The sequence below is a fragment of the Lissotriton vulgaris genome, chromosome 5 (genome assembly GCF_964263255.1).
Source record: "Lissotriton vulgaris chromosome 5, aLisVul1.2, whole genome shotgun sequence".
NCBI lineage: Eukaryota > Metazoa > Chordata > Amphibia > Caudata > Salamandridae > Lissotriton > Lissotriton vulgaris.
Window position 1 is genome coordinate 57,343,170 of NC_141693.1, and position 236,492 is coordinate 57,579,661.

A 236,492-nucleotide genomic window follows, 5' to 3' on the forward strand; every position below is an offset into this window, starting at 1 on the left:
TCGGGCTCAATCAGGAGCTCTTCCGGCCAGAATTCAGTGCCGAGGGGGCCCCTTGGAGCTAGGCCCCCCCCCCCCGCACCGCATGGGCTGCGGGGGCCTGTGTTACGCCCCTAAGATCCGAGGCAGGCCCTTGGCTCGGTTCTGGCTCTGCTCTCCCTGCCTATTTATCGGCTGCCCACCTGTACTTTAAATGTTGTCAAAGTAGCCCAGAGTAGAGCTCCTGCCTCAATGCAGCCCAGAGTAGTTACCAGGGGCTAAGACTAATGCAGACACTCCAGCCATTACTTGTGTTTTCTGCGTGTTAATAGTATTGCCAGCCATGGTCCCTTATCTCACTGTGCCGCTGGTCTGGGATTGTTTGTGTTACTGGTCGGCAGGGAGGTGGCATGGCTGTTCAGCAGACCAGGGCTGATTTCCATTTCCACATCTGGAGTGGTGTAGTGTTTGGGTTAAAGAAAACAATGCCCTAGAATGATGCCTACAGTAATTACTAGGCTGAGATTAATTCAGACATTTCATCTAAGTTTTTTTATTTTAGATCGAGATTGCCGGACAGCACAGCGATCTGGTTGCAAAAGACATTGTGGTTTACCTGGAAGCCAGGGGCTTGCAGCCTTCCTTACTTTTTTCTATGGATTGGCTTCACTGTCGCTCATTTGCCCGCTTCTTATCCGTGGCTTGTCTTGTCCAAGTTGTGTCTTTCTACAGCTCACTTGTGATCCAGCGTTTTGGAAACTTGAACAATTTTCATCACCTGGACCCAATTTAATACTTAACAGTTTTTTTCACGCTGTATGAGTTTAAACCAATCTTACCAATTTGCTTATCATTTTAATAATTCTCCTCCTTTTGCGATGAATCTTTATTTAGTAGACAGGGATTGGCAAAATAATATCAGAAATCTAAAAGAAGAATCATTTTAAAGAATAATCACTCAATATCACCAAATTGACACTAATAAAGAAACTCTGTTTATGTATCAATATGCTTTATCTAAAATAATGTGATTGCTGATCAAGTACAATACAGCGCGAATCATAGATCATCACACTGGAGAACAATAGCAAAGCATCTCAATATTACACATCTCAAATATCAGCGCCATGAGAGAGTGGATAGGCGTAGAGACAAAAGGATAAAGTCATTTGCAAATAAGATTTATGCAAATTCAGAATATCATACTAACCAATCTCGCAAAGTTCTAGGAATCTGAAAAGCCACCCTCTGGCCATGAGAGGAAGGTGGGGCGCCCCAAAAAGAATTGAGGAGCAAAGTCAAAAGACTCAGGATCAGCAGAACAGCCAGCCCATAGAATTAGGAAACAGCAACACAGCTCACTGCTCTCGCAAAGTAAGGAAAACGCGCCTAGCCCCCACCCTCTTACTACTAATAGTTATACCCTGAATTTACTCTCATGTATCATTACACATAGAATTCTTAACTGTCATTGGTTCAAAACAAGAGGTGTCTAATCACGCCACTCCTGACATGCCTAACGTTTCAACAGTTCCTTGGTTTCTGACAGCTCACGTCATCAACCTTCAGCAGAGGAAATTATGATACCACTCTTGCGCGGCTTGTACATTTCTCCATCGCGCAAATGTATCCATATTGTTACACATGTGTCCACATATTCCGCTCGGCAAGGATGTTCTATTCATAATCATTGTCTCCTCTATACAACCTTGGCCATTCATCAGGAACTTGCGAAGGACAGTTTACATATTTCTCCTCTCTACGTTCCAATAAGCAAATGAAAGCTAAAAAGACTCTTGAGGCCTTCTCTGCAAAGGAGAAAAATACGCTCTAGAAAACCCAAATACAAGCATGATTATCATTGATATTTTATAAGGCTCCACAATTAAATGCCCTATGAATGTTTTTGTTTGCATTTTCTTACGCACTGAACATTATTTTCAAACAGTTAATGAAAAGAAACTTGCAGCCTTTGGCTGTTATTTTCTGCATTAATCGTGTGCATATGCGGCCTATACTAACTCCCCCCAGCACACGCTTGCCCAGTTTTTATCTTTCCCCTTTTTCGTTTTTCCCTGTTCATTTTCGCACCATTAGATTAATGATTCACACAATAAGGTGTTCAATCCGAGCAGGTTCAATTTAGTGAAAACCCTGCTCCATCACTTGTTAGCTCAGCAGGCTTTAGATCTTCCTCCAGAGCCCGACTCTTCACCTTCGTCCTGATTCTTGGTTTTACTCCCCCTTTCCTAGGAAGGAAGACTTTTGTTATAAACAGTCTCAAAGGGCTGAGAACACATCTAATCAATGACTATGCGCAATGTAAAACGCCCACTGGTGAGGGTTGTCCGTGCTGCCTAGGGCCCAGTTACAAGTGAGGTACCAGTGTGGCTGCAGGGTGCTCCAGTGACTGGGAGTTCAGAGCTAGAGACTGGCTCAGAATGAGGGGCAGTGCGGGAACAGAGGGTTTTCTCATCACCCAGAGGGTGCAGAATTAAGGTTTAGCCGCTCTGTCCTCTTCAGTTCTGGCCGAAGGATCTGTAGTGTAGTTCCTATATTCCCAATAGGCTCTGCGCATTGCAATAATATATCCTATAGATGTGACGTAGGACTGAGGTCGACTAGGTCTCTATCGAAAATATAAAACTTAATTGTGAGTGCCAGCTAGCTCAGATGTCACTAGAAACTTTCTTGAATAAACAAGAAGGGATTCGTTTCTGACAACCGCATAAACATGACAACTTTGTATCCCCAAGATAAAACGTTTCTTCAGAGTCGTGGAAACAATAGATAGATATTTCACTCAGTCAATCGTGCATGCTTCGTTTCACCAGAGGTGCAGAAAAATAGAGAGACGTTTTCAATAAAAAGTATTTATTGAACAGTCTTCTTTCTCATGCAGAAGAAATGAACTGCTACAATCGTAATACTGGCTGCAAAGTATAATGCGTACAGTAAGAAGAGTATTATGAAATAATACTGTAAAAGCATGGCATGGTTTCTAAGCCATAACATACATACATAAATAAATAAATACTAAAACATACTCAACTGGTGCTTCTAAAATATGCCTACCCCAGTGTACCTAACCTAAGTGTAGTACGCGGGAAGAAGTAAGTGTGTTGTAGTATAGGTGTAATATTTTTTGCCAAGAATCTATCCAAGATTTCTCTTAGGGTCTAATCAGCTCCATACCTTGGTTTTAGAATGAAGGAGGTCTGATATCTCTGTCTCGGGACCCAATTTCCCAACACACCGCAAGGGGAGCTTGGAAATACTAGAGCTGGAGTTCTCGGCAAGAGAAAAGACAGCGTCTCTCTCAGTGCGTCAGCTGGAGGGTCGGCTTCCTTCGGCACTTGCTGTAGCGAGCTGCGTCGGGCAAGTACATAGTCGAACTGCTCCAAACCACCGTGTGTTTGCTGGGGCAAGTGTGAGCATATTTATTTATTTATTTATTTTTAAAGTTTTATAGAGAGCGAACAAGACCCTTGCGGATATCAGAGCGCTATAAATAAAGCATATAGAACAGGTATACATAACGACTTGTGCAACAAAGCAAAGAGGAAGTCATCACATTAAGTCTTGTTAATATCAAGATTGTCAGGTGGACCCTTGTCATAGAGCGAGTACTGGTGCGGGTACTACTGATCTTCCGAGTTTCCTTAGACTAAGCTCAAGTGAATTTAGCCATAAGGATCGATTTTACTTCCTTTTTGAACGATGCAGTGGAGGAGTTAAGTCTGGTTTCTGGTGGTAGTGCATTCCATATCCTAGGCGCCTTCCTTGAGAAGGATCGTTTGCATGTTTTTTTCTTGTTGAATCTTTGTGGTTTCAGTAGTAGGTTTTCTGCACTTCTAGTGGATCTTATACCACCGGCGATTGGCAGCTTCTGTGTGAGATATCTGTTTGATTTGTGGTGTATGGCCTTATGTGTGGAGCCTCGTAGGGGTGCTGTTGTTGTTTTGGGAAGTCCGCAGAGCGAGGTAATTCCATAATCCACCTGAGGGATAACAAGAGCTTGAACTGTCATCTTGAAGTCATTGGCGGGCAAGAAGGCTTTCAGCTTTCTGAGTGTATTTATCTGGAAGTTTGCTCCCTTTGTTGCATTGCTAATGTGTTTCTGCATATTGAGGTTGCAATCGAGGGTTATGCCTAGTGATTTCTCTGAATCCACCAGGGTTGGTTGAACGTTGAATGCAGTCAGATGTTTGAGCCAGTCTTGCATGATGAGGACTTGGGAGGGTGGGGCTATTAAGAGGAATTCAGTTTTTAGAGTGTTCAAATTGAGATGGTTCTCTGCCAACCATGTCTGGGTGTTCCGGAGTGTTGAGTTGAGAAATTGAATGTCTTCACGGGAAGTGTATCTTAAGGTATAGTTGGGTATCGTCAGCATACATGTGATATTGCACGCAAGACGATTGCAAGAGATCTGTGAGTGGTTCCATGAATAAATTAAACAAAGTCGGGGATAGAGAGGACCCTTGCGGTCCAATGTTACTGGAACTGGTTTGGACAGGGTGTTGTTGACCTTGAATTTTTGAGTCCGATTTTGAAGAAAAGAAGTAAACCAGTTAAGCACTGACTCTGATAGCCCCATTCTGTGGTTCAACAGATCTATCACGTTCTCGTGTTTGACCGTATCAAAGGCTGAGGAGAGGTCTAGGAGGATGAGTAGGCATGTACCGTTCTGATCAAGTATTTGAAGCGCATCATCAATTATGTGAGTCATAGCTGATTCTGTGCTGTGGCCTGCTCGTAATCCTGATTGGTGTATGTTAAGGAGGTCAAAGTGATCAATGTGATTTGTCAATTGGTGGTGTGCACATATTTCAAACAGTTTGGCCAAAGTAGGAATGTTAGAAATAGGACGATAGTTGGTTAAGTCCTTAGGGTCAGCTGTGGGTTTCTTTAGGATGGGTGACACCTGTCCTATTTTAAGTGTGTCCGGGATGCAACCTTGTTGAAGGGAGCTATTAATGATTTTGGTCCAGAGTGGCAAAAGCAATTGGGACCAGTCTTTAAACACGTTTGCGGGGAGGGAGTCGATGGGGTGATTGGCAGGCTTCAAGGTACTGAGGATTTTGCTAATAGCTTCTTCAGTGTAAGTGCCAAAGGAGGACCAATCTACATCGTTCTACCTTGAAGGTGCCGGGTTTGAGGTAAGGTTGGACATAATAACGTCATCAAAGAATGGCAGTTCTATGAAAACTCCATGAGTTCTTGGACAAATCAATATTCAAGCAAGGGGAAGTCCCTAACTGCTGAAGGCGAGTTTTTCCAAGAAATCGTTGTGGCTTTTCGGAACAAGTGGACGTATCCATGAATGTATTTGGACTGCTTGGGCTATGTCTGAATATGGTTATGATTTCTATGCCTATACAAGGGCAAGGTGATTTCTACCGATATAAGGGCATGAATCGGGAAAATTACACTAGGGTCCTTAAAAGCTATACAACAGATCTGAAGCTTTGACGTCCCTCACACATCCTGGGAATCTGCCTACTCTCTCTCTTCGAGACCTGGCAATACTTGGGTAGATCTGTTGATTGTCGCCCTGTGCAGAGTGTAGAGGAGATCCGGTCTGAACTTTGTTGGTATCTAGCAGTTACTATACTATACAAGGGCCTGGGCTTTGCATTATTTGGTGCTTGGGTTGGTGCGTTTCCCCCAGGCTGGAGTCTAATGGAGCGGCTGCAGCAGTGAAGGATAAAACCCTGTGGAGGCCCGGAGGCACTCAAAATGTTGGGTCCCGCCTCATAAATGTTCTCCTAATACCCAATGTACCGGATTTGTTTTACAATCTGCCAGCTGCCAGAAGATGAGCGGTTAAGAGACAAACTGTTATGTGAATCTGATGTCCGTGGTATATGTACTTAAGTGGTAATGGGTACATTACCTTAAAGACTACAGAAAAAATATTGTATTATTGTAAAGATTTTGTTACTTTGTGGTGATTCATTTTTTTAATATCGTTTGGAAACAATATTTCAGAAAGCTTGATTGTAATATTCTTTCCAGAGTTGTCGCGGGTCCCCTAAAATAAGTGGCGCCCATAGGCCAGTGCCTACTTTGCCTATTTAGTAATCCGGACCTGAGCTGCAGGTGTCCGCATAGACTGCTCTCTACAGTCGTTTCCAAAGGAGTCTGCACATTGGAGACGGGTTCCAGGTGACTCCGCCCACCTCATTCCTTCTCAACCACACACCTGGATTAGCAGGAAGCGAATTAGAAGCTGCACCTGATCTGCAGGTCAGGCACGCAAACAGTGCACTGGACTGGTGAAAAAGGGGTTATGAGCAGAAGTTGCTCCTTTTGCAAACGGTATATCATCCAGTCACGGAATCATTCCTCATTTGAATGCAATAAAATACAGGTAGATTCATGTGAGGGTGATTCTTTTTATTAACTGTTTGTTTCAATCCAATTCACTTTTTATTAAATTTCCATAGAAATTGTAGAGTAAATAAAAGAAGAACAGTCGACACGTGTTTCGCCCTGTTTGGCAAGTGAAGCCAGGGCTTTCTCAAGGCTAGTTAGTTTATTCCAAACAATATTGATTGTTTACATTTTCACGGTCATGATAAATGATATTGTGTACAGCATCAAATATTTTAAGTGGTGTTTATTGATGTCCTACGTCTGGTCCTCGGTTTAGTCCGGTGCTGCGAATCCCACTCCTGAGGGTGGGACCATGTGAATCCTGCTGGGCTGGGGGGCATCCTGTGCCGGAAAGGCCTGTGCACATACTATACCCTCCCTGTAGAGCGCCCACAGCACCCCCTGCTCGCTTAGCGGAAAAACAATGGGGGCTCCAGGACTTCCTTCTGTTCCAAAGTAACAGAGACTTGCACTCTGCTGGAGCCGTGCGGGTAGAGGCTCTAGAATAAACCACGTTTATTTTACTTTTCCAAAAGCAGCAATCCCTTCTAAACAGCAGAGGCCCCAATGAAGTCTGGCTGTTGGGTTCATCTCTGTCCCTGTGAACCCCTAGTGCTCTCGGCCTACCTTGTCTCCATCCGTTGGGTGGATACAAGTGACTGTAAAAACTGCCAATACAGACCTCCCTCTCCAACTTGAATACAGAGGTAACCCAGACCGGGGGCGACCTCGAACCTCAGGAGAGAGCTGTCAGTCCTATGTGAAGGGGGTTCGTCTTGACCTTTGCCCTCCCTGTAGGGATCTATAGTAGTCTGCGGTGCATTATGAAAATCCTAGGTGGCAGAAGCAGTGGTCAGGAGTGGACATTGGAAGGATGAGTGGACCGGTTCAGTGGAGACTTCTGTGTGCAGGGGGTGTTTATGTACTATATATATACATGAGCGCGTCATCCACCAACTGTGCGGTTGCCTAGGGCTCAAAATGTACCATCCTTGTTTGTCGGCACCAATCTTGGGAAGCTCTGGCTCGTGCATTCTAGCGGCTTGTCACTATTTTCAAGATGTTTATAATGATTGTTCACTGACCATTGAGGTTGTGAAATCAGTGGTACTGAAGGAACCCGGTGCAGCTTTCCAGTGAGTGAATAGTTGAAGCGCTTGTGGTACACATGTGATTCATGTTCAGATGTACAGCTCACATACAAGAGAGCGAGTGACCCCTGAGCACAAAGGTGGCTGCCCTTGGGAGGCAAGCAGAAAGGCCAAGCATCAATAGCTTGAGGGTGACCTCGAGAGCCAGAGCAATGTATGCCTCAGACCTGCAGCTTTGATGAAGTGGGCGACACATTGAAGGGAACGGAGTAGGGTTTTTTAGAGACCTCCATGACTGGGATTTTTGGCAGGGTTTTTATTTCGGACCTAGAAGCCTAGACCACTAATCCACTCTGAAAATGAATACAAGTGGACAACTGGATTTAACAGTAGTTCTCCTAAATAACCAGTGGGATTCTGTGGCTTCTGGTCAAAGTCTTTTTACTGTTTTCAAATATCCAGAGGCCGGTGTGGACAGTGGAAACTAAGAACTACTGCCCCTTGAAAGTGACTTTAGGAATAAACGACCCCAATGAATGGTTACGATCCCATCCCACCATGGCTCCAGGAAGTCTCTTGCTTTTCGCTCTCATTAGTCCATATAAGAGAGAAGTTTGTGGGGAGATGGATGAAGGTGTCTTCGTCGGTTACTTGTGGGTGCAGAGTGCTCCATCGCTAGACAGTTTGGGGCAGTTAATATACACCCTGATCTTGATGACGTGTGTCTTAGGGTGATGTGAGGTATGGGTCGTCCGCAGATGAGGTGGCATGGAGGGAGAAGGACCTAAAGTCTATTTAGAAAGTCCTAAATTCTAGTTACAGCTTCATATGCCATTGGTTGGAGAGTGAGACGTTTACATTGAGCAGTCTAAAGTCAGAGAAAAAGAGATCTGAGCTCGGTCCATGCGTCAAGCCAAGCTATCGAGATGCAATTTTGTTAAGTGCACAACAGATGAAATGTGAAAACATTTTTAAAAATATTTTTTCGATATTTGTTTCAGTTCAATACATATACATTGGCTTGTATTACCTCACCGAGTAACATCTATTATCTGAAAACTCTGCCTCGTTGATTGTGTGTGACATGGATATTTCTCTCATTCCTGACTTCTGATTGGACAAATCTGACAAATTTAGATAGGCTGCGGTCTGTAGACATTCCACTTTCTTGCTCTGACTTTATTTCGAGCTACAGTTTCAGTAGGACTAGAAACGGATGTTTTAAGTTTGATTTATGCCCTTTCAGTGGTACAGCGGCCCTTTTGTTTATGTGACTACTGCTTTTTAGGTCGAGCCTTTAGCCGGCGCGCAAGCGATGCTCTGTGAGGCTTGTTGTGGTAGAGTAGCGAATAGAAGCCCCGCCCACTCTCCACCCTTATTTGCCATTGGCTTGGGTCATTATCTATCCTAAATGCTGGCTTCTAATTTGAAAATAGGTTTGTTAGTCCCTCTTCCTTTTCATTTGTCCCCTCCCATGGCGACTGGCCCCTTTTCTTCAGTTGTTACATGGTTTGTGTTATTTAGACTGTGAGCACTATTTCCTTTATTCAGTTTCTTTTACTGCAGGCACAACGTGCTTTTGTAAACACAAGGAGATGATGGACAGAGCGCTGAAACAATGCACACTCACACCCAGTCACAGATCTGGGTTTAATCCATCATCATTACTTAGCTCACTTCGACACCTCAGTTCAGACCCAGCTATATGCAAATCAGTCTTGACCCTGTGCCTCGAGGGAACAGTACAGCCCGAACTGCCAAGCCAGGTCTTCCCTGAACCAGAAACAAGCATCCTGGGACCGGTTTCTGGGTAACACCCTTCATCAGCCAGGCCTGCTTGAATCCAGTGGCAAAGTGAGCAAGGGACCCACGTCTGGGCATACCCTGCCAATTTAGAGCGAACAAAGCAAACACAAGGAGATGACCGACAGAGCGCTGAAACAATGCAAACCCTCACCCCCAGTCACAGATCTGAGTTGAATCCATCATCATTATTTAGCTCACTTCGCCACCTCAGTTCAGACCCAGCTATTTTCAAATCAGTCTTCACCCTGTGCCTCATGGGAACAGTCCAGCCCAAACTGCCAAGCAAGGTGTTCCCTGAACTGGAAACAACCATTCTGGGACCGGTTTCTGAGTAACACCCTTCATTAGTCAGGCTAGCTTGAATCCAGTGCCAAAGTGAGCAAAGGACCCACGTCTGAGCATACCCTGCCGACTTAGGGTGTCTTCTTTACCTCCCCCCTCACTCCCATTGTTTACCAAGTGGCGTCGTCGGTGCCTTCTCCCTCCTCGTCACCCCGCCCGCCCTTCTTCCGCCCGCCCGTTGTCCATGTTGCCTTGCATTTACAATGCAGTAGGTCTCGCATTTAAGCGAATTTAAGCTATTGGCATTGTAAATGCCAATGCCTTTTATTTATGTTACGGTTTTTAAAATAAAAATAAAATGCATTGTCATTTACAATGCCAATAGCTTAAACTTGTTTAAATGCAAGACCTATTGCATTGCAAATGCTTGTTATACCCTGGTGCTCATCTTCTAAATGGTGGGAAACGTTTCTGAAAAGGTTCTTTCTAGTGCATGAAATTTCCTGACTCCTCTGGCTCCAAGCTGGCTGTAGCGACAATACAGGGTCATTAAGACCTTTATGTGAAGGCAGAGCAGAGGCTATTCAGATGTAAGTTGGGCTCTGCTCATCCCCCCATCCTGCCAGCAGATAACCCATTCAAGCACACCTAATTGCTCTATTGTGTGACTTTTTGTGAGGAATTCACAAAGTCTAACTGTCAGTTACATCCAATCATGTAACCCAGGTCAGGCTTCAGACACAAAAGGGTAGGAAAATGCCAGCTTTCTAAAGGTCGGGTAACAGTGCCTACAAGGCTCAATGATGATTTATCTGTTTTTTTAATATGTAAAATGGGATTTGGCAAAAATGCTCATGAGAAAATAGTTGCAGTCAAGAATGTCCATCTCAGTCGCTTTTGTTTATATGTGGATTGTATTTTGTACCCTTTTGTATAACACTGTTTTTTTTACATACATTTGTACTCTAAAAGTATACACCTGTTTTGCATTGTTTATTTCTGTTGTGCTTCTTAGTGTTTTGCAATAGGGTTGCTTTGAAGTAAAATAATTAACTTTGAAATTCATTTGCAATATGCCACTAATTAGGGCTTAAGTTAATTTGTTTCTGAGACTACCTATGACTTGTACATCAAAAAGAATCCCTTGCAGGCACTGTTACTCGATATTGAATTTGTGTTACCTAAGCCTCCAAGGGTTTATTGGGTTGCCCATTCCCCCATTTAACTTTCTAAAAATGGCATTTTAAAAATTGTAATGAAACATCCGACTTTGTCATTAAAGAAGGTTTAGCATTAAAATGTCATAGCTACCAGACATGAAATATCTACCTGCTCCCAATTAAGAATATCTGCCTATTAAATGTAATAAGGAATTCCCAATGTTATTGTACGAGTGGAGAATAGGCCTCACAGTAGTGTAAAATCAAATCTGGGAGTTTTTCACTACCAAGACATGTCAATCTTAAAACTACATATCCAACCTTTTATTTACACAGCACATTGCCCTATGGACTACCTAGAGCCTACCTTTGGGGTTATATTTGTAATAACAGGGGAGTTTAAGGCTTGGCAAGGGGGGTTAAATGATAAGTAGAAATGGCAGTACGATACTGCATTCAGCTCCAATGGCAGGCCTGGGACATATTTTGGAGGGCTACTTAAGTGCTGCAGGCCCACTGGTATCATTTAATTTACAGGCCCTAGGTATATGGTACACCACTCTATCAGGAACTTATAAGTAAATTAAATATGGCATTTAGGTATGTGCCAATCAAACCATGTTTAGGGGAGTGACCATAAGCAATTTAGTACTGGTTAGCAGTCCTAAGGCCAACAAAAACTAAATCTATACTACTATTATAAAGCAAGAACTGGGAACCTTTGAGGCGGGTAAACTCGGCAACCACAGCACCAATCCAAACACCCAATACATCATTGGAATTGTAAGGGTCTGCAGAGTGACATAGGCTATATACCACAAAAAAAATATACGTTCTTTAAAAAATATATGTTAAAAAAAAAGTAGTCCCTTGGAAGTAGCGCCGGCCGTGTGCGCTAACGACGTGCGTGCTGACATCATCACGAGCGCGGGGAGGAGTGGCAGACAGGAGCGGTGAACTCTGCCAGACTGGAGCAGGCTGAGGTAGGTCAAGCGCGGTGGAGCATTAGAGCCTTGCATGCATAAAACAAAATATTCGGGGTTAGCAATTAACTCCCAAAATGCTATGGGCAAAGGCGGCTGTGGACTTTAGCCATTTCTCAATAGCCCGCTGGGAGACTCCACGTGTCGAAATGCCTCTGCACAAAGCTTTAAAACTAGAGTAATTCTAACTGCTTTGCACGTAAAGCATCATTGCACATTATCCTGCTTCGTCTCAGGCTCTCACGAAGCAAAGCAGGTGACCGATTAGGCGGAAAAGGGGATGCAATGCCGCATATTTAGGTGCAAGAAAGTCAAGCGGCATACAACATCTTCAGTTCAGTGTCGGACCACCCGGGCTCCAAACGTTTTCATCAGTCTCCTCTGTGGGATGGAGGAAAAGGTGCGATGTGAAAACGTAAAGAGTAATTAGAATTACATTAAAACACACAAAAAACGAATTTTATTTTAGTGTGTTTGACAGAAAAAGGCCATGGTACTGCATCGAACACATAATAGGTTTGGTCATTCTGACCTACAGCAGGGAGTGAGGGGATATCTGTGCTAAATATAAACGGGAAAGAAACACTTTCCACAGGTTCCTCTAAAGGGGAATACTTTAAGATTCGAATATTATGATGTGCCATAGAAACAGCCCAGTAACACTGATACCTAATTTTCACATGTGTGACTGACAAAAGAGGGAACTCTTCATGACAATGCAATACATCGATCCTAGGAACTAGAACGAGAAACTATTACAAGGCTGCATTTGTAACATTTAAGATACTCGCAAGGTCAGACCTTGACCCGTTGACCTTGAAAGGTCGGGCGAGTCCCATTGGAATTCAGTCATGTCACATATGTGTTCCAGACAGATTATTGCAGCAGATGCACTAAACCCGTTAAACCAGATTAGCTCTTCGCCTCGAAGCACTTGCATCAAGGCGCCGGTTCAGACGGCCCAGAATCGATCCCTGCTAAATAAAGACGCTATCCGTGAACCTTGAAAAACAGGGGTTATCTGGGGACAGGAGCAGCAGCACCTGTACAGCATGAAGGAAGGGGCTGTCCTGGGCTGAAGGTTAAACACATGCTGTAAAGAGCTCCAGCAGGTAAAATGCGGAGCAGCTTGACGAGGCTGGGTTAGGGGGCAGCAGCAGCCCCTGTGCAGCATTAGGGAAGAGGCTGCCCTGAGCTGAAGGTTAAAGACATGCTGTAAAGAGCTCCAGCAGGTAAAATGCGGAGCAGCTTGATGAGGCTGGGTGAGGAGGGGACAGCAGCACCTGTGCAGCATTAGGGAAGGGGCTGTCCTGGGCTGAAGGTTAAACACATGCTGTAAAGAGCTCCAGCAGGTGAAATGCGGAGCAGCTTGACGAGGCTGGGTTAGGGGGCAGCAGCAGCCCCTGTGCAGCATTAGGGAAGGGGCTGTCCTGAGCTGAAGGTTAAACACATGCTGTAAAGAGCTCCAGCAGGTAAAATGCGGAGCAGCTTGACGAGGCTGGGTGAGGAGGGGACAGCAGCACCTGTGCAGCATTAGGGAAGGGGCTGTCCTGGGCTGAAGGTTAAACACATGCTGTAAAGAGCTCCAGCAGGTAAAATGCGGAGCAGCTTGACGAGGCTGGGTTAGGGGGCAGCAGCAGCACCTGTACAGCATGAAGGAAGGGTCTGTCCTGGGCTGAAGATTAAAAACATGCTGTAAAGAGCTCCAGCAGGTAAAATGCGGAGCAGCTTGACGAGGCTGGGTGAGGAGGGGGCAGCAGCACCTGTGCAGCATTAGGGAAGGGCTGTGCCCTGAGCTGAAGGTTAAACACATGCTGTAAAGAGCTCCAGCAGGTAAAATGCGGAGCAGCTTGACGAGGCTGGGTGAGGAGGGGGCAGCAGCACCTGTGCAGCATTAGGGAAGGGGCTGTCCTGAGCTGAAGGTTAAACACATGCTGTAAAGAGCTCCAGCAGGTAAAATGCGGAGCAGCTTGACGAGGCTGGGTTAGGGGGCAGCAGCATCACCTGTACAGCATGAAGGAAGGGGCTGTCCTGAGCTGAAGGTTAAACACATGCTGTAAAGAGCTCCAGCAGGTAAAATGCGGAGCAGCTTGACGAGGCTGGGTGAGGAGGGGGCAGCAGCAGCACCTGTGCAGCATTAGGGAAGGGGCTGTCCTGAGCTGAAGGTTAAACACATGCTGTAAAGAGCTCCAGCAGGTAAAATGCGGAGCAGCGTGACGCGACTGGGTGAGGAGGGGACAGCAGCACCTGTGCAGCATTAGGGAAGGGGCTGTCCTGGGCTGAAGGTTAAACACATGCTGTAAAGAGCTCCAGCAGGTAAAATGCGGAGCAGCTTGACGAGGCTGGGTGAGGAGGGGACAGCAGCAGCACCTGTGCAGCATTAGGGAAGGGGCTGTCCTGGGCTGAAGGTTAAACACATGCTGTAAAGAGCTCCAGCAGGTAAAATGCGGAGCAGCTTGACGAGGCTGGGTTAGGGGGCAGCAGCAGCACCTGTGCAGCATTAGGGAAGGGGCTGTCCTGGGCTGAAGGTTAAACACATGCTGTAAAGAGCTCCAGCAGGTAAAATGCGGAGCAGCTTGACGAGGCTGGGCTAGGGGGCAGCAGCAGCCCCTGTGCAGCATTAGGGAAGGGGCTGTCCTGAGCTGAAGGTTAAACACATGCTGTAAAGAGCTCCAGCAGGTAAAATGCGGAGCAGCTTGACGAGGCTGGGTTAGGGGGGTAGCAGCAGCACCTGTACAGCATGAAGGAAGGGGCTGTCCTGAGCTGAAGGTTAAACACATGCTGTAAAGAGCTCCAGCAGGTAAAATGCGGAGCAGCTTGACGAGGCTGGGTTAGGGGGCAGCAGCAGCACCTGTGCAGCATTAGGGAAGGGGCTGTCCTGAGCTGAAGGTTAAACACATGCTGTAAAGAGCTCCAGCAGGTAAAATGCGGAGCAGCTTGACGAGGCTGGGTTAGGGGGCAGCAGCAGCACCTGTGCAGCATTAGGGAAGAGGCTGCCCTGAGCTGAAGGTTAAAGACATGCTGTAAAGAGCTCCAGCAGGTAAAATGCGGAGCAGCTTGATGAGGCTGGGTGAGGAGGGGACAGCAGCACCTGTGCAGCATTAGGGAAGGGGCTGTCCTGAGCTGAAGGTTAAACACATGCTGTAAAGAGCTCCAGCAGGTAAAATGCGGAGCAGCTTGACGAGGCTGGGTTAGGGGGGTAGCAGCAGCACCTGTACAGCATGAAGGAAGGGGCTGTCCTGAGCTGAAGGTTAAACACATGCTGTAAAGAGATCCAGCAGGTAAAATGCGGAGCAGCTTGACGAGGCTGGGTGAGGAGGGGACAGCAGCAGCACCTGTGCAGCATTAGGGAAGGGGCTGTCCTGAGCTGAAGGTTAAACACATGCTGTAAAGAGCTCCAGCAGGTAAAATGCGGAGCAGCTTGACGAGGCTGGGTTAGGGGGCAGCAGCAGCACCTGTGCAGCATTAGGGAAGGGGCTGTCCTGAGCTGAAGGTTAAACACATGCTGTAAAGAGCTCCAGCAGGTAAAATGCGGAGCAGCTTGACGAGGCTGGGTTAGGGGGCAGCAGCAGCACCTGTACAGCATGAAGGAAGGGTCTGTCCTGGGCTGAAGATTAAAAACATGCTGTAAAGAGCTCCAGCAGGTAAAATGCGGAGCAGCTTGACGAGGCTGGGTGAGGAGGGGGCAGCAGCACCTGTGCAGCATTAGGGAAGGGCTGTGCCCTGAGCTGAAGGTTAAACACATGCTGTAAAGAGCTACAGCAGGTAAAATGAGGAGCAGCTTGACGAGGCTGGGTTAGGGGGCAGCAGCAGCACCTGTGCAGCATTAGGGAAGGGCTGTGCCCTGAGCTGAAGGTTAAAGACATGCTGTAAAGAGCTCCAGCAGGTAAAATGCGGAGCAGCTTGACGAGGCTGGGTGAGGAGGGGGCAGCAGCACCTGTGCAGCATTAGGGAAGGGGCTGTCCTGAGCTGAAGGTTAAACACATGCTGTAAAGAGCTCCAGCAGGTAAAATGCGGAGCAGCTTGACGAGGCTGGGTTAGGGGGCAGCAGCAGCACCTGTGCAGCATTAGGGAAGGGGCTGTCCTGGGCTGAAGGTTAAACACATGCTGCAAAGAGCTCCAGCAGGTAAAATGCGGAGCAGCTTGACGAGGCTGGGATAGGAGGGGACAGCAGCACCTGTGCAGCATTAGGGAAGGGGCTGTCCTGAGCTGAAGGTTAAACACATGCTGTAAAGAGCTCCAGCAGGTAAAATGCGGAGCAGCTTGACGAGGCTGGGTGAGGAGGGGACAGCAGCACCTGTGCAGCATTAGGGAAGGGGCTGCCACTGAGCTGAAGGTTAAACACATGCTGTAAAGAGCTCCAGCAGGTAAAATGCGGAGCAGCTTGACGAGGCTGGGTGAGGAGGGGGCAGCAGCACCTGTGCAGCATTAGGGAAGGGCTGTGCCCTGAGCTGAAGGTTAAAAACATGCTGTAATGAGCTACAGCAGGTAAAATGCGGAGCAGCTTGACGAGGCTGGGTGAGGAGGGGGCAGCAGCACCTGTGCAGCATTAGGGAAGGGGCTGTCCTGAGCTGAAGGTCAAACACATGCTGTAAAGAGCTCCAGCAGGTAAAATGCGGAGCAGCTTGACGAGGCTGGGTTAGGGGGCAGCAGCAGCACCTGTGCAGCATTAGGGAAGGGGCTGTCCTGAGCTGAAGGTTAAACACATGCTGTAAAGAGCTCCAGCAGGTAAAATGCGGAGCAGCTTGACGAGGCTGGGTGAGGGGGCAGCAGCAGCACCTGTGCAGCATTAGGGAAGGAGCTGCCACTGAGCTGAAGGTTAAACACATGCTGTAAAGAGCTCCAGCAGGTAAAATGCGGAGAAGCTTGACGAGGCTGGGTTATTGGGCAGCAGCAGCACCTGTGCAGCATTAGGGAAGGGGCTGTCCTGGGCTGAAGGTTAAACACATGCTGTAAAGAGCTCCAGCAGGTAAAATGCGGAGCAGCTTGACGAGGCTGGGTTAGGAGGGGACAGCAGCACCTGTGCAGCATTAGGGAAGGGGCTGCCCTGAGCTGAAGGTTAAACACATGCTGTAAAGAGCTCCAGCAGGTAAAATGCGGAGCAGCTTGACGAGGCTGGGTGAGGAGGGGACAGCGCAGCACCTGTGCAGCATTAGGGAAGGAGCTGCCACTGAGCTGAAGGTTACAAATTGCAGTACAGGTCTACAATAGCTAAAACGAGGAGCAGCATGACGAGACTGGGTGAGGGGGCGGATAACGGAACCAAGCCAGTGATGACAGATCCCTGGGACACACGGCGCGCCCAGGGCTCGGTCGCCTTTGGTACACATTATCAGCCGCCTCTGAAGCCGGTGAGCGGCGACCTGTGTCCCATAATCCACGCAGCCATGACCGGCAGACATTAGGTGCACAGAGGAATTGGAAGGACGCCTGCCTGCCTTGAAGTCAGTCTCCACAAACAGCGGTAGTTGCGCTATTAGCGGGAGCTTCGTTGCCGAAGTAAGCAAGCATCGTTCCCAAAGCGGGCCTTTTACCAAGCACACGACCTCCGTTTAACTGAGCACAGTAATCAGTAATATAACAGAGCTGTGATTCCAACCTGCACTTGATGGAGAAACTTTATTCGCAACATTCCTGGATGATCTGCGCTTAAAACTACTACGCAACTTTAAGTCATACATTTACATAAGAGTTTTCAAATAAATAACTGTCACAAAGATCTCTGCTGTGACCGGAATGTCCCCTGCGCGTTGCACTAGCACGCACCCATGCCCGAGCACCCACTTGCGTCGATACTTCCTCCTGCCCTGATATCATGCTAATCTAGCAAAGAAGCATCAATCAACCTATCCCCGATAATGCAAGATCTCGGACCGTACGGCGACATGGAAAGTGCAGCAAGTGTGCACTTATCCCTGAACTGGATTCAGTAAGTAAAGTGGTGGTAACACTATACCAGGTTTTGTAATCTGCGAGAGGGTGGCCTACAGACTGCACCTGTTGAAAGTTATGATAGTACAGGCACACAGTGTATGCGCTGCAGTTAGGTAGTACATGCATGATAAAACCGTGTGTGTATGAGAACTGAAGCCAATGGGATCCATTATGGATGCCCCTGTTATGGGCTGGCACAAAATGGATGATCAGGACAGCTTCACCAGACAGTGCAAGTGTACTGCATGCATGCTTATGGCTGAAGAGTGGAGATCCAGACACTCAGTGGAGTAGCAAAGATACCATGGGCCTAGGTCAGACAAGGAAAATGGTCCCTTCGACTGCTGTTAGAGTAGTAAAGCACAGCAATTGTCATGTATAATGGGCCCCAGTGCATTTCCAAATGCTGCACCAATAGTGGCTACGCCCCTGCCCAGACACTGCAGAAATAAGGCTGGAGTCACAGCTACCTTTAGAAATTCCATTTACACTTTATTAGAGAGGGGGTGCGGATTAGTTCTTCAGGAGTGCAGCCTTTGGCTTATAGAGGTGAAGGATGGAACTGCAGTACCTGTTATGCAGGGTGCAAAAGTTTCTAGGTCAGCCCTTTTCTTTTGTCTAGCCCAGATTACTGCTTCCAAAAGCTGATGACAACCAGACGCCGAAACCTTACACTTAATTGTGCCTGCGTTATAGATGTTTTTGCTTGGAGACAGATCAGTGCTATCTGATACAAGAAAAGAGGAGAGTTTGCTGTGCCTTTACTAGAAAGAATCCATGTCAATGCCACAGAAATCTGTCTTTCTTGATAAAAATGCATGTTAGATATATATATCTATACTACTATTATAAAGTAAGAACTGGGAACCTTTGAGGCGGGTAAACTCGGGAACCACAGCACCAATGCAAACACCCGATTCATCATTGTAATTCTCAGGGTCTGCAGATGGACATAGGCTATATAAAATAAAAAAATACATTAATTACAAAATTTAAGATAAAAAAAAGTAGTCTCTTGGAAGTAGCGCCGGCCGCGACCTGCGTGCTGACATCAGGAGCGCGGGGAGGACCGGCGTACACGAGCGCGAGGAGGTGCGGCGGACATCAGCGCGGGGAGGAGCGGCGGACAAACGGGGAGCAGCGGTGAGGAGCAGCGGAGGACAGGCGGTGAGGAGCAGCGGACAGGCGGTGAGGAGCAGCGGACAGGCGGTGAGGAGCAGCGGACAGGCGGTGAGGAGCGGCGGACAGGCGGTGACGAGCAGCGGACAGGCGGTGAGGAGCAGCGGACAGGCGGTGAGGAGCGGCGGACAGGAGCGGCGAGGAGCGGTGGACAGGAGCGGTGAGGAGCAGCGGAGGACAGGCGGTGAGGAGCGGAGAACAGGCGGTGAGGAGCAGCGGACAGGCGGTGAGGACCGGCGGACAGGCGGGGAGGAGCGGTGAGAAGCAGCGGACAGGCGGTGAGGAGCGGCGGACAGGCGGAGAGGAGCGGCGGCAGAGGTAGGTGAAGCAGCCGCGGGTGCGGTCAAAGGGCGGGCGGGGGCCCTGAAGCCTGATTGCTCCCGGACAAGGTCGGGACGGGCTGCTAGTTATAAATAAACCAGGTAGTAGCCTCCTCTAAATGTACTTCGACTTAGCTGTGAAGTTTTTGGCGAGAAGAATCCCAATCAGATCTGAGGTGAACTTGATGGATGGGATGAACGAAAAGCGAAAGAAGGGTGTAAGTAAGTGTGGAAGGACGAGAAATGTAATGATGACTGGCAAAGAAGAATGATATGTGTTTGCTTGGTCCCCGAGGTGGCTGGGAAGGAAAGAATATGGTATGGTGCATGGCTGGGTGAATGATGAAGCAAGGATGGGTGGAAGGAGAACAGCCTGGGTGGGTGAGACAGAAACTGTATGTGTGCATATACTTTGAATGGATGGATGCCTGGATCATTCATGGTACTATCTGACTCTTAGATAGCATATGTGTATCTAGAGAGAGTAGACGGTCACTGGATGAACTAAGTGTTACTTTGAAGAGCATGTAACACCGCACCCGCACGTCCGTTCCAGTGTAGGAAAGGCAAGGAAAAGAAGTTGTAACGTTGTCCAAATACTACCATGAATAGTAGCAGTAGTTTGTATTGCAACTGCAAGCACAGCATATATCCGGTTATTACGGTGGACACTCCCTACCTCTCTTAATAACTTTAGTTTAGTAGTAGTACGTCATTCATGTGTGGGGGTATCACTGTTCACTCAATAATAAGCAAAGCACCTAAAGTCATCCCATATGTCATCAAATACATCCCATGTGAAGTGATAGATAATCAGATAATTTAGCTTCTTCATTTTCCTTTTCTAATACTCATTTGCACTGTAGGGTGAAAGCTAAATGAATTAAGCAGTAGCCCTTTTAACAGAGTATTCTCAGTGCCACCCGTAATAGAAAAGTAAGAGCTTCACCACCTGCATGTACTGGACCGGTAAAGTAACGCAAGTCTGTCTCACTCACCATGGTGTGCGTCTGTTTTTCTCGGGTGCAAGTTCACTGCGCTGGCATTATGCCGGCTTGCATAAGATAACGTACCAATTTTCCTAAACAAGAGAGAAGAAGAAGAATAAGACTGGCGTACTGTCATAGTCGACTGTAATGGAAGTCCATAGTGCTCGTAGAATTTGTTCCTTAAACTCCCACTAATGTTAGAGCAATGATGAAGAAGTCGGAGGTTACATAGATACTGTCCTCAATAGTTATGTACTGTGCTTTCAATTTGCTACTTGTACTGTGACAACTTTCTGCTCAATCATTTTGTGTTAATCTTAAGGAGCATTGGTTACAGACTATGTCTTTCTTTCTTCATGTAGTTGCTCCTTCCAAATCCAAGACACCATCAAGGAGGAAGGAGCTGGCTCGAATGGCCCGGCAACGGAGGCTGGATGCCACTGTCGCTGAATATTGGCGGCTGGTGGCCCTGGAGGAGGAGGAGACGCAGTCTGGTACAACAACAACGTCCACTGGGACAGCTGCATCCTCCTCCGTGCGGGCTGCCAGCCAGCGCAGTGCTCCAGCGGTACGGAGCCGGGCTACCAAAGCCAAACGCCACCGCCGAGCAGCAAAGAAAGCAGCTGCCCCTCACAGGATTTGCAAGGCACACCGGCACCGCTTATCCCTCAGACTGTCCTACCTGGAGCAGGAGGTCCATAACTATAAGAACTCGGTGGAGGGCCTCCGCTTCGAACTTGCCACCCTCCGCAAGGAGCATGATGCCCTGGCTGCTAAATCCAACAGCACCCTGCCATAGTGTCCCTTGCCCCTTTTTTAGAGACTTTTGGGGGGTGGGAATTGGGAGTTGGGTTTTTTGGGGACTTTTGAAGGACAATCGGTGGGGTTAGGGAGGGTCTTGCGGGAGATTATTTTGTTAGGGCTATAAAAATATACTTTTTGAAACTTTATCTGACCATACCTGTTTTTTACTGCTTTTGAGTCTGGTGGGTGGGGGTTTAACAGTAAGTTTGTTTTCCTGAATAGTCCTAGGACTTTAGTAGTACTACCGTCAATCCAATCTCTCGTCTCTCCTAATACTCCATTATACTACCTCCAACCAAAGGCCTATCTTACCTGTAATTTCTGTTTGCAAGTAGGGCTAGGCCCAGGGCTGGCTCCACGGGAAACAGCGAATAAGGTATTAAGCGAATTAAGACCTTTATGTGAAGGCAGAGCAGAGGCTATTCAGATGTAAGTTGGGCTCTGCTCATCCCCCCATCCTGCCAGCAGATAACCCATTCAAGCACACCTAATTGCTCTATTGTGTGACTTTTTGTGAGAAATTCACAAAGTCTAACTGTCAGTTACATCCAATCATGTAACCCAGGTCAGGCTTCAGACACAAAAGGGTAGGAAAATGCCAGCTTTCTAAAGGTCGGGTAACAGTGCCTACAAGGCTCAATGATGATTTATCTGTTTTTTTAATATGTAAAATGGGATTTGGCAAAAATGCTCATGAGAAAATAGTTGCAGTCAAGAATGTCCATCTCAGTCGCTTTTGTTTATATGTGGATTGTATTTTGTACCCTTTTGTATAACACTGTTTTTTTTACATACATTTGTACTCTAAAAGTATACACCTGTTTTGCATTGTTTATTTCTGTTGTGCTTCTTTCTGTTTTGCAATAGGGTTGCTTTGAAGTAAAATAATTAACTTTGAAATTCATTTGCAATATGCCACTAATTAGGGCTTAAGTTAATTTGTTTCTGAGACTACCTATGACTTGTACATCAAAAAGAATCCCTTGCAGGCACTGTTACTCGATATTGAATTTGTGTTACCTAAGCCTCCAAGGGTTTATTGGGTTGCCCATTCCCCCATTTAACTTTCTAAAAATGGCATTTTAAAAATTGTAATGAAACATCCGACTTTGTCATTAAAGAAGGTTTAGCATTAAAATGTCATAGCTACCAGACATGAAATATCTACCTGCTCCCAATTAAGAATATCTGCCTATTAAATGTAATAAGGAATTCCCAATGTTATTGTACGAGTGGAGAATAGGCCTCACAGTAGTGTAAAATCAAATCTGGGAGTTTTTCACTACCAAGACATGTCAATCTTAAAACTACATATCCAACCTTTTATTTACACAGCACATTGCCCTATGGACTACCTAGAGCCTACCTTTGGGGTTATATTTGTAATAACAGGGAAGTTTAAGGTTTGGCAAGGGGGGTTAAATGATAAGTAGAAATGGCAGTACGATACTGCATTCAGCTCCAATGGCAGGCCTGGGACATATTTTGGAGGGCTACTTAAGTGCTGCAGGCCCACTGGTATCATTTAATTTACAGGCCCTAGGTATATGGTACACCACTCTATCAGGAACTTATAAGTAAATTAAATATGGCATTTAGGTATGTGCCAATCAAACCATGTTTAGGGGAGTGACCATAAGCAATTTAGTACTGGTTAGCAGTCCTAAGGCCAACAAAAACTAAATCTATACTACTATTATAAAGCAAGAACTGGGAACCTTTGAGGCGGGTAAACTCGGCAACCACAGCACCAATCCAAACACCCAATACATCATTGGAATTGTAAGGGTCTGCAGAGTGACATAGGCTATATACCACAAAAAAATATACGTTCTTTAAAAAATATATGTTAAAAAAAAAGTAGTCCCTTGGAAGTAGCGCCGGCCGTGTGCGCTAACGACGTGCGTGCTGACATCATCACGAGCGCGGGGAGGAGTGGCAGACAGGAGCGGTGAACTCTGCCAGACTGGAGCAGGCTGAGGTAGGTCAAGCGCGGTGGAGCATTAGAGCCTTGCATGCATAAAACAAAATATTCGGGGTTAGCAATTAACTCCCAAAATGCTATGGGCAAAGGCGGCTGTGGACTTTAGCCATTTCTCAATAGCCCGCTGGGAGACTCCACGTGTCGAAATGCCTCTGCACAAAGCTTTAAAACTAGAGTAATTCTAACTGCTTTGCACGTAAAGCATCATTGCACATTATCCTGCTTCGTCTCAGGCTCTCACGAAGTAAAGCAGGTGACCAATTAGGCGGAAAAGGGGATGCAATGCCGCATATTTAGATGCAAGAAAGTCAAGCGGCATACAACATCTTCAGTTCGGTGTCGGACCACCCGAGCTCCAAACATTTTCATCAGTCTCCTCTGTGGGACGGAGGAAAAGGTGTGATGTGAAAACGTAAAGAGTAATTAGAATTACATTAAAACACACAAAAAACGAATTTTATTTTAGTGTGTTTGACAGAAAAAGGCCATGGTACTGCATCGAACACATAATAGGTTTGGTCATTCTGACCTACAGCAGGGAGTGAGGGGATATCTGTGCTAAATATAAACGGGAAAGAAACACTTTCCACAAGTTCCTCTAAAGGGGAATACTTTAAGATTCGAATATTATGATGTGCCATAGAAACAGCCCAGTAACACTGATACCTAATTTTCACATGTGTGACTGACAAAAGAGGGAACTCTTCATGACAATGGAATACATCGATCCTAGGAACTAGAACGAGACACTATTACAAGGCTGCATTTGTAACATTTAAGATACTCGCAAGGTCAGACCTTGACCCGTTGACCTTGAAAGGTCGGGCGAGTCCCATTGGAATTCAGTCATGTCACATATGTGTTCCAGACAGATTATTGCAGCAGATGCACTAAACCCGTTAAACCAGATTAGCTCTTCGCCTCGAAGCACTTGCATCAAGGCGCCGGTTCAGACGGCCCAGAATCGATCCCTGCTAAATAAAGACGCTATCCGTGAACCTTGAAAAACAGGGGTTATCTGGGGACAGGAGCAGCAGCACCTGTACAGCATGAAGGAAGGGGCTGTCCTGGGCTGAAGATTAAAAACATGCTGTAAAGAGCTCCAGCAGGTAAAATGCGGAGCAGCTTGACGAGGCTGGGTTAGGGGGCAGCAGCACCTGTGCAGCATTAGGGAAGGGGCTGTCCTGGGCTGAAGGTTAAACACATGCTGTAAAGAGCTCCAGCAGGTAAAATGCGGAGCAGCTTGACGAGGCTGGGTTAGGGGGCAGCAGCAGCACCTGTGCAGCATTAGGGAAGGGGCTGCCCTAAGCTGAAGGTTAAACACATGCTGTAAAGAGCTCCAGCAGGTGAAATGCGGAGCAGCTTGACGAGGCAGGGTTAGGGGGCAGCAGCAGCACCTGTGCAGCATTAGGGAAGGGGCTGTCCTGAGCTGAAGGTTAAACACATGCTGTAAAGAGCTCCAGCAGGTAAAATGCGGAGCAGCTTGACGAGGCTGGGTTAGGGGGCAGCAGCAGCACCTGTGCAGCATTAGGGAAGGGGCTGTCCTGAGCTGAAGGTTAAACACATGCTGTAAAGAGCTCCAGCAGGTAAAATGCGGAGCAGCTTGACGAGGCTGGGTGAGGAGGGGACAGCAGCACCTGTGCAGCATTAGGGAAGGGGCTGCCCTGGGCTGAAGGTTAAACACATGCTGTAAAGAGCTCCAGCAGGTGAAATGCGGAGCAGCTTGACGAGGCAGGGTTAGGGGGCAGCAGCAGCACCTGTGCAGCATTAGGGAAGGGGCTGTCCTGAGCTGAAGGTTAAACACATGCTGTAAAGAGCTCCAGCAGGTGAAATGCGGAGCAGCTTGACGAGGCTGGGTTAGGGGGCAGCAGCAGCACCTGTACAGCATGAAGGAAGGGGCTGCCCTGAGCTGAAGGTTAAAGACATGCTGTAAAGAGCTCCAGCAGGTAAAATGCGGAGCAGCTTGATGAGGCTGGGTGAGGAGGGGACAGCAGCACCTGTGCAGTATTAGGGAAGGGGCTGCCCTGAGCTGAAGGTTAAACACATGCTGTAAAGAGCTCCAGCAGGTAAAATGCGGAGCAGCTTGACGAGGCTGGGTTAGGGGGCAGCAGCAGCACCTGTGCAGCATTAGGGAAGGGGCTGTCCTGAGCTGAAGGTTAAACACATGCTGTAAAGAGCTCCAGCAGGTGAAATGCGGAGCAGCTTGACGAGGCTGGGTTAGGGGGCAGCAGAAGCACCTGTGCAGCATTAGGGAAGGGGCTGCCCTGAGCTGAAGGTTAAACACATGCTGTAAAGAGCTCCAGCAGGTAAAATGCGGAGCAGCTTGACGAGGCTGGGTTAGGGGGCAGCAGCAGCACCTGTACAGCATGAAGGAAGGGTCTGTCCTGGGCTGAAGATTAAAAACATGCTGTAAAGAGCTCCAGCAGGTAAAATGCGGAGCAGCTTGACGAGGCTGGGTGAGGAGGTTGCAGCAGCACCTGTGCAGCATTAGGGAAGGGCTGTGCCCTGAGCTGAAGGTTAAAAACATGCTGTAATGAGCTACAGCAGGTAAAATGCGGAGCAGCTTGACGAGGCTGGGTGAGGAGGGGGCAGCAGCACCTGTGCAGCATTAGGGAAGGGGCTGTCCTGAGCTGAAGGTTAAACACATGCTGTAAAGAGCTCCAGCAGGTAAAATGCGGAGCAGCGTGACGCGACTGGGTGAGGAGGGGACAGCAGCACCTGTGCAGCATTAGGGAAGGGGCTGTCCTGGGCTGAAGGTTAAACACATGCTGTAAAGAGCTCCAGCAGGTAAAATGCGGAGCAGCTTGACGAGGCTGGGTTAGGAGGGGACAGCAGCACCTGTGCAGCATTAGGGAAGGGGCTGTCCTGAGCTGAAGGTTAAACACATGCTGTAAAGAGCTCCAGCAGGTAAAATGCGGAGCAGCTTGACGAGGCTGGGTTAGGAGGCAGCAGCAGCACCTGTGCAGCATTAGGGAAGGGGCTGTCCTGAGCTGAAGGTTAAACACATGCTGTAAAGAGCTCCAGCAGGTAAAATGCGGAGCAGCTTGACGAGGCTGGGTTAGGGGGCAGCAGCAGCACCTGTGCAGCATTAGGGAAGGGGCTGTCCTGAGCTGAAGGTTAAACACATGCTGTAAAGAGCTCCAGCAGGTAAAATGCGGAGCAGCTTGACGAGGCTGGGTTAGGAGGCAGCAGCAGCACCTGTGCAGCATTAGGGAAGGGGCTGTCCTGAGCTGAAGGTTAAACACATGCTGTAAAGAGCTCCAGCAGGTAAAATGCGGAGCAGCTTGACGAGGCTGGGTTAGGGGGCAGCAGCAGCACCTGTGCAGCATTAGGGAAGGGGCTGTCCTGAGCTGAAGGTTAAACACATGCTGTAAAGAGCTCCAGCAGGTAAAATGCGGAGCAGCTTGACGAGGCTGGGTTAGGGGGCAGCAGCAGCACCTGTACAGCATGAAGGAAGGGTCTGTCCTGGGCTGAAGATTAAAAACATGCTGTAAAGAGCTCCAGCAGGTAAAATGCGGAGCAGCTTGACGAGGCTGGGTGAGGAGGGGGCAGCAGCACCTGTGCAGCATTAGGGAAGGGCTGTGCCCTGAGCTGAAGGTTAAAAACATGCTGTAATGAGCTACAGCAGGTAAAATGCGGAGCAGCTTGACGAGGCTGGGTGAGGAGGGGGCAGCAGCACCTGTGCAGCATTAGGGAAGGGGCTGTCCTGAGCTGAAGGTCAAACACATGCTGTAAAGAGCTCCAGCAGGTAAAATGCGGAGCAGCTTGACGAGGCTGGGTTAGGGGGCAGCAGCAGCACCTGTGCAGCATTAGGGAAGGGGCTGTCCTGAGCTGAAGGTTAAACACATGCTGTAAAGAGCTCCAGCAGGTAAAATGCGGAGCAGCTTGACGAGGCTGGGTGAGGGGGCAGCAGCAGCACCTGTGCAGCATTAGGGAAGGAGCTGCCACTGAGCTGAAGGTTAAACACATGCTGTAAAGAGCTCCAGCAGGTAAAATGCGGAGAAGCTTGACGAGGCTGGGTTATTGGGCAGCAGCAGCACCTGTGCAGCATTAGGGAAGGGGCTGTCCTGGGCTGAAGGTTAAACACATGCTGTAAAGAGCTCCAGCAGGTAAAATGCGGAGCAGCTTGACGAGGCTGGGTTAGGAGGGGACAGCAGCACCTGTGCAGCATTAGGGAAGGGGCTGCCCTGAGCTGAAGGTTAAACACATGCTGTAAAGAGCTCCAGCAGGTAAAATGCGGAGCAGCTTGACGAGGCTGGGTGAGGAGGGGACAGCGCAGCACCTGTGCAGCATTAGGGAAGGAGCTGCCACTGAGCTGAAGGTTACAAATTGCAGTACAGGTCTACAATAGCTAAAACGAGGAGCAGCATGACGAGACTGGGTGAGGGGGCGGATAACGGAACCAAGCCAGTGATGACAGATCCCTGGGACACACGGCGCGCCCAGGGCTCGGTCGCCTTTGGTACACATTATCAGCCGCCTCTGAAGCCGGTGAGCGGCGACCTGTGTCCCATAATCCACGCAGCCATGACCGGCAGACATTAGGTGCACAGAGGAATTGGAAGGACGCCTGCCTGCCTTGAAGTCAGTCTCCACAAACAGCGGTAGTTGCGCTATTAGCGGGAGCTTCGTTGCCGAAGTAAGCAAGCATCGTTCCCAAAGCGGGCCTTTTACCAAGCACACGACCTCCGTTTAACTGAGCACAGTAATCAGTAATATAACAGAGCTGTGATTCCAACCTGCACTTGATGGAGAAACTTTATTCGCAACATTCCTGGATGATCTGCGCTTAAAACTACTACGCAACTTTAAGTCATACATTTACATAAGAGTTTTCAAATAAATAACTGTCACAGAGATCTCTGCTGTGACCGGAATGTCCCCTGCGCGTTGCACTAGCACGCACCCATGCCCGAGCACCCACTTGCGTCGATACTTCCTCCTGCCCTGATATCATGCTAATCTAGCAAAGAAGCATCAATCAACCTATCCCCGATAATGCAAGATCTCGGACCGTACGGCGACATGGAAAGTGCAGCAAGTGTGCACTTATCCCTGAACTGGATTCAGTAAGTAAAGTGGTGGTAACACTATACCAGGTTTTGTAATCTGCGAGAGGGTGGCCTACAGACTGCACCTGTTGAAAGTTATGATAGTACAGGCACACAGTGTATGCGCTGCAGTTAGGTAGTACATGCATGATAAAACCGTGTGTGTATGAGAACTGAAGCCAATGGGATCCATTATGGATGCCCCTGTTATGGGCTGGCACAAAATGGATGATCAGGACAGCTTCACCAGACAGTGCAAGTGTACTGCATGCATGCTTATGGCTGAAGAGTGGAGATCCAGACACTCAGTGGAGTAGCAAAGATACCATGGGCCTAGGTCAGACAAGGAAAATGGTCCCTTCGACTGCTGTTAGAGTAGTAAAGCACAGCAATTGTCATGTATAATGGGCCCCAGTGCATTTCCAAATGCTGCACCAATAGTGGCTACGCCCCTGCCCAGACACTGCAGAAATAAGGCTGGAGTCACAGCTACCTTTAGAAATTCCATTTACACTTTATTAGAGAGGGGGTGCGGATTAGTTCTTCAGGAGTGCAGCCTTTGGCTTATAGAGGTGAAGGATGGAACTGCAGTACCTGTTATGCAGGGTGCAAAAGTTTCTAGGTCAGCCCTTTTCTTTTGTCTAGCCCAGATTACTGCTTCCAAAAGCTGATGACAACCAGACGCCGAAACCTTACACTTAATTGTGCCTGCGTTATAGATGTTTTTGCTTGGAGACAGATCAGTGCTATCTGATACAAGAAAAGAGGAGAGTTTGCTGTGCCTTTACTAGAAAGAATCCATGTCAATGCCACAGAAATCTGTCTTTCTTGATAAAAATGCATGTTAGATATATATATCTATACTACTATTATAAAGTAAGAACTGGGAACCTTTGAGGCGGGTAAACTCGGGAACCACAGCACCAATGCAAACACCCGATTCATCATTGTAATTCTCAGGGTCTGCAGATGGACATAGGCTATATAAAATAAAAAAATACATTAATTACAAAATTTAAGATAAAAAAAAGTAGTCTCTTGGAAGTAGCGCCGGCCGCGACCTGCGTGCTGACATCAGGAGCGCGGGGAGGACCGGCGTACACGAGCGCGAGGAGGTGCGGCGGACATCAGCGCGGGGAGGAGCGGCGGACAAACGGGGAGCAGCGGTGAGGAGCAGCGGAGGACAGGCGGTGAGGAGCAGCGGACAGGCGGTGAGGAGCAGCGGACAGGCGGTGAGGAGCAGCGGACAGGCGGTGAGGAGCGGCGGACAGGCGGTGACGAGCAGCGGACAGGCGGTGAGGAGCAGCGGACAGGCGGTGAGGAGCGGCGGACAGGAGCGGCGAGGAGCGGTGGACAGGAGCGGTGAGGAGCAGCGGAGGACAGGCGGTGAGGAGCGGAGAACAGGCGGTGAGGAGCAGCGGACAGGCGGTGAGGACCGGCGGACAGGCGGGGAGGAGCGGTGAGAAGCAGCGGACAGGCGGTGAGGAGCGGCGGACAGGCGGAGAGGAGCGGCGGCAGAGGTAGGTGAAGCAGCCGCGGGTGCGGTCAAAGGGCGGGCGGGGGCCCTGAAGCCTGATTGCTCCCGGACAAGGTCGGGACGGGCTGCTAGTTATAAATAAACCAGGTAGTAGCCTCCTCTAAATGTACTTCGACTTAGCTGTGAAGTTTTTGGCGAGAAGAATCCCAATCAGATCTGAGGTGAACTTGATGGATGGGATGAACGAAAAGCGAAAGAAGGGTGTAAGTAAGTGTGGAAGGACGAGAAATGTAATGATGACTGGCAAAGAAGAATGATATGTGTTTGCTTGGTCCCCGAGGTGGCTGGGAAGGAAAGAATATGGTATGGTGCATGGCTGGGTGAATGATGAAGCAAGGATGGGTGGAAGGAGAACAGCCTGGGTGGGTGAGACAGAAACTGTATGTGTGCATATACTTTGAATGGATGGATGCCTGGATCATTCATGGTACTATCTGACTCTTAGATAGCATATGTGTATCTAGAGAGAGTAGACGGTCACTGGATGAACTAAGTGTTACTTTGAAGAGCATGTAACACCGCACCCGCACGTCCGTTCCAGTGTAGGAAAGGCAAGGAAAAGAAGTTGTAACGTTGTCCAAATACTACCATGAATAGTAGCAGTAGTTTGTATTGCAACTGCAAGCACAGCATATATCCGGTTATTACGGTGGACACTCCCTACCTCTCTTAATAACTTTAGTTTAGTAGTAGTACGTCATTCATGTGTGGGGGTATCACTGTTCACTCAATAATAAGCAAAGCACCTAAAGTCATCCCATATGTCATCAAATACATCCCATGTGAAGTGATAGATAATCAGATAATTTAGCTTCTTCATTTTCCTTTTCTAATACTCATTTGCACTGTAGGGTGAAAGCTAAATGAATTAAGCAGTAGCCCTTTTAACAGAGTATTCTCAGTGCCACCCGTAATAGAAAAGTAAGAGCTTCACCACCTGCATGTACTGGACCGGTAAAGTAACGCAAGTCTGTCTCACTCACCATGGTGTGCGTCTGTTTTTCTCGGGTGCAAGTTCACTGCGCTGGCATTATGCCGGCTTGCATAAGATAACGTACCAATTTTCCTAAACAAGAGAGAAGAAGAAGAATAAGACTGGCGTACTGTCATAGTCGACTGTAATGGAAGTCCATAGTGCTCGTAGAATTTGTTCCTTAAACTCCCACTAATGTTAGAGCAATGATGAAGAAGTCGGAGGTTACATAGATACTGTCCTCAATAGTTATGTACTGTGCTTTCAATTTGCTACTTGTACTGTGACAACTTTCTGCTCAATCATTTTGTGTTAATCTTAAGGAGCATTGGTTACAGACTATGTCTTTCTTTCTTCATGTAGTTGCTCCTTCCAAATCCAAGACACCATCAAGGAGGAAGGAGCTGGCTCGAATGGCCCGGCAACGGAGGCTGGATGCCACTGTCGCTGAATATTGGCGGCTGGTGGCCCTGGAGGAGGAGGAGACGCAGTCTGGTACAACAACAACGTCCACTGGGACAGCTGCATCCTCCTCCGTGCGGGCTGCCAGCCAGCGCAGTGCTCCAGCGGTACGGAGCCGGGCTACCAAAGCCAAACGCCACCGCCGAGCAGCAAAGAAAGCAGCTGCCCCTCACAGGATTTGCAAGGCACACCGGCACCGCTTATCCCTCAGACTGTCCTACCTGGAGCAGGAGGTCCATAACTATAAGAACTCGGTGGAGGGCCTCCGCTTCGAACTTGCCACCCTCCGCAAGGAGCATGATGCCCTGGCTGCTAAATCCAACAGCACCCTGCCATAGTGTCCCTTGCCCCTTTTTTAGAGACTTTTGGGGGGTGGGAATTGGGAGTTGGGTTTTTTGGGGACTTTTGAAGGACAATCGGTGGGGTTAGGGAGGGTCTTGCGGGAGATTATTTTGTTAGGGCTATAAAAATATACTTTTTGAAACTTTATCTGACCATACCTGTTTTTTACTGCTTTTGAGTCTGGTGGGTGGGGGTTTAACAGTAAGTTTGTTTTCCTGAATAGTCCTAGGACTTTAGTAGTACTACCGTCAATCCAATCTCTCGTCTCTCCTAATACTCCATTATACTACCTCCAACCAAACGCCTATCTTACCTGTAATTTCTGTTTGCAAGTAGGGCTAGGCCCAGGGCTGGCTCCACGGGAAACAGCGAATAAGGTATTAAGCGAATTAAGACCTTTATGTGAAGGCAGAGCAGAGGCTATTCAGATGTAAGTTGGGCTCTGCTCATCCCCCCATCCTGCCAGCAGATAACCCATTCAAGCACACCTAATTGCTCTATTGTGTGACTTTTTGTGAGAAATTCACAAAGTCTAACTGTCAGTTACATCCAATCATGTAACCCAGGTCAGGCTTCAGACACAAAAGGGTAGGAAAATGCCAGCTTTCTAAAGGTCGGGTAACAGTGCCTACAAGGCTCAATGATGATTTATCTGTTTTTTTAATATGTAAAATGGGATTTGGCAAAAATGCTCATGAGAAAATAGTTGCAGTCAAGAATGTCCATCTCAGTCGCTTTTGTTTATATGTGGATTGTATTTTGTACCCTTTTGTATAACACTGTTTTTTTTACATACATTTGTACTCTAAAAGTATACACCTGTTTTGCATTGTTTATTTCTGTTGTGCTTCTTTCTGTTTTGCAATAGGGTTGCTTTGAAGTAAAATAATTAACTTTGAAATTCATTTGCAATATGCCACTAATTAGGGCTTAAGTTAATTTGTTTCTGAGACTACCTATGACTTGTACATCAAAAAGAATCCCTTGCAGGCACTGTTACTCGATATTGAATTTGTGTTACCTAAGCCTCCAAGGGTTTATTGGGTTGCCCATTCCCCCATTTAACTTTCTAAAAATGGCATTTTAAAAATTGTAATGAAACATCCGACTTTGTCATTAAAGAAGGTTTAGCATTAAAATGTCATAGCTACCAGACATGAAATATCTACCTGCTCCCAATTAAGAATATCTGCCTATTAAATGTAATAAGGAATTCCCAATGTTATTGTACGAGTGGAGAATAGGCCTCACAGTAGTGTAAAATCAAATCTGGGAGTTTTTCACTACCAAGACATGTCAATCTTAAAACTACATATCCAACCTTTTATTTACACAGCACATTGCCCTATGGACTACCTAGAGCCTACCTTTGGGGTTATATTTGTAATAACAGGGAAGTTTAAGGTTTGGCAAGGGGGGTTAAATGATAAGTAGAAATGGCAGTACGATACTGCATTCAGCTCCAATGGCAGGCCTGGGACATATTTTGGAGGGCTACTTAAGTGCTGCAGGCCCACTGGTATCATTTAATTTACAGGCCCTAGGTATATGGTACACCACTCTATCAGGAACTTATAAGTAAATTAAATATGGCATTTAGGTATGTGCCAATCAAACCATGTTTAGGGGAGTGACCATAAGCAATTTAGTACTGGTTAGCAGTCCTAAGGCCAACAAAAACTAAATCTATACTACTATTATAAAGCAAGAACTGGGAACCTTTGAGGCGGGTAAACTCGGCAACCACAGCACCAATCCAAACACCCAATACATCATTGGAATTGTAAGGGTCTGCAGAGTGACATAGGCTATATACCACAAAAAAATATACGTTCTTTAAAAAATATATGTTAAAAAAAAAGTAGTCCCTTGGAAGTAGCGCCGGCCGTGTGCGCTAACGACGTGCGTGCTGACATCATCACGAGCGCGGGGAGGAGTGGCAGACAGGAGCGGTGAACTCTGCCAGACTGGAGCAGGCTGAGGTAGGTCAAGCGCGGTGGAGCATTAGAGCCTTGCATGCATAAAACAAAATATTCGGGGTTAGCAATTAACTCCCAAAATGCTATGGGCAAAGGCGGCTGTGGACTTTAGCCATTTCTCAATAGCCCGCTGGGAGACTCCACGTGTCGAAATGCCTCTGCACAAAGCTTTAAAACTAGAGTAATTCTAACTGCTTTGCACGTAAAGCATCATTGCACATTATCCTGCTTCGTCTCAGGCTCTCACGAAGTAAAGCAGGTGACCAATTAGGCGGAAAAGGGGATGCAATGCCGCATATTTAGATGCAAGAAAGTCAAGCGGCATACAACATCTTCAGTTCGGTGTCGGACCACCCGAGCTCCAAACATTTTCATCAGTCTCCTCTGTGGGACGGAGGAAAAGGTGTGATGTGAAAACGTAAAGAGTAATTAGAATTACATTAAAACACACAAAAAACGAATTTTATTTTAGTGTGTTTGACAGAAAAAGGCCATGGTACTGCATCGAACACATAATAGGTTTGGTCATTCTGACCTACAGCAGGGAGTGAGGGGATATCTGTGCTAAATATAAACGGGAAAGAAACACTTTCCACAAGTTCCTCTAAAGGGGAATACTTTAAGATTCGAATATTATGATGTGCCATAGAAACAGCCCAGTAACACTGATACCTAATTTTCACATGTGTGACTGACAAAAGAGGGAACTCTTCATGACAATGGAATACATCGATCCTAGGAACTAGAACGAGACACTATTACAAGGCTGCATTTGTAACATTTAAGATACTCGCAAGGTCAGACCTTGACCCGTTGACCTTGAAAGGTCGGGCGAGTCCCATTGGAATTCAGTCATGTCACATATGTGTTCCAGACAGATTATTGCAGCAGATGCACTAAACCCGTTAAACCAGATTAGCTCTTCGCCTCGAAGCACTTGCATCAAGGCGCCGGTTCAGACGGCCCAGAATCGATCCCTGCTAAATAAAGACGCTATCCGTGAACCTTGAAAAACAGGGGTTATCTGGGGACAGGAGCAGCAGCACCTGTACAGCATGAAGGAAGGGGCTGTCCTGGGCTGAAGATTAAAAACATGCTGTAAAGAGCTCCAGCAGGTAAAATGCGGAGCAGCTTGACGAGGCTGGGTTAGGGGGCAGCAGCACCTGTGCAGCATTAGGGAAGGGGCTGTCCTGGGCTGAAGGTTAAACACATGCTGTAAAGAGCTCCAGCAGGTAAAATGCGGAGCAGCTTGACGAGGCTGGGTTAGGGGGCAGCAGCAGCACCTGTGCAGCATTAGGGAAGGGGCTGCCCTGAGCTGAAGGTTAAACACATGCTGTAAAGAGCTCCAGCAGGTGAAATGCGGAGCAGCTTGACGAGGCAGGGTTAGGGGGCAGCAGCAGCACCTGTGCAGCATTAGGGAAGGGGCTGTCCTGAGCTGAAGGTTAAACACATGCTGTAAAGAGCTCCAGCAGGTAAAATGCGGAGCAGCTTGACGAGGCTGGGTTAGGGGGCAGCAGCAGCACCTGTGCAGCATTAGGGAAGGGGCTGTCCTGAGCTGAAGGTTAAACACATGCTGTAAAGAGCTCCAGCAGGTAAAATGCGGAGCAGCTTGACGAGGCTGGGTGAGGAGGGGACAGCAGCACCTGTGCAGCATTAGGGAAGGGGCTGCCCTGGGCTGAAGGTTAAACACATGCTGTAAAGAGCTCCAGCAGGTGAAATGCGGAGCAGCTTGACGAGGCAGGGTTAGGGGGCAGCAGCAGCACCTGTGCAGCATTAGGGAAGGGGCTGTCCTGAGCTGAAGGTTAAACACATGCTGTAAAGAGCTCCAGCAGGTGAAATGCGGAGCAGCTTGACGAGGCAGGGTTAGGGGGCAGCAGCAGCACCTGTGCAGCATTAGGGAAGGGGCTGTCCTGAGCTGAAGGTTAAACACATGCTGTAAAGAGCTCCAGCAGGTAAAATGCGGAGCAGCTTGACGAGGCTGGGTTAGGGGGCAGCAGCAGCACCTGTGCAGCATTAGGGAAGGGGCTGTCCTGAGCTGAAGGTTAAACACATGGTGTAAAGAGCTCCAGCAGGTAAAATGCGGAGCAGCTTGACGAGGCTGGGTGAGGAGGGGACAGCAGCACCTGTGCAGCATTAGGGAAGGGGCTGCCCTGGGCTGAAGGTTAAACACATGCTGTAAAGAGCTCCAGCAGGTAAAATGCAGAGCAGCTTGACGAGGCTGGGTTAGGGGGCAGCAGCACCTGTGCAGCATTAGGGAAGGGGCTATCCTGGGCTGAAGGTTAAACACATGCTGTAAAGAGCTCCAGCAGGTAAAATGCGGAGCAGCTTGACGAGGCTGGGTTAGGGGGCAGCAGCAGCACCTGTACAGCATGAAGGAAGGGGCTGCCCTGAGCTGAAGGTTAAAGACATGCTGTAAAGAGCTCCAGCAGGTAAAATGCGGAGCAGCTTGATGAGGCTGGGTGAGGAGGGGACAGCAGCACCTGTGCAGTATTAGGGAAGGGGCTGCCCTGAGCTGAAGGTTAAACACATGCTGTAAAGAGCTCCAGCAGGTAAAATGCGGAGCAGCTTGACGAGGCTGGGTTAGGGGGCAGCAGCAGCACCTGTGCAGCATTAGGGAAGGGGCTGTCCTGAGCTGAAGGTTAAACACATGCTGTAAAGAGCTCCAGCAGGTGAAATGCGGAGCAGCTTGACGAGGCTGGGTTAGGGGGCAGCAGAAGCACCTGTGCAGCATTAGGGAAGGGGCTGCCCTGAGCTGAAGGTTAAACACATGCTGTAAAGAGCTCCAGCAGGTAAAATGCGGAGCAGCTTGACGAGGCTGGGTTAGGGGGCAGCAGCAGCACCTGTACAGCATGAAGGAAGGGTCTGTCCTGGGCTGAAGATTAAAAACATGCTGTAAAGAGCTCCAGCAGGTAAAATGCGGAGCAGCTTGACGAGGCTGGGTGAGGAGGTTGCAGCAGCACCTGTGCAGCATTAGGGAAGGGCTGTGCCCTGAGCTGAAGGTTAAAAACATGCTGTAATGAGCTACAGCAGGTAAAATGCGGAGCAGCTTGACGAGGCTGGGTGAGGAGGGGGCAGCAGCACCTGTGCAGCATTAGGGAAGGGGCTGTCCTGAGCTGAAGGTTAAACACATGCTGTAAAGAGCTCCAGCAGGTAAAATGCGGAGCAGCGTGACGCGACTGGGTGAGGAGGGGACAGCAGCACCTGTGCAGCATTAGGGAAGGGGCTGTCCTGGGCTGAAGGTTAAACACATGCTGTAAAGAGCTCCAGCAGGTAAAATGCGGAGCAGCTTGACGAGGCTGGGTTAGGAGGGGACAGCAGCACCTGTGCAGCATTAGGGAAGGGGCTGTCCTGAGCTGAAGGTTAAACACATGCTGTAAAGAGCTCCAGCAGGTAAAATGCGGAGCAGCTTGACGAGGCTGGGTTAGGAGGCAGCAGCAGCACCTGTGCAGCATTAGGGAAGGGGCTGTCCTGAGCTGAAGGTTAAACACATGCTGTAAAGAGCTCCAGCAGGTAAAATGCGGAGCAGCTTGACGAGGCTGGGTTAGGGGGCAGCAGCAGCACCTGTGCAGCATTAGGGAAGGGGCTGTCCTGAGCTGAAGGTTAAACACATGCTGTAAAGAGCTCCAGCAGGTAAAATGCGGAGCAGCTTGACGAGGCTGGGTTAGGAGGCAGCAGCAGCACCTGTGCAGCATTAGGGAAGGGGCTGTCCTGAGCTGAAGGTTAAACACATGCTGTAAAGAGCTCCAGCAGGTAAAATGCGGAGCAGCTTGACGAGGCTGGGTTAGGGGGCAGCAGCAGCACCTGTGCAGCATTAGGGAAGGGGCTGTCCTGAGCTGAAGGTTAAACACATGCTGTAAAGAGCTCCAGCAGGTAAAATGCGGAGCAGCTTGACGAGGCTGGGTTAGGGGGCAGCAGCAGCACCTGTGCAGCATTAGGGAAGGGGCTGTCCTGAGCTGAAGGTTAAACACATGCTGTAAAGAGCTCCAGCAGGTAAAATGCGGAGCAGCTTGACGAGGCTGGGTTAGGAGGCAGCAGCAGCACCTGTGCAGCATTAGGGAAGGGGCTGTCCTGAGCTGAAGGTTAAACACATGCTGTAAAGAGCTCCAGCAGGTAAAATGCGGAGCAGCTTGACGAGGCTGGGTTAGGGGGCAGCAGCAGCACCTGTGCAGCATTAGGGAAGGGGCTGTCCTGAGCTGAAGGTTAAACACATGCTGTAAAGAGCTCCAGCAGGTAAAATGCGGAGCAGCTTGACGAGGCTGGGTTAGGAGGCAGCAGCAGCACCTGTGCAGCATTAGGGAAGGGGCTGTCCTGAGTTGAAGGTTAAACACATGCTGTAAAGAGCTCCAGCAGGTAAAATGCGGAGCAGCTTGACATGCTGTAAAGAGCTCCAGCAGGTAAAATGCGGAGCAGCTTGACGAGGCTGGGTTAGGGGGGTAGCAGCAGCACCTGTGCAGCATTAGGGAAGGGGCTGTCCTGGGCTGAAGGTTAAACACATGCTGTAAAGAGTTCCAGCAGGTAAAATGCGGAGCAGCTTGACGAGGCTGGGTTAGGGGGCAGCAGCAGCACCTGTGCAGCATTAGGGAAGGGGCTGTCCTGAGCTGAAGGTTAAACACATGCTGTAAAGAGCTCCAGCAGGTAAAATGCGGAGCAGCTTGACGAGGCTGGGTGAGGAGGGGACAGCAGCACCTGTGCAGCATTAGGGAATGGGCTGTCCTGAGCTGAAGGTTAAACACATGCTGTAAAGAGCTCCAGCAGGTAAAATGCGGAGCAGCTTGACGAGGCTGGGTTAGGGGGCAGCAGCAGCACCTGTGCAGCATTAGGGAAGGGGCTGTCCTGAGCTGAAGGTTAAACACATGCTGTAAAGAGCTCCAGCAGGTAAAATGCGGAGCAGCTTGATGAGGCTGGGTTAGGAGGGGACAGCAGCAGCACCTGTGCAGCATTAGGGAAGGGGCTGTCCTGGGCTGAAGGTTAAACACATGCTGTAAAGAGCTCCAGCAGGTAAAATGCGGAGCAGCTTGACGAGGCTGGGTTAGGGGCTGCAGCAGCACCTGTGCAGCATTAGGGAAGGGGCTGTCCTGAGCTGAAGGTTAAACACATGCTGTAAAGAGCTCCAGCAGGTAAAATGCGGAGCAGCTTGACAAGGCTGGGTTAGGGGCAGCAGCAGCACCTGTGCAGCATTAGGGAAGGGGCTGTCCTGGGCTGAAGGTTAAACACATGCTATAAAGAGCTCCAGCAGGTAAAATGCGGAGCAGCTTGACGAGGCTGGGTGAGGAGGGGACAGCAGCACCTGTGCAGCATTAGGGAAGGGGCTGCCACTGAGCTGAAGGTTACAAATTGCAGTACAGGTCTACAATAGCTAAAACGAGGAGCAGCATGACGAGACTGGGTGAGGGGGCGGATAACGGAACCAAGCCAGTGATGACAGATCCCTGGGACACACGGCGCGCCCAGGGCTCGGTCGCCTTTGGTACACATTATCAGCTGCCTCTGAAGCCGGTGAGCGGCGACCTGTGTCCCATAATCCACGCAGCCATGACCGGCAGACATTAGGTGCACAGAGGAATTGGAAGGACGCCTGCCTGCCTTGAAGTGAGTCTCCACAAACAGCGGTAGTTGCGCTATTAGCGGGAGCTTCGTTGCCAAAGTAAGCAAGCATCGTTCCCAAAGCGGGCCTTTTACCAAGCACACGACCTCCGTTTAACTGAGCACAGTAATCAGTAATATAACAGAGCTGTGATTCCAACCTGCACTTGATGGAGAAACTTTATTCGCAACATTCCTGGATGATCTGCGCTTAAAACTACTACGCAACTTTAAGTCATACATTTACATAAGAGTTTTCAAATAAATAACTGTCACAAAGATCTCTGCTGTGACCGGAATGTCCCCTGCGCGTTGCACTAGCACGCACCCATGCCCGAGCACCCACTTGCGTCGATACTTCCTCCTGCCCTGATATCATGCTAATCTAGCAAAGAAGCATCAATCAACCTATCCCCGATAATGCAAGATCTCGGACCGTACGGCGACATGGAAAGTGCAGCAAGTGTGCACTTATCCCTGAACTGGATTCAGTAAGTAAAGTGGTGGTAACACTATACCAGGTTTTGTAATCTGCGAGAGGGTGGCCTACAGACTGCACCTGTTGAAAGTTATGATAGTACAGGCACACAGTGTATGCGCTGCAGTTAGGTAGTACATGCATGATAAAACCGTGTGTGTATGAGAACTGAAGCCAATGGGATCCATTATGGATGCCCCTGTTATGGGCTGGCACAAAATGGATGATCAGGACAGCTTCACCAGACAGTGCAAGTGTACTGCATGCATGCTTATGGCTGAAGAGTGGAGATCCAGACACTCAGTGGAGTAGCAAAGATACCATGGGCCTAGGTCAGACAAGGAAAATGGTCCCTTCGACTGCTGTTAGTGTAGTAAAGCACAGCAATTGTCATGTATAATGGGCCCCAATGCATTTCCAAATGCTGCACCAATAGTGGCTACGCCCCTGCCCAGACACTGCAGAAATAAGGCTGGAGTCACAGCTACCTTTAGAAATTCCATTTACACTTTATTAGAGAGGGGGTGCGGATTAGTTCTTCAGGAGTGCAGCCTTTGGCTTATAGAGGTGAAGGATGGAACTGCAGTACCTGTTATGCAGGGTGCAAAAGTTTCTAGGTCAGCCCTTTTCTTTTGTCTAGCCCAGATTACTGCTTCCAAAAGCTGATGACAACCAGACGCCGAAACCTTACACTTAATTGTGCCTGTATTATAGATGTTTTTGCTTGGAGACAGATCAGTGCTATCTGATACAAGAAAAGAGGAGAGTTTGCTGTGCCTTTACTAGAAAGAATCCATGTCAATGCCACAGAAATCTGTCTTTCTTGATAAAAATGCATGTTAGATATATATATCTATACTACTATTATAAAGTAAGAACTGGGAACCTTTGAGGCGGGTAAACTCGGGAACCACAGCACCAATGCAAACACCCGATTCATCATTGTAATTCTCAGGGTCTGCAGATGGACATAGGCTATATAAAATAAAAAAATACATTAATTACAAAATTTAAGATAAAAAAAAGTAGTCTCTTGGAAGTAGCGCCGGCCGCGACCTGTGTCTGACATCAGGAGCGCGGGGAGGACCGGCGTACACGAGCGCGAGGAGGTGCGGCGGACATCAGCGCGGGGAGGAGCGGCGGACAAACGGGGAGCAGCGGTGAGGAGCAGCGGAGGACAGGCGGTGAGGAGCAGCGGACAGGCGGTGAGGAGCAGCGGACAGGCGGTGAGGAGCAGCGGACAGGCGGTGAGGAGCGGCGGACAGGCGGTGACGAGCGGCGGACAGGCGGTGAGGAGCAGCGGACAGGCGGTGAGGAGCGGCGGACAGGAGCGGCGAGGAGCGGTGGACAGGAGCGGTGAGGAGCAGCGGAGGACAGGCGGTGAGGAGCGGAGAACAGGCGGTGAGGAGCAGCGGACAGGCGGTGAGGACCGGCGGACAGGCGGGGAGGAGCGGTGAGAAGCAGCGGACAGGCGGTGAGGAGCGGCGGACAGGCGGAGAGGAGCGGCAGCAGAGGTAGGTGAAGCAGCCGCGGGTGCGGTCAAAGGGCGGGCGGGGGCCCTGAAGCCTGATTGCTCCCGGACAAGGTCGGGACGGGCTGCTAGTTATAAATAAACCAGGTAGTAGCCTCCTCTAAATGTACTTCGACTTAGCTGTGAAGTTTTTGGCGAGAAGAATCCCAATCAGATCTGAGGTGAACTTGATGGATGGGATGAACGAAAAGCGAAAGAAGGGTGTAAGTAAGTGTGGAAGGACGAGAAATGTAATGATGACTGGCAAAGAAGAATGATATGTGTTTGCTTGGTCCCCGAGGTGGCTGGGAAGGAAAGAATATGGTATGGTGCATGGCTGGGTGAATGATGAAGCAAGGATGGGTGGAAGGAGAACAGCCTGGGTGGGTGAGACAGAAACTGTATGTGTGCATATACTTTGAATGGATGGATGCCTGGATCATTCATGGTACTATCTGACTCTTAGATAGCATATGTGTATCTAGAGAGAGTAGACGGTCACTGGATGAACTAAGTGTTACTTTGAAGAGCATGTAACACCGCACCCGCACGTCCGTTCCAGTGTAGGAAAGGCAAGGAAAAGAAGTTGTAACGTTGTCCAAATACTACCATGAATAGTAGCAGTAGTTTGTATTGCAACTGCAAGCACAGCATATATCCGGTTATTACGGTGGACACTCCCTACCTCTCTTAATAACTTTAGTTTAGTAGTAGTACGTCATTCATGTGTGGGGGTATCACTGTTCACTCAATAATAAGCAAAGCACCTAAAGTCATCCCATATGTCATCAAATACATCCCATGTGAAGTGATAGATAATCAGATAATTTAGCTTCTTCATTTTCCTTTTCTAATACTCATTTGCACTGTAGGGTGAAAGCTAAATGAATTAAGCAGTAGCCCTTTTAACAGAGTATTCTCAGTGCCACCCGTAATAGAAAAGTAAGAGCTTCACCACCTGCATGTACTGGACCGGTAAAGTAACGCAAGTCTGTCTCACTCACCATGGTGTGCGTCTGTTTTTCTCGGGTGCAAGTTCACTGCGCTGGCATTATGCCGGCTTGCATAAGATAACGTACCAATTTTCCTAAACAAGAGAGAAGAAGAAGAATAAGACTGGCGTACTGTCATAGTCGACTGTAATGGAAGTCCATAGTGCTCGTTGAATTTGTTCCTTAAACTCCCACTAATGTTAGAGCAATGATGAAGAAGTCGGAGGTTACATAGATACTGTCCTCAATAGTTATGTACTGTGCTTTCAATTTGCTACTTGTACTGTGACAACTTTCTGCTCAATCATTTTGTGTTAATCTTAAGGAGCATTGGTTACAGACTATGTCTTTCTTTCTTCATGTAGTTGCTCCTTCCAAATCCAAGACACCATCAAGGAGGAAGGAGCTGGCTCGAATGGCCCGGCAACGGAGGCTGGATGCCACTGTCGCTGAATATTGGCGGCTGGTGGCCCTGGAGGAGGAGGAGACGCAGTCTGGTACAACAACAACGTCCACTGGGACAGCTGCATCCTCCTCCGTGCGGGCTGCCAGCCAGCGCAGTGCTCCAGCGGTACGGAGCCGGGCTACCAAAGCCAAACGCCACCGCCGAGCAGCAAAGAAAGCAGCTGCCCCTCACAGGATTTGCAAGGCACACCGGCACCGCTTATCCCTCAGACTGTCCTACCTGGAGCAGGAGGTCCATAACTATAAGAACTCGGTGGAGGGCCTCCGCTTCGAACTTGCCACCCTCCGCAAGGAGCATGATGCCCTGGCTGCTAAATCCAACAGCACCCTGCCATAGTGTCCCTTGCCCCTTTTTTAGAGACTTTTGGGGGGTGGGAATTGGGAGTTGGGTTTTTTGGGGACTTTTGAAGGACAATCAGTGGGGTTAGGGAGGGTCTTGCGGGAGATTATTTTGTTAGGGCTATAAAAATATACTTTTTGAAACTTTATCTGACCATACCTGTTTTTTACTGCTTTTGAGTCTGGTGGGTGGGGGTTTAACAGTAAGTTTGTTTTCCTGAATAGTCCTAGGACTTTAGTAGTACTACCGTCAATCCAATCTCTCGTCTCTCCTAATACTCCATTATACTACCTCCAACCAAACGCCTATCTTACCTGTAATTTCTGTTTGCAAGTAGGGCTAGGCCCAGGGCTGGCTCCACGGGAAACAGCAAATAAGGTTGGCAATCCTGGGCGGATAAAATTTCCTCATAGCGGTGGTACTAGTGGTGTGACACAGTGGCAGTTGCATGCCTATGAAAAAAAAGAAAATGAAATCTGGTTTGTCCTCCTGAGCAATACAACGGTACAATAGAGAATATAGCAGGTGACAGAAGTACACTAGAACAGTGCCACATTGTAGCCTAACAAATGGTAAAGTATAACTAATTCGGTTGAAGTTCTTTGACATTAGCCATGGGTCTTTGTCAAGCACAGTAAGAATATATCCTCGGATTTCTTCACCAGCCTGTTGCTATCACCTTATCCTCCCCAGCAAGTGTGTGGATTTATTGCTGTAATTTAGTCACACATCAATCAAAACCGCACAGCCCGGGGGAAGAGGGTTAGGGTTTGAAAAATGGATGGGTACGGGGGTTTTTGGGAAAGGTTTTGGGAGACAAGAAAAAATAGCACAGCATGGACAAACAATTGTGAACATAAACAAATCTTTGGGTACAAACCTATCCATCAATCTTTGAAAATGCATGCACTACTGCATGCATGTCAGTGAAAAGTAAGTAGTACTTTCGACAACTGTGGAAGAAAGAATGCGACAGTACAGGACGTGTGTGGAATTATTGATAACTATATTCAACATAAGGTCTCTGTTGCCAGATACCTGAGAGCCTTGCTGGTCACTATAAATCCATTCACAACACTCAATGGGGTTGGTCTGGAAGGTATAGTAGATAGAAAAGGAGAAATTGCTCTTTTTCTAGGTGTCCCCTCACTCACCAGGTTTGCCCCTTGGTGACATGCTTCATCATTGGGGCCATTCCAGTCCTCTACGGGCTGGGGCGTGCTGCGACTTGCGAATTACGTAGGAGCACTTACAAATGACTATGTGTGGTGCAGATGTGATAGTGGAGTGGACTAAGTGATGTGTTAAGGGATCAATTTAGAAGCAGAGAGAGATCCAAGAAATGCAGTCACAGTCAGAGAAAAAGACAAAGGATACTGTATCTGTATGTTGTTGTAGTTGTCCTGTTGAATTTGGTAAGTAAGTTGCATGCAGAAAAAAATTCCTCTCATTAGCGGCACTCCTCCATTGCAGCTGACGCTTCGTCCATCAATGTTGGTGACCAGAAGACACCCTGTCCACTGCCTGCCTGATGCTGAATTGTGGCTCGCTAATGTGAAGCCTGACTCCATCCTTTTTTCCCCATTGCACAGACTGAAACCCGGCCTGTAATTATTCAACGAAAAACAGGAAGTGATATAATATTACAACACCACTGATAAATAAATATAAGGTATGTAGGCTGTGGAGTGCAAAAAGTCACACTTTGATTTTCCTAGTAGACAGTACAATATTTTTGAAAGTGCGTACTCTGTCTGAGTCACCTTTTGAAGGATAAATAAGTATGGGCAAATTAATGTAGCGGATCTTTCCCCTCAAGCTAGGTGTACTGTAAACTGTGTTTTAGAACAAAATTAGATCTTCCCAGCAGTGCTCCCACCCAGACCCTTACTAAAGCCAGTCGCAAAAATGTAGAAGACCCCCAATCAAATCTCAAAAAACGAGGCCTAGCAGAAAACTGGTGACAAAACGTACTTTGAAAGTAAAAGTAGGCCCAAGTACCCCCTTACCCACCGTGGATTGCATTCAAACCACTTGCAAGCAACCAAGCAAAAGTATCCATAGCCAGCATCGCTCCAAGACTCGAAAACCCCCCACCCAAACACATGCAATAGAAATACTGCGAAAAACAGGAAGTGATATAATATTACAACACCACTGATAAATAAATATAAGGTATGTAGGCTGTGGAGTGCAAAAAGTCACACTTTGATTTTCCTAGTAGACAGTACAATATTTTTGAAAGTGCGTACTCTGAGTCACCTTTTGAAGGATAAATAAGTATGAGCAAATTAATGTAGCGGATCTTTCCCCTCAAGCTAGGTGTACTGTAAACTGTGTTTTAGAACAAAATTAGATCTTCCCAGCAGTGCTCCCACCCAGACCCTTACTAAAGCCAGTCGCAAAAATGTAGAAGACCCCCAATCAAATCTCAAAAAACGAGGCCTAGCAGAAAACTGGTGACAAAACTTACTTTGAAAGTAAAAGTAGGCCGAAGTACCCCCTTCCTAATTACCCATTACCCACCGTGGATTGCATTCAAACCACTTGCAAGCAACCAAGCAAAAGTAGCCATAGCCAGCATCGCTCCAAGACTCAAAATCCCCCCCACTCAAACACATGCAATAGAAATACTGCTAACCCTAACGAACCCTAAGTTAAGAATAGTGGCAAAGGCTTTCTTTAACTATGCCAAATAACCCCCTTTCCCACCATGGATTTTCTTCAAATGACTTGCAACCAAAATTACACATTCTCACGAGTGCTCTAAGTCCCCAGAACTCAGTTGCAAAAATCTAGAACACCCCGAAACACATGCAATCCTGCTGCTAGGGCTAACCCTAACGAACCCTAAGTTACAAAAAGTGCCAAAAGGCTTTTCCGCGAGGATTTTGTCCCAACCACTTCTACCCGGTATTAGACCTTCCCAGGAATGCCTCAAGACCCGCCAACCCACCCGCCAAAAAGCATAACACCCCCAAACAGGCCAAAAGCAAAATCTCATACTTGCAATATTTCTCGGCCTTCGGTCCAAACGCGCTGCGTAGCTAGGCCATAGGTCCGGTTTGCCACCACGGATTTCCTGAAAAGCAAATGCAATCAAGCAGTGTTCCCAGATCCCGAAACTCACCCACAAACACCAGGAAGCCCCCCAAACAGGCCCCCGAAAACGCTACATTGAGCAAAATGTCAGAAATAGCAACAAAAAAAATCGGCGTGGATTTTGTCCAAACCACTTTTATCCGGTATTAGAGCTTCCCAGCAATGGCCCCAGAGCCGTCAACCCAGGAGAAAACGAGTAGAAGACCCCCAAACAGCCAAAGAGCAAAAGTACAAAAATGGGGACTTGGTCATTTTTTTCCAAATTTCCCAAATCACTCCGCGCGCGCACTGCAGCTAGGCCCTAACTCCCCTCTGCCACCATGGATGTGCTTCAAACCTCTTGCAAAGTAAAGTATATATAGCCAGCAGTGCGCCCAGACCCCGAAACTCACCCACAAACACCAGGAAGCCCCCCAAACAGGCCCCCGAAAACGCTACATTGAGCAAAATGTCAGAAATAGCAACAACAAAAAATCGGCGTGGATTTTGTCCAAACCACTTTTATCCGGTATTAGAACTTCCCAGCAATGGCCCCAAAGCCGTCAACCCAGGAGAAAACGAGTAGAAGACCCCTAAACAGCCAAAGAGCAAAAGTACAAAAATGGGGAATTTGTCATTTTTTTCCAAATTTCCCAAATCACTCCGCGCGCGCTCTGCAGCTAGGCCCTAACTCCCCTCTGCCACCATGGATTTGCTTCAAACCTCTTGCAAAGTAAAGTATATATAGCCAGCAGTGCGCCCAGACCCCGAAACCCACCCACAAACACCAGGAAGCCCCCCAAACAGGCCCCCGAAAACGCTACATTGAGCAAAATGTCATAAATAGCAACAAAAAAAAATCGCCCTGGATTTTGTCCCAACCACTTCTACCCGGTATTAGACCTTCCCAGGAATGCCCCAAGACCCGCCAACCCACCCGCCAAAAAGCATAACACCCCCAAACAGGCCAAAAGCAAAATCTCATACTTGCAATATTTCTCGGCCTTCGGTCCAAACGCGTGCGTAGCTAGGCCATAGGTCCGGTTTGCCACCACGGATTTCCTGAAAAGCAAATGCAATCAAGATTAGAGTGTCCCAGCAGTGCTCCCAGACCCCGAAACTCACCCACAAACACCAGGAAGCCCCCCAAACAGGCCCCCGAAAACGCTACATTGAGCAAAATATCAGAAATAGCAAAAATAAAATTGGCGTGGATTTTGTCCCAACCACTTCTACCCGGTATTAGACCTTCCCAGGAATGCCCCAAGACCCGCCAACCCACCCGCCAAAAAGCATAACACCCCCAAACAGGCCAAAAGCAACATCTCCTACTTACAATATTTCTCGGCCTTCGGTCCAAACGCGCTGCGTAGCTAGGCCATAAGTCGGGGTTGCCACCACGGATTTCCTGAAAAGCAAATGCAATCAAGATTAGAGTGTCCCAGCAGTGCTGACAGACCCCGAAACTCACCCACAAACAGACGGAACCCCCCTAAGAGCACCTCAAAGGCAAGCAAGTCAGCAAAAACACTAAAAAATTTGCGCCTCGGATTTGGTCCAAACCACTTTGATCCGGTATTAGAGCTTCCCAACAATGGTCCCAGAGCCGTCAACTCACCTGCAAAGAGGTAGAACAACACCCCCACAAGTGCTGAGTCTTTCTTCATTGGGCGTAAACCAGCCCTCTGCTTTGATGGAAATAGGAGTCTGGAGGAGGAGGATAGAGGAGCATGTTCTTCTGAACTTGTGAACCTGAGGAATGCAGACTGCGGCACCTTCAAATCAATTAGCAAACCAGTGAAGACAGTTCTGCTGATGGGCTTGTTTTTATGATTATCTGATTAAAGTTTGAAATATATTAACTGTGCACAACAAAGAAAGACAGACACACAGGAATAAAAGTGAATAAGGACGAAAAAGAAAGTTATTGATTTGTTGTCTCATTTTCAGGGCTCAGTATCACGGTCCAGGAATGAGAATAAGGCTTCGTCATCATACTCTGCGAATTCAGGCAGGGTGGGCTCAGTGTCACCTGACAGAGTAGAAATTCCCTCATCTATGTTGCTGGCCACCTCGTCTTCATCCGGCGCGCTTTCTCGTACTCTGAAATCTGGTGGTATGAGGTGCTGATTCATCTTGATCATTGTTAACCTCTCCACATTTTTGGGCGAGAGGCGGCTCCGTTTGGAAGTTACAATGCCACCAGCAGCACTGAAAACACGTTCAGAAGACACGCTTGCGAGTGGGCAAGACAAGTAGTTTAAAGCCAGGTTGGTGAGCTGTGGCCACAATTCTTTTTTCCCATGCCAATACGCCAATGGGTCAGCATTAACATAGACCTCTGTTGAGTCATTCAGATAGTCCTTCACCATCGACTCAAGGTCCTCATCCAAGGTTCCTCCACTTTGCTTAGCTGTTGCTGTGCCTCTGACCTTTTGAGAACCAAACCCAAGCCGAGCTAGCCAATCCTCTTCAGCCTCCAATGTTTCTGTTGTGTCTGGTGCAGATGATCCGGTTGCCGGTGTCTTTAACGGCTGAGAGGTCACTTGTGCCACAGCCACGGGTGCAGAAGTGGATTGTTTTGACTGGGGATGGCCTGCTGATGTACTGCCATTTCCTTCAATTTTCTGCCGTTCTCTTTCAAACCTCTTGGCTGACAAGGCTAGCCAACGTTTGTACTTTGGAACATGTTCATCATCAAAAGGAAAGAATGCTTGGCCTGCCAGCGCCTTTTTGTAGCGTGGATCCAGAATAGTAGCACAAATGTAATGCTCTTCTGAGTGGATCATTTTAAGACGTTCATCACCTTGTAGGAGCTCTAATAATTTCTCAGCCAGAACAAAAGAGTCTTGGTTTTTTACATCTTTTTCAAACACAGAGCACACCTCCTTCAGTTGGTGCTCCAGCATGTACAACAATGGGATAGCTTTTCCCAAATTACAGTCCTCCTTGCTGACTGCACGCGTGAAGAACTCAAAAGGACGAAGCATGCGTGTCAGGCTTTGAACTATGTTCCATTGCGCCGCACCCATCCTCAGGTCCTCCTGAGCTGTACCCTCTGTTAAGAAATATTGATTGAGTACCGTATACTGCTCATACAGACGCTCAAGCATGTAGAAGGTTGAGTTCCAATGTGTTACCACCTCCTGGATGAGTGCTTTCACTGGCATTTGACGTTGATATAGCAGGCTCCTCAGCTGCTTCCGGGCCTTAAAAGAATGGCTGAAATGGTTGCACATTTTTTGGCAGGTGTCCAATACTCTGTACGCTGCACTGCCTTTATTACCCAAGAATTTTTGGACAACCAGGTTTATACAGTGCGCCAAACACGGCACTCTGAAATAGTCACCCAGCCTCATGGCCTTAACTATATTGGCGCCATTGTCCGTGGAAACATAAGCAAGCTGGCGTTTTTTTGGGGACAGCCACTTAAGGACCTTTGTGTTAAAGACATCCAAAATGTTTTCTGCTGTGTGACGTTTCTCCAAACCAAACATGGCTAGTGTTGCATGTTTCCGAACAGCTTTAAAAACAATGTCCGCGTCAACACCTGCGTTTAGCTTTGCTTTAGCCCCTGAAAAAGAGACCCAGTGTGCAGTGATGCACATGTAATCAGCGCCTGCGCCACTGGTCCACATGTCTGTTGTCAGATGTATAGTTTGAACAGCACTCTTCTGCAAAACTGCCCCAATCACCTTCAGAACATCTTCATGTAGTGCTGGAACCGCAACTCGGGCAAAATAGAACCGGCTAGGAACCTTCCATTTAGGGCAGAGCGCTGCCACTAATTCTAGAAAACCAACCCCTTCTACAAAAGAAAAAGGGAGAAGGTCCAGAGCTAGCATTTTAGCCAGCTTAGTGTTATACAGACGCGTCAGTGGGTGGTTGCGTTCATATTGTGCTTCTGTAAACAACATCTTTTTAATGTTGCCCTGGACCAAGGATTTACGGGATGATGATGATATCTTCGACCCAGTTACGCTCGCTGATGAACTTTTCCGCATTGATGTCTCACTCTCTCCCACACTCTTAGTGTGGCTCACATGGGGTGTGCTGCTGACAGGGGTACTGGGTGTAAGTGAAGTGTTTGAATCGTCTTCTTCCTCCTCGTCATCATCAGATGAAAAATCAACGTTTTCATTACGTGCAATTCGGGCTTCCTTGACCGCCTCTATGCACAAACCATTGGAAAGGGTGCGCTCTCCTAAGATGACCTCTCTGGCCTCCGGTACCATAGTTGGTACCAAACTTACCACGACTAACTCGAAGCTTACACATGCTACAAATGGCTACGTTTTCCATTCTTGGGCAAACACTAAAGAAGTCCCAAACTGGAGACTTGAAATGTCTTTGGGGGCCGGAGGAGGAGGCGATACTGGTGGTGGTGGTCCTGCTGCTAATGCCAGATGAAGTGGAGGATGTGGATTGCCGAACTTCAGTACGTTTTGCACTTTCACCACCACTAATTGAGGTCGAGGTGGATGGAAGTCTTCTTGCGAGGAAGAAATATGGAAGCGGTAGGTGTTGGTGTACTAGTTAACTCCAAATCCAATGATTGTTGTGTTTCCATTGACTCCTTGTCGACATCATCATCACGCTCAGCAGCTTCTCGGGATAGGGTCAAAATGTCTCTTTGCTGCATGCCCGCTGGGGCTGCAGTGACCATTATGATGACTGGATCGTCGTCATGAAGGGCTTCATCAGCAGTAGTATGCGTTACTTCTTGTTGAGCCTCATCACACTCCATAGCTATGAGTTTTTCGACGACCTTCCTTTTACGCTTAGGTATCTTTGTCAGATCATGGTGTGCCTCACTCTCAGGCTGCCGTGGTGGTACCCAATCGTCATTCAGATCATCAGTAGGAGGTGGGCTTGAAGAAGATGTAGACACCCCCCTTGATCTTTTCCTTGCTAGGGATGTGGAAGACAATGAATGATCATCAGGAGGAGCGGCTTCCTCAAATGATACCTCGGTCTGATTGTCAATTTCCTGATGTGCCCCTACTTCGGGAGGAACAACTATTGTGGGCACTTGTGACCCTCCATGCACCTCTGCTTGCGCATCTCCTTGCGCTGCCTCTCCTTCCACATGTACTTGGGCTTGTACTACTTGCATATGTTGTTGTTGCGGCTGTGGTTGTTCAACACTTGTCAGATGAGTTACAACAACCTGTGTTGATTCAGGGACATTGCTGCTACTTTCTTGCGATGAGCCAACATCACTGGTCGATGGTGATTGGAGAAGTACACTGACTGCCTCTGAAGCACTCAAGAGCTTTGACTTAAGTTGGCGTGGTGGTGGAGGCACTGAACCCAATGGAGCGGGGGTGCTGCTCCCAGCTTGGTCCCCAGCAGATCATGCTGCTGCAGGCCTACCTTTTTTTTTGCTCCCAAAAAACGTGGCGGTTGGCACACCAGCCTCCTTGGTAACTTGCTTCTTCTGCTCCTTACTAGCAACTTTCTTGCTAGAGGAGCTACGGAGACCTTTTTTTGGGGCCATCTTCTTCAGAGCAGGTCATACAGCAGGCCGCAGTTGCACAAATTGTAGAGTTGTCTGAGGCCAGACGTGACGTCGCGTGATGTTATGCTGCACACACACACCGCTGCAGGACTTCTTCCTGGCACTGGTGGTTCTCTTGAGTCTTGTGCACCTAAAAACAATGGAAGACAGAGGAACATCAGTTCAGTTATACACCCCAAAAAAATCGAAAAAACCCCCAGAAAAATCAGCACAATCCCATTCCATCCATGCCCCCCATGATGTTTAAATTCAAGACAACCCACAGAAAGACTAGGCCCATGCAAGACTCACTACCCCTGGGCATAAAGGTTGAAAAGTAGGCAAAATGGTTGCAGGCCTAACAACAATGCCTACATTCAAAATGGCCACTTGCCTCCCAGCACATGGCCAGGGCCTGTAGCAGCACTCAAAATGGCCCCCAGCCACATGGCCTGTCCCTCCCCATGAACACCCCCAAAAATCGAAAAACACTGCAAAATCAGCACAATCCCATTCCATCCATGCCATCCATGATGTTTAAGTTCAAGACACCCAACAAAAAGACTAGGCCCATGCTAGACTCAATACCCCTGGTAAAAAGGCCACAAGTACAGCCCCCAAAAATGAAAATCACTGAAAAATCAGCACAATCCCATTCCATCCATGCCCTCCATGATGTTTAAATTCAAGACAACCCACAGAAAGACTAGGCCCATGCAAGACTCACTACCCCTGGGCATAAAGGTTGAAAAGTAGGCAAAATGGTTGCAGGCCTAACAACAATGCCTACATTCAAAATGGCCACTTGCCTCCCTGCACATGGCCAGGGCCTGTAGCAGCACTCAAAATGGCCCCCAGCCACATGGCCTGTCCCTCCCCATGAACACACCCAAAAATCGAAACTCACTGAAAAATCAGCACAATCCCATTCCATCCATGCCCTCCATGATGTTTAAGTTCAAGACACCCCACAGAAAGACTAGGCCCATGCTAGACTCAAATACCCCTGGTGAAAAGGCCACAAGTACAGCCCCAAAAAACGAAAATCACTGAAAAATCAGCACAATCCCAATCCATCCATGCCCTCCATGATGTTTAAGTTCAAGACACCCCACAGAAAGACTCAGTCCACCCACCACTGAGTACCCCTGGGCAAAAGGCCCCAAAACAGCCCAAAAATCGAAAATTCCAAAATTGTAGTTGCAGCAACTGTAATGCCCCAAACAAACTTACTTGTAAAATTTCTAATCCAACAGTGATCCAAAGAAAGTCAAAAAGGCCTCAAATCCAAATATCCAGCAGCATCCACAAAAAGTAATCCTTCCAGCTCCAGATCCAAATGAAAAGTGACCAGGAGATGGACAAAGCACTGGGAGGAGCCTGCTTGACAGGAACAGGAAGTTGAAGACTGTGGGACACTTCCTTCCTCCCACCCCACCTCCCCCCATCCCCCCCTCCCCAAAATGGACTCCTCGCTAAAAAAGTGCAGGCAAATGTCAACCTAAGGAGTTATTCAGATAAAAATCATCATTTCAAGAAGGTTTATGCTGCTTGCTGGTGGATTTCTTGTGCAGAATTGCAAATTTTATATTTTCGTGTGTGCGAGATTATTGCTGCTCGCCGCATCTCAAATCTCGCAATTGCGAAGTACCGCAAGACGTGATCTCGGCGTACTCGCGTTGACAAACGCTCGCTGCAAAAGTTGGCAAGCCGCGATGACGTAATCGCGCTTGCCAAATTCCCGCGGGATCCCGCAGCAAGATCCAAAATGGCGCAGCACTCGCAAAATATCGAGAAAAACAACTCGGCAAACGATGATAAACGCCGCGCGCCGCAAAATTGTATCACCAAGAAAAAAAAAATCCGCTGCGTGCGAATTTGCGGATTTTGCGGGAAATTCGCAAATCTCGCGGATTGCGAATTTACCGAAAATCCGCAAAATCCGCGAGCGTAACGGATTTTCCGCCCATACTTATTACCAACTTCAGCCACCTTAGAAAAAATGACCTGGACAGCCACCACAGCCGGCAATATTGTATCCAAGGCGGCACTTCTGAGAGAAATGCCAGCTCCGTCAGAAGCGGGAAAATGGCGGCAGTCCGTGAGGGAATCGAGCGTCACAGGAGCCTGACAGAGAAGACATTCAGCTGTTGGCAGAATTCGCCGAAAATGCCTTCAAACACCTCCCTGCATGTTCCGCTGCAGAAGAATGCCGTTTCTTCAGTAAGGGGCAGTCAGGAAACGAGGGAAATAATCTGACGGGACACTCTCGCCTCGGAGCTCAGGCGCGACACGCCATGCTGCAGCGGCGCGCAAGCCACGCCCCAGTAAAAATTATTTTTAATCTGATATTGTTAATATTTGTATTGAAGTAAATTAAAACTACAACCCCAGAATTCATAATGATCTTAAATGAATGTCTAGGCCTTGGAGGTCCATTTCTCGACAGCTGCAGCCATTGGTGGCAGCATGAAGGTTTATATAGATGATACAATACAGTGAAATCATTAGACAGTCAGAGAAGCCCCAGCCAGAAGTCTAACCTGTGACGTCTAGATCATGGGTCTCGCAGATGTGCCTCAACCTACTGAGCTACCTTATAAAAGGACGTCATGACACTAACGCTGAAAGAGAACATACTTAGCCCACGTCTTACTCAAGAATAAAGAATTACATCCAATCTCCATGAAGCACAGACGAGGATATTAAGAAGCAGAAACCCCAAAAAGGATGAAGAGGTGACGAGTATTACACAATAATCCTGTCGTCCAGGAAGCAGCATTTATAACTCATAGCAAAATCATTTTGCTTTGCTTGACCTGGTGTCAAAATCTCACTCTAAGTGACCCCTCCAACCTCTGACATTTTGTATCAACACCACTTTGCATTTTGGGACTTGTAATTTGACGCTTTCTATTAAGTACCTTCTTATCTCAGTCGCAGCATGCACGTGACGTTGGCTTGAAAAGCAGATTTACTTCTCAGTGTCACACATCTAGCTGATATTCTTTAAGTTTCATGACAAAAAGAGATTCCACTTTTAATACAGGATGGCCTGTATATACACAATAACATCTGGAAAAAATGTTGGAGACAAGTTAATTCTATGGCAGGATCGGAGGCTTCAGATTATGCCTTACTTTCTTCACTTTATTTCTCACAGTAGCAAGAAAAACATGTAAAAAAAACTACTTTTCCCATGAACACCAGGGAAAAAACAGGAAACTGAATGATAAGTCCTTTGTCAGTCTCTATGCACCGGCAGCAACCATCATGCCTTGCATCCACTTCCTCTTCCTCTTTCTTCGCTGCTCAGCAGCAAGTTAAGTGTTTTTTGTCTTTCTCTCCTGGGTTTGGGGCTCTCTGTGGGCAGCGCGTGGCTTTGCTTTATAGCGATTTGTTGACCCAGCAGAGTGCGGTGCGCTGCGAGCGCCGCTAGGGGGCAGTGCTCTCTCTGTTGCTAGGCGCGCTATAATTCGCGTTTTTTACCGCGTTTTCCACAGCTTCAGCGCTGTCCCTGGCTACCCGGCCATGACACCCTGCGGGGTCGAATTTAGGTTCTCCCTCAACGTGACGCCCCGTGTGGGTTGTATTGGAACTACTGAACACCCTGACTGGGTCGTAATTGGCGCTGGTGTGTAGCGCTAGGGAACGCTTGACCGGGTGGCGCCCTGGTACACAGAGGGCTGTCGCATTCCCGGGGCTAGTCCCGAAAATTGTGCCTCTGTGCCGCCATATCCTCTGGGTTACCCCAGACCCACATTATACCCTCAGGGGTTTTCAATTGGCTGCGCTGTACCTCCCTCCTGTGGAGCCCAACTTACCTCATTATGCAGGGGGAGTCAGGCCAGTACTGGGAGGAAGACCCTCTGCATTATACCTCCTGGGATGATGACTTCTACAAGGCGGTGGATGACTCCATCTACAAAGCGGTGGATCAGGCGATAGTGCCCCTAGAGCAACGCCTGACGGCGCGTTTGGATGAGGCGTACGCGAAAATTGCGGCCCTCATTCCGGCGTCTACCTCGGCCTCGGATCCTTCCCTGTCAGCGGTCCCCCCCCCCCCGCCTAAGAAGCCTTGTGTTGAGGGGATTGATCTGGTGGCCTTTGATAAGGTTAGGCACGCCTTTAAGGCGCTTGAGGAACCCGTTCCCGCCCAACAGGTGGTCGTCTCACCGCCTACTCCTCGTACTATGTCCCCGGAGCCACGGCAGGATGACGATTCTCCGGACTCGGAGGAAGAAGCCTGCTCTTCTAGGTCGTGTTTCCCGTCCCAACCATCTACATCCACGGGCCCTTCAGACATGTTGGATCTGGACGATATCGTCCACCCACGGTCCTTCGAATGGGTCCCGGGGGACAAGGTGGCCTTATATGTGGCGAACCGTCTCCGAAAGCCGGTGGACAAGGACGCTTGCAGCCGCCTTAGGGCGGAGTGCCCCCGACCTTCCCTGGAGGGAAAAGTAGCAATGACCCCGGACATCGACCCTAAGATGGCCACCTTTCTCGCTAAGTTTGTCAAAGATCCCCGGAAAGGTGTAGATCGGTCCTGGCGTACGTGCTAAGACAAACTGCTTGACGCAGTGGGCTCTATGACCAAAATCCTCGACATGGCGGAGGAGGCTAAGGTGTCGGGGGACGCCATTTCTCCGGAAATCTTGTCCAACTGGGCACAACGGCCCATCGTTTTCCTGGCAATGCCAACTGCGCCCTCTCTACTGAGAGGAGGAGGTCACTGCTCATCAAAATTGACCCTAAGCTGGGTGACCTCGCCTCTTCGGAGGCGGGCGCAGTGGCGCAGGGCGGTTTATTTGGTGATCCTTTTATCAAGGAGCTTGGTAAATTCGTGGCTACGTTTACGTCACTGGACCGAGCCCAGTCCAATATCAAAAAAGTGTTTGCCCCTCGGGTTTTTGAAGGGGCCGGCTGAGGCAGGGGCCGCTCGTTCGGTCGAGGCAACCCCTCCGATAGAGGACAAGGCTCCGGACGCGGACATGGTCAGGAACACAACTCCCGATACAATAACTTTTACCCCACCAAAGGTCAGAAGTTCCGAGGACGTGCGGTCTATCGAGGTCAACAACAGGGTGGAAGAGGTGAGTGTGCTACCCTCTGCGAGTTTACGAGTAGGGGGTCGCCTGGCGCAGTTCTTCCCAGCATGGCTTTCCCTTACCAAGGACGCCTGGGTACTACAGACGGTTCAGGGCTTCCAACTGTAGTTCCATGGCCGTCCACGGCAGCCCCAGCGTCCTCGTCCCATTACGTTCTCGCAGCGCGATGCAGAATTGGTGCGCAACAAGGTTTTCGCCCTCCTTCACAAAGGGGCGATTTGCCGCGTGTGCGAGCACCTGGACGGCTTCCTCAGCAATATCTTCTTAGTCGACAAAGTAGATGGAGGCCGCCGTCCGGTTATCAATCTGAAGGAGTTCAACGAGTGACTGTTATACCGCCATTTCAAGATGGAGGGAATCCACCTCCTCAGGGATGTGCTATGACCAGCCGACTGGATGGCCAGGCTAGACTTAAAAGACGCCTATCTGGCGGTCCCGATTTTCCCTCCACACCGTCGCTTCCTCCAATTCAAGTGGGACGGACAGGTGTACGAGTTTACCACGCTGCCCTTCGGGCTCTCCTCGGCGCCGTGGTGTTTCACAAAGGTGCTCCACCCAGCGGTAGAGGCCTTGAGGGCGCGCGGGATCAGACTGATAGTGTACTTGGACGATATGCTCTTCATGGACCAGTGTCCGAGGCGCTTAGCGTCCCAGTTGCAGTTCGCGGTGGACCTGTTGCAGGGTCTAGGTTTTGTGATAAACGAGAAGAAATCTCTCCTGGTCCCAGCTCAGTGCGCAACCTTTCTCGGGTTCAGCATAGACTCGGTCTTAGCATCCTTGAGTCTTCCCGCCCTGAAAACGTCCAAGATTCGTCACGAGTTGCGCCAGACCCTGGCGAAGTCAATGATCTCCTTGCGTCACCTAGCGCAGATCGTGGGCCTGTTGTCGTCTTCGATTCAGGCCATCTTCCCGGGCCCGCTTCACTACCGGGCCATGCAACGGTTGAAAGCGTATCATCTCAGGAAGGGCCTCACGTACTCACAGCTAATTCCGCTGTCAGAGGACGTGAGGGACGAAATGCGCTGGTGGCTGACGCACATGGAGGCCTGGAATGGTCGTGCGATATTTGGGTCCGCCCCAGACATTGTGATATAGTCGGACGCCAGTCGCGCAGGTTGGGGGGCCAGGTGCGGAGAATTCTCCACGGGCGGCGCCTGGTCTGCCCTCGAGCAGTCTTTACATATCAACTGCTTGGAGTTGCTGGCAGGTTCCTTTGCGATCCAGTGCTGGACCAAGGAGCGAGTACAATAGTGTGTCCTTCTACGGATGGACAACGTGTCTGCGGTCCGATATATCAACCATCTGGGTGGCACCAGATCCAAGATGCTAGCGGATCTCGCACGGGATTTTTGGCACTTTTGCCTGGATCATCAGGTCTCGGTCACGGCAGAGTATTTGCCGGGCCGCCAGAACGAGGTGGCCGATTGGCACTCCCGGCACCTCCTGTATGCCAGCGTTTGGAATGCGGATCTGGGGGTGTTTTCCCAGTTGATGGACCGGTGGGGTCTGTTTTCGGTGGATCTGTTTGCCTCGCGGCTGGACCACCAGTTACCGAGATATTTCAGTTCGTGCCCGGACCCGTCAGCGGAGGCGACCGATGCGTTCCTCCAGGACTGGTCGAGCGAACAGGGTTATGCGTTCCCTCCATTCTCGATGATCACGCGAGTGTCGGCGTTACTGCGCCGTCAATCAGCGCAGGTGGTGATGATCACGCCTTGGTGGAGGTCTCAAGTTTGGTTTCCGGTTCTTCTGGAACTTTCTTGGGATTTTCCAATCCTACTCCCCCACTCTCCTCACATTCTCCTGAACCCGGACGGGAATCCCCACAGGTTGGTTCAGGAAGGCTCGCTGAGGCTGATGGCATGGCGGATCTCCGGCGTCGCTGGTCTCTCCGAGGCCTTTCGGGAAAGGCAGAGGACCTGCTCTCTAAGGCCTGGGCGGACAGCACCGCAAGGAGATACCGGTCGGCATGGCATAGGTGGCGTCGCTGGTGTGTGCGACGGGGTTTCGATCCCGTGGGGAAAGATATAGTCCATGTCCCTAATTTCCTTGCCTCCTTGGCAGAAGAGGGTTTAGCCTATAGGTCTATCAATACCTTCCGCTCGGCCATATCAGCGGGGCATGACCTGGTACAGGGTTCCCCGATTGGGGAGCACCCTTTGGTTTGCAGACTGTTACGAGGGATTCGCCTCTCGCTGCCCCCTGAGCTGAGGTATTCAGTCCTGTGGGACGTCAACAGGGTTCTGAACTTGTTTCTTTCCTGGCAGCCGAATAGGTTTTTGTGTCGCAAGGAGCTTACTGCTAAGCTAGCGATGCTGTTGTGTTTGGTTTCCTGCAGAAGAGTCTCAGACGTGCGTGCACTCGATATTACAGCGCAGACTTTTTCCCCGGATGGGGTGTCCTTTACAGTGAGCAGGAGAACTAAGACCTTTACGAGGGTTATTTCATACCCGGCTTTTCCGGATTCCCCGAAGCTGTGTGTAGTGCAGTGCCTCCGTGCATATGAGGATATGACTAATGAGACTCGCCCTCCGGGTGAGAGACAACTACTAATTGCCCTACGGAAACCGTACAAGGCTGTTTCTTCCCCGACCATCGCCAGATGGGTGCGTTGGGTGATGCAGGAGGCGGGGATTGATACAAAGAAATTTGGTGCTCACTCGACTCGAGGAGCTATGGCCTCGAAGTCTTTTGCGCTAGGGGCTTGGTTGGAGGACCTGATGAGGTCCGCGGATTGGTCCTCGGACTCCATGTTCAAGAGGTTCTACTTTAAGCCAGTAACAGAGGTGGCTCGGCTAGTTGTCGATAAGCTTTGAACTGGCATAATCTGAAGCCTCCGGTACTGCCATAGAATGAGAATTTGCCTAGCCTTAGTGCTGGTAAGTTCCAATTCTATTAAGGACTCGGAGGCGAGGATTAACCCCCCCAGAGACTTCCTCGAAGTGGACCGTCCCCGTATGGAATGTAAGTAACCTATTTATGGTTTTCATGGAGTTGTTAATGATGCTGTTCTGTATGCATTGATGCTGCGTACCTGGTAGTTAGGGAGATCGGATTCCGATTCTGAGCTTTTTTTCCAGGGAATGATGGTCCAAAACAAGATGCGTGAGGTTACCGGACGGAGTGCTTCGCGCGAAGAAAGAGGAAGTGGATGCAAGGCATGATGGTTGCTGCCGGTGCATAGAGACTGACAAAGGACTTATCATTCATTTTCCTGTTTTTTCCCTGGTGTTCATGGGAAAAGTAGTTTTTTTTTACATGTTTTTCTTGCTGCTGTGAGAAATAAAGTGAAGAAAGTAAGGCATAATCCTCGCCTCCGAGTCCTTAATAGAATTGGAACTTACCAGCACTAAGGATAGGCAAATTCTCATTCTACCTAATATGTTTGCGCCACCTGGAATGTTTGTGGAGTCATGAAAGGCCCGCAGGACGCTATTGTGTTGTTTTTGTGCTGGAATATAACATTATTACACATTGTTCACAGAATCTGCATATCTTTGCACAATACACATTTCATAAATTACAACAGTGGCTCGTGCAGCAGGGCAGATGTTTCACAAGAAAACAACTTATACATGATGGTCTGTAATTGTGATGGAATCTTTACAGTTTAGGAACTGCAATATTTTAAAATAGTTCTGTATTGTGATATATCTTCACTGGCCTCGTCATGCTCACGTTACAAAAACACTGTCCTCAGAAAGAAGTTTTAAACCCTTGCAAAGAAATATCAGCTTAATTCACAGGTGATGGATCACAAAAGCATCAACATTTTAGGTAAAAAGGAGAGACACATATATACCCATTTAGTAGGTAATTTGTCCAAAGGGAAACTAGAACACCTGGATTAATTGCGGCTTCATCACGTAACCAAATTTTGTGATCCTAGAAAAATATTTGCTTTCACCAATGGTCCATTTTCTTCCTTATCCCGTATCAAAGCACCTTCAAAACCGTGTGTTTAGAATAGCAGCGCTACAAAAACCTATTGCGTTTGAATTAATGGATCTAAAAGAATCTGGGCAGAGCCGGTTTTAGAGTTAGAGGCGCCAGGTGCGACAATATTTATTTGTGCCCCTCCGCCCATGACACCATTTCCAAATATTCCTACACTCCCACCTTCCAACAGTGGCACCCATCTCTGTACAGTCCCTCTCTCATACGCATGTCTTTTGTTTTATAGCGCTACTCATGCCAACTCGTAGGTGTCAGAGCATTTTACAACAAACACACATTAACAGAGGCAATGAATCTTATATGTGTAAATCAGTCAATAGGAAATGTTACACAAACCAATGAGGATTAACGTTCTGTGTTCTACATGTACACTTTCTTTGCAGCCGGCATATTAACCCTCTGCGCTACTTAAGGATGAGTTGAAACTGTGACAAGACAAAACTTCGATCTCTCTCCTGCAGAAACATTATTCACCGGTGTTATCTTGACATTTTTATTGTTGCCTGAAACCTGCTGGACACACAAGGAAGCAGCAGGTGCTTTTAAAACCCAAAGTTATTTCTGCACACAGAGCCTCTCCCAGGTCAGCCCAGGTGCAGCTGCACCAGTCGCACAGTCCTAAAGCCGCCCTGAATCTGGGTTACATACAGGGTTCACATGACAACTGTCTAGAGTCTGAGGTCATTAATAATATCCCGGTTGTTGGCCGGGGGCAGGAATGGTTTCAAGGGTCATGTTTAAAAACAATCACTTTCAATAAGTACTTCTCAGCGCAGTGCTATAATGTGCAGATTAATGTCAAAGCTCCACGTGTGAAAGAAATACACTTTATTGTATCTTACAGAGACTTTATCATATGTTACATGATGCTGATGCATGATTCACACAGCAAACATTTCCTGCCCTTGTTTTAAAAAATGTACAAGGAAAAGAGATATGTAGCAGTCAGTTTCACATGAGGCTTCTGAGTGTCATGGCAACATGTGGGAGGGTCGTTGTGAAGAAGATTCTTTGAACTGTAGATGACAGTTGGGGGGAGGGGAGGGGTCACTCTCACACCAGCCTCAGCTCCGCTCCTCCATAGAGATAGAAGTAGGGGAAGAGCCTCTGTGTGAAGGGGGCCTGCGGGAAGGAGAAGAGAAGCTCCATGGAGTCAGCATTGTACAGGGACAGCCGCCCCCCCTCGTAGTCCAGATACACCCCCAGCTTCCGGGGCTTCTCATGAGGGGCCAGAGGGGTCTGAGAGGAGGTGAGAGCCTTGTACTGACCCCCACACCCCTGCACAGCCCAGACTTCCCCCTCAGGCGACCATGTGATCCTTCCCTTCCTGCTCACAGACTCAGCTGCGACCCCCACATGCCACCCTCCCCCCTCCTGCAGCAGCTGCACCTCCCAGTAATGTCTGCCGGAGGTGAACCCCTCGCTCCCCAGCACACAGGGGGAGAGGAAGTGGGTGAATCTCTTGGGGGTGACCGGCAGGGTCTGTGCTGTGTCCGTCCGTCTCACACGTCTCCCCCCCTCGGACAGGAGGAGCCCAGGATGAGCCGTGTCAGGATCCAGAGTCACCATCACTGCAGAGAAGAGATTCACGATTAGAGATTTAATGACACAAAGAAAGGCTGTAATTACTGCTTCTGATTTCAATATGATTAATTACACCACATCTGGAAGGAGCACACAGCGCTAGAGTGCGCAGCACTAGACCGCTCACTACACTTAAGCGCGTGGCACTAGATGGATCACTAAACTAAAGTGTGCGTTACTAGACTGCTCACTACACTAAAGCGCGCAGCAATAGACTGCTCACTACACTAAAGCGCACACAGTTAGACTGCTCACTACACTAAAGCGCGCAGCGCTAGATTGCTCACTACACTAAAGCACGCGGCACTAGACTGCTCACTACACTAAAGCCCCTCAGCACAGTACTCCTATTGTGGTAAATAAAATTACCGGACTATTTTTCTATACATTAAATGACAATAAGGATAGCTCAATCAAATGAGAGGCAGAGTCCGTGGTATCGGAGTCATACGGGCTTTAATGAAATGCCTCGAGGCATGGGACATCGGGTTCCATCACAACTTAGGTTCAGGAAGGGACATTCAACATTTTATTAACATCACACATTATATATAGTAAAAGCATATAATCAAGTGAATACAGTAGGCGTAACAGGTGAAAAGAGAGAGATAAGAACACATGTGCGTAACAGGAGGCGTGTAAGAAGGCGTACACGTGGGCGTGCACTTGACATGTCAGAGAAACGTCACAAGTAACGTCACAGGTGGGTGGATGCTTAGAGAAAGTTTGCAGGATCAGCAGAAACCTTTGGCATAGATGCGCGCGCAACTGAGCATGACGCGCAACTGGGGAGAGCTGGGGGCTTTGACTTTTGCACTAGTAGAAGAGACTAATGTCTGGGATGTCAGAACGACCTGCACCTATAGCATATCTGGAATCTAGTGTTTGGAGTATGTAGTGTCTGAAGTAAAAGGTCTCTCGGGCAGAGGCCATTCATCACTGAATGCTAGTGCGTGCATATGGATCTTCATGTAAAGTGCGGGGGCCATGGGCCTACCATGGTAACGGGAGCAGTAAATTACTTGCATGGAGACAGGAAGGCGGGGCCCTTTGCTCTGCAGCCGGGAATAAGTTTACCTATTTCACTAGACTGGAATGTGTTTTCGCGGAGGCTGAGCAGATAACTGTAGGCAAAATATTGTCTTGGCAGGCAGGCCAGGCCGAGCCGGGCACCGCTCGTCTGGGCAGGATGTAAGGTAGAGGTCAGGGATGCATACCTAAACTGTAGCTTTCAGAGACAGAAAAGAACTCGGAGTCTCAATTAAAGGCCTAGCTCGACTGGGCCAGAAAACATGGAGAAAACGTGTGCTTTATTCAAAAGTGTACCATGTAAAGACGTTGGCACCATAGGCCTAGAAGCCTAATTAACGTGATTTTCTTGGGGAACTGTATAACTGACATGTTAACGTTGGACGCAAATGCATATGCGTCTTTCTAGCAGGCACGGAAAAGGAATTACATGACATACATGGGACACGTGTGTTTGGATGGGGTGCGAGTGGGGGACACATTAGCTACCTAAAAATTTCTATTACCTCATTCCCTCCTTGGCCCCTACTTCACCCTCTAGGATATGTCTATTCTCATGAGACCATCTATCTGTTCATATAACATCATTTGCTCTTCTTTCTTCATTCGGGAACGGGAACGTGAACTTGGACGGGGAATACAAGCTGTGGCGCACAAGCCGCAAATCGCTGGCCCACATTGCAGACAGAGACAACAACTGAATAGAATAAGTAGTATTATTCCCAGGAATGATAACAATTTCCATCCCCAGGCAGCCATCACACTCCAGAGCCAACCGGACCAAGTCTAGGTGCCTGGATTCTGGTGTATCAGGTGAGCAATTTCGTGAAGTCTTGTTATGGCCTTATACTCGGATGGCGCGTTATTAGGAATAAACACGCAACAACTGGATCCGATCACTCTACAAGCCCCGCCCCTATCGGCCAGGATGACGTCAAGGACAAGGCGATTTTGAAGAACAACAATTCTCATAGCAGATTGCTCTTCGGTCAGGTTACCTAAAGCAAAAGTAGTTTCGTTCACTACCACTTCAAGGGTTCTTGTTAACCTGCGTATTATTTTACTGTTCTGGACAGGACCTATGAACCAGAAGTATCCTTTAACATAATCCTTATACTGATCCCATGCTGATTCGGAATAATCAATAACAGGGGGAAGGTCTCTTCTGTGTCTGACATGCATAAGTCGTGAATTTCGATGATAATCAGGCGGGGCTAGAAAAACAGGTGGTAATAGGAACGCAATATAACACGTCCCATCCCAATCAAGGGGCAGATGTACATAAGCTGTCTGACCACAAATAAAATAAGAATGGCGTGAGGCTTTGAAAGTAGACTTTCCTTTATCGCTGAATTCGACCACAGTATTACAATCACTGTGTCCTAGATGTACTGAACCATTCTTTCTAACGCATAATTCGCCTTTCACTGGTAAAACTGTTATAAACGGCAAGTTCGAATTAGTCTCGGACTGGACGTTCAGGATCATGAGATTGAGGGAAAAGTTACCTAATTCATACACTTATTTTCTAGATCAGTCCCTCTCCTTTGGGGAAGACCGTCTGCGTCTGGGAAACATGCTTTATTCATGACTGTATTCAGGTTCCCCCATATCCAATTGCCTTGGGAAACTTTGGACTTACTGTCTAAGGAAGACATTAAAGCAAACCATGCTCCACATGAACCATTATGTGTAAACGGGTAGGAAAAGAGGAGCAGAGCTCCCTTGTATTTCTGATAAGGTGGGAGTCGGCCACATACCCAGCAATTGGTGGCATTGCTGGTCTGGTGAGTATGGTGTAACATACGAATGAAAGTATTGCTGCGCATTGCTAATCGATAGGACAGCTCATGAGGGGGCAGGTTGCTGAAAGTGTGCTCCACAGAGTCATTAGAGGAAGTATGTACATGTGAATTAAAAGGAGGAAAGAAATCATGTAACATGAAGCTTATACAGATAATCGAAATGCTCAGAATAAACATGAAAATTAACGTTATGATGCATCTGCTATGCAAGTTTTTGCAATATTTTTCTCTCTTTTCGATTTGCCTATCTCTCTGACTACTCGGGTCTATCTTATACATGTCAGAAACCTGTCCAACCGCTTCACCCGAGGGGGACTTAAACAATTAAACGCTGTCTGACTTACTAGACCTCAGCTTAGCTCTGTACTCCTGTTGCGGAGTTTTTCTAGCAGGGGGAGTTTAGAGTCAGTGTCTGAAAGGGGGCAGTCCTTTATTACAGTCTCTGGACACAGTCCATGAAAACGTTTTATGTGGCTGGAGTGGAGCCACCCTTTACGACCTTCCAGTTTCACTGCGGTCCTCGTGGTCATCAACATCAGCTTTGGCTGCTTCCATCTGGGTTCCAGAAGGCTTGTGCGATCGAAGTTGCGGACGTAGACATAATTCCCTGGAACGATTTCATGCGGTTTTACTTGGGTGTTGTCCGGGAAGGCAGCCGCGACCTGTGAACGACAAGATAGTAGTGCAGACATCAAGGAAGCTAGGTAATCTGTCAGCATATTACTGTCGACATCCGTTATTTTACGAGGCATAGGCGTACCCCACATATTGGGAGGTCTGCCGAAAACTACCTCATAGGGAGATAGTCCGGTTCTGGAATGAGCTACCATGCGCATATAAAAGAGGGCAACTGGCAAGGCTACTATCCAATCTACACCTTTTTCTGCACAGACCTTTGCTAATCGTGTTTTCAGAGTCTGGTTGTGTCGCTCGACTAAACCAGCTGCTTCGGGGTGTCGTACACAGTGAAATTTCCATTGGTAACCTAACAGGAGTGATACCTGTTTCATAAGTTCGGACGAGAATGGCTGTCCATTATCTGAGTACACGACACGGGGCAAGCCGTATCGCGGGAAAATTCACGAACCAACTGTTTGGCAGTGGTCGCGGCAGTGTAATCTGGGACTGGATATGCTTCTGTCCATCTGGAAAGGGCACATACAACTACGAGGACATATTTGAATCCTCTACATCTGTCCATCTGGATATAATCCATCTGGAGGACTTCAAAAGGATGGTCAGGAGGATGGAATCCACCTTGTTCCACGGGAATGCCTTTGCCTGGATTGAACTGACAACAGATCATGCAGGTACGCACTTTCTGTTTTGCTGCTGCACGTAAATGCTTGTTGAACCATAGATTCTGAATGCTGTCTAACATGGCTTTTTCTCCTAAGTGTGCTGGACTATGTGCTGTATTAATGATAACTTGAACCATAGAGTCGGGGAGGAACCATGTGGCTCTTCCCTTCGTCATCCATCCCTGATCTGTCTGGATCCCTCCTTGTTCAGTCCATTTCTTGATTTCGTCTGGAGTGGCATGTGTCTGTATGTCGAGTACATCTAGAGTGGGATCCTTCACTGTCATACAATGTGTCTGTGTTGATACATCAGTCTTTGTCATGTCAGTCGGAATGTCTGTCTGAGCTGTGAGTTTAGCTGTTCGATCTGCCAGGTCGTTACCCTGGGAAATAGTATCAGTGACTTTCATATGTGCTTTGCACTTCATGATAGCAATGGATGCGGGTAAGTGTATTGCTTCTAACAGAGCTTGAATAAGAGGACCATGCTGTATCTTGGTGCCATGAGAAGTTAAAAAACCTCTTTCTTGCCAGAGGATACCGAAGTCGTGAACAACTCCGAATGCATACTGTGAATCTGTGTATATGTTTACTTTCAGGTTCTTGGCTCGGATGCAGGCTTGGGTCAGAGCGATGAGTTCTGCTGCTTGGGCAGACAATGTGTCAATACGATGTGTTTCTATGACTTCAGTTTCAGTGGTCACTGCATATGCGGCCACTAATTCTCCTGTGCTTGTTCTCATACATGAACCATCCACGTAAAGTGTCAGGTCTGGGTCAGGTAATGCAATGTCTGTCAAGTCTTGTCTGGGCTTTGTTACAGTATTGATGACTTCTACGCAGTCATGTGGTGTCGGGTCAATTGTGCTCGAGGGTAACAATGTGGCAGGGTTTAATGTATTGCAACGTCTGATCTCTATGTGTGACTGAAACAATGTCAGTTCATATCCTGTCAGTCTTGCTATGGTCAAGTGTTGTGTCTGGGTTCGGTTCAGAAGAACTTCCACGGAATGTGGAACTTGTACTGTCAGGGGATGTCCTAACACTATTGAATCGCTTTGTCTGATTGCTAACGCTGTTGCTGCAACTGATTTGAGGCACGCAGGCAGAGCCTGGGCCACTGGATCTAATGTACTAGAAAAATAAGGGCAAGGCTTGTGTTTTCCTGCTTGATCTTGTGCGAGCACAGATAATGCTGTGCCATCGCGTTCAGTAACAAAAAGTGTAAAAGGTTTGCTGTAACATGGTGTCGCTAAAACAGGTGCTTGACATAGGGCTTTCTTCAATTCGTCAAAAGCTTGTGTATGTTCCTGAGTCCAAGGGAGGACAGTCGAAGTCGCTGCCTCCTGTGTTGTCAACTGTATGAGTGGTTTGGCTAGATATGCATACTGAGGGATCCATTGTCTGCAGTAAGAAGTGAGGCCAATAAAGGCCCGTACCTCCTTTTGTGTCTTGGGTTGTGGCAGATGTGCAATTAACTGGATGCGGTCTGGTGTCAACTGTTTCCCCCACTTGGACAGCAAGTGCCCAAGGTACACCACTTGCTGGGCACAGAATTGTAGCTTCTAAGGGGACACTTTATGCCCCTTTTCGGCCAAGAAATACAAGACAGTCAGTGACGCGCGCTCGCAGTCACGTTCGGTCCGTGCAGTTATTAACAAGTCATCAACGTATTGGAGCAGGGCAGTGTCAGCAGGCATGTGAATACTGTCTAGTTGTCGTTTCAGGGCTTGACTGTAAATACTAGGACTTTCCGTGAACCCTTGAGGTGCACGTGCAAATTTGAAGCTTCGGCCATTTAAAGAGAATCCGAAGAGATACTGGCTTTCCGGATGAATGGGGACACTAAAGAAGGCGTTCTTGAGATCGATTACAGTAAAGAACGCTGCTTCGGAATCAATAGCAGTCAATAAGGAAGATATGTCTGGCACTACTGGGTACTGGGGAATGATGCATTTATTTGATTCTCGAAGGTCGATCACCAATCTGTAGACTGGTGGTGCATTTGGGTCGGTTCGTTTAAGAATCGGAATTATTGGAGAATTACATACATTGGAGTCAGTTTCTATAACTACTCCTTGGGCAATCAGTTCGTCAATAATTTTCAGTAAGGCTGTTACAGCCTCGGGGGGCAATTTGTATTGTCGGATTCTGGGTATTACAACTTCTTGCTGGAGTGTAACACGATAAGGTGTAATGTGCATACAACCTACATCAGTTGGACCTTGTGCCCATAAATGCTGTGGTACATTTTGCAATCTTGGATCAAAATCTCTCAACACATAATGACCTTTAAAATCACGTAAAAACAATCTCACTCCTTCCGGAGAACAACATATTACTGCTCCTAGTGCTTTCAACGTTTTGATACCAAGCAGATTTTCAGGACATGCTTTCGTAAGTAACAAGTCTGTAGTACGGGACAATGGACCAACTTCTAGGGAAACTGGCTTTGACACTTCGTTAACAATAGGCTTTCCTGAAAAACCCAGGGAAACATTCTGTGAGCCTGAGAGGGGTGCCCCTGGAACCTCGTCATGACTGATGGTAGTTCTGCTCGCCCCTGTGTCAATCAAAAATTTTCTGTCTTTCCCTAATACCTGACTAGGTACATAGGGACCCTCTTGATCTACAGGAACCTCAATAAGAGGCAAGCCAACCTCCCTCTCTAGGCTGTTTCATGAGTACTGCTGGTAATCGGGGTAATCTGACTGTGCATACTGGTACATTTGTTGCGTGACCTGTTGTGTGGCAGCAATAGGTTGGGGTTGGGGTACAGCTACTGTTTGTTGTGTATTCTGTGGTGGTTACGTATTCTGTGGAATATGCTGTGGAACATGTTCTTGTCTAGGAGGACGCGGTCTTTCTTTCGTCCTGCCTGTAGCAATATTGTATTTCAGAACAGTACATTCATTTATATAGTGACCTGGCTGTTTACAATAGTTGCAATTCCCTTTAACGGGAGCTGCAGAATGACCTGGCGGTGCTGTACCCTTTTTCTGACCGTCAGCTGGAACAGACTGAGCTACTAGTACTTTCAGGTTTCAGGTTTTAATGTCTTTATTTCGATAAATGAAATCATAAAAGACAACTTTAACAAAAAAATTTTACAACAATGTCATTATCACTTCATAATAAAACATAGAGTTTTATATAAAACGTAGTTGTACCTATATAAAATCAACAATATACATCAAACATGAATCCAAGATTAAAAAGTTATTAAACCATTATACGCAAAAGATCAAGACATTAAGTTTTCCAAATCTTAAATATTAGTACTTTAGAACTCTAAAATATGCTTTAGCAAATATTGGCGGTGGGCATTATACAGCTTGCACACTTTATTTAATCAGGTAGCGGTTGGATTCCTTTTTGCTCTAATTAACCATGCCCAACCTAAGTATTTAGCCAAACATATCACAATAAAGTCAGTTGTGTTTGTTTTTAAAACCCATATTGCGTCTGAGGATTTATTACAGTTCATGCGTTTAAAAATGGGTTTTAGCCATTTTAAACGGGGTTCACTATATCGGGGGCATGCAAACAAAAAATGACCCTCTGTTTCCTTACACCCAGGGCAGCAGCTACATAAATTACTAGTGTTGTTGTTCCAAGCTGCTGTGAAGGAATTGAGGGGTAATGTGCCCACCCGAAATTGGTGATACAATTTTTTGTCTAGTGGCTTTGAAATAAGATCCCAATATAGCTCACGAACTGGATCCAACTTAAATCTTAAAAAACGCCCTGACAAATCTTCCGAACTAGATTTGTGTGCCAAGGAATGGCGGGTAGAAGCCCAGAATAAACTCTTGAATTCCTTTTTTGAGGGGAAGTTACTAATACCTGGCGAGGACCACAGGTGGCTAAGACCCATATCAAACAGGGTCTTTTTCACCATCTGCAGCCATGGGATTCGCTCTGAGCCCCCAATAGCCTTCACCTCGGATACCTCCTTTACAAAGAGTGACAACTCCTCCGTAGTCCATAGACGCCTCCAGGTAGACACTACTCTGTATCGTGCCATGTCCGTTATTGGGCGGCAACCCATGTCGTGACAAAGAGGGATCAGTGGAGTTGATTGGGGAGTCCCACCAAATTTCAACATTGGGAATTTGGTCCCCGCCAGGGATGGAGCATCGGTGTTAATAGACCCAAAGAATTTCACTACCTGGTCTATAAAGAGTAGGAATAGGGTGGGTGCGAGAACGCACCCCTGGCGGACTCCTCGGGAGACTGGGAAAGAGTCCGTAAATTGGCCTTGTGCCCCCCATCTAACCCTAGCGAAATTATCTTCATGTAGTCTAATAATTATTTCCACTAGTTCCCCCGGCATTCCTAGGTCTCTTAAAACCCGCCATAATTTTCCCCTCGGCACCAAATCAAAAGCTGATTTTAAGTCTATAAATGCAGCAAAGATGGTACCGCCGCCAAGTATAACAAATTTCCAAAAAATCATACAAAACCTCAGGACCTGGTCTATAGTGCTTGTACCGGGTCTAAAACCTGCCTGTAACGGGGACAGTATTCCTTCAAGCTCCATCCACCCGTGGACCCTCACCAGAATCATGCGAGCAAAAACTTTCTGAAAGCAGTCAATTAGGCTAATCGGGCGATAGTTCCCTGGGTTTGTTCTGTCGCCCTTTTTGTGTATGGGGAGAATTTCCGCCCCTTTCCATGTCTTAGGGATGTGGGCACCTCTCGCAATGGTATTAGCTATGTATGTTATGTAGGGTACCCAGAGACCTATATTAGCTTTAAAAAGGTCTGCCGGAATTTGATCTAACCCAGGTGCCTTCCCCCTCTTTGTTAGCCCCAATGCGTATTCTGTTTCTGCTTCAGTAAAAGACAGGGTCAAATTGCCAGAAATAGTTACTGGTAACATAGTCAGTGACGAGGAGGCAACGGCTACTGGGCAGAATTGGGTAGAGTAGTGTTTGATCCATTCTTCTGGGCAAACATGGTTGGACGGAGTACGAAACTCACCATCCTTTCCACATTTGACAATGTCCCAGAATTTAATCTGGTCGTTCAGTTTACTGGCTTCCAGAAGATCTGCCCAAAATTCGTCCTCCCATTCCTTTTTTGCCACCCATTGTACTTTTTTGTACCTTTTCCTGGCCTCTTTAACAGCACAATTGTCTCTGGATTTAACTTTTTCTATGAGATAGCTATGTGCCTCTCTACATTCTCTGTTATACCATTTGGCTCTTGGGGGATTCGAATGCCCAGTAGAAGAGTTACATGGCTTTGATAAAATAAGTTTGAGTTCAGAAAAACATTTATCATGTAAACCCATCATCTTATGTAATTCGTCCTGACCCCGCTCAGCAGCAACAGACTTCATTTTAATTAAAGCACATGTCACCACATTTTCAATATTGGACTGAGTCGTTACATCATTTGAAATTAGTGACCACTTCACTCTCCTTCGATCATTTGATATGGTTATCACCCCTTGCCCCCTAGGGTCAGGTTGCCCTAATCTTGTCTGATCACAAGTTAGAAATTTCAAGGACATGGGGTTATGGTCACTCTCAGGTCGTATTATAATTTCCATATCATCAATTACACTCCAATGTTCCATTTTTATAAAGATGTAATCGATACGACTCTTCCTCATACCATTGTCAAAGGTGGGGTTTGCTCCAATATCTGATTTGGTGCGACCGTTCACAGCCCTTAAACCCCATGTGAGACAAAAGGCTGTCCAGTTCAGAGCGGCCTCCGTTGCTTTGACTAAAATTTTGTTGGAAAGTTCAGGGATTTTCCACGTAACGTCTTCATCGAACCCCCAATTGTCCTCTGGCAGATACAAAGGCTCAATCGTGCAGTTGATGTCACCTGCTATCATAATGAGGGAGGCTTTATCCCAGCCCGTTAAAAGTGTATCTAAAACACCTATCAGTTTGGGGCATCTGCCACCAGGGAGACCTCTGGAATATATGTTAATAATAAGCATGTCCTGCCCCCCTGCTTTGCTTAACCTTACAGCCAGTATGTCAGGGTTATCCACGTGCAGTTCAGAAGCTGAAAAACCCCAGTCTTGTTTAACCCACATGGTTAAGCCCCCAGATGCCCGCCCCTTTATACCTTTTATTGCCGGTTTAAAAAAGTTGATATATCCAGCCATGTAAAACGGAGATGTAGCCCATGTTTCCTGCAGTAGCACGACCTCATAGTTGCCTATGAATGCCAACCAATCCTCAGATACCAGACGTGACTTGGCTCCAGCTACATTCCAGGACACCAAGTGTGAAAATGGCAGATCTGACACTGCATGAGTGCCAGTAGCAGACAGAGGGGTTTGAGGACTCGGTGAATGGATGTTTGTTGGTCCTGATTGTTCTATAGTAGGGAAGATACCTTTAACCCTCAAGGATCCCTTTAGTGAGCTAATGTTATGGGGCGCGAACTGTTGCACTTCTATTGGTTCTGGGGTGGGGGTGAGTGAGGTATGGGGTCCTTCAGCTTCCACTATTGCTAGGTTGGGTGACTGGGTTGGTGCACTTAGTCAGTCAACCCATTCTAGGTCTGACAAAGCATCAAAATGGTTGTAGAGGGGGGGGTAATATGGGGGATGATGTATTACTGGCTCGCGGGGTCTTCCCCCTTTAACTTTCCATGGATTGTATCCCGTATCGCTAGTTTGATATGTATGGGGATAAAAGTAGCCAAGATGTAAAGTCTGGACATCACCCAGACGGGCGAATCTAGGTTTCCTTTGGATTCTATCCACTACCCATGGGTCCCTAAATGAAATTAGAATGCAATCCCCTTCCAGGTCTTTTTCGCCCTTTCCTACCCAATCTACTCTCCTTACATAAAGGATTTCAGTGGGAGACGATGGAGGGAGTGGGCGGTGTTTGTTCAACCAGAATGTAACCTTGTTCCGCAGGTCCACATGGGATTCTCTAGTACCCTCTTTAAGTGGGGCCACTCCTGTAAGCACAATTGTATATTGTGCCGCTTCTGGTGGTAGGTTAACCCTCAGGGGCTTTCGTGAATTTCTATTATCTAACCTCTTGTTCCTGTCTGTATTTGGGTTTTTATTATCCCTACTCAATGCAGGGGTGTGTACTGGGGTATTTTTTGGTTGCTTTAGTGCATCATTAGCTTGATGTTTAACCCCATGAACATTATTAGCTACCGGTGCATGTTTAGCCTTCGGTGGGTCTTTAGTGGGGGCTCTACTTGCAGATATTATTTTTGCCCCTGTTAGTGGTTTCTTGTTGGTATTAGAGGATGATGTCACTGCGGGAATAGTTGTAGTTGTCCCTGAACTTTGGGTAGTACCCCCTTTTGGATTTGGGCCCCTTGGCTTAGTGCCAGTTAGATTTTGCAAGAGGTCCATATTAATGTTAATTGCTGCTTCTAAGACATCTATTTTAGCAGACATTATCCTTATATTTTCTAGAACCGGAAGCAATGAATTTTTAACCATTGTTTCCATTTTTGCCAACAACACGTCATCACTACTGAGACAGGTTGGACAAGGATTAGAGGACCCTGGGTGGGCCAATGATGGACAATACATTATCGGGGGTATTTGGATGGACTGGGAGTGGGAGGGACTATTCTCGGGATCTATTTTAGGTTGTTTCTGTGTCTTTCCTCCCTGAGGGCTTGAGGCATGTTTTCTTTTCCGTGGTACCTGTTTGGAAGTTTCTAATAGCGGGACAGGGGTACCAGGTAGGGTAAGGGCATTTAATTGAGAAGCTCCTAACACGGTAGACTTATCATCGTTCTCAGTAATTTGGCTATTCCCTTCTATACTGTTCACATCACTATCAGAGACCAGATCCATGTTTTCATGAAGTCTAGGTGTAGTGGCTTCGACCCCATCTTCGTGGATAATTACGTCAGTAGCGGATAGTGAAATACAGTTAAATGCAGCGTTAGTTAATGGGCTTTTAACATGAGCCAAGGGACCAATTGAGGAACGTTTCCCGGTAACTAAGTCCAAGGACAGTCTATGCTCAACCAGTTCAATTTCTTTTTCTAGTATTCCGGTTGCTCTGGTAATAAAGGCATCTAGGGGGCCCGAAACAACACCCTTTGAGGTTTGAATGTGCACTAGGCGCTGTTTACCAGATCTAAGGGCCATTTTTAGGGGCAGATGTTTAAGCCTCTGAGAGCGTATTTATAAGAATATTAGAACAAAGATTCTGGGCCCAGCCCAACCTCGTCCGACCCCGGACGGCCACAGACGGTCCCGCCCTTGTCCCGGGCTTCTCCCGGCGCCCTCCCGCGCAGCGGGGATGTTACTGGTCTTTTGTGTCTATGAGATTGGTGAAAAAGGGGGTGGAGCCGGCAGGGAGAGCAGCCCAGGTGGTGACGGGCGCGCGGGGACTCCTGGTCCTTAGAGTCCCCCGCTAGATGCTCGCAGCCCTGCCGGTCTGTAGGAACGCCCAATCCTTTGCACAGGTACGAAGATGGCGAGGCTGCTAGCCGCGCAGCGGGACCCGCGAAGCGGGTCCGGCCAGTCGTAGCGGCAGCAGCGGTGATAGCAGGAAGCCGGTTTCACCAGAAGACCAAGGTGAGGCTAGAGGCTGTAGTAATTCACCCAAAAGGAATCCACTTGCCAGGAACTCAGCTGCCGTTTAAGAATGAAGGATGGGGGATGGAGGAGGAGCCGGCAGGGAGAGCAGCCCAGGTGGTGACGGGCGCGCGGGGACTCCTGGTCCTTAGAGTCCCCCGCTAGATGCTCGCAGCCCTGCCGGTCTGTAGGAACGCCCAATCCTTTGCACAGGTACGAAGATGGCGAGGCTGCTAGCCGCGCAGCGGGACCCGCGAAGCGGGTCCGGCCAGTCGTAGCGGCAGCAGCGGTGATAGCAGGAAGCCGGTTTCACCAGAAGACCAAGGTGAGGCTAGAGGCTGTAGTAATTCGCCCAAAAGGAATCCACTTGCCAGGAACTCAGCTGCCGTTTAAGAATGAAGGATGGGGGATGGAGGAGGAGCCGGCAGGGAGAGCAGCCCAGGTGGTGACGGGCGCGCGGGGACTCCTGGTCCTTAGAGTCCCCCGCTAGATGCTCGCAGCCCTGCCGGTCTGTAGGAACGCCCAATCCTTTGCACAGGTACGAAGATGGCGAGGCTGCTAGCCGCGCAGCGGGACCCGCGAAGCGGGTCCGGCCAGTCGTAGCGGCAGCAGCGGTGATAGCAGGAAGCCGGTTTCACCAGAAGACCAAGGTGAGGCTAGAGGCTGTAGTAATTCGCCCAAAAGGAATCCACTTGCCAGGAACTCAGCTGCCGTTTAAGAATGAAGGATGGGGGATGGAGGAGGAGCCGGCAGGGAGAGCAGCCCAGGTGGTGACGGGCGCGCGGGGACTCCTGGTCCTTAGAGTCCCCCGCTAGATGCTCGCAGCCCTGCCGGTCTGTAGGAACGCCCAATCCTTTGCACAGGTACGAAGATGGCGAGGCTGCTAGCCGCGCAGCGGGATCCGCGAAGCGGGTCCGGCCAGTCGTAGCGGCAGCAGCGGTGGTAGCAGGAAGCCGGTTTCACCAGAAGACCAAGGTGAGGCTAGAGGCTGTAGTAATTCGCCCAAAAGGAATCCACTTGCCAGGAACTCAGCTGCCGTTTAAGAATGAAGGATGGGGGATGGAGGAGGAGCCGGCAGGGAGAGCAGCCCAGGTGGTGACGGGCGCGCGGGGACTCCTGGTCCTTAGAGTCCCCCGCTAGATGCTTGCAGCCCTGCCGGTCTGTAGGAACGCCCAATCCTTTGCACAGGTACGAAGATGGCGAGGCTGCTAGCCGCGCAGCGGGACCCGCGAAGCGGGTCCGGCCAGTCGTAGCGGCAGCAGCGGTGATAGCAGGAAGCCGGTTTCACCAGAAGACCAAGGTGAGGCTAGAGGCTGTAGTAATTCGCCCAAAAGGAATCCTAGTACTTTCATTTTCGTATCTTTCATACGCCTCTGTTCATGATCATGTTCTTCTCTAATTCGGTTCTGGTGGTACTGTAACATTTGTAACATTTGAGAAGGGGTATTCGCTTGCCATGTACTCTCGACTTTCAGAACTCTATTTTTGACTTGTGGTAAGGAATTCTCGACTAATTTGGTCACAAAAAGATGTGGGTATGATTCACTACTCGTTTTCAGGCCGCTATTAATAATGAAACATTTCTCGAATCTGGAATAAAAATCACTAGTGTCTTCGTCTTGTTTCTGTTTGCAGGCTGAGATTGCATCCCAGTCTTCCTTTTTTATTGCCAATAACCTCGGCAAGACCTGTACTAATAATCCTGGTAATGCTTTAGCTTTGTCCCCAAGACCAGTACCTGGGACTCGTCCATTTTCTTCTGTTTCTAATTCAGTCCAGATAATCTTTGTATCTCCCACCTCCCATTCTTTTTCTTTAAGTTTTTCGTAAATGCCGGCGGGCAACAATACCTTTAACATTTTAAGAATATCGGGATATGTATAATCCCCCATGAGTAGCATGTCTTTTAATTCACAGTGGAACCATGCTGGATCTTTATCATGACAGGGCACTAACTTTTTCATTTCCAATAGTTCCATTTTGGTCAAGGGTGTGTATACGAATACTCGTTGAAGCTCACCCCCTGTGGTCTGGATGGGATGAACTTCTCGTAAGGGATTCTGTCTGTCAATGTAAAATGTTTTCCTTACTGGGGGTGGAACAGGAACGAAATGTGGAGTCAGGAAAGTTCTGTATTTGTGTCGTTGTTCTAGAATGACATTAATTAAATCGGTACCTAGGCCTCTCCACCTACCTAGGAGTAACTCGTCCAAAATATTATATAGGGGACCTGGATCAGAATGCTGACTCTCATATAGTGTAATGAGATGCTGGATCATGTACATACCAGCTAAGCGCTGTTCGGTTGGGGAAAGATTCAAAAATGTTTGCGCTACTGAATCATCTTTATATACGCTGTTATTTCCAGCCCACTGTACTGCTGATCGTGCTAGTTCTTGCTCATGCATGGTACTAAGTTCACTCTAACCTATTCGTTGTTTCAGTACTTTATCAGTGGCTTGGAATAAATGCTCAAGAGAACATTGTTCTGGTATGGGAGAAAGAAAACGTTTCTTGCTTTCTAGGCAAATGGGTCTGTCAAAAGGTCTTGCTCTACCTACGTACGCTATTCTATCTGGGTCTTCTTCTGTATCATCTATCTCGTCGTCCTCTGTGGTTTCATTCTCCTCTTTCTCGGCTTCCCTAGCTGCTTTTTCTCTTTCGTGTATTACTACAATTTCTTTACGGATCTTTCTGTACATGGATTCTATACAACCTTGTTTATTAGGTTTACCATCAGCTATATTGTTACTCCAATTTATCAGGATATCCATTTCTTCTTTGCTTGTACCTGGCCGATCTCGTTCCCTTATCAAACAATTTATCAAAAACTGTAAGATCATTCTTTGTGTCTCAACCTTATTGTGTGCCATGGCTTCGTGAATGCATTCTGGTCTCTCCCCTGTTCTAATGAAATTATATATGTTATCTAGATGTTGTCTCATATGTGGTAGAATAGACAGATAGTTTGTGACTCGTCGTAAACGTATTGAGTATAGTATCATCTCGTCTTCGCCTGGTACTGGATCATATCTGCAATCTGTAAGGTACTGTTTAAGGGCTGCGAATGTCGCAGCTTTGGGTGTGCGTTGTAATGCCACTTCTCTAAGCGTCATTCGTTTTACTTGAGGCGGGGTGACAGGTTGACCTCCTGCTGCGCCTCCTGAAGCGGAAGCGTAAATATCAACTGGCTGTGTTGTTACTACTGGTGTCATAGCTGGTAAAGTAGGCATATGTAATGTAGGCAGACTCTGGGCTGCAGCTGTAGAAAAAGGATTGGTAGGACCAATAGCAGGAGGAACAGTAGCAGAGACAGTAGGGGAAGTGACAATGGGTGCGGGAGTCGAGTCTTGGGGACGTGGGGTGTCATGTCTTGAACAGACTGAATAGGCTGATGTACATTATTAGCAGGTGGTACGCGCACATTAGTATATTCTGGAGCAACATCATCTAAATAGGAAGAAAGGAAAATGTCTGCTGCGGTCTGTTTATGACGGAGTTTAGTCGGGACCAATGGTGGTGGCAAGTTACGGGGTACTTCCGGGGTCGCCTTGGGCAGGCCCTCGGCGAGAACAGGATACAGACATGTAATAAGGGCATTTCTTTGTCTGTCTTGTTGTTCTATTCTGACTCGTTCTCCTTCTTCTAGTAACTCTTTTTCTCTAGCTTTTTCGGATTCTTCTCTACTTCTCTCTGCTTTCCTGATTTCTTTCTCTGTTCTTCTATGCGCTTCTTTACGCCATAATTCTATGGCATCTTTCTGGGATTGTCTGGCTTTCTTTTTCCATAATGCTTCTTCTACTCTCATGATGCATTCAGCATCCCATGTCCCTGAGACAGGCCATCTATATTTCTCCTCCAGATCTTTTGTGTAATCCACCCACAAATCTAGGTACAGTATGGCATCTAAGCCATGTTTATGGTACATAAAATGTCCGGGAGTATCTCTAGGTGGGACGGGAACTGCTTCTTCGAGTATCCCTTTCCTGGTTCCTATCTGACGTAATTCGAGAACCGTGGCATATTTGAACTGAATTGAACGTGAACACAATGAACACAATAATGAATTGCAAACAATCATTCATACCACGACATGTAACACATTAAAACATTTTCGAACAGATGCTACCTAGTACATGAAAACACAATTCTGAAAAATTCTCGAGATTCTAGAATACTGAATTACTAGATGCACTGCTAGAACAGTACAGACATACCGGTCCCATAAAGAGACACGTCATACCGTATTCACCTAAGTGAACACGTCTGGACCAGGTCTGTGTACCCAGACCTGTCTTGACCGGGCACAAATTAATGAACCCGTCTAGATGCGTTCCCAACAACGGTACTCACCGGGAAGCAGAAACTGAAGGCCTCGGAAATTGGACTAGACTGGACTGCGTCGGGCTACGGTTTCTCCTACGCATGCGCTTCGGAACAGGTGGGCCTCTGGATACCTCGGACCTTGCTCTCTCGACTTGGGCTCTGGTCGGGATCCTCCGCATTCCTCACCGCCTCGTCTGGATGCCGGGTCGCAGTCTCCGTCTCCTCCGTGGGCCTGAGGGAGATAGCAGGAAAACCCGCAGGTGCGCACTGGATCCGTCACGGCTGTAGAAGGGGTCAAGGCCTGCGTTACATCGCCGGCGAGTGGGGAAGGGGGGGGTCCCTATTCGGGCGCCAGATTATGTGGTAAATAAAATTACCGGACTATTTTTCTATACATTAAATGACAATAAGGATAGCTCAATCAAATGAGAGGCAGAGTCCGTGGTATCGGAGTCATACGGGCTTTAATGAAATGCCTCGAGGCATGGGACATCGGGTTCCATCACCACTAAGGTTCAGGAAGGGACATTCAACATTTTATTAACATCACACATTATATATAGTAAAAGCATATAATCAAGTGAATACAGTAGGCGTAACAGGTGAAAAGAGAGAGATAAGAACACATGTGCGTAACAGGAGGCGTGTAAGAAGGCGTACACGTGGGCGTGCACTTGACATGTCAGAGAAACATCACAAGTAACGTCACAGGTGGGTGGATGCTTAGAGAAAGTTTGCAGGATCAGCAGAAACCTTTGGCATAGATGCGCGCGCAACTGAGCATGACGCGCAACTGGGGAGAGCTGGGGGCTTTGACTTTTGCACTAGTAGAAGAGACTAATGTCTGGGATGTCAGAACGACCTGCACCTATAGCATATCTGGTATCTCGTGTTTGGAGGATGTAGTGTCTGAAGTAAAAGGTCTCTCGGGCAGAGGACATTCATCACTGAATGCTAGTGCGTGCATATGGATCTTCATGTAAAGTGCGGGGGCCATGGGCCTACCATGGTAACGGGAGCAGTAAAATACTTGCATGGAGACAGGAAGGCAGGGCCCTTTGCTCTGCAGCCGGGAATATGTTTACCTATTTCACTAGACTGGAATGTGTTTTCGCGGAGGCTGAGCAGATAACTGTAGGCAAAATATCGTCTTGGCAGGCAGGCCAGGCCGAGCCGGGCACCGCTCATCTGGGCAGGATGTAAGGTAGAGGTCAGGGATGCATACCTAAACTGTAGCTTTCAGAGACAGAAAAGAACTCGGAGTCTCGATTAAAGGCCTAGCTCGACTGGGCCAGAAAACATGGAGAAAACGTGTGCTTTATTCAAAAGTGTACCATGTAAAGACGTTGGCACCATAGGCCTAGAAGCCTAATTAACGTGATTTTCTTGGGGAACTGTATAACTGACATGTTAACGTTGGACGCAAATGCATATGCGTCTTTCTAGCAGGCACGGAAAAGGAATTACATGACATACATGGGACACGTGTGTTTGGATGGGGTGCGAGTGGGGGACACATTAGCTACCTAAAAATTTCTATTACCTCACTATCTGAGAGCTCCGGATTAAATGCGGAATGTGTCCCCTCCATGTAACTTGCAGGGAGGCACCCTCAACTTTCGTTACGCCACTGGTTGCAGGTATGGCCAGTGCTGCGGTAATCTCCGAGAGGTGCGGGAGCGGCTGGCACAAGGCCGGTGCTGCATGCTCCTTCCGATGTCTGCACCTGTAGGTGACCGTCCTACATGCCAGTGGCCCAGTGAGAAAAAACCCTCCCACCAATAGCCTTGCTGGGGCAAAGACTTGTGTGTGACTTTGCGTGTTGAAGTAATCATCTTGTGGTTATGTGGGGTGCGCAGTGTAATCTCTAAATCCCTGACAGCGCATAAAGTGGAAAACCCGCAAAGGTACTCACCACATGACGGCTATTGTATTCGGAACAAGAAGGGGATATATTTCAAATCTGTTACCTCTGCACAAATTAAAACTAAAAAACCTGCCTTCCAGTGTGAGGACAGGGGAAAAGGAGCTTCCGAGCCATGGAGAGAAGGTAAACTCAGGTGTTGAGCTCATTGAAGTCAGAATGACTTAGGGATTTTGCAGTCTGAGCTGGATGAAGTTCCTGAGGGACCGGGTCTTAATTCCAATGGTCACTGGTGGATGAATGTGTAATAGAGCCAAACACTGTCCCGACAAAGGGCAAGGTTAGGCAAGTGATACTTGAGGTGCACCAACCATTTAATTCCAACGATAACAGCTTTAAGCCTCAACTTTCAGGCTTGGACGGCAAGGATCTTGTCCAGGGAACAAAACAGTAAATTACCAATGGTATTTCTCTTATAGGGCTGTCGAATTCCATTCGAGTTCTGGAGGAAGACTCAATTGTATGAGATCTTGCCACTCACAGGTGGAGCAACAGGCAAAGCCTGTGTTGATACAGGAAGAAGGAAGACCTCTGGCAGCCCCCCCCTTATCACTGACTCCAGACATCTACCTACAAGCTGAAGTACTGGACCGCCACTCCCCTTGTCGGGGAAGAAACAACAACAATACGTGGGATATTTTGCTTAGTTCATTTCAAACTGTCATCGAAGCCTTATCGTACCAGTCTAGTAAGTCAGACATCTAGGTGGACTTATTAAATACAATGGCTCTCTACATTCCAGAGGGCACACGTTGACACCCAATATGTTCCTGCTTGTGTCTGCAGTCCAGTTTTAGATAAACTGGCATCGCTACCAAGAATGATAGGATCTGTTTTGGACCACATTAAGCTGCAGTTAAAGACCACTCCAAGAACAGTGGACATTACCACGCCAACCAATTCCCACAATTGAGCTTCAAATAATAAAGTTTCTTGCCAAAAAAACAACACAATTAGGAATGGTTACAGTGGAGCCGAGTGAAGTAATTTCGGAACAGCAGCGAGGTGGAGCCGAAAGGTCGTTAACTAGCAGGTGCCACAGGAGAACTGAAAGCTGTGGTGTCTCTCTGTTTTGTCCACCTCACAAAACTAGTATACATCTGGGAGAACCAGTAACCCATATTACCCATACTTTATTAAGGTACAACCCACTTGAAGATATCACACAACCGACTAAAAGACAGCGTCAGAGGCTTAGGAAAGCACATAGCAAAAAGTCAAATTTTGGGAAAGAATGGATCGCATGCTAGTCAGTCTGGTCAAGTCTACCCAATTTTCAAAACAAGCATTGGAATAGTCAATAGGTCTCGCCTTTGGGACCTTATGAGTGTTTAGCGATCGCTATTGCCATTTCTGTTCCCTTATATATAATTAGGATTATATTATGTATAATTGAACACCTGTATTAAAAAAGAAATGACATAAAAAATGCTGCAACACATGTCTACCATGAAGACGAACCTTGTGGGATGTTTCCGGATTATGTGCACTTGTGTCAGAGCTGGGGCACCTTGAAATCAATCAGAGTACTTGTAGAGCGCGCTACTTACCCGTGAGGGTCTCAAGGCGCTGAGGGGGGGGGCTCCTCCTGCTCGAATAGCCAGGTCTTGAGGAGTCTTCTGAAGGCGAGTAGGTCTTGGGTCTGCCGTACGTGGGTAGGGAGGGTGTGCCAGGTCTTGGCGGCGAGGTAGGAGAAGAATCTGCCGCCGGAGGTCATTCGTTGGATGCGGGGGATAGCGGCGAGGGCGAGGCTGGCGGAACTGAGCTGGTGGGTGGGGGTGTAGAAGCTGAGTCTGCTGTTAAGGTAGGCTGGTCCGGCCTTGTGGAGTGCTTTGTGTGCGTGAAAGCAAATGGCAGTGATGATATACTCAAGCTTTAAGTCCCTTACATGTGAATAACAAAGAAGCTCCCATTAGGGGAATATACCATGCGCTATCGAGAAACAGAAAAGGGCCTTGTGTGTCATCGTGTCACTGCTGTTATATTATTTATATGAAATACCGATAGAGATATCAAAATAAAAAAGATTGCTGTTTGGGCCTTTAAATTCAAGATGGATAAACCTGCATTACAAGCCGTGCTGTCACTGAATTAGTAAATGTCTTTAGGGATCCATCCCAAACTGAATTTGTTTTTGCATCGACCACAAATATTTCGAGCATTAATGATCGAATAAAAACAAAGCTGCTCTTGTTATGTAGCTGTATATTCATTCATTCATCCTACAGGGAAAATCAAATACAAGCATTGGAAATGCAATAGGTCTCGCGTTTGTTTGAGTTAGAGCTATTGGCATTGTAAATGGCAATGTGCTTCACCTGTGTAAAACACTTTTTATGTGTGTGTTTGCATGTGCTGTGTAGTGGAATTATGTGGGTTGGATTGTAATTTTTAGTTGCGGAATTATGTCGAGTGGATTAATGTAGTGGAATTATGTGGAATGGCGTGCAGTGGAATTATGCAGATAGTAATTATGTGGTATTGAGTGCAGTGGAACTATGTGGAGTGAGATTGTGTGTTATGAGTGGAATTATGTGGAATGGTATTTTGTGTTGAATGATGGGATATTTACTTTTATTTTAATAGCTTTTCTTTCTAACACAAATACACTGATGAACAGTAAAAACTGTACCTCAACAGAAAATGTTCCCTTCAGTGTTGTTAAACATGGGGCAGTTGTGTGAAAACACGATTGGTAGCAAGTCTTAGGCTGACTAGAAAATGCCCTGTTTATTCCCTTATTCAAGATCAGTGTTTAAGGCAGCATGGAAAACAATCAAAACATTGTATAGCTGCAGGCAACAATAAAGCCTGAGCAAAAAAGTCTGTTTTGTACTCGTCAATAAAAGTCACTCATAACCAATATCTTGACTGATTAAAGAAAATGCTTGATGTCTTTGAAACTCCACCAATACACATAATCCGACATTAAAATTGGCGAGAAGGTTGCACTACCACAACATGTAGATGTCCCTGCAATGGTCACTCAATTAAACAGCAATATTCCCACTGTCCGCAAACATGATTTTAGTGATATCATCAAAAATGTTAATAGTGATGTAATATCACCATTAAGACCATCTTTGACCTTGTGCGAGGCCTTGAGCAGTGCTCTGGGCCCAGGGTCGCCGCTCAGTAGATCTCTTTCAACTGACCGACTCCACGAGTTTTCTTGTGCAAGAGATCCGGGTAACACGTCTCCCGATGGGTGCTGTACATGATTCGGAAGGTTGCTCACTGATGTGTGGTAGGGATACACTCAAAACGACGACCAGCCCCAGGAATCGGCCAAGACAACGACTAGTAGCAGCTGATCAAACCATGTGGAGAACGATTACAAGCTTTTCCTGTGTAAATCCATGTAGTTTACATGGCTAGCCGAACTAGGACCGAATGTATGTGTGAGTAGATCTTAATTAAATGATGGGAGGAGCACACCCACGTTGGGAGGAGTCCTGTATTTATTTAGACCCTACAGTTATCAGCAGGGTTTACTAGTGGTCAGAACTGATATCCGTCCTTTTCCTACCTGTTTCCTCTACTGCTCTCCTATCTCTCATTCTCCCTCCCTCCAGAAACCAATGGAACGCCACGTGTATGCATCTCGTGTGAAATCCCCTATACTTCCATGGAGCAGGAAGGCTGGAGTACACCTTCGATTGACTAAGACACTTCCTGAAGAATGAAGAATTGTGGACATTGGCATGATCAGAGTTGCACACCCACACATAGAGATGGGTTGTATGTCAATTTCCTGCATTATGTGCTGCATGAACAAAGGAACCAAGTTCCTTGAAAGAGTACTCTGTTTTTTTTGTCCTTTCACCATTTTCATGTTCTCAATTATCACAGCTGGAGACTGCCACATCACTGTTTCCCTTGACATGATGTTGAATTAGCATGGAGGACCATGAGCTATGCCACTATTCAATATGCCTTGGAGTCAGTAGTAGTCATATACGTCCCCTAATGTGATGTCATTAAGGTCAAAGGATGTGTGATGTCACTTCCGGTACAGCTTCCATTTTGGTGTATTGATGTCTATGATTCTGCCCATAGCCGAATCTGTGAACAGCAACAGGTCAGTAAGAGCTTGCATAACTTGCAAAAGGTGCCAATGCCTGGTAGTCAAATCGTTGCAATCAAAGCTATTGATCAACAGAAGGGACTGCCGGGATTCGAACCTTTACCCCTTCTGAACAAGTCTTTCATTATGATCCCTAAACCAACTTTCGCAGGCACTCAGGGGTCACTTGTGTGTGGTAAAATGAATCAGTCTATCTTGGCAACTAATAAAGCTGTGAAAATTGCTGCAAAGTGACTTCCGCACTTAAGGGAGTATCACGTCATCTGTCCATTCAGAACAACCATCCTGTCAAGAAGCTCCCGACTTGGATGCTAAAGTGTCCCAGAAACGGAGACAATAAACAAGAAGCTGTGCATCATGTACAGTGACTCTTTGTCTTGACCTCGGTCTGGTACATGAACGTAATAACTGTTTAATACCTTGCGCCGTGACACAAGCAAAAAGAAAATCACATATATAAATATTGCCTGAAGTCCACAGCACTACCGCTGCATATGCCAATCAGTCACAATTAGAGAATCCTAATCAAGTTAATGGACATCTCGTATCTTGGTTGGTGCGTCTGCGGGGTATGAGGAACGTGTATATTGTATTCAACTTGAAAAGGCCTCCCTGACCAAGCCTGTTTGGCAGATCCGCTACGGCCACAGGAAAGGGGAAGGTACGCTAATGGCAGAAGGGATGAACAACATAAGAGGAGCAAAAAGCGGGGGCGGTAATTGGACGAAGGGACACGTAGCACAAGAGGAGGGAGGAAAGATGCAGAGCGGCATGCACAAAAAGTAGGCGGGCGCACAGTAGTGGTTGTGAAAAGTGACTTTACGATAAACAGTTGCGCTTGTGAAAAGCGCTCATAAATACATTCCAAAATAGTCCCAAACTCTGCCAAAGTAGTACAACGCCATTGTATACTTGGTCAGGATGCTGTGGGACAGCACCGCTACTCTTCGGATGCTCACACACAACACAAGCAAGGGTACAAATGTTTCACCTGGGAGTGCAGGCGGTGTACTCGGTTGCCCAGCAACACGCCGTCAGAGGCTGGAGGTGATTGGGTATGCCGCCTCATGTTTCCAAGCCGCTCTACGCTTGCTCACGCTGCCTTGTGGTAAATCTATACACACACAATCTCTGCTTATAGAGAAAGCAACTAACAGAACAAGCCCGGGAGTTGTGCTTGCGTGCTCGCGCATTCTTCACTTTTCAAGCACTGCACTTGTGCTTGTGGCACGTCGCTGCTCGATCCCGCAAGGTGGATGCCGCCACAAGCCCGAGTGCAGCGCTTGAAAAGTGAAGACCGATGGTTAAAGGCCCTCCTAGGTCAGCGCATGGGAGCTGCCGAGGCGAGACCTAAAAAATAGCCGCTAACAGAACAGAATCAGTTAACACGCTGGGAGAGGAGCTGGACCGAATTCAGGCGGCAGATACTCACAGTGATCAACAAGCACTGGCGTTGCCAATAGGTCTCGCAGTAGGAAAGTTGGAGCTATTGGTTTTGTAAATGACATTTTATATTTATATATCGTTATTGGCATTGTCAATAACAATATATAAATATAAAATGCCATTTACAAAACCAATAGCTCCAACTTTCCAAATGCGAAACCTATTGGCAACGCCAGTGCTTGTTTCAGGCATGCATCCCACTGTACTGTTACAGAAGGGGCCACAGACAATTGTGCAGTGCCTTCTGTAACACAAGTAATGCCGGTGTACATATAGTGCAGGCACTATTCTAATGGGGCATCCCCTCATTTGCATGGAGCCCCATGCAAATGAAGGAAACAACTTGCCTCTGATGTATTATGGAAGCTGGCGCAAAGGCAGAGAAGCAGCTTACGCTATGCAGGGCCTTCTGTGAACATGACCATTGCTCACCTCCATCTCCCTGCCCCAGGGGACACCCAACACCCTACCACAAATCATGGTGGTAGAAGCCTCCACCTCCTGAGGAAACCATGTTAATAAAAGGGGCCGTGCACAAGTTTCCAGGGCCAGTTCTACCTACTATAATACTGCGTCATTGTTGTTACATTTAATTCATGGGGGCCTATGGCCCCACAACATTTCATTGGCGTTGAGTCAGAACGGACCCGTATGCAGGAGGGCGGGAGCCACGTTATGCTGCTTGGGCGGGGGGCGTGTGCTGCACCGAAAAGCACCCCCACCTATAGCAAGAAGCAGTGGCAGACCTGGAGGCGACCCAGTGACCCAACGGGTGAGAGATGAGCCCAATGGTCTGAACAGTAAGCAGTTGGGCTGTCAGAAGTGCCTGCGTGAAGTGAAGAGATCACCCCAGAAGCCCACTGGGTGGCGGACCCCCATCCAGCACCTGTGACAGACAAAAAAGGAAAGTGCGGTGGGGGAGGAGAAGCGAGGCTGGCGGCGCCCGGAAAATGAAGGCCCTGCAGCCTCTGTTGTGATGACCGGCAAGAGGGAGTAAGTTGTGCTGAGTAAGCTGGCGTCCCATGGTGAGTGGTATGGCTGGTGCCGCTGTGCGATGACGCAGCAAGCAAAAGAACTGCATGGTCGCTCTAGTACCTGAGAGTAAGTCCCCACATCCTAACAATATGTTTGTCACTCCATCCACGATTTGCTCCCCACATACTCTCAACTAATTATCATACCGAAATCATTAATGTTACAACAAAGTAACTGGTGTAGGAGCAAGGAGCGGCTTCCTTAAGGATGTATGACGATACATCACGGTCACACTGATAGCGCGCTGTAACACCGCGTCTATGACGTTGCCCCGTCCATTAGATCGTGAAGAAACACATCGCAGCCTTTTGCAGTGTGATTGTGTTTATTTATTTATTTATTTATTTATTGACATTTGTAGAGCGCGGCGAATACCCGTGGGCGTCTCGGCGCTAGTTAAGGGATGGGTCAGCAACTGGGGTAAAGAAGATATACAAGGCTATTGGTCAAATAACCACGTCTTTAGCTGTTTGCGGAATGTGAACAGGGAGGGACTTGCTCGGATATGTGCAGGAAGGGTGTTCCAGAGTCTAGGGGCGGCAACCAGGAAACGCCTGTCGCCCCAGGTGACTGTTCTAGTGCAAGGCACAGCCAAGAAGTTCTGAATAGAGGAACGAAGAGATCGGGTTGGGACATGATGGAGAAGATTCTGTTTGAGAAAGTGGGGACCTTGATTATTGAGTGACTTGTAAACAATACACAGCGATTTGAATTTGATACGGCTGCGTATCGGGAGCCAATGGAGATCCCTAATGATGTTTGTAACTGGTGCGAACTTGGGGATCCCAGCCAGCATTCGTGCGGCTGCATTTTGGATTGACTGCATCTTATTTGTCACTCGGACTTGGGCATTTAAGAATAGAGCGTTACAATAGTCCAAGGAGGACAGGACTAGTGAGCTGACCAGTGTTTTCCCGGCCGTGTTCGGTAGGAAAGGTAGTATTTTCCTAATCATTCTCAATTTCATATGAGCTGAAGCCGCAGTTTTATTCGCATGTGCCATAAAATTGAGGCCAGCATCGAAGATGACGCCTAGATTTCTCACTTTGCTAGCTGGACTCGGCGGGGGACCGAAAGATGGTGGCCACCAGACAGGTGACCAGCCCGGGGAGAGGTGACCGAAGATGACCACTTCAGTTTTTTCTGAATTGAGTTTCAGACAATTCGTGGCCATCCAGTCACCTATTGCCATCATTCCTCTCGTGAATCGATTGGCCACTTCCTCCCCGTCCCCTTTGATAGCCAGTACCAATTGGGTGTCATCGGCGTAGGAGGTCAGGCTCATCCCAAATGCTTTGATGACATTTGCAAGGTCCGACACATAGATATTAAATAGTGTCGGACTCAGGGATGAGCCTTGAGGGACCCCACACGGCAGAGACACCTTCGATGATTGGTAGGGTCCTAGAGATACTGCTTGTGATCTATTGGCCAGAAACGATACAAGTGTTGCTTCCCATTGGCCCGAACATCACCCCGCAGTACATCACATCGCAGTACAAAACAACGCTTTTTTTGTTTTATTTTCTAAATGGCTAATAATAGGTGGAAAGCTTCTGGCGGGACAAATCAACAATCAATAATCCAAAATGAATTCAAAATATACTATTGCTCTGATTCTTGTACCTCAGGCACTCATTCTAATGAGAGGTGAAAATAAACCTTATCCCTTGAACCATACAATAAGTAAAATATTACAACCATTGCGTCTGAACCGCAGGGGGCAAAACATCCCTCTAAAGAGATAATCGATCTGATTCGGTAATTATAAGGATATTTCGGTTTTAAGAAGAAACGCTCCCTCTTAAAATATAGTTCATGTCTCTTACTTCTGCATGAGAGGACAATAAAATTGTAACACTTGTACCAATCACACTCAATCGTTGTCTAGAAAATAATGTTGCAATATAACCTCATTGCAAAGCACGAGCAGAAAAAAAGTCACAATGCGGCCATTGTGGAATATGGTAATCAGATGTGCATGCTAGGTGTAGCTACATCGCCATTTTGGAATACGGTAATCAGATGTGCATGCTAGGTGTAGCTACATCGCCATTTTGGAATACGGTAATCAGATGTGCCTGCTAGGTGTAGCTACATCGCCATTTTGGAATACGGTAATCAGATGTGCATGCTAGGTGCAGCTACGCCGCCACTGTGGAATACGGTAATCAGATGTGCATGCTAGGTGCAGCTACGCCACCACTGTGGAATACGGTAATCAGATGTGCATGCTAGGTGCAGCTACACCTCCACTGTGGAATACGGTAATCAGATGTGCATGCTGGGTGCAGCTACACCTCCACTGTGGAATACGGTAATCCGATGTATATGCTAGGTGCAGCTACACATTTTTCTGCACATTAAAAATAAAAGTTTACATGAAAACCATGAGTCTTTGGAATGGGGAACATCCAAGTGACACTGTGTAAAAGAGAGCACTTGACACACACTACATGTAAAAGGTTTGATTTTGAAGTTTTGCATAGCGCTTGAAACAAACTCACTTATGCAGCTAAGAAGTTAAAATCCATATTTATTCTTTTGAATGTTCGGGTCAACACAGCGAATTTCTGCTATATCATAGTACAGTGAGCACAAAAACAGTGAGACGGTACTGAAGGTTCTACAAAAGGTAACTTTGTGCTTCGATTAGAATAACCACTCTACTGACATTCCTGCATAGCATCTACTCTGGGTAAAAGATTGCGGTCACAGCTCGGCATGTAGAGCCGGTTAAATGCAAACAGCAAAAAAAACAAGACGGAGGGAAGGCAGAGAAGGGGGAGGAGAAATGCGACACGGTGTGAAGCAGCAGGGGCTTTTGAAGTGAAGCTAAGCTTCACTTCAAAGGTGTGGGAGGAGTGCTGCTACGGCCTGGGGGAAGCTGGCTGGGGAGGAGAAATGCAAGTTTATGGCCCAAAAGCGCGTGCCTGTGGCCACGTGAACTCGAAGAAAACCGCAGCAAAAAGCCCGTCGTTTCACGAGGATTTTGAGCACTTGAATTCTCGCTCCGCTCAATGCGCTTGCGCGCATTGATAGGTCGCGAGACCTAAAAAGGACACCAGTCGAATAAATAGTGACATGATAAGCAAACCCTTATTACAATTAGATCCAACCTTACTACTGGAAGTTTCTCCACTACTGGAAAATAAGAGTCAAAGCAGCAAAGTTAGTGCAGAAGCAAGAACTAGGAGGAAAGAAAAGGCTCACAAGTGGTGAAGCTGCTTCTCAAAAATAAATCAGGCTTCGACAGCTGTCCTTCAGGTAGAAAAGGATGAGGAATCTTGGGGCAAATGTTCTCCAGCTGGGGTGCATCTCAGAGGTGCTAGAAGGTGATCTTTACTAGTCAGTACAGAGTGACAAAGCTACTTCTAATACTTCAAAAGTATACAGTAGTAATCAGTACACCGCAATGGATGCTGCAGGGAAGGAAAGCTACTAGAGGTATACAGTACTAGTCAGTACACTGCGTTAGATGGTACAGAGTAAGGGAGTTATTAGAAGGTATACAGTGCTAGTCAGTACACTGCGTTACATGAGACAGAGCGAGAGAGTTATTAGAAAGTATACAGTACTAATCAGTACACTGCATTACATGGTACAGAGTTATTAGAAGGTATACAGTGCTAGTCGGTACACTGCGTTACATGGGACAGAGCGAGAGAGTTATTAGCAAGTATACAGTACTAGTCAGTACACTCCATTACATGGTACAGAGATATTAGAAGGTATACAGTGCTAGTCAGTACACTGCGTTACATGGGACAGAGCGAGAGAGTTATTAGAAAGTATACAGTACTAGTCAGTACACTGCATTACATGGTACACAGTTATTAGAAGGTATACAGTACTAGTCAGAACACTGCATTAGATGGTGAAGAGTGACAGAGCTACCCCAAAGGCATAGAGTAGAAGCTAGTAATCCACATAAGATGGCAAACTACTCCAAGGTATACAGTACTAGCCAGTACAGTGCATTAGATGGTACAGAAAACAGGATTTATCCAAGACATACTGTACTAGTTAGTACTCTATATTATATGATACAGAACAAGAGAGCTACTCGAAGGTATACAGTACCAGTCAGTACACTGCATTTGATGGCACAGAATGACAGATCTACTCCAAGGTATACAGTTCTAGTCATACACTACACTGCATTGTAGATGGATGCACTACATCAGAGTAGATATATGCGCTAGGCCAGCGTGGGTGCATGTGCTAGGTCAGTGTAGGTTCATACACTACGTCACTATAGGTGCATACGTTAGATCAGTGTAGGTGCATGTGCTGTAGGTCAGTGTAGGTGCATGTGTTAGGTCAGTGTAGATGCATGTACTAGGTCAGTGTAGATGCATGCCCTGGGTCAGTATGTGCTGGGTCTTTGCAGAAGCAAGTGTTAGGTCACTGTTGGAGCTAGAACTCTGAAACACAGAATGAGCTATGCAGTACATGCCAAATTCTGAGGTGCAATTCCATGCCATCCCATATTATACTATGATCCCACCCAAGATCACATCACACCATCCCATTATAATGTCCATACCATACCGCCATAACATACCATTCCATAAAACTCCAATCCACACCATCCAATCGCATCTAATCCCTTCCTACCCCATACCATACCACCATAACATTCCATGCCATACCATTCCATAGCACACCACACCAATCCACACCACACCATCCCATCATACCATATTACACCATGATACCAACCCATAGCACACCACACTATCCCATCCAATCATAACGTTCCAAACCATACAATACCATACCATACACAATCTCCTCCCTTCCTAACCCATACCATACGAACATAACATTCTATACCATACCACACAAAACCATACCATACCACATCATTTTCATGAACCATAACATACAGAGATAATCGTCAATAATATTTACCTTTATAACTCGTCACCACCATCTCTGGGCACTGAATCTTCACATTATTACACCTGTAATGAATAACACACACGTCATCTTTGTATTAAAGAGAAATGACGGCTACAGGAACAGAGGATGAACATCACATAAGACCTGTATTTGAAATAAGATTCAATATAAAGAGCAGCGCCTGCGGACTAGAGCTCAGTGTGAGTTACTGTTCATACACCACAGTCGAAGCTCGAACAATATCCAAAAGTACCTTCAACATCTTATGACAGGATGTGGGTGTTCTATGGCAGATAGCTCAGTGAGACTAGCGTGCTTCATGTGAGTCCACGGAGAGCCTCAGATTGGGTCTATGAGCGGTGGTTCGCTCAGTGAGGGGGGGGCTGACTAACAGGTTACATCTGCTTCTGGTGGAGTCTTGTGTATATAAAGTACGCACAGCCGGAGATTGGCCCCAATAATGCACGCATGGCTGGAGCGTTTACGTGTGCTCCTAAAACACTACAAATCCAGATGCCACATTAGTTAGGAACATATAGCCAATCAGGTAATGAACAAGTGGTCCGCGACTGCTTTAGAGAAGAGTAATTTATAATTTATCATGTGTGTGTTGCTTAATTAAGTCAAACACCGGTAAGACATACCAACAATGAACACAACAACATACCCTGCTATCTAGGATAGAATTTTTCAAAACGTACAGTCAATGTAAAACACAAAAGCGTCAAAGAATTGTTTAAGTCCAGTATATTTAATTTCATATACTTGAACTAGATCAAAAGTTAATTTAGACAAAAAGAAGGTACAAAGGTTGCTCAAGGAACGAGAGAAGAATCCGTGTGCTTGTGATGGGTAGGAAAAGGTGAATGGTCACTAATATTCAGAGTTTATACATTTGTAATGCTTAGGCAATGGACTGGTAAAGAGACCAATACAGAAAGAACTTTAGAGCACAAACTCCTCTAAAAATATATCCTCAAGTTTACAAGATAGCTCAGTGAGGTAAGTGCTCACTGCCAGCATCTGTCTGACCTGTAAACCATAACTGTGAAATCCAGCACTCACCCTTTCATCCTTCTCAGGTTGTTACGCTACACACAGTGGGTAATGGAAATATTGTTATCAGCAATGATGAATGCGTAAAAGCTCCAGTACTTTGGGAGATCTCTGCCCAGAGATCTCTGCCCACAGTTCTCTGCCCACATACCCTCACTACAGAGGGAGACAGGCACATAATCCCTGCAAGTGTAATCACCATAATCTAAGCTCTAGAACCTTGGTGGGGTTAGCACGCAATACCTACAACTTTAAACCCCTTCATTGCTGCTCTAGAACCTTGGATCAATAAACACACAATCCCGGCCACTGTAGAGCCCGTCTTCCCTGTTCTAGAACTTTTAATGGGATTAGTGCCCCATACTACCTCTGGAGAGAGGCGAGTTCATGTCACTATACGCTGCAACCTCGAGGCACTGTTTCTTCTTAGGATTCTTCCTTCATCTTTGGCGGAACTTGTCTGTGGCATCCATAGGATCTATCTGTGATTTATCCTATGGGGGATCCATAGGGTCGACATGGGCATTCATTTTATTATTGATATATAATATTACCGTCTTGACTGCTTCTTTGTGTGTACAGCTGTGTAGAACGAGATGTGTTAAATAAGAACCCACTGTGCACTGGAAGACCCCACGTGCACAATGATGTGCATCCAAAGCCCTTTATTCAATCCCAGTCTGGGGTTATTTACACCTACAATGCATCCATCAGATGACCTTTAATGGGTCAAATGTGGGCTGCAATGAATGCTGCAGTCAAAGCCTCCCAGCTCCCACTGATTCTCCCTTAAAAACATATTGGCGTTGGTGTACACCCTTCCAGACACTGAGCAAAGGATGTAAGGGGGAAGGGTCTTCCTGATAGGATGGCTGGGAGAAGCTGGACCCCACCCTAATTACACTTCTAAAGATTCACACAAGGAAACTGACATCAGGCCTGGCCTTGCCTTTGTCACCCTGGACAGTTTAGAGACAAGACCAGGGGATGGGGAAGAACTGACCAGAACCAGTTTTGGGGTTGGTTGGAGAATTTCCCCACAAAAAGCTGGCACCAGTATGAAATGGGGACCTTCAGAACATTTCATCAGAACACTCCTGGACATGTGGAAGATTCAGAAGAAGGACTGCCCTCCTGCTGAAAGGACTGCCCTGCTGCTGGAAGGACTGCCCTGCTGCTGGAAGGAGTGCCCTGCTGCTGGAAGGAGTGCCCTGCTGCTGGAAGGAGTGCCCTGCTGCTGGAAGGACTGCCCTCCTGCTGAAAGGACTGCCCTGCTGCTGGAAGGACTGCCCTGCTGCTGCAAGGACTGCCCGGCTGCTGGAAGGACTGCCCTCCTGCTGGAAGGACTACCCTGCTGCTGGAAGGACTACCCTGCTGCTGGAAGGACTGCCCTGCTGCTGGAAGGACTGGCCTGCTGCTGGAAGGACTGCCCTGCTGCTGGAAGGACTGGCCTGCTGCTGGGAGGACTGCCCTCCTGCTGGAAGGACTACCCTGCTGCTGGAAGGACTGCCCCGCTGCTAGAAGGACTGGCCTGCTCCTGGGAGGACTGCCATGCTGCTGGAAGGACTGCCCTGCTGCTGGAAGGACTGCCCTGCTGCTGGAAGGACTGCCATGCTGCTGCAAGGACTGCCATGCTGCTGCAAGGACTGGCCTGCTGCTGGAAGGACTGCCCTGCTGCTGCAAGGATGCCCTGCTGCTGCAAGGATGCCCTGCTGCTGAAAGGACTGCCCTGCTGCTGAAAGGACTGCCCCGCTGCTGGAAGGACTGCCCTGGTGCTGGAAGGATTGCCCTGGTGCTGGAAGGATTGCCCTGCTGCGGGAAGGACTGCCCTGCTGCGGGAAGGACTGCCCTGCTGCTGCAAGGACTGCCCTGCTGCTGGAAGGACTGTCCTGCTGCTGAAAGGACTGCAACACAACACCTGGACCATGACAGGGTACAGGCTTATAGAGTTTTTTTATCACATCTTTTTATCTATACTACTATTATAAAGGAAGAACTTTGCACCTTTGAGGCGGGTAAACTCGGGAACCACAGCGCCAATCCACACACCCGATACATCATTGTAATCGTCAGGGTGTGCAGATGGACATAGGCTATATAAAGTATAAAAATATGCGTTATTTAAAAAATGAACATAAAAAAAAAAGTAGTCCCTTCGAAGTCGCGCCGGCCGCGACCTGCTGACCTCAGGAGCGCGTTGAGGAGCGGCGTCCATGAACGTGAGGAAGAGCGGTGAACATGGCGCGGGGGAGGAGTGGTGAGGACCGGCGGACAGGCGGAAGGAGTGGTAAGCGGTGAAATGAGGAGCGGCGGCTGAGGTAAGGCTCCCGGCAGGCGGCGGTCGGGGCGGGCAGGCGGGGGTCGGGGCGGGCGGGGGCCCTAGCGGGCGGGGGCCCGGGCTGCACGACCTGAATACTGTTGTAGTTACAGGTGTTCCAGGCATGGTTCTGCACACTGCTTTGACTACAGACTGCAGTTTAGAGGGCACTCTGCGGGCGAGGGGCAGGACTCCACCCACAGCCGGGGACGGGTCCAGACCCGCTCAGTCACGCATCCCTGGCGGGCCGCGGTCAGGTGCACTGATGAGGCCAAATGCAGGGCACGGGTAATGGCAGTACAAAGCGGCCGAGGGGCGACGAGAGGGGCCCAGGTGAGGGGCGGGAGGGGCCGGTGCCAGGCCGCAGTCACAGAGCCTCTGTTGTGCGGCCTCCAGAGCGGGGAGCCCGGCCCTGTCTCATCCCCTGATGGGCCCTAATGGAGGGATGCGGGGAGCACAAAAGGCCTTTCAGCGCTGCAAGAGCCACAACGAGAGCCTTGTCGCCTGAGCAGGAGGGAGGGGGACTGCTGCCTGCACCCTGGACGAATAGCACTTAGAGGCCGCGGATGCCTGCACCCTGGACAGATAGCGCTCCGAGGTGCGATGGGAGGATAGCGCTCCGAGGTGCGATGGGAGGATAGCGCTCCGAGGTGCGATGGGAGGATAGCGCCCCGAGGTGCGGTGGGAGAAAAGCGCTCCGAGGTGCTACTTGCACTGTAGATGGATAGCGCTCCGGGCCGGAACTAAGTGCTGTCACACTGATGGTCTATTGTGAGGCATCGCTAAACTCTCTGACACCTGCAGGGGGTGCTGATAGCGCTCCGAGGCCTGCCTCCAGCGCTGATAAGGTACTGGCCCTCAGTTAGGGGTAATATCACCATCACCATGCAGGGAGAGCTGAATGTTTTCTGAGGAATGAGCTATACCGCTCTGAAGGGTGTTCTGAGAGCAGCGAACGCTCTAGGCACCGGGCCGGATTCACAAAAGTAACGGACACTTATGAGTAAGCTTACTACGTTTTAGTGTTCAAAGTAGTAAGTTCAGCAGTGCATATGTTCAACCAGTGATATTACAACACCCTCCCATAGAAAATAAGGGATGTAGGGACTTAAAACCAGTTAATACTGCAAATTAAATTATTTAAAACAGTTAAAAATAAATAAATACAATTCATATTTTAAATAGATTTAAAAATAGTGTATTTTTAAGATTTAACTATAAAATATTTTAATCACCTATTTTGAATTTAAAACTATGCAACCATACATGTAATTATTAAAAAATGAAATGCATTTTAATCTATATCTATCTATATCTATATCTATACTACTAATATAAAGGAAGAACTTTGCACCTTTTGAGGCGGGTAAACTCGGGAACCACAGCGCCAATCAACACACCCGATACATCATTGTAATCGTCAGGGTGTGCAGATGGACATAGGCTATATAAAGTATAAAAATATGCGTTATTAAAAAAAAAAAAAGTAGTCCCTTCGAAGTAGTGCCGGCCGCGACCTGCGTGCTGACGTCAGGAGCGCGGGGAGGAGCGGCGTCTAGGAACGCGAGGAGGAGCTGCGGACATGGCGCGGGGGAGGAGCGGTGACAAACGGCGGAATGGCGGTGAGGACCGGTGGACAGGCGGGAGGAGCGGTAAGCGGCGAGGAGCGGTGAAATGAGGAGAGCGGAGGAGGAGCAGCGGTTGAGGTAAGGCTCCGGGCAGACGGGGGTCGGGGCGGGCGGGGGCCCGGGCTGCTTGACAATGTCGGGGCGGGCAGTGGGCTGGGCTGCTGCACAATGTTCGGTGACATGAGGAGCGCGGGGGAGGAGCGGCGACTAAGGTAAGGCTCCGGGCAGGCGGGTGTCGGGGCAGGCGGGGGTCGGGGCAGGCGGGGGACAGGGCGGGCGGGGGCCCGGCCTGATTGACAATGTCGGGGCAGGCGGGGGCCTGGGCTGCTGCACAATGTTGGGGTGGGCGGGGGTTGGGGAAGCCTGATTGCTCCCAGACAAGGTCGGGACGGGCTGCTAGTTGAATATAAGACGACGGGAAAATCCAATCAATATCATCAGGCTTTCTAGATTACATAATAGAGACAGGATCCCCCGCTTCACACAAGTTGGAACTCGACGTTATCATAAGTCTACATCACTACATACATTTGTGAGTACATTCCCGCCCATGGCCATTAAAGAGGACCTCATTCCTGAAGCAGAGCAGAAGTTCATTCCAGTGACCCCCAACTCTTTTCCCACTTACGGGGGCAACCGCGACCCCCATTGATCACCTTCTCCGCCACCACCATCAGTCCATATCACACCTCCAATCCTTGAGCTGTGGTGGGGATTCTGCTCCCCACAATCTTGCTATCTTCCTTTTGGGGACCATGAGGCCTAAAGTGACTCATATTTGCTCCATGCGGCCCAGGTCCGTGGCCTCCCACACATTCAGGAGGCAGCACTTCGCCGAGGGAGACGAGCCCCCACCTCTGACACTGTTTATAAAAGCCACCACTGAGGTCCAATAAGTCTGTATTGATGAACAGTGCCAGAGTATATGGTAAGAGGTGCCTTCTCCCCCACACCCCCGCACGCAAGCTGATTCAGGACTCCTTCCCATTTTGACCAATGTATTGCAAATGACATAGGTCCTGTGTGGTATCTTGAGTTGCACCAGACGAAATCGTGATCTGATCGCCATCTCTTTGGGAGAGGCTAGGGCTACCAGCCAGTCCTCATCCTCCATGTCTCCTATGTCAGTATCCAACGTTGCTGGAGCTGAAGCAATGTGTCGGATGCACTGTTAATTCGTTTTTTATACGTTAAGGAGATTGCTTCGCATACCATGTAGTCATCTAATATTCTGTTTTCTAACAGGGATGCTTCAGGGAGGACCTCCCCTTTAGGGACCGCTGCCATTAAAGTTTAGGGTAAACCAGAACGGCCAGAGATCCTGAATCTGGAAATGAATCCCCATGTAATGGAGGAATTTTGCTCAAAGCCCTGGACCTTTTCAAACTCAAAAGGACAAGTAGAGAAAGGGTTGTGAGCGTCAGCTGTTCTCTTTCTTTTACAACGTTTTCTATGAAAAAATTATAATTAGTGAAATGGACTCAAATCATGTGACAAAAAAAAGAACTATTCTCACTCAAACCTACTCGTATTGTGTTACATCCAAATAAGGAATTAGCCTACTGATGGGTATATATATACGTGGCTTCCATAAAGTGTGGTGGACATGAAGGTATCAGAAGGTTTCTGGGTCGACGAGGTAATATTCATGCTGTAAGTCAGGACACGGCAAAACTGTTCCACCCCTCCATAGATCTCCCTCCCTGGAGAAACCTATCAGGTCCCATTTATCAAAGCGGGTCTTCGGCCTAATGTGCCCAGTATTCCTGAGTCCCATAGTGGTGTTGTCTGGGTGATCCTACCCTCCCAGTCCAGTGTTTTAAGAGTTGTGTGCCACAGTTAGACCGGAAGAGCGGTGGGTCCTGTGAGGATCATATAACATGGGGAGGTGTACAGTGATCGTGTGTATTCAAGTGGCCGTAACACATAACAGTCCATATGAAACACCGTATTGGCTGGAGGCCGATGTACCCGTTGGTTAACAGTGGTGAGCTGTGCTGCCTGGTAATATCTGTGGATGTCGGGCAACGTAATACCACCGTCATACGAGTCATGTGTCAGTTTTCTGAGGGCTATATGAGGGGCACTCCGTCCCACAACAAGGTCCTTAATTCAGTCTCTATAGTCCGGAAGTAGGTATCGGGGACTGAGAATGGTGCATGTTGCACAAGTAAAGAAACCGCTGCAGTGCCATCATCTTGGACAAAGCAGCTCGTCCAAGAAGGGACAAGGGCAGGGCCCTCCAGTGGCAAACGTCTCTCCTGAGATTCTGTAGGGGACCCTGGAGATTATTGTCGTAGAATGAGTCAGGATCGGTGGTGACATAGATACTAAATATCGGAAGCCATCAGAAACTACCCTTGCTACACATCCCCTATCTTGTCACGAAGAGTACCCACTGAGAACAACAAGCATTTACAATGCAATGGTTTCGCCTTTGGAAAAGTTAGAGATATTGGCATTGTAAATGACAAAATTTGTATTTATGTGTTGGTTTTGTCATTCAAATTGCCATTAGCTTAATCTCTCGCAATGTGAGACCTATTGTACCATACAAACGAGCTCAGCAGACAGCAATTACTACCACACACACACCCAGAGCCACACACACACACACACCCAGAGCCACACACACACACCCAGAACCCCACACACATCCAGAGCCCCCCCACACACACACCCAGAGCCCCACACACACACACACCCAGAGCCCCACACACACACACACACCCAGAGCCCCACAAACACACACCCACCCAGAGCCCCATACACAAACACCCACCCAGAGCCACACACACACACACACACCCACCCAGAGCCACACACGCCCACCCAGAGCCCCCCACACACACACACGCCAGGCGAAACCTAAAAAGTATAACAAATGAAAATGCAGAAGGAATAGGCAATATCCAAAATGTACAACCTCTTTTTACAAACTACTGTAGCAGAACCACAACAGTGCTAACCTGAACATTACAAAAAAAAGTGCAGTTTATTCTACGGACTGAAAATCACTTTAAATGCTTTCGACTGTCTCATGGAAAGAATATAAGAAGTGTGTACACAAAAATCACAAATTGAAGGAAAGCAACGTTGGGCTGTTCTTTAAAAAAGTATGGGAGGCTCCATGCATGCACCTGTGTTGTCTGCGGCCAATGTGTGATGTAATAGCAGGGGATCATAGCTAAAAACGTACCCATCACGCCATAAATAGGCCTACAAACTTCTAAAAAAAAACAAAAAACGACCCTTATACTGATCTGTCAGACCAGCCAATCGGGCCAGTCCGATCCTGGTGGTCTGTGTACACGGATTGAGACTGGGCCATGTGGTCAGGTGGCACTTGAACCTGGAGCCTCTGTCTGCAGGGTCACTGTTCTACCCAGGCCCCTGGCTTGATGGAGACATCATGGACGGTGGGGCTTCCGGAAGTGGCAATCCATGAAATGGAAAGAAGGGCTGGCAGACTGTCAACAAGGGTGTGTGGGCAGTGATGTAGAAAGAGCTTCATGGGCACTAGTTTACGGAAGAAAATGGGCCCCCTCACATACATTTGTAATAAAACATTGGCACTAATGGAGGTGAAGTTGACCCCTCATGGCCACGGGTCCTGGTGTAAATAAGCCCCTGCTGGTGTGCTCAGCTGCTCTGATGTGCACCCTTCCTGAACCGTGCGCTATTGGATACTATTTGCAGGAGCCCCTTCGTATTGGCTGGTTGTCAGCTAATCAGCCGTGCTGAACGGAATCTAGGCACTGCTCAGCGAGGGAGGGAGACCAGCCAGGCCAAAAGATGCTATTGCGTCTGAGCGCCTTGTGAGCACCATCACTGTACCAAGCGAGGACCACCGGAAGAGAGGCCCAGTGCCCCTTCGTTAACGGGTCTCACGCTTGCAACTGCAGCTCTGCGGGGCTGATGGTAGCCAGCAGCTGCCACAACAGACACCAAGTCAAACAACTCCCTTTCTTCCCTGCTTCCCGCTTCAATGCGAAGGACGCATTTGCTACCTTTTCATTGGGGTAGGACGGGCCCACGGACAGCGGGAGGGGGGCGGGTGAACGGGCTCACGGACAGCGGGAGGGGGGGGGGGGGCGGGTTAACAGGCACACGGAGGCGAAACCTAAAAACGTAAAACAAACAAACAGACAACTACAACGCTTGCAACTGCAGCTCTGAGGGGCTGATGGTAGCCAGCAGCTGCCACAACAGACACCAAGTCAAACAACTCCCTTTCTTCCCTGCTTCCCGCTTCAATGCGAAGTGGACGCATTTGCTACCTTTTCATTGGGGTAGGACGGGCCCACGGACAGCTGGAGGGGGGCGGTTGAACGGGCTCACAGACAGCGGGAGGGGGGGCGAGTTAACAGGCACACGGAGGCGAAACCTAAAAACGTAAAACAAACAAACAGACATGAGACAGCATACACGCACAAACAGCAATGAGACACACAAAGGGGAGGCGACATAAGACGGGATACACGAGACGAGTAAAAGACGAGCCAAAATAAATCTCAAATAAAAGAAATATCTGTTACAAGCATACTGTGCAAACACAAACATTCACAACACGGAGCCAAATTCTAAACAAAATGCTGCTTACCTGATCGAAAATAACAACAACTTCCTGGCAACGTAAATCTCGCCGACCACTCGGGCTAAAGGCACTTCCCAAAAAGACGAAAACATCACGGGAGAAAGAAAAAAAAACACACGCCCACAGCCGCATGACGTGAGAAAAGGGGCAGGATGAGAAAAACCTCGCCGGAACGCCCACGAATCGCCTCGGACCATGACGGACAGATCTCACTTCCAATGCCTAGCCTCCATTTATGGAGCTAGCCAATGGAAGTGAGAGGCGTGACAAAGGCACCATACTCTTCTCAAAAGTTTTCGCCGGCGCGAACGCTGCTTGGCAGCGGACGCCAGGCGAAACCTAAAAAGGCCATACTTTCTCCGGCCGAAAGGAAAGGAAAAAGCGAGACAAAATCAACACTCTAGTCAAATGGCTAGCAGTCATGCTGATTCGTGCACAGACAGATGCCACATTGTGAGAGTGGGCAAGAACAACATTTGACTGCATGGGATTTCACCCCAAGGCTGAGATCTCTTTTTTCAAATAAGGTTTCAATCAATATGTTGTGGATACTCTCATGGTTCATGTCTTGTAACTTGAATCTTTGATGAAGTTCTACACATTCTCAACCTCACTGGCGAGAAGCAATATATCAGATGACTGCGCCTATCTCCTGGCTCATCATAACTCACTAGATTGCATAGAGCAATGCTGACACTTCCTCAGAGGATTCTACAGTGTCATGTACCTGTGGATAGATACAGCAAGTAATGAAGTTGATTCTTGACCTTTCCAGTCCCTGGCTTTTGAAATATGTCTTGTGTCTCCTTTCCAATTTTAGGGATAAGAAAAATCGTGGTGAACTTTGACCTTTTTTCCTCTGCGAGAGGGACTTACATGGGTTTTACCCTGGTGGCCAGGTTCTGAATGGCCATTGCCTTACCCTGTAGATTTAGTGAAATTCACTCTTTCAGTTTGAGAATAGCAGACAGTTCCCAAGAGTCTTTCAGATTTCAGTATCAACTTGTTGATTCAGACCCTTCGGGGCAGATTTACAAGCCCCTTGCGCCTCTTTTGTGCCGCTGGTGCGTCATTTTTGTGACGCAGCGGCGGCGCAAAAGGTGTGCCATGGTGCAGGGTATTAACAATGTGACGCATCTGGGAGATGAGTCACGTTGTAAAGCCCTGCGCCATAAGGAGGCGTTCTGGCACAGAGGGGGGCTTACCTGCGCAGGAACGCTTCCTAAAAGTGGCTGAGTGAAATCTACAAGACTTCACTCAGTCACTTTTAGGCCAATGCTGCGTCAAAATCCTCCGTCTGCTTGAAGCAGGTGTAAGGCTTGACGCAGCATTGTCCAGATAGGGCACCCCCGAAGCATTGCTGGAGCTGCGTCGCGCTTGCGATGCAACTCCTGCAATGCGCCGCTTTTACGGCACAGATGCGTGATGCATCTGTGCTGTTTTTGCCCCATGGTGCGCCGCATTGTAAATGCAGCGCATCATGGGTGGCGGAGCTGCAGCGCACAATTACTGGCGCAAGCCTGTAAATTTGCAGGGATGCGCCAGTAATTGCAACTCTGCCCCTTCCTACTTTTCCCTAAGGCCCTATAGCCGTAGTGCTGAGGAGGAGTTCTATAATGCTGTAGGTATAAGACATGGTCCTATTCTGCACAGACACTGCTAAGGATGATTGTGCCAAAAAAGACTGGTTTAGTTTCCAAGCGTCATGGCTTCTTCGTGGATTGTGCATTGCTTTGGTAAGAGCTGAGGTGGCTGAGCTGGGAAACTGGTGGGGGCAGGCCTCTGACACCAGGGAAGTCAGCATCAGGCAAACAAGCTGGATTACCATGACCTTCTCCCCCCGCTGGTTCCCACACTTTGGATGGGAGATTAGACAGCTTCATGGATGTGCTTTTAAAATGCACAATTTGCCACCAATTTACCCCCTAACTCACGTAAAGAACCCACATAAACATACTTTAAAAATCCTTATCAGATTTGAACGAGCTTGCTCTCATAATGTGGCTTAAAGTGCTCCATTTGTCACAAAACCTGCGGAGAGAGCTACCGAATTGCGGAGCTGGGTTACTCTCGTGCCCGGGGTTGAATATTCACTGTGTGCATCCAAGCCTTACACTTACTTTCAAATTATTTTGCAAAGCTTTTTTTTTATATTCCCACTAGGTGGCGAGAGCTACTAACAGTTGGTGACACAAGCAGGTATAATGAGCTGTGTGTAAATGTATTGAAATTACACGAGGCTTGTGTATTCCTTTTGTGTGCACCCCCTTTCTGTTTTCTTTAAGTATATATTTAATTTTTTTTGCTTCACACTCTCCCTGTTCGCCTGTTACATCACCTCTCTTCCCCACATTTAGCGTTCTACTGTCCTTCATTATCAGCATCTCTACATCTCAGGCCTTGTTTCTTTTTGTGCATCTCATCCTTTCTTCCCCTTACTCTTCCTACCCATTTTTAAGATTCATTTGTATGCTTTTCTCCTTTTCCATTCAGCCTCCAACCTATGATCCCCACTGTTTGCCTCTCTCTTTATATTGTTTCAGTAAGCTAGTGGGTGGCTCATATCTATTCCACTCAGTATTCTAGCTTCTTGTGCCTCCACAGAGTGAACACGTGAAAACATTGAGTGCAAAAACCTAAACTAACAAGCATTTACAAGTGGGACACGGACAGCGGGAGGGGGGCGGGAACGGGCACAGGACAGGGGGGGGGGGTAGGGGGGGAGGGAAGGCAAGAAAAACAAAGCACTTTCAGTAAGCCAGTGGGTGACTCATATCTATTCCACTCAGTATTCTAGCTTCTTGTGCCTCCACAGAGTGAACACGTGAAAACATTGAGTGCAAAAACCTAAACTAACAAGCATTTACAAGTGGGACACGGACAGCGGGAGGGGAGCGGGAACGGGCACAGGACAGGGGGGGGGTAAACTAACAAGCATTTACAAGTGGGACACGGACAGCGGGAGGGGGGCGGGAAAGGGCACAGGAAAGGGGGGGGCGGGAAGGCAAGAAAAACAAAGCACTTTCAGTAAGCCAGTGGGTGACTCATATCTATTCCACTCAGTATTCTAGCTTCTTGTGCCTCCACAGAGTGAACACGTGAAAACATTAAGTGCAAAAACCTAAACTAACAAGCGTTTACAAGTGGGACACGGACAGCGGGAGGGGGGCGGGAACGGGCACAGGACAGGGGGAGGGGGGGCGGGAAGGCAAGAAAAACAAAGCACTCACCTGTACTTCTTCCGGCGGCCGTGGTCGGCATGGAATGACGAAAACAAACCCATAAAAAAAGAACGAAACTCCGCCCACCGCCGCGATGACGATCGGAGAGGGAAGAAATTGCGGGAACGCCCACGAATCTGGTCCGGCCTTGACGGACAGATCCGGCTTCCAATGGCTAGCCTCCATTTATGGAGCTAGCCAATGGGAGCCGGGGGACGTTCCTATATCCCATATTGTAATCATTAGGATTTCGCCTGCGCGAACTGCTTGCGCAGTAACGACAGGCGAAACCTAAAAAGCGTCCATTTAGACCACTTAATGGTGTATCCCAAGTATCTACCGAAGGTTGTGAATATTTCCAGTATACGACTCAGGGAGACGCGGGAGCTGCTATATACAATAATATATTGTCAGCGTACAGAGAAATTATGTATTCCCACTCCTCCATCCTGTGTAGGGCACGTATCAAAGGGTGAGAGAATTCACAGGTCGTCAGTGGTTCTAGAACTAGAGCAAACAAGAGAGGCGAAAGAGGGCAACCCTGTTGTGGTCTCACACCGCAAGGGGAATTATCTAGTGGTTTTCGCATTAATGACTACCCAGGCCAGGGAATTGGTGTATAATAATCGTACCCAGGACAAGAACTTGGGGTCGAAGCTCATCCGTTCCAGCACAGCAAAAAGGTATAGCCATTCCACAGTGTCGAACGCCATACGAGCATTAAGGGACAAAATAGTTGCGTCTTCTTGTATAGAAAGGGCGAGCCCCAACATTCCGTGGAGACATCGCAGATTGAAGGTCGTGTTTCAGGACTGGTGTGGATGCACCAATTTGGTAATAATTTGTATTCATCTAAGGGCTAATAGTTTCACCAAAATTTTGATCTCAGCGTTGAGGAGGGAAATGGGTCTGGAGGAGGAGCAGTCCTCAGCTGGCCTACCCTCCTTATGAAGGACCAAAATGGAAGCGAGCCTTTGGTCTCTGGAGAGCACCCCCTTTTCCCGACTCTCCAAGTACATTTAAAGTAATTGCGGTGCAATAAGAGTCATAGTAATCTTGTATAACTATATCGGGAGCACGTTCTGACACATTGCTTTGCCTGATGCGATATTGCGAATCGCTTGGGCAATTGTGTCCTCTGTAGGATCAGTCTTCTTCAGTAGTGAGTGTAGGAAGTCTTAAATAACAGAGAAAGTCGTGGGAATGTCACATATTCGTAGCCCCGACTGGGGAGTATAGGTGCTTGTAGTAATCTGAGAAGGCATTCGCAATATCTTGGGGATCTGTAAGAAACACCCTGGTGCCCTGAGAGATCCCGGTAACCCATCGAATCACCTTTTCCCAGACGTGGGTCCCTTGCTCACTTTGCCACTGAATTCAAACTAGCCTGGCAGATGAAGGGCGTTACCCAGAAACCGGTCCCAGGATGCTTGATTCCGGTTCAGGGAAGACCTGGCTTGGCAATTCGGGCTGGACTATTCCCATAAGGCACAGAGTCAAGACTGATTTGCATATAGCTGGGTCTGAACTGAGGTTGCGAAGCGAGCTAAAAAATTATGATGGATTCAACCCAGATCTGTGACTGGGGGTGAGTGTCTGAAACGTTTTGGCACTCCATACATCATCTCCTTGTGTTTGCTTTGTTCGCCCCAAGTTGGCAGGGTATGCCCAGATGTGGGTCCCTTGCTTACTTTGCCACTGAATTCAAGCTAGCCTGGCTGATGAAGGGTGTTACCCAGAAACGGGTTGACGAATGCTTTTTTCCGGTTCTGGGAAGACCTGACTTGGCAATTTGGGTTGGACTGTTCCCATGAGGCACAGGGTAAAGACTGATTTGCATATAGCTGGGTCTGAACTGAGGTGGCGAAGTGAGCTAAAGAATGATGATGGATTCAACTCAGATCTGTGACTGGGGGTGAGTGTCTGAAAAGTTTTGGCGCTCCGTCCATCATCTCCTTGTGTTTGCTTTGTTCGCCCTAAGTTGGCAGGGTATGCCAAGACGTGGGTCCTTTGCTCACTTTGCCACTGAATTCAAGCTAGCCTGTCTGATGAAGGTGTTATCCAGAAACCGGTCCCAGGATGCTTGTTTCTGGTTCAGGGAAGACCTGGCTTGGCAATTCGGGCTGGACTGTTCCCATGAGGCACAGGGTCAAGACTGATTTTCATATAACTGGGTCTGAACCGAGGTGGCGAAGTGAGCTAAAGAATGATGATGGATTCAGCCCAGATCTGTGACTGGGGGTGAGTGTCTCTGATGAATCTCCTGAACGGCATCATCGTCATCCAAGCCAGTTCGTAGCCCCCTGCTTGCTGACAGTACGCCAACCATCCAACCACTCCCAGGCCTCTTCTGGGGATATGAAAAACCATGTTATTCCCTCTGCTTCCACTCGTAATTTAGCTGGGAAGAGCATTGCACATGTTGTTGTGTCGCACTCTACGTTAAAAGTCCTCCAGTCAGGCCTCCATTGGGGTATTAGCCTTTTGTAGATCGTGAACTTGGCTTTTGAGGGTCTCAGTGTCTAGGCCGAGAGAGGTGGTAGTGTCTTCTATTTCCTTCACTCGTTAGCTCATGTTCCGCAGATCCGCCCTCATTAGGGATACCTCATTCGTGACCAAGTCCATAAGTATTTCCAGCGAGGACTTTATCCTCCGGATCGAGGCCATGATATCTTGCAGCATGAAGCAGTCCTGCCCTGACGGAGGTGGCCCCACAAGCAGCATTTGGTCTCGGGTCTCTCGGCAAAATGGGTGCGAGCTGCCCTCTGAGGCCCTGGGCCTAGCCTGTACCCGCTCATCAGTCGTAGATAGGAGGTCTTTCCTCCACTCTTCCCCCAGCAGGCAGCAGAAAGCCCCCTTCAGGCAATGGGTAATGCACCCCCCTACCCACAGGCCCAAAAGTATTTCTACTCCCATGGGGGTATATTGGCAGCTTTTACCCACTAAACACCCAGTGGCGGTTGGCACGGATTAGGGTAGTAAAACTTTTTTTTTTAAATGTAACTCACCTTACTTCCACCACATCTTCTCATCGTCCTTCCTTGTCATTGCCCTGCTCTGGCCAGAAGCAGGAAGCAACCAGGCCCCCCTGAGCCAATCACAATGCTGCAGTGAAGAGTTGTGATTGGTCTAAGTGTCGTAGTTCGGCGCTCAGCCAGGGACTGGGAGCATGAGCATGTTCACGACCCAGGCTGTAATGCAGCCTGCGTGGACAACATGCAAAGTGCGCTTGATGGTTTGGCATGCCTGTGACGGCCAGCCAAACTGTCTTGCGTCCCGATAGGTCATACCAGATAAAATGATAATACACCATGGTTTATGTTCGTTTTCTTTTTTTTTGTTTAGCTGCTGGAAGGAGGGGGGAGCACTGTAGACACCAGGGATGATTTCTGGGGGGAGAAATGGGTGGGAACGCCCGACCTAGGCATTGGACCTAACCCAACCCCTTAAATGAACCACAACAGTCTTTCTGTCCAACCCAGGGGGCAGATGAGGCCTTTGACCCAATCTGCCCCAGTGGGAGGGGCAGAAAGCCCACTAGACACCAGGGAGCTTTTGTATTGCGACTAGGTGTGGGGGTTACCTGCCCACACATCGTGCCTAGCCTCCTCCTCCAATGTGACCCCAAAGGTCTTTCTGCCCCCGTGCAATGTTTAACACTCAGTCCATCAACCCCTTTGGTTTTGCTTTGTTTGCCCTAAGTTGGCAGGGTATACCCACACATGGGTTCCTTGCTCACTTTGCCACTGTCTTCAAGCTAGCCTGGCTGATGACAGCTGATTAGCCAGAAACTGGTCCCAGGATGCTTGTTTCCGGTCCAGGGAAGACATGGCTTGGCAGTTCAGGCTGGACTGTTCCCATGAGGCACAGGGTCAGACTGATTTGCATATAGTCATGTCTGAACTGGGGTGGCAGAGTGGGCTAAAGAACGGTGATGGATTAAACCCAGATCAGTTGACTGGGGGTGAGTGCTTGTAATGTTCAACACTCCGTCCATCATCCTATTTGGTTTTCCCTTGTGGACTAAAGTATCCCCATCTTTTTGGAAAAAAGGGTAATTTACATTTTGGAAGCTTTTTTTTTTTTATTACATGCAAACCCCAACTGCCTCAGCTCTTGACATCACTGCAACACAGGTCACCACTCCTGGCTGCTGCAGACGTGTTCTCCCTGCAGTATCGACATCGTAGGCACCAGCCTCAAGGTGTGACTGACTACCCGCCTGCTCCACTCTGCGTGCACACATCCAGACCACCCAAGATGTCTTCCATCCTCGCCATCAGTCCATTCGCGATCTCTTGGTCATCCTCTCCACAGGCACCTACTTGGAAGGTGTGCCTGGACAGAACATAAATGTACTTTGCAATCAATGGTGTTTTGGAGGAGAGGAAGAGAGAGCTCCAGATTCTCACACATCCTTTTCGGTCCAGTCTGCTTCACACTCCATGGTGAGTGCATATATTTTGCACCCCTGGTACACCATAACTATGAAGATTTCATACGCTGTCAAAGAAGATAAAAACTTGATGGATCAATGGATGAGTTTTATGCCTGGTTAAAAGACCTGGCCAGTGTGTGCATGTTAACTGATGAGAGCTCAATCCATAATCAAACAAAGAAGATAAAGACATCCAAATACACTACCATTAACAGGAGTCTTCAAAGTGGAACTCGCTCATGAGAAACAAGCAGTCAGGGCAGAGGTGCTCATTACCAAAGAGTGCAGGAATGCTGGCAGGCAGCCACAAGTCTTCAGCTGATCCACTTTGCCTCCACTGCTGAGCTGGGCAATATTCTCCAGGAAAGCAACAGCCTGTTTCATGGCCTTGGGTGTTTGAAAGGAAAGACTGTGCATCTGCAGATCGATCAATCTATTGACATCACAGAGGGATGATTCATCTTCAGGCAAAAGTGGAAGAGGAGCTATGAAGGCTGGAAGAGGCGGACATCGTCGAGTGGGATTATGGGCCACTCCTTGGGTTTCCATAACTGTTGTCACCAGGAAGCCCAAACAGCCAGGAGAGGTGTGGCTGTGTGTGGACATGCACCTCCTAAATCAGGCATGCCAAAGACAACAACATATCACGCCTACAAAGGATGGACTAATAAATGAGATCAAAGGAGCTAGCTTGTTCTCCAAAACAGATCTTAAGTCAGGGTATCACCTGCTGATGCTCGACCCCACTTTTTGATATATCACAACCTTCTCCACACACCTGGGTCTGAGACTATACACAAGATTAAACTTCGGAATCTCCAGTGTCGCTGATGTTTTTGAGAACACCATCCCAGAAGTTCTAGATGGATTGACTGAAATAATTAACATCTGTGATGACATCTTGGTGTAGGCACACAATGTGACAGTCATTATTGTGTCCACAAAGTCCTACAGTGCCTTCAGCGGCCTCAGGCTAAACCCTGCAAGTGTGACTTTCCAAAGCAACACATCAGTTTCCTGGAACAGAGATTTTCAGCAGAAATGGTGACTCCGAATCCCAGCAAAGTCAAAGACAAGAAATCTGCACTCACACCAACTTTCATGACAGGAGTAAGACGTTTTCTAGGCATGATGACATACTGTGGTAGGTTCACAAAGAGCTTGACAGCCTTTACGGATCTAACCCAGGCACTTACAAAGACTGATGTCAAGCAATGGTCATAGAGGGTAGATAGTGTTTCAACAGACCAAGGATGGGACACCCAGTATCTGCCGCTCCCTCACCTGCTTCTCCAGGCCCCGGACTCCTGCCTCACGACTCTCCCAGTTCCACTCGGGAGCCAGAGCCAGCAGCAGCGCCGCCATAACCCTCAGGGACAGCAGCCTCCAGGAGGCGGGCCTGGCCCGTTTTCGCACCTTCCGCAGCGGGAGCTGTGTGGGCAGTGCCCGAGCAAAGCCTAGGCAGAGGGTGAACCCGTCCATGCCAGTCAGAAACTGGAGGAGGCTGGGCCACTCCTCTTACGTCTACAGTTTGTTACAGTGCTCTGTGGCCTTGTCCCCCATGACACCTTGCCCAGCGCTCTCCTCTCAGCCCAACCTGCACCAGACTCCCAGTAGTTACTGTCCAGCTGCGCCCCTCTTGACCCTGGTATCCTGGGCCACTTGCACTTGACCTTGCAGTCTGGCTTCTTCCCCTTCCTTTTCTCCCTGCCTGCCCGGCCTATCCCTTGTCCCTTCCGCTACCTGCAGCAATGCCGCTCCTTACACCTCGCCTCCTGCATCGCTCCCCGTCGTGCCTTCTGTCTACCCCTATGGGCACCATTGGCACCCTCTTGCCACTAACCCAGGCTCTGGCATGGAGACCACAGCGCACCCACGCAGCAGACGCGCACAGTGGGTAGGCCGTGCATGGACTCTAGGTCTCCACCCACCACGGACTGCCTGTGCCTCACATCAAACGCACTTAGAGCCCTGGACTCCGGATGGCAGAACAACTGCTGCGCCCAGGCCTCACCCAGGACCACAGATGGCCCTTTCTCCTGCCGGAACTGCCGATTTACCTGCATCACAAGTGAAACAACTGACACCACGTTCATCAGCCACAACAAGTCACTCACACTCAACAGCAGGGCCGTGGCCAACCCGTTCAGAGAGATCAACTGCCTGCTGAAAAACGCACGCTCTCTTGGAAAAGACGCCACAGAAATCTGTAAACCCATCACCACCCCAGACACCGTCTTCATTACAGAGACCTGGCTGAACCCCGCATCAGCACCCAGTATTGCCACAGCCATACCAGACGGATGCAAGATCACACACAGAGCCAGGACCAATAGAAACGGCAGCATCACAGCCATAATCCACGAAGAGACTCTCAAATGTGCAACCACCACAGACAACACCACCCCCTTCATGGAGCACCTCAACTTCCAACTCCAAACCAACAGCAAACCCACGATTGGAGAAACCCTCACCTACAGACCCCCGGGACTCGGCCCTCCCTTCTGCAACCCCTTCTCTAACTTCATCGCTCCTATCACTATTGAGGTGAAACTATCTTCCTAGGAGACCTCAACTTTCACCTTGAAAACATTGATGACACCAACACGGCTGACATCCCAGAAAGTATGGCCAACCCCAAACTTGAGCAATTAGTCACCAACCCCACTCACATCGCAGGAGACACGCTTGACCCTATCTTTACACCCACACTTAACAGCTCACCTGGACCGACCACCACTGCGTCCACTTCATCATCTCAGAGCCCCTCAAAACCCCCACCTCCACTGCCAGCGAAACATGTCGTAGCCGGTCCAAAGCATCAGAACAACGCTGGATCAACACCCTCAACTTTCACCTACCCACCTCCACAAGTACACGGAACAAGCAGTGGACAACTTCACTAAATGGATCACAGCAAGCGCCCTGAGAAATCCTACCAACCCCAACAAACAAACACAACACCCCCAGGGGCTGAACTAGTACACATCTTATGGAGCTGCCCCCGAATAGGAGTGTACTGGAATACGATAACCAGGATATTACACACATGCACAGGTCAAGCACTACCTTTTGTATACCTCCTGTATCAATTCAGGAGGACGCCTGCCACCAAAGTAGTGTCTAGGTTCCAAGACTTGGGGATCATAGTAGCTAAAAGGCACCTAACTAGACGGTGGAAAGTGGTGGACCCACCACATGTACGGGCATGGCGTCACTCATTGTTCGCATGGGCCAAGTCCGAAAGCATCTCCATCAAGCATGAAGAAACGTTAGAACTGCGTTGAGAACCCATAGCAGCATGTTGAGACAACCTCTTAAATGAGCTGCAACAGATAGAGGGCGGTGACCCTAAGGATTCGCCTGGTTGAGACGTGGGCGAATAGATGTAGCGAACCATTCTTTAGTGCTAACTGGCGTACCATGATATTCCATGGGTGTACGCAGACCACTTAAGAATGTGAATAAGCGTGGACACTACGCAAAGGGGACGTTGAGTAACACTGCAGCAAGGAAACATTACGCAAACATGCCAGAAGATGGAGAGTTTGGAGGGAATTTACTAAAGAATGAGGCCTGAACATGGCTTTAATTATATTTCAACGCTGTTTGGAAGCACTGAAGGGATGTCTTTAAGACTGGCATCGTAGTTCGGAAACTTTGAATTCGTTTTTCCACAACTCCTAATTGAAGAAACCGAAGGGGAAGTTTCCAGAATGTGCATTAGTTTTCTGTGTGTACAGGGAACTCTTCTGAGGACTTCAGGTAGGTTTTATAGATACAAATAGGTTTTGTGAGGACAGCAGCTCATTTCTGTAGCAATTATTTCAAGATTCAAAGGAGTTTTCTGATGACTTACAGGGATTTAGGAAGATTTAAGAGCATTTCCTGATGATACAAGGGAGTTTTCAGAGGAATCAAAGGTATTTTCCGAGTACTTAAGAGTTTTGTTGAGGATACAAAGTGATTTGATGAGGATCTGAAAGTTTCCTAGCACTTTGTGTGAGCTCAGTAGTGGCATTTACACACTGCAGCAGTGAGACCTGCTCCTTACACACTGAGAGGAGAATAATAAACCAGCCTTACCTGCTTAGGGTGCTTCTGACATCCTGCAAAACAGAAAAACAAAGTGAAATCAGTTTCCAGAGAAGATGTTAAAGTTATGATAGTATTTGTAGGAGTGAAACACTCGATCTAGGATTAGAAAACGTTGGCTGCGGTCACATGACAAATCACATTCTGTGGCATCGCATGACCAAGCACAGAATGTGACATTCTGAATGTCGACAAATCACATAGCAGAAACTGATATTCTGAATGGGAACAGAACTCGCAATTGACTTTGCCTGCAGTTTGCAAGTGGAGTCAGCCGGGCCATATCAGTGTGAAGCGCAGCGCCTGGGGTAATTCGCCTGCCCGCCTCCCGCCGCCTAACTCCTTTGAGACCACGGAGTAGGGCCGCCGAGTGGAGCGTGGGTGGGCTGGAAAAAACTATACACCCCAGCAGCCCTAGCGGCTTTCTTCGTAAGCGTTTGGCGCCCGGAGGCGCTGAAATAGAGCGTCAACCCCGTCTCGCGGGACGCCGGGCATAGGGCGGGCCGTCTGTGGCCGTCCGGGACCCGACGCGGCCGGGCTGGGCCCACCCTCTAACGCCGGATCATCATTCCTTTCTACGTAATCGATCATCGCGCCTGGCACTGTAAGTCGATAGTACACCCGTTCTACTCCACACAAAGGTCCCCCTGGAGTGTTGAGTCATTGTACGATTGCTACTTTTCTCACTATCATAATAATATTATTATTCAGGGACTACAGCATGTCATCAGATGAGTTGCATTCCTCTCTACCCTCGACTGTTGGGGTTAGTATATTGGGACCCTTAGATAAGTACTTCGCACGGGCAAAGAGGGATTTAGACAGAGAGATAGCGCTGGCAGAAAAGAGAGCTGAGCGCCGCCTCTCTATCGAACTTTTAAAACATAAACCTCTAGCCCCAGCAAGAATTGAGGTACCTCACCTTCTACCACCTAATAATACGACACCAGCGGGAGAGTCAGAAATAGATATATTCAATACTAATGATATCCCCCTGATCTTCCAAGAAGGCCCACCTTATGCAACTAACAAGGAGTCTACAAATGCCATCGACACCATCGAGTCACTATCGGGGTCCGATTGTTTCATTGACTTGAACACTCCAATAGTGTTGGACCATGTCTCGCCGCCTAACACAAGTCATTCTTCCCTCGTAGTGATTTCATCCTTGGAGGAGGGGGCACAAGGGGAGGCACAACCATTACTAACAGTTAGCCCACCTAAAGGGAAGGCACAAAAAAAGAGAGGTCATGAAGCATGCCACTCACCACCAAGAAAAAAAAGGAGGAATGCAGGGGGTAGAAAAAAGGTCCATAATCATAAATACATCACTACAAACAAAGAACCCCCCAGACAAATTCAACAAGGTCTCTGTGAAAGAGGCAGCAAGTAAGCAACAAGCTGATCTGAGTATGCCCCCAGAAGGCCAGACGCATAGAGGGCTTATCGAGGACATTGAATGCCTCCTTAAATCTTTTATGCTGCCACTTTTAGAAAGGGTCAAAAGGCTGGGAGAAACTATGGACCGTATCTTAGCAGCACAGACACTTAATGAAGCCCGGGAGGAAATAACTTAAAGGAAACCGGACACTCGGAGACACAACCTGCACAGAATACCTCGATCCAAACTAAGGATTACCCTAAAAGAACTCCCTCGCATAATAATAAAAACCTGAGACCAGTGGACACACAAGCATCACAAAAAGGAAAAACTAAGACAATTCCCATGAATGCTCCTGTAGCTACAGAAGTGAGGAGAGCAAATGTACCACCACAGAACCGGGCCAAAACAAAGTATAAGGGAAATGTTGACTTACCTCCAGAGTCATTGAATTATGTCATTATTTTGACTGGGGTCCACGTGGTACCAGTGGGTAGCATAGAGCCAGATACCAGTTTAAAAAATAAGGTTATTCACTGGCTGCGGATTAATAGACCGCTCCCAACACATTTAAATGGGGAAATAGTGTCTGTTAGACAATGTGACTGGGTAGGTGTGAGACCAAAAGATAGAGGGCGATGTGATTATAATAAACTTTAAGGATCACAGAGTAGTCACCCATATTTGTGACTGGTTTTCGGGAAGAAAGGAGGGCAGTGTATCCCCTCGTAACCTGAGTTATTTCTATCCCGAAGCACTGATGAAGCCCCGCGCTCATCCCCCAAAATGGGGTCACCCCAACTCCCACCCTTTTGGTAATCGTAAACAGCACCCCAGCCTAATAAGACAAAGTTTTAATAATTCGCCATTTCCCATTCCGTGTCAATACCCCAATAGACCTGATTTTTTCTTTGATTACAACCATCACCCTATAAATCCGACTCAATATTGGAATGTCCCATTACACAACCTCTTTGAACCCCTCTCAGGGTTAGACCTAAATGACTGACTTGATAATTCTATGACTAATTCAAGCGGTAATCTGGGGGGGGGGAAAGGAGGTTGTGCCTTAGAGACCCATATCTGGTCAGACGTTTCTCGGCAGCAGGTTTAATACAACTATAGCCAGCGAAGTAGGGACTAACCAAAATAGTAAAATAGGAGAGCATATTAGGGTCAAGGGAAATGTAAACACAACTAAAGGGGTGACAATGAAGGATGATATGGGAAAGATGACTCCGTACATAATAACCTAAGGTAAAAACACACCTAAAATAAAAGACACAAGTATAAATGAACGCCAAGTAAGCCTAGTAACGTGGAATGTGTGCTGGATTGTTAATAAAGTCTCAGAAACACTGTGGGGGGAGTTCATTAACAACATAGACATACTATGTGTCCAGGAAACCTGGGTTTTAACAGAATTGCACATAGATGGCTTCAAGACTTTTCATGTCCCTGCAGTACCCTCCAGCCATGGTAGGCTCAAAGGGGGACTATGTGTATATGTGTCTAATCGTGTAAATACTAGTACCAGCTCAGGTAGATCAACTTCACCATATTTCCAGTTGGTTACCATTCATTTAAACTGCAGCAATGTGCTAATAGTGGTCAACTTTTATAATAATATTGAGAATGCCCACTTCAGGGAAGAACTACTGAAAGTGACGTAAGAAATAAGGGAGGTAAAACCCATAAAAGGGAAAGATCTAATCTGGGTCTGGGTAGGTGACTTTAACGTAAACCTATGCACTAAGGAAATATGTGGTTTCCAGGAATACGGGGAGGGGGAATATGGGGATAGTAGTCACTTCCAACACAATATCAAAGGGGAAATTTTAAATGACATCATGGCCAAGTTTGATCTTGGGTTTGCAAATAGGCTGTGCTCCCCTAAGGTTAAGTTTACCCCCACTTTTATGGCTAGGGGTCTCCATTCAACTATTGATTTTATTATCTTGCCGAATATGTATGGCGGTCGGGTGGTAAACTTTGAGACCCTCGCCATTGGTCTGAGTGACCACTTACCGATAAAAATTCTTGTTAGTACACCGGGAACAAAAACACCCTCACTAACTGAGACTCTGGCATGGAAGCAAAATCTAGCGGTAGCACGCCAAAATGGCATTGTCTTAAAATGGAGCATGGTAGACCCTGAAAAAATCCTACAGAAAATTTTGGAAGGTGCTCTCCCTTCATTCCTCGTATGCTTAGAGGACAACCCTTCAAATGATGAAATCTTGGAGGCATTTAGCAATATCACTAGGAGCATACAGGGAGTCTTGACCAGGACTTGTTCAAGAAAAAACAATACACCTAAGGGCTGGTTCGACACCCAATGCACCAAGGCACATAAAGCCCTTAAAATGGCCTTAAATGAAACAATAAGGGGCCATGCTATGATTAGAACACTTAGAAAGGCATATAATTCAGCAAGACATCAAAGAAAGAAGGCTATTAAGGAAAAAGCCTGGCAAGACTTAATGAAAGCTGCGGAGAGCAGAGATCCAAAGTTATTCTGGCAGGTAGTTAACGCACCATTTCTTAACAACGAAGAGGTCGATTCCGATTCGGGAACAACCGCTCCCAATAGCCGTTCGGAGCATTTTTCCCGTACAAATCGTACCCTGCAACGTCCCCCGTACGTACGACAAAGTACGATTCGTACCAGGAGCCGTACTCCGTACGAGTCGTACAAGACACCGTACGACTCTAATCTCCGTACGATTCTCCCTCGGAACCTGCTGTACGCGACATCTGTACGGTTCGCGGCTGGTTTTTACGACCCAGCAAGTACGATACGTGTCGGGTACGCACCGTACGACCCTTTTTCTTCGGGAGCTGAAAACAGCCGTAAAAGCAGAGTTCGTGCCGAAACAGGTACGGAACGCCCCCCCCCGGGTACGGTGTGTACCCCCCATGATCGCAGGGGTACGCACCGTACCCCTGCGATCATGGGGTGTACGAGCCGTACCCCCATTGTACGATCGGTGTACGAGCCGTACCCCCATTGTACGATCGGTGTTCGAGCCGTACCCCATGTACGATCGGTGTACGAGCCGTACCCCATGTACGATCAGTGTACGAGCCGTACCCCATGTACGATCAGTGTACGAGCCGTACCCCATGTACGATCAGTGTACGAGCCGTACCCCATGTACGATGGGGGTACGGCTCGTACACCGATCGTACATGGGGTACGGCTCGTACACCGATCGTACAATGGGAGTACGGCTCGTACACCGATCGTACATGGGGTACGGCTCGTACACTGATCGTACAATGGGGGTACGGCTCGTACACCGATCGTACATGGAGTACGGCTCGTACACCGATCGTACACCGATCGTACAATGGGGGTACGGCTCGTACACCCCATGATCGCAGGGGTACGTGCCGTACCCCTGCAATCATGGGGGGGTACGCGCTGTACGGGGTGTATGTAATCGTGCGCTTTTCCGTACGAATCACCCTTACCTGACGTGGACCGTACGAATCGCGTCCTGATTCCCCGGTCCGGATCGTACTCGTCGGGTCGTACGGCGTGTGTACGAGTCGTACGGTTCACAGTCTCAGCCTTGCAATACGTACGGATCGCGACGATTCGGACGGATTCACGGAATGCGGATCGTACTACGCGACTCGGACGGACGGTTACGATTCGTACGGAAAGGGCTACGAATACCAATCGTACGGTGGATTTTTTTACCGGATCGGAATCGAGCCCAAAGTGTCAGCCACAATGGAGATTGCTATTGACGAAAAGTCGTGGGTGGACTTTTTCTCGAATGTATATTGTAACTCCCAAGACGAGCCTCAATTAGAGAGTAATTACTGCCCTATCCCAATAGAGTTTAATTTAGAGGAGGTGGTGACGGCTATAAATTCCACCCAGAATAATAAAGCCCCGGGACCAGATGGGATCCCAAGTGATCTCTACAAAATGAATACTGACCTCTGGGCACCAGTCTGTTGAAGAGTAATGGGGGCCTGCTGCGCAAAAGGTTTTGTTAAAACATGGGCAGAATCACTAATAATCCCAATACATAAAAAGAGTGATAGGGAAAGCCCATCAAATTACAGACCGATATCACTCTTAGATTCACTAGTGAAAATTGCAGGCAGAGTGGTTTTGACTAAATTACAGGATTGGGCAGAAGAAAAGAACATTCTAACGCCGGTACAATATGGATTTCGGCCAGGGATGGGCACTGTGGAGCAAGTTTTAAATTTTGTCCGATTACAGGGGAAATATACTAGAGCAAAAGAGGGACGTTTTTACGCAATTTTCGTCGACCTTTCCTCGGCGTTTGATTGCGTAATACACAATAAGTTATGGGAAACACTAAAGGAGATGAAAGTGGACCCAGCTATTGTTCTCTTCTTGAGACAATTATATTCAAATGCTACCGCCAGAGTAAGGTTCGGGCTGGGGGGGGGAATGCACTGGGTCTTTCCGCATACAGAAGGGGGTGAGGCAGGGCTGTGTGCTGGCCCCATTCCTTTTCTCACTATATACCAACAGCCTAGAGATGGAATTGGGTGCCAGCAACATTGACTCTCCAAAGGTTGGAAGCAGGCAGATCATCTCCCTTTTGTATGCGGATGGCGCCGTGTTAATGGCAGGAACGAAGGTCGGTGCCCAAAAAGCCTTAAATAAATACGTAGATTACATGGAGGAAAGGGGCCTCAAACTTAACGCTAAAAAGTCCTTTGTGATGGGATCTGGCAAAGGTGGAGCCAGATGCAACCAACTCATTGTGGCTGGTCTTCAATTACAAGCTACAAAAACATTTCCATATCTAGGAGTCACAATCGAGGCAACAGGGGCATGGGGCCCCGAGGTGAAAAATAGATCTTTAGCCTTTAAACGCTCGGTTGCGGCTGTAAAGCATTTTGCAAGTAAATTGGGCAAAAAACAACCAGAAATCATGCTCAACATATATGTGGCTAAATGTAGAAGCATTGCTCTTTACGGAGCAGGGATATGGGGGTACCAGGATGTTTCAACGCTCCAAATTGTAGAAAACATTTTTTTTCGATACCTTCTGTCCCTTCCGAAAAGCATATCAGTCTCTGATCAAAACCCAGCCAATCTTGCTCTGGCCGAGAATTTGGGCGACGCCAGAATTGGGCCTAAATCGTGAAGTAATTAACGACGTTATGGCCCTTGACAATGTAAACAGTATCAGATGGCTTGAGTATGTGAGGAAAGTTTTAATGGACATTGAAAGGCCAGAATGGTACTACAAACCTGAACTAATTGGGAAAATACCAAAGAAAGCCCTAAAAAACTATGTATGGAGCATTTCAACATTCTAAGGCTTGGGAGTGAAGTCAGCAAAAGATCTGTGCTCGAACACCAGTCGTTGCTGACTACCTATAAAATACAACCATACTTAACCATCGTGACTCTGGGGTTTGAACGCTTTGTCCTGACCAGATTCAGGTTCAACATTTTTCACCACCTAGTTTCATACCCGGCTAAAAATGACTGGAATAGAACTCTGGCTCCCTGCCCATGCGACAATCCATCCACCCAGACCACCTTCCATCTAGTACTGTTATGCAAATTGTATAAGAAAGAGCGTGCTAGATGGCTAAAACAATACCTGAGAGGTGGGGCTTGGCGGCAATGTAGGCCAGCTTATCTGAATTTGCAACAACTAGGAAACCCCCTGTGCATAAGGACTATGACGATGTTCTTAAAAAGTGTTTTTAAACGACGGAACTCATTATGAACTAATGATCATTCGATTAATCACTCCAATTGATTTAATAATTTTTTAACCTATATAGTATGTGTACTTGTAAATATAAATTGAAATTGAAATTGAATGGTAATGCCACAGCACGGTGTCATTCTGAATGGAGTCACAAAACACAGCACATTCTGATATTCTGAATGGAGTCACTTGACACATTGTTATGTTATAAAATTTATGGAGCGCTCAGCTGCCGCAGCAAAGTGGCGTCCCAGCACTATAATGGACAAAATAACACAACCAGAAGAGGGAAATAGCCAGAATCAAGATTAGGGTAATGGAAACAGAAAAGTCTTGATAGCTCTTCGGAAAGACAATATGTCAGATATGGCACGGATGTCAACAGGTAGTGTGTTCCAGAGACTCGCTGCCAGAACGCCAAAGGAGCGACCTCCCACTCTGGCCTTCCTGAAGCGAGGAACACAGGCCAGAAATTGACCTGTTGAGCGTAGTACTCTAGCAGGGGTGTAGTAGGTAATTGCCTGTGCCAGAATAGGAGGTGAAGAGGCCTTTAGGATCTTAAAGGTCAGGCACAGAGCTTTGAACTTGATCCTCTGTCCGACAGGCAACCAATGAAGATCGTGGATGGAGCGACTGACGGAGCAGAATTTGGGCAATCCTACTAGCATTCTGGCGGCTGCATTTTGCACACGCTGAAGGCGTGTTAATTCAGCTTGGTTAACGCCCAAAAGAAGCGAACTGGCGTAATCCAACTTAGAGAGTACTGTAGCTTGGACAATGAGTTATCTAGTTGGGGCATCGAAAAATTTAAAAATAGGTCTGAGGCTCTGCAAAACCCCGAAACAGGTGCCAGCAACTCTTTTGGTATGGGGGATGAAAGTAAGGTTGGAATCAATCCAGACCCCGAGGTTCTTAGCCTCAGTCACAGGAGTGGGGGCTTGGCCTAGCTCCGGTGGCCACCAGTGGTCTCCCCAAAGATGAGTCTGTTTACCCAGAACTAGGACCTCTGTTTTTGATGCATTAAGTTGGAGACAGTTCTTCGTCATCCAACTGGCCACCTCCTTTAGGGCTTTCTGAAATTTCGGGGCTTCAACCGCAGGGTCCCCATTTAGTGCAACCGCTAGCTGGGTGTCGTCGGCGTACGACACCATGGTTAAACCACAGTTTTTTGCAATGGTGGCTAGCGGCTGCACGTATAAATTAAAAAGAGTCGGGCTGAGTGCCGAGCCCTGCGGGACCCTTGGGAGATATTGCGTGAGGCAGATTCAAATGGGGGGGTGGAGACTTTAAAGGTGCGTCCAGATAAAAAGGAACAAAACCATTCTAATGCGGTATTCTCCACACCGGCCTCTTGTAGTCGTTGAAGAAGGATGGGATGGGAGACAGTGTCGAAAGCGGCACTGAGATCCAACAGGATCAGTGCCGCCGTCTGTCCTGCGTCTATCAACTTCCGCAAATGCTCCACCATGGCCAACAAAGCAGTTTCCGTGCTATGGCCTGCACGGAAACCATTCTGGGATGGATCTAGAATGCCTGAGTTTTGAAGATGGTTAGACAGGATTTTGTTGGCATGTGCCTCCGCAAGTTTGGATACCCATGGGAGGAGGGAGATGGGTCGATAATGTTCAGGCTTTGAAGGGTCCAAGGTGGGTTTTTTTTAAAATAGGGATAACCGTAGCTTGTTTCCATTTACTGGGAACAGTCCCGGACTCAAAGGATAGCCCAATTAGATTGAGCACAGGAGGCAAACAAATCTCGGCGGATTCATTGAATTGTGCAGGTCTTAAGGGGTCAGCAGGTGAGCCTGATTTAACTTTTATAGTAAGGGCTTTAAACTCTTCCTGAGATGGGTTAGGTATAAGCGAGAGAGATCTAGTGATCGTGGGATTGCTTCCTAAGTTAGTTATAGGTACAGTTTGTAGGGGAAATGATCGATAGATCGCCTCGACTTTTTCTAGAAAGAAGGCCGCTAGCGTTTCGCAGTGATTCAAGGAGCGTTTTTCTATTGCCGCCGTTTTCTTGCTGATAAGATCTTTACAGACCTTAAAGATGAGTTTTGTAGGATTAGGGCTATTCTTAAACTCCTCGGAGTAGAACGTGGCTCGGGATTTACATATGGCTCGATGGTATGCTTTAATACTAGTCAAGTAGGTCTGCTTGAGGTCGGGATCATAAGACTTACGCCAGGTTCTTTCTGCTCGTTTGCAGGCAGTCTTAAGAAGCCTAAGGGAGTTATCGTACCACGGGCTAGAAGGACCAGGTCGAACTTTGCTCTATCTAGCAGGAATTAGGGAGTCCAAGGCTAGGGTCAGCCACTCACAGAAGTGGTCATATCCCAGCGAGGCATCTTTAGGAGGGTCAAGAGGATGCGATGACAGAAACTGATGGCCAATCTCAATTTTCTCCAAGGCCGCTTAAAGATCGGTGGAGTGGAGTTCTTAAAAGGAGGGATGTTGCATATTAGCTGAACTTCTATTAGGTGGTGATCTGTCCAGGCCATGGGTCTGGGTGGAAGAGTGGTAACATTGTGAAGATTCGTCAGAAAGGGATCGAGGATATGCCCGCCCACATGAGTCTGACGATTAATAAGCTGATACAGCTGTAGGGCCTCAAGGTCTGCAAGGAAACTACTAGCGGTAGTGGAGAGTGGAGTATCTAAGTGAAGGTTGAGATCACCTATGATGCTAAAGTTAGCTGATCTAAGGGCCAGCGAGGAGACAACCTCTGGAAGGGCGAGCCGGAAGGCGGCGTCCGGGCCAGGGGGTCTGTAGATGAGTAATCCAGAGATGGTAAGGTGGGGATTTATAGAAATTGCGAAATGGGCACTTTCACAACCAGCTATGGGAATGGTCTTCCATGAGCATGGGTAGCATGATCTAGTTACAGCCGCAATTCCGCCACCTCGTGAGTTGCGGTTCAAAGTATACATGACATATTCATCAGGAAGCGCAAGGTTAATAGCTGCTATGGCATCGCCATGAAGCCATGTTTCTGTTAAAAAGAACATGTCAGGCTGTTCGTCTGTAAGTATGGTAAAGACATCTAAGTGGTGGCAGACCAAGGATCTAACATTAAGATGTAGTATTTTAAGTGTAATCTGTTGGCTGGTAACAGTAGGGGGGGATCACACTTAGGGTTGATTGTATAGGCTGTAGGTCCGCAATGGGTAGGGGCAGCGGAAGTTCAAAAGAGCACGTAGGGCATTGGACAGGCCCACAGAGAGGGTCAAGAGCTCCATGAGCACAAGAGCTTACCTTGGGACGGAGACCAGTGAGGAAATCACTGGATAGCATAGTGGGGAATGTCCAGGGAGCCCTGCCCTAGCCCTGCCTTAGCGCTGACGAGCGCAGACGGGCAGGACTCTGGCTTGACTCCGGCGCGACTATGGCGCGCCCGCTGTACGCGTCCGCTGCGCGAAGCAATGGTCGTTTATTTTTGTAGTCAAGCCTCTCGCCACCAGGGAGGCTAACCCTATCAAAGATGGCCGCCACCGTCTCTTCGACCGTGCCCCCGATGAGTCAGCCCTGAATCGGCTGGTCACCCAGGGGAGGACTCAGAGGAGCGAAAATGCAGCGCTCAGTCCAGTGAGTTTTGTCAAGATTTAACATTAGGCTAAAAGCGGTAGTGCCTCCACCCTCAGTCGGTGGAGACAAGCAGCGCGATAATTCCGCGCGTGCAGGCGGGGGGGGGGGGGGGGGGGGGGTAGGACACAAAGGATAAACACAGGAGCAAAGTAAAATCAGCTTTCAAGAGTTATAAGAAGTAGCAGCCCGGCTCAAGCCTCAGGCATCAATGGAAGTGTTTCCTCGCGAGCAAGTCCTACTGCTATTTTTATAGTCAAGCCTCTCGCCACCAGGGAGGCTAACCCTATCAAAGATGGCCGCCGCCGTCTCTTCGACCGTGCCCCCGATGAGTCAGCCCTGAATCGGCTGGTCACCCAGGGGAGGACTCAGAGGAGCGAAAATGCAGCGCCCAGTCCAGTGAGTTTTGTCACGATTTAAAATTAGGCTAAAAGCGGTAGTGCCTCCACCCTCAGTCGGTGGAGACAAGCAGCGCGATAATTCCGCGCGTGCAGGCGGGGGGGGGGGGGGGGGGGTAGGACACAAAGGATAAACACAGAAGCAAAGTAAAATCAGCTTTCAAGAGTTAAAAGAAGTAGCAGCCCGGCTCAAGCCTCAGGCATCATTGTATGATGTTCTCAACAGGGTCACATGAAGGGGCCTCATTTAGGACTTGCCAGGGGTTGTGTGAGAAGTTGGCCCGATATGCAACGTTCGCTATTCTAGCGACCGCTATGTATCGTCCCAACGACCCTTATGGTGTTTGGTTGTAAGTCAACCTATAGACCAGCTATCCTAGTAGCGTGGATACGAGCAGTCTAAGGCTAAAGACTCAAGAGGGCGCGTTAAGCCAGCTGTTTACCACACATGTACCCCTTGAACACCCAGTGAAAGGACACCACACAAGTGTTATGAAAATAAACAGTATATTTATTAAGAATCACAACAGCCCTGTACTCTTTATGAGGACAGGGTACTAAGCACAAACCAAATCTCTTTAGCAAATACTTCAAGTGCACAATTAAAACAAGTGTCCGAGGACACGGAAAGATTAAGGTCTCGGGCGGACCCGATAAGGCAAGTCGGAAGCGAGGGACTCAGGACCCTAGAGTAAGGAGGCTATGCAGGCACCGAAATGCCGAGTTACCTAGCCACGAGGGCTGCGGCTGCACAAGTCTTACAGGCGTCGGGGTCTTCGCTGACGAGCCAGGAGCCGGAAGAAAAGGAGTTGCTGGCCGGCGACCAGTGCTGAATAGTTCGTAGAGATCCAAGCCTGGATCGGAGATTGATGAAACCTGAAAGCAGAGGGGACCAAGTTCGTACTACTAGCCAGTAGTCAGAGGGTACCAGGAAGGCACCGGTTGGCCGTCACCTCGACCAGGTGAGTGGGCGACGCTAGGCTCTGCAGTCTCACGGACCAGGAGGCGTTGTCGGCGACCACGGTGGAGGTGCGAGCTGTCCCACGAAGGATGATGCTGTCGGCGTCGCTGGGCCCAGGATGGGGCAACAAGCCTTGGCAGATCTCAGGGCCACGTGGTGGGCCTAAGATGGCGTCTTGAGTGGACCAGGAGGGTCCAGGGTGCTTCTCTCAAAGATGGAAGCAAGGGCCAGTCTGGAGCAACCAGACCAGCAGTGATGATTCTCGGATGTCGTCACAGAAGGGCACAAGCCAGCGGCTAGTGACCAGACAACGTGCTGAGCAGCGAGCAGAAGGGCCCCACGCAGATCGTGGAGATGCTGGGAGACTGCACTTCGGTGCTGGAGCGGCTCAGGGTCGGGGCTTCTCGGACCCCAGAGCACTCACCAGAGAGTTACCTCGATGGTCGTGCTGGCTTTAAGAGCGTGCAGGTTCTGATGATGGCCGGTCCCTCGAGGTCTCGTCGCACCCACAGATCACAGCTGAGCTGATGACGTGGGTAGAGGTCAGAGGTGCCAGGGAAGCCGGTTCTCGTCGAGCTGGGCCGTCGGATTCCTTGAGGAAGGACTTACAGCAAACCGCAGAGTTCTTAGTTGGTGCCCGCTGATGCAGGGTGACTACTCCTTAGTCACAAGGGAGAAATCTTGAGAAGAGTCTTGAATGTCCTTTCGTAGAAAGTAGTTCTTGAATCAAAGATGATCTAATTTGGAAGGGTCCCCGCTCCGGTCTTTATTCTAAAGAAAGGGGTGGGTACATGACTAGGTCCTGCCCTAAGGGTGGGACCAGGAAGGGGGGTAGTTACACCCCTCTCCCCTGCCGGACTTTCCCCAGGCCAGGGCTGTCGCCCCTGGAACTGGTTCTAACCGGCAGATGCGTAGTGAGCACCGGGGTGCCACTCCGCAGTCACCTTCTCGCCAAAGCCCTACCTACCCAGAATACACAAACCCTGTCTGGGACGGTGCGAACACCGCCCTCGACAGGAAACCCTTTGTCCAAGTGCTCCTCGCTGGAAGGACTCCCAGCAGCAGGAGGTCAGACTCGTGTCTGTGGTGGCAGCATCCATTTTGTGGAGCTGAGGCTTCAGTTAACTTTAACCGGGGTTCACAGTTACGTACATGTCGTGTCCCTCTGGAAGGGTGGGATGCTAACCTCATCGCCAGAATTGGTGAGAGGGCAGCACCCCGATTCGTATGACACCTTACTCGACATGCCTTGATAACGCGACACCGGAGTTACCGATATGGTACGCGTTATCATGGAACAGCTATTGGGTCTTGATTCCGCAAGCTGCAACCGGGCTCGGCTCGGGCCTGAACCTAGCTCACACGAGCCCACGCACTCTGCCTTCAGGATCGTTAAGGCCTGCCATAGAAGTGACTGATAGGAACTCGGGTGTCCATTGTATGGTTAGATATAGAGCTACTATACCTAAAGCGAAGGGTGGTTACACGTCTTCGCCCCAGCTGTCGTGCAGCCAGTTGTTTCAAATTTAGGAGGCCAGCCAGGGGTGGCATAATACATGCTTCAGCCCCTGGCGGCCCTGGGTACACCTATGCCCTGCGTTACGGGGTCTGATAAGGTGGCCCAGTACCAATTGGTAAATGCACCTAGGGTACATATCGTAATTTAGAAAGAGAACAGCCAGGCTGTGGGTCTGATTAGCAGGCCCACAGCCAGAGAAAGTCGTAAACCAGTGAAACAAAAGCAAAAAATCTGGGTGATCATAGGATTGCAGACCCTACTCTCCTACATGACCCCCCCCCCAAACGTCGGAACAATAAGCTAACCTTGACCAGGTGAGTCTTCTTGTTCTAAGTGGAAATATCTGGAGAGCCCATCGGCATTGCCATGATCAGTACCAGGTCTATGTTCCACTGTAAAGTCCATCCCCTGTAGGGAAATGGACCACCTAAGCAGTTTGGGGTTTTCACCCTTCATCTGATTTAGCCACAAGAGGGGCTTATGGTCGGTCTGAATCTTGAAGTGAGTGCCAAACAAGTATGGCCTCAGCTTCTTCAGGGCCCAAACCACAGCAAAGGCCTCCCTCTCAATAGCTGACCAATTCTTCTCTCTAGGGGTCAGCCTTCTGCTTATAAAAGCAATGGGCTGGTCTTGACCATCAAAATTCAGTTGAGAAAGAACAGCTCCCACACCCAACTCAGAAGCATCTGTTTGGACAATGAATGGTTTGGAGTAGTCCGGACTCTTGAGGATAGGCGCCGTGCACATGGCCTGCTTTAGGTCATCGAATGCTTTTTGACAGCTCGCTGTCCACTGAACCTTTTTTGGCATTTTCTTACTTGTCAGTTCGTTTAATGGTGTCACAATGGAACCATAGTTCCTGACAAACTTCCTATAGTAACCAGTCAGGCCCAAGAAAGCTCGAACCTGAGTCTGGGTGGTTGGAGGAGCCCAGTCCCTGATTGACTGTATCTTGCTCTCCAGTGGCTGAACCTGACCTCCACCTACAAGGTGGCCCAGGTATACAACCTGTGTCTGCCCTATCTGGCACTTGGTGGCCTTGATAGTGAGACCTGCTGCTTGCAGTGCCTCTAACATCTTCCGCAGGTGGACCAGGTGATCCTCCCAGGTGGAGCTAAAGACAGCGATATCGTCAAGATACGCCGCACAGAAGTCATCCAGCCCAGTAAGGACTTGATTCACCAACCGTTGGAAGGTGGCAGGTGCATTTTTCAGACCAAAGGGCATTACCACGAACTGATAATGCCCACCAGGGGTTGAAAATGCGGTTTTAGGCTTGGCGTCCTCAGCTAACCTGATTTGCCAATACCCAGCTGTCAGGTCAAACGTACTTAAGTAGTTGGCCGAAGCCAATCTATCGATAAGCTCGTCTGCCCTTGGTATTGGGTGGGCGTCAGTCTTAGTGACTGCATTGAGACCCCTGTAGTCTACGCAAAACCTCATCTCTCTCTTACCACCCTGGGTGTGAGGTTTCGGCACTAGAACTACGGGACTAGCCCAAGGGCTATCCGAGGGTTCAATGACTCCCAGCTCCAACATTTTCTGCACTTCACTCTTGATGCAGTCTCTAACGTGATCAGGCTGCCTGTAGATTTTACTCTTGACGGGCAAGCTGTCACCAGTGTCAACCTCATGGGTGCACCAATCGGTCTGACTGGGTGTTAGAGAAAACATATGTCTGAACGACTGAAGAACCTGTTTACAGTCGCTCTGTTGATGTTCGGAGAGGCTGCCACAAAAGACAACACCATCTACCGAGCCATCGTCAGGATTCTGAGTGAGCAGGTCGGGGAGAGGGTCACTCTCCTCTTCCTGTCCCTCATCTAGGGCCATGAGCAAACTCATGTCCTTCCTGTCGACATATGCTTTTAGCCTGTTGACATGAAGCACCCTGTGGGGGCTCCGGAGAGTTCCCAGGTCGACCAGGTAGGTGACCTCTCCCTTTTTCTCCAGGATGGTGTAGGGCCCGGACCATTTGTCCTTGAGTGCTGCTGGGGCCACTGGCTCCAACACCCACACCTTCTGTCCGGGCTGGTAAACAGTCAAGACAGCCTTTTGGTCATGCCAAGCTTTTTGGAGTTCTTGGCTGGCCTTAAGGTTTTCAGATGCCCTTTCCATGTATTCAGCCATCCGCGAGCGGAGGCCAAGCACATAGTCCACTATGTTGGCTGCAGGCTTTTTGAGAGGTCTCTCCCATCCTTCCTTCACCAAACACAGGGGTCCCCTTACAGGATGCCCGTACAAAAGTTCAAAAGGGCTGTAGCCAACCCCCTTCTGCGGGACTTCTCTGTAGGCGAACAAGAGGCAGGGGATCAGGACGTCCCATCTACGCCGAAGCTTTTCCGGTAGTCCATGAATCATCCCTTTTAGGGTCCTGTTGAATCTCTCAACAAGCCCATTGCATTGTGGATGATAGGGTGTAGTGAACTTGTAGTTAACACCACATTCCTTCCACATAGCAGTTAAGTAGCTCGACATAAAGTTTGCACCTCTGTCGGAGACGACCTCCTTAGGGAAGCCCACTCTGGAGAACACTCCAACTAGGGCTCTTGCCACAACAGGTGCTGTAGTGGTCCTAAGGGGAATAGCTTCAGGATACCTGGTGGCATGATCCACTACCACCAGTATAAACTTGTGCCCTGATGCTGTAGGTGGTTCCATGGGACCGACGATGTCGATCCCCACCCGTTCAAAGGGCACCCCCACCACAGGCATTGGTATAAGGGGGGCCTTTGTCGTGCCACCTGACTTACCACTGGCTTGGCAAGTGACACAGGAGCGGCAAAACTCCTTGGTATCTTCGTTCATGTGAGGCCAGTGAAAGTGTGAGACAAGCCTGTCCCACGTTTTCGTCTGGCCTAAGTGACCTGCTAAGGGAATCTCGTGGGCCAAGGTAAGTAGGAAACCACGCTGAGACAAGGGTACAACCAGCCTCCTGGTCATGCCAGGCTTGGGGTCTCTTGACTCAGTGTACAGGAGTCCATCTTCCCAGTATACCTTGTGGGTACCTGTGGCGTTCCCAGCAGCCTCAGCAGCAGCCTGCTGTCTGAGGGGTTCAAGAGAAGGGCAGTCTAACTGGTCCTTCCCCAGGTCTTCCCTTGAGGGTCCCCCTGAACCCAAGAATTCAACTTGATCAAGTTCGAATTCCCTAGGCTCAGTTTCCCTCAATTCCTGTAGGTCAGCCTCCTCTGAGACTTGATCCTCGACCTGGGGCAAGGGGGAAGGCGCAGCCTTAACCCTACTGCTCTTTTTCTTGGGAGGTGTCTGGTCCGTTGTTCCAGGATCCAGCACCTGTTCAGTGGGGCATTTCCTGACCTGTGACCTAGTCACAGCGAACACATGTGCTGGCAAACCTAACATTTCCATGTGAGTCCGGTGCTCCACTTCTGACCATTGTGACGACTCCAAATCATTACCCAACAAACAATCCACTGGGAGGTCTGGACTAACTACAACCTTCTTTTGGCCAGTTACCCCTCCCCAGGAGAAAGCTACAATTGCCATACTGTGATTGGTAGTGACATTGCTTGCATTGGTCACCAGGAATTCTGTACCTGGCATGATCTGTCCAGGGTCCACAAAGTTGGGCGTCACCATGGTGACGCTGGCACAAGTGTCCCTATAGGCCTGAGCCATCTTTCCATTTATGAAAGGAGTCTGTCGGTATTTGCCCAAAGTATTGGGGCTTACGTCAGGGGATACGTCCGCGTCCCCTGTACTGACAAGGACAGCCTGAGTGAGTGTGCCAACTAAGTTGTCACGCCCCTCAGAACCCAGGGTTAACCCTACTAAACCCTTGGGAGGCACACTACCACTGCTGACTGTACTAGGGGGCACAGGTGCCTTAGGGGCTGCAGTGGCAGGAGTCTGCCCTCCTCCTTTCTTGGTGCACTCACTAAACCAGTGAGATTTACTTTTACAGTACTGGCACCATCTTTTGGATTGGCCTTCTTTCTTCTTTTGGGGAGCCTGACCCCCACTCTCTTTGGGTTGTTGGGGACCGGTCGAAGACTTCTGGTCATTTTGTTCCCCTTTAGAATCTTTACCCTTCTGGTCTGCTTTCTTCTGACCACCTTGATTCTGGCCCTGGTTCTGTTTAACTCTTGTACGAACCCATCTGTCTGCCTTCTTTCCCAATTCTTGGGGAGAGGTCAGATCCGAGTCGACAAGATGCTGATGCAACAACTGGTTCTGACAATTGTTTAAAATTTGTTCTCTCATCATCAAATTATACAATCCTTGATAATCAGTAACCTTACTGCCCAGCAACCAGCCCTCAAAAGCCTTAGTGGCACAATCGACAAAATCAGACCAATCTTGAGACTGCGTTTTCTGGGTATCCCTGAACAGCACCCTGTACTGCTCAGTGGTTAGGCCGAACCCTTCAACGAGTGTATTTTTCAAGATTTGGTAATTGTTAGCATCCTCCACCCTTGTGGTGAGGAGCTTGTCTCTTCCTTTTCCTTCAAAGGAGAGCCACAAGATAGCTGCCCACTGACTCTGGGGAACACCCTGCACAGTGCAGGCCCTCTCCAAAGCAGTAATCCATTGGTGGATGTCGTCCCCTTGTTTAAAGGGGGGCACTATCTTACCAAGGTGTTTCGTATCGAAACTCTTTTCCCTATTACTAGGTACATTGCTGCCACCAGTGGGGACTGCCCCACTTAACTGTTGCTCTCTAGCAAAGGCAAGCCTTTATTTGGCCAGGGCAAGTTCTTCCCTTTCAATCCTTAGATTGGCTGCCCTTTCCTTAGCTTCGTACACTCTCCTCTGAGGGGACGTCATCCCTCTCTGAGAAGAGTTGTGAGAGCCATTGGTTTGAAGGGATCTGCCAGAGCCTCTTGACAGAGATCGGGCTCGTCCATTCCCAATGTTAAGCTGACCTGATAGTGGCCCCAGGGGTCCCCCAGTACCGCTATCATGTTTGCTTAAGTTGGACCTGCTTAGTCTGACGACTTCTACCTGTCCCTTATCTGCCTCATCCCCAGAGAGATCCTCATCCTCATCCTCCTCCACATCTTCGTTCTCAGTTGCGAGGTGGATGAGGTCAGGATCGTCTCGGGTTCCCTCGAGGGGAGGCATGTCTCCTTCTGGATTAGAAGAGCTACGAAGTTTCTCAGCTCTTCTGGCATCATAAGTCTCCAAGAGACCAATCAGAAAGGACGTTGTGGGGTTAGACCCCTGCTGAATCTTCCTGGAGTGACACAGTCGTCTTAACTCCTTGAAGCTCAGCACAGTATATCCTGAAGGGATGACCTGTGGAGGGTCAACTGACACAAGGGGAGACCCAGAGTTTCCTCCTTTGTCCGACATACTGTTTCTAGTGTGGTGTAAGTGATGCACCTACCTACACTACGTGTTTACCTACTGTACCCTTGCTAAGAGTTGTAGCCAAGGTGTGCTAAGCCTTGAGGAGCTACAACAGCTGGTTCAGTAGAACTCAGAGTATTCTAAGCTTTTAGTTATATGTACTAACAGTACTTGTGCGATCTTTCAACAAGATATTCTTAGGATACGTGTGGTAAAACAACAGCAAGCTCAAATCCCACCACTGCCACCAATGTGAGAAGTTGGCCCGATATGCAACGTTCGCTATTCTAGCGACCGCTATGTATCGTCCCAACGACCCTTATGGTGTTTGGTTGTAAGTCAACCTATAGACCAGCTATCCTAGTAGCGTGGATACGAGCAGTCTAAGGCTAAAGACTCGAGAGGGCGCGTTAAGCCAGCTGTTTACCACACATGTACCCCTTGAACACCCAGTGAAAGGACACCACACAAGTGTTATGAAAATAAACAGTATATTTATTAAGAATCACAACAGCCCTGTACTCTTTATGAGGACAGGGTACTAAGCACAAACCAAATCTCTTTAGCAAATACTTCAAGTGCACAATTAAAACAAGTGTCCGAGGACACGGAAAGATTAAGGTCTCGGGCGGACCCGATAAGGCAAGTCGGAAGCGAGGGACTCAGGACCCTAGAGTAAGGAGGCTATGCAGGCACCGAAATGCCGAGTTACCTAGCCACGAGGGCTGCGGCTGCACAAGTCTTACAGGCGTCGGGGTCTTCGCTGACGAGCCAGGAGCCGGAAGAAAAGGAGTTGCTGGCCGGCGACCAGTGCTGAATAGTTCGTAGAGATCCAAGCCTGGATCGGAGATTGATGAAACCTGAAAGCAGAGGGGACCAAGTTCGTACTACTAGCCAGTAGTCAGAGGGTACCAGGAAGGCACCGGTTGGCCGTCACCTCGACCAGGTGAGTGGGCGACGCTAGGCTCTGCAGTCTCACGGACCAGGAGGCGTTGTCGGCGACCACGGTGGAGGTGCGAGCTGTCCCACGAAGGATGATGCTGTCGGCGTCGCTGGGCCCAGGATGGGGCAACAAGCCTTGGCAGATCTCAGGGCCACGTGGTGGGCCTAAGATGGCGTCTTGAGTGGACCAGGAGGGTCCGGGGTGCTTCTCGCAAAGATGGAAGCAAGGGCCAGTCTGGAGCAACCAGACCAGCAGTGATGATTCTCGGATGTCGTCACAGAAGGGCACAAGCCAGCGGCTAGTGACCAGACAACGTGCTGAGCAGCGAGCAGAAGGGCCCCACGCAGATCGTGGAGATGCTGGGAGACTGCACTTCGGTGCTGGAGCGGCTCAGGGTCGGGGCTTCTCGGACCCCAGAGCACTCACCAGAGAGTTACCTCGATGGTCGTGCTGGTTTTAAGAGCGTGCAGGTTCTGATGATGGCCGGTCCCTCGAGGTCTCGTCGCACCCACAGATCACAGCTGAGCTGATGACGTGGGTAGAGGTCAGAGGTGCCAGGGAAGCCGGTTCTCGTCGAGCTGGGCCGTCGGATTCCTGGAGGAAGGACTTACAGCAAACCGCAGAGTTCTTAGTTGGTGCCCGCTGATGCAGGGTGACTACTCCTTAGTCACAAGGGAGAAATCTTGAGAAGAGTCTTGAATGTCCTTTCGTAGAAAGTAGTTCTTGAATCAAAGATGATCTAATTTGGAAGGGTCCCCGCTCCGGTCTTTATTCTAAAGAAAGGGGTGGGTACATGACTAGGTCCTGCCCTAAGGGTGGGACCAGGAAGGGGGGTAGTTACACCCCTCTCCCCTGCCGGACTTTCCCCAGGCCAGGGCTGTCGCCCCTGGAACTGGTTCTAACCGGCAGATGCGTAGTGAGCACCGGGGTGCCACTCCGCAGTCACCTTCTCGCCAAAGCCCTACCTACCCAGAATACACAAACCCTGTCTGGGACGGTGCGAACACCGCCCTCGACAGGAAACCCTTTGTCCAAGTGCTCCTCGCTGGAAGGACTCCCAGCAGCAGGAGGTCAGACTCGTGTCTGTGGTGGCAGCATCCATTTTGTGGAGCTGAGGCTTCAGTTAACTTTAACCGGGGTTCACAGTTACGTACATGTCGTGTCCCTCTAGAAGGGTGGGATGCTAACCTCATCGCCAGAATTGGTGAGAGGGCAGCACCCCGATTCGTATGACACCTTACTCGACATGCCTTGATAACGCGACACCGGAGTTACCGATATGGTACGCGTTATCATGGAACAGCTATTGGGTCTTGATTCCGCAAGCTGCAACCGGGCTCGGCTCGGGCCTGAACCTAGCTCACACGAGCCCACGCACTCTGCCTTCAGGATCGTTAAGGCCTGCCATAGGAGTGACTGATAGGAACTCGGGTGTCCATTGTATGGTTAGATATAGAGCTACTATACCTAAAGCGAAGGGTGGTTACACGTCTTCGCCCCAGCTGTCGTGCAGCCAGTTGTGTCAAATTTAGGAGGCCAGCCAGGGGTGGCATAATACATGCTTCAGCCCCTGGCGGCCCTGGGTACACCTATGCCCTGCGTTACGGGGTCTGATAAGGTGGCCCAGTACCAATTGGTAAATGCACCTAGGGTACATATCGTAATTTAGAAAGAGAACAGCCAGGCTGTGGGTCTGATTAGCAGGCCCACAGCCAGAGAAAGTCGTAAACCAGTGAAACAAAAGCAAAAAATCTGGGTGATCATAGGATTGCAGACCCTACTCTCCTACAGGTTGCATCTGCGACTCCTGGATTGCCCCTTGTGACCAGTCACTGCTTGTGCGACCCCAGGCTTCAGAGGTAGTAAATTCAGTGCCAAGAAGACAGAGGCAGCTCGCCCTTATGAGAGTTGTGCTCCACCTTCGTTTTCTGCCACTTTTTTATTACATTAACAGTGAATAATCTGCCAGAAGTCCTTGCTCTAGATCCTGGTGCGCCATGTTTCATTATACTAATAGTATTACAGGTAACAGGCGATGCAGGAGGAAGCATTAACAGCAGGGATACTAGAAGAGTGTTCTTCAGCAGAGTAAGGTACGAATAGAAGCATTACTAAAAGAGTGCCATGAAGGAGTAGTTAAGAGCTAAAGGGGTAGAACAGTGCCCCGCAGGAGGAGGTACAAGAAGAAGGGGTACTAGAACAGTGCCCTGCAGGAAGAGGTACAAGGAAGGGGGACTAGAAGAATCCCCTGCAGGAGGAGGTACAAGAAGAAGGGGTACTAGAACAGTGCCCTGCAGGAAGAGATACAAGAAGAAGGGGTACTAGAACAGTGCCCTGCAGGAAGAGATACAAGAAGAAGGGGTACTAGAACAGTGCCCTGCAGGAAGAGGTACAAGGTAGGGGGACTAGAAGAATCCCCTGCAGGAGGAGGTACAAGAAGAAGGGGTACTAGAAGAGTGCACATTAACAAAAAGAGAGTAAGGGTATTGTAGTTCACTCTCTTACCCCTAATGAATATTTGATAAACAACAAAAGAGTGAAAGTATCAAAACACCACTTCAAAAGAATACGTATTACTTTTGATGTGGTTAGGAACAGGTGAAAAAGGAAAACAAAAGACTGGTTAAATAAGAACCCTCACTCACCAACCTAGTGGTGACAGGCTTCATCACTGGGTTCCCACTGGAAAGACCTAGCGTCTTTCCAGTGTGCTACAACGCCTGTTTACAGCGGAGCTGGTTCTTGTGGGTGTTGAGGGTGCAAACAGAAAAGCCAAATCGTGCTAAGTGAGTGCAAAAAAGAGGTTAAAAAGTGCGTAGTTGTGACTATAAACTATTTTATTCAAAGTCTAACTTGCACTGGTTAAAAACAATTTAGAGCGGAAACATAGGGGGGTCTCAGTAATTAGAGACACCTAGTCCACAATGTGAAAAGATTAGGTCGACATGTTTCTGCTTTGTATGAGCCCGAGTCGCTCAGCTTTCGTCAGGACCAAATTGTGTGATCCTCCGGTGGTATACACGCACTAAGGTGCACCCTGGCGTGAGGAATTAGAAGTGAAAAAGTAAAAAGGATGAGTTGATCCAAAATACTTACGGCTTAAAGCCGATTGGGACCCACGCAGCAAATCGCTGGGGTCAGTACCTGTAAAGGGTAAATGTTTTGAATTAAAAACACATTTTTTATTACAACGTATTACCAGTACTTTTCAGTCGGGAATCCTTCACCACAATTTACCACCCGAATAGTGAAAAAATCAACAGGTGGTGTTTAGTTGGTAAGCAGCAAGCAATCCTTACGGCTTATATTGAGTCAGCAAGATAAAGTAATACGATTACTTGTGTTGTTATCCTTCAAATGGCAACCCCGTGATTTTATATATTAATTAATAAAATACTAAGGGTATATTTTAATACTGGCTATTAGCCAAACGTGCACTTAATTGAAAATAGAACATAGTCCAACTACGCCCCAAATGGTGGGGTTTTTGTTTTAAAAATAACCCCTGGAAGATTCGGGATCTCACAGTGACTCACATTCAGAGGACGATTCTCACTCTGGTTGGGCAAACGCGGCGGAGGGTGAACTTCACGTCGCATCTCTGCTGAGTAAGAAGCCATACCAAAGTTAAAAAGGAGAAACATACAACGTTCTGCAAGCGCTATTGTCTGAATAGGCTTTGGTCGAAGCACAAAGAACTGGTTTGCCAAAAGCCAGATATTCGTTAAAAAAGAGACATTATCGTGTAAATACAGTGCGCTATCCAAGATGTACACGCGTATTTCACTTACATTAATGCTGACGACTCCCCGCCAGGAACCTATTCGGTCGACACCGCGGCCCGGAAGAACGCCGAGTCTGCGCGGTGCCGAAAGACATAGTCAGTGTTCTGGTCACGTGGGAGTCATGTGACCTGATATTTGTAAACAGTACTGGGATTTAAAGGGACCTCGCTAGTGTTGTGCCCATTCGTTTTTTAATATATTGCTCATTTTATAATGCCCAGCGCTTTTTTAAATATGGCATGCTGGAAAAGGGCGTTATTGAGTGAAAAACTTTCGTAACTGGAAGCAATTTAATAACGCATCGAATTCAAGCTGCGTGGTTCTGCCCTACGCTATAGGTGTTTTAAACCACTGTATGAGCCCAGAGATTAATAGTCCCGCTTCTGTTGAGCAAAGAGGGAATGTCGATGCTCAATTGCTGTAGAGGAAATATCACGGGTTGATAGCCCTGGACTGACGAACGATGTTAAACAGTCTTGAAAAACATTCACTGTAGGGGGAATTTGTCACGAGGTAATGACACTAGACTGGCATATGCTGTTACTCAGTGTGGATTGTGGCTTCAACCAGGATGATGGAGCGGGCCCTGAAAGGTTATAAATTAGCGGATCAGGAATTGAACATAATCCCTTTCTTTAAGGTGAAACTGACATCACGGAGGGGTGGAAAAATAGTCCTATTTCTATGAGGTTTATAACGTAGATATCCAATGCACTGTTAGCGCCTCAATACTGATCCCCACGCAATGTCATCATTTAATCCCTGTTTATGACTGAAAAGGAACAGCGGTGGATTCATCGTTTATCCAAATAGCAGTTTCTCATCGCCAAGAACTTGTTCCACCACAGTCCACCCCATATCGTTCGGTGTATGATTACTTGCAATGAAGTGATTCGTGAGCTTGGTCGCACTGCGTTTACACCGGATACTACTCCGGTGCTCGCATATTCTCAGCTTCACCCATCTCGTGGTCATACCAACGTACTTCAAACCGCAGGTACAGATGATTAAGTACACCACGTTGCTGGTATTGCAGTTGGTATGGCCACATTGTTCCCACTGCTTGCCTGGTTCTAAGTTTAGGAACTTTGTATGGGTGGTAAGGTTGCAGATGCTACAGTCTCCACATGGAAAATGACCCTCACCGCCGGGAGGCCCCAGATTGATAATGCAGTGGGTTCTTGATTGATCTGGTTTTTTGGCTGGGCGTGTATGGACTAGAAAATCCTTCAAGCTGCTCGCTCCCTTGTAAGAAAAAAGAGGTTTTTCCCACTTTAGTTTGCTGCTCGTCACAATTTTCCAATTTTTTGGGATGCTCCGGCTTACCATGTTAGACATCGTGTTATATGTTGTTACACATGTTAGAGGAATTTCTTGAAGTACATTTCTGGGATAAGTCTCCAACAGGGCATCTCTGTTCTGATTGAGGGCTCTCTTCCGGCTCTTGTTGAGTATTCTCTTAGAGTAGTCACGTGCTTCCAATTTTTCTGTTAACTCATCTGCTTGTTTTTTGAAATCTGATAGATCACTACAATTTCGTCTTATACGAAGATATTGTCATAGGGGAGATTCTCCCGTAAGGGACGGGGATGGAAACTACTGAACAACAGAAGATTGTTTTTGGTTGTTGGTTTATAGTATGTCTTCGTATGGAGCAGGTGTTCTTTTTTATTGATGGTGATATCAAGAAAGGTAATACTTTCTTTGGCGTGCTCATATGTGAATCTCAAATGAGGATCGCAGGTGTTAACCCAGGCAAAAAAAGGGAATAAGGACGCTTCATCTCCCTTCCATAGCAGCAGGACATCGTCAATGTAACGTTGCCATAAAACCATGTGTGTTGAAAGGGTTTGTGGGGGCCAGGATGTATTTCTTTTCAAAACTGTACACGTACAGTCCTGCCACCGAGGGGCAAAAGTGCTGCCCATGGAAGTCCCTGTTGTTTGGAGATAAATCTTATTCTCATACTCAAAATAATTCCTCTTAATGGCTAGGGTGGCACAGTCTACTACAAAGCCCTTAGGTACTGAGAAATTCCAATTGGTTTGTTCTAGAGCCTCTGCAACTACTTTGATGGTATCATCCTGCGGTATGCAGGTATAGAGGCTCCCGATATCCAGGGTCACTAAAAAGGTAGGTTCCTCTGGTAACTCAATGGTTTTGAGCATGGCCAGCAAGCTTTTAGTGTCTGTGATATAGGTCTCAGTAGATTGCATGATGGGTTTTAGGAAAAAGTCGCAATACTGCGATAGGGGTTCCAATAATGAACCAATCCCAGAAACTACTGGGCGTCCAGGAGGGGGTGAGATGTTCTTATGGGTTTTAGGCAAAGTGTAAAAGTATGGTATCCTGCCAGTTGAGGATGTTAGGTAGTCGGCTTCTTGTTTCGACAGCCATCCATCAGACTCAGCTGTTGAGACCAAATCCAAAATCTCGTCCCGGAGACTCTCAGTGGGATCTGCCCTCAGGGCGGTATAATTGTTGGTATTGCTAGAAGAGTGCCCTGCAGGAGGAAGTACAAGGAAGGGGTACTAGAAGAGTGCCCTCCAGGAGGAGGTACAAGAAGAAGGGGTACTAGAAGAGTGCCCTCCAGGAGGAGGTACAAGAAGAAGGGGTACTAGAAGAGTGCCATGCAGGAGGAGGTACAAGGAAGGGGTACCAGAAGAGTGCCCTCCAGGAGGAGGTACAAGGAAGGGGTACTAGAAGAATCCCCTGCAGGAGGAGGTACAAGAAGATGGGGTACCAGAAGAGTGCCCTGCAGGAAGAGGTACAAGGAAGGGGTAATAGAAGAATCCCCTGCAGGAGGAGGTACACTGCAGGAGGAGGTACAAGAAGAAGGGGTACCTGAAGAGTGCCCTGGGGGAGGAGGTACAGGCAGAAGGAGTACTAGAGGAGTCTGTGTGAGTGGCAGCCATCTAGGAAATGAGATCACAGCTGCCCAGGAAGGACAAAGAAATGTGACCGCCTCTTGGCAGTTATGGACTTTTAAAGGATCTGCTTGTGTGAAGCGCCCGCCAATTACTGGATTAATTCATCCCAGCATTGGGTGAGCTGTTGGATTGAAGGGGCTGAGATGAAAGACCCTCTATAAAAATTGAAGGAAGAACCAGACAAGAGTTAAGGATTTGGACTATTGGACTCTTTATGACAAGTTGTCTTTCACTTGCATGCGGCGTGGCTATATTACAAGTTCATCTCAGTATAAGGAGTTAAACGTACTGTTTAGAGGGTGACGCCAGGATCACAGCTGGTGAATGGAGGCTCTCTGTCACCCTCCGAGGGAGGCTCTCTGTCACCCTCTGAGGGAGGCTCTCTGTCACCCTCCGAGGGAGGCTCTCTGTCACCCTCCGAGGGAGGCTCTCTGTCACCCTCCGAGGGAGGCTCTCTGTCACCCTCCGAGGGAGGCTCTCTGTCGCCCTCCGAGGGAGGCTCTCTGTCACCCTCAGAGGGAGGCTCTCTGTCACCCTCCGAGGGAGGCTCTCTGTCACCCTCCGAGGGAGGCTCTCTGTCACCCTCCGAGGGAGGCTCTCTGTCACCCACCGAGGGAGGCTCTCTGTCACCCTCCGAGGGAGGCTCTCGGTCACCCTGCGAGGGAGGCTCTCTGTCGCCCTCCGAGGGATGCTCCCTGTCGCCCTCCGAGGGATGTTTTGGATGTTCTCTGTCACCATCATCTAGTGCCCTTTAAATGGAGCTACTTCTCAGGAAGCTTCTCGGCTTTAAACTAGTCAACTTATTTGAGCAGAGCATCACTGTTAAAGTGACAGCGTATGACCACAATAAGGATGTTTACACCTCTAATCCCACCCTAAGCCATATTGTTGAGGAATCTGGTTGCAGTTTACAGTTTTAAAGTAATCCAGTTGTAAATCAAATTTCTATTGCTGCTGGGCAGCAATTTGCCGACATTCCTTTTGCACACTGTAATATAATCAGGGGTTACCCTTAATATAAAATTGTTACTATTCTTCAAACTAAAGAGTTCTCTGTGGCAATCTCTATCTTTATCTGGAATGACAAAAAACCCAGTGAGCTTTCCATTACCGATTTCAAATTCCAGGTTAAATAGCTGACAAGAGGTTTGGTGCACGTGAACCTAAGTGGCCACCTGCATCAGGAGACAAGTAAACACATTAGAACAGAAATGTTTTCAAACTTCTTAGAAAAGAAGGAATTTGGTTTCTTTCCAGTTCTCTCAGGTGTTGTCGCTCATTAAGCTTTCCATTTCTATCTAACTTTTAACACATTTTGCTCCTTGGTCTTCATATATTATTTACTGTCACTGGAATTGCTTGGCGTGTTGCATTCTCCCTAATAGATAAAATACATAAGAAATGTGTATATAGATGGGTTATTAACTTGTATATCACACCGTAAACGGTCCCTGTACATTTCACAGTTTGTATATTGAGTTGGGCCCACAGCATCAAGTGGGACAATGTAAATTATCCATGTCTGTATATCGTGTGTGGCTCTCGGAGTGCGTGGGGTCACTGTGCATTGTCCCAGCCAGGAGATCATACGTGCTCCGCTCATACATTTATTAATGCACACAAAATACAATTATTTCACTTCCTTCTGTTTTATTTCCCAAACAGTATCTCACCTTCAGGAGTTCCCACGACGGCGCCTCAGACTTCTTTTCTATCTCCGTTATTAGGGCCTTGAGAGAGGTGATTTGATTGGACAGTTTGGTGATATTTGCATTTTCTATCGTGGTCATTTTCTTCTCCATCTCCTCCAGTCTTCTGTGCAGTGCTAGCTCATTTTCTTTCAGAAGCTGCCGTAGCTTTTCAAACTCAGATTGAATTTTATTCTTCTCAGTTCGTAGCTTGTTCTGTCAGAAGCAAGGAAAAGCTGGTTAGATATTAAAAAGCTTTCTACAAGACGTCCTTAGAGTCGGAGGCCAGGAGGAGGGTGGAAATGTTGATAGATCCTTAAAGAAAAATCAGACCACTAATGTGCTTTTCCTAATTTCTGAACTGCCCTCCCCTTCCCTCATACACCTCATGAACTGTAGAGAGGTCAGAATTTGTGAAGTTGTAGAGAAGCTCGATCCATGGAGAGGGTGCAAGGAAGGAAACCCACCGCAGGCAGAGACAGTCAAACACCGAGAGACGGGCTGAGGGGAGACACAGGCTGAAGTCACATGATGATGTAAAAGAAGGGGGCCAGGAAGTTCCCGCCCTTGGGATGGAAGACACAAGATTTGGGGAGTGCAGGCTGCCCCTGTCCTGCCAGCGCAATGGATGTGTTTGCCCAGAAGGAGACACTGAGAGGGGGTCCTACAATGGCGCTCATTCAAAGTGATGGGTAATCACTGGTGTCGGAATGTCACGTTTAAAATCATAAGCAAAGTATGTGCATTCTGTCACAAAATGCAGAATTAACAGGTAAATCAATGTTTCTGAAGGTAATTCAGCGATTTCTGTAAAAGATGAGTGAGGAGATTGGATAAACATCCTTTCCTATCCTGAGATAAGTGGCTGTGAGTTATCATGTGAGGTATGTCACACTGTGGCTTAGAGCAGGATCCTGTGTGTTATCAGGTGAGGTATGTCACACTGTACCTTATAGCAGGAGCCAGTGTGTTATCAGGTGAGGTATGTCACACTGTGGCTTACAGCAGGAGCCTGTGAATTATCAGGTGAGGTATGTCACACTGTGGCTTAGAGCAGGAGCCTGTGTGTTATCAGGTGAGGTATGTCACACTGTGGCTTAGAGCAGGAGCCTGTGTGTTATCAGGTGAGGTATGTCACACTGTGGCTTAGAGCAGGAGCCTGTGTGTTATCAGGTGAGGTATGTCACACTGCGGCTTAGAGCCGGAGACTGTGAATTATCAGGTGAGTTATGTCACACTGCGGCTTAGAGCCGGAGCCTGTGAATTATCAGATGAGGTATGTCACACTGTGGCTTACAGCAGGAGCCTGTGTGTTATCAGGAGAGGTATGTCACACTGTACCTTATAGCAGGAGCCAGTGTGTTATCAGGTGAGGTATGTCACACTGTAGCTTAGAGCAGGAGCCTGTGAATTATCAGGTGAGGTATGTCACACTGTACCTTATAGCAGGAGCCTGTGTGTTATCAGGTGAGTTATATCACACTGTACCTTAGAGCAGGAGCATGTGTGTTATCAGGTGAGGCATGTCACACTGTACCTTAGAAGCCTGTGCGTTATCAGGTGAGGTATGTCACACTGTGGCTTACAGCAGGAGCCTGTGAATTATCAGGTGAGGTATGTCACACTGTGGCCTAGAGCAGGAGCCTGTGTGTTATCAGGTGAGGTATGTCACACTGTGGCTTAGAGCAGGAGCCTGTGTGTTATCAGGTGAGGTATGTCACACTGTGGCTTAGAGCAGGAGCCTGTGTGTTATCAGATGAGGTATGTCACACTGGCTTAGAGCAGGAGCCTGTGTGTTATCAGGTGAGGTATGTCACACTGTAGTTTAGAGCAGGAGTCTGTGTGTTATCAGATGAGGTATGTCACACTGTAGCTTAGATCAGGAGCCTGTGTGTTATCAGGTGAGGTATGTCACACTGTACCTTAGAGCAGGAGCCTGTGTGTTATCATGTGAGGTATGTCACACTGTACCTTAGAGCAGGAGCCTGTGCGTTATCAGGTGAGGCACTTCTCGTCCCAGTGAATAAGAGGGTTTCAGCAGTGGAGAGAGGTGTGTTTCTCTTGCGTCACCAAAAATGAGTGGTGTCAGACATTTTGTGGAGTTGGGTATGTCTCCACTACTGGTAGGGGGTTGTGCTACGGTATGTGTCACTAGTATACAGGTAGAAGGTTTGGCTCCTGTGATGTGACACCAGTCCTGGTAGTGTTGTGCTCTTGTATTGTGTCACTGGTCCTGGCAGAGGGTTGCACTTCTTAGCTCTCTCCTTGGTAGAGGGTTGTGTCCTTGTATCACCAGTGCTAATAAAGAATGTGTTCCTGAGTTCTGCGAAACTGTAATGTTATTGCTCCCTGAAGCCCAGAACAGTACCTGTTTGGTGACCTGCAAAGGCCAAGCATGCCCTCATAACAGAGATGACACTACTTCCCATGTCCTGAGTTAACAACCTAAAGTGGTGGTGGCAGCGTATTACATTTATTGGCTCATTAGTTATGACCAGACCTTTTTCCTGTGTCCGATGAAAGAACAGTCTACTGAACTGCTTTGGTGTGAGCCCCAGGCCCTTGCACTAACCTTCCGTGTGCATGTCCAGTGCATGCAAGTACGGTGGATGTGCTGCACATGGGTGGTAATAGGAATCTCCAGGCCCACCTCATGAGGTCGCACACTGTGGCACACACACTGCAGACTTAACCTAAACCTCATGACGCTAAGTACGCATACACACCTGATCATGATCAGACCTGCGCACAAGATAGATAATCATCAAATATGAATGGTAAATTACAGATTGTTGTTTTTGTTAATGTTAACAAAGCTCATGGTGATATATTTTCACAATTATTATGATCTTGAGGTCCTGTTGGGTCATTGACATCGAACCACAATTCTATAGTATCTGTAATGCTGTTATTATATCCTTGTACCCCATCAGTGTTCTATGTATACCTGTATGAAAGATATTATGAACACTCACTATTGTCAAGGATCTATGTACAAAGCTCTGAAAAATCAATAAATGATATTTTAAAAAAAAGTGGCACTAGCTATCCTGGGACATTCCAGTCAGCTATGACCTATCCCTGTGAGAGGTCTAATGAAGGCATAAAAAATGACACATCAACCTATTGACGATTAGTAAGACTGTTGCAGGAAATCCTCGAAGTGAGGATTAAGCAGACAGAGAATTCCCAAGGTCAGTGGCTGATGCTGGGCTGTGCCCAAGTAATTTCTAGAATTAGAAATGCATATTTCCTGAAGAAGGGAATGTACATGTCCTGAAACGTGTTCGGATTAGAGGGCATTGGGTTTAGATGAACTATTTGTGGGCTAAAACTCATCTACACAATGTTGGAGTTTCCATGCTCGCTTTATCACTAGCAGCCCGTCCCGACGTTGTCCGGGTATGAATTGCTGCCGGCCAGTAGAATATTGTTTTGTAGGATTTCGTTTTGATAGCATTTCTTATCTGTGAAACGCTCCGATTCACAGTGCACTGCTGATGCACTTAAGAGTGCGCATTCAGTAGTGTGTGAACTCGAGTTTCCCTACTTTATTTTTCCTTGCAATATTATATATTAGAACATTGGAATGTTGGGAGCTCCATTGAAACAATGGAGTGCTCTGGGCTTATAATGGCTGGTATAAGCCTGGAGCTCCAACATTCCAATCTTTCTATGTTCACAGCTCTGGATGTGAACAAAGGCTTCAGGGAGCCTGAGGGGATTCCAATCCCCTCAGGCTCCCAAAAGGCTTTGTTCTTTTTTGTTAGAACATTCTACCCTCTAGTGGCAGAATGTTCTAATAGCCTTATAGCCCATCGTAGCTGGGCTATAACGCTATTAAAGTCCCTCTCCCTTGTTAAAGGCCCTCGCCTTCGGCTCGGGCCTTTAACGCTGGAGAGGGCTTTTAACAGCCGGTATAGCCCTCTACGGTGGGCTATCAGGCTATAGCGCGAACTCGACCACATGGCATGAGCACAAATTACATTACAGAAGAACACATTCATTTGTGGTAGGCACGGGTAGACAAAGCGATTTGCCTGGAATCACAGGATGTTGAGCTGATGCCGAGATTCGAACGTAGCTCCCCAGCTCTAAAATTCGCAATTCTAGAACTTGTGGCGGGAGGTGTGTCTAAAAGTGTATGTTGGTGCTGGTCATCAATGAGAGAGACCTGTGCATTTTTCAAATCGGTGGTGAAAAAATATGAGTATGTTGCTGGAGATGTGGGCCGCCGTGCCACCAAAGTACTTACCTGGGGAAGGTAAACACCCATTATTCCGCAACTTTCTTTCTGCATACTTTCATTACGAAAGTACCATAACTCCGCAATGCCATTATAACGCATGGCATTACATTTTATATGCTTTACCACGCATATATTTACAACGAAATTCGTTGTAAATGCATGAATGGTAAAAGCATATATTTTTTAAGTGTTTGGATAAGGTAAGTATGGGTATAGGGGTATATGTTTTGGGGTACTGAGGTATAGGTTTTGGGGTGTTTGGGTATTTTAAGGGTTCAGATATAGTTTTGGGTTATGGGGTACAGGGGTAGTTTTAGGGTTTAGGGACAGGTATGGGTTTTGGGGTACAGGGGTATTTTTAGGGTTCAGGGCTAGGTTTGGGTTTTGGAGTATAGAGATATTTTAGGGTTCAGGGGTAGGTTTGGGTTTTGGGGTAGAGGGGTATTTTTAGGGTTCAGGGCTAGGTTTGGGTTTTGGGGTACAGGGGTATTTGGGGTACAGGGGTATTTTTAGGGTTCAGGGGTAGGTTTGGGGTTTGAGGTACAGGGCTATTTATAGGGTTCAGGGCTAGGTTTGGGTTTTGGGGTACAGGGGTACAGGGGTATTTTTAGGGTTTAGGGATAGGTTTAGGTTTTGGGGTACAGGGTATTTTTATAGGGTTAAGATGGGTTAGTGTTTAAGGGTGTTGGGGTATTTTAAGGGGCAAGGGTGGGTTATGATTATGGGGTGCAGGGGTATTTAAAGTGAGCAGGGTGGACACCCGGAGCTGGAATGTACAGAACCTGGGAAGGAAAAACAATGAAATATTGGGCACAACGCTCGCTTTTTTTCCGTAATCCCGCGCCCCGCACATGCCCACGCCCCCAGCACACGCCCACAGCACACGATATGAGACATGGCATGAAGGGCGGAACGTACCACATGCCCCCAGCGTTTGTCACGCCCCCAGCACATGCCCACAGCAAAATGCAGACACGCCCACAAGGGCCTACTTTGCTGGCACGGTTCTTTTACCTTTTAAATGTATATGGTGGGCGTCTGCATAGCCTATGTCCTTCTGCTGCAACTGCCCTTTCCAACATTGTATTGGGTGTTGTGATTGGTGCTGTGGTTCCTGAGATTACCCGCCTCAAAGGTTTGGGCTCTCTCTTTATTATATTAGTATAGATTAACTCTGTTGGAAGATCTTTGGTTTGATGATGTGGCTGCTTGTTGCCGTTGCCTAGCCTGGCTGGATCATTTGTGGTAAACGTCGAATACTAGTTAGAAATAAACTCAATTATGGAAGCCGGAGTCCTTATTACCAGGACAAGATTCAGGGATGTAATTAATTATAAGATAGCCTATTCTACATGGTTCCCCAGTGGGGTGGCACCACTACAGACAACAGGTAATAATGCCAACTTAGAAGCGCTGTCGTTCACTTACAAAGAAAATATCTTCGAAGAATAAGCAGAGAGGATTCTTCCTGTCTACGCAGGTTTAACAGAACTGAGTAGAAGACACCAAGCGGTAAGATGAGGAGCTCTTCTTTATTCGTCCTAGTGCATAGGTCTCCCGGCAGCAACTGCCGACATGTCAAAGGTATACATTCTATGCCAGAACATGGAATCCAAAGAGATGTCCCGTGTGGGCTGGCACGCGGGACATTAACTAAAGATAACATCTTTACACATCCCCCTTCCTACATTGCAAACAAAGAGATTCAACATTCCCTAAAGAGAATACTAAATTCCCTAAAACATTCCCTTCCCCCCACCAATAATTAAAATAATAACAAAAACAAAACCCCAAAGTGGAATGTACAAATTAGATCACAATTCAAGATACAATAAAATCACTATACTTAGTAGGCACAGATTTAATTCTTGACGACCTCCGCTGAAAGTCAGAGCTGCAACCAGTGGAAGCTGTAGAAGTAATTTAATTCCTGATACTAGAGGAATCAAAGGAATCCAAACCAAATTTGTTCCTCACAAACTCAACCTTAGATTTGGGTACAATTGAACTACAAGACTTATTCCAAATGTTACCATTGTCAAGCACTACAACCCGATCTTTCACCTCCTTGACCTGTACAGGAGGGGAGAATTTAGCTTGCCCTTTGCCTTATAAGCACAGGTTTTTTCATTCTAACCCAATCACCCTGACATACTGGAGATGTTCTAATGCTTTTCTGTGCATATTTTGCCTGAGCAGCACTCCTAATATCTGCTACCCTCCCAATCTTGGTAACATCAATGTCTTTTCTCAACATCCAATCTTTATTGAGCTTGGAACCAGCTACTCTTCCTCTGAGCAAGGCGAAAGGTGAAATACCTGTGCTGTCATGAGGAGTGACCCTCATAGCCCACAACATGTCAGAAATCACCTGTCTCCAATGAAGGCCATTTATAGCAGCCAGTTGTAATTGATCTTTAATAACATGATTCAGGCGTTCAGCCAAACCATTGCTACATGGATGATATAAGGAAGTGAGCACATGTTTAATCCTATGCCTTTTAAAATAACTCTCCATCTCACCAGAAACAAATTGAGTACCATTATCAGATACCGACTCTTCTGGGAAACCCTCCCGCAGGAAAACTTCAGTAAAGAAATTGATAATAGTAGAAGAATTAATACCTTCCACAAACTTAACTTCAGGCCATTTCGACAAGTAGTCAATCAAGACTAATGCATATTTAGGGGTATTGCCCAAATCATTAAACGGACCAGCCACATCAAATGCTAACTTGTGCCAAGGTATTTCCTTTACAGAAATGGGATTAATAGCAGAGGGATAAGTAATTTGAATTTGAATTTAAAATTTCTTATAGAGCGCACGTATACCTGCGGTTTCTTGGCGCTATTACTGACAGGATCCTAATTTAAAAAGCTGGGGGAACAGGAGAAATATTATTCGAAAGATTTCGTGAATAGATAGGTCTTAAGTTGTTTACGGAATTGTGAGTAGAGAGAGATGGTGCGGAGTTCAAGGGGAAGGGAGTTCCAGAGGGTAGGGGCGAGGGTGGCAAATTTAGAGCCTCCCCACTTCTTTCTCCGGTAGCGTGGGATGGTGAGGAGGGACTGGGAGGACGAACGAAGTTCCCTGGTGGGAACATAGGAGACAATCTCGGAGGAGATGAATTCAGGTGCGAGTCCGTGTCGGGCCCGGAAGGTGATGGAAGCAAGCTTGAATTCAATTCTGGCTCGCATAGGGAGCCAGTGAAGTGATTTCAGGAGCGGGGTGGAGTGGTGAAATTTGGGGAGTTTGAAAACCAGGCGGGCCGCCTGGTTTTGAATCTGTTGTAGGCGACGCAGACTGTAGGCGGGGATGCCGGCATACAGGGCGTTGCCGTAGTCCAGGCGGGATACCACCATGGCCAAGATGATGAGCTTTAGAGCAGAGAAAGTGAAGAAACGGGACACCCTGCGTATAGTGCGCAGTGAAAGAAAAGAAGAAGATACCACAGAGCTAACCTGGGAGTGACGGGTGAGTTGAGAATTAAGTTTTATACCAAGTGTTTTAACTGAGGAAGCGGGGGTAGGAGGAGGGCCAAGGGAAGGGGGCCAGAAAAGAGGGGACCAGGGGCTGGATGAACCACCCGTCAACACCAACTCGGTTTTGTCGGGGTTGAGTTTAAGGTGGTTGTGGTTCATCCAGTCCCTGATGTGAAGCATGACAGATTGAAAGTTTAGAATAGAGGAAGGAGAAGATAGATTGAAGACAAGCTGGAGGTCGTCCGCATAATTAAATACGCCGACCTCCATCTGTTGAAGAGAGAAGATTAGGGGAGCAATGTAGAGATTGAACAGGAGAGGAGAAAGGGAGGAACCTTGGGGAACCCCGCACTGAACTTTCCGGACGTTCCCCGTGAAGTCACCCAGTCGAACAGCCTGGGTGCGGTCGCTCAGGAAGGAGGACAACCAGACCAGGGCGGTCCCCCCGATCCCCGCCACTCCGATACGGGAGAGGAGGATGGTATGATCCACCATATCGAAGGCGGCTGAGAGATCGAGGAGCACAAGGGCCTGGTGCTGAATGGTGTCCATGCCCTCCCTGAGGGTGTCCAAGACCGACAGGACAACGGACTCCGTAGAGTGTGCGGGGCGGAAACCAGCTTGACGGGGGGCAAGAGCACCGTGATTCTCCACAAAGGAGCTCAGAGCGCTGGTGACGTGGCGCTCGAGCACCTTGGCCAGGAATGGTAGGAGGGAAATAGGACGGAAATTGGCGGGGACAGAAGGATCTGCCCCGGGTTTTTTTAGGATGGGCACAATTACCGCAGATTTCAAGGGTTTAGGGACGATGCCTTGAGCGAGAGAGCTGTTAAGAAGATGAAGAGGAGGGTCAGGGCAGGAAACAAAAATATGGCGGAGAATGTGAGCGGGGCAAGGGTCAAGAGGAGAGCTGGATTTGACCAGGGGAACCAAGGTGATCAGGCTCTCCCGAGTGATAGGGGGAAGTGAGGTAAGCTCGCCCTTGGGGGGGGGGCATTGGGGGTCAACAAAAGAAGAGGAGGGTGGCGGGATGTTAGCCTTGATGGTGATGATTTTGTGAATGAAATAGTTGTTGAGGGAAGAACAGAGTTCTTCGGGAGGGGCCGGCTTAAGAGTAGTTCTGTCCGAGAACGCTAGGTTGTGGACGATGGTGAATATCTCCTTGGACTGATTTTCCGCGGCTAAGATTTTGGAGGAGAAGTAAGATGTTTTTGCCTCCAAGATGTCTTTTTTATACTGGCTCAGGATGTTAGTGTAGTTCAGTTTCAGAGTGGGGCAGTAATTCCTTCTCCATGCCCGCTCCGCGCGGCGAACTGTTAATTTGGTGGTCTTAAGCTCTTCGGTGAACCACCGATTGGCGTCCTTGTCGCGTTTGGAGGTAATGCGCTTGAGCGGGGCAAAAGCGTCGCGTCCGTTGGAGAGCCACTGATCTATGGCGTCGACCTGGGAGAGTGTGGGAAGACCCTGTAAGGGGGGGAGGGACAAGGTAAGGAGGGAAGAGAGATTCTCCAGATTGACACGACCCCATGATCGGAACCAGGTGTTTTTAGGCCGGGGGGGCTTACCTGGAGGGTGGATAGGAAGAAGGAATGAGATTAGGTGGTGGTCTGACCAGGAGCAAGGGGTAATAGAGAGTGAATCCACAGGGCAGTTCAGGGACCAGATCTGATCGAGTATATGACCTTTAATGTGGGTGGGGGAATAGACGTGGGGAATGAAGTTGAGGGAGTGAAGGGTATCGGAGAATTCCTTGGAGGATGGGCACTCCGCGGAGTCGGAGGGCCAGAAATTAAAATCGCCAAGGAGCAGAATGGAGGAGTTGTTGATTGTGATGGTGGCCAAGACCTCCAAAAAGTCGGGGAGAAACTGTGAGGGGGACTGAGGGGGACGGTAGGTGAGGAAGCAGGTCAGGGGGGGAGAGGTGGAAACTGTGCGGATCACTAGAAATTCAGTTGTCGCGATGTCGGGTAAAGATAACATTTGGAAGGGGAGATTGGTGCGTGCGATGACCGCCACGCCACCCCCGGCCCTGCCAGAAGGGCGGTCCGCCCTGAGGGCATAGTAGGTGGCCGGTAGGGTGGATAGTAGGGCAGGGAGGGAGTCATCGCAGAACCATGTCTCGGTCAAAAAGAGAAGGTCGGGAGTATGGAGATCCAGTAAGACTGAGAGTTCATGTGCATGGGCAACAGCAGACCGGGTGTTGAGATAAAAGGCTGTGAAGGCTTTGGGGGTTGACGGGAGAGCGGTGCTACAAGACACGGGAGGGGTGTCAACTGTGGGGGAAGGACAGAGAAAGGGAGTAGGGGAAGAAAGACCAAGGGAGGAGATGCGAGAACAGATAGAGGCCGAGATGGGCCAGGGGCCCTGGCAGCAGCGAAGTTGGTCAGGGGTATAGATGATAGGCGGGGCAGAGTGACGAGCCCTTAGTCCCGGCCCGTCGCGGACGGGCGCAGACGGGCTTGCCTTAGGCGCGCCTTCGGCGCGCAATCGTCGCGCCCGCTGCGCTCGTCCGCTGCGCTTCCTGCCAAGACACATGATTTATGGAAAAGAATCAGGAAATTGGAGGGGGCGTGGCCAACCGAGGGGGCGTGTCTGGAGGCGCGCCTCGCCCTCGTGAATGGCGGCCAGAAGGAGGGGGTCGTTGCAGCGTGGAGCGCTGTTTAGAGGATGTCTGCAGAGGTAGGTATAAGAGCAAAGTAGTAAAAACACAGTATTACATCCAAATTTTAAAAGATAAATGAAGAATCTAGCTCCCGGCTTTTCGCCTCAGGAGTCCGTTATCAGTGCAGCGCCCAGCGTTTGGCACGCACTATTTATTTCGTGGCGAGGGGGCGTGGCCAACCGAGGGGGCGTGTCTGGAGGCGCGCCTCGCCCTCGTGAATGGCGGCCAGAAGGAGGGGGTCGTTGCAGCGTGGAGCGCTGTTTAGAGGATGTCTGCAGAGGTAGGTATAAGAGCAATGTAGTAAAAACACAGTATTACATCCAAATTTTAAAAGATAAATGAAGAATCTAGCTCCCGGCTTTTCGCCTCAGGAGTCCGTTATCAGTGCAGCGCCCAGCGTTTGGCGCGCACTATTTATATCGTGGCGAGGGGGCGTGGCCAACCGAGGGGGCGTGTCTGGAGGCGCGCCTCGCCCTCGTGAATGGCGGCCAGAAGGAGGGGGTCGTTGCAGCGTGGAGCGCTGTTTAGAGGATGTCTGCAGAGGTAGGTATAAGAGCAAAGTAGTAAAAACACAGTATTACATCCAAATTTTAAAAGATAAATGAAGAATCTAGCTCCCGGCTTTTCGCCTCAGGAGTCCGTTATCAGTGCAGCGCCCAGCGTTTGGCGCGCACTATTTATATCGTGGCGAGGGGGCGTGGCCAACCGAGGGGGCGTGTCTGGAGGAGCGCCTCGCCCTCGTGAATGGCGGCCAGAAGGAGGGGGTCGTTGCAGCGTGGAGCGCTGTTTAGAGGATGTCTGCAGAGGTAGGTATAAGAGCAAAGTAGTAAAAACACAGTATTACATCCAAATTTTAAAAGATAAATGAAGAATCTAGCTCCCGGCTTTTCGCCTCAGGAGTCCTTGAGTAACTTGAGTTTTGTCGCTAAGAACACATGCCCCACAATCCCGAACACAGTGCTCGATGGCCCGATCAACACCAGGCCACCAAAAATCTTCACGTACTCTGCGTTTCATGGCTTGAATACCAAAATGCCCCACATGAGCCAAGTCAAGAACAGATTTGCAAAGTGAAGTTGGCACAACTAGAAGACTACCTCTGCGTAAAATTCCATCAACCAAGGACAGTTCATCACAAATTCTTCTAAACGGAACTAACTCGGGAGATAACGATTTGTCATTCGGCCATCCCGGAGTCAAAAAATCTATTACTTTACACAAATTCACATCCTCAGAAATAGCACACTTCCAATCAGTTTCTGATAAGGCAGCACCAGTGTCAGATACAGAACTGACAGCACACACCATCTCAAATTGATCAGGTTCCTCCTCGTGATCGGTGTGAGCAAGAGGTAACCTTGATAAACAGTCAGCTAGATTGTTTTTTATAACAGGTACATATTCAAAGTGATAATTAAATTCAGCAAGTCTGTACTGCCATTTGGCAATGCGGGGTGTAGCCCTACCACCACCCTTGGTTTTGAAAAGGTCCACTAATGGCTTATGGTCAGTTTTAAGAGTAACATGATTGCCCCTCAAAAACTTCCTAAAATGTTGTACACCCCACCATAAAGCCAACGCCTCTTTCTCGATTGTGGAATAAGTACCCTCAGTACCTCTCAGGGTTCTGGAGGCAGAAGCAATTACTTCTTCTCTATTGTCAGCTCTCTTTTGAATAAGGACAGCTCCCAGTCCAACATTACTGGCATCTGTAACCACAATGCACTGATCATTCAAATCAAACAATTTGAGAGGGCGTGCCTGCACAATCACAGTTTTCAACAGGTTAAAATCATTTGCGCACTGTTCAGACCAGTCATACCTAGCATTTTTCTTTAAGAGATTGCGTAAACAAACGGTCTTGTCAGCAACATTTGGGACAAATTTCGCATAGTATTCAACTAGTCCTAGAAACGAACGTAGTTGATCTTTATTTTGCGGTTCAGGTGCATTACAGATAGCATCTAAAAGTTTCATTTTAGGTTCTACACCTTTGGCTGAAATATGGTGACCTAGATAATCCACACCATCTCTGAAAAACATGCATTTGTCCTTCCTTAAAGTCAACCCATACAACTTTACAATATCTAAAACTTTCCTCACTCTATCGTTGTGTTCTTGCATGGTCTTACCATGTATGAGAATATCATCCTGAAAGAAGACTACCCCTGCAGAGTCCTTGAAGAGATTACTCATAAGGTGTTGAAACACTGCAGAAGCCGACGCCAAACCGAATGGCATCCTGAGATAACGGAACGCCCCTTCGGGAGTCACGAATGAAGTGATATGTCTGGAATCCTTGCTTAATTCAATCTGATGGTAAGCAGAGAATATGTCCAGAGTGGTAAAATATTTGGCATCTTCCAGGGTAGACAACATCTCATTAATGTTAGGAAGTGGTTGGCGATCTATTTAAATATATGAATTTAAATCCCGTAAATCAACACACATCCTAAGAGATTTATCAGCCTTCCGTGCCAAAACAATGGGGCTTAACCACTCTGACCCTTCAATTGGTTCGATGACACCCAAGGAACACAACCTTTCTAATTCACTTTTCAACTCACAACGCATACTCAAAGGTACTTTGCGAACTTTGTGTGTAATAGGTTTTGCTTCTTCTTTTAAAACTATGCGATGTTGGAAACCCTTAAGCTTACCAAGATTATCGCTAAACACCTCCGGATAAGCACGAACCCACTCATTTTCACTCAATGTGGTCACAACATGCACTGACTCAGGTTGTGCAAGTGAAGCGTAATATTGTTTGGCTTCATTCCTAGACAAAACCATGTTGGGATGATTGGGGTCAAGGAAGATATTTAGCTCACCTTGTTCATGCCATCCCAACAAATTAGCACCATCTTTGACAACGTAAATTACACGTGACGTGCACTCGCCCTTAAATTCTAGTTTGTTTTTAAACTTTCCCAAGACTTCAACCCTTTTCCCACCATATGCAAACATCTTAATTGATGATGACGCCAAAAAGATCTCACCCAAACCTTCAAAATCCCTAACATTGATCAAGGTGAATGGGGAACCAGAATCCGCAAGGAATTTGACCGATTTGTCGTTCAAGTTTATAACACAAGTAGGGGATTTCCTCCTCTGAGATTCATTAAGAGATGCAATCTCTACAATACATTCCGCTTCCATGGGGGAAGCCGATCACATTACTAATTCATAGCAATTATCATCATCACCATCGGTATTCTCACACTCTATATTCTTCGCACTTTGTGACGGTGCCCTTTGGGAAAAAGCAATTTTACACATGCGTGCAAGATGACCCTTCCTTCCACATTTAAAAGAAGACTGATTTATAGCAAAGCAAAACTTGAAATTTCCCAGATGCAACCTGCTACCACAGCGATAACATGACAAGGCTTGAGCATCATTCCTGGGTTTGTTAACAAACCCTCCCGGTAAGGTAGTGTTGGGAGTTCTGGGAGATACCGGAACAGTAGCTTTATTAGTTTTTGGAGGAACCTTGGACGTTACTAAATTAACCTCAGATGACGCAGGTGTAGGAGTGGTAGGTGTACTTAGTTCCTTCACGCAAAACTGGGAATATTCAACAGATTTAGCAAGAGTCAACGCAGTCTCCAAATCAGGGTCATCTGAGGACAAAAGTTTCTCACACACTTTCTCGTCACATGTGCGTTCAATTAATTGGTCTAGAATAATTTCATCCCTAAACTCCCTATAATTGCAATTCACAGCCAAGATCCTTAAGGCAGCAACAAAATCGTCGATCGACTCTCCAGGCATCTGTGCATGTTGCAAAAATGTGTGACGTTCCAGAACAATATTGCGCTTTAGATTGAACCTCTTATCCAACGTTTTTATGAGAGAAGCATATTTGTCAATCACCAATGAGTCACCCTCTTCACGAGAACCATTGGATACTCTCGTTTCCTCTAGGGGTAGAGTCTCTAGAATAGATCTGCCTTCAGCTACTAAATTATAAACAAGCAACGCTCTCTTTTTTTTAAGAGGTGAAGGCATCACCATCAATAGCATCAATGTAGGCTTCAAAAGTTGCTTTCCACTGTTTCCAAATCATAGGAGGCGGACCAGGAGACTGTAAAAAGGGAGGTGGAGTGGCCACTTTCTCCATTTGCGTGGGTGAGTTGCTGCCCCAGCCAACAAAGTGAAGATTAAACATAAATGCAAGGTTTAAATCACGAGTCTGCTGTAATACAAGAAAATATAGGTTTCAGTTCTGAAAATCGTCACAAAGACCACATAATGCGTGTAAAATTTGAACAACAACACACACATGATAAATGCGGCAGAAAACAATGAAGTAATGCGCTTCAGAAGGAGTTTAGAATGGCACCATGGTAACCGTCAGAATGAGAGTTGAAACGCAAGCTGGAACACGTTGACACACGCTGATGCAGCGTAGAGCTGGGAAGCGTGTGAGCTGGCGCGTGCAAGATCGGACGGAAAGACGTGCAGAAACCACCAAACAGCAAAAATCGAACAAAATGAAATAATCCTCAGAGAGGCACTCATGGGGAGCAGATACAGAAAAGCAAACACGAAGACAGGAGGACTCGCGTGTAAAGCAGGCAGTCAGGAAACGCGATCAACATATATTGCAGTTGCCTCATCGAGACAGAAGCTTCCAGACGTCCAGCAACATTCGGGACAACCAGCAGCACCAGGCGGGTCCTCGTCGCCAATGAAAAGAAGACACAAAGCGGTAAGATGAGGAGCTCTTCTTTATTCGTCCTGGTGCATAGGTCTCCCAGCAGCAACTGCCGACATGTCGAAGGTATACATTCTACGCCAGAAAATGGAATCCAAAGAGATGTCCCGTGCGGGCTGGCATGCGGGACATTAACTAAAGATAACATCTTTACACAAACCCTGACTCAATAGGAGTCAAATCAAATCAAATACACTTTATTTGTTTTTTTTATATTAAAAATCATAAAAGAAGCATGTTAAAAACTTACAGAAGGTAGTTTAAAAAAATACACACAGTAATTACATCTTTACATACCACTTGAATCTTACAGTCTCCTCTTCAGTTAATTCTTTGACTTTTATGACAAGAGTTCTATACGTTATTGAGCCTCATGGTGGGTTTCCCATATTATACTTTTCCTTTTTTTCAATATGGACTTCAGGAATCCGGTCGTAACACCCACACAATAAACATTTTCCAGCACTTGTAAATATAGAAAGGCGGGACCGCATTGCCTCCAGCCCCTTCTCTTCAACAATGGCAAAATCCATCTACATCTTTCTAGTCTATAAAATTTACAAAATAAAATCACATGTATTGTCGACTGGAAAGACATCTCATCGCGAGGACACAGACAAAGGTCTCTGGTCCAATCGTTTAATGTAGGGAAGCTGACTAATCGATGGACACTATCAAATACGAGTCTTGTAAGAACATACCTGTCATATCCTCCTATACACCAGTCCAGATATGGTTGAATAGTGGGGGATACAAGAATTAACAGGGTTGGGATAACAGTACTTTTCTTCATTTCTGAAACCGTGAGACTGACAATAAACTTTAAAATCCTTCCTAGAAATCGTACTCAATGTTTAGGGGTTACTATAGAAATCAGGTTTACCCAAGTCATTTAAAAATCTTCTGATATAATTCAGCCAAGTGGAATAGACTCATGGCGTCCCCAATAATATCTCTGTTAAATTCTGTACTATTAGACGTCCAAACTCTATGCCATAGTAACAGAGGCTGCATCTTGATCAAATCAGAGATATAAGGAATCCCCAGCTCATTGTGGCAATTATAAATGGAAGAGCTATGCGGTACTACTAATATCAACCTTAAAAAAGTATTTTCCTCTTTTTGTATTATGGCTACATCCTGGTATCCCCAGACTCATGCCCCGTACATAGCTATACTCAAGCATTTAGCTTGGTAAATTTTAAGAAGTATCCCCGGGGACCTTTTACCCAATTTATTAGAAATATTCATCAATATTGTCCCGATTTGCCTTTTGACGAGAAGAGTTCTGCTCTTAACCACCGGGTTCCATGAACCAGAATGATCAGGTACGACACCCAAAGAGGAGAATGTGTTAGTTGCATCTATCCTATCATTCCCTAGGGGCAGGCTTTTACATTTATAATAGGAGTCATCTAGAACTGACCCAGCAGACTTACCAATAGTTTGTCAATTTGAAGGTGGCAACCATTTGAGAATATTTCTTGCCTCATTATTATCTGTACTTCTACCACTAGGTGAAAGATATATGATTTAAAGAAGGTCCTGCAGAAGGTGGTTAACATCAGACATATTCCACCGAAACGCACGTCGACCTTACTGTATGCACCCAACCCACAAGACGGTCATGGAGATTCACACTATCTATATCCCCTTCTGACCAGGATGTGTATGTGCTTTTGGGGTTGTTTGATAGTTTGATTGGTGTAATTGAGTGCAGGTGTGATGGAGTGTGAATGTGATTCGGTTTACGTGATTAGTGTATGATATTATTATAGGGGTCCAGTGAAGAGCACTAGATTGAATATATACTACTATTACAAAGAGAGAACTGGAAACCTTTGAGGCGGGTAAACTGAAGAACTACAGCACCAATCACAACACCCAATACACCATTGGAAAGGGTAGTTTAAGCAGATGGACATAGGCTATACATCTGGCCACCATATACATTACAAAGGTCAAAGAACATAGGGTGTAAAGTAGTCCCTTGTGGGTGTTGTCGTGGGTGTGTTAAATTCCAGTGGGCGTGATCGTGGGGCACGGGGGCGTGGCGTGTGGCGTCTCATCAACCTCAAAGTTAGCCACCTTTACTCCAGTGGGCGTGTCGTGGGCGTGGTTGTGAGGCGTGGCGTCGCTAGACTGCAGCGAGGCGTTCGTTATGGTTGTCGGCGTATCGTGGCCGTCAATCATATATGGCCGTGTAAATGGGCGCGTACTACACACAAAATAAGGCCGTATGCTATAGTAAATGCCCGCAGCGACGCGTTATGGTGTAGTAAATGGTCACGTAAATGTGGGCGTATCGTGGGCGTGGTTGTGGGGCGTGGCCTTGCTCGACCGCAGCGAGGCGTTGTGGATGTTGGCCGTGTAAATGGGCCCGTACTACAAACAAAAGCGCCGCAGCTTCATGTGCAGCTTTCAAAATATGGCCGTATTCTATAGTAAATGCCCGCAGCGCTGCGTTATGGAGTAGTAAATGGCCACGTCAATGTGGCTGTATCGTGGCCGTGCAAATCCACAATATTAATTTGCATACAAAGGGGTGCGCCTACCGACAGCAAGCACACGCCAACATACCTTTTTCATGATTGGACGTGTCAACGTTGTCAGAGGAAAGGAAGTAAACAACAAAAAAAAACAGGCGTCTTCCGGGGACATTGACGAGCCGCATTGACGTTACACTTTAACTTGCTTTGGGCACTTACGGAAATACTCTAAACGGCTCCGTCACACGGCTACACAAAGCCAGGCAGACTACGGAGAAAAAAAGGGGACATCGCTAACACTCAAACAAGCACTCGCAAACACACATTTAGGCAGGACAAATATTCAGAATCTTCACGCACGCACATTTGCACCGGTAAAACATTCCAAATCTGCATGCAAAGACAACGAAGGAAGTAAAGATAACGCACATTCACGCCACACTAGTATGTGAAAGCATCAAGCACACACAAGAAAAGGACTAAAAAACGCGCAGGCACTCAAACCACTAAATAAACGATCACGCACACCCAAACAAACAACTACATAGACGGACAACAAGCACAACGAAGAACATAAATAGAACGACAACGCACAGGCACTGGAAACACCCCTATCAAACGCAAATTAATTCAAAATAATCATTAACACTCACCAGGACACAAAACAAAAAAGTTCAATATAGAAAAAAACGCAGGCACTCAAACCACCACTCAAAAAAAAGTAAGTTGATGACAGCAAATTACTTACAATCAAAACCAACACACAACCAAGGAAATTAAAATAATAACAATGCGCTGCAACTGAAAACAGCACTCAAAAACGCACACTCACGCCAAGACATCATTAAAAGTAGCACTCTCTAGGTCCGGCAATGTACTAAATCAATTTATTCTACGGCCACATTCCAATGAAACCAAAAATGTTGTATACCGTGAAATCTTAAAATAAATTATCCTTTAACATTACAAACATTACACATATACATTTTCTACCCCGGACAACGTCGGGACGGGCTGCTAGTGTGTATATAAAGATATGAAATTGTTGGTCTATGTAGAAAATGTATAAAAAAGTAAAACTTGTGACAAAATGATTTTTATGAATATGTATGTCTTTTTAGATTCCATTTTTCCCTGTTTTGATACTATCAATGTAAATGAATACAAATACCAACTAAAATGAATAAATACAATATTTGAATAAGATGATGATGTATCCATGATGTTTCACAAAATGTAGTTATAACCCATTAAGATTCATACTACAAGGTAAAGAAATAGAGGTCTAGAGGGAGGTATATTATTTATTGTGTTCGACGATGTATATACAATACCGTAGCATTATTACATTGCTAAGACCTTTGTTTAAAGGACCTTAAACTATGCTTGCTCAGTCTGATGGATAGATAGATAACTTCAAATCCATACATATACACATCCACAGAGGTCCACACTCGTACAGACACACACATTGATTTGCAGACTCACACACAAACCTTGTACAAACTCACAGATGGATACCTTCAGTCCATGCATGCACAGACTCCTAGAGACACACATCCATACATATATACTCACACACAAATGCATATAAAATCTCACGGAAGTATGACTCCAGACTTATGCATACACGTCACAAACTCACAGATGCACACATGTATTTGCACACTCACAAATGCCACCAGACCTTGTGATATACAAGCCCACAGGCAGGCATCCACTTATGTAGGTACAAACTTACAGCCAATAAATCCAGACTGAAGCATACACAACCCTCAAACACGCATGCATAAAGATATAAGGACATGTATGTGTAATACTCTGTGGCTCAAAATGTTATATATGAATATGCAGACACACACAAGCAGTAATCCATGCCCACAAAAACAGAGAGATATAGGGACGAGCAGACATGCATGTACTCCCAAAGATAACTCCAGGGCCATCCATATATAAACACATACTTAAACACGTATACCTAAGCGTGAACACGCACACACACATATGCACACACACTCGCTGGTACGTACTCCCAGCCAGATAATGCCACCCCTCTACACACATACTCTAACACACAACGTGTGAGTATGCAAGTACTACCTTAAGGCCAGAAGAGTAATACTTGATTTTATGTTTTTTAGGACGCGCCCTTGTCCGATTTCAGCCCCAATATCCAGGTGCAGTAACTCCAGTCAGTATATTTATCTGGTGAGGAACATGACCAGTCTGTAGGGCGACTCATCAGCCTCTGAGTGTCTTGAACTAAAGGCCACACAAAGACATGGGCACAGACATATACAGAGACACAGCACTCACTGAAGCCACTCACCCTCATGGTTTTATATTGTTCCTCGTCCTTGACTTTAGACTCCAGAAAATATCCCTCCTGTTTCTTCAGGACAAGCAGCCACTCTTGAAGTTTCACCTGTAGGGATGAGAGTGCAAGAAATAAGTGTAGATCTGTCGAGTGTGGTCTTAATTACAAAAAAAGAGTCACTACAGTGCCTGCCACACTTTCCCAGACTGTACGTTCCAGTCATACATTAGTATTGTATGTACGAGCCACACATATCAGGATTGTGAGCACCAGCCCCAAGTATCACAGACAATGACACAGATAATGGTGTTCCATTGTGGGTCCGGTTATTGCCAAGAAGGACCTAGCAGCAGAATCCCTGGTCCATGGAAACAAGCTTCATCACTGGCACTTACTGCTACCTGACATTGTGCACACTTTATGCCTAAAGCATGGAAACAGATGGACTTGACACTAAAGAAGAAACGTTGTCCTAGAGACATTATAAAACATTCCAGAACAACACACAACCAAGTGGAAATATCTAAGCAAACACGTCTTATAAGTGCAATAACCATGTATGGAGCCCGGACACAGCCACACTACAAGTAGTCAACAACACCCTCCTCCTCAACAACAAGAACGACCCCTGGCCCCCAGGACCTCTCTGCAGCCTTCGACACAGGCGACCAGCTGGCCCTGATCAAAGCACAAAAAACACGATGGATTTCGAAGACACTGTCTTGAAATGGTTCACATCCAACCTCACTGTCACCAGTTCTTACAAATAGGTTCCACAAGATTACAGAAATGCCCCGTCTACAGCAGAGTACCTCAGGGCTCCATCCTTTCTCTCATCATCTTTAACCTCTCCATGGGATCTCTCGGATCCATCCTTACAGACAGCAGCATCAAGATCCATCAATATAGAGATTATTCCCAACTCTACCCAAAATATCCTCACCCAATGACATCCTCATACTCTGCCCTGATCTCATTGGATGTCAACTAATGTATTAAAGATAAACCCCATGAAGATTGAATTCTCCCTGTTTGCCACCAGCTCAGAACAGCCACAGACTTAAACCTGGGTCTCCAACGTAAACCTATCGGTCTTAACGCCCACCCCCACCCTCGACACAGCCCTCTCATTCAAGCAGATCCTATTGGCCCCTCCCGAAAGATATTATTGGGATATGCATAAGGTACAGGCGTTCCTGACCCAAGTAATGCTTCATTTCAATTGCAAACCCAGGATGTTCTCAACAAACCAATCACGAGTAGCCTTCGTGATCTCATACTTAGCAGGGGACGCTGCACAGTGGGCAGTCCCTATAGTCAGATGAGACGACCCCCTCCTCCATGATTGGGACACTTCAAGGAGGAGTTCCAAAAGACATTTGACCGCAGGGCAGAAACTTTATCTGCAGGTAAGGAGTTGCTTGAATTGAAGCAAGGTAGCAAGGATCTGTTGGTATGCCTCAACTCCTTCCGAAGATTGGTGGCATATTCTATCAAGGGCTACGGGATGACCTGAAAGATGTTCTAGCGCAAGTGGATTCTCAACGAAAAACCTGCCCCGGGTTAATAAAACTAACATTGCGCCAGGATCATTGCTTGAAGGAACGTAAAGGTGACCCCAGAAGAAGGGAACGAGTACCTCAGCGCTTTGACCAGCCAAAAGACCTCCGAGCATGGATTGACTCCTTCTGAACCCATGGAGATAGGGGCAATCTGGTCTTCTCTCACACCCAATGAACCGGAATACCGGCGGAAACAGGGACTATGTTTATACTGCGGTAAGAAAGGGCATTACCTCCGCGAGTGCCCTGTTAAGCCTAGAAACAGTCGTCCCAAGTTTGGACAAATGGGCGCAGTGGCAGCGGACAAGTCGTCGAAAACTGATTTGCTTGAGAAGTATGGAAGGGGAATCCTTGGGCATTAGTGAAATCCCTTCAGTGAAGAACAATTCCAGTGATAGTTCAGAACACTTCTTCATCAACATGGAGTTTGTTGTGGGTCAAGAAAAAAAACATATCCAAGTCATGGTGGATTCATGGGCCACAGGCTGCTTCGTGGACGAAAAGGAAGCCCTCACACTGGGAGTAGAACTGATTGAGAAGAGAACTCCTGAGGGTGTGTTTGGGGTGGATGGCAAACTCTTAGAATCCGGTCCCATTCGGTTTAATATGAGGGAGCACGAGGTATAGTATAAGGACGACCACTGTGAGTTAATTACATTTGACATCATCCAAGCTCCCAAATATAGGGTGATTTTAGGGTTACCTTGGCTCCAGAAGCATGATCCAACCGTTGATTGGTCTACCTTGACATTAAAGATGGATGGGGGCGTGTCCAAGATGGCAGCAGAGTAGGACGTGCCTACCTACCACTCCTGTCCGTTACCCGGGCCTCACCTGCACAGCTTCAACAAGCACGACTCTTCTGGCAGATTTGGACACTGACCGGACCAGAGACGAGTCCTCGCATCTCCGCTGTGCCTTTCGTGCAGGGGGCCTGCTTGATTCCCGTCTCCAGAGCCTAGGACGTGCCGCGCTGGAAGGGCCCGGCGGCCATCCTGCTGCGGAGGTGATCGGAAGCGGTAGAGTCCGGCACTGTGGCTTGAGGACGTTCTCGCTGCAGTCTGCGGGTGTCCCCCGCTGTACACTGGCCGCAAGTATGAGGATTGAAGAGAGCAGGAGCCGGTACCCGGGGCCTGGAGCACATGTAGCGTACCTCCTTCACCGAGACAAGATGGCGGCGTGGATATAAACCCGCAGGAGGAGTTGTGTCATCCCCTCTAAGGTGAGACGCCACTTAGCGCAATTTGACGGCTGAGTGCGCCAGAACTGTCGGCCATGCCCCTCCGTGCGCTCCCTAGCACCCCAGAGCCCATCACTTTCGGGGCCCCTCACAGATGCACTGGGACCGGCGAACCTCCACAGGAGGTGCATTGTGCCAAGCTTTGGACTGGTGGTGGTGCCTCCGGTTATTGTGCCCTGCCGGACGGTGCCTTGCTCCCAAACGCCCCCAGAGAGGAATGTGGAGTGCGGCATATACCCACTGCCCCTGCTGAGGTGAACCATACTGCTGTGCAATAGACTGCCAGGCGCACTTAAGAGTATTGGGCCCTTCCTCTCGGCGCCGTCGGGCTCTACATACTTCGCCACTAAAAGTCACCACTACTACGCTAGAGCGGACGGATTCGATCAGGAGGGCACGATACTTCCCTCCTACCAGACCATTGCACGAAGACAGACAATGAGGTTCCGTGGATTCTGAACCCGTTTCATACAGGTCGTCGTATCGTGACGATTTTAGTATCAGCGGACTGAAAATGATGAGTGCGGCATGTATGAGTGTTTATGTTATATTTGAGTGATGGATTCACTACGTACCTAGGGATTATGTTCTGAACCCTTGGGTTCCATTTTGTGTGCAGCAGCCATTTTGTGGTTGCCCTCACATAGGCTGATGACTGCGGCCGAACGAGTCCTTGGGACACGTACACCTTTAACCGACTTCTGTGTGACCTGAGCGAGCTGACTCCATTGCCCGAGGCTAACTTGTTAGGCCAGTTCCTTATTCGACAGCTGGTCAAGATAGAGATCAAAGAGCAGGACATTGTTGAGTTTATGGTACATGCACACACCCCTCTATCTTGCTTCTCATCTGTTTCTGTTCCCTCTTTTATGGTCCTTTTATTATGGGTTTTGTCCGGCCTGTCCGAGCAGGAATGTTGGATTTTGCCTTGTCATTTCTGGTGGGCTGGACAACTGAAAGTGGGCTTGCCGTCATGCGATAGGTTTGAAATGTCATTTCGTGATTGGTCAGTTTGTATGTAATTGATGCTAGCCAGGAATGTGATTAGCAGTATAAAAGACAATGTCTCGCACTATGAATGTGTGCAGTCTCTAGCGAACCACCCGTGTTGTGCTTCGTAGACCTCTGTTCCTGGTTGCAGCCAATAAATTTGATCTGTGACGTCACCAAGAAGTATCCCGTGTCTCTGTTAGCCAAGACAGGTGAATACGAAGACATCGGGCGTTTCCCCTGGCGCCGCTGGGTTCCAAAAACCTGGGTCTTCAGTTGGCGCCCAACGTGGGGCGACTTCAGCGGTACCGGTCCAAGCCTGAAGATCGTGAGGAGCTTTGTGTGAAAATTCTGGAGGAAGGCCTACCACTTCATCGACCCCTGTATGTCGTCGTGGTCCGAAAGTCTTTGCTGCGAGGTTCCCCGCTTTCCGACGGCTACGAAGGACTGCTGCCCTGACTGTCACCCTGTCTTGGAGCCTTTTGATGATTTGTAGTGCGAGACAATAGACGGGTCTTCTGGCGACGTCATCGATATTTCAGTTAAGTATGAGTGGAGCGTCTCCCAGTCCTTAGTTTTGTTTTGGGTATCCCTTTGGGATCTTTGATTTGGTACGTGCAAGCTCCAAAGCCGAGGGACTCGTGTATTCACGAGGCTATTGTGTTTGAAAATCCCTTGAAGTTTGAAGCTAGACTAGTGAGCGAAGATGCCTGGTCTTAGTAGACTTGGAAAGATATTTTGTTGTGGTTGTAATAGGGATTCCCGATTGGAGGACTCGTGTCCGGTGCCTCCGATTGGAACTCCGACCTATGAGCTCTATTTAAAACATGGCGTGGGCCCAATCACGTATATTGAAGTATGCATTAGGTATACTAGGAAGGATGGTGTTCTGAAATGGCCCCAATATGGTAGTTAAGACACGGAGATTTTAGACAATTTAGAAGTGAAACTTTTCAAGAAGAAAGCCCGGCCGGCAATGTTTGACTCTTTCCGCCTATGGCGAAAAGAAGCCAAACAGAAATAAATTAAATCAGCGAAGAGAAATAAAAGAGAAAAGGGTATTTCGATAATGCAAGCTGAAATACAGTTTAAAGATAATGAAGAAGAACAAGCAAGTGAGCAGTCGCAAAGGCAACGTAAAATGGCGATTGATAAATGTTATCCAGCTTTGCCTCCTCAGCAGGATGCAGGGAAGGAACTTGAGAAAGATCCTTTGATGTCTCATCTGCTGAATTCGCCACCCCCTTATGTGCAGAGTGCTACAGCACCTCCGCAACCTTTAGTTGCGCAACCTCCAGTTGCTTTGCCTCCTGTTATTGCACAGCCGCCAGCTCCTCTTCAGTTGGCTCCTATTCCTTTGGTGCAGCCTTCTCAAGGGCAGCCAACTTTGCTATCAGCTCCGCTTCCAGCTCCTACGACTTTGTCTCCTGTATTGTCTACTCCTTCTGATGCTACTTCTACGTATACTTTGTCTCATCCTGTTTTTCCCCCGTCCTTCTGTCAACTTCTCCTTCTGTTCGACAGAGAATGACCGATACTGTTACTAGTCTTTTGTCTCCTTTCTTTGGGTCATCGACTATGACCCCTGTTTAAGAGCGTAAGAAATTGCGTAGTCAATTGCCTGGTACCGATGAGCGGACAGTATTGGATCATTTAGCGCGTAAATGGGTTACTGATTCCTCGAGGTATGATTTAGAGTCTGTTATGGATGTTTTCTGTCAATGGAAAGAACCGAAGCAGAGATATGTTTTTGATGTGTACTTTCCTCCGTGAAGAATGGGAAGATGGTGATTTGGGAAGGAATCCACCTGAGTTGTTCCGTGTACAGTCAGAGTTTGCGAAGGGAACTATAGTGGGTGTTGATGTTGAGAGAGCAGTGGCGACATTGTTATTGTTTAGGAGTGAGTCTCCTTCTCAGTCATTGCTTGAGCCTGATCTTTCTGTTAGGAGCAAAGCGCGTCAATATCCAATGAGAGAGGTTCCCCCAGTTTGGAGGGAGGGAGATCCGAATGCTAATCCAATTATTCCGCCTCATTTTCAGCGTGTCTGGGTACATGTTCCGTGGAAGAGATCCGAAGTTTAGGCCCTTAAGCAGACTTTGCCTGATCCACGTAAAAATCCTGCAGGGTACTAGAAGGAATTATCACAGACTGTAGACTCATGTGTTATGAATTTAGCTGATATAGATATGTTGTTTGGAAATGTAGTTCCACAGCCTTTATGGGGATTGATTCGTCATACGGATCATGCGCAAGAGTTAGGTGATACGTGGGTTAATCTTGGTGCTGCAGATGGCAGACAGGTTGGTGGTGCCAAACCTGAGCCTTTGATTGTAGAACTCCCTGGTAGGATCATTAATTATATGAAGACTTTGATGCCTGCTATGCGAGTTAACTGGGATATATTGTCTGCATGTAAGCAGAATAAAGATGAAAGTGTGTCTGATTTCTTTACTAGGTTTGAAGAGACATTTATCGACCATAGTGGTCAAGACATGAGTACGGAAGGTGGTCAACGATTGTTCGTTGATAAGTTTGTGCATAATCTGCTTCCAGAGTTGTGCACTAAGTTGAAGGATTCTGAGAGTTCTTGGGCTGTTTCTTCATCAGCGCAGATATTAGCTACTTTGTCGCAGCAAAGAGGGGGATTGAGGCTTTAGGGGCCGCACCAAGGGTCAAGTTCCTAATATTTGTTAAAGTAAGGGTGCAAATGGTCTGGGATACAACCCCCTAGATCCCAACATAGAACAAATAAAAATTTGTTCTGTACATCAAATTTCACAAATTGACCTCGCACACCAAAAAGCTATATGATAAACACAATATTAGTGCTCAATAAACATTCGTATAGTAACAAAGATAAAATCCAACTGTCCTCCCAAGAAATTTTTCAAGTCAGTTTTCTTCGTTTTATTCTTTCTTTATTTGTTCAAAAACTCGCAGATAAAAAAATAGCCAACGCGTTTCGTCCGAAACCGGACTTCTTCAGGGCTACATTTAAAAAGATACAAAAATATATTTCAATGTGTGTATAGATACAGAAGTACGTGCACAAATAGATAAATTATACAGTTTTAGATTCAAGGAGAAATTTACAAAACACCAGACCATTTAGATATGTACAGCATACGAAAAAAGACTTGAAAAAATGCCTTTGAATTCCAGGGAGAACATGCGCTGTTACAAAACATTTTGTTAAACTAAATATAAACTAATGTGTTATATACAGGGTATTGTTCACCTAACCATGTAAGAGAGAGTCACAAAAGGGCAGTACCTACTGAATTTTAACTGAAATACACAACATAATGTTTGTATAATGGCTCTATGGTCATAGATAATTTTGAATATCTTTTCACAAACAAGAGTCATGAATGGACAATACCTACTGAATTCTAACTGGAGTACACATTGTCAACCAGTTTGTTTATGCCGTGTTCACATACTGAACAATTGCCACATACAAAAAAGCCAGCCGGCTTTTCTGTAAGCCATGCAGAGCCACTAGTCTTTGGGGGATCTACATAACTCGGGCAGAGAATGTTTTTGATAGTTCTGCCCTTTTTGTAAATGACCTTGGGCTTGTCAGGGATGACGCCTTCTGGTAGTATATCCGTTTTTAAAAGGTGCCAGTGTCGTCTCAAGATGTTATATATATGATTACTATACATACCGTATTCAGTTATGAAGGCACATTGTTCATGGGGTGCACTGATATTTTTTTTCGTTTGTTTGAGTAGGGTTTCATGACGTTTCCGTTTTTTGATTTTGTTCTCTGCCCTATCAACATCTTTCTCAGCATAACCTCTCGCTAAGAAATCTTTCTTCATTCTTTGTACCGTGTTTTCAAAATTGGTATCTTCACTACAGACACTCTTCCTCATATAACTATTGCCCATTTTTTCGGTTTCAGGCATATACTTTATTCTTCCCTTAACTCTACTGGATCCTAAAACGAATGGATGATTATTAGATCTGCCAACCATATAACTATAGTAAGTGCACATTTCCATTTTCTAATGAATGTTAAACGGTCCTTAACCCCCAGATAGGTAGGTTCTTTAGGTGACGGTCTTGTCATAAAACTTATCCCATAAAGCCATATTGACTGGACATACGACTTAGATTTTAATTACACTGTCGCTCAAATAGTCCATAAGCCTGTTAGATATCAACAGCTGTCTCTTGCCACACACAGGTTCTTATATATGACCACTTTTTCTAAAACATTGATATATTTACTTATAGAAACCTATTGCTTGTACACCTGCCAGGACGGATGGGACGTGTAACATAAGAATACACTGCGCAAAGGTATTTAAAATAAATTATGACTTTGGAGCTCTTATGTAAATAGTACAATGTGTATCACAGTCAAAATTTCAGTAGGTATGGTCCTTTCAAGACTCTTATTCGTGCAAAGGGACCTAAAAACCACTTATGATTAGAGAGCTGTTATGCAAATATCACAATGTGTACTCCAGTTAGAATTCAGTAGGTATTGTCCATTCATGACTCTTGTTTGTGAAAAGATATTCAAAATTATCTATGACCATAGAGCCGTTATACAAACATTATGTTGTGTATTTCAGTTAAAATTCAGTAGGTACTGCCCTTTTGTGACTCTCTCTTACATGGTTAGGTGAACAATACCCTGTATATAACACATTAGTTTATATTTAGTTTAACAAAATGTTTTGTAACAGCGCATGTTCTCCCTGGAATTCAAAGGCATTTTTTCAAGTCTTTTCTCGTATGCTGTACATATCTAAATGGTCTGGTGTTTTGTAAATTTCTCCTTGAATCTAAAACTGTATAATTTATCTATTTGTGCACGTACTTCTGTATCTATACACACATTGAAATATATTTTTGTATCTTTTTAAATGTAGCCCTGAAGAAGTCCGGTTTCGGACGAAACGCATTGGCTATATTTTTTTATCTGCGAGTTTTTGAACAAATAAAGAAAGAATAAAACGAAGAAAACTGACTTGAAAAATTTCTTGGGAGGACAGTTGGATTTTATCTTTGTTACTATACGAATGTTTATTGAGCACTAATATTGTGTTTATCATATAGCTTTTTGGTGTGCGAGGTCAATTTGTGAAATCAGATATTAGCTACTGCCCAGTACTACGAGAATAGAGATAAGGACGAGGAAGATAGAGCCGACAAGAAGACTAAAGAATTGAAGACGAAAGTTCTCTTACAGCAAGCGTATCCGCCCCGTAATAATCAGCGTGATTATCAGCAACCTCAGCAATATCAGAGAAACTCGCAAAGGTTCGAGTCTTCTCAACAGCGTTTTTCTGTAGGGCCTAATCAGTGTGCGTATTGCAAAGAAGAGGGTCATTTTAAGAATAGTTGTCAAGTTCTGTTACAGCGCACGAATGGTGCTTCTGGTGTGAGAGGTCGAGGTGTTCAGCAAGTTCCACTGTTCCAGTGTCACTGATTGATTGATTGATGGTTCCTAGAGGTAGGGGACGTGGTGTGTTCCCTCAGAATGCGCGTTCCTGTCCTCCACAGAATTCAATGAATTGTTTTAATCAGCAGAATGGTGCGTCTGGTAGGACGACTCAGTACTATGCGGACAACTACTATGTCGAAGGTGAGAATATGAATGGTAATGATTGCTAGGACAGCCATAGACAAAGAGAGGAAGTTGTTTCAGTTCCAGTAGATCAGAGTGGACCTTATGTTGAAGTGATTGCATCAGGTGTGTCAGAGCCTTTTCTGTTGGATACTGGTGCTGCGAAGAGTTCTATTATGCACTCTAAACTCCCTGGCGCACCTTTGTCTGGCTTAACAAATGTTTCCGTAGGTTTTTCTGGCGCCCCAGTTAGTAATCCGTTTTCTACTCCTTTGTCTCTTTCTGTTGGACCTTGTGATTTCGAAGCACCCCTCATTCTGACGACAGGTTGTGGTGAGAACTTGTTGGGATTGGATTTGTTGAAAAGATTGTATGCAACGCTATACTGTTCTCCTTCAGGAGTACAGCTTACATTAGGTAAGAGAGTGATCTCCCCGATGTATTTGTCTAAGGATCAACTTCCAGCTGAATTGTCTTCTCTTCCTGATTCTCTTTGGGCTACTGGTCCTAATGATGTGGGTCTTTTGGAGATTCCGCCATATGTTGTGACGCTGAAAGCGAATGTTAGATTGCCACGTATTCTCCAATATAGGATTTCCAGTGACGGTGAAAGAGCACTTTTGGCGATCATCTATGACCTGATTGAGAAAGGTGTAATTGAGGAAACGAGAGGTAATGTGTGCAATAGTCCGGTTTTGCCTGTTCTGAAATGAACTGATTCTTCACAACCGCCTGTATACAGGTTTGTGATCGATCTTCGTGAGGTGAATAAGATTGTAGTTCCGCAATTTCCAGTTGTGCCAGATATTACTGCTTTATTGACTTTGATTCCAGCTTATGCTACCTGGTTTTCGGCGATTGACTTGAAGAATGCTTTCTTCAGCATCCCGATTGCCGAGGAGAGTAGGGATATTTTTGGCTTCTCTTTAGGAGGCCGATGTTTCCGGTTCAAGCGCGCTCCTCAAGGCTATTGTGAGAGTCCATCCATCTATGGTCAGGCTTTGAAAACACAACTTGATACGATTGTTTTACCTGATGGTGCTGCCCTTATTCAGTACGTAAACGATTTGTTAGTTGCTGCTGACAATGAAGAAATCTGTAAAGAGGCTACTTTGTCGTTGTTACGTCATTTGTCTGATTTCCATCATAAGGTGTCTCTTTCGAAGTTGCAATATTGTTGACAAGAAGTAACCTACTTAGGTCACCTCTTATCGAAGGAGGGAAGAAGGTTGACCCCAGAAAGAATTCAAGCCATTGTGAACATGAGTGTGCCTACGACACAGGGAGAAGTGCGTGCTTTTCTAGGTATTACGTCGTATTGTAGACAGTGGATCCCTAATTTTTCGCTTCTTGCGAAACCTTTGATAGCTCTTACTGTTAAGAATACTCCGAACCCTATTCCTTGGACTGGCGAATGTCAGAAAAGTTTTTCTGAATTGCGTAATGCGTTGTGCTCGGCTCCTGTGTTGGGTACTCCCGACGACAGTACGCCTTTTACACTCTATGTCCACGAGACAGAGGGATGTGCATTGTCAGTTTTGACTCAACAGTTTGGCGATAAGCAACGTCCATGTGCGTAGTTCTCGTCGACTTTGGATCCGGTAGCTAGAGCGTTGCCGAGTTGTTTGAGAGCTACAGCAGCAGCGGCTGTCTCTGTTCGACAGTCTGCTGGTTTGGTGATGAACAATACGTTGATTGTGATGGTTCCACATGCAGTGGATACCTTACTGAATCGAACCAAGACACAGCACTTAACTAGTGCTCGGTTGTCAGGTTACGAATTGACACTTTTAGCGAGTCATGTGCATATAAAGAGATGCAATACGTTGAATCCAGCTACTTTGTTGCCGATTTCAGTTGAGACAGATGTTTGTGAACAGCATGATTGCTTCCTTGGAACAGAGGAAGAAACGAAAGGGAGGATAGACCTTAGGGACACTCCTCTTGGGAAACGTGATGGTACTTTATGGGTTGATGGTTCATGCTTTAAGCTTCCGAATGGTGATACGACTGCAGCATAAGCGGTTACGACTTTGCATACGATTGTTGAAGCTGCACGTATTCCACATAATTCAGCGCAAGCAGCAGAATTGATTGCATTGACAAGAGCGTGTGTGTTGTCAAAAGGGAAACGAGTGACTGTGTATACCGATAGCCAGTATGCGTTTGGTGTGGCTCATAGTTTTGGACGATTGTGGAAAGAGCGTGGGTTCCTGACTTAGCATGGGACTAAGATTCAGCATGGTCAGTTGGTGAATGAACTCCTTGAGTCACTTACTTTGCCGTTGCAGATTGCAATTGTGAAATGCAGTGCGCATAAGAAAGTTACTGATGATGTTGGTCGAGGCAATGCGTTTGCAGATGAAGTTGCGAAAGAAACTGCGAGAGATGTGATGAGTCGAATGTATGTTGCGGGTCCGGCGAGATGGGTTCTGGATAAAAGTATGTGTGAAGATACGATAGAGAGCGTGAAGTCTATTCAAGCTGAAGCTACAGAGAAAGAGTTGAATGAATGGAGAGAAAGTAAGGGTAAATTGGATTCGAATGGTTGTTGGATTGAGTTGTCAGAGCATCAACGATGGTTGTTACCCGATGCGTATGTGCTTCCAGTGGTTACGATGGCGCATGGAATGGCTCATATCAGTGTGAAAGGGATTTGTAAGTTGTTGGCTCCAGTATGGCAAAATGCTGGAATTCCTAAGTGTGCAGAGAATTTGGTCAAGAACTGTATGGTTTGTCTGACGTACAATCCTGGAAGGGAACTCCAACTCCAGCTTGTCATTTTGCGCCTCCGACGTATCCGTTTGAGGCTTTGCAGATAGACTTCATCCACATGGAGAGGTGCAACAACCTGAAGTATGTGTTAGTGGTTGTTTGCTCTTTTTCACGATGGGTAGAAGCATACCCTTTGAAAGATAACACTGCCTTGTCTACAGCTAAAGCCCCTGTCAAGGAATTTTTCCCTAGGTATGGATTGCCGAGAATGGTCTGGAGCGACAATGGGAGTGAATTTGTGGGTCAAGTGATGAAGAGAGTGTGTGATGGTTTAGGAATAAGGCAGAGATTCCACGCTGCAAATTATCCCCAATCAGCTGGTCTACTCGAGTGCTATAATGGCACCCTTAAATTAAAGTTGGCAAAGATACAGGCGAGCTCTGGTTTACAATGTCCAGATGCCTTGCCATTAGCCCTTTGGTCCACAAGAATGACTGTGCATTCACGAATGGGACTTGGGGCCAGATGTAGGTAAGTATATTTTACCGATTCATAAATACCGAATTTTACCGATTCGGTATTTATGAATCGGTAAAATAGAAGGGGGAGATGTAGGAAGAATCGGTAATTGAATTACCGATTCTGTAAGAATCGGTATTTACCGAATCGGTAAATACCGAATGTTGCAAGGGTGCAGGGGGTGTCACTTTGACACCCTCTAGCACCCCGAATTCAGGCATGTGTGACATGTGGCACACAGACATGCCCTAAGGGCATGTCTGTCTGTCACATGTCATAGGTGTGCATGCACACATGTGCATGCACACCTGGAATCGGTATTTTACCACCCAATTGGATTGGGTGGTAAAATACAGATTCGGTAAGGCCTGTGGGACTCAGAAGAGTCCCACCTACATCTCAAAATTACCGAATCTGTAAAAATACTGATTCGGTATTTAACCGATTCGGTAAATTTACTGATTCGGTAAATTTATCGAATCGGTAAAATAGGGCCCCTACATGCCAAATACTTAATACCGGTCGGAAACGGCCGAAATCGGCAGTTACCGACCGGTATTTTGGCTCCTACATCTGGTCCTTAGTCCGTATGAGGTCGTGTTTGGTCGCCCGGCAAATATTTGGGGAGTGCCGCGGCCGACAAAATTTAGCGAGATAGAACATCCTGTGTTGCTTGATTACCTCTATGAATTGATGGCTAAATTGCGTGTTTTGCACCAACAGGTTCATGATTCATTGCCACAAGCATCTGAGGATCCAGGACATGCTATCGAACCTGGAGCCCAACCCTCCTGTTTAACTCATACTACCCTCAGAGAGGAAACGGATCACTGGAACTGGCTGCCCAAAGTATTAGCTGACAAATCCTCGCGAAAATCATTATCCAATCAGTTCCTTTAGCACGGACTTATCCATAATATCGTGGAATTCAGCAGGCATAAAAAACAACTCGGAGAAATTACAGTTTCTCCTATCCCTGGAGGCAAATATCATATGTCTCCAGGAGACATGGTGCAAGGAAAATATCCAAATAGGGAAGGACTATTGGGCACTAGAAGGCAGTGCTACTACGAATAAAAAAGGCCACGCCAGCGTGGGCATAGCCTGCCTACTATCCAACCGTATAAACTGGGATTACAACCATTTCCTAGACCCGAGTAAACTTTTTCAGGTAGTTACCTTGTTTGGGTCAGGCATCTTCTTAGCTGGAACCCGCCTGGCCTTGATAAATGCCTATATCCCTCCTGAAGCGGGTTTTGATACAATTCTAAATAAAATCTTCCTCCATATACAGAGCATTAAGGAGAAAGAACCTGGAACGGTTATCATTTTAACCGGGGACTTGAATTGCAAAATCTCCAATTTTAGTTTAAATCTGTTTTCTGATAAAGTAAGAGAAGAAACGCTCCATATTCCTCGGGCAATATTCCCTGAGAATATATTAACAAATAAACGGGGAGGGGAGAACATGGCGGCCGCCGGCTAGAGCGAGCCGCACGTACCGCGCAGTGCTCTAATCCTCCTATGCAGTGACACAAAGACACGCTCTTACGGAGCTGACAACTACGTGTGCAGAGCTGAGTTCACACGGCAGAGTCATCGGATTTCGCCCTATAGGTGTAAGAACGCCTGCTCCGCTTTCCCCGTACCTGGGTCTTCGGCGGATGTGCCTGTCCGAAGTTGATCTCTCCTCGGCACCCGCCCCTCATCCGAGTTGGAGGCGGGCAGCCGTGGAGCTTCGGCGCGGCCGGGCGGCCGCAGCTCGGGGTTTCCTGCTCGGAGTTGCTGATAACCGCGGTAAAGGCAGAGGAGAGGAAAGGGAACCTCGGCGATCTCACTCAGCTGGAGATTCACCTTCGCAGCTGCTAAACAAGGAGGTAATTTACACGGATGAGGTAAGAGAAATCCGTTCTGCCCAAAGCAAACTTACTGACTTAACAACAGCAGTGGCAAAACCAGGGGAGGCAGTTAGGGGAGACCACCAGCCTAGAATAACAAGGAGTAAAACCAGGGGTGAACACAAAGGGGTCAACTTGATAAAGAAACTACGTGTCCCAGAGTGCAGTACTGGAAAAGCTTTGTTAAAAGATTTGGACTGCCTTGCTGAAGGAATAGAATCAAGGAGAGGTATCTCCGTTAAAGGGGCCAAGAGCCTTAAACAGAAAAAGCAAATTAAAAAGCAAGTTTTAAAAAACCCCAAGGGTGTCACTCCATCATTGCGAGCATACTTTAAGCCTATACCCCAGGTTCTGGAAATTCCCCAAGACATGGCAACATCTAACAGCCAGAATGGTAGCGAAGACTTACTAGAAGTTACTACGGGGGAAGGGGGTGCTTCCACCCAAAATTCACCCGTGATACTATCCGTGAAACAAGCATCTGCTACGTTAGGAGATGCCGCGCAGGTTGTGGATCCCAAATCACGCTCAGAGGTTATCCCAGCGCCTCTTCTAACATTCCCAGGAGCTAGTTCTGTCAGCGAGATACCTAGTACACAGAGGCGAAGGGAAGATGAAGTAGGACATAAAGAGATAATACCAGGAAAAGAAGGCAGACAGGAGGGCGTTAATCAGCAACAGAGAGATCTTGGTGAATTTGGTGTGGGGAGCACCCTCGAGGCTCTTGTAGGATCGATTACTGCGATGAGAGATGAAATAAGACACGATTTTGCAGTTTCGAAAGCTAACCAGATCGAGATAAGGGCGTCCTGCGACATACTGGAGAAAAAAGTCGACAGTCTTTGTGAAAGAACCGAAACATTAGAGAGTTCAGTGGGAGTCCTGACGTCAAACTTGGAGGCTGCAAGATCCAAAATTTATACTCTCCAAAAAGATGGAGAGAGCATGCGGGAGCGAATTGAAGGGTTGGAAAACTTTTCCAGACGTAATAACATCCGGCTTTTGAAAATTCCGGAGGGAAAAGAGGGGGGCGACCTTAAGACCCCCGTAGTAAAGCTATTAAAGGAATCCCTCAATCTGGATGAGCCTGCAGAAATCCTGGAGAACGATATACAGCGAATTCACCGTGACCCATTTCGACTGAACCCAGCAAGAAATAAGCCCAGAAAAGTCTTAGTTAATTTTCTGACTTATGCCTTAAAGGAAAAGGTTCTGAATCTTGCACTGAAGGCAAAAACATTACAGGGCCCCGATTTTCCCTTTGAGATTCGGTCAGACCTATCAAAAACCACACTTGACAGACAATGGGAACTAGGACAGCGTATGGAGAAATTCAGATCATTAGGAGCTAGTGTTCAGATGAGATTTCCTGCATTCCTCCGGGTTATGTATAATAATAAGATGTATAATATCCGCTCTACACAAGATGCAGATGAACTACTAGAAAGTATAAGTGACCATGCTCAGGCCCAGGCCCAGAAAGCTGCGTAAGCTAGCTTTAGGAAATAAGGTGAATAAAATATTGGAAAAAAAAAAAAATTTAAAAAAAGTATATAAGTGTGCTTTAAAAGGAAAAAATACTTAAAGGGTGAGCGGGAAGGAAAAAAAAAAAAAACCCTAAACTACAAAAAAAAAACCAAAAAAAAAAAAAAACCAAGGGAAACATACAAAAAAAAAATATATAACCGGAAAAAGGTGGATAGGAAAAAGAGAAACTAAATAATAAAACAATAAACAAAGGGAAGAGGGAAAAAATCAAAAAAAAAAAAAAAGGGGGGGGGGAAACGGGAAAAAAGAAAGAAAGAAAGAAAAAGACCTAAACAGGAAGGGGAAAAAAAAATATATATACACACACATAGGAAAAAAAAAAAGGTATAAAAGGTTTACCAGAGACAATGAGCTAAAGGTCCTTTGCACACCTATACCTTTTTATTGGGCTGACAATAGCTCCAAATCTAAAATAACTGCAGTGAGGATAAATGAGCATAGCTGCAGTGGGCGTGAAGATGGCCAGACATCAGGCCACAGTAAGTAGGGGGGGTTTTCCCAGGGGGGTGGGAGGGTGGGGGGGAAGTGGAGATAAAATAAAAAGTCCTCAAATGCCTAACAAAAACGTTAGTCTAATGTGCCTTAGGTGTAACAAATTAAAAAATAGATGTTACCAGTGGATGAAAAGTAACATGAAGGAGGGGGAGGGAGAGGAAGATAAAATAAAATGACATCAATCCAATATATATCTTGGAATGTCAATGGACTCCGGGTGAGGGACAGAAGAGAGCGTATCTTACAATACTTGAGAGATTCTCAGGCACAGATTATTGTCCTCCAAGAGTCACATCTACTTAAATCAGAGGCTGACCTGATACTCAAGAAACACAAATGGATAGACAAATTTTGTTCTACAGATCATAATGCAAACATCAGGGGGATAATCTTTATCTTTAAGAAATCAGTAAAAGCTCAAATCCTAGATTATAAAGAGGATCACACAGGGAGATGGCTAATTCTGAGAGTATCACTGGACGGGCATATTTGCACCCTGGTGGGCTATTACGGCCCCAATTCGGACGATCCTTCACATTTAGATGCTGTCAGGAGTCATTTGATATCAGTTCAGGACCCAGTGATCTGGATGGGTGATTTTAACATCGTACTTGATCCCAAGCTGGATAAATCTACAAAATCTAAAAGCTGTAGCTCCTTCAAATCTAGGCAAACCCTCTTGACAATAATGAATCATCTAGGTCTTGCTGACCTGTGGAGAGAGAAAGTTGGTAACAAAATGGGGGTGTCTTTTCGAAATAGCCGGTTTAAGCACAAGTCAAGAATTGACTATGCTTTCTTCAGCTACTCGTTGAAAGAATTTCTGATAACAATAGATTACCTCCCATCACATCTTTCAGATCACTCCGCATTAATATTCACAATGAAATTAGACAGCAAGACTACATTTTCAACGTGGTCATTTGACCGGACACTACTGCTTGAAGACGAAGAGGTTAAGTTTCTGGCAGTAGAGTCCTCAACATTTTTTGACTTAAATTTAGGCTCCTCAAGATTGGAGGTTGTCTGGGAAACTTTTAAAGCCTTTTTGAGAGGCCAGATTACTAACAGGGCCTCTTACAGGCATAAAATATATAGAGAAAGAATAGCCAACCTGGAGCAGGAAATGAGATTATTAGAACAACAAATTGACACACTACAGGTAAACTCACTAGAGCAGACAAAGCTAGTAGAAAAAAAGGCAGAATTGGAAAATATCCTACAAGAAAGAGTCAACAAAAGATGGGAAGCAAGTAAGATCTCCCAATTTGAATTTGGAGAAGCTGCTGGGAAAGTTCTGGCCTGGAAAATTAAGTCAGATCAAGCTCTCAAATATATTAGAGAGATCCAGGTAGAGGGGGAGGCTACAGTAAGATCATCAAACTTAGAGATAGGTAAGGCCTTCCATGATTTCTTTGAGGAAATATATAGAGAAGAACTTCCCAACAACCAACAGACTAGGGATAACTGGCTCAAAGGCATTCTGCTCCCTGCTCTTTCAACAGCACAGAATAAAGCTCTGGAGAGTGAGATAACAGAGGATGAAGTGAGGAAAGCTCTACGCCAATCCAAAAAAGGGAAGGCGGCCGGCCCAGATGGCCTCCCAGGAGAGATATATAGAGCCCTGGAAGATGTTATCACTCCGGTGTTGAAGGCTTTATTTAATAACATTTTAATAGAAGGGAATCCAACACCTAAATCATGGGGGGAAGCTACAATTGTGCTTATTCCGAAACCAGGCAAATCGCCTCGGGAATGTGGGTCATATCGACCCATATCCCTGCTCAACAACGATTATAAAATCTTTACATCCATAATGTCAACAAGATTGAGTAGTGTAATAAGTAATATAACACACAAAGATCAAAAGGGCTTTATTAAAGGCCGTCAATTATCGGAATTAACTCACGACCTGATAGGAGCCATAGACATTGCATCAGCCTTTTCTTTACCTTTGGCCACTCTCACGTTAGATGCAACCAAGGCGTTTGATAGAGTTAACTGGCCCTACCTCGAAGATGTTCTTAAAAAATTTAACTTTGGAAGTAGATTCTGTAGAGCGATATTCCAACTATACAGTGCTCCTTCGGCCAGGATATTGATCAACGGTGTCTTGACGGAGGCATTTCATATCACCAGAGGTACAAGACAGGGCTGTCCGCTCTCCCCACTCCTCTTTAACTTATATATCGAGCCATTCGCTCAGGTTTTGCGGACAGAGGCGAACATTCCATCATCCAGGTTTGGAGAGTGGGAGAGGCGGGTAGCACTTTACGCTGATGATATTCTGATTTTTACAGCTGATCCAAAAACAACACTTCCTGTCGTTATACAGCGAGCAGAAGAATTTGGGCTTATTTCGGGGTACAACATTAACTCAAGTAAGACTGAAATGATGACTTGGAATATACCAGAACAACATTTGGGTATAAATGTGGCGTCTTCCATGCGGTATCTTGGAATACGAATCACCCAGGATGTGGGTAATATTGGTCAAAGCAACCTGGATAGAATTGATAGAGAATGTAAAAAGTTATTGAGATCATGGTCACATCTGCCACTATCCATAACAGGTCGAGTAAACCTAGTCAAAATGTGTATTCTCCCCAAATACACGTTTATATTTAACGCTATTCCTTCAGCATTTGATCTCAAAGCAATTGAAAAAAGTCAACAAGAAATCAACTCCTTTATTTGGAACTATAAATCTTCGAGAATCTCTTTGAAAAAGCTAAGGAGGAAAGAGAGAAGGGAGGCCTTGCTTTACCTGACTTATTATATTATGCTTGGGCTTTTCAGATGACACATTCCAGGATGCTTTTAAAAACACCAACGAACCTTTCGATTGGATCAATGTACAGAGCTATGTTAATCGGGGAAAACTTATCAGTGGATGGGTTTTTGTTCAAATTTGCTAGCCAGAAATTTTTCAAAAAAATTAAACTTAAAATACTACAATCTTGGTCTAAAACGTGGCTTATCATTAGAAAAAGACTGGGGTTGTCCTACTATTCAAACTACGCCCCAATTTGGGAATCTCCTGGGCTTCCACCATGTATGAAGGATAGTTTATCAGTCACACTAGAGCATGCAGGGATTATAAGATGGGGTCAACTAGTGAAGGAAGGATCAATATTTACATGGGAAGAGTTAAACGAACACATTGGTCCCGGAATGTCCAGATTTAAGTATATTCAGCTGGACAGTTGGATAAGAGCCCAGGGTAGAAAAGATAAACATCTTGGGAAAGTTAGCCGCTTGGAACAACAACTAGTGGAAAAACCAGTGGCTAGAAAGGAGGTAGCTTTGTGGTATTGGCAGATTCTTGAAGAAATAGATGGAGACTTTACTCTCCCAGACCAACTGTGGGGGTCAGTAACTGGTCTTCGCTGTGAAGAGATATGGATAAATTCTTTCGCCCTTTTACACAAGATTGTAAAACCTTCATGGTTAAGAAGAAACCATCTTTTCTCAGTACACCGCGCATATATCACACCACTTAAACTTTCCAAATTTCTCCCTGATAAAAAATGTAACAAATGTAATCTCACGGGCGCATCTGATGTCCACATGTTCATGGAATGCCCTGCCTTAAGTCGGTTTTGGGAAGAAGTGAAGGCTACGTTAAACTCCATTATGAACACATCAATTTCAATAACATTACCACTCATTATTTTTGGGCTGGAAGACAACATTACTGGCAAGGCAAGATCATTTCTTTTTTATGCCATTTTGCTTGCAAGAAGGCAAATTTGCATGCACTGGACAGAGGTAACAGCCCCCTCACACTCGGCATGGCTCACATCATTATACAAGACATCTAAAGTAGACCTCAACAGATCATGTAGCAAACGAAACCTGGCTTTTTGGGATGTGTTGTCCCAGTGGAAATAGAATCCGGGGTTTTTTTTTTTTTTTTTTGTTTTTTTTTCCCCGGGTCCTATGATTATGCCGATAATACTCCTTGGACCGGGTCTAGCCTCGATACGATAATGGTCCAACAGGTTGAAAAATACCTAGATGGAGTCAGCTCAAATCCCTCACGGTTTTGGCTATTATCTCCCACCCATAGAATATCTCGAGTTCTGGTAAAGGAAGGTCGCAACGGAAAACCACTACGGAGTGGACCCTTATGGGAAGGACTCGCTAGGTGGTTGGTATCGGTCACATTGAGGACACGGCAAATGAGGACAGAAAAAAAAAACAAAAAAAAACAAATAAACGGGGTAAAATATTACTAAATGAGTTGGCGGAAATCGATGGGATAATCGCAAATGGGCGTCTCCCCTCGGACTCCCCGGCAAATTTTACCCATAGATCGTATCAAGGGGAATCGATCCTTGATTATGTTATAATAGGGTCTCATTCATTTAAGTTATTAAAGGACATCGTTGTAATCGATACCACTTTCAGCGATGATAAAATTATTTCCATCTCAATGAATATACATCCCCCTAAATGTGATCAATGGTCCCTGAACAGTAGCCAAATAAATTTTGGTAACAGTTCGGGAAGGTGTTATTGGAATGCAAGGGCTCACTGTTACCTGGAGGATATGCTAGATATAGCAATCTCCGAGCTCCCCTCTTGGCATGGTCGCGAAAATGAGCTCTTTTCCCTATTTTTGAATTCAATAATAGCAGGGGCTAGAAAACAGAACAAGAAAAAATCCATTAAAACAACCCATTGTCCTCTGAAATTACTCAATGTAGACCTGAATAAACTTATAAGGGCCCAATACTTACATAGAACTGAGGATAAATCCCGACAAATAACAACACTAAAAAGGAGAAGGAGGCGACTCTTATACTCTCTTCGAAAAGAAAAAGAGGATTCCATCTGGGTAAAGATAAGGGAGGCTGCAACTAATGGAGAATTGAGACAATTTTGGTCCCTTATAGGTGAAGGGTGCGGAACGAGAACTTTTCCGCTGCCTATCCCTATTGAGGAACATATATGGAGGGATTTTGTCTCAAACCTCTATGCTAGCAACCTCCCAGTTTCTCCCCAAGTTCGGTTTTTAGACATTAGTCAACCGATAGAGTCTTTCTCAGAAAAAGATATAGAACTCGCCATTGGGGAAATGAGGCGCTCAGGAGCCATGGGTCCCGATGAAGTCCCAATTAACGTGTTAAAGCAGAATAGGGTCAAATGGAGCAAGCTTTTATGCCCTATTTTTAATTCCTGCATATTAAGTGGAAAGGTCCTACCTTCCTGGAAGGGAAGTATCCTGGTCCCATTGTACAAAAAGGGTGATCGTCTTCTCCCCCAGAATTATCGCCAGATCGCATTGCTGGATGCAATCGGCAACGTTTTTACTAGATGCCTGCTCAAAAGGATAAATGCTTGGGTTGAATCTGCAAATATCCTTCCACTTGAACAGACAGGCTTTAGGAAAAACCACGGGACCTTGGATAATTTAACGGCCCTCCAGGTAATAGTTGATAAGTACATAAGAGCGAGGAAGGGGAGAATCTATGTGGCTTTCATAGATTTCTCCACGGCCTTTGATAAGGTCGACCGTCAGGTATTATGGAGAAAGCTACACATCTTAGGAATGCCACATAGCCTCTTATGCTTGGTCCAAGATCTGCATGATGATACATGGTGCAAGGTCCTGTTGGGAGGGCAAAGAGGTCTCTCTCGGCTCATTCCATCTGCAAATGGCCTCAAACAGGGCTGCCTACTAGCGCCCCTCCTATTTTCCCTTTATGTCAGTGACCTTCCCCTTACTTTATCAACATGTGTAGGAATTGCCCCACGCCTAGGTGAAAGACACATTCCCTGCTTAATGTATGCAGACGACATTTTAATATTAGACCTCTCCCCTAAGGGCCTTAATAACCGTCTGCGTGCACTATACTCCTTCTCTGAAGAGCACTTTTTGAAAATAAATATTTCTAAAAGTAAGATAATGTGCTTGGAGGGACGAAACAAACTAAAACTGGACCACATTAGTTGGGAATTGGGAGGTCAGAAATTAGAAAGAGTAAAGTCGTACGTCTTTCTAGGTATGGTAGTTTCTAGTAACTTAAGTAACAAACTACACATAGAAAGCAGTTCCCAAAAATCAAAGTCACAGGGTAAAGGCCTAAGATCTTTATATAAATCAACAGGTCAGAGACACTTTGCTCATCTGTTGGAGGCCTTTCGGGCAAAAGTTCCCCCGACTCTGCTTTACGGGGTAGAATTAATTGACCTAGCAGAATGGGGCTTCTTAGACACAGTGGAGGGTTCCCTACTGAGAAATTTAATCTCGGTTAATAATAGTTGTAGCTCTGCAACCCTGCGTCTTGAACTTGGCCTTAGGAGTAGCTGGGCTCTGGGACTTGCAGGAGTGATTCGTTGGGTTTTTAGTCTGATTAAAGGAAAGCCATCTACTCTCAGATCTCTAATTACAAAAGAGTTGATGGGCCCCCTAAATGCTTACTCGATCCTAATAAAGAACTACAGGAAAGCTATCACTCTTTTAGAGTTGGAGGAAGCATCCATCTTAGAACTTTCCATGTCTCAATTGAAATCACAACTAAAACAAGCTACATGGAAGCTAAGTTATGAGAGGGATCGGAAATTAATAACACAAAAAAAGGGGGTCACACAAGTGGCTGATTCCTATTTGATCAGACAGATACAACCCTACCTGTCATGGAACATCCCGCACGGCTTACGCCGTTTTTGGCTGCTTCTCAGGCAGGACTTGCTCCCCCTGAATAAGTTGTTGGCCAAATGGTACGGAATATCCAACGTATGTAATTTCTGTAACCTAGCAACTCAAGACTCCAAACATGCCCTGCTAGTTTGTCCTGCATTATTGAATTACCGGCGCCTCTGGATAAAACCGGCTTGTATTCAGTTTGGTATTTCTTCTGCAACAGCTTTGTTGGATGCTATTCTCAGCCCTCCAAATGGAATTTTTTGTAACAAAATTTTTAATTTTTTTTAATGTTTCTTGGAACTTTATTAGTAGGATGGTAAATTGTTTTTGTATAATTTCTGTCTGTATGAGTTGTTTTATATGGTTAAAATTTTATACTGTGTTTTGTAATTGTATAATATGTGGATCTCCACGGAGTTCCAAAACATATTCAATAAAATAATTTCAATTTCAATTTCGAACCTGGAGCCTGGGTCTTTGTGAAGAATTTCCAGCGGACCAAGAACGAGCATCCCTGCTGGATCGGACCCTATTTGGTGCTTTTGTCCACACGTTCGGCAGTGCGAGTGCGCGGTAAAAAGAACTGGATCCACGTGTACATTGTAAGAGGGCCCCTTTGCCTCTGTCGTACGACCGGTGGGTCCAGAAAGGACTTCCCGACTCTGAGACTGAAACCGTGCCCCGTTTTCTGCCTTTTAGCGATGCACGTGTGATTGGAACGAACTCTGAACGAGAAAGCGACGATCTTCTGCAAGAAGCTGTGCCTCCGTCGAGTCGTTTGGATACTTCTGAACCCGAGCTCTTGTTTAGGGAACAGACATTGCCTGGCAAAGAGCATTATAATTTGCGACCAAGAGTCGTGGGACAAATAAAAGTGTAAATTCTTTCTTTGCTATTTTTTTTTAAGGTTTAGCTCTCCTCCGAGGAACTATTGTGATTTTTGTTTTTCGACCCACCATCCGGTTTCAGCTGTAGGGTCGCGGTGCAAAGTCTTTGGAGTGCAAGCCGAAGACATTAGGTCGACGGTTCTGGTTGGTCTAAGGGCGTTCCCTGGACTGACAGACGCTTTCCTTAGCACGGAACACCCTTCCGCCGCGAGCAGCACGATTAGAGGATGTAAATTGTAAATGTAAATTGATACTTGTATAGCGCACTACTCACCCGCAAGGGTCTCAAGGCGCTTGTACGAATACCGCTGTGGAACCCATCCTGACTTTCCCTGTGAGGCATCCACTCCTGGGCACCCCCAAGTTGGAGGCCAGGCATCCTTAGCGTTGCGGGGGCCGTTGTGGAGATTAAGCAAGCTATTGCCCAGAGTTGCAGAGTGGGACTCCATGATTGGAATAGGCACCAAGGCGAGAATTGTCAGGTCCGCGGAAATTTTGAGCCCAAGACCCACCGAGGTGGGGAATTGAACCCTGGTCCCGGGCTAGATCTCTGCATCAGGGTCTGGCGCTCTAATCATTAAGCCACACTTCTCCACGATGGAGTTTTTCGAGATGGAGAGACCTGTTGAAAGAATGAGCTTTAAGAGCAAAATGTGTAAAGTAATGAGCAAAAAGTGTTTTTTAATCATATGTCTTTTTATGTTACTTAGCTTAATGATGTTTTTGATGGGATATATTATATTCTCTTTCAAAGTGACGTTTGCACCCACTGCACAACCTATGCCTTCTCCTACTGTTTCTTCGCATTCTTTTCACCCTCTGCCTGAACATGAGTCCATTAGGAGATTGGAATTCGTTAATAACTCCTTTGTTCAGCTTCTGCACCAACACCAGCTAGTAGTGAACACAACAAATTGTTGGGTGTGTGGCCTTATGCCCCATATTACCGATAAAGGTATTCCTTACCTGGTTCTGCCTTTTAGCTACAATGGTTCTGTGTGGGCATACAGAACGATGTTCATCTATGCTCGTGAAGCTTACCCCCTATGTTCTGTGAAAGATAATCAGAAGAATAGTGCTCTAGTCAAGGGTATAGTCGACATGATTGGAGGAATTAGTTCCTATGAGACTATCCCGAGAGATGAGACACTAGCATATATTGGGTGGAACGTTACCGGATATGGAGTTAGTCTGAGTGAGAACCAGCGAGCGAAAAGATCCTCTCCAATTTGGATTGTACCCCATCAGGGTCATTACTGCAAGGTAATGACAAGAATCCGAGAGCTCAGTTAGGGAAGAGTGTCTGCACTGAGATGTACGTTTTTGCGTCCCAGACTTTCCCATCGTTTCTAGCAGCTAAGGGTACCTACTTTGTCTGTTACGATAGAGCGTATACATGGTTGCCCCCTGATTTCTCGGGCACATGTTTTGTTTCGTTCCTGTTGCCTCCCACGTATACAGCTGCGGCAGATTACCACAAGACAAGAGTCGTTAAAGGTGTCTTCAGTAAGGAAGATACTGCAGGACAAGAATTGGGAGATTTTCTGAAGGGTTTTCTGCCGTTTTGGGGACCTATGGCTAACAGCAGGAACATACAGCAATTGACGAGAGTGGTTGAGTCCACCATAGTTGAAACTGCCGGTGCCCTTAGTAACTTGACTGCTGAGCTCCAGTCGGATCACCTTATGACTCTTCAGAACAGAGTTGCGTTAGATGTCATACTTGCAGATAGAGGAGGGGTATGTAAACTGATTCAATCGAGCTGCTGCGTTTTCATTCCAGACAATGCTCCGACAGTGTACCAAGCCATTTCCAAGCTACATAAGATCTCCGAGTCTGTACATGTGGACGAAGGAGATTGGTCGTTGATGGGATGGTTTTGGGGATTGTTATCCACTTGGGGATGGAAGATTCTGATGGTCATTGGGATGATATTAGCGATCCTTTTCCTGTTCTGTCTGTGCGTACAGTGTGCTCCTGCTATATGTGGCCTTTGTGCTACTTCGCGTTCGAGGAGACCTGTCCAGAGAGAGTTACTAAGTACTAGGATGATGCTACAGCAACACCTTGATGATCTGATGAATATAGACCTGGATTCAGACTGACCTGAGTTTAGGTTATTGCCTATGTAAGGGCAAAAGGAGGGTCTGAGGTTCCGTGGATTCTGAACCCGTTTCGTAAAGGTCGTCGTATCGTGACGATTTTAGTATCAGCGGACCGCAAATGACGAGTGCGGCATGTATGAGTGTTTTCGTCATGTTCGAGTGATGGATTCAGTACGTATTTAGGGATTATGTTCTGAACCCTTGGGTTCCATTTTGTGTGCGGCAGCCATTTTGTGGTTGCCCTCACATAGGCTGATGACTGCTGCCGAACGAGTCCTTGGGACACGTACACCTTTAGCTGACTTCTGTGTGACCTGAGCAAGCTGACTCCTTTGCCCGAGGCTAACTTGTTAGGCCAGTTCTTTGTTCAACAGCTGGTCAAGATAGAGATCAAAGAGCAGGACATTGTTGAGTTTGTGGTACATGCACACACCCCTCTATCTTGCTTCTCATCTGTTTCTGTTCCCTCTTTTATGGTCCTTTTATTATGGGTTTTGTCCGGCCTGTCCGAGCAGGAATGTTGGATTTTGCCTTGTCATTTCTGGTGGGCTGGACAACTGAAAGTGGGCTTGCCGTCATGCGATATGTTTGACATGTCATTTCGTGATTGGTCAGTTTGTACGTAATTGATGCTAGCCAGGAATGTGATTTGTAGTATAAAAGACGATGTCTCGCACTATGAATGTGGCAGTCTCTAGCGAACCACCCGTGTAGTGCTTCGTAGACCTCTGTTCCTGGTTGCATCCAATAAATTTGATCTGTGACGTCACCAAGAAGTATCCCGTGTCTCTGTTAGCCAAGACAGGTGAATCCGAAGACATCGGGTGTTTCCCCTGGCGCCGCTGGGTTCTAAAAACCCGGTTCTTCAACAAGGCCTTCCCCCCTGGTGCTCCCTGGGAGGAGAGTGTTGATGACGGTGAAGAGCTAGACACCAAGGGACCAGTCTCAACACTGTATATGCCGCACGCTGACAGGCTACCTAGCACTGCAACACCTTAGAGATAAGGATAATGGGGGCCCCTACACCAGCAAGTGTCAGGTGAGGTGTGGGCCCCTAGAGGTGACGGTGATGTGCGATTCGAGCCCTCTTACCCCTGTAGGTCTGAGGTCCTCTCATTTTCACAGTTCTAGGAGGTGGGCCGCAGCTGGGGAGCACGTCCAGGGATTGGTGGCCCTGACATTGGGTATTCCTACACTATCCCTGGGCACCATCACAGGGGAGAGCCTTCGCTATCCACTAGTCATTGCCAGTGAGCACCGACCGAGAGGTGTCCCCAGTTGCGTGACACACCTCATACGATGCTTCCATCAGGAACGGACATTTTGCACAGCTTTCTTTAGTGCGGCTCAACGGTCGGGGAGACACTTTTGCAGACAGGGCCTGGAGGCCTGTTGCATGGATCTCAAAGACATTGATTCTGTGGGGGCACGAATTGCCGACTTGGAGAATCAGACAGCGGCCAGAGATGAAGAGGTGTCCCAGCTCCAACAGGAGGTACTCAGGCTGCGCAATCAACTTCTGGATCTTCAATCTCATGTGGAGGACCTGGAGAACCTCTCTCGTCGAAATAATATTCGGATCCGGGCGGTACCTCAGGGGACAGAAGGGCAAGACATTGAGGCCTTCGTCATGGACTTGTTCAGTCACATCCTGGAAGGTCCCCCGGGCCAGGAGATCCAACTGGACCGGACACATCGAGTGGGTCTCAAGAGATCTCTGATGATCCCTCCTCCCGATATCCTGATGTGTGTCCACGACTTCAAGCTTAAGGAGCGCATTCTCCATGAGGCACAGTCCAACCGTCCCATTGAATTTCGCTCCTGTAGGCCTCTTCTCTTCCAAGACTTAGCGGCCTCCACTCTACAGAAACGACGTGACTACCCCCATCACTGCATTTCTCCGATCCAAAGACATCGCTTACTCTTGGGGGCATCCATTTAGGGTAATTTTCAAATGGGAGGGCAGACTCCGCCAAATATGTTCTCTGGTTGAAGCAACATCTCTTCTGCAACTGTCGGAGTCTGACCACGCCGGGCCGGTGAAACCCACAGCGTCCACCCGACGGGGGGACAACGGCCGATGGCAGAGAGTCGGCGGTTCGCCGTCTGGCTCTCGTCCGGATCCAGACGTGATTGCCAAAGAACTCTCCGCAGTCCTTCAGACCCTGTCAGAGGACTCCAACAACGCAGATTGAACTATAAAATTTTGAGGTGCGGATTTCTGTCACTTTGTAGGGTCACACCGGCTATTATGGCCGGGTCCGGGTGGGTGGGGGCGGCGGGGGCTCCTGCTATGCATCCCACGTCTCACCACAGGCTAAATGCCTGGGACATTTGTGAACTATTCATTGGAATGTTTCTTCCTTTACGTTTGTGGTTTTTCATTTAGGTTGTCTACTCCTCCTCCTCCGATGTATATCAAGGGTGGCATTATACTATTGCACCTCATTTTCCATTCCTATAATCAATCAATCAATCAATCAATCATAGCATTTGTAAAGCACACTACATACCCGTGAGGGTCTCAAGGGGCTGAGGGGGATGAGGGGGTGGGGGAGGAGCTGCTACTGTTCGAAGAGCCAGGTCTTGAGGAGTCACCTGAAGGTTAGAAGGTCTTTGGTTAGTCGGAGGCGAATAGGGAGGGTGTTCCATGTCTTGGCGGCGAGGTGGGAGAATGATCTGCTGCAGGTGGTCCCTCTTCGGATGCGGGGGACGATGGCGTGGCCTGCAGAGCGGAGCTGGCGGGGGCGTGGAGGCCGAGTCGTCTGTTGAGGTACGCTGGTCCGGTGTTGTGGAGTGTTTTGTGGGCGTGGGTGAGGAGCTTGAAGGTTATCCTCTTGTTGATGGGGAGCCAGTGCAAGTCTTTCAGGTGGGGTGTGATGTGGCTGTGGCGAGGGATGTCGAGGATAAGACGTGCAGAGGCGTTCTGGATGGGTTGGAGTCGTGTCAGAAGTTTGACCAGGGCTCCTGCGTAGAGTGCGTTGCCGTAGTCTAGTCTACTGCTGACAAGGGCTTGGGTGACCGTCCTTTTAGTTACAGTGGGGATCCACTTGAAGTTCCTGCGAAGCATGTAGAGGGTGTTGAAGCAGGAGAAGGAGACGGCTTGTCATGGAGAGTGTGGGGTCGAGGATGACCCCTAGGTTTCTTGCGTGGTTGGTGGGTGAGGGGGGGTGTTCCTAGTGCCGTTGGCCACCAGGAGTCGTCCCAGGCCGAGGGGGTGGAGCGCTGTCTTGTTTAAGTTCAGCTTCAGTCGGCTGTCCCTCATCCACTCGGTGACAGCCTTCATTCCTTCGTGTAGGTTGGTTTTGGCAGTGTGGGGGTCCTTGGTGAGCAAGAGGATCAGCTGGCTGTCCTCGGCATAGGAGATGATGTTTAGGTCGTGCTGTCGGGCGACGTGCGCAAGTGGTGCATTGTGGACGTTGAACAATATTGGGCTGAGAGATGAACCTTGGGGTACGCCGCAGATGATCTCGGTGGTATTGGAGCGGAAGGGGGGAGGCGGACGGTCTGGGTTCTGCGGGAGAGGAAGGAGGTGGTCCAGTCCAGGGCCTTTCCTTGGATTCCGGCATCGTGGAGGCGTGCTCTTAGTGTGCGGTGGCAGACTGTGTCGAAAACGGCTGACAGGTCCAGGAGGATGAGGGCAGCGGTTTCGCCATTGTCGAGCATGATCCTGAGGTTGTCAGTGGCGGCGATGAGGGCAGTTTTGGTGCTGTGGGTGCTGCGGAACCCGGTCTGGGATGGGTCCAGGATGTTGTTCTCTTCGAGTTAGCTGGTTAGTTGTTTGTTGACGGCCTTTTCGATGACCTTTGCAGGGAACGGGAGCAGGGAGATGGGTTGGAAATTCTTGAGGTCCTTGGGGGCCGCCTTGGATTTCTTTAGTAGGGTGTTTATCTCTGCGTGCTTCCAGCTCCCTGGGAAGGTCGCTGTCTCGAAGGAGATGTTGATGGTGATGGTTTTGAGGAGGTGGGGTGTGATGGTGCTGCTGGCTTTGTTGAAGATGTGGTGTGGGAAGGGGTCTTCCGGGTATCTGGAGTGGACGGTGTTCATGATCTTGGTCGTTGATGTTGGTCCAGGCGAGCAGGCGATTGGTGAGGGTGGTGGTCGTGGATGTTGGATGTTGCCAAGGTGATGACGGTGTCATAGCTGTTGTGGATGTCTGCGATCTTGCGATGGAAGACGGTGGCCAGCGATTTGCACAGGTCTTGTGATGGTGGGATGTCGTTGCTGTTGGAGCTGGGGTAGGAGAGTTCCTTCACGATGCTGAAGAGCTCTTTTCTGTTCTGTACATTGCTGTCTAGGTGGTCTCTGAAGGCGGTCCTTTTGGCGGATCTGATGAGTTGGTGGTGTTGGCGGGTGGCGTTCCTGTGGGCTGTGTAGCTTTACGGTGTTTTTTTGCGGGTCCAGTTTTTTTCTAGTTTACGGCAGGCTCGCTTGGAGGCCTGGAGATCTTCGGTGAACCAGCTGGCTCTCTTGCTGGTGTGGGTGTTGGTAGGCTTCCAGAGCGGGGCAAGGGTGTTGGGGCAGTCGATCCATTGTCTGAGGCTGTGGGCTGCGGTGTCGGGTCGGTCGAGTCTGCGGGAGGGCTCTGGGCGAGGGCGGCAGTTAACTGTTCCTCAGTGATCTTGCCCCAGCTGCGGCGAGAAATCTGCTGGGTGCGGTCGTGTATGGAGGGTTTCCGGAATTTGAAGTGGATGCAGCGGTGGTCGGTCCAGTGGAGTTCGGCGGTGCGGTCGAAGAAGACGCGGGTGCTCGCAGAGAAGATGGGGTCAAGCGTGTGGCCAGTGGAGTGTGTTGGTGCTATGACGAGTTGTCCGAGTCCAAGGTTGCCGCGGTTGTCGATCAGGGTGGAGGAGTTGGTGTCGTAGTTGTTCTCGAGGTGGAAGTTCAGGTCCCCGAGGAGGATGTAGTCCGTAGAGGCGAGGGTGTGTGTGCTGACGAGGTTGGTGATGGAGTCGCTGAACTGCGGTTGGGGTCTGGGGGGTCTGTAGATGAGGGTTCCTTTGAGGGTGGTGTTGGGGTCGGTGTGGATCTGGAAGTGCAGGTGTTCAGCGGTGCTGAGGGCGTCGTTGGTGTTGGTTGAGACTCAGAGTGTTCCTGTGGACAATGGCGATTCCTCCTCCTGTCCTGTTGGTGCGGTCCTTGCGGGTGATCTTGTAGCCTTCCAGGATGGCTATGGCGATGTCAGGTGCCGAGGAGGGGGTCAGCCAGGTCTCCGTCAGGAAGGCGACGTCCGGGATGTTGGTGTTAAGTAGGTCCCAGTGTTCGACAGCGGGTTTGCGGGCAGAGCAGGTGTTGAGCAGGATGCATCTGAGGAAGTTGGGTTCTTCTGTGGGTGGGTTGGCGGGCCGTATGTTGGTGAAGTTGCAGGGACAGTGTTGTTGGCTATAGCAAATCTGCGTCCACATTCTTATGACTCCTGACCTCCAAGTTGTGTCCCTCAATGTGAAGGGGCTAAACAACCCCACCAAACGCCGAGCCCTTCTGTCCTATTTGGAGCATTCAAATGCCCATATATGCCTACTCCAGGAGACGCACCTGCCCCCTGCTGATTCCCATCGACTGAGATCAAAGGCATTTCCTCACCAGATGTTCTCGTCAGCCACTTCCAAAACTGATGGGGTTGCTATATTGGTGTCTTCTAGGTTCCAGGGGAAGGTTGGTAAAAAGTGGGCGGAAATTAAAGGGATGTTCTTGGCTTACACCCTCACCTTAGATATACACACGTTCTCTGTAGCCTCGGTATACGTCCCCAACAGTGGGCAAGAGGGTTTCATTAAGACAGTAATTCAGGAACTCCCGGGCCTACCAGACAAAACAGTCCTGCTAGGAAGGGACTTATAGTGATGGATGGTGACATGGATCGTTCTGGGCATAGGTGGGGTCAAACGGGGACTTTGTCCAACGCAGGGAAGCGATTGCTGGTGGAAGCTGGACTGACCGACATATGGAGACTTTGACACCCCAACACTAGGGCCTATACTTTCTACTCCCACCCCCATAAAACATACAACAGAATGGACTATCTCTTTACCTCTGACCTACTAACGCGGCAGGTCCAGAGGTGGAGATTCTTCCATGTCCTCTGTCTAACCACTCCGTACTGCGGCTCTCGTTGACCATGCACCAGCAGCGCCCTACTCACCGTTTTTGGCGTCTTTGTGAAACTATGCTTCAACGCCCTTCCATGGTGTAACAGATTGAAGCAAGCATGGCCAACTATTTATCCTCTAATGAAAACCCAGACAGATCTTTGACGATCCTATGGGAGGCGATGAACGCCGTGATTCGAGGGGTCTTCATCAGCATAGCGGCCGCCGACACTAGAGATAGGCGTGAAAAACGAGACCGCTTGACTGGTGCTCCTAGAGTCTGGAAACTCCTAAAGGCGGCCCGGGCACAGCTAGTGGGGTTGGATGTTGACCGAGCTGAATATACGGCTCTACACCTCAAGCATACGTTTTATGTGGGTGGGGACCATTGTGGGCGACTTCACACAAACCGCCTTGGAGGGCAAAGACAAGCTCACATAGGGGCAGCGGTACTAGATCCTGGGGGGCGGGGGGAGAGAAAGTAGTGAGGACGCTGAAATTGTGGAGGCCTTCAGACACTTCTACGGAACGCTGTACTCAGCCCAAGCTCTAACCGTAATTGAACCAACCCGATACCTCCATGACATGGCTACAGCCAAACTGCTGCCATCTCAGGCGGCCGAACTAGAGGCCCCCATCCAATTGGAGGAGGTCATATCCGCAATTGCTTGCTTGAAGCTCAAAAAATCACCCAGCCCTGATGGGTTCACTTCGGGTTTTTATAAAAAGTTTTGTGGGACGTTGGCCCGGCACTTGGTGCGTGTTTTTAACTCTGTCGGGTCGTCCCCCACCTCTTCCTTCCCGTCTTCTATGTTAGAGGCCTTAACCACATGCGTGCAAGCGGAATTCCGCTCGCACGCTCAGATTTTCTAAATCCCATTATTCATGACGAGCTGGGCTCGGCATCAGCGTGCGAGGAGGCTACGCCATGACGAGCCCAGCTCGTCATCAGCCCGAAGGGGTTAATAACCCTGATTCCTAAACCAGGGAAGGATACCCATCTATACAGCTCCTACCGCCCCAGATCTCTACTCAATGTGGACCTAAAAATCTTTACCGGTATTTTTGCGGCCAGACTCTCTCGTCACCTCCCCGGTCTGATTGATCTGGACCAATCAGGCTTTGTTCCCAGGCGACAGTGCTCCAATAATATCAAACGACTCTTCCACCCGATGGACCGCTCTGAGCTTTTTCCGGCGGAACGCATGAGCCTCTCGGTCGATGCTGAAAAAGCGTTTGATAGGGTCCACTAGCCGTACCTCCGTGCGACACTCGTCCACTTTGGCGTCACAGACCGCTTTATCGATTGGATCTTTCAGAGTTATGTCAAGGCCTACCGCTACGGTATGGGGGAACAGTGTGGCATCAGCGGCCATCCCTATTCATAGGGGAATCAGGCAGGGGTGCCCACCGTCACCACTCCTTTTCACCCTCTACATGGAGTCTCTATCTCAAAGAGTCCGTGATGATCCGGCCATTAAAGGAGCGCCCTTCGGAGCACAAGCTCTGCCTATAAGCTGATGATGTGGTGGCAACCCTGGAACATCCTCGGGAGTCCCTGCCGGCATTTCTAGATGAATTGGGTCAGTTTGCGATTACCTTAGGCTTCCAGATTATTATGCATAAGTCGCAAGCCCTGAACTTATCGCTAGAGCCGAGACGTTAGAATATCTCCCGCGTACTTTTCAGATTCAATGGGTTCATGACGCAATTACCTACCAGGGTCTTCGGGTGGCTTCCACCATCTAGGCAGTTGAATTACACAATACTATTGAAACAAGTTTGAGATTACCTCCGCAAATGGAGACCACATTCCCTCTTGTAGCTAGGCCAGATTGCGGCAGTGAAGATGGTGCTGCTTCCCCAGATTCTTTACCTATTTCACACTCTTCCGCTAATGCCCCCCTCTGGTGTGCTACGTGCCTTGCAGGGAGATATAGAGCGCTTTATCTGGCGGGATCAGAGGGCTCGGATGCATCGTGATCTTACATATAGAGACCCGATAGATGGAGGGCTGTGTGTTTCCGATCTTTTGGCGTACTGGCGGGCGGCTCAGCTGAGGGCCCTGGTGGAGTGGTCACGCCCTGTATCTGAGAAACACTGGCTATTTATGGATAGGTCCCTAGCAGCCCAACCGCTATGGGGTGGGTTCCATTCATGTGAAGTAGTGTGGCTCACTGGTTAGAGGCGGCAGACCCGAGAGCAGAGGACGGCCCGGGACCAGGGTTCGATTCCCGGCGCGGCAGGTTTCTGGACCAGGGTCAGCGGACTCGATAATTCTCTCGCCTCGGTGCCCACTCTGATCAGCGATCACACTCGGCAACTCTGGGCATTAGCTTGCCTCATCTTCACTAACGGCCCCACCAGACCGCCGGGGATGCCTGGTCTCACCCTGGAGATACCCATTAAGGGACCATCTCTCAGGGAAGCCAGGAAGGGTTTTGCAGCGGTCGAAGCGCCTTGGGACCCTCCGGGTAAGTAGTGCGCTATATAAATGCCTATACATTTACATTTACATTCCTCTCCCGCAATGGGCGGCATCGCAATTTGTACCTCTCAGAAGTAACACACCCATAATGTTAGCCTGGGATAGAACTGCGATCGCCAGGGGACTCACATCTTTCCTATCTCCCATTAAGCCCATCGTACAGAACCCAGATTTTTCACCTGGCCTCGACTATGGGGAATTTCACCACTGGACGATAGAAGCTACCCGCTCCATAGGACAGTTCTTTGATCTTTACAGACCGCGACGTTTCGTCGAGTTCCGCACTGACAACGGTGTTCCCGAAACGGAGAGCTTCCGATATCTACAGATTCGACACTGGGTGCTACATGGGGAGGTGCGAAGGGTGCGGGGAGACTGCTCACACCGTTTGAGAAATGGTTAATTACAAGACACATCGATGCACTCTTAACTTCCGACCTGTATAAATTCACTCGAACCATCCCCGACACCGGGAAATCCCCCGGTCAACTGCGTTGGGAAAGCGAGCTGGGTAGAGCCCTCTCGCCGAAAGAATGGAAGGATATTTTCTACCGAGACCGACGCATGACCCGCAATGTTTCATCTATTGAAACAGCCACTAAGCTGGCCACCTATTGGTATTTAACCCCAGTAAGGCTCCATAGCGGTAACCCTTCACTTTGTCATGTGCTTATCTAGGTTCCTGATCGATACTGTGACCTTATGCCCCTATTCGGCTATAAATCCATTTATTCCCTATATTGGCATAACCGTTCAAGTGCGATTTTCTGTAAAGTCATCTCTGGCCTCACACGAGCAGAGCCACAGAGCCACATTCCAGCATGACTCTCTGCTACTTCCTTTGCGACCAATTAGTGCAATGACAGAGCAGCAGTCACTATCTGATATTCCTAGATAACACCCCGAGTTCTTCAACAAGATAAAAACTTAGCAAACCTGGAAATCCCCGCTTGCTATGTTTTGATTAGTAATAGAACTCTAATGAGCAACTGATAGCTGCCACTTCCTAGTGACATCTTTAATTGACGTCTTATGTCCAGCAAACTTGCGTCAAACCCGGCACCTGTCAGGTATAAATATTACCAACGTTGCCTTAAGCAATGTGAGCGAAGCTGTGAGCTGTGAGAGCGAACATGTTGCTGATGCCAGCTGCCTGCATGACCCCGTGTTGGTAAAAACTAGCACTCTGTCGCTGCAGCCTGCTATCCTGTGGTGGTGAAGCTACTGATTACCATTATCGCCGCTACAGCGCGACCTATGGTGCAGTACGCTTGAGGAGCCGTGCAGCCGTCCTCTGCGAAGACATCCAGCCCAGCTGCCCGCGGACGCTGTCACCCCTCCTTCCTCCAGACGCGCTGAGAGAAGCCGCTGCCTTTCTCGTGCAGAGAAATCCAGTCCCGGCGCTTCCAGTTTACCCTCGCAGGTGACTGGGATATCGAGAGAGACCCCTGAAGGAGATACCAATCCTCCATCATTCTATTCAGAGGTATGGTGTTGACTAAACCCTTAGAAGAGAATTCTTGAAACAAACCTTGGCAAAACCAACTTAACTTAAGCTACTTACTTACTCCCCTTCTCACGTGTTAGGCTTAGGTCAGGCACATTGGGGTAGGCTTAGTTAGAAGCACCAGTTGAGTATGTTAGCCTAATGTATATATGACTGTATATATGTTTTATTACTTTTAAACCATTGTATGGCTAAGAAACCATATCAATGCTTTTACAGTTCTATTTCGCTATTCTTATCTTACTGTACGTACTTTTTATAATAACAGTTATTGCAATTGTGGCAATACATTTCTCTTGTATGAGAAGAAAGACTGTTCAATAAATGTTAACCTTTATTGATACACGCCCGTCTCTCTATTCTCTACATACTGTGAAAGTAAACTGCACTAGACTGACTGAGTGAAATCTATGTCTATTGTTTCACACGACCCTAGAGATCGACTCTTGATCTGAGGAGCAAAGTTGTCATGTTGCACGGTTGTTGGAAAGCTGAATCCCTTCTTGTCTGTGCCAAGGAAGCTGATCACTTCCTATGCAGAGAAGAAAGTTTCCAGTGACCTCTGAGCTAGTTGGTAACACAACCCAATTAAGTTTAGCATAGTCAGTGGAGGCCTGGAATATAGCCAGTTCCACGTCGATACTACTGTTTATGTTATTCCAATGCGCAGGGCCTAGTGGGAAACTAGGAACTACACTACATGGCGCCCTAACGTTTGGTAAGGCGATAAACTAACGCAAGACTTGTAGAGTAACTCAGTCGTGCATATTTCACACCCCTTTCTCCCGTAAATACTCCAATAGACGTCTGGAGTGGGTGAAAGGTTAAAATCCGCCCGACCTTAGTAGGAAGAGATTCCTATGTAAAGCTCTGGTTTATTCAACGTTGAAGGATACAGTGTTCCAAAATATTGTGCATCTAATCTTTGTCTCCTTGGAGACCTACTCTGCAAACCTCGCATTTTTACAATGCCAGAAAACGGAGCCTCTGGGGCCGCAGTAGATGCGACTCAGCAAGGTCCCGAATACACAGACCCGGGTGCTATTATCATCCCGGTCCAGTTAAGAAGATCTATAACTTTAAAACTTATAGAAAACGGACTGCCACCTCAAGGTGGTACAGTAATTTTCGTGATAGAGGCTCACGAGTATCGGCAGACAGAGGTATTCTATTCATGGATAAATTTTCCAGCGGTAAACGCTATAACACAAGAGTTTCACTATTACAAAATAGAGGAACCTCCGGATGAGTACGCCCCTTTCGAGGAGGTTGAAATTCCACTTAAATTTCAAGAGCACCTGCTCTGGTTTAATGGCGCCCTAAAACACAATGATCACATTACCAGGCTCGGTCCACTAGGTAGACCAGGAGCCACGTGGCCGGTTCTAGCCAGCTACACACCACATCCTGACATTATAAAAATGTCTAGAGAAGAGCTGTTAGCACAGCTAAACACATTAATAAAAATACATAGGCAATTAGTCCAATATGTAATACGGACTGCAACAGTCCGGCCAGCTGTTAATACACCACAGCTGACCCCTCATCAGGGGAACACAAATAAAATTACACCACAGAACATACAGTCATGTCTTGGTAAAACACCCGTAAAACGGGAACAAATTCCTTTCTGGTTAGCCCAGAAAATCACTCAAATAGAGGCAGTATTTCCTGATACTACCCCTATTGAGAAACACAGAATCTTGACCATCTGCCTTCCTATGGGAATCGCACCACACGTGGAGGACTGCGACACTTGGGGTACAGTCTTTGCTTCCATTTACACAAAAACACACGGTGTTCCGTCTATGGCGGTAATACCAGACGTGCTAAAACAGATTCAAAATGAATTCGGTCCAGAACCAGCTTTAAATCTAGGTATGAAATTACTGAAAGATTTCAAGCAGGTCACGGCTATATTATTAGCCAATGTAAAGGGAGAAGCAGCATCTGTGGCGATTCGCCAGAAGTTGAGGGAAACAGATATAAAAGATCCTGTTGAGCTTGCAAAAATCATAGAAAAATGCTATGAAGAATTAGGTAGAGACAGCTTGGGTGGAAAACCAGTTAAGCCCCAACTTCTCGAAAATCCTGAAAAATTATTTATTAAAAATAATTTAAACACTCCTAAAAAGAGCTGGGATGGAAATAAACAATCCACTCCCAAGGAAAAAGTTTTCCAGTCCAGAGGAAGGTCTCCTCGACGGAGGGAAAGAACTCCGACTCGAGAACGCCAGTCTCCCCAACGGGAGCCCTCTGAGAAAAGATATAACCTTAGAAATAGGGATAATATAAAAAAACCTGATAGATATCAAAGTATTGATACACGTCCCTCTCGATCTTTTCCACAGAATTCGGAAAGAAGAGGACGGTCAGACCCAGGAGAGCACACCAAGTCCAAAGACAAGGAACCTGCTCAAAATAAGAAATCTCAATTTCCTAAAAAGAAGGTAGCCAGTATTAGAGTAATCAACCATGCCGAGAATACTGAGGACACAGTTGAAAAACGGGGAGTGGGCATTGACAATGTTGGACAGTGCAGCAGAAATCAGTATAGCGCGCAAGATCTTGATGAGTCATCTGGAGACAGTGGACACGAATGAATACATTCAGGTTGAAACTGCCGACGCCAGGCTTAGCAAGCCCCATAAAATATACGAAATAACATTGCGTATGGAGGGTGATAAGACTAGGAAAATTAAGGGTCTATTTTGGGATAAGCTCTCAAAAGGCTATGATATTCTGTTGGCTGAAAAAGATTGGCCCCCAGAGTTTGTCAGGGAGTGCCCTCGTGGCGAAGAAGTGATTATGCCTGCCTTCTCGAATCACATACCGATTCACAAAAAATACACATATGCAAGGAAATGGGCTGTAGCCCAGGCACCTGCATTGTATAAAAATCACGTAGGATGGGATGAGGATTCTACGCCTCACAAAATCCAACTAAAAAGTGAACCAACTGCCCAACGGCAGTATCCCATAAAGCAAGAAGCTAAAAAACAGGTCAGGGAGATCTTAGATCAACTTGAGTACCAGGGGGTGATTGAAACATGCACCTCTCAAATGAACAATCCTTTGTTTCCTGTCTCCAAGCCAGACAATTCATATCGTCTAGTTTTGGACTACAGACATCTTAATACATGTTGCAAAACTTTTGCAGTACAAAACTCGCATAGTGCAGCCCTAATGAATAACATAGTTAGGAAAAAATACAAAACGACATTAGACATTTCTAATGGTTTCTTTTGTCAAACTATTGCACCAGAAAGCAGATACTTGACCGCTTTCTCCGCATTTGGGTCACAGAAAAAATTCTGTCGACTCCCACAGGGGTTCAAGAACAGCCCAGGACTATTCTCAGCTAGGGTAACAGAGTTACTACAAATCTATGATGATGAAGCATTATCTTACGTAGATGATATTTATCTCACAGACGACGACTTGGATACTCACTTGAAAAGAGTGAACACCATTATACTTGGGTTCGCAGCAGAGGGTTACAAATTCAACTTTAAAAAGTCCCGAATTGCCCATCTGACAGTACTATTCTTAGGGTACGAATTATCAAGTGAAGGGAAAAGCCTAGCGGACAACTTCTTAGAGAAGTGCGCTGTACTCCAAGCTCCAAAAACGCTGAAGAATTTACAATCAATACTAGGTTTTCTGAATTTCGGAAGAACTTACATCCTAAATTACGCAGAGAGGGTTAAACCTCTCTACGAACTAATAAAACCTGATTTAAAACAAATCAATTGGACTCAAAAACACACAGAAATTTTGAGATCACTGCAAACAGACATGTTAGCAAAAACAAAATTAGATACACGTGACAACACACGTGATCTTGTAATCCGAGTCATCCCAGGAAGATGCGGATTCACATACCTAACCTCTAATGAGGGAGAAAAGGTACCAATTTCAATTAAATCTCACTTGTACACACAAGCAGAAAAAACATTCAGTCACACAGAAAAAACTGTGAACGCAGTGCAAATCGCATTAGCAAATGAAAGAGAACTAGCACACGGCAAACGGATTAATATCCTTACAGCGGAATCCGCCTTCGAAGCGCTATTCAGCCCAGTAAACCTGCCTACAGTGTCACTGGATCCAAAATGGATACAGTGCATAGATTCTCTAGCAGCGGAAGACGTGAAATACTATTTCGCCCCGCAATACGAAGAACTGAATGATTTAGAATATGAAGAAGAATATCCTCTGCCAATCGAAATCCTGCCTCTCCCACAATACGCATGTATAATCTATACAGATAGCTTTGTACAGCATTTCAACGTAGAGAGAAAATCCTACGATGCAGCATGTGCGATTATTAAAGGTCGTTGGCTGTGCGGTAAATTCAGACCGAAAGTAACAAAAACTGAATCTGTAAGAAACTGTTCGGTTCAGAGAACTGAAATCAGATCTTTAAAGATGGCGCTCGAAAATGCAGAACGCGAATTCCCCACACTTATAGTGTGCGATTCTCATTTTTGCGTCAATTCTTACAATAACAAACTGCAGAGTTGGATCGAAAACGACTACAAAGATGACACAGGTGCCACAATAAAGCATAAATTGCTTTGGGAACAAGTAGCTCTTTTACACAAAGAACTACAAAAGACTCACGTGATTCACGCACAGAGTCTTCAACGTGATGGCGTTCACGTTGCAGGGAATTCATTGGCTAATACAGCCACCACGGAAGCAACTAAACCGGCTTCCGTAGCCACAAAAAAGCGTACAGATAAGTATATAGACGGGGAAACCATGCTAGCAGTAAAAACGACCGTAACAGGCGACTGTGCAGCACTACCCGTAAACTATCCACTCAATTATGCATACATAATCGATGCAAACTCCGTTCCTTTTGCTCGAATCCCTGGAGTGGGGGATAGAGTAATTCCAAACAGGAGCAGGAGGGGCTTCCTCTTACTGGAAGCACATATGGGGTTGGGTCTGAAACATCAAACAATCAAAGCCTCTCTGAAAGAATTGCAATCAGAGTACTGGTGGCCAGGAATGAGTATAGATATTCAATGTTTTGCTCAAAATTGTGAAGACTGCAACAGAGATCGCAGTAATGAACAGGCCAGTGTAGTTTCAGGATCCCTTCTAGACAGCATAAGGCGGTCTATCTGCGCAATCAAAGAAGAGAAGCGCGTCCCAGTGTTCAACGTTTAAAACGAAATGCACTTAAAGAATGAGGCCACCAGCACTCGGCTGACGCCTAGAACTGTTATAAAAGATTAGCGAGTCCATATCGGCACATACGCAATTACCACGTTCCATTCTGACCAGGGTCCTGCTTTCAGCTCTCGAGCTTATAGGGAGGCCATGGCCAGCATGGGAATTGGGTTGTGGTATTCTTGTCCGTCGCACAAGTGTGGTAGAAAGAAAAAACCGGGACATAAAGCAATCTATAACAGCGAAGGTATTAGGTTCAGGCGCTGGGTGGGTCAAACATTTAATAAGTGTCCAGACTAGTCTTAACAACATGCCAAGAAATTCTCTAAAAGGTTTCAGCCCATACGAACTATTGTTCGGAATAAGAATGCGCGTTCAGGACCTCGATAGTCAGATGTCAGTGGTACAAGAAGAAACAAAGCAGTTTGAAGTAAAAGACCGTTTGGCTGTTTTACAGGAACTGAATGAAACAAGAAAATCATTAAGCAACATAAAGTTAAAGCAACAGCCAAATACCACTGACGAGGCACCACCCGCAACAGCCCCAGCAAGGCCTGTCTGGATTCCAAAGATTGGGGATCTAGTCAGAGAAAAGATCGCGGTTAAGAAGGAATTTGGGCCTTCTTACAGAAAAGCAGTACCTGTCTTAGCAGTCACCGGAACAAGATCAGTTGTGCTACCGCCCCTTGCTGGTAAAAAGGAGAACAGAGTCGTGTCCATCGACCTGGTAAAACCACAAGCATGTGGCCTATAATCAACAGTAGGCCCAGTGGACTCCCAAGAAACAACAGAATACCCAAACTTGCAACAATCCAAGAGGTTCAAACTGAAAGACTAATCACATTCGATCAGCCTGCAGTGCACAATGAAGGACTATGCAATAATGCCATGGAACTCGTGCCTCTTGAAACACAGATTGAAACAGTTCGTCAAGAAACAACACCAGTCTACAATGATGTGGCATCAGAAAGTGCTACCGAGAGACAGATTGAAAGAACAATCCCATCAATTGACAGAACTGCCTCTGGTTATTTCATCAACTTCGACAACTTCTCTGAAGATTTAAACGACCCCGAAGTGATGCCAGAAACAAAAAAGTCTTTTAAAGAAAAAGCAACGGAACTCTTTCATCAACTGAAGGAAATCTACCTCATTTCCCCTTGGCTAGAGTTCTGGTTCGGTCTAGGTGTATTTTTTCTCCTGCTTTGGCTCATCATGGTACTATGTTTGGGAAAATTCATTGAGGGAAAATATATTACAATGGACACAGCAAGTCAGAACATCAACCTAGTCCTGAAACCACACAGATCATCCCACGTGAAGAAAAGAGAACTGTCAACAGTTAATGTCACAGCAATTCCAATACCTGGTGGGGTAGTATGGGAGAAAACAGACTATGAGATCTATGGTCCGGTTGAAATCCTGAAGTATCCTCATCAACTAAAGGTTTCCTTAAGTGACTTTGTTACACCAAGTACATTCTCTGATGATTGGGACTTTAACAGTATTAATGACATGATGTCTGATTTAGTAATGTCAGCTAGATTCACAGATCATGATTATTTACAAGGTTCATCTAGTTATGAGCAGTTATTCTGTTATACCCACTATGGGGATCATTACTTGCATAAATCTGCACAGCCTAGAAATGTTTTTATGTATAATCAATGGGAACATTGTAGTACACCACCTAAAAGCAGTTCTAAAGCATTTTTTGAGAAATTCAAATATTTTTCAGGGTTTAACACCAGTGATGCAGAAACGTTTTATTATAAACTGTTAGATAAAACAGGAATGAAAACAATGCTGACAAATTCTAAATTGATATATTCAGAAGCATTTTATGACAAAATGATGACAGTTGGTTTTGATTATTGGAAAAATAATATTGAAACGAAATCAATTTGGGGTACAAAAGATTGGCAGGTGCAAGGCATAGAAGCACTTTTTAGAACCTGCATGATACCAGAACAAATGTTATTTTTAAATGACACTGTACACCAAACATCTTGTCTTGGCCTAGCCAAGAACAAAGAAATGAAAACACCGTCTATACCAAAGCCAATAGCTGAAAATGCAACTGCAGATAATGAATTAGACGTGTCACACATTTTACATTTCAACAGAACACATCCTGATTGGAAAAAGTGGTTAATCTGGCCTACAGACACAAATAGCTGTCAAGATAGATTCCTGAACAAAACACAGGGTTTAAAAATGACCAGATTAGACTCAAGATATTCCCAGAGACAACATCCAGGAATTATAACCACATACAGTGTAGGCAAACTCTGCCTAGAATGGCTAACTACATCCACACTGGCTGAAATTAAGCAACACTTGTCTTTATTAAAAGATGGTGCTGATTTGCGCGATTTCATTCTTGGACCACGCAAACAGCGTCAAAAGCGTTTCATAGCGACCAGCATCTATGCTGCTTACAACGAGGCTTGGAAAGTAAAGCAAATTGAAACTGCTGAAAAGATACGAGAAATTGATCGTATTAATTTGGAAAAATCACTTTCTGTGGTAGACAATGGGTTAATGACTCTGTCTTCCAGAATATATTCTTTGGACAATATTGTATCATCTGCCTTTGATGTGATAGACAGAGATTTGCTAATGTTACAACATGGCCAGTCTCAATTACGCTCTATTATAGAATTAGGCTGGACGCTGCAAAATCTTCGTTCAGGCTATGTGCCTTGGCGTCTGATAAACACAACGTCATTATTTTCCATTTTTAACCTTACTGATAAACAGATCAGTTTGGCACAGAAAGGAGCAGACTATACAATCTTGAGCATCGAGAAACTCGAGAGATTACCATTGACAATGTCAGAGAGCCCTGTCATTGAATGGATAATACACGGAATTATCACAATTCCGATAACAACTTTCCGATTTCATAAATGCCTTGAGTACATACCTGCTGGCCAATATGAACAATTGGGTAAGGGATATGTTAAATCCGAATGGAAATTACCATACACTCATTCTTGCTATAGTGACAGCGACAAAAATGTATTTCTTAGTGGTGACAACTGTAAACACTCACTAAGCGGTATACTTTTGTGTCAGGGTATTAATTTACACGGAGCATGTGATGGCAATTCAAACAACCTTTCATGCCACCAGCTAGTCACACCTGCAACTCAGATAGAGCCCTTCTTTATGCAACTCGCAAACGGGAGTTACATTCTAAGAACGGATCACAGGTGCTGTGGCCTCGCGCCCGGAAAAAGTTATCTAGTAGAAGTAACGTCCATGGTCAAATGTTGCATGCAAGCATTGTTTCCGAGCGGGCCTCCAGACACAGTGACTCCCCTCTGGCCTCGTCTGAATCTCTATTCTATACGAATTGATACATTAAGCAAAATGAAATCTGTGCTTTTACAGACAACAGTGCCTATAACGTCATCTAAAGAGACGTATGATCTTCTAGTCGCAAGGACGGCTACTGAGGTCCATGACCTTTTATCAACAAATTGCCCCGTGCATTTCGTACAAATGCTCGACCAACTCCTTAACATGTCTAGTGCTACAAGCATCCCAGGCATATTTAAGACAGTCTTTACGGGACTGCTAACACCCTTCCAGGCAATTTTGGGAATCTTTCCTAATTTTGTGCACTCCATCTTTGGTGGTATTCCACTATTTTTTGGACTCATCGCAGGGATTCTATTTTTGACCCTCCTGCTACGTTATGGCAAGCCTCGGCTCAGACATAGCTCCCATGGGAATGGAAGAGACAATCCTAGCAATGCGCTACAGGGACAGGATAACTAACGTCCTCGGATTGGCCAGGCTGAGAGATCTAAACATGACCTGGTTCCTTTCATTCAGACCAATATGGCAAAATTGCATTTTACCTGTGCTACGGTGTATGCTTTGCGGCGAGGAATGCGTGTTGGACATCTGTCTTTCACTTCCATCAGCAGTACCAATGGACGTCGATACTTTGCTAAGTCCAATAACGGCTCACGCATTGTGTTGTCCCCAGCGGCTACCAATCCTGATGACAGCATTCGTGGAGACTCCTGTACTACAGCCAAGTGGTAACAGTGGAGCGAGTGACAAAAGCAACATCATCCAGGTACAACGTTCTGTGAGCATTGCTGATCCTGCCTTCGATGACAGCAATCATTCTCACACCTGCCAAGTTTCAGCGCTATCTAATTTGGTTGAACTATCACCTGATTTTGTAGACCAATTCTTTGCGAGCCTGTCTGATACGATGTTCTCACCCACAGAGAAACAATAACTTTTTGAGAAGCTTTCCGACACACAGCGTTCCCATGAACTCTGAATTCGGCCTTCAGTTTTGATCAACATAAAACTGCCAGGAGCTTTGGTAAACTGATTTTTTCTTTGAATTGGACAATTTTTTAATATTGACCCTTTCCTTTTTGGCACGAACTATTTTTTGCTTAACGTAAAAACTATTCTTAGAGAACAGAAGCTTCACACTTCTATTTCTAAAAAACACATCTAGAGACATAACAACATAACACCAGCCTCTAGCACACATGTTATTACAATGCATTTTTATGTGATGATTTATCTCGCATTTCTTCTGTCAGAGATACTTCATGTGTAATTCTTTATGCATAATCGTTCATTGATTTCATATGCAATAATTTCTGAATGAATTACTATGCTTTTAAAAAACGTACAGTACCTAAATTCCATGTATTACAAGTACGCCTATTTCGAATGCATTTATGTATTTTGGGGTGGGCTATGTTACACAATGTTACACATGCATCTAATTGCTTAGTTTTAGTAATTTTGATGGACATGAATTCGTGGAGTGGGTGTCATGTGCTTATCTAGGTTCCTGATCGATACTGTGACCTTATGCCCCTATTCGGCTATAAATCCATTTATTCCCTATATTGGCATAACCGTTCAAGTGCGATTTTCTGTAAAGTCATCTCTGGCCTCACACGAGCAGAGCCACAGAGCCACATTCCAGCATGACTCTCTGCTACTTCCTTTGCGACCAATTAGTGCAATGACAGAGCAGCAGTCACTATCTGATATTCCTAGATAACACTCCGAGTTCTTCAACAAGATAAAAACTTAGCAAACCTGGAAATCCCCGCTTGCTATGTTTTGATTAGTAATAGAACTCTAATGAGCAACTGATAGCTGCCACTTCCTAGTGACATCTTTAATTGACGTCTTATGTCCAGCAAACTTGCGTCAAACCCGGCACCTGTCAGGTATAAATATTACCAACATTGCCTTAAGCAATGTGAGCGAAGCTGTGAGCTGTGAGAGCGAACATGTTGCTGATGCCAGCTGCCTGCATGACCCCGTGTTGGTAAAAACTAGCACTCTGTCGCTGCAGCCTGCTATCCTGTGGTGGTGAAGCTACTGATTACCATTATCGCCGCTACAGCGCGACCTATGGTGCAGTACGCTTGAGGAGCCGTGCAGCCGTCCTCTGCGAAGACATCCAGCCCAGCTGCCCGCGGACGCTGTCACCCCTCCTTCCTCCAGACGCGCTGAGAGAAGCCGCTGCCTTTCTCGTGCAGAGAAATCCAGTCCCGGCGCTTCCAGTTTACCCTCGCAGGTGACTGGGATATCGAGAGAGACCCCTGAAGGAGATACCAATCCTCCATCATTCTATTCAGAGGTATGGTGTTGACTAAACCCTTAGAAGAGAATTCTTGAAACAAACCTTGGCAAAACCAACTTAACTTAAGCTACTTACTTACTCCCCTTCTCACGTGTTAGGCTTAGGTCAGGCACATTGGGGTAGGCTTAGTTAGAAGCACCAGTTGAGTATGTTAGCCTAATGTATATATGACTGTATATATGTTTTATTACTTTTAAACCATTGTATGGCTAAGAAACCATATCAATGCTTTTACAGTTCTATTTCGCTATTCTTATCTTACTGTACGTACTTTTTATAATAACAGTTATTGCAATTGTGGCAATACATTTCTCTTGTATGAGAAGAAAGACTGTTCAATAAATGTTAACCTTTATTGATACACGCCCGTCTCTCTATTCTCTACATACTGTGAAAGTAAACTGCACTAGACTGACTGAGTGAAATCTATGTCTATTGTTTCACACGACCCTAGAGATCGACTCTTGATCTGAGGAGCAAAGTTGTCATGTTGCACAGTTGTTGGAAAGCTGAATCCCTTCTTGTCTGTGCCAAGGAAGCTGATCACTTCCTATGCAGAGAAGAAAGTTTCCAGTGACCTCTGAGCTAGTTGGTAACACAACCCAATTAAGTTTAGCATAGTCAGTGGAGGCCTGGAATATAGCCAGTTCCACGTCGATACTACTGTTTATGTTATTCCAATGCGCAGGGCCTAGTGGGAAACTAGGAACTACACTACAACTTAGTCCGCTATACTGGCGAGCCTGCGTTTCCCCAGGCACTCTCACACACTTACTTTGGAACTGCCCTATTTCGGGAACACACTGGCAACAGATCCTAGATGAGGTCGACCCCCACTTCGATACCCAGGTCCCGAGATTCCCAGTGTATAACCTCCTTGGCCTTCCCAATGCCATAATTTTCCCGCTTACTTCTAGGAGAGGCAAACAAATAGAGCTCACCCTAGGTGCGGCAGTCCAGAATGTTCTAACACATTGGGGTTCCACAACAGTCCCTTCTAGCGATGAAAAAGATCTCTCTCTCGTTAACCAACCCCGGAGCTTCCTTTCACGATTTGCTGGCACCTCTTCTTGTGCTCTTGACATCCGAATTTATGGAGCTCACCTGTCCCAAATATCTCAGATTGTTAAGACTGACGGATCCGCCACCAACATCTGTCTCCGTTACGCCCACTACTTACTAGCCTACTGGGATTGCTCCATAGACCGTTCTTTTCTATCAGGTCATCCTTTAGTTTTTTCTTTTGAGGAGGAGGAGGAGGGAGGGGGTTGTGGTTGCCATATACAATAGTGACGTGCCAGGTTGCAACCCGATGATTGTGGAGCATCATGTGTCTTTCGTTCTTCTTGTGGATAAAACCAATAAAAGATTTTTTTTTTTTTAAAGATGGATTCCAGGTTCTGCACCACTCACTGCATATATCCCCCTACTGTTCCATCCAAGGCTTTATCGTTGCATCACCACATCCCCACAGCCGCAGAGAAAGAAGTGGAACTGCCCGGCTGCTATCAGAAGTATGCTAATGTGTTTTGTGACAGCATGGCTGAAGAATTACCTCCACACAGGATGTACCAGATTGATCTTATACCGAGTGCAGTGGTTCCTTGCATCAGGATGTACACATTGACTGAACCCGAGAACCTACATCTCAGGCAGTACATAGAGAAATACCTTTCTTTGGGATTTATTCGTCACTCCAGGTCATCTGCAGCTTCCCCTCTTTTTTCTTTATACCTAAGGCCAATTGGGAGCTCCGAACATGCATGGACTTCAGAACGCTGAACGCTATCACAGTGAAGAACCAGTAGCCTCTTCCCCTTGTATCGGTTTGGCTGGACCAAGTGAAGTGGGGTGCGATATACAGGAAGCTCGACCTCTGAGGAGCCTACCATCTGGTTCGGATGCGAGAGGGGGACGAGGGGAAGACCGCTTTCAAGACTTGTTACGGGCTTTGTGAGTATCTCGTTATGCCTTTTGGCCTTTGTAATTCCCCAGCTGCCTTCTAGTTTTTCCTGAACAATGTTTTCCGGGAGTATCTGGACCGATTCGTGGTATATAGATGACATTCTTGTCTTTCCCACAGACATTGAAGAGCATAAGGAAAACATGAGGATTGTATTACAGACCTTGCAAAGAAATCACCTTTTCTGCAAGATCAGTAAATGCGGATTTCATGTCACCACCGTGGAGTTCTTGGGGGTCATGCTCACTCCTACAGGCCAAATCATGACTAAGAGGAAGCTGACAGTCATTACTGAGTGGCCCAGCCCAAAGGACGTATGTGACGGACAAAGCTTTTTGGGCTTAGCCAATTTTTATAGGAGTTTTATCCATAATTTTCTGCCCTGGTGGCCCCAGTCACACAATTGTTAAGGAAGAATGTTTCCTTCGAGTGGGATGAAGAAGCTCAAACCACCTTTGAAGCACTTAAGGCAGCCTTTTCCTCCGCTCCTATCTTGGCTCACGCTGATCCAGAACTACCATTCATTGTAGATGCTGACGCCTCCGATGTAGCAGTAGGAGCCATCACAAAGACATCCATCCACGGGCAGTTACATCCTGTCACTTTCATGTCCTGTAAGCTGAACAGTGCGGAGAGAAATTACACTATCACCGAAAAGGAGCTATTGGCTATCAAGGATGCCTTTTTGGAATGGAGGCACTGGATAAAAGGAGCGAAAAAACAAGTAACTGTTTACACAGATCACCACAATCTGCAGTTCATGAAATCCACCAGGCAGCTTACTCCTCGTCAGCTAAGGTGGATGATGTTCTTTTCTGAATATCACTGTGTCATCACCTTTAGGCCTAGCAGAGACAACAAGAAAGCAGATGCTCTGAGCAGACAAACTACTCAATTGGAAGGTACAACAAACCCCGTACAAGCAATCATCACACCTAACCAAGTAATTTGTGTAACCCATACTAACGAATTCCTACACAAGGTAAAGAGAAGAGTACAGACTGCCACTTGGAGAGACTGGTTCGGACATCATCCCGAATGGAGAATGCATCAAGGCATTCCCATGAAAGGAAAGCAAGTCCTATTACCCACCAAGGAAGGTAGACAGCGAGCCTTTCACTGGTGCCATATTCTCCTGTGTGCTGGACATTGTGGTGGTCTGAAGACCATTGAAAACACCCTACGACGAATCTGGTGGCCCTCTCACCGCAGAGACATCTCTCTTTGGGTCAAGGGTGTGGTGAATTCTAAGGTCAACCAGAACAAACTATGGTACTTGGTGTCTTGGAAAGGATATGGTTCTGAGGAGGACTCCTGGGAACTGCCTTCCTCTGTACATGCTCCCCGGCTGGTGGCTCTTCATAGGAGATTCCCGGATGAGCCCTGCGCCTGTCAGTGCTCTCCGAAGGGATGATGTACAGTCAGGGCGCACAGAGGGTGAGCGCACTGCCAGTGGACGCGGAGATGCAACGGGACATCCTGTCATCCACCTGCGCTGTCAACGCACGTGCTGACATAGCACGCTGTTAGAAGTCAGGATATCAGGAGATGGCGCCGTTACGAAGACGCCAATTATACTGTGATTCCCGAAGTACCAGAAAGTACGGTCGGGTAAGGGTGTGAACTCGTACCGGCTTTATTCCTTTTTGTTTCATTTGTTATTGTGCTATGGAAGCTCCCAGAGCACGTTTCCTTGTTCCTCCCGTTGGCGAGACGCGTTACTTCTTACGGTCTCATGCGGGAGGAAATGTGTTGCCATTTGCCTGAGACAAGTGTTCTGGAACTATTGCCACTCTCTCTTTGAGACAAAAGGGGGAGTGCGGGGGTGCTACATTTTGCTTTCCAATATTGCTTTTATTGGCTGAAGTTTAACACTGTTCTCCAAAAACACTATTATGCGCTGAGAGAATCCCTATTCTGGAGATTGTCTTCTCTTAAACCTGAGTAATGGATGAGAACTTTTAATGACCTTTTGGAATTACTAATGGACTATCCAGGAACGCAATTCTGATTCTTACATGCAGTTAAGATTGGCTTCTGTGTTATCCTTTAAATTGTAGGTGAGATCAGTTGGGGGTGTCCAGGACTGAACTGACATAGTCTGGTGGGGATAAGCACATTTAATGAGAAGGATAGGAAAGTGCTGATACCTTGTGTTCACTCTCACATCTTGCCCGTTTTAAGGCCATCATTGTTTCCTTTACTGGTCTCCCTCCCCCGTTGTGCCTACCCTTTCCTTCCCTTGCTTGACCATCCCACTAGTCCGAGAGGATTTATTCTATCCGGACTTGGGGCTGTCGAGAGGTGGACCCCTTTAAGCTTCAACCCGATCCTGAGGATAACCTGGTGACCGTGACATAAAGGCTATGCAACAGCCAAATGAAAATGAAGGATCATCTAACAAAGAACAGAGGATAGAGCAGCGCTCGACAACGGCGGAACAGGCAGATGCAGACTCTGGCAATAGATTCTTTTCGCTGTCAGATCACTCTAGTCTCTCTGGGGAAGAGGAAATAGACCCAACCAGACACCGCACGAGGGAGAAATCATTGGACAGTATGTTAAGTGACGGGGCAGCCTGGATGAAAATCAAACATCACAACCAGATGCAACAGGCATGGGATTAGAGGGCACGGCTAAGAAAGTAAAAAAAGACCAGGGCATTTCAATCTTGACCTAAAATATTGTACTTTTCAGGACAATGCCAGTGGAGCTTTGTAAACTCTGGTTGCGGAAACTAGACTCTATATGTGTGAGTTTCCTGTGGGGGTATAAAAGCCTAGGAGGGCTCTTAAATATATGACCATGCCAAGATTACGAGGTGGGTGGTAATTTCCCAATTTTACCTCTTATTACTGGGCATGTTGATTCAATATAAGGGGATTTTATTAACTGGAGAAACAAGGGGGAGTTGTGTCATAGAATATCCAATTATATATAAGACTAGCAGCCCGTCCCGACCTTGTCCGGGAGCAACAGGCTTCCCCGACCGCCCCGACATTGTCCAGCAGCCCAGGCCCCTGCCCGGCCCGACCCCCGCCTGCCCCGACCCCCGCCTGCCCTGACACGGGTCCCCTTACCTCAGCCGCCGCTCCTCCCACCTGTCCGCAGCTCGCACCGCCGCTCCTCCCCGCACTCCTGACGTGAGCACGCACGTCGCGGCCGGCGCTACTTCGGAGGGCCACATTTTTTTTTACTGGAAATTTTTTGAATAACTTTTTTATTTTTATTTATATAGCCTATAACCATCTACACACCCTGACGATTCCAATGGTGTATCGGGCGTGTGGATTGGCGCTGTGGTTCCCGAGTTTACCCGCCTCAAAGGCTGAAAGTTCTTCCTTTATTATAGTAGTATAGATGGAGCTTGGAATTGAAGCAAAAGAATGCTTTATGAAATCATTGGAGCCACGTAATTACAATAAAACTAGATTTAAGCTATTCAGAGCCCCCTACAAAATTTGGCCTCAGCTTAAGCGACAACTGGTGATTCCTAAAATAAACTTTTACACTCTGGTCTCTGAAGCCACCCTACTGCCTACTATTTTTGAAGACTCTGTGATGGAAAGGTGGAAACAGAAGGGTATTGATTCAATAGGAGATCTATTTATTGACAATCTGCTATGATCATCTGCAGAAGATATTTGACTAGCTCAAGAGGTTTTTTTTTAATTCCTACAGATTAGGGATTTTCTATTAAAAACGAAAAATGAATTAAATGCAATAGAGAAGATCCCTATCATTGAGGCAGCCTGACGTGGCTAGAGTATAGGGGCCCTATATGAGCTATTGGTTGAGATACAAAGAGATGATTTAGATGCTCAAGTTTCTACGTGGAGTACAAGGCTAGATAGCCCAACAATATGTCTTAAGGAGTCTTTAGAAATGTGCAAAAAAAATCTATTAACAGCAAATTTAAAGAGCCAGTTTTTAAAGACTGCTTTTAATTTGTACTACACTCTAAATGGGGACCTGAATTTTATGGAAAATGCAAACTATGCGGAGCTGATCAAGCAGAGGTTGTGCATATGTTTTACTCATGTCCTCAGCTACTACCTTTTATTAAAGGAATAGAGGCTTTTTTAAATCCTATTACCAAATATTCTATTAGCTTCACTTCGGTAACGATGCTTTTAGGACTGGTAGATCGAGCATGATCTAATATCATTGGTCGGGAAGAAATGTACCTGATTTTCGTTGCCACTGCGGTAGCACGATTATGTATCGCCTCGGATTGGCTGAAACCTGACCCCCCAACGTTTGTATTGTGGCTGAATAGATTCATGTCTATTAATAATATGGAGGTCAGCTTATACAAACTTAAAGGCCATAAGAAGGACAGACTGGGTGAGAAGATATGGTCACCAGTCACAAACTGGGTCGGAGGGCTCTGAGTTGAGCTAGAACCAGTAGCATTAACTGCGGATGGACTAAGGTCATAGATTACTCGACCTAGATGACATTTTACATGCCCAGCTCTTTATAGTATTTACAACAAGGGGTGGTGAGGGACAGAGTCTCTGAATTAAACAGAAAGCTCTCACCCCGTCAAGAGATCAGGGCTAGATCCAACACCGTTTTTTAGCTCACTGCACCATCCCAGTTTCAGAACCTGGCTGTATGCAAATTAGTCTGTTCCTGTCCCAGTGCATGATGGGAACAGGGCAAACCAAACTACAAAAGCCAATTCTTACACTGGGAAGGAAACAAGCTCCCGGGGACCGGTTTCTGGCATTACAGCCGTCTTCGGCCCGGTTTGCTTGAATCCTGATGGTGCAATGAGCAAGGGTCTCACATCTGAGAATACCCTTCCACGCTTAGGGTGGACAAAAATATTTACAACAAGGGGTGGTGAGGGACAGAGTCTCTGAATTAAACAGAAAGCTCTCACCCCGTCAAGAGATCAGGGCTAGATCCAACACCGTTTTTTAGCTCACTGCACCATCCCAGTTTCAGAACCTGGCTGTATGCAAATTAGTCTGTTCCTGTCCCAGTGCATGATGGGAACAGGGCAAACCAAACTACAAAAGCCAATTCTTACACTGGGAAGGAAACAAGCTCCCGGGGACCGGTTTCTGGCATTACAGCCGTCTTCGGCCCGGTTTACTTGAATCCTGATGGTGCAATGAGCAAGGGTCTCACATCTGAGAATACCCTTCCACGCTTAGGGTGGACAAAAATATTTACAACAAGGGGTGGTGAGGGACAGAGTCTCTGAATTAAACAGAAAGCTCTCACCCCGTCAAGAGATCAGGGCTAGATCCAACACCGTTTTTTAGCTCACTGCACCATCCCAGTTTCAGAACCTGGCTGTATGCAAATTAGTCTGTTCCTGTCCCAGTGCATGATGGGAACAGGGCAAACCAAACTACAAAAGCCAATTCTTACACTGGGAAGGAAACAAGCTCCCGGGGACCGGTTTCTGGCATTACAGCCGTCTTCGGCCCGGTTTGCTTGAATCCTGATGGTGCAATGAGCAAGGGTCTCACATCTGAGAATACCCTTCCACGCTTAGGGTGGACAAAAATATTTACAACAAGGGGTGGTGAGGGACAGAGTCTCTGAATTAAACAGAAAGCTCTCACCCCGTCAAGAGATCAGGGCTAGATCCAACACCGTTTTTTAGCTCACTGCACCATCCCAGTTTCAGAACCTGGCTGTATGCAAATTAGTCTGTTCCTGTCCCAGTGCATGATGGGAACAGGGCAAACCAAACTACAAAAGCCAATTCTTACACTGGGAAGGAAACAAGCTCCCGGGGACCGGTTTCTGGCAATACAGCCGTCTTCGGCCCGGTTTGCTTGAATCCTGATGGTGCAATGAGCAAGGGTCTCACATCTGAGAATACCCTTCCACGCTTAGGGTGGACAAAAATATTTACAACAAGGGGTGGTGAGGGACAGAGTCTCTGAATTAAACAGAAAGCTCTCACCCCGTCAAGAGATCAGGGCTAGATCCAACACCGTTTTTTAGCTCACTGCACCATCCCAGTTTCAGAACCTGGCTGTATGCAAATTAGTCTGTTCCTGTCCCAGTGCATGATGGGAACAGGGCAAACCAAACTACAAAAGCCAATTCTTACACTGGGAAGGAAACAAGCTCCCGGGGACCGGTTTCTGGCAGTACAGCCGTCTTCGGCCCGGTTTGCTTGAATCCTGATGGTGCAATGAGCAAGGGTCTCACATCTGAGAATACCCTTCCACCCAATACCCTGCTTAGGTGTGGCAGGGTATACTCAGACATGAGTCCCTTTCTCACTGCTCCATCAGGATTCAAGCAAGCCGGGCCGAAGACGGCTGAAATGCCAGAAACCGGTCCCCGGTAGCTTGTCTCCTTTCTGGTGAAGAATTGGCTTGGTAGTTTAGTCTGCCCTGTTCCCATGATGCACTGGGCCAGGGACAGACTGATTTGCATATAGCCAGGTTCTGAGCTGGGATGGGGCAGTGAGATAAATAACGGTGATGGATCAAGCCCTGATCTTTGGACTGGGTAAGAGTGGTCTGTTTAATTCAGACACTCTGTTCATCACCACCCCCTTTTCTAAATCGTTTTTGGCCACTATAGGTGTGGCAGGGTATACTCAGACATGAGTCCCTTTCTCACTGCTCCATCAGGATTCAAGCAAGCCGGGCCGAAGACGGCTGAAATGCCAGAAACCGGTCCCCGGTAGCTTGTCTCCTTTCTGGTGAAGAATTGGCTTGGTAGTTTAGTCTGCCCTGTTCCCATGATGCACTGGGCCAGGGACAGACTGATTTGCATATAGCCAGGTTCTGAGCTGGGATGGGGCAGTGAGATAAATAACGGTGATGGATCAAGCCCTGATCTTTGGACTGGGTAAGAGTGGTCTGTTTAATTCAGACACTCTGTTCATCACCACCCCCTTTTCTAAATCGTTTTTGGCCACTATAGGTGTGGCAGGGTATACTCAGACATGAGTCCCTTTCTCACTGCTCCATCAGGATTCAAGCAAGCCGGGCCGAAGACGGCTGAAATGCCAGAAACCGGTCCCCGGTAGCTTGTCTCCTTTCTGGTGAAGAATTGGCTTGGTAGTTTAGTCTGCCCTGTTCCCATGATGCACTGGGCCAGGGACAGACTGATTTGCATATAGCCAGGTTCTGAGCTGGGATGGGGCAGTGAGATAAATAACGGTGATGGATCAAGCCCTGATCTTTGGACTGGGTAAGAGTGGTCTGTTTAACTCAGACACTCTGTTCATCACCACCCCCTTTTCTAAATCGTTTTTGGCCACTATAGGTGTGGCAGGGTATACTCAGACATGAGTCCCTTTCTCACTGCTCCATCAGGATTCAAGCAAGCCGGGCCGAAGACGGCTGAAATGCCAGAAACCGGTCCCCGGTAGCTTGTCTCCTTTCTGGTGAAGAATTGGCTTGGTAGTTTAGTCTGCCCTGTTCCCATGATGCACTGGGCCAGGGACAGACTGATTTGCATATAGCCAGGTTCTGAGCTGGGATGGGGCAGTGAGATAAATAACTGTGATGGATCAAGCCCTGATCTTTGGACTGGGTAAGAGTGGTCTGTTTAATTCAGACACTCTGTTCATCACCACCCCCTTTTCTAAATCGTTTTTGGCCACTATAGGTGTGGCAGGGTATACTCAGACATGAGTCCCTTTCTCACTGCTCCATCAGGATTCAAGCAAGCCGGGCCGAAGACGGCTGAAATGCCAGAAACCGGTCCCCGGTAGCTTGTCTCCTTTCTGGTGAAGAATTGGCTTGGTAGTTTAGTCTGCCCTGTTCCCATGATGCACTGGGCCAGGGACAGACTGATTTGCATATAGCCAGGTTCTGAGCTGGGATGGGGCAGTGAGATAAATAACGGTGATGGATCAAGCCCTGATCTTTGGACTGGGTAAGAGTGGTCTGTTTAATTCAGACACTCTGTTCATCACCACCCCCTTTTCTAAATCGTTTTTGGCCACTATAGGTGTGGCAGGGTATACTCAGACATGAGTCCCTTTCTCACTGCTCCATCAGGATTCAAGCAAGCCGGGCCGAAGACGGCTGAAATGCCAGAAACCGGTCCCCGGTAGCTTGTCTCCTTTCTGGTGAAGAATTGGCTTGGTAGTTTAGTCTGCCCTGTTCCCATGATGCACTGGGCCAGGGACAGACTGATTTGCATATAGCCAGGTTCTGAGCTGGGATGGGGCAGTGAGATAAATAACGGTGATGGATCAAGCCCTGATCTTTGGACTGGGTAAGAGTGGTCTGTTTAATTCAGACACTCTGTTCATCACCACCCCCTTTTCTAAATCGTTTTTGGCCACTATAGGTGTGGCAGGGTATACTCAGACATGAGTCCCTTTCTCACTGCTCCATCAGGATTCAAGCAAGCCGGGCCGAAGACGGCTGAAATGCCAGAAACCGGTCCCCGGTAGCTTGTCTCCTTTCTGGTGAAGAATTGGCTTGGTAGTTTAGTCTGCCCTGTTCCCATGATGCACTGGGCCAGGGACAGACTGATTTGCATATAGCCAGGTTCTGAGCTGGGATGGGGCAGTGAGATAAATAACGGTGATGGATCAAGCCCTGATCTTTGGACTGGGTAAGAGTGGTCTGTTTAATTCAGACACTCTGTTCATCACCACCCCCTTTCCTAAACAGCTCTTTATAGGGCATGACATGTCTTCCATTGGTTCAACCTGTTAAAGGTTATTAAATATGTATTTATGGCCACATAGCACTTTACCGCACTATATATGAAATCTAAATTATTTGTTTAATGATGTATTCAGATGGAAGTTACTAGTTGAATTTGGATCAGGATATTCTGTGTAATTTATTGACATTCAGCACTTTATCTATTATGTACAATTCTGCAGCTTCGTCCAGCTTAATATTGCTGCATGAAACCTAATGTTTTATTTTTATTTTTATTTCAATGGAATGTTTAGAAGAAACTCACTGGTCAAGTCTGTCTTAAAATATAAGGCGTTCATTTATTGTCACATATCACTTTATTTACTATGTACAGCTATGCTGCTCTTGCTTACTAAATATTGCTGTATGTAAATTCTCACATGGGTGTAAAATAAAAATAAAAGTCCTATACTAGCTGTTGCTTCCAGCCCAGGTCATCTTCATGACCAGATGCTTCAAATAAAGCACTCAACAACAAGACCCCAGCTCACCTGGCAAACAAACTATACACGTTCAAGGAACGACATCTGACCAGGAGCGTGGATATCACCAGACTTGAGACAAAAAATGATAAGAAGAAAAACCCAGGAGGCAAGCCTTCTCCGTTCATGCTCCCAGGATCCGGCACAGCATCACTTTCGACGTGGCATCAGCTCCAACTCTCCCCAATTTAGGAAAATGCTGAAGACCCATCTCTTTAAGGAACACTATCCCTGATCCGACAGCCCACCCTAGACCTTCCGCCAACAATTGCATCTTCTCAGAGCCAGCCCCTCGGTTTGCGCTCTATATCCAGGCTGTAAGTACTGCCCATATAAATTCAGACTGTCAGTACCAATAGCAGACATCCAGATTGGAAATTCTGGCCACACATATCCAAATTGTTCTTAAATATGTTACATCCAGATCCCCGCATCTGATTAACCATATCTGGACCTTGTCCTATACAGGTGCCGGCCACACGTAGGGTCTGTGAAAGAACAGACAACCAAAGAAATGATCACAGTCTGTGACAGAAAACAGACACAGTAAGGGAGCGGGTACTAGCCTCATACAGGGTCAGTGACAGAACAGACACAGGAAGAGTGCAGGCCCCATCCCCAGGCAGGGTCTGTGACAAAAAACAGACACAGGAAGAGTGCAGGCCCCAACCCCAGGCAGGGTCTGTGACATAAAACAGACACAGGAAGAGTGCTGGCCCCAACCCCAGGCAGGATCTGTGACAGAAAACAGACACAGGAAGAGTGCAGGCCCCAACCGTAGGCACGGTGTGTGACAGAAAACAGACACAGGAAGAGTGCAGGCCACAACCCCAGGCAGGGTCTGTGACAGAATACAGACACAGGAAGAATGCAGACCCCAACCCCAGGCAGGGTCTGTGACAGAAAACAGACACAGGAAGAATGCAGACCCCCAACCCCAGGCAGGGTCTGTGACAGAAAACAGACACAGGAAGAGTGCAAGTAACAACCCCAGGCAGGGCCTGTGACAGAATACAGACAAAGGAAGAATGCAGGCCCCAACCCCAGGCAGGGTCTGTGACAGAAAACAGACACAGGCACAGGAAGAGTGCAGGTCACAACCCCAGGCAGGGTCTGTGACAGAAAACAGACACAGGAATAGTCCAGACCCCAACCCCAGGCAGGGTCTGTGACAGAAAACAGAGACAGGCACAGGAAGAGTGCAGGTCACAACCCCAGGCAGGGTCTGTGACAGAAAACAGACACAGGAATAGTGCAGACCCCAACCCCAGGAAGGGTCAGTGACAGAATACAGACACAGGAAGAATGCAGGCCCCAACCCCAGGCAGGGTCTGTGACAGAAAACAGACACAGGAAGAGTGCAGGTCACAAACCCAGGCAGGGTCTGTGACAGAAAACAGACACAGGAATAGTGCAGACCCCAACCCCCAGGCAGGGGCTGTGATAGAAAACAGACACAGGAAGAGTGCAGGCCCCAACCCCAGCCAGGGTCTGTGACAGAATACAGACAAAGGAAGAATGCAGGCCCCAACCCCAGGCAGGGTCTGTGACAGAAAACAGACACAGGCACAGGAAGAGTGCAGGTCACAAACCCAGGCAGGGTCTGTGACAGAAAACAGACACAGGAATAGTGCAGACCCCAACCCCATGCAGGGTCTGTGACAGAAAACAGACACAGGAATAGTGCAGACCCCAACCCCCAGGCAGGGGCTGTGATAGAAAACAGACACAGGAAGAGTGCAGGCCCCAACCCCAGCCAGGGTCTGTGACAGAATACAGACAAAGGAAGAATGCAGGCCCCAACCCCAGGCAGGGTCTGTGACAGAAAACAGACACAGGCACAGGAAGAGTGCAGGTCACAAACCCAGGCAGGGTCTGTGACAGAAAACAGACACAGGAATAGTGCAGACCCCAACCCCAGGCAGGGTCTTTGACAGAATACAGACACAGGAAGAGTGCAGACCCCAACCCCAGGCAGGGTCTGTGACAGAAAACAAACACAGGCAGAATGCAGGCCCCACCCCCCGGCCAGGGTCTGTGACAGAACAGGCAGTTGCCTGCAGACAGTCTGCAACAGAGCCAGTTCCAGCCCTTTACAAGGTCTGAAGCAGGAATCAACACCAGCCTCACAGGGTCTGCAACAGAAAAGAGGCAACAGACTCATAAAAGGGTCTGAGAAAATAAACCTGCTAGAACGAGAGAGCATATACCAGCCCTTAACCGGGTCTGCAACAGAGAACAGGCACCAACCTCATACAGGGCCACAGCTGGGAACAGGCAGGATTAGCGAGAGAGCAGGCAACATTCTGATGCAGAGTCTGCAACAAGGAACAGGCAGCCCGGAGAGCAGGACCGAACTCAAGCATGGAGCATGGCAGGATGGCAGATTGAGAGCGTGAACAGTAGGGTGAAAGGTTTCGGCGCAGTGTCCATGTGACAAACTGCTTCCGTTTTACTATCCTGGCCCGGGATATCTTCTTGTGCAAGAGACCAGCACCGGAGGTCCCCTGACGAGGGCTTTACATCTGGAGCGCTGCTCTCCATCAGAGTGCGAGATTGAGATCCACCCAGAGAGGTCCTGCTTTTACCCGAGTGGATCCCCCTCACATGACCAGCCCATGACGCTACTAACGGCTTGTGGCAGACGAGTATAGAAGTGGGGTGGATGTCGCCTCAAACTCAGATCGGAGAGTGACTGACACTACCTTCTGTGTAGTATGTCTTCTCTGGGCTCCATCTGAGTGCAGTATACATGTTGTGAGACAGATGTGTATAGCACTGTATTACCATGAGCAGGGCCTCACAGTGCTGTCAGGCTCAGGTGCCTTCAGGCCCAGGTCCATAGGATGCAGTGCCTGTGGACATGTGAGGCGAGGTTCCCATGTGCGGTGATGGGGGCCACAGTGGATCATCTCGTTCCTCGCCGGAAGAACCCAGAGAGTCCGCCTCCCCCGTTCCGATCGGCGCCCACCGAAGTCATCTGCAGCGTCCCGCAAGGATCCTCCCTCAGCCCCACCCTCTTCAACGTCTACATGAGCCCTCTCGCAGACATCGCTCGTCAACACAACCTCAACATCATCTCCTACGCTGACCACACCCAGCTGATCCTCTCCCTCACTAACGACCCCGCCACCGCCACCGCCAAAGCCAACCTCCAGGAAGGAATGAACGACGTCGCAGAATGGATGAAGATCAGCCGTCTGAAACTGAACTCCGACAAGACGGAAGTCCTCATCCTCGGACCATCTCCCTCTGCCTGGGACGACTCCTGGTGGCCCCCTGCCCTGGGCATCACACACAAACCAACAGACCACGCCCGCAACCTAGGCTTCATCCTGGACTCCTCCCTCACGATCACCAAGCAAGTGAACACCGTCTCGTCATCCTGCTTCAACACCCTGCGCTTGCTCCGTAAGATCTTCTGATGGATCCCACCGAAACCAGGAAGAGGGTCACCCAGGCCCTCGTCACCAGCCGTCTGGACTACGGGAACACCCTCTATGCTGGAACCACAGCCAAACTCCAGAAAAGACTCCAGCGCATTCAGAACGCCTCAGCACGACTCATCCTGGACATCCCTCCTGAAACCACATCTCTGCCCACCTGAAGGAACTGCACTGGCTCCCCGTCAACAAGAGGATCACGTTCAGACTCCTCACCCACGCACACAAGGCTCTCCCGACACAGGCCCGAAGTACCTCAACAGCCGCCTCACATTCTACACACCCACCCGCCAGCTCCGATCCGCCAGCCTCGCCCTCGCCTCCGTCCCACGCTTTTGGAAGTCCACCGTCGGAGGAAGATCCTTCTCCTACCTGGCAGCCAAGACATGGAACTCCCTCCCCACTCACCTACAGCTGACCCTGGACCATCTCTCTTTCAGGAAACAACTCAAGACCTGGCTGTTCGAGCAGTAGCACCCCCCTCCCTCCAAAGGTCTGGGGCTAACTATGAATCTGGCTGGGCAGTTGGATTGGAGCGAACTATCCGAGGACAGGATATAAACTGTCCCCTTCTAACTTTATGGAGCTCTGCACAGCACTGAAGAGAACGCTGAAGACCAGAGACGGGAATGATGGCCATCTCCCTGCTACAAGAGGCGCTACACCCCAGGACCAAGGAAGGACCTCTACTGAAGGGAACGCTGAAGACCAGAGGTGGGAATGATGGATGTCTCCCTTCTACAGGAGGCGCTAGACCCCAGGACCGAGGAAGGACCTCTACTGAAGAGAACGCTGAAGACCGGAGATGGGAATGATGGCTGTCTCCCTTCTACAGGAGCCGCTAGACCCCAGGACCGAAGAAGGACATCTACTGAAGAGAACGCTGAAGACCGGAGATGGGAATGATGGCTGTCTCCCTTCTACAGGAGGCGCTAGAACCCCAGGACCGAGGAAGGACCTCTACTGAAGAGAACGCTGAAGATCAGAGACGGGAATGATGGCCGTCTCCCTTCTACAGGAGGCGCTGGACCCCAGGACCGATGAAGGACCTCTACTGAAGAGAACGCTGAAGACCAGAGACGGGAATGATGGCTGTCTCCCTTCTACAGGAGGCGCTAGAACCCCAGGACCGAGGAATGACCTCTACTGAAGAGAACGCTGAAGATCAGAGACGGGAATGATGGCTGTCTCCCTTCTACAGGAGGCGCTGGAGCCCCAGGACAGAGGAAGGACCTCTACTAAAGAGACCGTTGAAGAACAGAGGCGGGAATGATGGCCGTCTCCGTTCTACAGGAGGCACTGGACCCCCAGGACCGAGGAAGAACCTCATCTGAAGGGAACGCGGAAGACCAGAGACAGGAATGATAGCCGTCTCCCTTCAACCGGAGGCGCTGGACCCCCAGGACCGAGGAAGGATTTCTACTGAAGAGAAAACTGAAGACCAGAGACGGGAATGATGGCGGTCTCCATTCTACAGGAGGTGCTAGAACCCAGGACCTATGAAGGACCTCTACTGAAGAGAATGCTGAAGATCAGAGACGGGAATGATGGCCGTCTCCCTTCTACAGGAGGCGTTGGACCCCCAGGACAGAGGAAGGACCTCTACTGAAGAGAACGCTGAAGACCAGAGACGGGAAGGATGGCCGTCTCCCTTCTACAGGAGGCGCTAGACCCCAGGACTGAGGAAGGACCTCTCTTGCCGCTGAATGGAGGGGTTTGTCCTCATCACCCCGAGCCCAGTCCACTGCTCTGCACCTCGAGGTGAGGAGGTCGGACACTCCGAGCTTCCCCAGACCGGGAGCCTGTGATCGCAGCCCAGCCTGACGGTCATTCATCCTGTGAGGGGTCCCCAAAGCCAGCGAGCTTCAAGCAGCCAAAGCTACAGGGGATCTTCACTCTGTGTTCAATGACGATGCAAGTCTAGCGCCTGGACCCTGCACCTCTCTTTGTGTCTGGTGAACCCTGCACTGTTCGGGACTCATCTGCACAGATGCCCTTGAGACCCTGTGTGCGTCACCCTGCATTGCTGCAGCTCTTCTGCTGTGTCTCTGCTCCTGTGAGCTCGTGTGCTACACCCTGCATTGTCGCGTCAAGTCTTCTGACACCGACAACTCACACTGCAGTGTTACACGGAATGAGTATAATGTAAGATCCTAAAACACCCACACACACCCCTTCTGATCCTCTGCAGCCGCCTTTGTGGCTCACAGTATACAGCCCATGATCCCAGCGCTCTGACAGACACACTTTGTGCTCTTTTACAGGTTCCTATAAAGCCCTCATGGAGTGGATTCACTTACAATCCCTAAACACCAACAAACATACCTTGTATTTTTCAGCAGCCTTCTCGAAGAACACTTAACACTCCCAAAATATACATTGTATCCTCTTAAAGACTTAACAAGTTTATTCAATTGTGAATCGTGATCGTCCACAGACTGCCTTGTGCCCCTCTGCAGAATGTACATACTGCCTTCACTTGTGAATCTTGAACACCCACACATATACCTTGTGCTCCTCTGCAGCTTCTTCCTCTGTGGAACTTACAGTGTCTTCACTTGTGAATCGTGAACACCCACATACCCTCCTTGCACAGACCTCTCTTTGGGCCCACGGGTGCAGTATGATCCATAAACATCCACAGACACACCCTGTTCTCTTCTGCAGCCTCCTCTATGGCATAAACAGGGAGGGAGACCAGATGACTCCAGGCCACCGGGACACAACTTTTTCATTTCTAGGATTTTGATTGAACATATCAGTGCATTCTGGGATTTGTAGTTGTGATTCACTTTACTGGACCCTATTGCTTGAACACACCAGGTCAAAATATGTAAAAAGCAAAATCCAGAAATGTAAAAGTGTTGTCCCAGGGACATGGCGCCTTCTGGAACACACAGCGTGTGCTCTCCGGCTGCCCCTTGGAGGCTCAACAAACGACTTTGTGATCCCAGCACACCCACAGACGTACCTTGTGCTCCTCTGCAGCCTCCTCTATAGGAGTTGCTGAGTGAGTTTTATGCTCCTTGGACTCCCGGCAGACCCAGCATATCATCCTCTGATCCTCTGCACAGAACAGCCTCAGTTTCTCTTCATGTTTCTCGCACAGATTCTCCTCCGGGGGCTTCACGGGGGGCAGATGGAGCTGTTTTAACATTTCCACCATGTTCCCCAGCTGCCTGTTGGGTCGGAGGTTTTTCCTAGAAGATATCTCCCTGCACTGTGGACAGGGGAAGTTTCCATCTCTTCCCTCCCAGCTCTGGGTGATGCAGGAGCGACAGAAGTTGTGTCCACAACCGATCATCACCGGATCAGTAAAATATCCCAAACAGATGGAACACGTGGCCTCTTCCTTGAGGCTCCCGAGCTGAGCTGCTGCCGCCATGATTCAGAAATGCAGGAAGTGAAGGCAAGTTTCAGTTTCTCTCTTTGTGCAGTGGGTGTGTCTGTGCGTCTGTCCCTCTCTGCGTGCAGTGGGTGTGTCTGTGCGTCTGTCCCTCTCTGTGTGCAGTGGGTTTGTCGGTGCGTCTGTCCCTCTCTGTGTGCAGTGGGTGTGTCTGTGCGTCTGCCCCTCTCGGTGTGCAGTGGGTGTCTGTGCGTCTGTCCCTCTCTGTGTGCAGTGGGTGTGTCTGTGCGTCTGTCCCTCTCTGCGTGCAGTGGGTGTGTCTGTGCGTCTGTCCCTCTCTGTGTGCAGTGGGTGTGTCGGTGCGTCTGTCCCTCTCTGTGTGCAGTGGGTGTGTCTGTGCGTCTGCCCCTCTCGGTGTGCAGTGGGTGTCTGTGCGTCTGGTCTGTCCCTCTCTGTGTGCAGTGGGTGTGTCTGTGCGTCCGTCCCTCTCTGTGTGCAGTGGGTGTGTCTGTGCGTCTGTCCCTCCCTCCCTGTGTGCAGTGGGTGTGTCTGTGCGTCTGCCTCTCTCTGTGTGCAGTGGGTGTGTCTGTGTGTCTGCCCCTTTCTGTGTGCAGTGGGTGTGTCTGTGCGTCTGCCCCTCTCTGGCTGCGCCGGGACTTCCGGGTTCATGTTGCAGTCACAGAGCAGAGAACTGACTCCTTTGCTCTGACTCGAGAGTTCCCTCCTTTCTCAGCAAAAATACCAGTAATTTGGTTTTCTTCTCAGGTTCTGAAAGTGCCAGGAGCGGTCTCCTAAATATGGATTTGTATAAAATCCTCCAAGTTATTTTTAACTTGTCAATTCTGCGTTCTCATTTCCACCGCCAATATCTCTAACTTTCACCAATGCAAGACCCATTGCATTGCAAATGCTTGTTTATCTGTTTGAGGTAGGCACAGTTGTATGCGGTACATGTGGCATATCCATAATTATGGGCACAACTCAACTTGTGCAAAATCCCTTAATTCCATTGGCTTTGATCAAAAAACATTTGTGCAAAAACAATTCTATATTTCATTCGAAAAATTATTTGTAAATATTTTACTGGTTATAACTACACATATTAGTTTCACTATTCACTATTTACACTGCTCATATTAGTTACTTTTGTACTCAAACAGGAGCTGTTCATTGAAGGCCAGGGGTCTAAACCTAATAGTGACTACAATAAAAAGCTGAGTTTGCTTTCTCGTGGTAGACCTACTGAAAAAGTGAATAAAACAGAAAAGACACTTTTACTCTCCTCATCTTGCATAGTTAGTGGTCACTATTAACTATTTCTAAATCAAATGTAAACATATGAAATATATACACTTTGCAGATATTAGGTGTGCACCTTTAATTGTTTGTATGTGTTTGTTTAGCAGACGTCCTGGTGCTGGAAGTGCATTGTTTACTCATTTCTTTCCTCCTGGTCTCTCCTCGGCTGTTCGTGGTTTACTGCCGGTTATGACGTTTCAGTCAGATGCTGAAAGAAGAGAGAGGGCCTTCCCCAGGGTTCTGTGAATAGTGTAAGGATAAAAAGTCCTTCAGGGTCAGTGTAAAGCATGAGAATGAAATGTCTCCACAACAATTCACTGTCTACCAAATATAATTTATTCTAAAGCTACTGGACAATATTAAAAACAGTGATGATACAATAAAGGCTTTAATGAGACCTAATGTATCTGTGATATAAAGATAGCGATTTGCTAAATGGGTAAAAATAGTGGTAACCCAGAAGTGGTTACATAAAAAAGAACAAACTCCTCAATGGAGGAAGGTTTGCCTCACGGGGATTTGAGGGGAAGTTACAGAGTTCAAGAACGTATTAGTTCTCTGGTCAGAATTTTGGCCGATAACCTACTTCTCTCCCTCCATTGAGGAGTTTGTTCTTTTTTATGTAACCACTTCTGGGTTACCACTATTTTTACCCATTTAGCAAATCGCTATCTTTGGGTTTGAAAGGGTTGCAGGTATGGCAGGGTGTTAGTGTACCCTGACCACCCAACTCCTTTACAATTTTGGTCCTGATGAAAAACCGGTAAATCCCATATGGTTTGAAACATGTAGACCCAGCACATATCACAGATACACTAGGTCTCATTAAAGCCTTTATTGTATCATCACTGTTTTTAATATTGTCCAGTAGCTTTAGAATAAATTATATTTGGTAAAAGTTATACCAGGACAATTTTTAACTCACTGACTTTTTTTCACATTCATCACTCACATACCCGCTCCACTGTATTCAGGTGTTGTAGCACACCTTGGCGGCACTCGGCTGCCGAGGTGGCCCCGATGATGAAGCATGTCACCGACCAGGTCGGTGAGTGAGGGGTTCCTTAAAAACAAAGGAGGACTTCTTCTTTTACACTAGTGTCTCATCCCACCAATATTGGCTGTTTCAGCCTTATCTTTGGTGGTACTCCTTCGTATTGTTATATAGCTACTTGTCTAGGGGACTGGGAGTACCCTTCCATCCACAGCAGTGGATATAATCCCTTAACTCTCCCACCTTGTTAAATGTACATTTACTGACACCTACATGAATAATTTATTTATGCAAAAATGTGCATGCAGGTTTTTATCCATACATTTCAGTCATTCATTAAAAATATCATGATGTGAGGTTTCTTTTGTATTTTTAGGTCTTGTGTTAGCCAAAACCTTTTGATGTTACTAAAATATGCATAATATATTACATATAGGGGCTTTCAGCCACCCCTTTTCATCCATTGGTCTGTTGTTGTGTCACTCATATGTTGCCTCCACCCACTGCAGCTTGTAGTGTGGGGCAGAGGCTCCGCCCACTAAAGCCACTGGTTAACTTCACTTTGAGAGACTGCATTCCGCTCACTCTCAAGGAGCGCGTCCACACAAGCTGGCTCCCTTCGGTGCCAGTGTTTTAGTTTTCTTTATGATTAGTTTGTAGCTGCCTTTGTGGTTAGAGCTGGATGTGATAGCAGGGCGCTTCTAGCGCACATCCCATCTTTATCAGATCCCATCTCTGCTGTAAACCTCTCTTGGAGTGTTTTGATTTTCTGGCTTCTGCTATTTCACAGCATACAAGATTGTGTCAATTTGAAACGATTCTGTATTCATTTCGCCTCTTTTTACTTCATTTATTTTTCTTCTTTCTTTTTTTTCTCCTTCTATTCCTGTCTTCTTTCATTCTGTGTCTTTCTCTCTTTCCTTCTATCTTTTTATCTTTTCTTCTAGTCATTTCTTTCTTTCCGTCTCCCTCTTTCTCTCTCTTTCATCCATCTGAGGTCGATAAAATGAGTACCATTGAGTTGGGTAACAATAATCATCTGTTATTCAGCTCCAAGATACGTCCGGGTGAAAGTGCGCTTTACAAATACACGTTATGTGATGTTATGTTTCTTTTACTTTTTCTTTCTTTCACCTTTTTCTTTCCATTTTTCAGTCTTTTTTTCTCTCATTCTTTCTTTCTTTCTCTTTCCTTCGTTCTTTCTTTCTCTTGGCTTTTATCTTTGCCTTCTTTCATCTCTTCTTTCATTGCTTCCATCTCTCTTTCTTTATCTCTCCTTCTCTCTTTCTTTATCTTTCCTTCTCTTTCTCTTTATCTTTATAGTAATTCTATCTTTCTTTCTTTCTTCTCACCTTCCTTCTCTTTCTTTCATTCTCTCTTTCTTTCCTTCTCTCCTTCTCTCTTTCTTTATCTTTCCTTCTCTTTCTCTTTCTTGTAATTCTTTCTTTCTTTCTTTCTTTCTTTCTTTCTTTCTTTCTTTCCTTCTCTTTCTTTCTTTTCTTTTCTCCTTCTTTCTTTCCTTCTCTCCTTCTCTCTTTCTTTATCTTTCCTTCTCTTTCTCTTTCTCTTTCTAGTAATTCTATCTTTCTTTCTTCTCACCTTCCTTCTTTCCTTCTCTTTCTTTCATTCTCTCTTTCCTTCTCTCTTTCTTTCCCCCTCTCCTTCTTTCTTTCCTTTTTTCTTGCCTTCTGCCAGAACCCCTTTCAGAGGGCCATTGGGCCCGTAGGGGGTACTGTGCTCAACCGTGGAGGTTGAGGCCTTCTACTTCTGGTGTCCCGGGGCCGTATCTACTATGGGTCCTGAGCAACTGGGCCAGGGACCCCTTCTGCGCTTGACTCCCAGGGGTAGCTGTGGTTGAGTCCTCACGGCTCCCTTGGGGGGATGTAGATACAGGTCAGTGAACACGACTCATAACTCAAGGTGCAAACAGTATGAGCAATAAATCAATCTCCAGTCCAATACTCACTTTTATAGAAAAATTAAGTATTTTATTTCTAATGCTACACATACAAAGGTATATGACAATCGGAAGCAATGACTAAAGCCCACTTGAGGTCCGGGCTCGAGTAGTTGTCAGGCAGATCCCTGTCCCACCCGCCTTCTTGTAAACTGTTTGGGGTTATTGCCCATTTACTCATGCCTGCATCTAGGTAATGCAAGCTATTAGGTTGCACTCAACAGTTTTACCTTTGATTCTTGAGGAATTAGTCAAAGTGTCCATGGTGCCGCAGGACCATTAGCAGCAAGTCCCCCGGGGCCACGAGGGCCCAGTTCCAGTCTTACCCGCTCTGGCATTATGGCAATGCTCAATGGAGCAGCGAGTGCCCTCTCCTGGGGAGCTCAAGAGTCCGCATCATGTATGACGCAAACGCGCTGCTCGCGATGTACGTAGCAGCCCCTAGCAACGCAGTCTCTCTCTGTCACGCAGCGCTGCCGGTTCTTTCCAGTGATCGGATCTGCTCCCGCTTGGCAGACACTGCACTTCCCCCTAGCAGGGGAGAGGGGGGTGGTGTGGTCCTCTGGCTCCTAACCGGGGCTTCAATGATGGTATGAAGTCCTCAGCAGTGGCTTGATGATCCTCGGGGAATCCTTCAGGTTAGATCAATGTGTGTCGGCTAGACCCACTGGTCACAGCAGTATTGATTAGGTCGAGACAATGACTCGAACCCTTGGACAAAATGATACCAACAGCACTGCGTTACTCACTATCTGGGCGCATACTCTCCTTATGAAAGTGAAAGTGAATTCTCTTTATTGTTTAGTTAATTAAAACCAGAACAATGTTCCAAAACAAAAATGCATTGTACGGTTAAAGCAAACGGACATATAGACATGTTAAAACTTATAATTTCCTCCTTTTCTTTAAACATTCTATTTGAAAGGTTAACATTGATATGAACGGGTGATACACCACCTTTTTTGTTCAATACATTAAAACTAATTGGTAATTTCAATTTACCTTAATATTGTTGTTAAAAGGCAGACAGTGACCTCTGAGCGACTATGTGACCAATTTCATTGTGTCATTACTTTCTTATAACAGATTAACATTTTTATTAAGTGGCAAATGAGTTGCGGATCATTTGAGTCCAGGCATTTTAATATGGCAGATCTACAGGGGCGGATGCCTCCATCATTGAACTGTCTCCTCAATAGATGACGGCGATGAGAAAGTAAGGCTGGGCAAATGCATATATGATGTATAAAATCCGGTGTTGGTGACCCACATAGAATGCATGCTTTTGAGCCCTGATACTTCCAGCTGGGCTGGGCTGCGTTGGAGGCAACTTTAAAAACTTGTTTTTTAAGTAAGGGGAAAAGGGAAGACCCAGATATGCCGCTGGCACAGGTTTTGTATAGGAATGCAATACCATCCAAGGGTGGACTCGTCGACTTAACATTGCTTTTTCTTCTAGTAGCAAGTGCATATCTACCGCATTTTGCATGATAAGCTGAAATGAGGCTAGAGGTAATTTCTGGTGTTTGATTGCTTTGCATTATATAATAATTTTGTTCAGAAGTTATTATGTTGTGTTTTTTTGTCTTCCCAAATTTGTTTTTTATATTTTTTCTTTAATTGACATACTTACTTCCATGTAGTGGAGGATGGCCTATGTTGGCGTGTCAACCTAACTGCCCTTCTTAATTGTTTCCTTAGAGTTCTGGCAGTTTGACTCTTCTTATGAGATCGTCCTCACTACGGCGGCCCCTCCTAGCGTAAGGAGTCACCGATTTCAGCAGTCACAAGTCTGGCACTCCTGGCCCAAAATCAGTTCAACTGTGACACCCATGGGCAAACGTTGTGACCACGGAGGTGTGACCTGGTGCATAGGTCTTCTGATACGGCTCAGAATAATGCACCCTCTTTTGGCATACTGACGTTGCAGAGGCGATACTGCACATGGGCCATGGCCCGAGGGGTGCAAAGCTTCACATCGCGCTCAGGGAGTGCACGTGCACGCCCCCCACTGGACCTCGCTCCCTCCAACGCTCTCCTCATCCTGACAAGGCACACTGGTCTTGACAAGCAGGCAGATGATGGTGCTCCAGGGGAGGTGATCTCCCCTCACCCAGCATGGAGACCAGCAGGCCATGGCCTCTAGTCCTGGTCAGACGACTTGCAGAGCTTCCCCTCTCGCAGCCCGCTGCTTGGCAGAGGACCAGTTTTTGGTGACTCGAACCTCCCCTTCTTATAGTCCTTTTTCAGACACCAAATGTGATTTAGAGTCTGAGTCTTTGTCGTTTTATGTTGGGGTTCTGCTTCTTTTGAAGTGCACACCTCTCTTTTTAGGTCTCGTGGCGTAACAGCGCGTTAGCGCTGTGTCCGCCAGGAGATCTTTTGTTACTGGGTGTGCTTCCCAGGAGACAGCACCTGGCCACGCACATTGCCTCTTCAAGGAGGCGATTTTAGCGGCCAACGCGCTTGCGAACGCGCTCAGCTGCTGTCTCCTGGGAAGCACCAACACCACACACGCATGCGCAGAAACAGAGACACACACACACGAGCGCCCATGCACGCACGCACCCACACATACAAAGAACCCGCCGTCGCATACACACACACGCGCGTGCGCGCGCACACACACACAAGTGCACCGAGCGCCCGCCCACTTACCGCCACTCCGGACTTCAACCGCCACCGCGGGGCTCTCTCTAGGGCATGGGAGCCCCGCGTCACCAGCACTGCTTCTCTCCGTGGGCACGTGCTTCCGAAGCCGGAAGTCCAGCCCCACGGAAAGTTTCGATTTCGCTCTCTGCCTTAAACCAGCACGACCCCGCTGACACTCATTTCTCCTATTTCTCTATGTTTTGCACACCACTGACGCTGGTATTAGGACCATGAATGCTTATCAGCGTGCTTCAGCGCTCATTCTATCCCTCTCAGTTAATATTGGTTGCTGGAGAATAAAAAAGGATCTCTAAATAACAATGTGGATCGAGGGAGACAGGTTATGGGGATTACCAATGCAGAATCATTAAACCATATAAAGAGATTGCAGAACAGTGTCATTGTTTCCCTTTCATCCCAAGGGTCTGTATTTCTTGCAGTTCCCCTCGCCCTCCTTCACCCAACCCCCACCTTCCAATATCTTTAATATAACTTTTTGTGGCTGGCTTTGCTTACTTTTAATTCTACTGATAATTACTTGACCACGCCACACTTTTTGATTTTTTTAAAAATGTTTTCATAGCAAAGGCACAGCGTGCATCCTGTTTAAAAGTATTCTGAACAGATGGTGAATTTAAGTGATGACATGCGTACGCTGGAGCGGAATTGCTGAAGAACGACAATAGCAAGATGCAATCACGTGTGTGGACAGTTACGTGTTCAGATTTAAATGTCTATAACTACAGACAACATTGAGTCAACTGTTAGCTGTTTTTGTAAAAGAAGCTTTATAGTTCCATACACATGACATAACCACACAACACGTCTTTAGCAACACACATGCTCCTTAGGAAGTAGAAGTCGCCCACTTTTGTGAAGTCCCAGTGATGCCATTCCTTCCTGTGGTCGAGGGCTGCAGTTGTGGTCTCGGCATGTTGTGAAATCTTTTTGTGGCCTAGGTTTGGAGAGTCGTACAGGAGCACGGTCTTTCACAGAGGGAGGATGGGCTTCTCACTCTTTCTACGACTGCTGGACTCCAGAATCCTTCTCCTGTGCCACATCCTGGTAGTGCTGATGTCAGCCTCCAAAATTCCCTAACTTTTAAATTCACAAGCGCAATTTGGGGAGAGATTGACGTTTGTAGAAATGCAAGGAAATACATGATTGTAATTGTCCTCAGAATGGTTCCACACTGACTCTGCCTGTAGTAAAATGTACCTGATGTACTGTTCACTGCTGTATGTTTGTTAACTCAAAATCTGGCAAATAAAGGTTATTTTTTTTTTTAAATTTCAATTCACACATTGGTAGAATACTCATTATCTGAGTAATGAGTACTCACTCGCTGGAAGCTGATTTTTCCTTATTGCTGTTCCATCTCAACCTCTTTACCAGACATGCCTCTGTCTACCTGCTACTGTGACTTCTTGCAGCTCCTAGATACACTTCTTTTTTCCAAGGTGTACATACTGTTGCTACCCCTCATACGAACCTTTTTGTTTTTTTATTTTTTTTATTCTTGATTTAATTTGACCTATCATAAAATGTTATGGTCTCCACATGCTGTCATTTATCTGTTCTGCACCATAGACCCTCTCCACTGACAAAGACCACTTTGAGAATATTCCTCATTGTTACACTGTTGCCTCTATTGAAGATAGAGGCATACTCTCTTTTGTGTGTAAGAGCAGTGTAGGGCATTGCCGTTGTTTGTGCATACCTGTTTTATGCCGCGATCTGCACTCTTCCGATTGTGTGTGCCACTGCCATGTCATTTGTTTATCCGGGATCAAGGAGCCAGTAGCTTCGAAACGCTTTGGCAGTTGTTGCAGCACTTATTTGAATAAACACTCTCTGTGCAAGTTTTAGCCTCTGCATGTTTTCTTCATTTCTGCGGTATTAGGCGACTGAATAAGAAGGTGTAAACAAAACAGGTGATGGACAGAATGTGGATCAATGTCACACATTCACCCCAGTCAAAAGATCTGGGCCCAAATCCATCGTTTTTTTGCACTCCACACCACCCTGGGTTAGACAATGGCGATATGCAAATCAGCTCTGACCCTGTGCCCCATGGGAACAGTCCAGTCCGAACTACAAAAGCCATGTCCTTCCCAGAACGGAATCAAGCATCCGAGGACCGGACCGGTTTCGAGGTAACACCTCTCATCAGCCCGGCTAGCTTGACTCCAGTGGTGTGGAGTGCCTGGGCCCACGTCTGAGCATCCCCAGCGCACTTATGGCGGAATTTGCAAACAAAACAGGTGATTGACAGAATGTGGATCAATGTCACACATTCACCCCAGTCAAAAGATCTGGGCCCAAATCCATCGTTTTTTTGCACTCCACACCACCCTGGGTTAGACAATGGCGATATGCAAATCAGCTCTGACCCTGTGCCCCATGGGAACAGTCCAGTCCGAACTACAAAAGCCATGTCCTTCCCAGAACGGAATCAAGCATCCGAGGACCGGACCGGTTTCGAGGTAACACCTCTCATCAGCCCGGCTAGCTTGACTCCAGTGGTGTGGAGTGCCTGGGACCCACGTCTGAGCATCCCCAGCGCACTTATGGCGGAATTTGCAAACAAAACAGGTGATGGACAGAATGTGGATCAATGTCACACATTCACCCCAGTCAAAAGATCTGGGCCCAAATCCATCGTTTTTTTGCACTCCACACCACCCTGGGTTAGACAATGGCGATATGCAAATCAGCTCTGACCCTGTGCCCCATGGGAACAGTCCAGTCCGAACTACAAAAGCCATGTCCTTCCCAGAACGGAATCAAGCATCCGAGGACCGGACCGGTTTCGAGGTAACACCTCTCATCAGCCCGGCTAGCTTGACTCCAGTGGTG

The 236,492-nt window shown here is 47.4% G+C and overlaps 1 protein-coding gene across 1 annotated transcript; it reads right to left on the reverse strand.

The window, feature by feature from the left end:
* Window positions 1-61,056: 61,056 nt before the first annotated feature.
* On the reverse strand, window positions 61,057-227,267 carry LOC147710143 (E3 ubiquitin-protein ligase TRIM11-like). The gene is made up of 6 exons (XM_086920837.1): window positions 226,357-227,267; window positions 161,738-161,833; window positions 141,791-142,021; window positions 113,575-113,597; window positions 92,241-92,293; window positions 61,057-61,818 (listed from the first exon to the last, which is right to left on the reverse strand). Exons 1-6 carry the CDS (start codon window positions 226,768-226,770, stop codon window positions 61,301-61,303), a joined length of 1,335 nt encoding a protein of 444 aa, XP_086776963.1. The 5' UTR covers window positions 226,771-227,267; the 3' UTR covers window positions 61,057-61,300.
* Between the last annotated feature and the right edge of the window lie 9,225 nt (window positions 227,268-236,492).

What these genes read in the sequence shown, in the direction of transcription:
- LOC147710143 (XM_086920837.1), bottom strand. Translation starts at nt 226,770, where the DNA reads ATGGCGGCAGCAGCTCAGCTCGGGAGCCTCAAGGAAGAGGCCACGTGT. An exon ending in CGTCGTGGGAACTCCTGAAG is followed by an intron (nt 113,598 to 141,790) that starts GTGAGATACTGT and finishes TCTGTTTTGCAG; the next exon opens with GATGTCAGAAGCACCCTAAG. An exon ending in GGTGGTGACGAGTTATAAAG is followed by an intron (nt 61,819 to 92,240) that starts GTAAATATTATT and finishes TCTTCTCTGCAG; the next exon opens with TGATGGTGACTCTGGATCCT.